Source organism: Choloepus didactylus, chromosome 6 (genome assembly GCF_015220235.1).
Source record: "Choloepus didactylus isolate mChoDid1 chromosome 6, mChoDid1.pri, whole genome shotgun sequence".
NCBI lineage: Eukaryota > Metazoa > Chordata > Mammalia > Pilosa > Megalonychidae > Choloepus > Choloepus didactylus.
Genome location: NC_051312.1, coordinates 126,651,856 through 126,940,213, shown reverse-complemented (window position 1 = coordinate 126,940,213; position 288,358 = coordinate 126,651,856). Strand labels below are relative to the sequence as shown.

Genomic DNA, 288,358 nt, shown 5'->3' with positions numbered 1-288,358 from the left:
ACTGGTTATCTGCTAGATGCTCCATTCTCTGAGTCCTTTTGCTGTTGATTCCTTTTTTAGTTCCAACTCCCTCCTCACAGCTTGAATTTTCAATCAGATACCTCCTTCTTCTGTTCTCTCCTCTCCCTCCTCCTCCCCCCTTTATCCTCATTCCCTCTCCTCCCCCTTCATCTCCTAAATTTAGAACAAGGGTTATGTTTTCCTCTTCATTCAGCAACCTTGCTTATGAGAGGTGACTGGCAATATGATTAAGGGGCAAGCCCCTTGTCTTCTCCTGGGATCGCTGTTGCTTTCCAAGGAGATCAGTGTGGCTGTCACTGATCCCAGTTCTCTGCTGCAGCTTAATTTTTTTCTTCAAATGTCAGAGTGCAAGGGTTGTGTTCATACAAAGACTGGAAGTGTTGAGCACAAGTTACAGGTCTTTGGAGAAGAAAAGTTGCCTAATTTGCTGGCCACCTTCCAAATTCCTCATGACTGATTCTCTTTTACAAAATACTTTCCAGAATAGTTTGGAATTTGCCTTCAGAGGTGTCAGGACACCTATCACAAAACACACTCCAATAGCAAAATTACCCAAAAAAAATTATCACTGGAAGCAGTGAGCACAGGGCCTGCACTCAAATGCTGGGAATGTGCTTACTTATGGTGCAGGAATAACAACTTTATTCATCTTTCAGAGTTTTGTTTTGTTTTGTTTTGTTTTTAATCAACTTGAGGACTACCTGTAAAATCAAAATAAAGCAAAGAACTGAAAAAATCCTTCTGCATAATCGGGTTAAGAAACCCACTATCAAAAAAGATGAAGAGGGCCACAGCCCCCTCCAGACTGGCTCTCCATACAGATCAAATTCCAAGATGATAGCTCAGCTTCCCCCTACCCTGTTAAACTGAGCAAATCACTTAACCCTTCTGTATCCTCTGTAACTCTTTCCTTCATTTTGTCTGTTTAGATACCATTTATAATTCACTCGATACATTTCCTGAAAGGAAAACCTTCTTATCCCAGGCTTCACCTTGTTCCAGTGAATCTTCTGCCCCCCTCGGAAGAGATGGAAGAGGAAAGATTTCCATCTTGATTTCCAGAGTACTTGTCTCTATTTGGGCCCATTGTTGAGTGGTGGTTCTGGCTTCTTTTGCTTCAAGTTGAGGCTCTGAAAGTTTTAAAAATAAGAAGCAGGGTAAGATGTACTTGGAGAACATGAGGGGTTAGGTAGGAATTATATTTCATAGGTCACTGATTCTCTGAGCTTGAGCCCTGGTTCTGGTGGGTGAGTCTGGGGTTCATACTCAAGTATGTGGTGCTAAGCTGGCTTCATGGGAGTGGAGATACAGGAGGGATACACAGGATGACCACCAAGCACTGCTGAATCAGCCAGTCTGGAGTACAGCCCAGAACACAGAGAGTGATCGGAAGATGGTTCTAACTACCAGTTCAAAGGGCAGGAGGAGGAATGAAAGTAAGGGAAAAAGCAGGACCCGGGTTTGCTGGCATATGCTGGGTGAGTGGGTAGAGCCGGCTGAAAGGCCCTGGGTCAGGGTGGACCCTCCTCATAGTTCCAATTCTGTCTTCGTGTTTTTAAATAAGGCTGCTGGGATGCGCCATTTTAATTGAATTGATTAGCCAGTACGGTTAAACAAAGAGTTGCGTGACCTTTCAAGTCCTTGAGTTTTTCAAATTCCCCAGATGTTTTGGTTCTGCCTCAGATTCCTCATGTCACATTGCATCAAACCAGCACATTTGCCGGGATGGAGGGGCCCTTGGGCTCATGTGCCAGTAAAAGACCTTCTCCTTTCAGGACGCCAATGCTCTGTCCTGTGGCTCAGTGGAGGGTGGAGACTGGTTCTTCCTGACCCTCTTCTTCCTCAAACTCCAAAGACCGTCAACTTCTGTTGCACTCAAGTGTTGTTAGATTAGAAATTCCTTGAAATGAATGGATCATCAGTTGCAACTATTTCCAGAATGAGATGCCTTCTTTTTTTAAAGGAATGTGTTGTTGGAATAAGATTTTTACTTGTCAGGAGGGTAGTTTTGTGTTTTTGTGCTTTTGTTGTTGTTGTTGTTTTAATTTAAAATGTCTGACAAATTTCCTCTGCTTTCTTTATCAGTTTGCCAATAGAGACCAAGGTTAAGTCTTCCCAAAGCAACTGCTTCTAAATTATTACATCTCAAGTGACCCCAAACATCTCTTTTGCCCCTTTTGGAGGCAGTGTGATGTAATAAAAAGCACATGGGCTTTGAAATCAGACAGAGTCCGGATCCAGCCTGCTTCTGCCACTCTCCAGCTGTGATCCCAGGGTGAGTTGCCAAACCCCCTTATCCTCCGCTTCCTATCCTATAAAACGGAAATAGTATCTACCCCACAGTGTTATTGTGAGGATTAAATGACATAATGAAGAGAAAACTGTTTAGTACCTGGCATATATTAAGACAGTTCTTGTGCTTGGTTGGTTGGTTGGTTTATCCACAGTGTTATGTGGCAAAGTCAAATTAAGTCCCACTAAGAGTCAATCAGGAGAGATCTGGCCTATTAGCTAATCTGGAAAATTCTCTTTTATATAAAAGAGCAAGTATTTGAAATTCAAGCACTTTTGTTCATTAATTTGTGTTGTAGATTGATTTGATTTGTGTTTGTAAATGGAAGGTAGAATTTGGGGGCAAACAAGATTCCCAGGCCACTCGTTGTTCCATATATGTTTGCTGGCAGGTGAATGGCTGTGAAGCTCTGATTCTGTAAACCAGTCCATCAGACAGCAGCAGGAGAAGGCACGGGCCTCCCCCATCTAGCAGTCCCCACATATCTGCCATCGGAAGCACTCAGCGACTTACTTGGCAGCCTGCATTTAGGAAGGGTTTATTTCACTGTCTGAAAAAAAAGCTTGAAAACTGTGTTTCCTCCCCTTAGCCCCAAATACATTCTTTCCAGAAAACTAAGAGACTAAAGCTTTCATCTTCTATTTCTAAAAATATAGAAGGCTCAGACTACCTTTTCTCGGTCTAAAAATATTCTTCGTTCCCTAAGATCATTTAAAGGAACTTTAAAAGTGTGTCTCTATGCTGTGGTCTAGAAAAATGATCCATGATCAATTAGAAGCCATACAAGAGTCCTGAACTAGATATAGCAGACACTGGTCAGTATTGCATGGCTTCCCTTGGCTGCAGAGGTCTGACACATGTAGACAGAGCCTTCGGGCCTCAACACCAGTCTTCTGACTCATTCCACCAGACCCCTTGAGCTTTGGACAGCCAGACATAGTCTGTGGCAGGTGCTTCTGTAAGCTAAAGATCTTTCTTAAATCCATGCCCTAGACAGTGGGCCCTGCCTAGGGTCTTTGCCCTCCATTTAAACTTTTTGGCCTTGTTTCCAGAACTCATTTTGCTCTCTCTCATCTCTGGGTCTTTAAACATGCTCTACCCCTACCATCTTCCTGAAACCCTTTCCCCCAAATCTGTCCTCCACATCCCTCTCTTTTCCACCTAGTAAAATCAGATGTGTCCTTTAACTTTTAGCTTCGATGTCACATCCTCTAGGAAGCCTTTCTTCTCCCCTCCCCATCGGTAGGTCTGGGTTAGGTAAGCACACCGGCCTCCTCCTACCAGGGCACTCACCACATCAGGCCATACTTGCCTGCACGTGTCTGCTTACCCCACCAGACCACAAGCACTGGGGAATCCAGGCCAGGTCTCGTGGTGCACCATGCCAACCCCCCCCCCCCCACGCTCCAGTCCAGTGCCCGACTTGCACAAGTGCCCACTGACATGTGCGAAGTTTTGTTCCCTCTAGTACAGATGTTCCAAACTTAGTTTTAGTCTCTACCAAGCCAAAAGCTAGATCTTTGAAAATGGACAACATCTTAAAATAGGGAAAAGGCCAAGGCGGACAGGAGAAGACATCACAGTGAGTTCTACCTGACCCGCTTCTTAGGAGTTTTGGGCAATGATTTAGCATCCTCAAGTGTCTCCCTCCACTTGTGAAATGGGAATAATACTGCCTTGAAAATATGAAGATACATGGTTCTTTTGAGTTCCTTTCGAGTTATAGAATTTGAGTCCATGAACACTTGACTATCAATGGAAGGAGCGGGAATAGCTAGGGGAGAAATCTAAGGAAGGGAAAAATCTCCTATCTGGTTTTTTCATGTTCTAGTGTTTCTAATGCAGTAAACATGTGAAAGACAACAATTAAATTAGAAATTTTAGAATCTGTTTTTCTCTAGGCAGGTGACAGTCATAAGTCAAGTTCACATCTTTTGGACTTCCATGTCATTTCTTATTAGCAAGTAGTTTGGGACTGAGGGAAAAGGGCTGGGATTAAAAAACCAAAAGTCATCTCAGACTCCCAAGCATTGTGATATGACATTGTGATGATGTTAAGGTAAACAGATTAGAGATCTGTGGATTGCAATCCTCGTGAATTATGTAGATTTTTTTAATTAAAAAGAAAAGTTCTCTAGGCAAAATGTGTTTTGCATTTGATTGAACCAAAAATGTGCAAAGAGGCCTAAAAAGGGTTATTCTAAGAGCAGCTGCCTTTCCCTCCTGTCCCCACTTAAACTTCTTTGTCTTTTTAAAATTTTGAGCTGAAAGTAATGAGCTTTGGAAGGAAAGATACCTAGATTCAAACGATCTGCAAAAAATAATCTGTTGTGCAAGTTATTTAACTCCTGTAAACCTTTGTGTGCTCATTTTCAGTATGATAATGATAAGCTTTACCTGGCAGGGCATTGTAAGAATTAAATTCGTTGATATGGATACAGTGTTAGCCCAGCACCTACTGTATAGCAGATGCTCAGTGTTACAGCATTTTTGCTAAGAAGCAGTTCTTTTGTAGATTAAAAAAAAACTTTGCTTGTTTCAAACATATACTATACTGATAAATATAGTATTGATCAAAATCAGATACAGTGTTCTAGGCGCATCGATTTTTACTAGCTTCAGTGGCTTCTCAGTCAGTTTCTTCCCTGTTTTCCTTTTACACAAGCAATTCCCTGTATTCCTATTGGAGCTTGCTTAGGAAATCTCAGTAACTAGCAAGCATGGACTTATTTGTTCATAAGAAAGCAAATGATAAATCCAAAATGTCTTTGGAAAAACATGGTGGAGGGGCTGAGGACAACTCACAACATCAAAGGACAAGCTCAAAAACCAGATCCCATAAAGGACAAGAAGCAAGTCAGCTTAGGAATGCAGGGAACAGGAACCACCTAGCATTGAGAAGGATTTGTGTGGCTCATGGTCAAAAAAGTTTTAAAACAAACACTGCTGTAGGTTAGTGTTGCATGTTAATATTCTGATGGAGTTATTTCAAGGAAGTGATCTTCCCACTGGCTGGGGATGACTTTGACTAATGGCCCTTCTCTTTTTTTGCTTCAAAACATGAGTGTCCTAAAATTTGGAGGTGGAAACTGCTAGAGGAAATGCCGTTTATAAAATTTTAATATTTTGCACTTGGGTCTCACTTGAGCACTGTTAAGTAATTAAGAATATATGCACCCTAAATGCTATTTGACAATGGTAATTTTTCCTAGTTACTGGCCTGGAAGATGAATTTGTTTTTCTTTACATGTTATTGATTATAAATTTGCCATGAGATTGCATGGGGTCAAAAGACTAGATGGACTTTTTTGAAATTTATTTTGAAATGCAAGACATAGTCATACTGGCAATTGGATGAATTTAGAGAGGGAAAAAAATCAGTAGATAGCCCAAACTCTTTCAGTGGGCAGAATATGTTATAGTGTCACTTGAAGGGCGGTATACAAAGTCCAGCATCTGATTTATTTCCTCCGTTATTCCCATTAGCATCTATCTCTCATGTGTGTGGGGTGCCTGGGTGCTCTGACACTCAGATGCTGGAATGGTTTCCCAGGAGATGTTATAACAAATTCTGTAAACCTTACATGGGAGTCAGGCTTCTTAGTAAGCAATGCTGAATCACCTCCCGGCTAAGCTGGGCGGATGCTTTATTTGGAGGGAAAAAGACTTGCTATAAAAATCTGAATTCATAAAAATTTGAACAGGCTCTGCATATAGGCCATATCTGATTGAAATCCTTTCGTCTCATGAGGACAGATGACATGTCAGGGGCCAGCCCAGGAATGTTAGCATGTTGCCTAAGTAGAGCCATCTTTGTGCACACTAGAGATCTTCTCGGCCTCTCTTTTCCCTTCTGCCCTGGTGGTAGTCCCTTATGCACGGCTTCAACCAGCTTTGTGCAGATTTCACTTGGCTACCTTGGGCCCTCCCAGATACCCCTGATACCTGCCCCAGAGCATCTCTGGAAGTGTGGAAGCACAAGGGACAATTGCTGTCCCCTTCCATTCCCCTTCCAGTTGTATGCTTCTCAGACAGTCCCATGACCCAGAGCATAATAGTGGCCAATTGAGCATCCTCCTTCTATTGGTTTGCCTTCTTCCCTTATCCCTCACTCCTTCTCCCTGGAATCACTCCCTAAGTAAACTACCTACACATAAGCCTCTGTCAGTCTCTGCTTTGGAGAGAACCCAGACTAAAACAATCCCTCAGGCTTGTCATCTAGAATAATTCCTACACATCTTACTCTAGTCCCTAAATAGGGACAGTTTTTCTCCCATAAGACTTAAATTTTAAGGAACGATTAGAGTTATTCTGTTTTCTCACTGATACTCAAATATTTGTTTTTAAACACAAAATAATGCCAATTCCCTATATGGCACTTCATATATTCAGAGCTTGACTACTTTATTAAGCACCTCAAGTTGAGTTCTTATTGCTTTGTAACCTCAGCACAACCATCCAGCAGCCCACCTGAAAGGCATCCTAGACAGATGAGTTGGCTCACCAACCTCATGAGTAAGGCCATAGGACTGGGAGTAAGTTGACAGGAACAAGCTTCTCATTAATGAAACATGAGGAACTCATGATTTAGAAGATTGGGCAGGGAATAAGAAGTGGTTTGGGGGCAAGGATGTCAGAGAGGACTTTGATAAAAAATTATGACCCTATTTATTATCACATTTCACTGTTGGTAACTTTTGTTTGTGAACTCACTGTCATTTACATTCCAAGTTATCAATTGTTTATGGTGCATCTATTAAGTGCATGGCACTATGCTAGGGCCTGTGAGGATAGAAAAATAATAAATGTTTCCATTCTTCAGAGAGCTTGCAATTTAGTTGGGAAAAAGTAATTAAAAAACAATATTTGACTGTAAATAGAACCAAGATCTAACTGCTTGGTGGAGAGAGTGAGTTCCACATGAACTAGTAACAAGGGCGTAAAGAGTGGGGAAAGGATTTTGCCAAGAAAGAGTTATCAGAAGGCACATGCATTGTGTTAGGAAATGGCAGGTGTAGGCTGGTAGAAAGGTGAAGGAGGGTATTCCAGACAGTGGGAAGAGCTTGAACAAAGATAAGGAGATTCATTCATTCTTTCATTTGCACCCACATTGTGCTAAGGACCAAACCTTGTGCTGGGGATATTATAATATAATGATGAGAAGACATGCTCCATCCCCACTTTGGAGCTTGCACCCTAGGGGTAGGGGCACAAGAATGAGCTTGGTCTGCAGAGAACCAACCTCCATGGAGTGAGTGCTGCTCTGAGGGGCCCCTTGAAAGGCAAAACAAAAGAGATGTTGATAATTCTATGAAAGAAATGTCTTTTTATAGATTTTTTTATTTAAGGGTAAAACGTTTGTGTCATTGGGAGATGGCGGTCACTTTTTATCAATATTATCTTTTATTTCAAACTGCATAATATTTGTTTGTTTCTCTGGGGTCTGAGAGGCTTAATTAGCAGACATCTGTCTCTTTGATCAATAAGATCTTATATAATTATTTTTCCTTTCCAGAAAAATAAATGGGAACATTTGATATTGATATCCACATTTCTCATTTTTTTGCTGGCTTGATCACAGCCACAACAGATGTATTTCTAATGACCAAAAAGTCAACCCTTTTCTACAAAGTTTGGCTTTAAGCTTTAAATAAATAGGAGAGTCTCAAGCACATTTGTGCTCAGGTTCTTTCTAATTACTGTAATTTTGCACCCTGTCCTTTCATATTGGAGATAAAAGGAGGCAATCATAGTATAAGGTAATGAAGACTCCTTAGAGATATCATAGGGCTTTAGCCTTTTTCTTATCATGTATAGAACCACACATTGAATAAGTACCTGGGACACAATGGAGTATCAGAGAAAATAGCATTTAAATGAGACCCCTTCTCAGCTGAGGATTTGGTGGGAAACTTGCCCTTGCCTTTAAAAATTTCAGCATGACTATTGCTCCATTTTATATAATTCAAAGTTAGGACAGAAGCACAGACCTAACCTGGTAGTTTTTGTTTTATTGTGATTAATATTGTTTCTCTTTGAAGAGCAGACAGAAGTAATTTGAATTGGGGCTTCCTGACTTCTGATTATGTAATGCAGAGAGCTGTCTGTGTGGAAAAGGAAATTGATTTAAAAGCAGTTGGTGGCTGTAGCTAATACAAATTTGATGAGTAAAATGAAAAGAGGCTCTGACAACGTCAAAGTAGATTTTAAAATATTGACAGCCGTGAAGGCCTTGAAGAAACCTTGTTCTGATTTGCTCAGTATGGTGACTGCCACCCAGCCATTGCCCCTTCATCATTCTTCAGTTCAACCTTGGAGAGCAGGTCACACAAAGGAATGAGAATTATATACAGGTTTGGTTCAACCTTTACTGACAAATTAGTATAGGCCAGGCATGCTGCTATTACAGAAGACAAAAACACCTCAATTTATCCACTGGGCAATATTTATGGAACATAGCAGTGGGCTTGATGCTGGGGATACAACAAGACAAAGTTCCTGTCTCATGGAGCTGAGACTTTACTGAGAAACCTCAACTATAATAAGGTTAACAGATGGGTGTATGATACAATTTCAGACATAGTTCCTGCCCTGGAGCATCTGAGAGCTGAGTGTGAGAAGTCAGTACCTATAAGAAGGGGAAAGTCCACAGGAAATGGAGGGAGCCAGACGGTCAGGGGTCTGTGGTCAGGGGTTAATTAAAATGTACCTTGGCCGACATTCTCTCCTTTGGTTTTTGTAGTGTCTACTTGCCATCCAGTGACATTTACAGTCTCCTTTTTTGATTTGAGTATACTTATATAGTTCAAGTCAAGATTCTCATGATTTCTGTATTTTGGTTTTGAGCATTGGGTAGACGTATAGGGAACCAGGCAGAATCTTGGTATGAAAATGTCAGGAGAGTCCCAATCCCTCTGGGGACTTTTTCAGAGCTGATAGGTTGATGCTACTTATTCCAAGATGCTAGAAACCCACAAAAGCAAAGGTAAAATCACCTGATAAGACCCCTTGTCTGAGAACCTCAGAATCAGGGGAAATGCTTTGTCCCTGCCCCATAATAGCTTTTAATATACAAACTAAGTTCAATGACAATATCTTCTTCCCAGTTACGGCATAAGAAAACATGCCACCAGGTCATCAGGGCTGTGATGCTCCAGGAGGGGACTGGCTGCCAGGTTGAGCCCTGTCTTAAAAGAATCATGTCTGAACTGTGTAGCTAGAAAAGTCCCTGGGGTATATGAATTCACCCAGAGAGAAATTCATTATAGATATTATCTACAATGGTTGTTCTAGTTTGCTAATGCTGCTGGAATGTAAAACACCAGAGATAGATTGGCTTTTATAAAAGGGGGTTTATTTGGTCACACAGTTACAGTCTTAAGGCCATAAAGTGTCCAAGGTAACACATCAGCAATCGGGTACCTTCACTGGAGGATGGCCAATGGTGTCCAGGAAACCTCTGTTAGCTGGGAAGGCATGTGGCTGACATCTCTTCCAAAGTTCTGGTTTCATAATGGCTTTCTCCCAGGACGTTCCTCTCTAGGCTGCAGTTCCTCAAAAATGTCACTCTTAGTTGCTCTTGGAGTGTTTGTCCTCTCTTAGCTTCTCCGGAGCAAGAGTCTGCTTTTAACAACTGTCTTCAAACTGTCTCTCATCTGCAGCTCCTGTGCTTTCTTCAAAGTGTCCCTTTGGGCTGTAGCAAGCTCACTCCTTCTGTCTAATCTTATATAGTGCTCCAGTAATTTAATTCAGACCCACCCAATGGGCAGGCCACCACCTCTCATGGAAATTATCCAATCAGAGTTATCACCCACAGTTGGGTGGGGTGCATCTCCATGGAAACACTCAAAGAATTACAATCTAATTAACACTGATAGGTCTGCCCACACAAGATTACATCAAAGATAATGGCATCTGGGGGAACATAATACATTCAAACTGGCACAATGGTGTTGAGAAATCCTGCATGGCTGATGACTGTCATCATGGCCTATGTAATAAAAATGAGCAAAACTTTACAGTTTTAACTTCCTTCCTTTAGCTTTGCCTGGGTCACTGAAACCTCAACCAAAGCCTGGGAAGTTGGTATTATAATGCGTTTTATAAATGAGGATAATGAGGCTTGTTCCAGTTGGGCCACTTGATAATGGAGGAGCCAGGCGGAGACTTGTATTATACCCTAGGAGTCTTTCTGTCACAGCATGCTACCCCTTTGGGTATTAGTAAATTCCTTTGAAGGGTGACTGTTTACTTTACCTAAATATGGTCCATAGTGCCCAAGCAGTGACAAGGTCTTAATGGTAACCTGAGTAACTCTTGAGAAATTTTGTGAATGAAGGTGTGAGAACAATTCTGCCATGGTTGTAATTAGATCTCAATGGTAGTGTTCAAGGTTATCATTTCATTCACTACTGTGAAGTGACAAAGCACTAAAGAAAGGGACAAGGAAGTTGCTTTCAAACATCACCATTTGTTTGGGCAAAGGAATATTTGCTGATTGTAAATTCAACATAGTGGGGTTTTTGTTTTTGAAATGAAAACCTGTCTTTGAGGTCAAAACATTGAAACTTTTGACTCAGAGTTTTAGCTACATGGTTATATCAATTAGGAACTGGTTAGGTCCCAAAGGGAATAAGAAGGGATTTGCAGACGCTCCAATCAGGGAGTTTCCTATAATTCCCAATGTGATGCTGTCACCCAAACTCACATAAGGGGCACCTCCTGTGTGCACAGCCCTCTGCCGGTGCTTTACATGTGCTCATTCTCTTGTAGAATCTTCACAGTAGTCCTACCAGAGGGGTTACACAGCTGGGAAGCAGGGGAGCTGGGACTGGCACCAGGCTCTGTGTAGCTACAAAGCCCTTAATATCGGGGTTTTTAAACTGTATCCTTCAAAGGTGCCTCAGGACCCTGGGACGGCTAAGTAGGTCAGAGTCAAGGCCACGTATCCATGCCTCATGCAAGCATCCTATCTCTATCTCCTTTATATATGATGGGCTCCTCCAGTTTGGGGCTTAAAAAATTTACAGCACATCTCAGATATATGAGGAAAACATCCTTTCTTTATTTGGTCTACAGTTGTTCAGGTCTCCGTTAACAGACCTCATCTGGTGGGGAGCAGGAAAGAGAAAATTAAATAAATGTCCAGAGGGATTTAAGTTGAGTTCAATCTAAAATTTTGAGTCCTTTTATAAAACAGTGTGGTCTTCCCTAAAGAATTGATAACAGGGATTCAAATAGATGATTGGATTATTCCCAATTGCCAAAAAGTGGAAAATAACCCAAATGTCCATCAACAGATGAATGGATAAAACAAAAGGTGGTGCAGTGACAACATAGATGAACCTTGAGTATATTATGTTGAGTGAAATATGCCAGACACAAAAGGACAAATATTGTATCATCTTACTAATATGAACTAATTATAATGAGCAAACTCATGGAGTTATATCTATAATATAGGTTACCAGGAGCTAGAATGATGAGGGCAGAGAGTGGGGAGCTGATGGTTAACTTGTGCCGAATTTTTAATAAGGCAGAGTATAAATGTGTGGAAATGGATAGAGGTGGTGGTAGCACATTATTGTGAGTGTAATTAACAGTGCTGAATTGTGCATGTGATTGTGATTGAAAGGGGAAGTTTAGGGTCATGTATGTCACTAGAAGGAAAGCAAGGGGATGAAACATGGGACTGTATAACATAGTGAGCCCTGTTGTGGATGATGAATGTGGTTAATAGTACAAACATAAGAATGTTCTTTCATGAACTAGAACACATGTACGTCACTATTACAAAGTGTTAATAATATGGTGGTATATGGAAAAAAATACACATAATGCAAACTATGGACTACAGTTAACAGTAATATTTTAATATTCTCTCATCAGTTGTAACAAAGGTACTTCACCAAGGCTAAGTGTCAATAATGGGGGGAGGGATGAAAAGAGTAGGGGGGTTTTCTTTGTGGAGCAATGAAAATGTTCTAACATTGATTGCAGTGATAAATACACAACTCTGGGATTATACTGAGAGCCACTGATTGTACTCTTTAAAAAAAAAGAATATATTCTAAAGCTGTTAGGTGGGGTTCTATTAAGAAAAAAAAAGAAATGAGCTTCTTCTATGTTTACCAACATGGAAAGATCTCTAAGACTGTTAAATTTAAAAAAGCAAGCAGCAAAACAATGTGGAAAACGTATTATTTATAAACAAACAAACAAACAACAAACACTATTTGTATTGTCTGTGGCCATTTATGTGTTTTGTTTATACAAGAAAAATGTCCGGAAGGATACACTAAAATCAGGTAATGCTGATAGCAGAGAGATGGGAGCTATGGAAGGATGGTCAAAGGGACCCCAGCCTCATCTTTAAAAAAGAGAATAAATTTACTTCTTTAACTATACTTCAATAATAAAAAATATTCTTCACTTAAAAAAAAAGTGGTGCATATACACATTGGGGTATTATTCAGCCTTAAAAAGAGTGAAGTCCTGATCCATGCTACAACATGGATGAACCCTGAAAACATTATGCTAAGCAAAATAAACCAGATACAAAAGGACAAATGTTTTATGATTCCATGTATATGAAATATCTAGAAGGGGCAAATTCATAGAGACAGAAAGTAGGTTAGAAGTTGTGAGAGGCCAGGGTAGGGAAGCTGGGAATTAATGGGTACAGTTTCTGTTTGGAGTGTTGAAAACATCTTGCAAATAGATGGTGGTGATGGTTGTGCAACATTGTGAATGGAATCAATGCCGCTGAATTATACTCTTAAAAATAGCAAAGTTTGTTATATATATTTTATTACAATAAAAAGAAAAAAGTGTAATCTTTCAGAGGGTTGCCTTGCCTCCTGTTTGTCTGCCCAGTGGGCTTCTGGATGTGTGGGGGAGGAGTGTCCTCGTGAATTTCCTCATGCTGGGCTTCAGCACGATGCTCCTTGACTGCCTGGATACCAAGCACCCAGGGATTCTCCAGTGCTGAAGAACCTTGGGGTCTGTTCTTCAGCATTCGCCTGCTCCTGGAGAAACTGGCTGAAACAGCCTCCTGCTCATGTTAAGTTTCTGAGGTCTGGCTATGACTCTCATCTGCTCCCAATCCAAGCAGCCAGCCCTGAAGTCTTCCTTAACTAAGAGACACCTCATCCCAACAAGACTACCCTCTGGCTAAACTGGCTCCCTATACCCATAAGAATTTCCCTGCTGGTCTTAACAAATCTGTTCCCAGAAAAGTTGTGAGCAGGAATGATTGCTTTTCCTCACTCAATAGATCAGTGATTTGACAGAATTGATCATCAGTGAGGATCAACAATCACAGAACATTAGCTCCGGAAAAGGTCATAGAGGCCATCCAATACCCAGCCAATAGGATGAAGAACCCAAGGTGCAGAGAGATGAAGTGGTTGGCCGTGGTCATGTATCCAGTATATCGTGAAGTTAGAGCTCAACCAATATCTCCTGACTTCAAGCCCAGTGTCTAAGGCCCTCAACACTGCTCTGCCCATCAATTATAAACTGTATCAGTCAAGTGACCGACTCCTATCCCCAGTGCATGGACAGAAAGCTCATAGGAACATTATCTTTTTCCAAAGTCAGCCTGTCGGAGGCAATAACTGTAATTGCTTTGACACAGACCAGTTTTCTGTGAAGTCCTATTGAGCCCAAGGAGCTCAGGTGCATTTCTCTTTAAATGATTTGTCCCAAAGTCTTTGATATATTTTGAAGGCTCAAGAAGGTTGAAGTGCACAAACCAGCTCAGAACTATTTTTTTCCAGTTCTTTATCTCTACTTACAGTAGCTTCAAAACAATGCCACCTTTGGGGGAAACGATAGAATATTTTCAGCAGAAATATGTATTCAGAAACGAGAAACCAAAAGCTCTTCCATGAATACCAATGGGCTGCCTAAATGTTTTATTTGCAATTTTCTGTGCAGTGAATTATCCAAAATAAAATGTGAAAGTGATTATTTTGGAGGGTGAGATACCATTCTTAAGGGAGATGGGAGCTTTTAAAAAGAGACAAAATGGCCTTAAAAAGCAGAAAAATGTTCTGGTTAGACTTACCTTTTCTCTTGCAATGCAGACTACCTGTAAAAACCAGCGCCTGAGGCAAAAGTTTATGTGCAATGTCTTTATTCTGGAGGGTGAATCCTGGGGGGAGCAAAGGGGAGTAGGGCAGATCCCAGTGGGGTAGGATGGAAGGACTTTCAGAAAGCTCTTGAGTTATTCTGTGAATCGCTCCAGATGCACAGACTTGCCTGGATGTCTGGACCAAGGAACCTTCTAGTGACTGATGTTGCTTCCATGGTTACAGACTGAGAGAGCTCCAATTCCAACTCCTGCTTGTCAGAATCAGGCCCTCAGGGCACCAGCAAACCCCCATTTCTCTTGGGTTGGGTCACTGCCCCTCTAGACAGCCTCTGGGGAAGCTACAGCAGTGGCTTGTCCCCATGATCCAGCAGTAGTAGAGTCCCACATTGGGCAACTTCCCCTTTCTGCTCCCATTCCATTGCATCCATCTCCTCGCCTCTCCTCCATTGTTGCCTGAATCTCCCCCTTCTAAAACTGTCCTAAAAGGAGCTTTACATGTACTTTACCAAGGCTTGTCCCTCTCCCAGGGGTGTCTGCACTGAAATTTTATATGTGAGTTTGGAACGAAAACCTTTCTTCTCTGTTTTGAGGAGAAAGCATGGAGGCCAGAACCATGGATTCGGCAGTCAGAAAGAACAATGTGCTTAAATCACTTATTCACCACACATCTTTCAGAAAGTTAAATAAAAATTAATTTTTCACCTTTCATTTGGGGATACTAATGCACCTCACTTTGTAGGGTTAAGTGAGATTGTAAAAGTAAAGCACTTAGCACAATTCCTGACAAATAAGCATGTCAAATAATGGGAGCTATTAATAAATAGCAGCTATTAGGGGAGCTTTGGGTATAGAGGAACAAGGGTGAGGGGAGGGTGCACAGAGAGTCTTTTCAGCTCTCTGAAATTAGACTAGACAGCTGCCTACTCAGTTATGTAATACAGGAGTCACATTTATAGTCACCATTAAGCCAAATAACTATATGACCCCTGTGTGCCTTGGACAGTCTAAGAAAACACAAAAAATTAACATTATTAAGCAGCAAGGTGCAAGTGACACTCAAGAATCACATAAAGCTGTCCCTTGCTTCTTTTGATGGGAGCAAGAAGTCATCAGATATAGGTTTGATTACTTAGAGTTGATAAAACCAACACTGAGGGCAGAAGGCATAGTGCCCCTTCTAATTACCAATGTGACCCTGTGCCAGTGTCTTACCACCTCTAAGCTTCTGGTTTCTTACCTGTAAGTTGTCTGAAGGATGGTATGATTGTATGATTATTCACAAATATTCCCTGCTCCCATCTAGGGGGTGGGTATAATTCCCCACACCAATGACATCAAAGCTATGACTTCTTTGACCAATGAGAGGTGAGTGGATATGGCGATTCAGACCTTCTCCCCATCTCTTTTATCATCAAAGTACCTGTCCAGATGGAGCCTTTGTTGGCCTGGTCTTTTGTGTCTTCGATGAACAGGCCTTGATGACCTAAGATGGGTATGGACCATAAGCAATCAACCAACTTTGCTGTTTTAAGTCATTGAGATATTGGGGTTGTTTATTTCCACAGCACAACCCAGTCCATCATGGTGATTACAGGTAGGAAGTCAGATATCTTCCTCCTGGGGCTTTGGTGAAGAGCTTTGCAAATACAAAGTACCCTGCAGTTATAGAACAATAGTAGAGAAAAAGGGAGGTTTAATCTCTATAATTTATTCTCTATTCTCACTAAAAAATTAAATGTGATTAAGAAGTTAATGCTGGGGGGAGGAGGGGTAACCTCAGCCAAACTTCATTCTCTCAATTGACTTAAAATGAAGCACCTTGGAAGTTTGCTTAATCAGGCTGTCCTCCCACTGGCAATCTTGATCTCTACCTTTTGATTTTTCCCTTTTTCTACATGTTTAAAATATCTAAAAAGGCTACTTGAAAATTCTACTTTTCTTTATATTTGAAAGGAAATCCATCAAATATGCACATGAAGTCGCAATATTCTAGGCGGAAAATAAAGAGAGGAAGTAAAGATGGAAATCAATTATTTAAAAGGCACTTATTTGTTCCCTACAATTCTTATAATATGCATTATTTATTGTACAAAGAGAGTATACTTTTTTTTTATCTACATGGTAAATTCACCAATGATCCTAGAGAAAAACTTCCCTTTTGTTGTCCTCAATGTAAAATTGTTAGTATGGTTCTTTAAAGGAAAAAAAAAAAGATAGCATCCAAAGCACAGTTGACCTATTATTTCACTTTCGCATTTATCTTTGCATAAGTGAATGCCAAAAATTCTGGTAATTCATTTTAACCAGACTAATGAAATCACACAGAAAATTCCACCCAGAAGTATCCAACCTCCCCATCCTACACCCTGCTTACATCCTCCCCACTCCACTCCAGGTGAACAATATTAACTCAGATTGATTTTTTTTTTTTTAAATCCCAGACAGAACAGAATAGAACAGAAGAGAATTGCCTTTCCTCCTGTTTGAAAAAATGCCTTCAATTTGGTTTGCACCTTGCTGAGAACAAGATGTCATTTGTTTTAAAAGGAGGCAACCTCAAGCCTCCTTTCCTTCCAATTCTTGCTGAGTGATAGGTAAAAATTAAAAGAAAATGGTTCATTATGTTAACCGAGGAACCTGCCATCATGGGAAACCATGAGCAGGGGAGGCCTGGGGTGAAAAAGTTCAAGAAGTCACAGCTCAGAGCAGGGCTTTCTTATAACACCGATCAGTCCTTGCCCTAACACACAGAAACATGCCGCTTCCAGAATGAATGAACAAGGACCTTTGGGGTCTGGGACTTGGTTGATTGAGTTGCTGGGCCCCCATTGCTTGTTTTAAATGGCTTCCTTTGGGGGGTTGCCCTTCATGACCCAGATATGACATATCTCCACCTTCTTTAAGTCAGAGTGCAAGATGGAGAGTTGGGCCCACATTTTGCAAGTGGGAAAAGAACAACTAGCAGGGAGCTGCCTTTCCTCTTGGACTTTCTGAATAAAAAGGAAGGATAATGATTCTCTCCACCAGTCTCCAGAAAGTGCATCCAAAGAACTTGAATGAGGAAGCTCAAAAGATACACCATCTCGGATTATGAGGTGCCATTGAACAATATTTGCATTCAAGAACTGGGTTCCCCAACTTTCAAATTTTCTTTCTCATTATCTCCGCAAACCTTTGGAACATACCAGAAGCTGTACTACCTCCCAGAATTCTTTTTTTTTTACTTTTTAAAGAAACATTTAAGTGCCTATTTTAAATAAATATTAAAATGTCTATTAGGTACCATGTGAGGCCCAAGTAATACTGTGTTTTCATTGATACACACATTTCTTTGTTTTATGTTTCAAGATATAAAATCCATATTTCTCTTAAAATAGATGGCTATCTTATATTTGGCAGTGCTTTTTCTTTTTTCATTGTAGATAAAATAATGCTGCATCTTATAGTCAACATCTTAGATTTGACAAAATATGGTAAAGTGGTGAACCACAGAAATGCAGAGCATCAATCCAATAGGGAAGAATTAATCCAGAATTAAATGAATAATCACACAAATAATGTTAAAGTTATAACTGTGATTAGAGCTTTGAAAGGATGGCACATGGTGCTGGGAGAGCAGACCAGGGAGCCAGGAAAGGCTTCTCAGAAGTGGCAATGGCCTGGGAACGAAGAGCTGCAGGAATAGTAAGAATTAGCTAAAGGTGAGGGAGATGAGGACCCCAGGTGGAGGGAACTACAGTACCTAGGCCCTCGAGCAAAAGAGAATGTGGGGTGTGGAAAGGTCAACGCGGAAGGAGTTCAAGGGGCAAGGGAGAGTGTGATGTGAGATGAATCTGGGAAGGCAGAAAGTTTCCTTTGAGGCACCCAAGTGGAAATGTCAGGTAAACAGTTGATTCTGTGCATCAGGAACTCAAAAAAGGAGTTCTGGGATGGAGATAAATACTGTTGAGTCAACGGAAGCCGTGAGTGAGGATGACACACCCAAGAGACAATGTGATTTCCAACTTTCATTGTACTTTAGAACCCTCTGGGAGACTTTTAAAAATCCCGATAGTAAAGCTACCCACCAAACCAACTGACTAAAAATCTCTAGGGGTGGGACTTGGGAATCATTTTTAAGGCTCTCCAGATGATTCCCCTGGTGCAACTACATTTGAGTACCAGTGGCCGAGAGAGAAAATAGAGAGCAAAAGTGAGGAGGGGCTAGAATGAAGAGTTGAATTCCAATACTTAATGGTCTGGTAAAGGAGGGTGAGACTGCAAAGGAACAGAGGGGGAATGGCCAGAGATACCACTGGAAACCAGCAGAATACTGGGTCATAAAAGTCAAAAGGAAAAGGAAGGAGTTGTCAGCAGTACTGAGTGATGGTGAGAGTTAAAGTAAGGACTGAAAATGTCTTTACATTTGATCAATGACAGAGAGGTCAGTGGGGACCTTCATGAGAGATGTTTGTTGGTGTGATGGAGTCAGAAGTCAGATTACACTGAGGACTGAGGAGAAAGAGAGAACATGGAGACACCAAGTAATGAGGACTCATTTTGGAAATTTGGTTGCAAAAGGATTGTAGATTGAGGAGATCATGAGTAGAGAAAGTTTCATTTTATTTTTATAAATGAGAAATATCTGAGCATGTTTAAAAGTTAAAGGGAGCAACAGCCTTAAAATACAAGTGATAGCCTCAATTTCATAAGAAGCTGGAGGGATGGATGGAAACCCAAAAACTGGCGAAGGGACTGGGTTTTGATAGGAAGAGGGATGGCTCTTGTATTGTAATCATACAGAATGAAGGTGGTATAGACAGGGGTATGGGAGATGTTCAAGTGGAGTGGTAGGAAGAAAATGGAGTTCATGTAGGAGTTTCATCTTGCAGGTGAAAGCAGCTCCAATATACCTTATAAACCCATGTCCCTAGTTTGGCTTTGGAGAATATGTTTCTCTTAAGGACAGTCTCATCCATGAGCTGCTATCCGTGTGTGCTAATTATCTCATTGGCTGGCATTTCCTATCAAAGTCCCTGCTCATGTACACACCACTAATACACTGATTCATCTAAGCAGGAGTTATTCCTTAACTGAGTATTTAGGTGTTTTATCCCTGATGTTAAGAATCCATACATTTATTCAACAGAAGTCTGCTTGGGGTCCACTCTGTTGCGGGTTTTGCCAACTACAGAGAATAGAAAATTGAAAAGTGAATGAGATGGGGAATTTGAAATTCCCTCGCTCTCTGCTCACGCCCAAGAGACTCATAATCTAGATGGAAGACTAATGATTAGTAAGTAACATACTTATTTAAGATTCAGTCACTGCACACATATCTTGAACCCTTTAACTTTGTGTTGTTTCAAAGTCTGGTACAAGCCTGACTTTTTAAGTGTTAGCTCTTTATGACAGAGCAGTTTATGAACAAAGGTACTTCTAAGGGAAGTACTATTTAAGCACCAAAAACCTTTGTTATCAATGCCTGTTGGGAAAGGCAATACTTTTACACTTTAAAAAAACTAGATGAAAAATTATGTCTTTGTGGACTTAGAAAATGTCCTGGTTGGGAGGAATCTTAAAGATCATCTTTCCCAGTGTCTCATCTAAAGGTTAAGGCACCTCTAGCTTGAAGGGAAGCTGGTTGTGGGGTTGATGGTGCAGGACTGGGCTAGGCAGAGGGTCGGTCTGGAACCCCAAGGAGGAAGGGAGTTCAGGAAGAGCACACTCTTAGTGGACAGACACCCTCCAATCTCCCAGCTCCCTTGCCTCCTCCCTCTCCCTCTTTACACACACACACACACACACACACACACACACACACACACACACACACGGCTTTCTTCCAGTTTTTTCCCTTCTTCAGCCCAGCTGGCACTGGAGTCAATAGAAGGTGAAAAAAAGAGAAAAATAAATTTATTTTCCTGTATTGCACTAACCTCAGTGATTTGTACGTAAGTGTTTAATATAAGTGAACAAAATAGCAACTTGAATAACCTTCTCTGCCAACTGATGAAACAAGCAGATTACTAGAGTGTAAATATAAATCAACATCTTCATGCCCTCTTCCCTTATTGATCAGGACTGATTACAATATGAGCTCTGTGTTCTGTCCATAGATTGTGCTAGAGGATTCAAAAATAAGACGATCCTGCCTTTGAGAAGCCCACGGTCTATTAGAGCTGTGGAGACCAAATATTTACAGCACAGTGTAAGAGCTGCCTTAGATGTATGGTGTGATTACACTCCCCTGATGAGGTGGGGTGGGAGTGGCCTGGCAGATGTGGGTAACCAGGGGCTCGGGCTGGCCACAGAGCAGAGTTGAAGTGTTAAAACCAAGAAGAAGTGCCAAGATTAGCTGAGTGGGGAGGACCCAGGTTGGTAAACCAGAGAAGTGAGGCTATACCAGTAAGGACAGGAAGAGGGCCTGAGGTAGATGCCAAGAGTGCACAAGGCCAAGGATTCAAACATTCAGGGAAAAGACACCTGGGAGGAGCAGTTGAATGGGAAAACGGGAGAATAATCTGAGTGAATACTTGAAACTGGGGAGCTTTTGCCCAGTCTTGACTTCCTGACTTTTCCCAATGTTTAGCATGCAAAGCAGTGGCTCCATTTAAAAACAGTGGAGTAGACAGATGACAAAAGATTATTTGGAAGTAGAATCAACTAAGGGAGTCAGAGATAACTTCCTGGTGGTGAAGCAGATATCTTAGAAATGTAAAAGGACTAGGACTAATGACCTTTAGGAAGGTGACTTTAGCTGTGGCTACCACAGCAATACCTAATATACAGAGTATCTCATCATCTGTGTGGAAAAATGTTTCAATGGCCTTTGACTGTGTAGCTAGAACAGATTAAGACTAAGCTGTATGTATTCACTACACACTATTGATTAATGTGCATAATGAAGTCACATCAACCTAAAACTTGGAGAGTAGTAGTTGGCAGGAAAATCCATCTGCTAGATCAGATCATTTTTAGTAGGATAAAAGAGAAATGGGGTTTTTCCTCCTTCCTTTTAATTTGTCCATTAATAACTTGATATTCTTTTTTAATGCATTTTTTGTGAACTTTAGCATATATACACAAGAGTGATAACTTTCAAAGTACAATTTAACAAGTAGTTAGAAAGCAAATTTCAAAGACTGTTATGGGTTACTGTTACACAATTTCAGTTATTTCCATTATTGTAAAATATAACATATATGCAGAAAGGTATTAACTTTTAAAATACAGATCAACAAGCAAGTCATATAAACAATTTTAAAAAATGTTGTGGGTTACAGTTCCACAGTTTCAGTTCTTTCCTTATTTTGAAATATAGGATAGATACAGAAAGGTGCTAACTTTCAAAGCACAATTCAGCGTACAGATGACATAACTTTATCATCATGAACTACCAGTGACTTTGACAACTGACCCTAATCTGTAATTACTACCATTAAGGGAAGCTTCAGACCAACTATGCTAAGACCAAAGTTATTGTTTTAGGAAGATACCTCACAAAGCTCATAACCCCAGGGCTACAAGATGCATTCAGATACTTAGATGGACACTTCACATCTACTTTGTTTTGAAGAATATCCCAGGAAGCCAAATTTCCCAAGTCTAGACATTCTGTGGCTGTTTTGTCTAGGCTTAAATTAACAGAGCTATGCTTTTATGGCAATGAATTGTGGAGTCTCCATTTTCCATTTTTCTATGAATTGCAACAGACTCAAAATTCCTTTCTGAGTCAAATCCTGGCCCTGTTTACAGGTACGTTCTCAGCTTTCTTCGGTGCAAAAGTGGAAACAGCCTTCCATTCACGCATATGTTCTTTAATGATGCCTCATTCCTCTGCAGAATTAATCCAGCCACCCCATTCCTTTAGGTTCTGTTGAAATCCGATCTTAGCCTAAACTAAATAAGCCCTCAGAGTGTGCTTTGGTGTGTGGTGCCAGCAGGACCATTAGTAAGAGAGAGTCCTGAGAATCAAAATGCTATGTTTAATATGGAGTGATATGATGCATGTTTGATATTCATTACAGTACACAGTGTCTTCTGTAGGGAAACCCACCCAAGCATTCTCAACTTAGGAACAGTTGTGTTTGTGTCACTCAAAAGTGTTTAACTGGGGAATATAATTAACTGACAAGTGTACAAAATATATAAGTACAGTTTGACAAATGAACAGTCTTGTAAACCTCCACCCTATCCCCGCCCTTCATTTCTCAATCCTCTGCCTGCCCTCTGGAAATAACTACCATCTTGACTCTTACTGTAATCAATTGCTTGATTTAAAAAAAAGATCATTTTAAAACTAGATATATATTCCTCAGTAATACAGCTTTTGAACTATATATAAATATATATGTAGAAACGCTACATATTTTGTGTCTATTTTGCTTAATATTATGTAAGATACATCTATGTCCCTGAATATAGTTGTAGTTTGATAATTTTCATTGCTCCCTATTCTTCCAATATATCTGAATATCACAATTTATCTATCCATTCTACATTTGGTAGATATTTGGGTAATTTCCTTTTAGGAGTTTTTAAGAACAATGTAATATGGCCTGCTAAGATGCATATGTAACAGTGATTCTGGACCACACACTTTAGAACTTAATTTCCAAGTCATAGATAAATAAATAAATACTTCTATATATGCATTATAAATATTTATATAGAATAATTATATATATGAATATTCTTAAAGAACGAGTATTCAGAATATTCAGAACAGCCTTCTACCATGCTGCTCTTGGTCACTGGAATAGTTTCCACTGTATTGGGGCTGTTATGCATGCAACCAGTCGTGTTTCCTTCTTTTATTGATTGCTAGAAAACTAAAAGTCACTTTTGTTGCCAAAATGTGCTCTGCAGAGCTCTGAAGGAGGGAGTGTATCGGAGGGGATTATAGGAGGATGGTAGGGGTAACAGTGCATCCTGTTCACCCTGTTCATCCAAGCAAAACAGCTTTTAATACTGTGTAATACGATAGGCATACAGAAAAATATAGAGCATAATATCAACATTGCTTTTATCATTGTACATATTGGTTTTCTGAGTACATTTTATTTTAAGGAAACCTTCCATAATTAAAAAAAAACAAACAAACATGTGAATCTCTGGTCTAACTCACATAGAGAAAACCTACAGAGCTAGAATCAGGAGAGGGGAATTTGTTGATCTAGACTTGCTTACAGTATGAGTCATTTCATCTCTCTGACCCTGCTTACCATAACCTCAGTGTGGTGAGTCTCAAATGACTAGATCACATAGTTTTCAAAGAAATTCACTGAAGCATCTTCAGTAAAATACTTACAAGACCTCACAATAGTGTAGAGGCAACTGTCAAAGCGCAATGGTCTAGACTCGGGTCTACAGCAATCTCGTTATTAACGTAGAAAAAAATCACTCTGTGCACATTGTTTAGGGTTCTTGACATTAATATTTGACCCAGAGATTTTTGCTGTTACATATTGGGACATCTTGGTGTATGGATATAGATGTATTTTCCCCTTGCTTAAATCCATATTATCTGGAATGTCCTATTCAAGAATCATGATTTTCCCTCCCAGTTATATAATGCTAGCTCTCACAACAGATAAAACACAAAACTTAGTGGCTTACCCAATATAATTTGTTCCTCACTCAAAGGCCAAACTGGGTGCTCCTGATTTATTCCTCATTCAAAGTCCTGGTGGATGACTCTCATTCAAGCAGCACCTCAAGGATGAAGGATCGTTCCATCTTATGACTTCCTCTTCTTCAACATGTGGCTTCCGAGGTAACCAAAGGAAGGGAAAGAGCACAGAGGATCATGTGTGGAAATTTTTATGAGTCAGACCTAGAACTGATTGCACATCACTTACATAGTCCATTGGCCAGAACTCAGACGTATACTCACAACAAAGATTGGGAAAAGTAGTCTCTGTGTCCAAGAAGGAAAAAGAAACAGTTTTGGTGAATAGATAGCCAGTCTCTGCCATTCTATTATTCCATCTAATGTTCAATTTTCAGCCTCATCAAGATATCTAGTCCTTTAATCCTTCCACTTCCTCCCTGTCAGCCCCCTCCTGGGTCTTGCCCTCTGGGTCCAGCCTATTCCACAAGACCCAACACTTGCACTCTCCTCCATCAATACTATCAACTTCTTACCTTTTGTCATTTTCTTATACCTATTTAGAAAATATCAACCATAGATCAATCTCACTACTCTCATTTCAGCTCCTATAACTAAGCTGCTGGCTGCCACTACACACACACACACACACACACACACACACACACACACACACTGCTACTGGATTGGTGCCACCATTTCATATTTTCCAACATCAACCAGGTCTTCAATGTTTACATATTTCTAGTCAACTCTCTCTCTTTTTTCCCAAAGTGGCTCTATTAAATTTCTAATTTCCCTAAACTGTTTTATATCTTCCTCCATAAGCCTCAGTATATAACTTAACTTAAAACATCACAGGGAGAATAGTATCCAGCATCTCTGGCCTACAGGGAATAGTCACTACACTGCTTTGTAAAGGTGCACGTGCTCTCCTCACTGATGTATTTCTCAATGCCTTGGTGAAGGAAATGTCTCAGGGGACGTGTAGTTATGGTGTGGGTTTGTGAGTCCTTCTTGATAAAACCCATGCTAACACTGCTTTTTCTCTAAGTCTTTGAATTCCTTCTTCTCCGTTATAATAAGGAACTACTGGCAACTTATTTTCATTTAGCATGGCCCACTGTATCCAAGCAGTTAGAATCTATTGAGCCAGCATATTGAATTCAGAATCTCTGGAAGGTTCATGCATATTAATATGCATGGCACATGCCCTCACCTTTGTGTAAGAAACCTAGTGAAGCTGTGATATCAATGACTGTGTAATTCAGCAGTCTACAGGGTCAAACTTGATGTGTGGATTTTGTCTTTCAGCTCTGGCTTTAAAAATCAGTTTAGATAATTCCTGATATTCAACTTGCTCCTGGTTTAGAATTGGAGCTTGAAATTCTCTTTCTTAAAGCTGTCTATCACAAACAGAAGAAATCATCCTGGCCTATGGATCATGATTTTTTTCAAGCTTCCTATAAAGTTTTATGGTAGCTACCACTTGACCCTCCAAAACGTTATCTGCAATAGGCACCACCTTTCAGGTGACTTGGTAATTTCGTTAACACTTTTGCCATTCTCTGCCATGAGCTACTCAAGTTCCACATTATACACCTAGTGCACTGCCTTCAGCCCCAACCAGGCCAAGCAACCGACCCCATATCCACCACCACCACCCCTGCCATTTCTCTATTGTGTCCAACCTCTTTTGGTGCCAATTTCTGTAAGTCCAGTTACTTTGCAAATAAAAGAGAATCCTCATTTACCTGGCTTTAAAAACTCAAGAGATCCAGAAGTAGGGTGGCTTAGGGGTTGGTTATTTCAGTAACTTGATTACATCCCAAAAGACCCAAGTTAATTTCATCTTTCCACTCTGCCATTCTCAGTATATCAGCTTTGTCTTTAGGCCAGTTCCCTTGATAATCATAAAATAGCTGCTACAGTTCCACTCAGCACATTCTGACATTACAAAGTCCAACAGAAAAAAAGGACCTTTGCTTCCCTGTGTCTGTTTGTTAAGAACAAAGAACACCTTTTCCAGAAATATCCCTGTCACCATCCCCCATATGGCATTGGCCAGGCCTGGATCGGATGCTATGCATAAGCCAATCACTGGCAAGGAAGGATGGAATTGCCATGGTTGCTTCCACTAATCAGGGGTTATCCCTGAGGAGAGATAGGACCACATTCCCTGGGAACATGGCTGCACAGAGGATGGTGGATATTAGAACAAAACCAAGGCTCTGCCAGCAAAGAAGAAACAGAGAATGCAGGCTGAGTAGGTAACCAAAGGATAGAGAGCAGACAACACCTGATTTTTTATTCTTGCCACCCAGTTTCCATTCTGTTGAGAGTTGGGAGTATGATTCAGGGAGGTGGACAGTCGTCAGGTAGAGAGGTAGATCAGAGAGGAGAGGGATTTATTACCTCCCACGACAAACAGCACTCCACTCACCACAGTGAACAGGGAGAGGGGAATTCTATGTGGAGAAAACAAGTCAGGCTTCAGGGCTGGAATCCCCAGTAGCAGTGTCTCCCTCCAATGGAAGGTCTCTGTTACCACTGCCATGAGGAATTCTCTCGAGCTAGTCTAGAATCCCAGGGGTCCAGATCCAAGCGAGTGAGGCTAATCACTCCTCCAGGGGGACCTCTAGTCCTGCTTAGAGGAATTGCTTAATCTTATAACTCATCAAAAGGAAACACAGGAAGAAACCAAGATGCCCTTCCATAGGTGAATGGATAAACAAATCATGGCACATACATACAGTGGAATATTGTTCAGCAAGAAAAAGAAATGAGCTGTCAAGCCACAAAGAGACATGTGGATCTTTGACTACATATTGCTAAGTGAAAGAAGCCAGAGTTTGAAAAGACTCCATACTACTATGACTCCAACATTCTGGCATTCTGGAAAGACCAGTGGTTGTCCCAGTTTGGTGGTGGGAGGGAAGGGACCACTAGGGAGAGGACAGGAATTTTTCAGGCCATGAAACTGTTTGGTATGATACCATAATGGTGGATACATGACATTGGGCATTTGTCAAAAGCCATGAAATTGTACACCCTAAGAATAAACCTTAATGTAAACTATGGACTTTAGCTACTCATAAGGTATCCATATTGGTTCATGATTGTAATGAATGAACCACACTAATGCAAGATGTTAATAATAGGGGAGACAATGTGTGTGACGGGGGGTATATGGTAACTGTACTTTCAGTGCAAATTTTCCATAAACCTTTATTATTCAAAAACATTTTTGAGGGGAAGGACTTTCTGAGGTGAAATAAATGTGAGCAGAAAAAATAAAAAAGGAAACACAGAACCTCCAATATTGAACCAAGAAAGACTAATCTACAGAGTAGAGGACTCCTTAACTGGGAGAAGATAACTCCTCTTTGCAACATTTCACATTACTTCTTGTTCCTTTGAGATTTTTACCCCCAGGATGTCCTTGATGTTCATTAACCTGCTCTCACCTGAATAACTCAGGGGGGAGGGGGGGAAGGTTGTGAAGTGGAGGTAGAAACCCAACAAATAATGTGACTATTTCCACAGGACAGACTGCAGGTGTCCCAGATGTCCTTAGACCGATGTGTAGACAACTCATGTCCTCATGGGGAAGCAACTTTGACCCTTCTGTTCTGTGCAGCTGTCAGGGTAGCAAGGATGTTCAGCCCACATGCCTGCCCCTCACCGCACAGCAACACAACATGGAGTACAGTCTGCTGTGCTCTAGACCCACACTGGGCAATGCTGGGAACCAGGGGTCAATGTCGTGGGGACCTTGGCTGCTCCCCTGAGCCCTGGCATCCTCCAGCTGAGGGAGCAGCATTTACCACTTGTCTCACATCCACGCAAACCCACCAGTTACCCTCCCCACGTCTACCCCACCCTAACCTCCACATCCCTGTCCAGAGAGCTTTTGAGCTCTCTTTTGCTGACAGAGCCATTTTACAGGATCTTATTTTCATTATTGATTTTCACAACAGTTCTAGAGAGGTAGCAGGGAGAGTGTACAATTACTCCTGTTTTACAAGTGAGGAAAGTGAAGCTCAGGGAGGTTAATTGTGTTCCCTAAGGTCATCAGCACACATGTTGTGAGCATAGCAAGTCAGCTGCTTGTTCTCCCAGGTCAGAATCCATGACACCGGGTGGCAGGAATAATCTCTGAATATTGTTGACACAATGTATAACATAACATTTTATCTCTAGAAGAGATTTAGAGATTATCTATACACACACACACACACACACACACACACACACAGATCCAGCTGAATCTTATTATTCATGGTATACATGTTTTATAAAGTCACTTTGAACACTGAATTAACAAATACTGAAACTTTGCACCGAACAGAAATACAAAGCTAGGTTCCTACAAGCCTCTGATCACAACCTTCTCATCAACCAATCAATATATAACCTCATTTGATATATGCTTCTGTTTAAAGATCTCCTATTTAATATATATAATTGATTCATTAACAGTGGACTCACAGCCAGCAGCATGTAACTCGTGCTATAGATAATGAAGCTTATCTGATGCACGTATTTTCTCCATAAGGCACATCATAGCTTCGTTGTGCTTAGGAGCACAAGGCAACACTTCAGCGCTATGCTTGAGGGGTGGGGGGTGGGGTCAATTTAAACAACAAAATCACCAACAAAAAGCACAAAAATGTGAAAATGCAGCACTAAATACACCACAAAAAAGGACACTTGTTAACAGTAGGAGAAGTGAAACAAGAAGGGAGAGCATCACTTAGTCCCACTCAGCTGACTCAAATTTTTCTCCACTCTGCGCATGTTGGCAGAAGACTGCATGAGGGCCACAAATACTGATTTTGAGGTCACGAATACATGTTAGTGAATAGGCACAAATCCACAACTTTGGAATCCGTGAATACTGAGGATCAGCTGTGTGTGTGTGTGTGTGTGTGTGTGTGTGTGTGTGTGTGTGTTTGTGACCACAGATTGGTAGTCACTGGACCAGGCGTGGAATCCCCGACTCCAGATGCCCCTTTCTCTCTTCACTTTGCCTCCACTTTGGAGCTCTTTGTTTTTGAACCCTTTCTCTTTTACCAGGGGAAAGCAATTAAGTTTACGGGAAGCAACTCCTGATTTTGAAGCCCTTCAATTTAAAGCCATGGGGAAGAAATAATTAAATTGAATAGAAGTCACAGCGTTTAAAATGCTGGTATACATCAGGGATTTGTTTCTTTTTTCTTTTTTTTCCAACATTTTTATGAACTGAAATAATCATGAACACTTCCACCTTGGCAGCCCACTGAGCTGGAACTAGAATGAAACACTTTGTGCAGCGAGAAACCACTCAAATATTCAAATAGAGGCCCTTTATTAAACTTTTAGAATATTCTATCTAAATGCATAGAATTTGTTCTAAGATCATAGATCCAGTCATTCTGTAAGTTCTTAGGGCAGTTAGCTTGGCTACCCAGAGAGGAGAAACTGCATCTGAAGCAGTTTATGAAAATGAGCCAATTCTACACTTGGGGTTTTAAAAGTGTTTGTGAGAGGTCAGTATTTACTGGTCAAAATGAGTTTTGTGACCTTGTTTTCTATTTTAAAATGTCTGGCCCTCTCCCTTCTGTTGATGTAAGCATCTGCTGTTGCCTTGGAGAGTAAGTGCATGGCTTTTGGGTATCTGACCTAGCGGGAAGGATGTTGGACCGAGGAGCACTCTTAGCTGGCCAGGTTTAATCCAGAAGAGGCCCACACGTTGGATACATGGAGGGCTCTGCTTCTCTGACAGGGCTGCTTTGACTGACCATGACAGGACACCCCCAAAGCTGCCAAATCTATTTAAATATTGTACATGGCCACAGAAGGGTGGAAGCAGAGGGAACGGAAATAGAGCTTTGCAAAGGTCACTGAAGTCTTCCAACAGACAGGTAACATTGTCTCCATTTTGCAAATAAGGAAACTGTGACTTAGAGAAATCAAGTGGTTTGTAAAAGGGTCAAAAGTTGAATAAATGGCAGCACCACGTTCAAATTCCAAGTCCATGCAGCACTAGCTAATATTCTCATTAACTGGATGGATGTGTGATTATTTGTCTTTTCCTGGACGGTGACTGGAGTGTTCTGGGGACCAACTGATGGTGCAAGAAGAGTCAAGAAACATAATGGACACATAGCTAGACTTGTCCCATAGCCTAAGATTTTTGTGCTAAGCCCAGTGGCCTCTGCATCCATGGGCAGTTGTACAGGAAGACTAGGTAAAGGCCTGGCTCCCTGCATCTGAGAACTAACTCTAAGCACCCACCCTCAATGCTGATGCCGATTGTCTCTCTGTTCTGCACACCCCGGCTATGCATCCCCATCTCTCTACCCAAGCACTCCCTCTATCTCTTGCTGAGAACATCTTCCCTCCAGCTTTTGGAATATGTCATTTTCCGCTTACTTAACCCTCATGACAACACTATGAAAAAATTATTTTAATCACCATTTTATAGACAATATTTGCTGACACTTGAACACTCTTTCAAGCATTTTGTTCTTAAATGGAATTAACATCTAAAGTGAGAAGACTGAGGCACAGAATCACATAGTAAGTGGCAGGGGAGATTTGAACTCAAATAGTGTGGCTGCAGACCCCATGCTCTTTGCTAGCACACAAAGCCTCGAGTCAGAGAAGTTAAGTCCCTTACACCATAAGGGATTTGGAGACCTAGACTCTTGGAGTCTTGGACTCCAGTCCCTTGCTTTTTCTTCTGCACCACACAGGGTACCTGGTGGTGGGTAGTGGGGGAGATGGGAAGGGAGGCAGAGTTTGCGAAGGAGAAGGGAAGAGCCAGGGTGAAAACTCCGTACTTCCTTGGATACACTGGATATCTTCTCTTTGTCCCTTCAAAGCCACTCACCACCCTCCTCCACCCTACTCTGGGCCCCCTAAGACTGACCTGCAAGAACTACACCAAAGGGCTCCTTTACTCTCCCACTTCCTGTAGAGTTCAGCCATCAGAGAACCCTGGTAAGAGACTAGGAACCAAGAGGGCTGTGAGGGCAGGTTACCTATTCCCCCAGCTCCCTCCTTGTGAAGCCAAAAGGCTCAGCTCCTGGAAGGCAGCCCTCTCCTCACCAGCCCCTCTGCCCTTCACCTTGGGCATGCTAGCAACCCTCCTCTGTTACTAACCCCAGGCCACTGCACTCTCCACCATCCCTACCAGTTTTCCTACCTCTGCACCAACTTTGTCAATTATCCCTGTATTAAAACCATCTCCAGATTACCCAACATGAGGTTCATCTATTTGTTTCCTGTGAGAACTCTGACCTACAGATTGCACTTGCAGCTTTGCCAAGGAGGCCAACTGAGAAGTGTTAGATGGAAAGTCTGGTTCTGTGGCCCCAGAGTGACTGAACAGCCCCCATGTGCTCCTGGAGAGGCAGTCATTCTCCACCTGCAGAAGGCTTTCCCATTCGTACTCCTTTGTTTAGAAGAGGGAATATAGCCCTTGAGTGTTTTCTTTCTGATTCAGGTGATCCCTCCATATAAGTTTGGCCTTTCATGAACTCCCATCTTTTGAGGATGAAGTAATTGGCCATTTGCCTTCTATGAACGTCATTGTCAACGATGTTTTTGTTACTCCTACAACTGTTATGGTGACTAATTTATATATATTACATATTAAATTATATATAAATATATAAATATAATTAAATATACAATTATATAGAGTACATTGTTGATCTTATAAAAACTACAATTTACTGGTGTATGTTACAGTCAGATTAGCAAAACAATTTTCATTCAGTGTCTAATTTCATTTTGGATACAAATTATTATTTTAACTAAAATTTAGGAAACCAGAAAAAAGGAAACATCCCTAATGCAAAAACTATTTTCATTTCTGTGTATCGCTTTCCAGTCATTGTCCATACAGGCATTCTTATTTTTACATGGTACATATATAATTTTGGATTTTGGATTTTCTCCTAATGTTATATTAAAGCATCAGCCTCCTTATTTATCATTTGTAATGATAACATGATATTCCATGGCACAGACATGCCATAATTTTGCATAACCATTTTTATTTCCTGAACAACATAGTGGAAAGCATCCTGGTTTGGAGTCAGACAATCAGAACTATATCTTAGCTCTCTCAGTAACTAGCTAGGAGCATTTCTTGGAATCACTCAACCTTTCAGTAGCTCATTTTTCTCTTCTATCAAATGAGAATTATAATAATGCATGCCCTTTCTATATCACAAAGAGGTTGTAAAGACCAGCTGAGATAATGGATATGAAAATATTTTGTGAAGTCTATAATTGTATATCCCACTTGGTCACTCTGTTACATCACCCTGTTTAATGTTCTTCATTATACTTATCTCTATCTGAAAATATATTATTTTAGTCATTGTTTCCTGCTTGTCTCTCTCCCCCTGCCCTACTCTGCTCTAATTGCTGCAAAAGCTGAACTTTGTCTGTCTTATTCACCCCTGAATCTCCAGAGTCTAGAATACTGCCTGGTGCATTGTAGGTTCAAGAAATATTTGTTCATGAAGTGAGAGACTTAAGTGTGTTTTGATTAAATGGGAGAAAGCACCCTGTGGTGCCAAGATTCCATTTCTTTAGGTTACTGCAGCAGTCAGGAAATTTCTACCACCCTGGGAAAATACAATGTATAAGCATTTAGAGGACCCATGAGTAGGGCTGTGTGGGCATTTCCAAATGCTTTCCTTCATGCTGAGCAAGTCAGTGCTGCTCTAAGTGCCAGCTGTGCTTCTGAACGAGGCAACATACCCTAGGAACGGAAGAAACAAATAAAGAAGGCATCTGAGCCCATGTTTAGTTACTCCAGAAGTACAGCTCCCTAGGTGAGTATCATTCAATTTCATTTAAGAACAAAGTGCTGCAAATGTTCTAAACTTAGATCATGGTGATTGTTGCACAATTCTGTGAATATGCTAAAAACCACTGAATTGTACACTTTACATGCGTGAATTTAATGATATGTGAATTATATTTCAAAAAAAAATTTGTGTCATCCTTTGTTTCCCTCTGCAAGCTCCCACTTCAGGTTGGTTTTGTTTGTGACCTATATCTGGGACATGTAGAGATATCTAGCATCACAAGTTTTGTTCCAGACCCCTCTTTATTATTGTTTCTTAATGTGGATTATGTAGTACCTTCTTTGTTCTTCTCTCTAATTCACAACACAATGTCCACTTTTACAGTTGGTCTGGACATTTTGAAACTCCCCCTGTCTCCAATGAAGTCGCACAATCTCGGCTCCTGCCACTGCTCCAATCCTTCATTTGCTCCCCCACGGCAATGCTATTCCAAGGCTTTATTTGTTCCTCTTTTCCCTCAGCACTTGCCCCTCAAAAGACCCCCAACCCCAATAGCATTCCTTATCACCTCTATGCAGATGGGCCCCAAATCTATATGTTTGGCCTTCTTCCTAAACCTCAGTCCTGCAGTTCTATCAGAATGCTTGGCCCATACTTGAAACTCACCACGTCCCAAACTTAACGCATCATATGTTTCCATTTCATGACCAGCTCTTCCTCCTACATATGCCTGCTGTCTGCTTTCTGTGTCTATTAAAGGAAACATCATTCCCCAGGCCATCTGGAACACAAATCTAGGTGTCACCTCCGACTCCTCCCTCCCCTTTACGTTCCATATTCAAGTAGTCACCAAGTCCTGACCCCCTAGGATGTGACCAGACTTTGCCCAGCTTCACTGCAGCTGTGGACTGGCTTTTGCTCAGCCCAGAATGGGAAGGGGGAGGGAAAGTTCAGGAAAAGAGAGAGAGAGCTTTGACCTAACAGTGACTGCGAAAGAAAGAGTAATAGGGATGGGGGCAACAATAGCTTAATTAGATTGTATAAGCGCACTAGACTGGACTGAGGATACAAAGATACACAAATAGCATAAAATAAATTCTTTGCTTTGCGCAGACCTGAGGGCTCAGAATCAAGGAAAATATTTGTAGTTATAAAATATAGTTCCCTTTTTGCATACTCCTAACTTGTGGCTGACTGTGTTCTATGTGTGATCTGTGGAATTTGTGAGCAGGCAGTGTGACCCATAAGAAGTGACTAAGACAGACGGTCACTCAAGTGGCTTGTGGGTTTCTAGAGGGAGAGGAAAATCATGACAGCAACCCCATAATGGCATACCTCAGAGAAAGACTTAAGAGTAGAAGAACTTTCCCTATTGTCAGCCAACCAACCTGAGCAAGGTGATAAATATTCCTAGGGCTGGGAATTCATAACAGCTATCAGATTGATTTTGTTTTATGTTTATTAAATCTTGTTTATGCAAGTCTGTGATGAGAAGCCTCATCCTATTTCAGATCTTCCCAAAAGTGCTAGGAAAGTGAGCAGGAGATATGCTACCCAAGCCCTCCTGGTGTGCATATATGGCATTATGTGTTCCTGGCTTTCCTTCTCCACAGAATTATTAATTGCACAACAGAGCCACTTCCTTATCTGTGAGATCCAGAACTGTGCCTCGCACTCAGCTCCCAATAAACACTGGTTCGCAGAGCAGATGCATCCGTGCCATCTTCAGTTCACATGTCATTGCTTCCCAATTTGCCCACCATGCTAGTTGAAAGACTTCCTCCACTTACTAATCCAGTTGAGCATGGGAAACATGAAAAGAGCTAAGATGCAGTTGACACTTTGTGCAGGCTAGGCACGCTGCTGTTCTGCTCTCATCAGTGACAGGACCAGCTGAAGAAACATCTGCTAACCCAGAAATCCCATCCCTGGAATGCCAGGTCCTGCCGTCTTGGATAAAACCACCCTGAGAATAAAATAGAAAAGCAACCCATGTTTTGCTGACTTGTGCACATTCTAAAACATCCAAGAGGTTGAAAAAGAAAGGGAGAAGTAACATTTGCCCTTTTAAAATAACTGCTTTTAGGAGAAAATAAAATCATCCTTTCTGGATCTCCTGGAAAATATTTCAAATTTACCTATTTGTGAAAAACAGTTTATCTTCTGCTTACCCAACCCTTGATAATCAAAATCAAAGTCTCTAAAGAAACTTTTAAACGTTATTATGAATGTAACACCTAGCATCATCCACAATAATTTGGAGACACTCAATACATACTTACTGGAAGGAAGGGAGGAAGGGAGGGAGGGAGTAAGAAGAGAAGGAGGAAGGAAGGGAAGATTTAAAAGGAAAATATGCATTATTATCATTACTTGCAAGTTCAAAACATTTTACTATAGAATAGATCTTTTTTAAATTACATGTCATTCTTTGTTACTTTAGAGAGGACCTCCACTGATATGGGTAGGAACTAATTCCAGATCAATCTGATCCATCTCCAATGATATCCTACCACTGATGCAAGAGCATGGGCTTTGGAGTCAGATGGACCTGGGTTCAAATCCCACTTTGGCCATTTGCTGGCCACATGAGTGCCATCCTCATCATCGTATTCATTTTGTAGAGGCAGTATTCATTTTGTAGAAGCAGTAAGGCCTAAGATTAAGAGCGTGAGCTCTGACACGGGTTAGAATACAAGCTCTGCCAGTTACTAGCTATGCGACTGTGAGCAAGTTAATTCTCTGTACCTTAGCTTCCTCAGATGTAGACTGGGGGCTAATAATAGTGCCTCTCTCATAAAGTTTTGAGAAACTTTTACAAAATAATGCATGTAAAGCACATAAAACAACCTGGCACATGGTTATTCAGTAACTATTAGTTATTATTATTATACCCTCAAGAAGATAAGTTCCTGGAGAGCAGGGACTTTGTGGGATTTGTTCACAACTGTATCCTCAGTGGAAGCCTACCACATAGTTTGGGCTCATTAACTATCTGATGAGTAAAGCAATAGCACATCTTCTCAGGTTTGTTGTGGGCATTTTGTCAAAATGTGTAAAATGCTTGACACAGAATAGCCACTCAATCAATATTGATTATGTATTCTTTTCCCTGATCACTTCCACAGAACAATCCATGTGTCCCTTCTTTCCAAATATTCTCTTTCCTTTGGAGAAGAAAGTCCACCTTATTCCTTAAGATGCTCAAATGTCTTGGCACGCAACTGAGTGGTATTTTCAATGTTCTACACTAGTGGGGGCACTCTGTACACGGAGGGAAATAGAGAGAAAGCTGTTCTCTGGTTTTCAAGGGCTATCGGGACTACCTGCTTCGGTACTCAAGAGTGAAGCACTTCTCTGCTGGGTTCTTCCATCAGTGCTGCCCAGGAAAGAGCACTGCCCGGTGGTGATTTGACAGCGTGGGAAAAGGAAGGGGCACTGTCCGATTGTGTCACCAAGAATCAATTATACATGAATTTTGGACAGGCTTTCAGATTGCTGCTTCATGAGAAATCTAAAATGTCACATATGATGTCTCCTTGGCTTTGCAGATATTGAAATCATTGCAAAGGCCAAAAACAAAACAAAGCAAAGAACAAAACAACTTCTCCTTCAATTATTTTCCCCCACAAAGGCAAACAAAGCAAAATAAAACAACCTTCCTGGTCACTCCCCACTTCTGAATTCTCAGCAGAAGCCGTCTTATTCCAAGAGTATTTGAATATAAAACTCTCAGAATTGGAAGAAACTTAACTATCAGAGATGGCAGGTATACTGAGAATGTTAGGGTAAGATTAAGATGACTTTGTTCTAAGGAAGCAAGAGTATCCAAATCCTCCTGTTGACCAACTGTCTCTCCTGGGAGAACCCTAAAGAAATAGAACCAGCCCTGACACCCTCAAGTGCAGTCAACAGGCACCAACCTAGGGAACTTCTTGTAGAAACAAGAATTAGAAAGGACTGGAGGAAGCCAAAGAGATAGAGAAATGCCTGGAGCTTCTCTGTCAGAGCAGCCCAAGAACTCTCCCCATTCAGCCCTATAAAGAGAATAAGCAGGACTATTCCCACCACATCTAGTGTTTACCACGCACAAACCATAGCCAATAAATGTCCTTACCTTTGAATTCCACTCCTCCACCTGGGCAATGGAATGGAATGAAATGCAGTGACCTAACCCTGGGGAAGGACTAAGAAACAGGCCATGGTTTAGGAATCTCCTGGGCATGCTAAAGCCCAATAGGGTGAAGGACAAAGACCTGGAGTCAGAGATATCTGAGTCCATGTCTGGCTCTTCCACTTACTGATTGTACACCCTTGTAAAAATCACTTAACTTATCCAATCCTGATGTTCTTCATCTAAAAATAGATCATTCTTACCACATACAGTTGTTAGGAAAATTAAAAGAGATAATGTTTGTAAAGCCCTTAGCAGAGTGTCTGGCATGTGGTGTAAGTGCTAAATAAATTATAGCTATTATCATCATTATATGAAAGCCAAGAGTTACTTCTGCAGCATCCCTGAAAAACAATATTTAATTTCTGTTTGAATATCTCTGAGGACAATATGCTGATAAACCTCACAAGGGAACCTACTCCATTACTGGATAGGTCTAGAAAATTATTTTTCTTTATTTGAGATCAACGTCTCTTGCTCCTACATCTTCCCCTGGAGTAACATAAAATAAGCACCCTTTCTCTTCAATATGAGAGCCCCGTACATATACGAAGACAGCTGTTATGTTCCCCTGAGTCTCATCTTCTCCTGCATAAACAGCCCAAATATTCTTAGGCATTTTATATTAATTAGTTTCTGCACCGTTTATCATCCTGATTGCTATCTATCATCCCAAAGAGATGATAAAAAAAACACCTCTAAACATCAGACTTCATGTTATTGTCACATAAAGGTGGGTCTCTCTAAGATATCTCACACTGGATATTCCACCCAAAACACTGACTAATCATGGGAAGAAGGTTATGCTATTCAGGGCAAGGTGATTCATTAATGAAACTAACCAGGCATTTTAATTCATCCACCCAACAAATGTTTATTGAGCACCTACCATAAATAGTTCCAGTCACCTTTTTAGGTTCTTAAGATGCAGAGATGAACAAGACAGTCACTGAGTTGCAACCCAAGATTTTGTAGTTCAGTGTGGGAGACCCATGATTTGTGAACGGACAACTAGAAGGACACCAAGAATGAACATCCTGAGAAGAGGAAGGGAGAAGAGAAAGACTGTGCAGCTCTTGAGGGGAGGTCTCCAGCCTCACTCATTCTCCATTCTCTACATTTCATACAATCTTTTTCTAGCAACCGGGGTCATATTTTTTCATGTAAGTTAGATCATGTCACTCCCCTGCTTAAAATTCCCCAGTGGCTTTCCAATGCTCTTAGAATAAAATCAAACATCTTACTCTTGCCCATGAATACCCAAAACCTTCTCTCCAACTCCCCAACCTCTTCTCGTACCGCTCTCCCCCTTACTATGCTCCAACCACAAGGACTTGTGTTTTCCTCAAACATGTCAATATCATCCCTGATATGGAGCCTTTGTACTACTTGTTGCTTTGTTAAGAATCCTCCTCCTCCTCCTCTCCATCAGGCTCCTTCTTGCCATTTAGATCTCAGCACAGAGATCACCTCCTCCAGGAAGCTTTCCTTCCACCCCGACTAAAGAAGCTACCACGTTACTAACATAACACTGGAGTTTTAATATTCTCTTTAGCAGTTTTATACATATCTTTCAAATATTCATTGTGCTTTTATTTTCTGTCTCTCCCATCAGAGTGTAAACTCCATGAAAGCAGAATTCTCGTGTATCTTGTTTGCCAGTGCTTAGAACAATGCCTGGCACAGAATAGATACTCAATAAATAACTGTCAAATGAAGTAATGAATTGTTGATGCCCCAATACCAATCAGAGCCCCTGACAACTAGTAGGAGTTCATTAGATGCTTGTTGAAGAAATGAGTGAACTGGTACAGAAGAGAGAGCAATGAGAGGGCACAAGTCCATAGAAGGCAGAAATGGGCCACGAAAACACACTTCAACTACAGAATGGTTTTGTTGGGTTGGGGTCAGCCTTGCCTGCCACCCAACTTACATTCATTTCATTCTTACACAGGTTGACATGAATTTATTATGGACCTTAAACTCTCCTAGCTACTCTCATGTCATCCATCTCCACACTGTTGGGAGCCAAACAATGAAAGAAGTCATCTCAGGGTTTTGTCAGTCTTAGACCTGGGTTCCACCCTAGCCAGAGATACCCCAGGCTTTGTAGAGCCCAGTGACTGCCTGGCCGCTGTGTAGTGTGGACTGCCACACTCTCTGAGCACCTCATGGCACCCGCCTGCATATTTTCCTCTAGCTCTCGCCAATGTCTACACCTGGGACAATGCTTACACACTCCCAGTCACCAGCACCTTCCTCACCCTTAGAATAGCCTAAAATTCAAAACTTTGGGAGACGGGGAACATTGTTAGTTTTTTTTTTCTTCTCTAAAAGTAATACTTAAATATTTCCATTTCAATGCTCATCTTTGAATAATAATTATTAAAAAATAATCCACCTACCATGAATGATCTAGGGTACTTTTGAATAACTAGCATTTTTCACACCTGTTTGACTGCAGATTCCTTTTTAGACAAGCAGCAAAGTGAGGAGGTTGAGAATATGAGCTTAGGGGTCTTCAGAGCTGGATTAAATCCTGGCTCTTCCAGGATTATTCCCATGATTCTTCCAGTTGTAGCTTAGCTCTTTTCCTCCTGGCTACTTAGGCGAAAGGGACCATTTGCCCTCCTAGGATGCCTGTCTATGCTGCAGAGATTAGAAAGCTGGAAACTACATTTCCAAGGCTTCCTTTCAGAAAGGGTTCTTCATGTAATTTAGATTGTGCCAGTAGATGCACTCTGGTAAGGCTTGAATTTGGAACTGAATTTAGTGAGGAGAGGGGAGGGAGTACCTGAGCCAAGATTTTGGTGTTATGGATTTGGCATCTGGCCTTGGTCCCTGAATCTCGGTTAAGGCAGTGGACTCCTGGAGCCAGCAGTTGCAGCAGGAGCTTCCCGGTTGCCGGATGACAGCTAAGGAGAAGGACCTTGAACCCAGCGGTTACCAGAGCGCTTCCCGACTGTGGCAGAGTCCTGGTTGGGTGGCCAGTTCTGTGATGTTTTTCTGGGGGTCATTCGTGAAGAACTAGCATGGAGCCTGCTTCCCTAGCACTTCTGATGGTTTTGTAAGCACCGAATACCCTTCTTGCATTAAATCCTTTCTTATTTAAAATAGTTAGGGTGGTTTATGTAACCTGCAACTAAACCCTGACTGATACACCTACCACACAACTTCATTGTGGAAAATAAATTAGATAATGTAAGTAAAGCTCATCATGTGAGCTCTAGCAGAAAATACACATTTAGGAAATGGTGGAACTTTCTGTTGTTTTCCCATTGAACATCTCTGAACATTTGTTCTACAGAACACTTGAGGTTTTAGCCAAATGAAGAGACCTACTTTTTCCTCCAGCTCAGCAAGGAACAAGAGGATTAGGCAGAGACTTTTTGAGGAGAGGACAAAGGAGTTACTGGTACTTCTTTTGAATGGTTTTGATCTGCCTTTAGATGCTGAGCATGGGAGAGAATTTTCAAATCTTAATAGTGCTAGATATGAGATAACATTTACAGTGAAGAAGGCAGCTCTGACAGAGGCAAAGTTTATGACCAGTTTTTAAGGCTCCAGGTAGAGGAGAGGCACCATTTTTTTTTTTTCAAGAACATAGCCCAGTTGAGCAACAGACAGTGAACAAATTTTTTAAGTGCAGCATATTTGGCCAACAATTGCTGGCCCAGCCTGAGGTCTCATTGGTCTGTATCTTGGCTCACAGTTATTACTCTGCCCTTGTCCAACTCTCTAGCTTTTCTTGCCCTGCTTGTCTGAGAGCACATGGCTCATACCCCCAAGGGTTGCCCAATAATGACCCAAACAGCAAGCTCAGAAGACCCCAAGCCCCTGTGCCCACTGGCCCGGGCACAATGGTGAGTGAGATGAGAGAAAGGCAGACAGAGACTAACTGAGCCCTCCTTACTATCTTGCCAGGAGTGTTGATGGCAGCTGACAAATATCATGCCTGGTGTAGTTCCTCATTTAGGTTGAATTATTAAGCCTGAGGCATGGGGTTGAATTCTCTGATGCCCTGTCTTTGTTTTCTATGTGTTCAAACTTAATTATGTCAGGTCAGTTTTTTAAAAGTGACTTCAGACTTTCAGTCAGAACAAAATCATTATGACAGCATACTGGTTAACCACCTCTAAATCTTCCCATTAAAAAAAAAAATCAAACAGATAGATTAACTAGAATCAAAAACAAATTCAAAATAAAATCTTCATGTCATCTTCAATAAAATGAGATGGCAGAGTGAGTCTGTGAATGCCCGAGGACCAACAGTTAAGGCTAAACCACCACCATCAGCATACCTGCTCGGCAAATGTGTGGGGTTCCCACTTGGGCAGGTGTTGAGGATAGGAGGGCTCTGGTGGTCCCAAGAGACACAGAAATCACCACCAAACACTCATCCTCCAGAAGAGATGGCCTCACTCTGAGTGAAGTCCTCAGCAAGCAAATCTGGAGACAACCAGTTGGTAAAACTAGAGGAAAACTCCATAGATTTTAGAGTACAAATAAGACACGCTAAAAACTTGGGGTAGAGGGATCAGAGGATCCTGAGCAGCTTATATCCTCAAGGATCTCAGGAATGTCCAGCAAGATCTTCCCCTCTGGAAAGAGAGACTCACTCCAAGAAAAAAACAAAAAATTTGCTATGAGTAGGGGAAAACTTGGGGAAAGAACAATGATGGGAAGAGAATAGAAGGTTCAAATACTGGGAGGAGAAGAAGGTCCAGAAGAAGTGGGACTGTTGAACTGAGAGGCTGTGTTTTTTAAGATTTCAAGAACAGCAGAGGAGGGAGCCTCGGAGCCATCTCTCTAGGAAATCTGCCCTGGTCCATCTCTACACCTTACACGGGAAACTCCCTCTGAAAGAACAGGAATAAAAAGACCATCCCAAATAAACAAGAGAAAGTTGAAAGGATTGCCTGCAAACTCCATATAAAGGCATTGCATGAGAAAAAGAAGAAAATGAACGGTTAATGAAGGCATACCAGAAAACTGTGACCACAAAGCTGATGAAAATTATGACTTCTCACAAAGAGGACTAAAATAAATTAATAACACTCTGTGAGCTATAAAAACTTGGAATAAATTAGAAGTAGACAATCTGAGAAATGAAATGGTTGAAAGATAGGAGGAAGTGAAAAACTGCTGTCACGGTTCAGGAAAAAAAAAATGTTTCTTTCCCTTGCCTCTACAGGGGTCCCAAAAGGTAATAGCTCCCCACCTCTGCTCACACTCTCCCTTGTTGATCTCCTTTAAACCTGACCACACCTTTGTAAATAGTCCCTTAATAAAATCTCTTCAGTGACCTCTCTTGAATATGCCTTTTATTTCCAGGACCCTGACTCTGACAGACTAAGTTAGAAGAAAGTGATTATTGATAACTTTGTTAGGTGTGATAATAGCTTGGTGGCTGTGCTGGAAATCATCTCCAGGTAGAGATGCATACTGAAATATTCATGGATGACATGACATGATGGCTGGGATTCACATTTAAACAAACCTGAAAAAAAATGGAAGTAAAGACAAAAAAAAAAGGGGGGGAGGGTGGTGTACATAAAGGTTCATTTACCACTGGGTATATATAGCATTATTCTGTTCTCTCCAGTTTCATGTATATTTGAAAATTTTCATAATAATAAAAAAGAATATTTGTACTCCAACCCCACATTGGTTGTTCAATCAACTATAATTAGTTATCAATATAATTTTCCTTTTCTTTAATTGAACAACAAAGTATAATTATTGAATGGATTTTGTTTCAAGGACCAACAAAGATTACTAGAAGCCCCATAGTTAAGAGCATGGACCTTAGTGAGGAAGATCAGGTTTAAATCTCACCTGGGACACTGATCAAACAAATCGGAAAACTTTCTCATTACTCCACAATCTCATTTCCTCATCTGTAAAATGGAGATAATATTTATTTCATTGGACTGTTATTAAAATAATTAAATAAAACAATGTATGTAATCTGACTGACAATCTAGTAGGTGCTCAATAAATTGTAGTTGACAACACTATTAATATTAATTATAATAGTTCATCTTCAGAGAATAGAATGGAACTGAGTTTGGGGTGGTCACGAAATACGTACGGTATTGTGTACCTATTGTAATAGATCCATGTCCTCTGTTATGGATTGCATTTGTTGGGAGAGTTCTTTGTCCCTGGAGACCTACAATTTTTTACAGGCTAATTGAACTGTATCATTTGAAATAAGAAGTGCAGTCAAAGCTATTTAAATAGCATGTAGTAATTAGGAATCCAGTTTAATGGAGAAAATCTCAAAAGGAACTGTATTTTTTTTTCCTCTTTGACAGAAGGAATGTTTTAACACCTTGATAGGAGCACCACACTGTTTCAAGCCATTTAATTGGCATGATTTTCATTTTAATTGCATGGAGAGTTAAAATCACATTATAAGACCATGAAGAAGCCCAGATGTTTTGCAATTTGACTTCCTGCCTGTCCCTCTGAATGGTTCAAGGAAAAGGCACAGCGATGTTTTGTGCACATTTGCTTTAATATTTGGTAGTGGTACTTGATAAGTTATTAACTGATCAACATGATATGGGGTGTCAGGGCTATAAAACAAAATTATATCTCCACTGAGATAAGTGAGTGGCAAAGACATGCTCATTAGCAGTGTCTACACATGAAAGAAGAATGATAAACTGAAACAATTCTGCTAGTGAGATCAAGTTCAAAAATCACTCTTACCTGATATAGTCAGTTGATTGAGGAAGAAGTGCTTGAGGCTTTAAAATTTCTAAGTAACTGCCCCTATTTTCTACTTCACATTAGTTTAGCTGTGTCTGCAAGCACAGATGGCCTGCCCTGTCTTTTACCCTAAGTGATTTGGCCGCTTAAGCTTGCCACTTAACTGAGGCAAAATGAGCTCTCTCTCGGGGATCCCTGGGACCTCCATCTGAGACACCCTCCTGGGCGGCTCCAGTGGGCCCGGCCCCAGTCCCTGGACGCTCTCCGCCTTCTACACACTTCCTCCAACCTCATCAGTCCTACTCTCAGTGTCATGCAAATGTTTGAAAAACTAATAAATTAAAATTTTTACTTTATCTAGGGAGATCAGAATGTCAACAGGAATCCAAATCTTCAGTGTAAAGAGCACAAAGCTCTAATACACTGGGGCTCAGCATATTTCCAGGGGTGAGAGAGGGTGGATGATCAGAAGGGAGTTCAGGCGTAGGAACCCTTGGTGAAACTATCAGAAGGCAGCCTCTGCCCAGCCCACAGCTGCCCATGACACACGTTAAAATGAAGCAGGGGCCAGTAAAGGCCTGTCCACACTGCCACTGAAGTGTATATTGGACATGATTCTACGGGCAGGAGCTCTGGTTCCTCCCAAATCATAACACACAGGGTCACCTGGTCCCACCATGAGCAGCATGGGCGTGTAGAATCCAGGACTGTGGGTGCGCCTTTCACGTCTCCTTGAGGCCAGGACTCAAACAAAACCCATATCCAACCTAAAGGCAGAAATCCTGCATTCTATTTTCTTATATAACATCTAGGGAACATTTGTCCCTGAAGTACCAAAATGCTCCCATTCATCATGCTGCCTGATTTTCCAACTGACCCCAGGCTATTTACTCACTTAGCCTCTGAGTTTTTTATAAGTGAGGGGGAAAATTCAATGAGATAATAATTATAACCATATATGTCACCTGAGACATATAACCGAAGAAGCTATACTGTTCACATACTTCTGGCTCCTTTGCAGAGAGATGTCCAAGAAGCTGTTCCTTCCAGTCCTTCCTCTTAGCAATGCAACATCTTCTCTTAGGAGCTAATCTTTGCAATATCCTAATTGAGGCAAAAGGCTTACTAGTGTCCCTCTCCCAGGTTATATGTCTATATTCAACAGAGAACCTCTGGAGACAATGTTTTAACTCAGCATTTCCCAAAGTGGTGTTCTTCAGTACACTGGTCCCAGATAAGTTGATAGATATGCGTAGAAAAAGGCCCCATGGATCAAGAAGTTTAGTGAATGCTGAAAATCCATATTCCCCTCTAAGTGATTCAAAATGCATGTCAGCATTAGAGGCTCTGAGATATCCTGCAGCATAAAGGGCATCTTGGTATAGCCCAGCTTTTTCCAAACTTGATTTTAACTGGGCACTCTTATTTGTACCCTATGAAACAGTGTTCCAGGGAACACAAGCTTTTAAAATGCTGGATAACCCAGTAGCTCCAATCTATGGGCCATAAAGCTTGGTGATAATACATGGAGTATAAGAGGTAGGGGGGGTAGAACTAGGGATCTATGAGTCCTTGCGTTTACCAAGCATTATCTCTAGACATAATAAATAATATAGCTCATAGATATATAGGTGACTATTTTTCAAATATATGAAGATGTTGTTGTAATTTGTAAAACACGAATCCATGTAAAAACACCACTGAGATTTTAATAGGTCTTTTGTTTTGCATTTATTCAGTCATCAGAAACTAAAAACATAACTATTATGTCGGAGATCTGTAAAATGTTTTCATGTTAAAAAAAGGTTCTTTGTACTAAAAAAAAAAAAAAAGTAAAAAGGTGGGAAACCACTGCCTCAACCCAAAGTAGTGACTCACATGAAAATTTAGGCATGGTTCCAACAGACACAGAGATTCTAAGGGCATGAGCTCTGGTTCCTCCCAAATCGTAACACACAGGGTCACCTGGTCCCACCATGAGCAGCCTGAGTGTGTAGAATCCCAGATTGTAGATGTGCCCTTCACATCTCCCTGAGGCCAGGGCTCCATGGGGTGCTTGGCACAGCATGCACAGTGAAAGTGGTGTTTCTAGATCCCAGCTGTATAAATGAGCTGCAATGACCAGATGTGACCATCCTGACCCTGTTTGTGTGCAGCATGTACATGCAGCCTCAGTGACCCCCCCCCCCCCGGGACCTTGCTGGCTCTGGGATTGTATAACAGCTGACTTCTGTATGTTGCACATCAAAAGCCAAATTCCCATGCAAAGGGAAAAAAAAAAAACTGCGCTAATGGGTGCTGCTCTCTCCAAAGAGAGGAGGGCAAACACAGGTCTATCAGATGAAAGCAAACATAGCAATGCCACTAACCACAAGGATGCTCAGTCTGATCAGCCTGAAGAGTGTGGCTAGCATGGATCAACCTCATCGTCAGTCTGGAATTATTACAACCCCGAGGGTGAGATGATGATCGTGATTATGGTAGCATGTAGTTAGGCTGCTAGCCTATTACGTGGCTTGGATCCTTTTTTCCTTAGTCCAGCTGACAGACAGCATGTAATTTTGTTCTTGGGATATAAGAAAGCCATCATTGCCCTACAACATTTGATTTTACTTTTTATTTTTATTATTGTTTTGACAAGCACTCTGAATTAGTTGAACTTTAAGAAATGGTCACATTTAAATCATACCCTCTCAAGTCGGAGGTTGGAAATACAATCTGACCAGGAACACAACAAGATGCAGCCAGATTCCGATTCTGCTATTCAGTGCTGGGTCCACGCCCCTGCGGAGGAGGCTGAGTCAGCCCATTGGCAAGAGTCGCACACTGCTAACTCCATCTGGGAAAACGAACGCCTGTCAGAGGGATCAGAAACTCTTGTCCTCTCATTGTTTTAATGACTCAGTAGTTGTTGACCTGGAGGAAATCCAATCCAGAGGAGCACCATTTCATTTAATTCCTTATTTTGGACATTTTCATCTGTGAGTCTGTATGGGAAATCTTTGATATTTTACTTTGCCAGGTCATTTCTCCACTGGGCGTTTTTAAATTCCTCATGTCACATGAGGTTTACAGTTTTAGTTGATTTCTCTAGGCTGCATGCTCCAAACTGTGGTTCCACCATTTTCACATTTGAATCTTGCTCCAGGAGTGCTTGAAAAAGAAACATGTTAGTGTTAGACGGCTGACAGTGAAAAGACCAAGGAGAAGAAAGCAGAAATTTGCATCTTTTAGTGAATTTTAGCTCCTAGGTTCTTTCAGAAGGAACATGGATATTCCTTCTTGGTTTTACCTAATTTCCATTTTACTCATTTGCCAATAAAATACTAATTAACATTTGAAGCTAAAAGTTTCTGGCATGGAGCCAAATAACAATAATAAGATTGTCTACATAATACAAAGTGCTCACATTAGTACAATATGGACTGGAGGAGGTATAGAACAGAAAAGAATAAATTAGTCAATGATTCAGAAATCCTATCTACACAATGCTAGCCTTTCAGAAGAATACTGACTATTCCAATTAGAACTTAAGGAACTTTCAAATATTTAGATATTTGGTTGTAAGAACAGGTTTTGTTTGTTTGTTTGTTTGTTTCAGTTTTAAGTGCTGTTAGTTAGTGGACAATGGTCTTTCACGGCAATGCTTTTTATTCACAACCTTGGAAATGACAGCTTTGTTCATTGGGAGTGGCAGGAGTGTCATCATTTTAGATTTCGACCACATGTACTTGCAGAAGCAACTGACCCATTCATGCAGCTTTGTCACTATGTGGGGTCTCGTGACAATGTTTGCTCAAGCAGAGTTCTGCTGCATTGAGAAGAAATTTCCAGATGAAAGCATGATGTTTGACTCTCTGGGGCTCTGAATAAACCAGTTGAGCTTTGATTATCCCCTGTCTTAGTTTGTTATTTGTCTCAAACTAGACAGAAAGGGTGAGGAGTTATCCCTTTTAAGAAGTGAGATGAAAGCCTTACTGAGAGGGAGAAGCCCCGAGTATGGGTATAAGGAATAAGGAAACTGAGTAAAGAGGACGGGGAAACTGGCCTTGGGGCATTCGGCATGACCAGGAGGCAGCTTAGCAGAGCACAGAATTTCCTGCACTTGTGTTCCACAGAACAGTGTCCTCTTGGCCGGTAATTGATGTGCTAAGGAAAAGGTGCCCTGTACTCTAGTAAGTTTGGAAACTTCTGGGTTAGAGGGGACTAAGCAGGTTTCTTTACTGTGGGACTTCTCAGAGCCTTTAGTATGCTTCTGTGAATTGCGAATTTCTAAACGCAGACTACAGTGTCAAGTTTCCAAAAGTAATCTGACCTCAGAACGATCTTTTAAATATCTCCTGGCTTGATGTTCCCAGAAAATCATTTTAGAAAATTATGGTATAGTGGGAAGGGTCCTGCCTTTTCAGGCAATGCACCAGAGTATAAATCCCAGCTCCATCACGTACTAGCTCTATGATCTTGGACAGATCTCTTCCAAGTGTGAGTCTCAGGTTCGTCAACTGTCAAATGTTGATATGGAGCTGTACAATACAGAATTTTCATGAGAGTTGACATAGTAATGAGTATAAATGAAAATTATAAACAATGAAATACAAAACAAATATTAGTTCATATTATTAATTCAAATGATGAATTTTTAAATTAATTTTTAAATCTTCATATGAATGGCACCTTTTTAGTTTAGAGGTTTTAGTTCTTATTTTTAGGACATTACCAATAAAGTGGATATTGAATTGAAAAGACGTACTCTTACACTTGGCAATGTTACAAATCAGTACATTTTTGAGGACCCCAAAACATTTGGCAAAGTACCCCCAAAGGAGTGTGCCACTTTTTATTAAAAATAAATGTGAAAAATCTGCCTGATTCTACCCACAAATATGTTGCAACTAAGTTCCAGAGTGTTTGGAAGGGACACGGCTAGTTTAGGATTTATGTCTCATCTTTAAACTCTGAAATAAGCTGGATTGTGTAAACATTTTGGCACAGTATGCAGGGAGTTAGACACATTACTCTTGGCATTATTAACAGGTGGTGTGGGAATAAGTTACTATGGAAAGTTCATGCTGCAGTGTCAGCAGAAGAAAATGTATTTTATAGGCTTGCAGGAGATGGAGGGAAGGGGCTACAAAGGTTCCATAGGGTCTGATGCGTGAAGATGACTGAAAAATACTTTCCAGCTGTCACAACTGCACAAGGGTTGGATGATTTCTTGCAGTGTTATGAATGCAAACACTACTCAATTAACTGTTTCGGAAGCAAAACGATCATTTCTAAGAGGGCAGTTTCTAGGCACCTGAAGTACTTGAAAGCCCCTATTATTTTCCAAGTTGCTCAGTCTCTTGAAAGATTAAGATCACCTCCCTTCCAACCCTAGTGCTCTGAGGATATAAAAATAGACATACAAGGAATACGTTCTCTTTAATAAGCCCAGCAGTGGTCAACTCCCAAAAAGCAGAGCTAGAGTCAGGATTCAGTGTATCCATGCTGCATTTTCATCTCCTCCAGCCACCCCCTCCTCCAGTGTAGCCACTGTCCAAATGATTTATGCAAGTAGGGCAAGAGGGAAAGAGCTCAAACTGCAGCAGGACCGATTTAGGTGTGAACTGAGGAGGAGCTCTGTTGCCCACAGCATGGAGAACCACAGAAAATGACAGAATCTCCTTACTGAAGAGCAGGTCAAAGGACCCAACCCAGGATGATTAAAGAGTCCCCACAGGATTTCATCTTAATTTTTGAGAACAGAGGGAAACTATGTGCTGTTGCTAAAGAGGGAGACCCAAATTCTCTCTATTGTGGTTTAAGTAGGACTAGACTCCAACACTGCATGACGCTGGTAAAGGCAACTCCTGGGACGAACGTTCGGAGCATGCACTGGGGTGAGCAGAGAGCTAGCCGGCGCTGAATAGAAGTTCTGAGTCGTGGTTTGGTGAGCCTTCTTGAACTCCAAATCATCTAAGATTTCCTTCCCACTAACTCTGTGGGGATTTCTGCCAAGCAGGTGATGAGTTTTCACAGTCCATGTTGTTTCATTACCTCTGTGTGAAGGGTGAAAGGTAGTCTTTTCATTAAGCTAACCGCGTTACTTCAGCCCTCTCACTCAGCCAGAGGGTTCCATTCCAAATAGCTGCTCGCTAGCACAGTGAAATACCCAAAAGCACCAAGAGTTATCTGCTATCCTCAATTTCCCCAAGTCTTCACACACACTGGGGTTTAGGGTAGGATCGTTAGGTCTAGGTTAAGAATGCTGACTTTGGTGTCTAAGAAACCCGAGTTCAAGCTCAAGTCTCAATTCTGCCACTTAACTAGCCATGTGATGTTGGACAAGGTACTTAATTTCTCTTCACCTTCATTTCTTCATCTCGAATGGGGTAATAGCTATGTCCTCTGTACACAGGGTTTTGTCAAGATTACATGAGATAGTCCATGTAAAGCACAGTAGCTGGTACCTAGCAAACACTCAGTGAATGGTAGCTATCCTTCCTCTTGGAAGTAGAAGGCATCTTCTCTCTGTAAAGAAAGGATTGTTTTGATACTTGGCATGGTTTTGCGCAGACACCCTTGCCCCATCCCAGGGCAGCACCATGTTGTCCAACATCTCTGTTCTTGTTACTACAGAAATGAGTAAGGAGAGAAGGGATATGAAGTGGCAACACTTCTGCCCCAGCTTCCCAAATCTTTATTCCTGCAACTCTCCTTGCACCTGCATCCAAAAGATTGTGATCCGAGGACTGGCCCAAGTACTCCAGTGTTGTCAGCATTTATAACAACTGAGCTGGGTGAAGATTCATGCTTTCATCAGGTAATTTAAATAACTATATTGGAGTTTCTAACAGTATGTTTGGTATGGCATGGGACCTGCCAACATGCTCTGTGTTTTTCAAATGAGAATTATTCAGTTGGCAGCAAAACCACCCAAGCCCTTGTAATCAGGAAATATGATTACAGCATTCAAGATTGTCATTTAATTTGTTTTAGTATTCAGTCTGTCCTTCTACATCCAGAAATTCTACACCCAAGTGATGAGCAAATGAGGTCAAATTATATTTATTGCATTTTCATTGGATGTATAATATATCTCCTGGGGCCCCTTGGGGCATTGAGACAGCCTGTGAAAGGCCTGAACACAAGGGCTTTAACCACAAGCATGAATCTGAGGCCTTCCGCAGATCCTTACTTAATTCCACATGGTGAGGCTCTCTTCTGGTACCCAGATCTCAGCCTGCCACGTGTTAGTAACAAGGGTGACTAAAGTTGGTTCTTTGAGATGCCAAAGCCACCCATCTAACTGAATGAGGAAATCAAGTTGCTTATTTTTACAAGATGTTAAACAAGGCAATGATTTTGCTTCTCATTAAGTTGACAGATTTAGAGGTTATTAGAAAGAACTCAAATCCCAAATGTCTTAATCCCTTACTGTAGCAGCTGAGGTATACTATTATGGCTAGCATCCCTTTCCTTCATGCCTCCCGATGTCAAGACAGGTGGCTGCTTAAAATTAAAATTAAAAATATTGAAATCACTCAAATAGGTTCTTGTGGTAACAGAAAAAAACAGCTATTGACTCATCTTTTTCCTTTTAAATCTGCCTGCTGATTACCCCAGCCGATATCCCACTGTCCTGTTAAACTAAGCATTTATAGAGCTGTGCTCAGCCTCACCAGTCCTCTCCCCCCATAACATCCTGACCTTCATCTTTCTGCACTCTCTACTATTTATTTCATTTCAGTTCAGCTTTTACTGATCATCTGTTTTGTGCCAGGCACTGTGCTAAGGGCTGGGGTCTAGGCCAATAGGTTTGGGAAGGAAATGCTCTTTTGGATCTATGTGAAAGTTACGGAATTGGGGAAGTAGGAAGTCAAAATCCACTGAGTGCCTACTAGTGGCAAGCACTTATCTTACTAAGTATCCACAATAACTCTGTAGAAAGTTAAAGATTCTCCACCAATATGCCTGTCCACCCAGAACCTCAGAATGTGACTTTATTTGGAAATAGGGTCCTGGCAGATATAACTAGTTAAGAATTGAGATGGGATGGTCCCTAAAGCCAATGGCTGGTGTCCTAATAAGAAGAGGAAAAGACACACAAAGACATAGGGAGAAGGCCATGTGATGATGGAGGCAGGGATTGGAGTGATGCAGCTACAAGCCAAGGAACACCAAGGATGGCCGGCAACCACCAGAAGCTAGAGTAGGCGAGGAAGGACTCTCCCCTAGAGGCTTTGGAGGGAGCCTGGCCCTACTGATTCCTTGATTTAAAACTTCTAGCCTCCAGAACTGAGAGAAAATAAATTTCTGTTGGTTTAAGCCTCCTACATTGTGTTGTGGCATCTCTAAGATATTAAGACAAACCCTATGAGGACAAATACAATTATACTTGAAGTTAAGTAGTTTCTCCAAAATCATATTGTAAGTGCTAGAACTGGAATTTGAGCTCAGATCTGTGTGAGTCTAAGCATTTTCCCACTACAAGATGAGAGAATCATCATTCTCCTAGTCCCCCAGGCTGAAACATTAGTCACCTTAAATTTCTCGTATCTCTTACTACATCAGCATGGCTCCAGCTGCAAACCACAGGAAATCCTGACTCATTCACTTAAACAGTATAGAAACGTCTTATCTCACATAACAAGAAGTTCAGGGGTCAGATGGCTCCTTCTCCACTTCTCTGAGTTCCCTTGGCTTTGCCACCCTCCATGCTTTCCCTGGTAACAAGATGGGCCACCCACAGATTCAGGCACTGCACCCAGACATGACAACATCCAGAGGAAGAAAGGGGATGTGTCTAATGGTGTTTTCTTCTTACAAGTAAATGAAACATTTCCTGAAGCCCCAGGACAACGGACCTCACATCACTCTGACTAGAACTGGTCACATGTCTACCTTGAAACCAATTCCTGGCAAGGAGAGTGGATGAGCACAACCGGCTCATAGACTAACTAGGATCTACCCTCTGGTGCTATGGACGGAATCAGCTTCCCCTGAAGCCCAGGACTGTGTGGAAGAGTGAGAGCTGGAGAGCTCTCTGGATTCATCCTGCCACCCATAGGGGACACCTATTCTTTTACCCACGGAATGTCACCAAATATGCAATGGATGCTCTGAGGATCAAAATTTGAAGAGACAAGCAATACATTTCATTAGGGGCATCACAGTCTTGGCCTTTGTTCTTGGACCGTATCTAACTGGCATTGGGATAAAATAGCTATTTGCTGCAAAGGTAATTTTGATACCTCTAATGTTGACATTCTCTTTAAATCCATTCATTTTCCATCATAGGACCTTGTGCCCCCCTCCCCATATACACACACATCACAAACTGATTTGGGATTACGGACAAATATAGAGAATACAGACACAAATCTGGCAAAAATAAAAATCCTCAGTAATTTTACTGATCTCATGATTCCCACCAACATTCAGAAAACCCACGAAGCCATATCTCTAGCCCAGGTCTATATGAATTATGCTCTTATTTACTCTCCACAATCCACCCCCCCCGCCCAGTTCAGCCCCACCACTGCCCTATCTCACAATCTCTACAACAACCCACATTACATGGAAAGCAGCAGAGGGTTATCAGGGGAGTCGAGGTGATTGAGTCTCCATAAGTGACCCTCACCACAGATTAGAAGAGTTCATCCTGGAGTGGGAGCTGGGGTTGTCCTCAGGGGCCCTCTTTGAGGGTGGAGCCAATAAATCTTCTACTGGAATCAAGGCACTCCAGCTTCTTGGAATGATGGTAAACCATTCAGAATCATTAGTTCCCTCCCTAATGTCCAAAGATAAGGCTGACAGAGCAAACATGGGGGAGGAAGACAATTCCAATTCCACTACTATAAATGTTCTGAGGAAAAAGGCATACAGGTTACACCAGTCCCAACTATATCTGTCACTTCTTAAAAGAACTTACACCCAAAGTTGTCAGTTAATGATTGAAACAATTTTCAAACTGACTGAACCCTGGGGCGTCTACCATCCCCCATACTCTCCCCTGCCTACACCCCTGTCACACCCGAGTGTGCTATAGTGGGAAGTCTATAATGAGTGAGACAAGAAAAACATTGGGCATTGAAACCGGGTGAAGAATGAAAGAAACTGCCCTTGGTAACAGGGAGTTAATTTCAAACACAGACCTGAAGGGTTCAGCCTGCTAACTGCTACAGTTAATTCTTCAGAGTCTGCCACATAGAGCCTATGGCTCCTGAGAGGTCTGGCTCTCAACCTAATCAGCCCTGCCTGTTTCTAGCTGCTCTGTCTTTAAATTCTTTTCAAAACTGAGACCAAAGTTAAAACTTAAAGAAATGTAAAACAGTATCGGTAGACCAGGAAATTCTGTTCAAATCTTCACAAGGTTTGGGGTTGGGATTGAGCCCTCCGTGGAAGGGGGCTCTCCATCATTTGCACCTTGTGAGCTGATGTGTGATAGAAGCAACATAGAACAGAGGTTGAGCTTAAAGTTTGGGGGGCCATACAGACCTGGGTTTGAGTTCCAGCTTTAGCACTAGTCTTGGGCAAGTCATTTATCCATAGTCTCTTCACCTATAAATTGGACATAAGCTAGTATAGCACATAGATAAATGAGATAATGCCTGTAAACCACTTCATTCTATGCCAAGCACACAGTGAGTTCTCCAAAACATAGCTGTTCTCAATATATATATTGTTATCATATGAGTTTTAAAATTCCACTCGACTTAGACTCAGTCCTAATACACTTTGCCATAACCTCATTTTTGCCCCTCATGTTGTCTTTTGAATGAGTACAGTTTTCTTACACATGGGCATAATTTTGCTTCCAGTACCTCTTGGGTTCAGGCCTAGTACTTTTAAGGGGTAGGTGCTACTAACCAAAGAATATAAAAGGGGATATAAAAGGAGAGAAATGTGGGTGGAAATGCTGGAATGAATCTGGTAGGAGATGACCACGGGAAGAACCCAGGAGGGATGGAAATGCTCTGCAGAGGCTCAAACAGAACTGGGTCATATCTGGGCTGACTGTGAGTGGCACCTCACATGGCATCACAGAAGGTGGAATGCAAATCATATGAGAAAGATGAGGTCACAGAAAACATTGTGGATGAAGGTAACTGGGAATTAGGAGACAAGAAAAGTTAAGTTTCTTGGTTCTACTCCTAGTCAGTGATCTGAGAAGTTATTCATAATGGAGAATAGGTGTTGGTGGGGTAGGATGGGTCTCTGGCTGAATAAGGAAGTAACCTCTCCTGCACACATAGGTAAAAGAATACACACTATGTTGCTAAGTTTTAATAAGTAATTACAACATTAAATAATATAAAATTTATATTAAAAAATATTTATATTTACATTAAAAAATATTTATATTTACATTAAAAATATAAAAATATAATATAAAAAATCATACCTAAAAATGGGAGAGGGACAAGAAATAAGAGTGAAGAATATCAAGAATTTATTTGGATATTAAGAATTTACTTTGAAAGCATTTTTATTTAAAATTTTTATTTAAAATGCTTTCAAAATAAGGAAATGTTTAATGAGTTAACAAAAATCCTCCACCAAGAAAGTGTAAGCCTAGATGGTTGACCAGTTAGTTATACCATAATAGTATGACCTCAATACCAAACAAAACTTAACAAAGATTTGTATGAGAAAGGAAAACTGCAGACCAAACCATTTCATGATTACAGGTACAAAATTCTAAACAGAATTTTAACAAACAGAATGGAGCAAAACATATAAAGGATACTTACATCAAGACCAAGATGGGGTTATCCCAAGAGTGCAAGGTTGATTTAGTACTAGAATATCAGTGAATGTAATTCACATCACTAAAAAATGAAAGAAAAAAAAATCTTATGCACATCCCAAAAGATTCAGAAAAGGCACTTAAACTAACACCCTTTCATGATTTTTAAAAAATTATGAGCAAACTAGGCACAGAAGGGAATCTATTAAAGGGATTTCTATCAAAGAAAAAACTTCAAGCAGCATTATACTTAATGGTAACAAATTAAAAGCATTGTCTTTAAGATTTGGAACTAGATAAGGATGCCTGGGATCACCATTTTTATTCAACTGCGTATTGGAGATTCTAGCCAGAACAGTTAGTCAAGAAAAAGAAATAACAGCTATGAAAATAGGAAGAAGTAAACAAAAATGTTATTACAGATTATTTGACCCAGCATGTAAAAAATCCAAAATAAGTACAGATAAGTTACTGAAATTAATAAAAGAGTTTAGCAAAGTTGCTGAGTACAAAATCAAAACTTTAAAATGAATTGCATTTCTGTATAACAGAAACAAACAGAAAATTAAATTTTGTAACCATTTACATGTTCAAACATAGGAAGTACCTAAGAGTAACTCTAACAAGATGGTTATTGAGAAAATCATGAAACTTGATTGAAAGATACTATGGTGTTCACCAAATATTTGTCACCAATGTGACTTGCTTTGACCAATGAGAGATGAGTAGAAGTTTTAAGAACCTGTGTGCTCTTCAGTCACCCTCTTTCCCACTGCCACTGCAACCAGCTGTGGTCCAGATGATGGCTGCTCTATCACCCTAGATTGCTGAGTGGGATATCAAGGCTTAGAAAGTTATAATAATTAAGACAGTTTTAAATTGGTTCAGGGATAGACAAAGACTTATGGAACACAACAGAGAGCCCAGAATCAAACTCATACATATATGGGCACTTAACATTAAGACAGAGGTCAAAGCAATGAGGACAAGATGAACTTTTAAAAGAAAGGTACTGGAACAACTGGTCACTCATAGTGAAAAAATGAAATCAGACCCTTACTTCATAGCCACAAAAATCAATTCCAAGTGGATTAAAGGCCTACTCATGGAAAACAAAACTATAAAATTTTCAGAAGATAATACAGACAAGTATTTTCATGACATCAGGTTGGAAGAATTTCTTAAGCAAGATATAAAAGCACAGACAAGACAAGACTTAAAAATTTAACATCATTAAAATTAAGAACTATTCTTTAAAAGACACCAAAAAGAGAGTAAAAGATAAGCCATAAACTGACAGAAGATATTAGCAACATATATAACCAACAATGTACTTATATTCTGAATATATATATAACAAACCCTGAGAAAAAATAAGGGACAAAAACCCAGCACAAAAATTGGCAAAAGACTTACACAGGCACTTCATAGAAGAGGAAACCCAAATAGCCAACAAATTATTGAAAAGACGCTCAATGTTTTTATTAATGTATATTAAAACTAAAATAAAATATCATCATTTCACTTTCATCAATAGGAAAAAGAGTAAGTCTGACAATATCAAGTGTTGGTGAGGATGTGTATCAGCGACGACTCTCAAACACTCTGGAGCAAGAAAAAATTGACACAACCTCTTTGGATTTCTGTTTGATATCACCTGGTAAAGTTAAATATATGCTTATGTTATGATCCATTAATTCCACTCCTAGTTATTTAAACTAGAGAGACTCTTGCCTGTGTGCATTGGAAAATACTTGTAAGAATATTTAAAGCAGCATTGTTCACCGACCCAGGAACAACCCCAATGTCAATCATAAATAGATTGGATAAATAAATTGTGGTATGTTCATACACTGGAATACCATATGGCCCTGAAAATAAATAAGTTACCTCAATGTGGTGGATAAATCTCAGGAATATAATGTTGAATTAAAAAAATTGTAGAAAAATCAAAAAATGAAGAATAATTCCATTTATATAAACTGAAAAACAGGCAAAACTAAACAGTATATTGTTTAGGGATACAAATGTTTGTGATAAAACGATAGAGGAAAATAAGAAAATGGTAAACACAAACCTCGGGGGAAGAGACAAGTTGAAGTGACTGGAGTGGGGCACCTGGTGTGGAGCAGGGCTGCCAGTCTGTTGGGGAAGTTATAGTTCTTCACTGGGTGGCAGACACGAGTGTTCACTTTAAACCATATGTCTTTTAATACACTCTTCCGTATATATATTTCACAAGTTTTAAAACGTTTTAGTGTGAAATGATTATAGATCCACAGGAAGTTGCAAACATAGTATAGAAAGGTCCTCTGTATTTTACAATTTTGAAAAATGCCTCTTCCCAAAACAACCCACAACATTGCGGGTGGGGGGAAGCTAGTGAGGGAGGTGCGATTTGTAAAGTGTGAATTTCACCGAACAATGAGCTTAGGAACAAAACTGATAATATAATAAAATACAAAGTGATTTTTATTTCCCATATTTTTCTTCTTGGAGAGTAAGTGTCAGGGAACTGCTGCCAACACCCTCCAGGTGAAAAGAAATGAAATAGGACTGAAAGGATTGTTTGGGAGTGTAAAGTTTAAGTAGATGAGAAGAGATGTAATTCCAAGGCCACATAAGACTGATTTAAATATTCTTACTAGAAAGATAGGAGCGCTCTCGTTTCGAGGTTATTTGGGAATAATTTCTTCTAAAAACAGAAGATGACATTAAGTTAGATGGAAATTCTCGGCGGACAGCCAAGATATCCTTATATGGTCTTAGAAACCTCAAGTCTGCGTTGGAGTTAAGATGTGGAAAATTGGGTTGGCCTTGAGAGGAAGCCCCCAACTCCCTCTATCAGTTCTCCAGAAAATGAGGATGTTGCTAAAATTAGGCTTGCTCTTAACCAGAAATGTTTACTTGAGTGGAAAGCAACAAGCTCTTGAGTCCTATGGGCCCAGCAAGAGACAGCAAAGTGGTTCCAGAGCCTGAGAGACTTGTCTTTAAACCCTGGCTCAGCTACTTATTAGCCGAGCCTCTGTTTTGTCATAAGTAAAATGTTTATAATAATACTTATATTATAATAATATAATATATAATATAATTATATTATAATAATAATCTCAAAAAAGTCACAGAGTGCTTAGTATTTAGTTTTTGAAAGGTTTTTATACTTCTCATTGAGGGCTTGCTATTGTTCTTTGAGAAGCAAGAAAAAGCCTGGCTGTTCAGAAGTATCTTCTTACCAGATCAATGATCCATAGAATGACTTGACCAAAGGCATCCTTGCCTTTACTCTCTCATCTTTGGACCTTCCAAAGGCTTGAGCATTCTCTGGGAGGGTGACCATCTGAATTATTTCATGTAAGCTGGATATTTTGATAATCCTTTAGCATGTGTTGCCATCATGCAATAACTACTGCTCTGGGGGAATAACTTGCAACTTGGTTACATTTCAAATGTAGAACAATTCAGGGCTCAGGATATCATAATGAGAGGACACTGATATGTCTTCACAAACATACCCCTGGTCACCAAAACAGAGAGTGGCAGGGCTGGAATGGCAGCAGAAGTCACTTGCCTGACAGTCCTCTGCATTTCCCCTTCAGACAGGCTGATAAGCCTCTGAATAGTTCCTTCTACCTGCAAGCCTCTTCCCCTTCTCCTCCTGGCCTACCTGGATTCCATTCAAGATTGAGGCCAAACCCCTCTCTCTCAACCAGCTCTGCAGAGAAACTCATTGCCCTCCCCCCTGCATGGGACATGACTCCCAGGGGTGTAAATCTCCCTGGCAATGTGGAATATGACTCCCAGGGACGAGCCTGGACCTGGCATTGTGGGATTGAGAAAGACTTCTTGACCAAAAGGGGGGAAATAAATGAAACAAAATAAGGTTTCAGTGGCTGAGAGATTTCAAATAGAGTCGAGAGATCATTCTGGAGGTTATTCCTATGCATTATATAGATATTCCTTTTTAGTTTCTAGTGTATTAGAATAACTAGAAGGAAATACCTGAAGCTGTTGAACTGCAATCCAATAGACTTGATTCTTGATGATAACTGTATAACTATAAAGCTTTTATTGCATGACCGTGTGATTGTGAAAACCTTGTAACACTCCTTTACCAATGTATGGGCAGATGAGTAATAAAATAAAGACCAAATATATGTACATATTTATATATATATATATATATATATAGGGGGGATCAGGGGTTTGGGATGTTTTTGGGTTTCTTTTTTATTTTTATTTTTTCTTTATTTTGAAGTAATGAAAATGTCCTAAAATTTATTATGACGATGAATGCACAACCATATAATGACACTGTGAGCCACTGATTGTATACTTTGGATGAATTATATGGTATATGAATATATCTCAATAAAATTGCATTTAAAAAAAAATGAGGCCATAGATGAATTCTTCCCCAACCACCTCCCCTCTTGTTTCCCAGATCCTGCTAATTGCTCCAGCCCCAGCATTGCCACATGTTGAATCTTGTGTATGTCTATTGCTTTTATCATGTTCCATTATAATTGCTGTATGTGATTCTCTGTCTGCTTGGCTTTACCTACTTGTAGAGATTCTCAATGGGACGTGCACCAGCTCCCTGTCCTACAGAGGCCAGGCTCTTTCAACCACACATGCCCTGCCTCTCTCAGCACTGCCTGCCCCAACCCACTCCCCAGCAGCATCAGTGCTATGATGGAAGGTGTCACGACACTGGAGTGTTGGAGCTGAGAAAATACTGAAACCTGTGGTCTAAACCAGTGCTTCAAGGTAGGGCTTCCTCACTACCGATATTTGAATCCTCCGATTTCCTGCCTCTGCCCCCAATGTCTAACGAATTAGAATTTTACACAGAAGACCCAGAAACTTGTTTCTTTTTCCCCAGCTCACTCTTTTGTCAACTAAAGTTAGAGAATCACTGATCTAGGTAAAAGCTTCTTAATGACAGAGACCAAATCAAGATCATCTTTATAAATTCCAACATATAACATAGAGCATAGCACCTGGCACACATATAAGCACATGATAAATGTTTGCTGCATGGTCAAATACATTAATTTCTCTGCTCCATAGTTTCCTAATCTGGAAAATTATCTCTAAGGTCCTTTTCTGTGCCAGCTCTCTGTGGCTGCAAGGGTTCAGTATCCAAGTGAGTTTTGCTGCTTGTGACCTGTGCCAATTTCTCACAGCCTTTGCTAAGACACTGAACTCAGGCATCCCAATAGTAATGAACATTTTTTGAGCATTTAACGACTTGTCAGGCATTATGTTAAACATTTTATGTATACTCACAATAGCACTATAAGGTAAGATCATCATCCCCATATTATAGATGGGAAAATCGAGGCACAGATTGGTTAATTAACTTGTCCTAGATCACATAGTGAGTTTTTAAAAGGAGGATTCCAACCCAAGCAATCCAACTCCAGAGTTTATGAGCATAAGCACTCTGCTATACTATTTCCCACTGTTTATTGAGTACGTACCGTAAGGCCAGAATAATTTGGAAAAAGAGGAGTAAAAGAGAGCCACCTTTGCCCTCTGAGCTGCTTATTAGAAATAATACAAAGCCCAGAATAAGCTCTGAGATTAAAGCCACATCCTCTTTACTGTTTGTGATCAAAAAGAGCACAGGAAGCAGGTTTAGCTATCAAGACTGGTAAGAGAACTCAAGGTGCAGAATGTAAAAGCCACTTAAAACTCAAGTGGCTAAAGAGAGGAGTTAGGGTCTTTGAAGACGGGAATTTGGTACTCATGCCCAGCCTAAATTTCCCAGGTTTTTAACAGATACATGACTCCCTTCTTTCTATGTTTGAAATTTACTTGAAATATTAACCCCCTCCTTCTCTCTTCAGACCTGGTGAAACCTAATATTACTACCAAGAGGAACTGCCTAGTCCTCTGTCCCCTCAGTCCACAATTATGTTAGATATAACTTGCCTAAGGGCTCAGAAAGGCCCCTGGCTAGAACCATATGTATGAAGAAATTCTCAGCCCTTGAGGGAAGGTGTAGAACCCTTAAGGGATGGGACAAGTCACTGTCTTGCTCATAACTCCCAATCCCTGACATCCGGGCCTGCCGCCCACATCCTGCCCCTAGCTGTGCTGGCCTCTCCTTCTGGAACTGAGCAGTTCTTCCCTGCTTGCTGACTGCCTTCACTCACCCCCTCTAAGGAGGAGGAGCTCAGGCTCCAACAAGGACCTGCAAATGGGTCCCCAACGTGCTAGAGAGTGGAGAGTCCAGTGGGTGGAGCAAAAAGCTCTAAAGCTCTTGCAGTCTGTGAACACGCCATTTTGGAATCTCTCCTTTGAATTGTTTACCACCTTGAAATGCTTTGTGACTGGTTTGGTAATGGGGTCTCAGTGTCTAAAGTGGCCTGAAGCAGACACTTGAGCCTCCTTCCAGCTAAAGACAAAAGTACCTGGTAACTCCGAGCCCCAGGCAGTCACTCAAAGCTGGAGATGCCCTAGAGTGTTCTCTGTATGTCTAACTCCCATAGTATAGTCAGGGGTGGGAGTGGTCATGGGGAGGTGTCTGAGCAGAATTCAGACTCCAGACCCTGACCACACTCGCCTTTACCAACCCTGAGCCCCTTGGCTGTGTCCACCAGCCTTCTTCCATGTACTTTTCTTCTGTCTTCTGATCCTGCTCCAGCCTTTTCTTCTTTCCACCCCTGCTCTGGCCTGCCCAATTCCTGGGAGACAGAAACACCTAAAATTTATCTCTGCTAGCCCAAATGAAGTCCTGTGGGAGCAAGAGGCTGCCTTCCGGAATTTCACATTGAATGATTAGTTGTCCTGTTATTATTGCTAAATTCAAATATCTGTCATTTGGGAAGTGTCTCCTGGGTCAACTAAGGGTCCTGGGTCAACTAAGGGTCCTGTCTGCAAGGATATTATCTTTTAGGAAGAGAGACAGATAATAAACTAAACAAACTTTCTTTGAAAATAAAGATAATTAATTACAGATAATGATAAGTGCTGTGGAAGATAGATGCAGAGTTATATGATTAAAAGTGGCCAATATATGAGCCTTTGCAGATAGCGTGGTGGGAGTAGGCATGGGGGTGGGGTTTGGGGGTGGAGCTGGGTTAACTTAAGACCTGAAGAATGAGATGGCGCTTATCCATGGAAGAACCAAGCAGAGGGCATTCCAGACACAGAACAATGAATGCAAACACCCTCAAGTCAGAACCAGCTTTGATGTTCCAGGAACAGAGAGGAGGCCCTATGGCTGGAGGAGAGCCAAAAGAGGAGTGAGGCCAAGAAAGGCAGGGGCCAAGCCATGCCAGGCTTTGCAGGATTTTATTTTGGAACCAATGAAATGGAGGGCAGATTTGACCAGCTTTCCGGTAGCCTGAATTCCTTTCCCTCATTCAGAAGTTGAATATGGATGAGCAATTATCGGGCTTTATTAAGGCAGCTGCTTGGAGTTTTCTTGCTCCAGGCCCTCTCCAGAGATCTCAAGACCTTCTGCTATGAGGTTAGAATAGAAATTAGAATCTTCTGCTCTACTTCTAATCTTGTTGCCCTGTGTCTTTGAAGACCCTTTCCTTCCTACCTCTGGCAAAAAACAAGCCCTCCGGAGAAAACTTAGCTTGGTCATCCTTCCCTTTCCAGAGAGGGCCATGTGGGAGAATGAAAAAAATCCAGATTTCTCATGATTTTCATGTCTTCATCCCAGTTTTGGACATTAAGAAGTTGGAGCTTTGGTTCCCATATTCAGTGTCTCTCAAAAACAGAGTACAGCCTAATGCTTAAAAGTCTGGGTTCTGGAGGAGACAAACATGAATTTGAATCAGCCATTTCATGGTTCCATGACCTTGAACCAATTACTTAACTCTCATAAGCTTCAGTTTCCTCATCTCTCAAAGAAGGACATTATAGGACCCACTTTATAGAGTTGCAACAAATGAGATAATGCATTTAAAGGAACTAGTCTATTTTTATAGCCTAAAAATGACAATAAAAACAAACCAGTCTCCTTGCTTGCTCTGCCCCAGCCACGAGAACCTTCCTCTCTGCTTCCCTAACAAGGTGGTTATTCCTGTCTCAGAGTCTTTGCTCTAACATCCCCGTAACAAGGAGAAAAAGGTATCAGAACCCAATGTGACTGGTGCCACCTGAGTTGTGTCATACAGGAGCTCTGGGTCATCTGGAAATGGCCAGTTGTAATTTTTCTGGTGAGACTGGTGAGCCTTAGAGGAGTAAGGAAACCCTAGAGCTGGCCGCTACTCTGTCACCAGCATCTGCCTGGACCGTTCCTTCCCTACCAGAGTCTTCATACAGCTGCATCCTTCCCAACATTGGCTTTCAGCTGAAGTGTCACTTCCATGGATGCTTTCCCTGGCCGCTTCGTTTATGTGCCTCCATGACCCAGTCATTCTCAGTACTATTTCCCTGCATTATGTGCTTCAGAGCAGGTGTCACTCTCTGCGATTACCTTGTTCATCTATCTCCTTATGGGTTTATTGTCTTTCACTCCAGTGATCATGACAACCCCATGTGGACAGAGCCTTTGACTGTCTTGTTCATGCTGTATCCCCAGTGCCTGACACAGAGAGGATATGATAAATATTTGTGAAATAAATAAATGGATTGATAATTCTTGCATATACCATGGGGTTCCACGTGTCCTTTGGGGCCATGGCCCCAATCCTCCCATGAGAAGATCTTCCAGGGTCTTTCCCCCTCCTAATTTAAGTGCATGGGAAGTAAGTCACCAAGAAATCATGGGCCTCACCCCTATTTCACAAGATTTGGTATTTATGATGTGTAAATGGGCTTTTGAATTATGCAATTATGCATTGGGAATGTCCCTAGGATTCAAATAATCTCTCCCGGAACTGTATAAAGGTACTGAGGGGCTCTGAGTGAGGAGGAAAACGTCCCTTGGCTATGCATGCTGAAAATCCCTACCTCCAGCCTCAAGATGAGGGAGGAAAGAGGAAGAACTAGAATAATGCCCACACATGAGTTGTCTATGGGCTCCTTGTGCAGGCTCTTGGAAAATGCCCAAGTGGGAATTAACTGAGACAACCTGAGGAATGCTGAGAGAAGGACCCCAATTTATCAGGGCCCTTCCATATGAAATGTATTTTTGCACCATTGCTATATAGCAAGTGAGAGATTCCTCATGAATGCTGAGCTTCCCAGCATTCCAAGACTTGTTGATATTATATTTTGTTAATTGTTTTTCTTTCATAATGCTGACTCATTGCAGCAAAATATTAGCTCCTAATATATGAGGGAAAAATCATACCCACACTTTTGCACCTGGAAGGATGCAGAGATTAGAAGTTCTACCTGAAAAGGATAGAGCATTTAGAAATGGACAAGTTTAGATTATTCTGAGGTTGGATTCTGGTTAAGGGTTGCAAGATCAGAAGTGGGATGCTGGAGTGAGTCCTTGGCCAGGAGGGAGAGGGCCACATGGTGAGTGGAACTTTAGAGGTGTCCCCATCATAAAGGCAATTGAGAGACCCATGTGGCATTGGTGTAGGGAGTGCGTGTCCCGAGGAGGACAATTTAGACTAATCAATTGTCACAAAGTGGCTATGCTGTACATTCAATACATTTTTACTGAGCACCTATTAGGTGTCCTAGGTGTTGGGAACACCAGGATGTATGTAAAAGAAATAGCTTTAGCCATCCTAGACCTGACAGCCTAGTCCAGGTGACATACAAGTAGCGATTATAGTGTGATGCAATCAGTGTCACTGAGATATATGGAAATGCAGCAAGGAAAGCAACTAACCAAATCTATCAGGGACTGTTCCACAGAAGAGGTATTGGAGAAATGATAATCTGTCATCTGGTGAAAGCAGCAAACTTGTGAACCTGTTTTTCTTGCCAAATGAATCAGGCAGCATGAGAACATTAAACTATTTGAGAGGATGTGTGCCAACATCAGTCCTGCCTCGGTTTTGCACACACTGTCCCCCTCTTTTTTCAGGCTCCTAATGCCCCACCCACCCACTAAACTCTACTTATCCTTTGTCTCTCTGCTGAGAAGTGACATTTTGGGAGGAAGCCCCTCTGACGACTACATGACAAAGTGCTTTGCTCCTCCTTTAGATTTCTGCAACATCCGTTTGTCTGTCCATCAGATTAATGCTTACATACTCACTATGTGTCCGACTGTGCTCTGACTGCTTTATATGTATTAACTCATTCATCCTCTCAACCAATGTATGGATTGAATCATGTCTCCCACAAAAGACATGTTCAAATCTTAATCCACGTTCCTGTGGGGGTGAACCCATTCATAAATAGGACCTTTGAAAATGTTCTTATTAGTTAAGTTATGGGCTCATTTGTGAATAGGATCTTCAAAGATCCTATTAAATAAAAACAAATGGAATCAGGGTGGGCCTTAATCAATAAGACTGGAGTCCTTATAAGCAAAGGAAACTTGGGCACAGTCAGTCAGTAGAAGCCAAAAGTCAGAAGAATCCAATGTCAGCAGAAATCAGAGCACACACAGAGAGGGAGAGTTTGCTGTGTGACAGAGGATTGCCAGAATGCTGTACAGACTCCGGGAGAAAGCAAGCCCTGACAATACCTTGACATTCGACTTCTAGCCTCCAAAACCAAGAGACGGTAAATTCCTGTTGTTTAAGCCAACCCTTTGTGTGTTATTTGTTATCGCAGCCTTGGCAAACTACGACATTAGGGTATTATTGCTATCACCACTTCCCAGATGAGAAACTGAGGCCAAAAGAGTAACTCACCCTAGGAAGTGGCAGAGCAAGGATGCAAACCCAGGAGCCTGGCTCCAGAATCTGCTTTCTTACCATCCACGCTGTACCACCTCTCAAGGTAGATGACTCACCTTGTAATGTCTTGCTGTTCCGTCTCCTGCTCTGGATGGCAAGCTCCTCAAAGGCAGAGATGTGTTTTGTTTGCAGTTACACCCCCAATGCCTAACCCAGGACCTGTGCAAGGTGGGCATTCAATGAATGCTTCTTGAATAATTGCAAAAACAAAATAGCCACTACCTATGCCCATATTTTAATGGGTACAAGTGATAGATCTGCAATTAAACAGATTTAATGAGATTTAGGACCAAACTCATGTGAAAAGCATTGTGGGCCCTGGAATACAAAATTTGGAGAAATATCTGGGGACATTTTGGGGTAGATGGCCCTTTGTGAAGTCCTCCCAAATATAATTAAGCTCCAGAATGATTCTTTTTCATTCTTTTTCTTTTGCTAAGATAGTTCCGTAAATCAAAGTGCTACCTATCCCCCACCCTGACTGGGGGTTTCATTTTTGCCTCTTCTTGGGCTTGTGGTACAATTCAGGGTTTAGAAATACCTCTGATCCAGTACTTGCTTTGTGCTATTAGCTGCTATCTAGCTTCAAACAGCAACCGTACCATGCTTCACTGCACCCCAGCTGCGGCCTCCTCTCTACTGTGTGTCATACATCATTTTACTTAGTTGCCTTCCCTTTGCTGCTTGATCTATTCATTCCTGGCCTCACTGGCAGTTCAAATTATACATCCCCATCTGGATGCAGGCATGCTCAGTGTCTCCCGGGGAACCTTGTGGGAATTAGGCTGGATAGAAGAGAAGTCTCTTGATTTTTTATTTTTCTGATATGTCAGAGGTGATCGTATTTCAAAGGTACTCAGAAAATCATGGTCGGCACATAAGGTAAAGGTAGTGATAACAATAATAAAGCTTTACCCTTTACTGTTACACAAAGCATTTTGGCCCAGAGGTTGAGAGAGATTTGTGCAATATTTTTTTAATCAGCTAAGACTCATCAACCCTTACATAGACGTGTCAGGGAATAAATGTAAAATATGAAATGTAAAGAGGGAAATGAGAAGAGCTTTGAAGAGGTACTGCTGTGACAATAGAAATCAATAGGCTCCTGTTCATCTGGCAGGGAGGGTAAATGGTGTTATTTAAGTAGTTCTGATTAATCCTATGTCCTCATTAATTGAATGATAGATCATATGGATTATTAATTCTCAAGGAATTAAGTGAATTCAGTTATCTTTCTTCCCAAACCAGGCATCATTTTTTCTTTAAGGTTTACAGTTGATTAATTTATGTTATTTAATCAATCCTTTGCTACAGTAGGTACCCTAGTGAGTAAGAAAAGGAGCATCATTTCTTGCCAGGTGGGGCTTGGAAGCAGACAGGTAGAAGGCTGCCCAATTCTGTTCTTGTTTGTCCTGACTTTGCTCCATTAAGTTGAGCTGACTTCCCAACACCACATGGTCAGTAATGAATAAAAATGAGTCCTGAATAGAACATTACAGCCCCCAAAAAGCACGCCTCACACTCACCCTGCCCAATAACAGTCCATGCTAAAGGTAACCACCAACCTGTCTTCTAATACCATAGATGAATTTTGCTTGTTTTAAAACTTTATATAAATGGAGTCACATAGTAGTGCTCTTTTGTGTCTGGTTTCTTTTGCCCAATATTACATTTGTGAGATTTATGCACGTAGAATTTTAATTTTTATTCTGTAGGAATTCTTTGAGGTTTGGACCAATATTGAGTTCAATTCATTCCATTATATGAGTAAAGATATTTATCTATTCTGCTGATGGAAAAAAACAATTGAGTCCTGGACACCCCATTCCCAACTTACTCTAGGGTCCCATCCTGCTCAGGCCCTCACCTGGTCCCTGAATCCTTGCTTGGTTCTCAGTGTTCGGCTCTGATGCCTGAAATGGCTTTCCTGGCTGCCAATCTTCCATTCTTCTCCTAGACAGGGTTTCACACTGAGCTTCCACTTGGACCCACCCCTGGGTGACCTCCCTACTTAAAGCTAATCTTGGCCTCTGGGACCCAACGTGGTCCAGCCCCCATAAGGCAGAAGGATCAGATTTACCAACCCTACTCCCAACACACCTTAGAAGTTGTATTTGTTGATGTTGTTAAGTATGTTTTGTTAAGCAAAAATGATGTGGCTGTGAATTTAGAAGACCAGGAATGTGGAAGAAAAAGTAAAGAAAGAGGGTGAAGGCTTTGTGTTCGTGATTCACTCAACACTGAGAAGTCCTAATAGAAGAGGCAGAAGATTTGTTACAGAGCATGGCTATTCAATCAAAGGAATATTTGCATTTCTCTAAAGATAAATTATTGTAGAGGGAAATGGAATAAATTCTCTTAGGCATTGCCTTTGGCCTGAGAGAAGGAGACTGAGGAGGTGTAAATGATGGACAGTTTTTTTACTCTCCAGAGGAAGTAAAAAATAGTGCACAGGAACCACAAGTATTCCAAACCACGAAACACCTTCATAAAGACATTCACATGGAATGTGTTTAGGAAAATTTTTTTCCACATAAATGATAAATTGCCACCTGGCTCCAGCTCTTACTAGGCACTATTTTAAAACTTCCTGACCTTGAACAGAGCTTCCCAGAATTTTCTTCAGTGTTCTTCCATTGCTGCTGTAAGGACCGCTTCTTCTTTGGCCCTTCACCTCAGGCATTCCTCAGCGGTTTCAGTTCTTTTCAGGAGGGGCAATTTAGGTCCCAAGTCTATTTATTTTACAACTAAACATACTCAAATATGTGGTTTGTAAAGCCACCTTTATTGAATGACAAGACTGTCGTTTCTCCAAACACCTTTGGCAGTGGGGTTGGGTATGTTCTCTGTTCCCTATGTCGTTTACACTATTTGGTTATACTTCTGCTCTGAGAGAATTGGGTTCTTTTTCCTGTTTTCCCAGGGATTGAGGGTGGCAGTGATTCTCCTAAGCTGGAGCCTTCAGGGGAGGCACACTGTCACTCTCAGTGGCTTAAATTGTTCTAACACACTAGCCTCACTGAGGACAATGACCTACAGTGATTTTCCACTGGGATTTTTGCAAGTACAGTTTTTCCTATGTTCTGATAAATGTTCTCTGCAAACAACTGCCACTCATTCCCACAAGTTCACAATGGCCTTCTAATGCCCATTTTCAAACATAATGCAGATCTGGCCTCAGCTTTCCAAAGATTGCTCTGCACAGCCATGGAGAAAAGTCCATGTGAACTCTTCAGATGAAGCCAACTAGAAATGCTGGGTATGGGGGTGGGGTCCAAAACTGGAACAGAGCAGGCAAAAGGAGTCTGTGGGTGGCAACACAGTTTCCCTAAGGAATCCAGCACTTTTCAAGGTTTGAGGTGAGGGCCATGTTAATTTCTTCTGCAGTCCCAAGCTGAATTTTACGAGTCTTTTCTTTTCTACATACCCCACCATTTATTGTAAATTCAAAATGAATCTCTTTAATACTTCCTTCTCAGTGATTACTGGAATAGACCAATAAATAAATAAATAAATAAATAAATAAATAAATAAATAAATATGACTGTAGAAGATTTGACAAAAATAGATATTGGCCAGAAACCTCCTTCATAGGGCCTCTCCTGGTGGTGTGTATGAATATGCGTTGTTCCATTACTCTGAATTCTTCACAAGAATAGCTGACTTTGAGAAGTACTCTTTTACATCAGTTATCCAACAAATCTGTACTGAACAGATAATTTATGAATTACCTACCACTTGGTAGGGGATTAAAAAATAGAATCATACATCTCGAGTTCATGGATTGGAAGACTTAATATTTGTTAAGATGTCAACACTACACAAAGCAATCTACAAAATTCAACACAATACCTACCAAAATTCTAGCAGCCTTTTTTTGAAGAAATGGAAAAGCCAATCCTGACATTTATATGGAATCACAAGGGGTCCCAAATAGCTAAAACAATTTTGAAAAAGAAGGACAAAGTTGGAGGACTCACATTCTCTGATGTTAAAACTGACTACAAAGCTACAGTAATCAAAAGTGTGGCACTGGAATAAGGATAGACAAATAGGCCACTGGAATAGAATTGCAAGTCTAGAAATAGACCCAAACATCTATGGAAAATTGATTTTTGACAAGGGTGCCAACTACATACAATGGGGAAAGAAGAGTCTCTTCAACAAATGGTGCTAGGAAAACTGGATATCTACATGCAAAAGAATGAAGTTGGACCCCTACTTCATATCATATACAAAAATTAAGTCAAAATGGATCAAGGATCTAAATATAAGAGCTAAAACAATAAATCACTTATAAGATAACATAGGGGCAAATCTTCATGACCTTGGATTCAGCAACAGGTTCTTAGACCACACCAAAAGCATGAACAATGAAAGAAAAAATACATAAATTTGACTTCATCAAAATTAAAACCTTTTGTGCATCAAAGAACATTTTCAAGAAAGTGAAAAGACAACTACACAGTGGGAGAAAATAGTTGCAAATTATATATCTGATAAGGGCTTAATATCTGGAATATATTGTTCTAGTTTGCTAATGCTGCAGAATGCAAAACACCAGAGACGGATTAGCTTTTTTTAAAAAGGGGGTTTATTTGGCTACACAGTTACAGTCTTAAGGCCATAAAGTGTCCAAGGTAACACATCAGTAATCGGGTAACTTCACTGGAGGATGGCCAATGGCGTCCGGAAAACCTCTGTTAGCTGGGAAGGCACGTGCCTGGCATCTGCTCCAAAGTTCTGGTTTCAAAATGGCTTTCTCCCAGGACATTCCTCTCTAGCAAGCTTGCTCCTCTTCAAAACGTCACTCACAGCTGCACTGAGTTCCATCTCTTTGAGTCAGCACGTTTATATGGCTCCACTGATCAAGGCCCACCCTGAATGGGTGGGGCCATGCCTCCATGGAAATATCCCATCAGTTATCATCTACAGTTGGGTGGGGTGCATCTCCATGCAAACAACCTAATTCAAATGTTCCAACTTAATCCCCACTATTCTGTCTGCCCCACAAGATTGCATCAAAGAATATGGCTTTTTCTGGGGGACATAATACATTCAAACCGGCACATATATAAAGAACTTTTACAACTCAACAAAAAAAGCAAACAACCCAACTAAAAAATGGGCAAAAGACTTGAACGGTTTTCCAAAGAGGATGTCCAAATGACAAATAAGTACATGAAAAGATGCTCAACATCATTACCCATTAGGGAAATACAAACAAAAACTACAATGAGATGCTACCTCACACCCACAAGGATGGCTATTATGTAAAAAACAAACAATAGCAAGTATTGTAAAGGATATGGAGAAATTGGAATACATGTGCATTGTTGGTGGGAATGTAAAATGGTTCAGCCACTGTGGAAAGTGTTTCCTCAAAATGTTAAATATAGAATTACCATTTGACCCAGGAATTTCACTCCTAGGTATATACCCAAGGAAATGAAAAACAGAGACTCAAACATTGTACACCAGTGTTCACAGCAACATTATTCATAATAGTCACATGGAAGAAACAACCCAAGTGTCCATGGACAGATGAATGGATAAACAAAATGTGGTAGACACACACAATGGAATATTATTAAGCTGTAAAAAGGAATGCTGTCCTGAGACGTGCCACAACACGGATGAACCTTGAAAACATTATGCTGAGTGAAATAATCAAAGCACATAAGGCCAAATACTAAATGATTTCACTTATCATATAGTATATAAATATAAAATGAAATAACAAATTCATGAGACAGAAAGTAGATTAGAGGTTACCAGGGGCTAGGGGAAGGAAGGAAGGGGAAGTCATCATTTGATGGGCATGGAGTGTTGTAAATATAAAAAGAATTACAGCAACATTCAAACCTGTAAAAAGATGTGCAAAATGCTCTCCCACATACAATCTAATTTGATCCACAAAATAAGCTTGTAGGATTACTTGTATAGTTCCATTTCACAAATGATAAAACTGAGGCTAACAGAGGGAAGAGACTACCCGTTATTCCATAGTTAGTGGGAGGCAAATCTGGACCTCAATTCAAAAATACATCACTCCCTAGCCTTCCCTATGTCATACAAATAATACCTTCAAGATGAATATCTGGTAAGCAGGTGGATCAGTCAGAGTCCCAGTAAGAAACAGAATTTAGATGGTGCATATAGAAAGACTTTAATAATGGGACTATATACAAATGTGTGAGCATGTTACAGAAACAAACAAGGGATGTTGAGGTACCCAGATACTAGCAACAGTGGTAAGACATTACTATCTCTATGGCTGAAGGAGCAAGGGGAGAAAGCATATAAACTGGAGTCTGATGAGAGCTCAAGAGTAGAAGGTCCACTTGGCAGAAGCTGTAATAAATAGGGGATGCAGCTTCTGGAAGATACACGGTGCTAAAACAGGGAAGGAGCAGCAAAGATCTCTTCTCCCCAATATTTGATCTCCTATGGGTGCCTCCCATTGGCTGACCCCAAATGAAACTGACAAAGAAGGCAGTTGACAAAGTGTATTAATATCCCAGGGCATGGAACAAGGCAGAGAAAGACAAAGAATGCATCTGGGGTGGAGATGGTCAGTGCAGATGGAGATGAATCAGCCCAGAAAGATAAAACGTGGACATAAATAAACATGAAGTGCTGTGGGATTTCAGATGAGGGAGAGAACTTACAGTGATCAGGTAGTTAGGTGGACTAGTGGAAGCCTGGGAATCAGGAAAGCCTTATGGAGTACTTTAACTGGGCTTTGAATAGAAGGGAAGTATGGTGGCGTGGAGCTCTGCACCCCAGAAAGACATGTTCTGAAACTTGATCCATTCCTGTAGGTGCAAACACTTGGAAATATGACCTTTTGATGAGGTTACTTCAGTTAAGGTGGCCCCAACTCAAACAGGATGGGTCTTAATCCTATTATTGAAAGCTTTATAGGGAAGGCCACAGAGGGAGAAATCCAGAGGGAGCAGCAGGAAGCTGAAAGACAATGGAACCTAGAAGAGAAGAGAGAATCCAGGAGAGATCGCCATGTGCACTGCTATATGACAGAAAGGCCAAGGACCAAGGACTGCTGGCAGCCAGCCACAGAACGCCACAGTCTTCTAGAAGAAAGCACTGCCTTGATGACGCCTTGACTTTGGACTTCGCCTAACCTCAAAACTGTGAGCCAATAAATTCTCATTATTTAAACCAACCCATTACATGGTATCTGATTTATCATGGGCAAATTAAAACAGTAGGATTTAGAAATACAGAGATAGGAAAGACCATATTTCCAGGGAGAATGAACAGTGTTGCAGAGGCACAAAGACATATGGTATATGTGGGGTTGGGGATGCATATGTGGGAAATAATTAATTGTTCTGTTTGGAATACGAATGTAGGAAGTGGGAAATAAGGCTGGAATGCAGGTGAACCTGTGAGGATCCTGACATGCTCTGTGAATTAAAGTTTCACTTTAATTCTGGGGACAGTGGAGCACCAGCAGCGGAAAGTACAGAAGTAGGATATTTCAGCTGTATTAATTCTCTAGAGCCAAGGGCATGGATCCTATGGGGGAAGCAGAGTGTTGTTTTATGGAACTTGAACAAACCAGGCTTCCCTAGCAGGGTTTTCACCAGATCCATTCTCCCATCGCCTTCTTACATTAGACTTCCCAAATCAATCCAGGCTCAGTTAACAATTCAGTCAACTGGTGAGTCGGTTTAGTCTTCCGGTGCCAAAATTTAAGGCACATCCTTGAAAAATCAGCAAATTCAATGACAAACCTAGTCACAGTCTTAGACATGAAGGTATCACAGCCAAAGCTCCTGAGAACTGGTTAGCTCTACTGCTACTGTGGGTTGGTTTCTCTTCTCTTGGAGTAAGAGTTTTTAACTTGTCAGTTGTCTTCTCTTTACAGTAGCCGCTGCACTGACTTTTTCGGTAGCACTTATTTCTGTGAGGCCAGAATAAACCAAACCTCTTTTCAGAGTGTTTCTTTTTATTTATTTATTTATTCTATTGTATTGTATTTTTTGTCCTTATAAAAGTTTGGAATTTGCAGCTTTTACTCAGCCGTGCAATTCAGATGCAAGTAAGCAAGGCCCACCAGGTACTTCTACTAAAGTTCAACTGAAACAGCTCTCTCAATCTGGTTCCAGTTGCTGCAAGTACTGGAGGGAAATGAGACACAGGGTAGAGATGCTGCAATGTGCCAAGTCCTAAAGAGCTGTCAGCAAGATATGCAAGAGTGAAGAATCACTGCAAAGCCACAGATCTCTAGACAAATATCTGTGTTCACAGAGTTCGTTGTTGGCTTTCAAGAAACTGGTTGGTCTTGAAATACATGGTCACTTACCAGTATGCTTCTTATATATAGATATAATCACAGAGAAATTCCTCGATGCAACCATTCATACAGGTGAAGTGGAAAACCAAGAGAAATAGTTATTTCAATCCATTTTTTGTTTCAGTTATCTATTTTTGAGATCGTCATGGTTTGGTGCAGAATATTCAGATAACCAAATTTTCTGCCTCTTCCTGGCAGTAACTCACAATGCCCAGAATTTTAGAAGGAAACACTGTCTAGATAAAGCATCTATGTAATGCCAATGCATATTTGGAATAATAAAGAAGATCAACTTTTCCCTTTTGTTCTCATTTTCGATATTATACAGACAAGAGTAGGTTTAATTTGCAGTCTGTCGTCACTCAAGCACTCACTAGCTGTGTCTTCCAAGTCCAGTCCCTTAACCTTTCTCAGACTCATATTCCTCATCTGTAAAATGAGCAGGATAATGCTTATACCATATCGGGAAGATCAAGTGATAAAGACTGTCAACATACTTTTTAAAAAATGGTAACACCTTGTACAAGTGGTAGTTTGTTCCTATTTCTACAGTTTCTTGGGAATATATCCATTTCAATTTATCTAACAGAAATGGTGATAATGGGGTTTAGAAATCTACCAGCTATCTCTCTGTATCTTTGACCTGGTCTTTGGACATGTGGAACATGACACCATGTAATTCAGATCTTCAAACATTATCTCATTTCCTGGTCAAGTGCTATGGGACACACGGAGATGAATAAACAGAGTCCAGGTACTTCTGCAGCTTACAAAAGAGTGAGGAGATGAGAGATGATATGTAGATGTAGATGTCGATGTCAATGTAGATGTAGATGTAGAGAGAGAGAGAAAGAGAGATGGAATGCCTTCCCTTAGATCAGTTTTGCCCGTGAGTGACTGTGCTGGTTTGAATGTATTATGTCCCCAAAAACGCCATTATCTTTGACGTAATCTTGTGTGGGCAGATGTATCAGTGTTGATTAGACTGTAATTCTTTGAGTGTTTCTGTGGAGATGTGCCCCACCCAACTGTGGGTGATGACTCTGATTGGATAATTTCCACAGAGATGTTGCCCCACCCATTCAGGGTGGGTCCGAATTAAATTACTAGAGCACTGTATAAGCTCATACAGAAGGAGCAAGCTTGCTACAGCTGAGAGGGACACTTTGAAGAATGCACAGAAGCTGAGAGAGTAGCTGCAGATGAGAGACAGTTTGAAGACGGCCATTGAAAGCAGACTCTTGCTCCAGAGAAGCTAAGAGAGGAAAAACACCCCAAGAGCAACTAAGAGTGACATTTTTGAGGAACTGCTGCCTAGAGAAGAATGTCCTGGGAGAAAGCCATTTTGAAACCAGAACTTTGCAGCAGACGCCAGCCATGTGCCTTCCCATGCTAACAGAGGTTTTCCGGACACCATTAGCCATCTTCCAGTGAAAGGACCCAATTGCTGATGTGTTACCTTGGACACTTTATGGCCTTAAGACTGTAACTGTGTAACCAAATAAACCCCCTTTTATAAAAGCCAATCCATCTCTGGTGTTTTGCATTCCAGCAGCATTAGCAAACTGGAACAGTGACCTTTTCAAACAGGGCTCTGCTCCCTGCTGCTTCTAATAGCAATGGACATGGTTGTGAGATTGGAAAGAGAGAGGCTCACCATGAATAATGGGTTTATCAATAGCCATGCCTGACTAAATGCATGCCATATAATTTTCCTTTGGGGGATTTTGCTTCAGATTTCTGAAAGCTTTACTGAAAACAGATAGAAGGTGATTACCTAGCTACAGAGTAAAGGAATCTTTCTTCACTTTGTTTCCTGGTCAGTGAGAGCAGCATCATAGATTCTTGGTTGGGAAAAAGAAAATCATCCAAACAACCAGAGGACAAGAGTTAATGTTTTTACTTTAGGAATTTTTCCTGGCGTACTTTAAGAAACCAACAACAACCAAATGAGGTTCATTCTTTGCTTTTTAATAGTAGTGACATTTGGAGGTACTCAGGATGCTCTTTGAAAACACCTGGTTTTATGAACCCTGCTAAAAAAATTGGCCCATTTCTTTAATATACTGTATATGCATAAAAAAACAGAAATGCAAATAGAATTAAGAACTAGATGAGATATCAAGGATATAATAATACATGCTTTTGAAACATCATAAGATTTTTTTTGTATGGAAAAAAAAATCAGACAGGACACGATTTAGATTTCTGCCCTCCAGTAAAACCTATCACTATGATTAACTGTACCTGGAAAAGAGGTTTACCAGGATTCTGAGCTGTCCCCAATGAGACATTTTGTACAAAAAGTGATTTTAGGTTGTGCAGTGAATTGCCCCCTATTTTCCTAACCAACAGATCACATGATAAAGAAACCCCAAAACATTTCTCTTTGACTTGGGGATCTGTGGGAAGTTTTCTCTGAATGGAACAATATCTAATTTGGGAACTTAGGATACTCCAAACTGAAATGAAACATTGAAGGAAGGGAATGGTGTTTGAAAGACCAAGAAAAGAAATTTATGATAAATAGATAAAATGGGTAAAACCATTTGCTCCTTATACAGATTTTTTAAATTGCAATGGTGATTTCTTGGGAGGGAACAAAATTGGGGGTAGATTCAGTAAGTGAACAAACAAAACACTGAATGAGTAGATGAACAAAAACAAAGCCACCATGTAAAAAGGTTGTTCCCTGATCCATTTTGCTACATAAGTGTGCATAGATTTTAGTGTCCTTGTCTCACCCCGCCCCATCTTATCTCTTCCATGTTATCTCTGTAGAATGCCAACTTAGGTCTGTCTCCCATGGACAAATTGGGAATTACCTGTTAGGGAGGAGCACTGAAATAATTACACAAAATGGGACGGCTAAAAGGAAACTTAGAGAAAACCTAGTCCAGTGATTTGTAGTTGTTTTAGCTATGAAAACTTTTCTTCAAATGAAATTGTTGCCTGGAAGCCTAACATATATATGAAATAGATAAAAATGGTCTTCTCTAGTTGAAGCAGCGGAGGGGAGCTTGGATTACCACCAGCACTGCCCCCCCCCCCCCCCCACACACACACACTCAGCCTATCCTCACCTCTGCAGACAGCAGGACACCATGACACACAGTTTGAAAACCACCCATCTGGGCTGATCTCCTCGTTTTATCCATGGGACATGGCAGCTAAACCCAGAGAGGTGAAGTGATGCACCCAAGATCACCCAGGAAGCCAGCAGCAAAGTTGACACAACTGCCCAACCCTCCTAAGACCTCATTCTGAATTCTTTATACCACATCATTCTATGTCAGTCTAATCATTGTTATAAGATTTAAATTTTCTTGTGAAAATATTTCATATGTCCAAAATACACTTTAAGTAAGCATTTGAATGTCTGAGTTACTTTTTAAAAATGTATCCTTCCTTTAAAGGCTCACACAGCCTCTTCCCAAACTCTTCTTGGATATGCAAACTCACCAATTGCCATTTTAACAAACTTGTTGACGTGCGTGTCTCCTACATTGTGACAGCACAGGAATGGGAACTGATCTTTTGTGGTGAGGTATGCTGTATTCTTCCCACAGCTCACACTCACCCCCGCCACTGCCACTGTAGAAGGCAAAGAAAATTCAAGTATAATCTCTGAACCTCAGTCTTACTACCATTCAGAACAAAAAGCAAGTAGCAGCCTCAACTGCTCATACTTTTATTCCTTTCCATGTCCCATGACCCTCTTCAAGTTGAGCTGCTAATTAGCACAAAATAACCTACAAGTAGGTGAGCAGTTGGAGATAATAGTATTGAAGGGTCTAAGTAATTGACAAACTAGACAGTTAGACCCACGATGGTCAAGACTTTTAAATTGCTTCAAAGAACAATTTGTTGGTCATCTTCTCTATACTTTTACTTTCCCTAAATAAGGAACTTCCCTTAAATGAGCTTTCACATCAAACAACCCAAGAAAGATTGGGAATGGGGGGAGAGGGTGATAATCACATTACCACATGTCAGCCCCCACTGTTTTGGCTATTTGAGTGATAGGAATGAAGACCCCGCTCAGTGCTGGGAGAGAGGGCCTGTGCTGGTTTGGATGTATTATGTCCCCCAAAATGCAATCTTGTGGGGGCAGACATATTAGTGTTGATTAGGTTGGAATCCTTTGATTGGGTGTTTCCATGGAGATGTGACTAGTAACACCTTTGATTAGGGTGTGACCTGTTAATGGAATTGTTTCCATGGAAGTGTGGCCCCGCCCATTCAGCATGGGTCTTGATTAGTTCACCTGAGCCCTATAACAGCTCAGACAGAAGGAGCTCAGTGCTGCAGCTTACACAGACATTCTGAAGACAGCCGTTGAAAGCTGACACTGACATTTTGGAGAACACCATTTTGAAATGCAACCTGGGAGCAAACAAATGCCAGCCATGTGCCTTCCCAGCTAACAGAGGTTTTCCAGATGCCATCAGTATTCTTCAGTGATGCCTTTGGGTATTTGCATGGCCATAAGACTGTAACTTTGTAACAAAATAAACCCCCTTTATAAAAGCCAATCCATTTCTGGTGTTTAGCAAAACAGCAGCATTAGCAAACCTGAACAGGGCCCATTGTGAGTGAAACATCAGGTCAGGATGCACCATTCCTGGCACCACTGGCTTTGCCAGGATCCTCCTCTTTTGCTGCAAGCTGGCCTTTGGGATGGGAGAAACATGGCAAGAGGCCCATCCTCAGCAGAGGTGACCCTGAAAACTCTTCATGGCAGACACAGACTGGGGTCCCTTTCGTCGGGTGTCCATCTTACAGAGCCTATTCTGGAACCCAACATGCCTGAGGAGGAGGTCACTCTGATAACCCTTGGTCTTGACTCTCATGCTCCTCTTCAATGAAGCCATTGCCCACCTAGGAAGAAATGTGGTTTTTGAACACTACCTCTGTTAAAGATGGAAAAAGGTGTCCCGGAGTAGTCTTATGATATTCTTTTGGTTTATAACAAGTTTGGGAATATGGGAAGAGGCAAATTTGGAAACATTTGTGTCTCGTGATGACTTGGCAGGAGAAATGGCATGTTGATAGCGGCATATTTATTTGTCTCTGTGACATAACAAAAGGATACCAGTTTCAGGCATTCATCTGCAAACAAGATCCCAGGGCACAGAGAAGGCTCAAGAGCTGATTTTTCTTTAAACAAGTTGGTTATTGGATATTAATGGAGATTCTAATCCATTTTTTCTAGTTTGCTAATGCTGCCGGAATGCAAAACACCAGAAATCGATTAGCTTTTATAAAAGGGGGTTTATTTGGTTACACAGTTACAGCCTTAAGGCCATAAATGTCCATAACAAAGGGTATCTTCACTGGAGAAAGGCCATTGGCATTGGGAAAACCTCTGTCAGCTGGGAAGGCATGTGGCTGGTGTCTGCTTGTTCCCAGGTTGCATTTCAAAATGGCGTTCTCCAAAATGTCTGCATTAGCTTCTAACAGCCGTCTTCAAAATGTTTGTGTTAGCTCCAGCTAGCCATGAGCTCCTTCTGTCTGAGCTTTTATAGTGCTCCAGTAAACTAAACAAGGCCCAAGCTGAATGGGTGGGGCCACACCTCCATGGAAATTATCCAGAGTTATCACCTACATTTGGGTGGGTCACATCTCCATGGACACTGAACCAATAGGTTCCAACCCAATCCACACTAATATGTCTGCCCCCACAAGAATGCATTAAAGAATATGCTTTTTCTGGGGGACATAAATATACAAACCAGAACATCATTCATGTATGGATCTGTTTTAGAATATAAAAGCCTGTGGGAGTTATCCCCCTGCAATATTTGGCAAGCAAACATAAACAAGCAAACTTGTTAGTCTAAGTCGTTGGCATATGATTTGGCAAAGATTCCTAATTTGCTCATTTTCCTAAATTGCTTCAAACATTCATAATTTTCACTGACCTAGAATTTCTCTAGCCCAGGACAGACCTCAGCCCAATGGAGAAGCAGTGATGCCTAAATGGTAGTTGAATTAAAATACTCTCCCTTTAATGCTATATTGTACTGTAAGTTTAGACAGGGATTCTCCCTAGTAAGTAAACATCAGGTTTTTGGCATAATTCATCTCTATACCCCTTGTCAAGAATCTGAAGCAGGCAGATATACCTCAAAATCAGTTTGAATTGATAATGTGAAACAGAAAAGTGTAAAGTTACAGGGAAAAAAAAGGCAAAGCATTTGGTTGTAAACCTGATTAAAAGTGAAAAATCAGAATAGTAAATTGCTATTGAAAGGATTATCCTGCCTCTCTTCTCCCTTTTTCCCTGACCCTCACCCAAACCCACAGCATACTCACAAAGGAAGTGTGTATCTGTGCAGGACTGGGTGACTGGGAACAAATTTGAGTTATAAAGTGTTATAGGCTTTTGGAAAAAGGAAGGTGATGTCAGACTAGAAGATCTTTTCCTTAACTTTTCCATGGCACTTGTATATGAGTCCATCATTTGTGATCCTGTGTTATAGTTAGTTGGCTGACTGCTCTCTCCCTCCCCCAACCCCTGCCCCTTAATAAACAAAAGGCTTGAATGTTCTGGGAAATGTTAGCAACTCAACTCATGTCACAATAATCCAGGAAGTTCTGTGCAGTGGTGAAAAGAGCTTAGGGCTGGGACTGGAGAGCATCTCTGGCCACTGTGGGGTGCATGCAAAGGGCTCTGTGCAGGACCCACCCAGCTGCTGGTGTGAGTAGAGGGCAGCAAGAGACACTGCTGGGAGGGAAGTATGCAGCTCCACCAACAAATGCTAAAGTCTCTTCTGTTCCCAATGCTCCTCTCCAAAACTCCCTTGATCATCACTTTCCAGATAGTTTTCTCTTCTTCCATCTATAACCAACTCATCTTTATGTCATCACCTCAGATTCATTCATTCATTCATTCATTCATTCATTCAATAAATATTTATTAAGCACCTACTATGCAAGGCTCCCACTCCTCACCTCACCTTGGTCTGCCCTTCATCCTCACTGCTCTCTGAAACTGTTCTTGACAAGGTCACCTGTTTGTTGTTAAGTCCATGATCACATTTCCAGTGCTCTCTCTGCAGCATCTGAAAGTGTTGACCTCTTCGGATTTCATAAAATATTCTCATCTCTTGTCTTCCTCGATAACCTTCTCTCTGGGTTTTGCTCCTTCTGATGGCTTGTTCTTGGTCTCTTTCTTGTTCCTCATCTCTGTTCTGCTTCGTCAATATTGGTATTTCCCAGTGTTACATTCTTAGCCCTCTTCTTTTTTAATTCTACACACTTCCCTGGACTATCTCATCTATTCTTTTTTTTTTTTTAATCTTCATTTTATTGAGATATATTCACATACCACGCAGTCATACAAAACAAATCGTACATTCGATTGTTCACAGTACCATTACATAGTTGTACATTCATCACCTAAATCAATCCCTGACACCTTCATTAGCACACACACAAAAATAACAAGAATAATAATTAGAGTGAAAAAGAGCAATTGAAGTAAACAAGAACACTGGGTACCTTTGTCTGTTTGTTTCCTTCCCCTATTTTTCTACTCATCCATCCATAAACTAGACAAAGTGGAGAGTGGTCCTTATGGCTTTCCCAATCCCATTGTCACCCCTCATAAGCTACATTTTTATACAACTGTCTTCAAGATCCATGGGTTCTGGGTTGTAGTTTGATAGTTTCAGGTATCCACCACCAGCTACCCCAATTCTTTAGAACCTAAAAAGGGTTGTCTAAAGTGTGCGTAAGAGTGCCCACCAGAGTGACCTCTCGGCTCCTTTTGGAATCTCTCTGCCACTGAAGCTTATTTCATTTCCTTTCACATCCCCCTTTTGGTCAAGAAGATGTTCTCCATCCCACGATGCCGGGTCTACATTCCTCCCCGGGAGTCATATTCCACGTTGCCAGGGAGATTCACTCCCCTGGGTGTCTGATCCCACGTAGGGGGGAGGGCAGTGATTTCACCTTTCAAGTTGGCTTAGCCAGAGAGAGAGGGCCACATCTGAGCAACAAAGAGGCATTCGGGAGGAGGCTCTTAGGCACAACCATAGGGAGGCCTAGCCTCTCCTTTGCAGCAACCTTCTTCCTAAGGGTAAAACCTATGGTAGAGGGCTCAACCCATCAAATCTCATCTATCTTAAAGCTTCATGTATCACCTGCATGCAGAAAACTCCCAGGGATAATTCTCCAGCCCATATCTCACCTCTGAACTCCAGACAGGTTTAATCAATTGCTTACACAATATAACCACCTGTTGCAGTCACTACAGCTGTGCAATAAGTCATAGTAAAATTTAGTGGCTTAAAACAACTCTTGGTTGTGTCAGGAATTCAGACAGGCACAGCAAGGACAGTTGTTTCTGCTTCATGACGTCTGGGACCACAGCCAGGAAGACTTAAGAGCAGGAGTGATTTGACAGCTGGAAATTGGAATCACCTGTAAGCATCTCTAGTTCTAACTCATTTCTAGTGGTTAGTACGGGCTGTCGGCTGGGACCTGGTTGGGACTGTCAGCCAGAACACCTACAAATAACTTTTCCATGAGGTCTGGTCATCCTCACAGCAGCCTCTGAGCCCCTGGTCTTCTTACATAGCAGCTCAGGGCTCCCAAGGTGAGTATCCCAGCTAACAATGCAGAAGCTTCATTGCTTTTTATGACCTGGTCTCAGTGTGACTTCCATCACTTCATATTGGTTACAAGCGAGTCACAAGCTCACCCATATTAAAAGGGAGGCAATGAAACATCTCATGATGGAGTCGGGGGTAAGATGTGTGTGATAGGCTGTAGAAAAGCACGTAGGAGAGGAGATGTTGTTGCAGTCATCTTTAGAAATACCATCTGCCACACCACTCCTCTCCAATCCCAGCCTCACATGGTGCTCCTTATATACAAATATATTCTTCATGCTCCATAAATTCTCTTTCCTCCAAGCTTTTGCACATTCTATTTCCTTTGACCATTCTTGTTTTCCTGCCTTCCAACCACTCTTCTCCTGTCCCCACCTATCTTCTTTTTCATCTAATTTCATTTGTCTTTCAAGCCTCATCTCAGACGCCACTTCAACGAGACCCAAGTTTGCTTTAAGAGACAGAACCAGTGTCCACCTGCGCATCTTGCTTTCCTTCCTGCCCTTTACTCACTCAACACCTTGACGGGGGGAAAGGCGTTCCATACATGAACTTGGAGTTACATAACCTGAATTCAAAGTCTGGTTCTGTCACTTACAAACTGTGTGAACTTAAGCAATTTGCTTAACTTCTAAAAGCTTTAATCTTCATGTCTATGAAATGAGGATAATGTTATACAATAACCTTATCGGGCTGAGGATGAGATGATGATACATGCAAAGCATTTAGCAAAGATATTGGCCCATAGATACTTCAGTAAAAGTGAGCTGTTTTCATGATCCTGAGATCTATATGGGTCAAAGATTAATTTTTAGAACTGTTCCTTCTAGTTGTAAGTAGCTACATTGCTCAAAAAAATGCAAAGGAAAAAACATCTTCTTGAACTACGTTAATATATAGGCATTCATTGTTTATTTTTCTCTATTTTCTTGTTATAATGGTTGTGATTAATGTACATTCAGTACATAGCTATTCTTAGGTACAAGCATTTATGTAGGATGTTCTATATTTAGTATAGCTAATTATTTCTCACCAAATGTATGCATTTACTCCTGTTCGTTTGAGAAGGGATCCTTCTGCTTTTAAAAAGACATTTGCCCAATTGTCCTCCTGTGAATGCCACCTCCCTTTCTGCTTCCACTATTGTTCCAAATAGCAGCAAATTCAGCATAATTCACCGCCCACATCTGACGTTTCTTTCTCTTCTTGGCTCTATCAACTACTGTGCTTGGCGTGCACTATGATTTTGGTCTGCTCTGGAAATTTAAATGTAGTGTTCCCCAACATTGTCCTTGGGTAGGAAACAGGCCCTGCTGAAATACCTGCAGTGAAAGAAACACCTTCTTGTGGTGATTTTTTTGCTTCACTTTATTGAATTTTCCTAAATTGCCTGGCAGTCGCTGTTTGCACAATTTGGGTGGAGGGATTGTTTGTTTTATGCATCACTATGCCAAGAAAGAGAAGTAGCTTACAGTGTTGTTTAAACACCACATGTAAATGGACCAAAATTCTAGCTCCATATCTGTTTGACCAGAATACGGAAAAGAAAGAGGAGAAATTGAGAAGATCTCCTGGGGAGATAGATACAGGTTTAATATGTGGAAGATCTTTCCAACACGGGAACATTCAAAGAATGGAATGAGTCACCTGCTTTAGGAGACAGTGAGCTCTCCATATGGACTTATTCAATCACTGGCTAATCAGTTAGTTTCCTGGAGAATTCAAGACTCAGTGAATGGTTCGATTAAGTTACCTTATTCTTCCAAGATTTCATAATGAAATGCCAAGATTTAAGAACCCACAAAGATGTAGATGATTGCTGGACAGCACCTCCAGGCTGAACTGTCTAAACTCTACAGGAGAGTAGACTTAGAAAAGCCATCTCTATGGATGAAGAATTTACTGTGCTTCATTTAGGCGGTGAGTAGCTTAAGTGCAACTGGGCCACAAAGAAAAAAAGAGAACCCAGAAAAATGATATATATTCTGCAGCTCTTTTAATCTTTACCAATATCTAGAGAAAGACTTTTTAAAATAATTCTCTGGATCTATTCTTTCAAATTCAAAATCACATGTGTCTCCATCAAAACTCTGTGTGTGTGTGTGTGTGTGTGTGTGTGTGTGCGCGCGCACGCGCACGCATGTGTTTCTTCAGTAACATCCCTTCAGTATCCAGATTGGAGATGTGTTAAAGGGATAAAAGAAGGAGCAAGGCAGCCCAACAGAGCATGAGTACACAGGAAGATAGAAATATTGGTGGAGCAAGTACAGAGAGATCACAACATTGTGTTTTTAAAATCCTCAGACATTCTTGCAGGTGCTGGATGACCCGGATCAGGGCCCTGTGTGCCTCTTTTTACAGGGGCTTCTGCAATAGAAAGAAGTTGGCTTTGTGCCGCATCCCCTTAAAGCCTCAGGCCATGGCTGTACCTAGAAATTAGCATAAGAATTTATTACAGTTTCTCAAATCAAAGAGAAACTAGGAAAATACTTAATTCAACCATCTTATTTTACAGGTCTCATTTTAAATGTCACTTCTCAAGCCTTTTCTAGCTTTCTGGAGCATATTATGTCTCCAGTTATATGCTCCATGACACACTGTGCTTTCACTTTGTACTACTTAATGTGATTATGATTAAACAATGGCTTCCGTATAATTTGTGTAATATCTCCATCCTCAACCACCAAGGATTGCACCTCTTTGGTTAACCCATTCATCCTCATCTCCTCAGCACAGTGCTTGGCACAGAATAGGTACTGAATAATATTTGCTTACTAGTTGAATAAAAGCTAAGCTCAGATTAATGAAGAGAGGTAACTCAGGTAAATTTTACATCCCCAACATGTATCTCATTCCTGAATCCCAGCTCAATGTGACAGTCTGGGCTCAGAGAGATAAAATCAAGGAAAATTGGAGAAGGTTATCTGTTACAACAGGTTTCTCAAGAGTCTAAAAAATAAAGTATGCACATTTCATCTCATCTCAGAATATTTACCATATTCCTCACCTCTTTCATTCAATAAATATGTATTGAGCATCTACAAGAGCCAGACACTGGGTCACGTGCTGGAGATATAACTCATGGATAAAATTCATACAAGGATGGCTCACTTCAGTCTGTAGTAGCAGTGTGTCATTTCCAAAAGCAATTAAAAAGTTTGTTGTGGATTGAATTGTGTACCCCAGTTTGGCCAGATTCTTGGTCTTGGTTTGCATTTTGGTGGCTGGGGACCTATCGTAAATAGGATTCTGGAAGATGTTCCTGCAGTTAAGGTGTGGCCAAATTGAATCAGGTTGGGCTTTAATTCAGATTACAGGAGTCATTTATAAACAGAATGAAATTCAGACAGAGGAAGGAAAGCCATGGGAAGAAGCCAAAAATGTTTTGGTTGTTTTTCATTTTCTTTTTTACAGAAACAAATATTTATATCATGTTTTATAGTCTCCAATGCAGTTTTCACACACTAATCTCATTTAATCCTCACAAAAGCTAAGTAATGTAAGTGTATTTTTATCCCTTTTTAATAGAGAAACTCAGACTTGGAGGATAGTGTGGCTTGTCCCAAATGACACAGGCCCCAAATGGGGCATCCTGACCGTAGGTCACTAATGGGAGTTGAGAATTATCATGCCCTTGTCTTCAGTCTCTAAGCACTTTTCTCCTAGAACAAACCAACATTATTTACTCAATGCCTATTAAACTTTATAGCAAATGGTTATGAGTTGGTTTTGGTAACAGCAAGATCTAAATTTGAATACCAGCTCTGCCACTTGCCACTAATCTTGTTAACTTGGATCAAGTTACACTTTTGTTCTTTCATTCAGAAAATAATTACTAAGTGTCCTCTCTGTGCCAGGTAGTGTTCTGGGCCCTGGGAAGATACCAGTGAACAAAACAGACATTGTTCTCATGGAGTGTACAACCTAGAGGGCAGATGCAAAATAAGCAAGGAAATAAGATGTACTCCCAAAGTTAATTCCAGAGAGTAGCAACTGCTCTACAGAAAATGATAAAGGGAAAGTGATGGCAAACGACTCAGTGATATAGGAGAGAGTGCGTCTAAATTGGGTAGTTAGGAGAGGCTCATCTAGAGGTGAGATTTAACCTGCAACCTGATTGACAAAAAGGATCTAGACATACAAGGATCTGGGGCCAAGGGAACAGTAAGATTAATTTTGAAGTTCAAAACAGAAAGAAGGTGCCTGAGACTGGAGCATACTGAAGGAGGGGGAGATTGTTAGAAGGAGCCAGAGAAGTAAGCAAAATGGGCTGGGCTATAACAGAGGGCCTTGTAGGCCAAGGTGAGGAGGTTGCATTTTGCTCTAATCACAACGGGAGACCACTACATTTTTAGGTAAGAGAGTAACATCAACTGATTTATATTAACTGCTCATAATCCAACCTCTCTAAGCCTGGCTCCTCATTTGCAAAATTCTTATGATAATAGTGGCCATTTGATACTTTAGTTGAGAAGGCTGGATGTGGCTGACAACAACTCAATATATATTAGATATTATTAGTATTAATATTAAGTGATGGGAGATATAAAAAATGTAAGATATGTCCAAGGACTCAACAATTTCATTATTTTGCAGTGTTTGCTTTGCCCTTTTATATTTTGGTTTCCTTTTTAGAATGCAATATAAGTCTTCCATGCATAAGGATTTCTTGAGGAGGCGGAGCGTCTCCCCATTCCTTAAGTGTGGGCTGCGCATCATGGTTTCCTTCCAACAAGTGTGGTATGGAAAAGGGGAAGAAAGAGTAAATTTAGAGTGACGAAACCCAACAAACATTACCATTACTTCAGACAGATGCTCAAACTCAAAATCAGCAGTGATGAGTCATGGTGATAGTCAGTGCCCTTGATATGATGTGGTGAGAATGGCACTTCATCTCTGTAATCTTCCTCCCCAAACCCAAAAACCCAGTATCCGATAAAGCCCCACTGAGGGCCATTCTACAAAACATTTGACCATTACTCCTGAAAACTGTCCAGGTCACCATAAACAAGGAAAGTCTGAGGAACTGTCACAGTCTGGAGGAGCCTGAAGAGACACAACAAAACTAACAGGGCATCTTAGATGTGATCCTGGGACAGAATAGTACATAAACTAAGGAAATCTGCACAGAATATGGACTTCAGTTAATAATAATTATCAATCCTGGTTCATTAATTATCATAAAAATACCATTCTAAGTAAGATTTGAATAATGGAGAAACTGGTGTGAAACATTTGGTAGCCAGTACCCCCTCTCCTCTCCACTCCCGCCACCCCGTGAGAGCATGGGCAGCCCTTAGAAGCTACTGCAGCAGCCTCCTAACTGCCAACAATCCTTTGAACTTGAACTATCCAGCAGATTTCTGCCCCACTCCCCTCTCTTCTAGAAGTCTTCAGAGCACGCGAGCTGATACAAAGATTTGACATTTTCCAATATGGAAACTCTGTACCATCTTCTTAATTTTTCTGTAAATCCAAAACTGTTCTAAAATTAAAAGTTTGTTTTAAAAATACAAGCAGCATCTTCACTTATGCAAATTTTGGTGAATTAACTCAGGTAATTAGTTTCATGTGAAACACCAGATCTTACATCTCCCCACACCCACCTTGCCCAAACACCTGGAAATATCTAAAATTATGACATTTTGAAAATAATATCATAATAAAAAGTGTAATAAGAATATATTATATACTTTATATTAAATGTGTAAGTTGCCTACAGACACACAGATTGCCTGCAGACTTCAGTCTGCAAAATCCACTTGTAAAATCTGGAGGTGTTTGCTGCTTTGCGACCCAGTCTTATTCCACGGGAGAAGTGGGGAACGTGCACTCTTTCAATAGAGGTCATCATCTTCTTTCTCTTTTCTCCAATCTCTATCCAGTTGGGTCCCCAAAAGGCCCCTCTGCCTCTTAGTCTTCCAGTCCCCATCCAGAAACTGTCAGCTGACCACTAAACATTTTCCCTTCCTCCTGGGCTCGAAGCTGGACTGTCTTCCCCAAATGCAATGGCAGTTATTGGTGGCCGAGAGACTGAAGGTAAGCAGAGGTGATTTGTGCCACATCCTGGCCACCTGACCCATAAAATCCTCTTACACAAGATCCTTCATGCTCTTTTCCCTTACACTGGCCAGAAGTCTAGGCCCAGAGCAACATTGGAAGCCACGTATTAAAGAGAGTGGAACTTCCATTAACCTGGGTCCCTAGTCAATTTGTAGAATAGAGTCCCTCGGGACTACCTGGAACTATGCTGAACTTTCCATTCAATTTGTTATAACAGGTGAGGACACACAAATCACATTCTAAGTTAGACAAACAGATATTCTAATATGATGTCCAAAGAAACGTCCATAGGAAGAAGCTGGAGGTAATTTAGCACTTTTCTGATGGTTCTTGGAAGATGGAGAAAGTAGGCACTCAAGACATACAAATATAGTTGAGCAAAACTGGGATCAGAAGTGACTTCCTCCCTCAGGGAGCAGCAGTCTGGTGTGAGATCTGGAGGAGGGTAATAATCATTAATGTCGAAGAAAGTCTAGGAAGTTGGGTACTCACATACCACAAAAAATCCCAACCTGAATTCACACTCAGTGTGTCCTTAACTGAATCCATTATATTCTCTTCCTCGCCACCCTCCAACTATTCCTCCTGTCATTCAGTCTGTCTATGGCATTTCCAATCTCCTGCCAGGCAACCTAGAAATCTTTGCTTCACTTTCAACTCCTCCTACTTCCACACCCGAAGCCATCCACAAATTCTGTTTATCTGACAGGAAAACTGAATTCAGATTTGGAAGCCAGTACCCCTTCTCTTCTCCACTCCCGCCACCCCGTGAGAGCATGGGCAGCCCTTAGAAGCTACTGCAGCAGCCTCCTAACTGCCAACAGTCCTTTGAACTTGAACCCTCCAGCAAGTTTCTGCCCCACTCCCCTCTCTTCTAGAAGTCTTCAGAGCATGTGAGCTGATACAAAGATTTGACATTTTCCAAGATAGCTTCAGTTGGGGTATGCATTCGCTTCAGTACTTCTGTTTCAAATGGAAAAACAGACATAAATAAGGCAATTAGCACCACTGGGTGTGAAATCTGTCAGCTACTGAAGCACGAGAGGGTTGTGTTATGTTTTAATAAGTAATGAACATCTATATCTGACCACAGGATATGATCGTATTTTTGTTTTCCAAACTGCAGGAATAATTAACCATTTTGACATGAGGCGCCCTCCAGCTTCTTCTACACTTGTATCATGAGAAAATACTGATACAATACTTGAATGAAGACATTCAAGGGCTTTTATATGGAATACGACTAATGAACTAATACTTCTAAAATAAAAGATGCAACATTTGCATCTTTCATCAAGTGTTTGTTCGCTGCCTTCTATATGTTGAATTCTGTCCAGTAATTGTTATAAAATAATTTTAAGACCTGATACCTGCTCTGAAGGACCACATAAGTCATGTTCTGCTGATAAAATGAACGCACATGATACCATTTTAGAATAATACAAGGCACTGTTTTATAGTATGAAGTGCAAGAAAAATTAATAAATAAATTCCCAGAACAGGACATGATGCTAATCCGTAAACAACCTGTTCTAGCTTCACAACACAGTCTCTTTCCAGAATACTAAAATTTGGTTCAGTCCATTTTTAAATGCTTTATCAAATTTCAAGTTTCCTTTGGGTGAATACTATTTTTTTGTTGTTTCAAAATGTTCCAAATCCATCATCCCAAAAATACATAACAGAGTTTGACTAGAATTTAACTTGTATTGTTGTCAAATCATTTGTTTTATTGGTGCCAGATATAGGAAGAAATATACATCTTCAGTCATGACTTGGCTTTAAGGCAACTATGGATCGTTTGATGAATTGAATGTTTCTTTTTCAAAGTAAAGTTTCATTTACTTTTTTTACTAAAGTAATCTATGCTCATTATAAGGGGGAAAAACAGAAAATGCAGACAAACAAAAAGAACATAAAATACTTAGAATCATCTTTTTATTCATATTTATATGCATTTTAAACATGAATGGAGTAATATCATACCATTTTGTAATCTGCTGTTGTCACTTATTTTATCATGAGTATCTTTCCATTGCAACAGATTATTTCTGCATTTTTAATGACTGGATAATATTTCAAATTGTATGGACCATAGTTTATCTAACCCAGTGGTTTTCATATATTTTGGTCTCAGGACCCCTTTATACTCTTAAGTTATTGAGGGCCCCAAGGAACTTTTTGTTTATGTGAATTATATCTATCAATAATTATAACATTAGAAATTAAAATGGAGTAAATTTTTAAAATAGCAATAAACACATTTCATGTGAACACAAATAATATATTTTCTGCAAAATAACTATATTTTCTAAAACAAAAACATTTAGTGAGAAGAGTGGCATTGTTTTACATTTTTGCAGATGTCTCTAAATTCTGGCTTAAAAGAAGAGAGCTGAATTCCCATATCTGCTTCTGCATCCAGTCTGTTGTGATATCACACATCATGCAGCCCCTGCAAAACTCTGCTGTATATTCATACAACACAAATGGTGTCATAGTATAATTTTTAAAAGAATATGATCTTTCAGACTCTTTGAAGGTGCCTCAGGCACCCCCTAAAAAGTTCTTCAGGACCCCCAAGAGTTCCTAAACCACATTTTGACAAATGCTGATCTAGCCAATCTCCAATTTTTCAACAGCTGTGTTGTTTATAAAATGTACCTTGATAACATTAATATTTTCAAGATGATTAATTACGTTATTTATTAAGCTGCCTGAAAGGTCAGAATGTTGTCATTCATTAGCACAAAGAATAAATTTTCAATAATAAAACAGTAACAACTATTTATTAACCACTTTGTGTGTAGTAGACTCTTCACTAAGAATTTAAGAGGCAGTTTCTTAATAAATCCCTACAACAAAACTGTGAGATAGATTATCCTATTTTAAAAGAAGAAAAGGACCCAGAGAAGTTTGGAAGTTTCCTGTGTTCCTGCTTAGGTCTGTCTATCCAGAAAGCCCATTCCATCAATCATAAACATATATACTGCCTCCAAAGAGGCAGAGAGGATAGAATGGGGCAAGGGTGCAGACAAGGAGTTGGGAAGGGGGGACGAGGGGTACATAAAATCATGACTTGTTATATTTATATATCAATATCATGATTTTTTATAGCTTAACTGGGTAATTGTGATAATTTCATTTTTCAAACAATTTCCGTTTTACGTATGAGATAGTTCGGTCATTGTAGATGTAGAAATGGGATCAAAATCAAAATATTTATGTAGAATAATTACACGATGCACAAGTTTTTGTATAGATGTTTCTGTACATCTTTATCCTGTAATCTATCATTCTATCTTATATATTTACCTTTTCAGCCCAATAAAAAAACTCATTGGTGCACTGATGGTAATAGTAATCAAGTAATCATTTCCCTCATCGAGAGCCTCCTCACTATTGACCCAGTGCTAAGTGCTTTGTGCATTCTCTCTACTTAATCCTTATGACAACTCTATGGATTGATATTAATTACCTCCATTTTACAGATGAAGAAACTGAGGCTTAAAGGGTCAGTGGAGGAAACTAGGACTGAACCAAAGCATGTGTCTTTAACCACTTTGTACCACCTCCACGGATATCATATTTTCCCCGTCTTTCTATGCCCTATAGCACACAATAAATGCTGAAGGACTAATAGTAAAGAGGTGAGATCCCTAAGTACTGTTGTCATCCAACCTGAGGTGTGTAAGCCACTCCACACGGAGGGCAGCAACTCTGTACTCAGGTCCTGTCGGACTCGGCCATATGTCTGAGATCTGGCCAGTGTCACTCTTCCGATCCATGGCGGTGACAAGCCACACAGCACTGTATGCCTTGTGATTACTTCTCACTTTTAAAACAGCATCAGTCATTTCAGAAAGGCTGGATTATACCATATGTTGGAAATTCATAACATTTCTTCCTGAAATTGACACTGACCATTGGCTCAGCTATCTATATCAGATTCTGGCAATAGGCCACATTTTTAGAAGAAAAACAATTTCCTGTGAAAGCATTTGAGGAGGTATGATCAAAACAATCCCATGACAATTATAGAACATAATGATGGAATGTCTAAAATAGGTTGAAACTTATAAAATATACTGAAACTTCTAAAATAGCCTGAGAGGCTTTGGAAGAAAGTTTCTATGTAAAATAAAAGAATTTCATATATAAAGCCAGGAGGATATAATACATATTATATGTATATGTATACACACACTCACACACACATTGATATTTATTCTTATATATAGGTACATGAATGAAATATAACATACTGGAAATATATTTGTTTTAATAGAAGAAAACGTGTAAACCAGGTATCAGCTTAGGCCCTTTGCCCTTAAGAGATCTGGACCAAAATGTCCTGAACCCCAACTCCACAGCATCAGACAATTCAGTCTCCCCCACATTTTCTGTGATTCCTGCAACACACTTCGTCAGGCTTTTCTCTGCCTCTCCGTTCCTGCTGCCTCAGTTCCATACTTGCCAATCCAGGCACAAAGACAGGCCGTCTACCACATCCCTCTCCCCTTCCACACACACACAAATCCACCTGCACCCAAGCATTTTGTAGGTTTAGAACTTGACTCATGGCCTGGGGATTGTGAGGTGGGTTAATTGTGGCATCTCACTCCTCCAACATCACCTCTTCCCCCCTCTTCTCTTCCTCCTTCCTCTCCCTCAAGATTAATAAGAAGATTCTTCCCTTTCATATGCAGAAGAGTTCCAGTTAACAACCCAATCTTGCCCCCCCCTCCCCGCCCCACACCTGTCACATAAATGCTGTCTCCTTCCTTGGAGGAACTCAGGAAAATAAAAGTTTCTCCCTCTTCTTACACATGTGCATGTGATCCACTGAAGATCATGGTATATGGCTCTTTGCAACTCTGTGATGTTTGGACTCTGGTTTGCAAGGTGAGGAAAACCCAGCTCAGACTGGCTTAAGCCCACAAGTGCAGCTATTGGCCCATGAAATTAAAAAGCCTAAGAGTATGCTAACCTCAGTGGAGCTGGATTCAGGGGCTCAAAAGAGGCTGCATGCTCTGCTCTCCCTCAAAGGCACGGCTTCATTAGGTGAAAGCACTTAAGACTCTAATCCTGGAAAAGGCTATGTATCTTACTGCTACACCATTTTTATCATGAAATTGATCATATAACATTTGGCTATGCTTAGTGCCTAGCACAATGCCTGGAACATAATGAGGACTCAATAAATATTTGCCTAATTCACTCATTTATTTAATTGATAATCATTAAGTATCTAACATGTGTCAGCATTTTAGGCCTTGAGAAACAGTAGTGAACAAAGCAAAGTCTCTGTTCTCATCCGGCTTGTAGTCTGCAGAAGGAAACAGGTAATAAAAAACTGAACAAATTAGATCATTTCATTTTGTAAAAAAGGGTTATGAATAAATTAAATGAGGCAATGTGACAGAAGGTGAATGAGGTGTGTGGAGGGCATCCTTATACAGAGTTAGGGAAAGATCTCTTTGAAGAGGAAATATTTGAGCTTAAACCTGAATGATACAAAGACAGAGAAGAAGGTTCTAGACAAAGCAGTGCAAAGATCCTATGGCAAGAGTGAGTTTAGCAGGTTTAATGTATAAGAGAAGGCTGGTGACGTTGGAGCATAATGAGTAAGGAGAGTGCTATTACATGAGGTCAGAGAGGTAAGCAGGGGTCGTATCACAGGGACTTATAGGTCATGAGAAGTCACGTGAATGTTATTCTGCACAATGCACAGCCACCAGAAGATTCTATACATGGGAATGACATGATCTGAGTTACATTTTTGACTCCCAATAGAAAGGATTGTAGGAAAGGAAGAATGGATGAGGGGGCTCCGTGAGGAGGTTCTGACCTTAGCAAGAGATGATGGTGATTTGAGTTTGAGTGGCAGCATGAATATGGTTCAATTCAACTGAATGAACATTAATTGAGCATCTTCTCCATGGTAATAACAAATTTTAAGTGTTTATTGTGTATTGAGTTCTAACAGAGGCTGCTGATTGCATATACAATATCATTCTTCCTTCTTTTTACTATTAAAACCCTTCTCTGGCTTAAGATGCCAATATGCCTGCACTAAAATATTTGCCCTCTCAGATACCTTTACAGTTAGGGAAGTCCACGTGAAACAGTTTTGACCTATGACACATAAACAGAAGCCTATAGAGATTTCAGCATGAGATTTTGCTTTCCTGATAGAGGCACTACCATTTCCTCCTGGATTTCCCCTTTCTTCTTTCTGAACTGGACATGAGGCTGGAGGTTGAGTGGCCATCTTGTGATTAAGACTCAACAAGCATGAAAAAGAAAATCATATGCTAAAGCAAGGCAGAGCAGAAAGTTTGCAGGAATCTGGGTATTGTGAGTTGAATGGTGATCCCCCATAAAAATATGTTCAAGTTCTGACCCCTGGTACCCATGAATGTGACCTTATTTGGCAAGAGGGTCTTTGCAGATATAATCCAGTTAAGTTGACCTCATTCTGGCTTAGGGTAGGCCCTAAATACAATGGCTGCTGTCCTTATAAGAAGGCCACATGAAGGCACAGGGAGACAGGGACACACAGGGAGAAGGCCATGTAACGACAGAGGCAGAAATTGGAGTGATGCATCTAAAAGCCAAGGAATGCCAAGGATTTCCAACAACCATCGGAAGCTAAAAGAGTCAAGGAAGGGTTCCCCTACAGGTTTCAGAGGGAGCGTGGCCCTACCAACACCTCAATTTCAGATTTCTAGCCCCCAGAAATAAATTTAGAGAATAAATTTCTCTTGTTTAAGCCACACAGTTTGTGTACTTGCCATGACAGCCCTAGGAGACTATGTGGCACAGGGCAATGGGGGGGCAGATCACAGGTGGGTGCTCTCTCTCTCCAACTGCCATGTTCCTGTGCAGAACTCCCAGGAGTCTAAGAACTGTAAACTCAAATCTGACTTTACAAGTTCTTATGGGGTATTTTTGTCAAGGGAGGAGGATAGAATATCTTTTATTTAACAGTTCCCGAGCATGATTAATAACTTAAAATTTTAGACACATGTAGCATCTAGACCTCCATTTGTACTCTTGCCCCAGGCATCACAAATGTTAGGAGGTAGAGAAGAAGGTTGAGAAGAAGGTAACACCTAAAAGGTTAGCATTAAAAGTCTTTCCTTTCCAAATTTACAATAAATGTGAACTCTGGGATAGAAAGGACCAAGAGGCTGCCTAAGAATGAATGATACAAAATGAATGTTCATTAAATATTTGTTTAATGAATTAATGAGGAATGGTTATGTCCAGTGCATGTTCAATTCAACAAAATAACACTGTCTATAGGATATAAACTTGGTATTACTGGATAGCTCACCATGACCAGCATCACCTCCCACCCTTTTTCTAATTGCCTTCTCATCATCTCCTTCCCCTGCCTCATCGGTTCCCCTGGGTCTCCCCACCCCCACCCATGCAATTAATGGCATCACCACATTTAAGCTCCCAAGCTTGACACTTCAGTGGTATCCTTGACCTCTGCCCTCACTCTATCCCACCCATAGCCAATCAGCAGTTCAACACCACAAACTCATAGTCCCCAACCTCCTCTCACCCCCCACCCTACCCCAAGTTTTATAACAGTCTCCATATATTATACCACATTGTGGGAATCCCAGTGCATCATTCTTCTCTGTTATATGTGGCAACAATATCTTACTTATCTTCTCATTCTCACAGCACCTAGCACAAGGCTTCACACCCAGTTAGCAATGAGGGAAATTTGTGAATATTCATTAAATGAATTTTGGTTGCAGCAGAATCATTTTCAAACAGTTTTAGGGTCCTAAAATTCCTACATGAATACTTTGTATTAGGAGTGTAGGATCTAGAATGAGGGTGCATTGAATTTAATCCCTGATCTGCCACTTCCTATTTGTGTGATCTTGAGTTCCTCTCCTTTGTACAGTGGGAAACAATGATAGCACCTACCTCATAGTGTTGTTGGGAGAATGACTTGAGTTAATATGACTTAAGTGCTGGGAACAGTGTCTGGCTCAAAATAAGTACTTGATATAGGTTCGCTCTTGTGTGTGTTTGTTTTTTTTTTTTTTTAATTTAATCTTCTTAAAAACCTTACTTAGTAGGTACTATTGTCCCCATTTTATAGATAAGGAAACTGAAGCTTAGAGAGGTTGAGTAAGGTGCCCAGTGTCACAGAGCTAGTGTGGCACAGCTAAAATCTGAACCAGGACAACCCACTCCAGCCCTGGAACTACTGACCCCTCCCTTTACCGTGAGCCCCACCAGACAGACACTAATGCTGTGTGACTCAGGGTAAAGGTCATGGAGGAGCAGATACCAGACAGGTGCAAAGCCATCAGCCCAAACTGCCCTGTGGTTTGTCTCTCCAGGAATAGGGAACCATAGTGGGAAATAACTCCTTCAAATCACATAGCCCTTTTGAATCAGGCCTGAAAATAAATATGGACTGAATATTTGCTTCCTGCAAGACTTCAGACCTGCCCCCCACCACCTCTTCCGCTGGCTCCAGGAATGCACTGTATCCGGAGAGTCAGGATTTGATTGCACAACTACCCCACACAGTCAATATAAAGAGCCACGTGGCAGTGGCAGGGAAAAAAAAATCTTAGTTTTGCAAAGCATACCAAGACATCTTCATATTCAATAGTTTTAGAAGCATGGGCTGCCTAAAAATATAGTAGGCACTCCATGAATACCTGGGAACTTGTCCACTTGATTGAACACTCTTGAACTTGACTATTAGCCACTTCATTGCTTTTAAGAACCACCTCTCTTCTGTTTGGGATAATGAAAAAGTTTTGGTAATGGATAGTGGGGACAGTAGCACAATATTGTAAATGTAATTAATGTCACTGAATTGTATGTTTAAAATGGTTAAAATGGCAAATTTTTACGTTATAAAAAAGAATCACTCTGTCCCCCTCCCCACCCCACCACCACCTCACCCTCATCCCCACTCCATACAAATTAGGCCCTTAATCAAAGGTCCCAAAGAAGTGGAAGGCGCACTTTTTATCCTAATATGAGGCTTTGGGTTCTCCAAATCTTAAGGATTTGACTTGCTAAGTGCCTTTGTGTTAAGAGATTATTTTTAAGAACATGGCTACCTCATACCCTGTGACAGGGAAACATACTACAACTCTGCGGAAGTGAGTGCTGGTGCCAGTAAAAAGCAGAAACAAGTGAGCAGCAGAAGAAAGGACTCTGAAGGGTGTTCAAGTTATTCAGAGACTTGATGAGGTATTTTTTCTCAGATTTTTGTTTTTATTTTAATTTTCTGTCAGGCACTTTATGGTTATAATTGTTACTGTAAACCTTGATTGCAGATTTCCTATTTTCAAAAGTTTTCACTAATCATTTTATTTTCTCATGTTTGGATGCACTGGTAAATCAAATTTAGCAATTTCATCAAGTTTAGATCTTCAGAAATAGGCTGTTGTTTAAGTAAAGCTAATTTAAATTAATCCAAATTATAAGAGTTAGTATTGATCAAGAAATTCAGTTCCATTTTTCTAAAGTTAAAGAAAATAACTAGAAAAACTCTTTTTTTCCTGAGTTCAACACTTAGGTTAACTATGCAAATGGCAACACAACATGCTGACGTATGAGATTTGTTTTTAAAAATATCATTTTCAAACTGCAGGTCATGGCCCAAACTATAGGTCATGAAATCAATTTAATAGGTTACAAATAGCATTCTTTCTAAAAACTGAAATAGAGTAGGATAAAAATAATCAGAATGCATCACACTTGGGAAGTATAGTTTGCCAAATTTACTTTTCAACTATTTATAGGGATGCACATATATATGTTTATGTGTAGAAATATTAAAAAAAAATGTTTTACCATGGTTTGCTGTAAAAAATGTTTGAAAGCCCTGTTCTGAAGCTGTAGTTAACATATCTTCTGCCTTTTCCTTTTCTTCCATACCATAAACTCTACAGTTTGGCCAGTCAACAAATGTTTTGTGAATGCCTGTGTGAGGACTGACATTCTTGTTCATAATCCTGCTCCCCAAATTATCTAAGAAAGATTCATGACTGTTCACCATCCTGCAGTGAATTTTAACATGGATCAAAAGAAAAGGAGAATTTGGGTTAACTCCCAGGTAAGCAAGCAAAACAATTAAATTAACTAGAAAACCCCATTCTTCAATCATATTAGTTATTATTAATAGTAACCCTTTGGAAACTTGAAACTAAAAACTATTTCCTTGCTTTTTTTCCCTATCCTGTGCACACACTGATAAGTTATTATAGGGCAAGGAGTGTTTTGGGGGAGGATATGAGTTAGCAGAGAACTTTTCATTCAAGGAAAAAAAAGTGTTATATTTGTTTTGGTAAGAAATGTCATGTAAAAATTACACAGATTCGTAATTTTTAAGCAGCTTATGCTTTCTGAAGCTTGACAATGTCTCTTTTGGTACAATTCTCCAGTCTATTTATATGTTATGAACTTTTCCCATTATTTAGAAATCTATTTTCCTATAAAATTCCATGTCAATCACACAGATTCACAGCCAAGAATACTTTTTTTTCATTTCCTTAGTCTGTAGCTTAGAGAAATACCAAACCTCACAGATGTTATAAGAATCTGCATTTGTGGAGAAAGGCTTTGATAGAAAACTAACTGCGAACTAGATGGTTGTTAAAATTTTTAAGTCACTTTAATTTTGAAAAGTTTAAGTCACTTTTAGATGCCTTGAGGGCTTTAGTGAAATATCCCACATAGAATAAACCAACAATAAAAGTTGATTGAATGACACTGGAGTTAATAAATGAAGCAATTAGGCAAAAACAATGAAAGTAGCAAAAATATATTTTGCACTGGAATTGGACTAAGCACTTTACATTTATTAACTCACTTAATGCTCATGATAGTACGGAGATACCAGTAATATCCCCATTATATAGATGAAACAGCTGAGGCTTAAATAACTCAAGCTCTCACAGCTGGTAAATGCCAGAATGGGATTTAAGATGGAAAATAAAATTCAGTATGGGCTCCAAATTCTCATGATCTAAGAGAAATCCTATGAGCTGCTTTACCCATCCCCAAGACCAGAACTACTTGCCCACTTCTTTTTGGAGTCTTTGATAAACTGAACACACATTTGATGAGAAAGAGAGAGAGAGAAAGAAAGAGAGAGAGAGAGAGAGAGACTGAGACTTTGGGTCTCATCTACAGGAGCAGCCTTGTTCATAGTGGGAGTGGAGGAGGAGGAGGAGGTGCAATTGTGAGACTTGAGGGCAACTCTCAAGCTCTTATGACCCTCATCCACTCAAAGTAATTTCCCTTCCTTGTGCTCAACCAGACTTGACACTTAAGCATCCTGGATCTGTCAGTCGTCTCTCCTGGTGGAAACTTGCAGGCCCTCAGCCCCACCCAGGGTGGCAGAGCCAGGCTATTCTCTGCAGAGCCCTGGCTGCTGGTTGAATCAAGGGTAGGTGGGCCAGAAAGCCCAGGTGGCCCCAGGTGGTTTTGCTCAAAGGGTCTCACCCTACAGGGGCATCAGGGATGAGCTAAGCCAGTCAAATGAAGTTCCTCTGGGATTTGGCCTGGCAAATATGGAGAAGGGAATGGAAAAGAAAAGTGGAGAGAAGCTGAGACAATAAGAGAGAAATTCTATAGGACCACAAGAGAGAGACAGGTGGGTAAAAAAGGACCCTAGAGCTGGTTTTCTGTTCCAGCTACAATCCATGTGTGGTTATCTATATTTAATTAAAAAAAATAATAATAGAACTTAAAATAAAAATCAATGCTTTTTTTTCTTAAGGGGCCCCAGTAAGTTTCATCTTCTAAGTGATCCATTTAAATTCCCACTGTGGATGTAAAACATGGGATGAAAGCCATAGACACTCATCATGAGTATCCATTAATAGTGATCTCATATTAGCTTTGTCACCCAGACCTTGTCAAAGGTTGAGAGAGACCTGTGCTTTTTCCAGAGAGCTCCTGGTATAAGTAGAAATGTCAAAACACCTTTGCATGAATTGTAGAATCGTAAAGGCTGCCTGGTGGACCTTGTCTTCTTCAGTCCTGTCAGTGGATCTCTGCAACCATGTCTGACCTCGGCCAGAGGCTCCGAGTCAACATGAAGCCAAATAGTCCTTTTGGCTCCCACTCTGCTAGGCCTTGGTATTATCTTAGGAAACAGAGGGCAGAGCCAAAATGCAATGGAGGGGACACAGGAAAAGTGTGTAGGGCAGAGGGCAATCGTGATGCCAGGAAAAGAGAAACATCAAGTCCTCGGGGCAGGAGGCCTTCAGCAGCTGACTGAGCCCCAGTGCCAGAAACCCGCAGAAACTCAAGGTTAGGAAAGAAAAGGGAATATCTAAGAAGGGGTGAGGGGGGCAGGAAGGGCACAAAATTAAACGGCTCACTGGCCATTTTTGCCTAGGGTCTGGTTCTCATAATACAAATACACATTTTTGCTTTGGGTTTTCAGTCTCATGCGCCTAAATCTCATAACTCTAACCATCGACTGCTTCATACTTTACCATTTATAAAGGGTTTCCACTCACATTATCATACTTAATTTTTATAATAATCAGAGTGTGATAATATTGTTATTGGCACCATTTACAGATGATGAAACAGAGGCAAGGTCATTAATTTTGATTAACTCAGGAACACGCAGACTCCAAATCCAGGGGCCCTTCCACTGCACAGGCTTCAGACACGGGCAGAGAAAAACTTTCCCAGGTCATCACCTCTGCCTTTGCCTGTCCATGTGGGACGAGCATAGGAGAAAAAAGAAAATCTTGTTTCTCTAGAATATAACACCTTAATATAATTTAATATAAATGGAGATTTTTGCTACAGTTATTTTATATACAGGACTTTTCAAGGATACACCCTCAGAGGACTCCATCCCTTCTTAATACCCAACTATATATATCACTTTTTATTTTGACACAAAAGATGAACATTTCATTTAGGCAGGCTGGTTGAAATGGGTAGCACACTATCTTGGTTGCCCTACTTAAGAAGAGATTCTTTATGCTGTCTTGAGGTTAAAAATAGCTTGATTTTGCAGCAAAAGCTTGATAACTCACATCCAACACACAAAGTGTACCCGACTAGGCCCCCAGAGCTGGGCTTTCTCACTCTCTAGAATCGTTATTTTTCTTTTAGGCTCCCTACTCAACCACAGGCACTCTTAATACCAAACAAATAACTTTATCTTGTGCTCATTTCTTTTTAATCTCTGTAAATATGTGGGGTTTTTTTTTACCATAAGGAGTAATGACAATTCAAGCTATATAAATATCACATATGAATCCTCATAATACCCAGAAATTATTACCCCCTTTGAGTAACTGTGGATACTCAGAGCCAGAAAAAGTAACTTGCCTAAAGTCACATAGCCAAATAGTGGCAGATCTGGGACCAGAACCCAGCTCCCTGTACAGTGCATTCAGTGCCCTCAATATTCCAAGCACCTTCTGCATCAATAGGAAATACAAAGAGGTTAATTTTATTAACAAACAACAAAACCCTATTCATTCATTCATTTATTCAACAGATATCTTTTGGGCACTTATTGTATGCTCTTTTCTAGGTGCTGGGGACACAGCAATAAATGAAATAGAAAAAAAAAAGCTTATATTCCTGTTACAGATCCAGGTAATTCTCAAGATAAATATATATATATATATTTTATAGTATGCCAGATAGTAATAAATATTAAGGAGAAGGATAAAGCATGGAAGGGAAGAAATTCTTGCTCATGTGCTCCAGGAGACTATGAGATTGTCAAAGACTGCATTTGTTTTATGGTTTTTATAGTAAAAAGTTGCAAACAACCCAAACGTTTGTTTTCATGGAAACGGATAATGTGTGGTATAGTCACAAAATGGAATAGTATGCAGTAGTGTAAATGAGTGACATATATCTACAAATTACAGTGTGCCTTAATAATAAAAATTTAAACTAAATGGGGAAAAGGAAGTCCCAAAAGACTACGGAGAGTATGTGCATTTTTATAAAACCAAAAACTCAAGCAAAACTAAACATACTGTTTAGTGATATATACTACAGATGTGATAAAACTATTTGAAAAAGTTAAAAGTCACAAACTCCAGTGGAAAGGCAGAGGGTTGGATTAAAAAAAACACATAGGGTAGTTTCAATGATAGTGAGAATGTTCTAGTACTAGAATAGGTGGTGGGTTCATGGGTGTTCATTTTAATATTATGCTTCAAAACTTACATATAAGTTGCATATATTATTTTTGTTTATTTAAATTATATAATAATAAATAATTAAAAACTGGGGCAGACAATTAATGCATAACTATATGATGGTACTGTGAACAGTTGATTGTATACCATGGATGATTCTATGTTATGTGAATATATCTCAATAAAAATGAATTTAATTAAAAAAACTGGTACAGAAAGAATAATGAGAATTGTATCATCTTTGATAATTTCAGATTGTTTACAACACAAAGTAGCGTTTTATGCTTGAGCAGCAGAAGCCAAAGAGGTTATTTGTATGGTATATTGAATTTTACAAAGGTCTTTCTCATAGATTTTCTTTCCTTGATCTTGAAAGGGAGTTATTATTGTCCCTACCTTACAAATGTGTAAACCAAAGAGAGCATCAGTGACTTAATTTAAGCTCACACAGTTTGTCAATGACAGAAATGTCTTTAATTGTGTAAAATTGATCTTCCTGTAACCATTAGGAAGCATAGGGCTTTATTACTGAGCAAAGGATCAAAAAAGTCCTAGAATGCTAGAGCTGGAAGGAGCTTCAAGATCAAACATTTCAATCCCTTCATGTCATATATGGGGAAACTAAGACTCACACACTTTAAGGATTTTCCAGCATCACACAGCTAGTTTAAATGGATGAAAGGATGGTTGACATGTATCTTCCAACTCCAAGTTAAGCCCTTTTCTGCTCTGCCAAACTACCTCTAAAATAGATGGACATTATTTTGTAATCATTTGGCCAAAGAAGAACCCCAAAACCTGAACTTTAAGGCATGTACAAGTATCCATTGCTTAGATGAAGGTTAGCAAATTTTGAGATATAATAGAGATATAATAGAGAATCTGTAACAGAGAGCCTTATTTAAAACATAAAATAAATGATGGATTACATATGTGAGCATTTAAATCTGTGGACATCAGTTTGATATTTGCAAGAGATACGTAAATTTATTTGAAAATACTACTTTCTGGAGAAAGATAAAGGACCTTATCATCTAAGAGAACTCCAACTTGAGATAGATAACACCCGTATGATGAACTTTAATGCTGCTAGTTCTTCAACTGGCACAAGATTCATTAAAATCCTAACAGTCAAATGTTGCATTAGTCCTTTAAGAATACTGAGACACTCAATAGTCTTTCCTCAAGCTGCGTACAATCTACAGTTATTAAAGGTTAAAGAAGCATTTAACCTGAAACTATCAAACTACAACCCAGAACCCTTGAATCTTGAAGACAATTGTATAAAAATGTAGCTTATGTGATTGGGAAAGCCATATGGACCACACTCCCCTTTGTCCAGTGTATGGATGGATGAGTAGAAAAATGAGGGCAAAAAAAAAAAAAAAAAAAGGCATCCAGTGTTCTTTTTTACTTTAACTGTTCTTTTTCACTTTAATTTTTATTCTTATTATTTTTGTGTGTGTGGTAATGAAAATGTTCAAAAATTAATTTTGGTGATGAATGCACAACTATATAATGGTCCAGTGAACAACTGTACACTTTGTATGACTGCATGGAATGTGAATATATCTCAATAAAATTGAATTTAAAAAATAGAATAAAATAAAATACAAACTCCTTAAAAAAAAAAAAAGAAGTATTTAAATAAACCCTGGTATGAATAGAGAAAGATTACTTTAGAAAATAGAATGAGGGAATGGAAAGAATAGCAGACGTGGAGCCAAAACATCTGAGATTGAATCCCGCTCTGCCACTTACTTGCTGTGTGAGGATAAATGACTTATTTAATCTTTCTGATCCTTGGTTTACTCAGTCATAAATTTGTAATGACAAAAAACTAGTTTACAGAATTAAGAAAGATAATGTGTGAGAAAGGTCTTGGTAAACTGTACCATACAATACAAATATTGTTGGAGCTTTTGTACAAAATCCTGTGATTCAGTCATTTGATCATTTGATTATTCAATCACCCATGCAAGAAACATACATTGAGCATCCACTCAATGAATGGCTGACACTGTTCTAGATGATGTGGCACATCCAAAGATGCCAAAGATCTAGTTTCAGCCCTTTAGGAACCAAAGAGAATTTTCTTTTGTTAATTCACATAAATAACAACAGTATGAACCTGTATATGACTGTCATAGGATTAGTATAGGAAAAAAACAATGTAGGACTACAGAGACAGCAGAGACCAGGTCTGACTAGGGTGATAAGGAAAGGCTTCCTAGAGAAGATGGCTTTGGGCCAGTCTTTAAAGGATGATTAGGATTTCTAAAGGAAGTGGAGGTCATTCTAGATGGAGGGAAAAGCATGAGTGAGGGCATAGAAGCAGGAAAGCACAACTTCTGTCATCATCCAGCTCTTCAACGTTAACCTCCCATATAGGCACCTGGCTTTGCATGACCTCACTTCATTCACCGGTGTTCTTCCTTGTAACTCTACTGACCCCAAATAGACCATAAGCTTTTTGAGTGCAGGGACCATGTCTAACAGAGCCTAACACAGTGCTGGGTATATACTAGGGATTCAGCAAATGATTTGCTCCCATATTTTTAAGGAAGGCTCAGTGTATACTTTCCACTTGAGAGGGTATAGAATGGGAAAATATCTCAGAGAGAAATGCTTTAAATTAAAGAGACTTCTGGTATATTTGGAAACCACTATATGTTTTCCCATAAACTTTGCCATTTTTCTCATTAGCTTTGTTTTGTTTTTTGCAAAGCAATAGAACTAATATTTTAATTTGGGAAGAAACACACTCACACTAGTGAGACTTGATTTAGAAAGTTGCTGAGTGGCTTGTTTCTGGATGCCAGTAATGACAAAAAAAAAAAAAAAAAAAAAAAGCTGGGAAATAAAACTTTGCTTGGGGTTTTAAAGATTATTTTTTGTTGTTGTTGTTCATAAGGAACATTTTAAACCAATTTCATAGATACCTAGAACAATAAGTCCAATGCCAATTTTATACTTTTTGAAGTCTATGACAATATCATTCTTGGTTTGTTTCTTTTTTTTTTTCATAACTATATTGCATTATTAGAGAGATCTTTGATCTGTTCCCTATCATTCATGCAAGATAGCTGAGTGTGAATCCTAATATTAAATTCAGAACACATGGCTTGAATTAGAAGCCACAGGAAGATTCATCGCAAATATAAAGTTATTTGTAGGAAAAATATTCTAAGATACTCTAGGTGTAAATTACATTCCCAGTGAATCTTTTGCTCACTCTTTTGACTCTGTGAAACAGCAGGAAAAAATATATTGCCAATAAAAATATTTTTATAGTTTTATTTTTATTCACTTTGAGACGAGTTTTATAGTACAAGTTTTTGAGGAAAAAACAGCAAAAATTGGCTATTTTCGTTATTTAATGGTTTGATTTTGCACAAAAGAAGAGGAAAACATAAATTAAAGAGTTGGTATTGATATTTTTTTAAAGAAAAAAATGTCACGCAATCATCCTTAATTACTCTAGGGAAGTTTTCTGGCCTGAGGGTTTAAAAATAGTTTCAGATCAATTTTGTTTCCTTTTCTTTAAATAGCAGTAGGCAATTTGTCTGCATTGCATTTGAGAGATACTTGCCTCCTTGCCTTTGGCAATATATGAAATTCTCTTAAAGAAAATGGCAATGAGTAGGAAAGAAGACATCTCTTCATTATTCACATCATATGGTGTATTCTAGAGAGAGTTGCTCTCGAAACAGACTCCAAACTGATTTTTGTAAAAGGACTTTTTGAAAAAGGCAATCTTGAGTATAAGAACAGAGTATAAGACTGAAAAAGTATCAGTAATTTGAACTTTGTCATTTAGATAATTCAAGGGAAAAATACTTCATTCACTTAATTCATTCAACAAATATTTCCTGAAGCTCTCTTATACCAGGTATGTATGAAGTTAAATGATACTTTACACTCCCTGTCTTCCCAATCCTAAGAAAATCATGTTCTGTTCAACGATGGAGAGTATGTAGCCAAGGAAGCCAGTCCAAAATCATGAAAATAACAATAATAACAATTCTGTAAGAAGAATTTGGGCTTACATTATAAAATCATTTCCATCACTACATTTATCAAAAGAAGGCTTATTATGGAAGCATATTGCCTCTAAAGTAGAAGATTTACAAAGACAATAATGCTCATTTTTAAATAATTATGCTATGTACATTCGCCATTAGTACAGGTTTAAGTTTCCAAGGATAGCCTTTTAGAATATTTCCTCCTTTAGAGACTCCTTTCTATTTGGACAGCTGCCTATATACTTATGATTTAAGGAAGACTGTCAGATAGAACAATATTTAGGGGATAAAAACCTATGTAATATGTTTCTTTTATCACTAAATTTTAGTTTATCCCTATTTAATTCAGCTATATACTTATAATTTAAGGAAGACTGTCATATAGAACAATATTTAGGGAATAAAAACCTATGTAATGTGTTTCTTTTATCACTAAATTTTAGTTTATCCCTATTTAATTCAACCCCGACTTTCCCTACTTCACTTCAAAGAGAAAACGCTAACCTTACCTTTCCCTTATGATGTCAAAAGGTCCCATTCTTGTGCCCACTTCCACTCCCTGGTGACTGGCTTTGAAGAGCTGCTGCTCTTGTTCTTTGAGGCTGGCTCTGACGGCCCAAATGAAAGTATCTTAATAGTGACCACTAATCCTGGAAAGGTCTTCCACATTTCCTCCACACTGATAACTAGTCTGTGTCTTTCCTCTTCCTCCATCAGAAATACAAAAATAAAATTTCCATTTGCCTTGAAGTCCTCATGTAGAAAATGGGATTAATGCTGATTTCTTCTCCACCATACACAGCTCTCCTGAACATAATGAGAACGGATGATCTATAGAATTCTAAGTGCCTTCGAATACATTATTGGCTTAAAATGAGGCTTACACATCTCCAGTAATTACTTTTGGGTATATGTGATGCATAATGGCTGAAATATAATAAATACATATGATTATATTTTAAATACCACTTCCAGCATTGGGTTTCTCTACTAGGGCCTTAGCACTAAGAAGATGGCAAATGTAGTTGCCACGGAGTGTTACACAGATTTAGAAGCAAAAGAAAAGCATTTAGTTAACACACTTCTCAAATTGACATTATGGTATATAATCTGTGTAGACTTTCCTAAAGTCATATGTACTTGTAGAGCAGTGTTCTACATTCAAAATAAGAACAGGATGATTTATTTCAGTTCAAGCTGGACAGATCTGGTTTTGATAAATTATGTCTCAAGAAAAATTTTTATATAAAAGAAAATTTTATAGACACTAATTGTTGATTTTCTTGTTTTAAATAATAGTAATATTAATGATAACATAATATTTAAAACACAAACAGCTAACATTCCTGAGCAGAAAATTGAAACACATTTTATGTGCATTATATCATTTAATCATCACAACAGCCCTATTGAGGAAAGTATTATAATGACCTTCATTTTATAAAGAAAGAAACTCAGGCACAGATAAATTAAGTAACTTGCCAAAATTTATGCAGTGAGTAACAGAGTCAGAATTCAAACCCAGACCATCTACTTTCACTATGCAGTAAAAGTAATACTCACAAGAAAGAAAAAATTTGGTACTACTTAGGCATTTATTACATTTGGAATCGGTGGGGTAAACACTAAATTAAAGAAAGCTTACAGTCCCTGGAAGTGAGGAGGGAACTAAATGCAGCATTTCTCAAACAATATTTCAGTGAACACTGATTTGTCACAAGAGAAACTCAAAACACAGTTCAATGATTAAGTATGTTTATGAAACAGAATTTCTTTCTGGAGTGTGTTTCAGGGTCTTTAATATGTTGATGTGCACTGTGAATCTCTGAAATGGGGATAAGGAAAGGAGCATTTATTTTTGTTTTGTTGTTGTTGTTTTTTTAAATCAAAGGCACTTTTCTTTTTCTGGTGATTGCTGAAGAGATAAACTAAAATGTTCCAACACAAAATTTGGGAAAAACTGATTGAATGGACAAAATAGGGAAGTAGAGGCTGGGTGAAGGAAGGGGTGGCAGATGCCAAGCAGGGAGCTTACTGGAGGGTCAGTGGGCACGCTCACTCAGTCAATTTGCAGGAGAAGTGTCACCTTATGATAGTTATCACTGAAATAATTTATAATATCATATAATATATACTATAATACAATAATATCATTGAAAATTGTGTAGGAATCTAAGAAAGTAGATACAAGATACTCCTAAAGACTTCCTGAACTAATTGAGAGGATTTTGAGTATAGCTGAAGTCTCCTCAGTTCTTCTGGTAGAATCTGAGGCTGACAAATAACAATTGCGGTCACCATTTATTGAGCCTTTAACCAGGTTCTAGGCACTATGTTAATGATTTTACATCATTTAATACACAAACAACCCTACAATGTAGATACTGTTATTATTCTCATTTTACAGTTGAAGAACCTAGGACACAGATAGTTTGGTTTCCTTGTACCAGGTTAAAGAGCTAGTAAATCAGGAATAAAACTTACAGTCAAAGTAAGTTTTAAAAGGTAAGGTATATAAATACAAATGTGGTTAAAAGGGAAAATTTTAGGTTATATATATGTTACTATAATAATTTTTTAACATAGGACTGTACAGAACAAACAGGGAAAGCTAAAGTAAACCATGGACTGTAGTTAATACTACAATCATGATAATATTCTTTCACCAAATTTTACTTGTAACAAAAGTACAATACTAAATGCACAGTGTTAATAATAGGGTCAGGGGGTAGATGGGAAATCTATTTTCTGCATGATTTTTCTATAAGCCTATAACTTCTCTAATAATAATTTTAAAAAGGTAATTTAGCTCCTGTGAGCCCTGCAGCTTCTGCTTAAACCCTCCCTGGTTTCTCATTCACCTCAGGCTCAAAGACAATATAAACAGACTTTAGCCTACCTCTCTAGAATGCTATCATGAAACAAACTACCCCAGAACTTAGTGCCTTAAAATTATAACCAATGAATTATATTGCATGATTTTGTGTATCCAGGCTTTGGCCAAGGCTCAGGTGGGGAGTTCTTCTGTTTCATGGGGTATTTACCGAAGCCTCTCGTGGTATTCAGCTGGTGGCTGAGCTGGCCCACTGTGGCTACACTCATGTACCTGGCACCCTGACTTGAACAGCGGGATGCTTGGGCTCACCTGAGCCCCTCTCCTCCCCATGTCTTCTCCGGGCTCTCTGTGTGGACTCTCCAAGCTAGTGCTCAGTCTTCTTGTCAGTTTAGGGCCTCAGGGAACCAGGTGGAAGCTGCTAGTCATCTTGAAGGCTAAGCTCTGATCTGGTACAGCCTCACTTCTGCTGTACTCTATAAATCAGAACAGTCAGGGCCAGCCCAGATTCATGGGGAGGGGAAACTGGCTCACCTCTTGAAGGGAGGTGTCTCAAAGAATGGGTGGCTATCTTTACTCCATCAGCATTCCAACCTCATCTCCTACAACTCTTCTCTTACCCCCAGGGCTCCAGCCACACTGGCTTATTGTTTGTTCCTGAGGTTATTCCTGCCTTCAAGTCTTTATGTATGGCTGTGCCAGGAATGCTCTTATCCTGGTTGGCCCTTTCTCACTATTCAGGTCTATGCCAGTTTGAATGTATTATGTCCCCCCCAAATGCCATTATCTTTGATGTAATCTTGTGTGGGCAGATGTATCAGTGTTGAATAGACTGTAATTCTTTGAGTGTTTCCATGGAGATGTGCCCCACCCAACTGTGGGTGATGACTCTGATTGGATAATTTCCATAGTGGTGTTACCACACACATTGAGGGTGGGTCTAAATTAAACCACTGGAGCCATATAAAAGACCTGACAAACAGAAGGAACTCAGTGCAACTGAGAGTGACATTTTGAAGAGGAGCGGCAGCCAAGAGGAACACTTTGAAGAATGCACTGGAACTGAGAGAGGAGCTTCAGCTTACAGAGACATTTTGGAGATGGCCTTTGAAAGCAGACTTTTGCTTTGGAGAAGCTAAGAGAGGACAAACACCCCAAGAGCAACTAAGAGTGATATTTTTGAGGAGCTGAAGCCTAGAGAGGAACGTCCTGGGAGAAAGCCATTTTGAAACCAGAACTTGGAGCAGACACTGGCCACATGCCTTCCCAGCCAGCAGAGGTTTTCCGGACACCATTGGCCATCTTCCAGTGAAGGTACCCGATTGTTGATGCGTTACCTTGGACACTTTATGGCCTTAAGACTGTAACTTTGTAACCAAATAAACCCCCTTTATAAAAGCCAATCCATCTCTGGTGTTTTGTGTTCCGGCTGCATTAGCAAACTAGAACAAGGTCTCAGCTTAAATGTCACTCCATCACAGAAGCCACCTCCTCACCATCCCCTGGAGGCCTCCTCTGATCTAGTGCCCTGGTTTATTTTCATAGCACTATTATTACTATCACTGTCCCATAATCTCACTGTCTTTTTTTTTTTTCCTATTTCCTCCAATTAGAGTATAATACCAGGAGAACAGGGACCTGGCCTAGCCTGCTCTCTCCCTCAGCACTGAGAACTATAACTGGCACAAAATAAATCCTTAGTAAACATTTGTCAAGAGAAATAGGAAGTGGTGATTGGGATTCAAAACTAAATCTGACTAACTTCAGAGGTAAAACCAAAACTGTCCTTGTATCCCCTTGTATCCCAGGCAGATACGGTCATCCCAGACCCCAGGGCCCAGGGCAAAGCAGATGGCTCATGGACACGATTAAGAAGGGAATAGCCAGCAAGGAAGCTACAGCCAGGCCAAACAACACTGAAAATTCAAAGAGAATTAGCAAGGCCCAGAAATTTCTTTGTGTGACTTAATTTCAGCCATTTTTGTTTGACTGTTGGAGATGAGAGATCTCCAAGGTATCATGTTGCCTTGGGGCTATTTACAGCCCAGCTCTTGTTTCTGACTGGGCCCCTCAGACACTCAGCTGTGCCGGGGCCACACCACGGAGGACAGCCCTGTCCCATCTGGAATTGGGCCACAGCCATGTTTGTGCTGAGGCTTTAGGGAAACACGGTTTATAAACACTTGTTTCCTCTGAGTCACTGCACAGACTTACCCCTTTGGTACAAACATTCCATTCGGTTTTATAACTGGGGAGCGAGGGGGTGGGAGCCAAGGCTAACTGGAGCAGGTTTGAAAGCAAAAGGGAAGACAGAAAATTTAAATAGACTTTTCTATATTAGTGAGAGCCACAAAGGAACTCTTATCTGGGTTTCAAATGCATGCACAAAGTTTCATCTTTATTTATTTATTTGTCTTTGTAAGAAAAGAAAAAGTTCACAGAGTATTTTTTTTCCTGTCAAGTTTCCATTAAAAATGCTGGAAATGTGGCAATAGTTCTATAAAAACAGTTTAAGAACAATTAAAGTGCACATAACCATTCTCTAAAGTTTATATTAAATTTCTCTACTAAATAAAAAGGAATTTTGCTTCTAATTTCCAGGCATTGTTGAATATATTATCCTTAAGATGACTTACCTATTAGCTTTTATTGTTATTGTTAAGTTTTCTGTGAACTATGCATTTCAGGTCAAAAAATTTAATGTTAAAAATTTTCTACCTTTCACATATATCGTTTCACCTTATAACTTTGTCCCAGGCTTCTCCTCTGTATGATCTGTCTTATAATAACAATACTTACTCATAAATAATCATGAAGTTATTGTGAAACTCAGATACAATTAGGTCATGGATATAAAAATATGATTCCTTATTCAATCATCAACAACTTGACTTTGTGTAATTTATCATTGTGATCATCAGGCTCAAACATTTAAGAAGCATGAGTCAGGTGCAGGGTCCATTGCCTGGCAATGGGAATATAAGAGGTATCAGCCTTTAGGGGATTACAATTCAGTATAGAACCAGAGATAACCCCTCTGAGGCCTGGGTCCTTCATCAGTAACAGAGGATTGTATGTAGAAATACTTAATACTGTGCCTGGCGTAGGATCCAAAGAACTTAGACAGTTTTTATAGCAGATTCTGTCAGTATAATGCCCACTGTACTCTGTACAACCTTTAATTCTGTGCCAAAGGGTTTCACCAGAAGGCTGCACTTTAAACCCTCCCCCTCATACACACACACACACACACACACACACACACACATACATAAAAGGCTGCAAGTACCAAGAGTGAATACCGCCACCCCCAGCAATCTTTAAGCAACGAGTGATGGAAGTGAGTGTATAAATATCCCAACTGCCTCAACCCTCAAGTGGAATAAGTCTGAGGTATGTGTTCTATGCTATCTCCTCAAGTTTTCCCATGAAAATACATTGCAATCACCCGCCTTGGTAGCTGGCTTCATAACACACCCCTTCTTGGCTGCCTTCCCTTTCCTGTATCACTTCCTCCTTCCCCTACTGGTGTTTCATGGAATCACTTCCCAAATAAAATCTGAATTCTTGAATCCTTATCTCAGGGTCCACTTCCAGGGAAACCCATGCTGAGAAGGTTTTCTTCCTTAGACGGTTACGGATATAATGCCCAGATAAGTAGCTAGCTTTGCACAAAATAAAAAATGTATTTCATTACCGTGTCTAACTATCTTATTGATCTTGGCTATTGTTATTACCTTATAAACATCTAAAAATATAGTAAACAAATTTATAGTTCTCAAAGTTCTTTAATATATCCTTTAATCTTCACATACAGCCCTAAGAGATGGTCAGAGAAAAGTGAGGTTGGAAGAGGTTAAATGACTTGCCAAAAGTTACAGGCCAAGTAAGTAAGAGAACTTGACCTCATACCAAATTCTTGAAGTGATAGATCCAGTGCTTTTCTGGACACACAGAGTGCTGAGTAAGTGTGCATAATTGAACATACCTGGAAAACTGACTCATACTGCATGTTCTCCTGTGGGGTCAGGAGTAGCATCTTTGTATACGAATGTGCTCTTTTTAAGCTTTCCTTTTTAATTGAGAGAACAGTCATCACTTAACACTTCTGAAAAGAGCTTAAATGGCAGTGTGTTCTAAGGAAGGATGTTAAGTGAACATAGAGTACAGAAGTCTGATTTTTATGTTTGCATAGCACCCTAGAAGGCTATGGAGATCTAAAGTATCTTGATAGGTCAAATCAGAGACATTGAAGGGTTTGGAATTGTGGACAACTTGGCAGCAGCTGGATATCAGGGAACACAGTGCAGCTCCTGACGTCTACAGCATTTGCCTTCCTCTTCTTCTAAGGAAATCTTCAGTTTCTTCTCGATGAAGTGAAGCTGATCTTATCAACCTCTGTGACCAACATTTCTTGTAATGTGGAAAGATTTACAACAGAGAAATGCTTACTCTTTATACTTAGCTAGGATTATTGAGTGCTTACTCTATTGCTGTCATAATTCTGGTGCAAGACAAGCAAGGAACTCAGTGGTACAGGTCAGTGAGAGAGGTAAAATTAAAATCAGGACTGGGGCAACAGGTCTCTGAACCTCAGAGTTTGTTTTCTACATTCAAGTGTCCTAAACTACGTGATGCTTCAGAACCAAAACACTGGGTGGGCCCAGTGGCAAGTAGCAGAGAGCCCAGGTGGAGGTAATATTATACTCAACTGGGTGGGGGCAAATAGCTCTCTTCAATACAGAATTCCGGTCAGTCAGAAGCTGGGTGAGGTGGAGAACATGGTCTGGCCTGGAATAGGAGGCTAGGAGTGGACTCCACAGGTTGCCAGGACTGGATTTCAGGAAGGGCCATTGGTCCCAGTGGATAAATGGACGGTTGTGCCAGAAACCGAGGCATATATCTAACTGCTCTGATGTGATCTGTATAGAAGGTCTTCAGGGAAGTCTGTGGCTATGTGGGCAAGTGTCTGGAGTTCCATCCAGGCATATATGCCAATGGGTCAATTCAGCACAAGGAATTCTAGACTATAAAACCTGGTTAGGATAGTGTGCCGGTTTGTATATATTATGTCCCCCAGAAAAAGCCATATTCTTTAATGCAATCTTGTGAGGGCAGATGTATTAGTGTTGATTAGGTTGGGACCTTCTGATTGAGTGTTTCCATGAAGATGTGACCCACCCAACTGTAGGTGATAACTCTGATTAGATAATTTCCATGGAGTTGTGGCCCTGCCCATTCAGCGTGGGCCTAGATTAGTTTACTAGAGCTCTATATAAGAACTCAGACAGAAGGATCTGCTGCTGCAACTTACAGAGACATTTTGAAGATGGTCATTGAAAGAAGAGTTTGCTGATGCTTTGGAGGTAGTAGCCCAGAATTTGCCCTGAGAAGCTGACACAGAGACATTTTGGAGAATACCATTTTGAAACACAATCTGAGAGCAGCTAAGAATGACACTTTGGAGAACTGCTGCAGCCTAGAGAGGAACATCCTGGGAGAAAGCCCTTTTGAAACCAGAACTCTGGAGCAGACACCAGCCACGTGCCTTCCCACTAACAGAGGTTTTCTGGACGCCACTGGCCATCCTCCAGTGAAGGTACCTGATTGCTGATGCCTTACCTTGGACACTTTATGGCCTTAAGACTGTAACTTTGTAACCAGATAAAACCCCTTTATAAAAGCCAATCCATTTCTGGCCTTTTGCATAATGGCAGCATTGGCAAACCAGAACAGGCAGGATATGGGAAAGCAGGGTAGGAAAACTCCTAATATACTCTTTTCTTTGGCAGGGACTGTTTCAGGAATCTCCACAGCAATGGGCTTATATGTTGATTATAGTGAATAAGAGAGGGGAAGGAAAGGGCTTTAGAAGGACAACAGAGACTGTACACTATGGTCCCTGCCCTCGAGGAGCTGGCAATCTCATCAGAGAGCCCAGATATGCACCCATTGAAGAGTCAAGAACATTTAAAGAACTCAATAATCGAAGACCAAAATATAAAGCCCAACAGAAAGTGATGGAGTGACTAGCTTTGGCTGGAGTAACTGAAGGTGGCTTCATAGAGAAAACAGCCCTTTTGATTGGGCAGCCTTCGCATCAATAGCTACAGAGTAAATGCTAGCTGTGCTAAATAGCCATGTTTGCAAGGTTTATTGATATGAAGACCTTTGGAAAAGGACTCTGCTTTGGTTCACTAATGTTTCCTGTAACTATGAAGGGCCATAGTCACCCCCATCACAGTTTCCTGAGCATGTGAAATAGACATATATGTTGTACAGAGTGTCATTGAATATTTACCCTGTCTTTCTACCATCTCCTCTCCTGAGATCTGAAGAGAACTGCAACAGGATGTGGGCTCTGAAAACTTCTAGACTTGTCCTCATACTGCTATTCTGGGGTGTTTTGTTGATTGCTCAGGAAAAGCTCACAGAATGCATTCTGGAACAGCTCTTTAAGGAGGGAAGTGGCAAGAATGCTGTTGCCCCCACACACAAGAGGAGCTGGTACTTAGAACTTGCTTACTGTGTTTCTCTGGGTTACTGTGCAGACACAGATCCCATCCCTCTGAGTCCTTCTTAGCTTTCTCATATGGACACAATGTAGAGGAACCTTTTATTTATCATCTGAGCCACTGCAAGACTTTGGAGGCAGTATAGGGAAGTGGAAACCCTAGGGGGAAGTGAAAATGACAGAGGCTCTGCAGTTGCAGAGATAAGTAAATTTCTGTTCAGTTAGGCATCCTTAGGCAAATTACGTAATGTCTCTGTAAGATGAGAAAATATTTTACATTTTACAAAGTAATTAGAAGATAATCGAGATAACTCAGACATTACTGAGCAGCCCTTATGTTCCAGATTTGACGTTACACAAGGCATAAAGATGAATTTATTCATTCATTTGTTCAAAACATATTTTGTGAGCACCTACCATTAGCTAGGCAATAGGGATATAGCAGAGACTACAACAAAGCTCCAACTTTTGTGTTGTTTTGCTTTTCTATTGAAGGAGACAGGCAGAAAACACATCTAATGCAATAAATATGTATAGTGTCAGGTATGGATATGTTCTATGAAGAAAAATAGAGAGCAGGGATCAAAGAGTGAGGGAGAGGAATAGGCCTACTTTGAGTATACTGGCCAGGGAGGCTGCCTCAGGAGGTGACATTTAAGCAGGAGCCAGAAAGAAGTAAGACAAGTGGACCAGCATTCCAGGGGAGGGATCAGGAGGTATGAAGCTTGCAGTGAGAGCATGCTTGGCATGTGCAGGGAAAAGCTAGGCTGCCCATGTGGTGGAAGCTTAGTGAACAAGGGTGAGTGTGTCAGGAAATGAGATCAGAGAGGTGGGCAAGGGCCAGACCATGTGGGGGCACTGGAGGTGCTGGAAAGAACTTCATTTTGTTCTGAATGTTGCGGGAAGCCATTAGAGGATTTTGACCAAGGGAGTGACAAGATAAGATTTATATTTTCAAAGGATCACTCCAACAGTTGGAGTGTCTGTTGCAGTAAAAAGAGAAAAGAATGGAGTGGGAAAAGAATAGAAGCAGGAAAAGTTAGAAGAGAGGATGGTGTATAGGGCTAGTGGAGGAGTAGTGGAAGTGCTAAAAGTGATTAGATTTGAGACTCATGGGATTTTCTGATGGATTGGATGTGAGGTGTGAGAGAAGGAGAGAAGTCAGAAAGGACTCCAAGACTTTTGAGCTGAGCCAGCTGGATGAACATTTACATCATTTACTATGATTGGAAAGGAAGAGATTTAAGGGGGAAAAAGCCAAAAGTTCGGTTTTGTATAGATTGTGTTTAAGAAGCCAAGTACAGATGTCTAGCCAGTATCTGAATAAGTGAGTCTGGAGTTCTGGGGATAGGGCAAAACTGGTGATATAAATTTGGGAGCCATCAAGATAGGGACAGAATTTAAAGCCATGACTGGATGAGACTTCCCGAAAGCTAGTATGGCTGGAGAAGCGAAGAGGAGCAAGAAACAAGCCCTATGCAAGGCCACTGGTTAGAATTTGGGAGAAGAGAAGGATCTAGCAAAGCAGAAAGGGGAGAAAAAGATGAATAATTCCCATCCTCAAGGAACTCATCAGTGTGTAACATAACTAACACTATAGCTGGGATTTACCAGAAGATAGATGAATATCATTTCTCCACTCTTTACCCTTGGTAGATCCACTGGGCTTTAAGGAGAGACAGGCAACCTTGTGAATTAAAGTGATAACACTGATTTCTCACCAGGGGTGTCTGTGCTTTAGAGGAAGGAAGTCCCTGTGACCTATTCAGAATCACATTCATTGTCTCCTAGGGGACCTGAGCACCTCAGGAGTTGGCAGTTGCAACACAGCTCTCTTCAAGACCACCTTACTGGAGCATCTGTTTGATGCAGGACAGGAGAGTGAAAGGTGGGGGCGGGAAATTGATGCAAGGTCAAAAGTTATGCTGATCATTTCACAAGAAACATTACATTTTAAGATATGCTTCTTCTTAATGAGCCACTAAAGTATGTAGGGGACAAAAGGGACAGACTCTATATTCTTCTTGTATTTGCATGATAAAGACACTGCTATTGAGAAACAAAAAGTGAAAGTAGACGATAAAACAGAGCATGAGTTTTTGAGTCACAGGACTGGCTTTCGCAAGTCTTTTAGCACTCTAAACCTGTCTTTCCTTCTCTATAAAATACGAGTAATAAGAAAAAAATACTGGTCTTGCAAAGCTTTTGTGAGGCTCAGATGAGATATATGTATATTCATATGTATTTCATATGTGTATGAAAATACTTTGTAAAATGCAAAATTCCATACATGTAGTAACTGGTAATTGCTCTGGCTATTTTTTTAAAGTACGATGCAGTGGTTTTAAAATATGTACCCTTCCTTCAAAACGTAGAGTCTAATTTCCCTCCCCTTGAATATGAATCACTTCTACTGAATCAACTATGATGGAAGCAATGCCATCTGAGGGTAGGTCATAAAAAGAACTCTTCCCTTCTCTTCCCTTCCCTTCTCTTCCCTTCCCCCACCCCCACTCCCTCTCTCCTTGATTTCTTGCTCTTGGAGAAACTTGCCACCATGTTAAGAGGATACCACAGCAGCCCTATGGAGAGGCCCCTGTGGAGGGGAACAGGGACCACCCACCAACAGCAATATTTTGAAAGAATGAGAGGTGGACTCCCCAGCCCCAATCAAGTCTTCAGATGACTATAGCCCAGGCCAACATCTTGACTGCAACTTGAGAGACCATGAACCAGAATCACCAGAATCACCCAGCCAAGCCACTCCTGAATTTCTGACCCACAGAAATTCTAAGAGATAATAAATGTTTACTGTAGCTTTAAACCACTAGGTTGGTTTGGAGGTACTTTGATATCCAGCAATAGATAACTGATGTGCATGATCACATTAGCCAAAATATTTTGAAAGAATGAAAGGTGAAATTTTTCAACAATAATTTAAATATGTGTGGCTAAAGTGAAATAGAGAGGAAACAACACTGAAAAGAGGTAAAGCAATCTGGATTCTGGTCCCAGCTTGGTCAGGTGGTAGTTGTGTCATAGACCTAACTTCACACTTTAGTCTCTAGTGTCCTCATCTGCAATGAAAGGAATGCTCTCTGGGAAGCCTCCAGTTCCCTGATTTCTCATTCTCTGAATTTAGTTCCTAAGGTTAAGATGAGTTGTTTTCTGACCTCATATGCTCACCTGAAGAGTTTCTTTCTCTGAGGCCCTTACTAGGACTTCCTTGCCATGGAGCCAACCAGTCTTAAAAGCTATCTATGCAGTAGCCAAAATCCACCACCTCCAGCTAGTGCATAGAAACTTGAAATTCCACCATATTAAGAACTTATTCCTCTGGCTTTATCCAGTATTAAAATGTACTAATTTCCTTGTATTAAAAAAATTATGTATTGCTATTGTAAAAAAATTACCAAAATTTAGTGGCTTAAAACAACACAACTTTATTATCTTACAGTTCTGTGTTCAATTTCCCTTGCTTATAAGGACTTCAGCCATTTTGGAGTAAGGCCCACCTCTTTCAGTTTGGGCACAGCTTAACTAATAGCATCTTCAAAGCTCCTATTGACAAATGGGTTCACACCCACAGGACCAGGAGTTGGGACCAGAACATGCCTTTTGTGGGCGAATGATTCAATCTCCAACACCCACCATTGCACTTAGTGTACTATATTGTGATTTTTTTCACTTGTTGTTATAAATCACTAGAGTTGCAAACTCAGGGGCCTACAAGGACAAAGAATATAAGGTAAATAAGTGAAGCAGCTTTAGTGTAAAACAATAAGAAGTGGTGAGAAATACAGTGAACTGGAAATTGTGTGCTCCGTCTAAAGGAGTTGAAAATTGCCATGTGGGAACCAGGTGCAGTGGAGTCAGATGTTTTGATTTTTCAAAATAAGTTAAAAATCTAGATTTTAATAAGGAAATTTTCAACTTAAAATGTCATAAATAACTGTAATTCAAGGCAAAACATGGTCAAGCTATTTCAACTACACAACATCCAGTAGGAAGGAGAACAGAAGATAGGTTACTATCAGATGAGGGATTTAAGGAAAATGTCAAGGGGAAAAGAGACAAAGGAAATAAAGATGATATTAAGAATTCAAGCCAGGGTATGTAAGTAAAATGAAGGCGTTGCCATCAATACAATCATGAAGTCAGAATGGTGGAAAGGAGTGGTAGGCTGATATCAGGAAGATAATGTGTGTAGTTTGAGACACATTCTAAAACACCCAGCTCAGGATTCCCAGCAGATAACTGAAAATGAGAATTGCATTTGAAGCCATAAGGAAAAGTGGGAGTTGGAGATATAAATGTGAAGTAATTTGCACACGAGATGGGATTTGACACCTTGGAAGTAGGTGAAATCACCAAAATTAAGAAGATTCAAGTGGACCAAAGAAAGAAACTCTAATAGACAGAAAAATAGAGAGAACAAGCAAAGGAAGAGGAATGATCAGAGAAAGAGGGAAATCGGCACCATGAATTATACAAATGTTGGGGAGGAGTTTCAAAAGGAAAGAGATGATCAATACTATGCCCAATTTCAAATTACCAATGTGAACATGGAATTAGAGATGTGCACCATTATAGAACAGTTCCACCATACAGAAATGATTGATGAAACAACCTCAAAAGCATAGATAATAGTAAAATATACTAATATAATTAGGAAGTGATGGGTTTTGACTATTACCTTTCCTTTTAATATAACTTACTTAATTGTAGGTTTATATAATTTAATTTTTAATTATGGCTGTGTTTAACCACCAGCTCAGAAAATTCCTGAAATGATAATGACTGGCAATCACAAGCCAGTGTGTAAGAGCCTGCTCCAGCATATCACCGATCTGTCTTAAAATCCACAAATTCTTCTTTTGTTTGTTAACACTGATTCCATATCTATTCTTTGTTGGTCCCTGGGCTGGTGGCTGGGGAGATAAATGTAAATAAGAAACAGTGTCTATACTTTAGAATCTTAGGTAAATGGGGGAACCAAATTCATAAACAGGTACCAGCGATATGTATAATGAGTGCTGTAATAGAAGTATGTATAGGTCCAAAAGGAGCACAGAAGAGGTTGTAACCAGTCCTGCTGCCTAAAAAAGGCCATACTTAGGAAGCAATGGATTATAAGGACCTCTATCAGCCAGCCTCTCCTAACTTACCCGTTTTAGCTCCCATAACACTTTCCCTTGCATCCACGTGGTAGTGTGGACTAGCCAGATTGGATCCAGGTAGACCTGGATTCAAACACTGGTTCTGCTACTTAATCAGTATGTAATGACTACATCATCTTCATCTGTAAAATGGGGCTAATGACAACTACCTCACAAGATTGTTGCAAAGAGTGATGGAGAGATGATGTCTATAAAACATTTAGCAAGTACTTGATACACAGTTTGTAATAAATTGTAGCAGGTGTTCTTGTTTCTTGGTACTCACCCCCCCGCCATGCCTCACACTCACCCCCCACATATTCCAATGATAATGAATCACTTGCAGTTTTCTGAGCACAACATGCTTCTCCAGGCTCCGTAGCTTTGTCTGATGAACTTCCACTTGCTCTTTAAAATTTAATGCAAACATCTGGTCTCCTCTGTCAAGAGTTAGTCATTTTCTCTTCTGTCACCACTACATTAAGTATCTCATTGTGGCACTGATCACAGGATGACATTGAACTGAGGGTCCCTTGACGGAGGGTACCATGTGTTATTTCTCTTGGTATCTCCAATGCCTTATACAAAGTAGACACAAGATAAATGTTAAACTAATGAGCATATTTTAAAAGAGGGGAGAAAATTTTAAGTAAGGAATAAAAGATTTAAGATTCCAGAACCTTCAAGTTTTTCAATGTTTTTTTTGCCATTTGAGCCAGTAATTCCAATTCTAGGAGTTAGGTAGGAAATATTCCTAATTAGAGAAAATGTTATAAGGATAGCAGTCTTTTGGACAATGTTATTTACAATATCACAAACCATAAAAAAAGAGAAGATGCTAAGTATCTAATTAAAGGGAAATGATTAACATAGAAAATATTTATAACCAACAAAACATTATGTAATAATTTTAAATGATGGGTATAAAAGCTATGCAATGACAAAGGAACATGCCAATGATATAAACATAAGTTTTAAGAATGAATATAAAATTAAAAATATGTCTTATCTTCATGCACACACACACACACACACAGATACATAGAAAAGGGACCAGAAGTAAATATACTTAATTGCCAAATAGAACTTGGGTGAGCATTCAGAGATTATAGCCAATTTATTTCCATTATTGGGGATGGGGCCATTTCAATATTCATCTTCTACTTTTTCTATAAATAATGTATTACTTTTTCAACATTTGAAAATTAAAATGTACCCAACAATTCAGCATGGTTTCTTGAATTTGCCTAGGAACTTTGAGCTGGCTGGGACAGGAACAGAGGAATTTGATAGTTGGACTTCCTCAGAAGTGAAGGGATTTGGGGATCCTAATTAAGTCATCATGAGCCTGGCTGACAATGAGGTCCAGTCTGGGGAGGGAAGTATGTAAAAGCCAAAATAGGGTCAGTGGCCTAAAATATGTGGGCAGAGAGGAGAATTTTAAAGCACTGTATAGTGTAAATAAAGTCATTCTGAGAACAAAGTTGAAATGAATGGATAGCTTGTTTGGTCTTATTTTAAGACACTATTCTAATAAGCTAATTCATCTTGTTTACCAGGAAATTCTGTAGGAGTGTAGACACAGTTAAAGGAAGGACAGTAAACCAAGTTGGATTGCCCAAGTAGCTAAGTGGCTGGATACAGGTCCTCCAATAATGAAAAACAGGACTTGACAGTACAGAATCGGCAGGCACAAGAACCTGGAAAACAGCACCTGGGGGACCTTAAGAAGGAGCAAATGATGTACACTCCTGAATAGGCATGAAGGACATCATGGTGTGATAGTGTGGGATGAATTACAGTATAGCAACTCATACTTGAAATGTAAACATAGCCTAATACCTTTCTTTAAAAATTGTGAGAATCAATGAGAAAGTATTTTATAATAAGAAAATGCTACTCAATTGGTTATTATTTTTAGTATCTTCAGTGTATGAAGATACATTTAATGCATTTTTAAATGTTTCTATCCAAATCAATTAGTTTTTTAATTGGCACCTAAAGTTTAATTTTCATTTATCTGGGCAATTTATTTATGTAGACTGCCTCACCTTCTAATAATGCTGAATAAAAAAGACATTACTGTTCAATTGGGATAATGTCTCATAACTTAAAATAAATGAGTTATTCAGATTCCTTCCAGAGCAAATTTTGATAGAGAGAGACAGAGTACATAATAGTTGGGGGCTTCTGGCGGGGGCAGGGGCAGGGGTGATGTCCAGGCTGCAGGGAGAGAAGCAGAAAGAGGCAGAAGGGTTGTCTAAAACACCCTTTTCCTTCCTTTACTCCCCACTTTTGCTAAGTGTTGTCCATTGACTGGCCAGGATACACGCCAAATTCCAAAAGAACAAGTAAATAAACAGTTAATGCAAGTTATTCTGCAAATTTGCACATGCCCACCCTCACAAGCACTAAGTTAATCTGTTTCCCACTGAAACCAGGCTGCAAGAAAATGGGAATTGTTACCTATTCTTTCCCCACTAGGAATCCTTACTATGGTCCTGGGGAACATTTTAGTTGTCAAGTAAGGAAATAGTTCATTTGAGCCCTTTTACTTAAGTCAGATCCATTCTGAATATGGCAACATTACTCATTGTCCTCAAGGAGAAGCCACTGACAGCGGTGTGGTCAGATTTATGCTTGTAGAAAAAACAAGCCCACATTCTCTGAAATGTCTTGACTTTGGCCAGCTCAAACTGGATTTTGTTGCTATTTGATTTCCGAAGGACCATGTGCCTGGCTGCCCAGGGGAATAGACAGTGCTCAGAATGAATATTGAAATACCGAGTCATTATTTGCTCTGGGGGACTGCCAGAGCTGCCTGCTGCCTGCACTTTTAGGGGAACCAAAGAAGGGATCCCTATTTTAAAGACTCAGAGTAAAATAATTCTCCATGATCTTTTCCAGATAGAACAAAATGAGACCACTGCAAATATCATTAAATCAAAATAATAAGTGTGATCTTTCTTGTGGGATCCAGGACCAATTTTTCTGATCGGATTCCTCACCTTCCCTGATCAACATTTTTATGCAGATGAAATTGGTTAAAAGTGAATGTCAAGGGCAGTTTTGAAGGAGAAGAGCATGTGTGTAAGGGTGGGGAGTGGGACCTGCACTGGTGGCCCTAATAGGAGAGTCCAACCTCCTGTCTGACAAGCATGTGCAGAAGAGGAAACCATGGAGAGGGCTGTCCTTGGGGTGCTGATTGTAGGTACGTGAGGCACATGCCAGTTTTAAAGTTCACAGCTCTTTGCCGGTGCTCTCTGTGAATGCCTTATATATCACACTCAGGGGCAGCTAAACAGCTGATCAGGAGAATGGGCCCTGGGCTTCCCCAGGCACTTTTCTGAAGGCCTGCAGCCCTAAAGGTTGTCTTGCTAACATGGCAAATAATTTCACCAGCTGGTGGTGACTCTGCCTTAGGTAATGATAGACAAAGTGGAGACCAATCATAATATTTGGAATCCTCCATCACATAGTGCTGGAGGAGAGTAATTCCGATGAATTGTGATTGCTTTGGAGTAGAAATGCAAAGAAAACTAATGTTCCCCTTGGAGGGTAATGTACTCACCATTAGTGTAAGTGGCCTCTCCCTGAAGCAAGTCCCAAGCTCCCAGTAGGAGTTAAATACTCTGTTTTGTTTTCAAGAGGTAGCATTTTACTTAATTACAAAAGTACACCATAAAACATTTTTTTTTAAATAGGGTTGCTGCCCAAAGACTACAGTGCATAGGGGTGGCAGGCCCTTTCTTGGATGGGACTGGACTGGAATGCTGGGTCAGAGCACAGCATTCACCATGGATAGAAAACAGGACCCCCGATTTGAGTGAAAGCTGACTCTAGAATGTCCTGTAACCATGGCAACCAAGTCAGAAACACATTAATTGTAAGCAAAAACAATTGGCAGTTTGCCTAGGCATCACTTAGAAGTATTAGCTTCCTAAGGTGAATGCTGCAAATTGAGTCTGTAGAATGATGGTTCTGGAACAGGCACACAATTCAGCACTGCATATTCATTCTTCCTGAGAAAACTACATCCTGGGCTGTCGCAGTGCTGGCAGTGGGACAGATGTGCTCCAGGGGCTGCAGATATAGAAGCATTACATGAAATCAGGGAGAAGAGCCCATTCTTGGGGCTGATTTCTGGGACTGCACCTCTTTGATACTGAGTGTACCTCAACTAGGGACTCTATTTCCCTAGTATGGACTATCTCATCATCCAGCTGTACAAGTCCTCTGAAATGTTCCAATTCCTGACATAAATAACATCAAGGTAGACCCAGGCCATCTAAGCACAAGCCATTGCCTTCCGATGTGTGGGTTTCAGTAGCCCTACAGTGGAAGCTTACAGATTTGCAATAAAAAATTGGTATTGTCAGTAAAATGTGGTGGAATGAAGACAAGCTTTGACTTCAGAAGACCTGAGTTGAAGTCTTAGCTTGATCACTTTCCTCCTGCATAACCTTGGGCTACCTGTCTTGGGCTCAGTTACCTCAACTCTCAAATGGGGAGAACCAATTTCCACCTTGCTGACTTCATAAGATTAAATGAGATGTTGTATGTCAATGCACTTGGCCTGCCCTATCAAAAATAATTGCTATTTCTTCTCTGTTCTCACTGCCCATTTTATTTACGCCTCTTATAAGACACCCTATAGTCTGACTGTTATTAGTTTTATGTAAGTGTCTCACATTAAGTTGTAGGCTCTTTGAAGGGAGGAATAATATCTTATATTAATTTCTATATATCCCAAGTCCTGAACCTAGCACATATAAAAGGAGCCCAATACATGCATGTTAAATTGAATTTAATTCAGAGTTAAATAGAATTGATTTGAATTGAACTCAATTTTCCCCTTGGCCACCACCTTTTTCTGACGGAGTTTCTGGGCTGGGCTGTAGAGAGCGTTAGGCAGCTTGGGGTGACTGCCAAGCAGAGCTTGGTGGGAGGCATTAAGTTCCTCTTTCAGGGTTGAAGCAGCAAATCATGGGATTGGAGGAGGGTGTCTCCGGTGACTTTCTGCACCAGCTGAGGCAGTGTAGCCATAACCACTCGATCCATGTTTCTGGTGCTACTACAACTCTTCCTACTGAACTGAGATGATCCTTTCAATAATTCCATTCTTCCCACTCTGTTTCTCTACTTCTAGGCCTAGGAAATAATATTTATCTGTAACAAAAATCACATTATTGGATAATAATGATTTGGGGGGTTACATGTAAATTTTTACCTGCCTTTCAATAATGATTTTTACATTGTGAAAAGTTTACAGATATCTGCTTTATTTCTTTCAATGAGATAACATATGGGAAAGAGTTTCTGTAAACTTCAAAAGACTACACAAACTTAAGTTGTTACAAGAATAAAAACATAGCATGGCTTCAGATGCCTTTGTTCCATCACTTTTAACTTGAGGAATTTATAAACTTGGATTCAGGTCCTGGAGCCAGCTCCTGTGTCCAGCTGTCAGGAATGCCAGAGCTGAGTCGGAATGTTCTGTGGGGGCATCCCCAGGGTCTGCGCCACCCCTTAGGTGGACCCTTGCCTGCCTCATACCAATTATGCTCTCAAGCACAGGGCAAATCTAAACCAAGTTCCTCCATGTATTTCTAGGGGTTAGACATTCTTGACTTTGCAATCATGTGGTACTTTGTTATCTTCTACGAACATTGCTTTTGTGGCCAGCCTTGCCCCAGGAATTGCAGAGGATCCTGGCTGAAAGCAAGTTCTGGAGTGTCTCCAGTTCTTCTAAAAGGGCAGCTGATGCTTGAGTGGTAGCTGATATTCCAGACTTTGCAGTATAAGATGAGATATTCAACGTTTCAAAAACATGGGCCATAATAATAGCAAACACCTTGAGAGTACTTTCTGAGTGCCAGGCGTTATTCTAAATTATTTCTAAATATTTAGCAATTTAATTATTATTAATGTTTAGTTAATTCACACTACAGCCATATGAAGTAAGTACTTTTATTAACTCCACTTTATAAATGATGAGTCTGGGGACACAGAGAAATAAACACCTTGCCCAGGGTCATATGGCAATTTAGTAGTAAGTGGTGGTGGATATGAATTTGTTTAAATTTCCATACTTTTAATCACAAGGATATTCAAAGATAGTAGGCATAAAAAAGGCAAAACACAAAAAAATCCAAAATCTCATTGTAGCAAGTAGTTTCAACTACTCCCCACCTCATCAAGACTTTTTTAAGATGCAAAGTTTTGTCACCTTAGTTTTTTTCTCCTACTGTCATTCTGGTGATGATCAACAATTAGATGGTCAGAATGAAAAAGAAATCCTTCCTCCCTTCCTTCCTTCTCTTCTTCCTTCCAATATTTATCCTAATATTGGATATTGAATCCTATTATTTTCTAGGAATTGACTTCAGAATGGAATAAAAGCATAAATAAATTATGTCCTCAAATAGTTCACAATTTATAGGGGGAAACAGACATATAACTAGTAGTCTGAAGTGTTAGAGTAGCAATATATATTTAATTGCAGGAGCACTGAGGAAGAATGACTAATTCTGCTTGGAGGGTCAGGAAGACAGAAAGAGAAGGAAAACAAAAACGGAAATGAAAAAATTCAATAATTGAAAGCCCTTTTAATTCAATAGGTGTGTATAGAGAATATACTGTGGATTAAGCACCATTTTAGGGGCTGAAAGAATATGAAAGATAATAGGACAAGGTCCCTTCCTCAAGAGCGACATGATCTTACTGAGAAGATGAAAATTACTATAAAATTATGAGAAGTATATGATAAAGTGCCAAATGCATGATGTACGTAAGAAATGCAATAGAGGATGAGAGGAGGGAGCTATAAATGTGGAGTTAGGCAGTTACAAAGAATTTCAGGGAGAAAGACCCTCCCTGTATATGTTGTGTGTACTAGCTTTCCCTAACTCTATCTTATTTATCTACTCTTATTTTCTCTTAGCTGGAATTTCTCCCTTTATTTTTTTCATTTTCTTGCATTTATTTTTATAAGCCAATTTAAAGCCCTTTTTGATAAGCAGGAAGGCGGGAGGGTAAAGAATCTAGATTAACCCTTGAACCTTATTATGTGCTGAGGCATGCAGCACAATAGTATATTATCATGTAAACATTGCAGTAAAGCTAGTGGATAAGAACTGAAGCTTCAGAGCTAGACCTGAGGGGTTCAACTTGGGCAAGATACTATACTTGTGTCTTGGAAAAGCCTTGAAAGGAAAAGTCTGAAAGTCTTTGCTATATTGAGATTTTGAAAGTTTCTGTGTATTTTGCTTTTCCATGCCTCCTATCTCATAGGCCACATATTGAGATCCCAGTTTCCTCATCTGTAAAATGGAAATAATAGCACTTTCCTCAATAAGTTTACTGAGAGAATTAAATTAGTTAATACATTAAAGTTGCTAAAGCAACCTCTGTAAATAATTATTACTCATTAGTCATTCAACAATTATTTATTGATCATTCACTATATTCTAGGAACTGAAATAAATGTGCAAATATATAAATAAACAATCAAGGACTTCACAATCTAGTGGGAAAAATGCTAAACAAATAATTTTAATATAGTTTGGTATTTGCTAAATTAGCAATATGCACAAGCACATCTTCATATTAAACTCTTATTAGTGTCCCATAAGAATGCATTAAATTTTCCCTAGCCATATCAAACTATTGGCTAAAATGGAACTCATGGTCAACTAAAACTTCCAGATTTTGTCATAGGAATTACTGTTTATTCAACTTTTCTGCATCCTGTACTATGTAATTGAATTTTTAGATGTGGTTTTTCTCCATATTGCGTTTCATCTGCTTTAAGCCTATCATTCCAACTGTTAGCAGAGCTTTCAATCTTTAGAGTCATCCGTCATCAGCTCTCCCTCCCAGCTTTGTGTCGCCTTTAGAAGTATGCCTTCTACATCTTCAGCAGGTTTTATGGAAGAGGACAGAGTCAAGGACAGAGCCCCGTGGCACCAGAAAAGACATCCCTCCATTTTAGTACCTAGTTATTGATCACCCTTTTGATATTCAGCCAACTATAAATTTCACCTCACTGTACTGTCATTCAGTCCATGTTTTTCAGTTTTGTGCACCAGAATTTTGAATAAGGAGGTGCCATATTAGGTAATAAGAGAACTATGGTGATTAAAATCAAGATATATTCTGAATATAGTACTCCCAGATCTACTAATCCAATAACCCTATCAAAGAAGGAATATAAATCATTTTTATGGTTCATTCTGACTCCTAACAATCACCACCTTCTTTCCTAGTACTCAAGTGCCTAATGATTATCCCACATTTCCAACTCCCCACTACACCCCCTCCTGACTGCCTAAATTGTGAACTCCTCCAGGTCAGAAACATTTAACTCTTTATCCATGGCACCTTGTGTAATTTCCTGACATATAACAGATGATCAATAAATAGTTGTTGAATAAATGAATGAAACCATCTGTCCTATTTGGTTTTGGTTCAAGTTTTATCCAGGACACTCCTTTACTAAATTGCAATAACTATTCTGGGCCAAGTATGCGATCATTCTTTGGAATTTTTTAAGTTATAGTTCAATAATAATAATCTTAGGCATTAACTTAGAAATGATGGTGTAATGTTAATGAATAACAATGAGAAATTAGGACTCAATTCTGTTTTACCTCTGCCTTTTTAAGGAAAATTATCTCCATGCTGAAAAGGGTAGAAAAGTGGGTGATATGGATGAGGAGATTGTAGAAAATCATCTGCTTACTCCCAATGAGTCCAAGTACCTCAGTGGATTAAACCTAGGGAAACTCAAAAATTTTGCAAACAGAGTCCCATATCTATACCAGTGGTCTTTAAAGAGAAATAGGGAAAGGGAATTCGAATTTAAAGAAAGGCAAATGTAAGTAGCATTTTAGGTTTTTTAAAGCGGAAAGAAAGTGGATTCTTTCACTATTAAATGGTATCTGGACTGTTAAAGGAATTCTGTCATTTGATATGATTCCTGGGCTGTTAAAACGGATTGTCAAAGAAATGCTTTGTGAACATCTAGAAGAGAAACTGGTGATGGCTTAGAGATACTGAGTTAAACTCTTATTTTTTCTTTTACAAGCTTACTGGGCTAATTCGTCTGTTGTTCAACTGAGCTCCTAGTTATGTTAGACACTGTTGGCTAAGTGTTAGGATACAACAGTGAGCAGGAAAAATATGACCCCAGAGCTTACAACTAGGGCAGGGGTTACAATGTTGGTTCACAAATCATATACAGCAAGCAAACATTGTTAGACTAATACAATGTTTTAAAACATTTTTAATTAGTTAGCACCATTTTAAGTTGAAAATTTCCATATTAAAATCTAGATTTTTAGCTTATTTTGAAAAAATCAAAACATCTGACTCCACTGCATCTGGTTCCCACATGGCAGTTTTCAACTCCTTTAGATGGAGCACACAATTTCCAGTTCACCATATTTCTCACCACTTCTTATTGTTTTACACTAAACCTGCTTCACTTATTTACCTTGTGTTCTTTGTCCTTGTAGGCCCCTGAGTTTGCAACTCTAGTGATTTATAACAACAAGTGAAAAAAATCACAATATAGTACACTAAGTGCAATGGTAGATGTTGGAGATTGAATCATTCCTCCCACAAAAGGCATGTTCTGGTCCCAACTCCTGGTCCTGTGGGTGTGAACCCATTTGACAGTAGGATCTTCCAAGATGTTATTAGTTAAGCTATGCCCAAACTGAAAGAAGGTGGGCCTTACTCCAAAATGGTTGAAGTCATTATAAGCAAAGGAAATTGAACACAGATAAAGAAGCCACAGGAGCAGACAGAAGTTGGAAGTTAACAGAACTCAGAAGAAAAAAGAAAAGATGCTGCATGTGCATTGCCATGTGACAAAAAAGCCATGGAACCCAAAAGCCATGGCTGATTGTCAGCCAGCCAGAAGATACCTACCCCAAAGAGGAAGCAAGCCTTCTAACCTCTGAAGAAGTGAACCAAAAAATTCATGTTGTTAGGTCAACTCATTGTATGATATTTGTTTTAGCAGTTGGGAAACTAATACAGTAGGAGAGATTGGATGGGAGCTCTAAGAGAGGACTTAGCCCTAAGACCAGACCTGAGAATCATGGAAGATTTCTAGAGGAGATGATATGTGCACAGAGACCTGAAAGATGGAAGATGACCAATAGGATAAGATGGGGGGGGGGGGGGATGGGAGATATTGAGTAAGGAGTATCTTAGGCCAAGGGAAAAGAAAATGCCTAATGGTAGCACCCTCAGTTGGAAGAACCAAAAGTAGTAACAGATGACTGAAAGTTATGAATAAGGGAAGAAATAACAAATTAAACATGAGGCTTCAGAAGTAAACAGAGGCTGTTTGATGCCTTATTGAGGATTTTGGAGGTCAATGAGCAGACTAGACTTTAATTATTTTAAGCATGAAAGCTACATGATCAGAGTTATGTTTTTAATAGATCACAATAGATGTCAGAGAGGTGAGGGTACAGAGTTGGAGATTGGCAGACCAGTTAGGAGGCAATGCAGCATTCTAGGCAAGGGATGATGCCTGTGCTCTGAATTAGGCAGGTAGAAGTGAGAATGGAAAAATATTTAGAAGATCAAGTCCACAGAACTTGATGATTGATCAGTTCCTTCCTTCCTTCCTTCCTTCCTTCCTTCCTTCCTTCCTTCCTTTCTTCCTTTCTTCCTTTCTTTCTTTCTTTCTTGAGAGCCTGTACCGTAATGCATTGTATTAGCTATATTATGTGCATTGCCTCAATTCATTCTTACAACTCTCTGGAGTAAGTCCTAATTTTGTCCCATTTTACAGATAAGAAAACTGAGGCTCAGAGAGGTTGAGTAACTTCTCCAAAATCACACATCTTAGTAAGTGTCAGAGCCAACTCCTGACGCTCTTACCCCAAAGCCTATGTGCTTTAAATACTTGCTTGAAGAACTGGGTGGATGGAGGTACTATTCACTGAAGTAGGGAACATAGGGCATGAACAGGCATTGGGAAAAAATACTTCAGTATAGTTTAGAAATGCTGCATTTGAGTTGTCAGTGAGACATCCAAATAGAACCAATGTACATTTTGATACACCAGACTATAACATAAGAGAGCACTATGGGTCAGAGTTAGAGATTTTGGAGACACCAGCCCACTGACAGTAATGGAAGCCAGGGATGGGATGAAATGTCTGTGCAGAGTGGAAGAGGGGAAGCCATAGGGCAAAATGTTATGTTACACCAACATATCAGGGGTAGGCTGGGGAGGAGAAACACAGGAGAATGAGAATAGGCAAGCAATTAGGGAGATAAGAGGGAAAGTTGGAGGCTGTGATGTCAAAGGGAAGGACTTTCAAGAAAGAAGAAATGGACAGTTCCCTAGATGGCTGCCAAGTCCCACATTCCATTGTCATTGTTTAGATCTCAAAGGCATAGCACAAAAAGCCTTTCCAGGGAACAAGTCTACAGCTGTTCAATTGCTAACAAATCTAAGGGAACAAGGACAGACGTAGCACCTGAGTCACCATCCTTCAAGAATTAAGAAATCTCACAGCTAGCTCCAGGATGGAAAGTTTCTGCAGATAAGCACAATGGATAAATAATTCTGTCTTCTGGGGGTGTCTGGATGTAAAGGATTTTTATAAATGTGGGAAGTAGCTCTAGACCCATCATGCCTATAGTATAAATTACTTCCCAGGCTCAGCAGCTGCAGGCTGCTCAGTGTTAGAGTCACTAATCTCCACAGTCAACTATCCTGGACTAACATCCTCAACTCTTATTTACTCAAAACACTCAGATACAACCTGGGGTTGGAACAAAATTCTTCCACCGAAAGCAGCAGGTAGGTCTGAGGTGTCAGCCCAGGACTCCATCTTTTTACTACAGCTACCATATCCTGCAGGACTAAGGATTTGGAGCAGTAACAGTTGGAAGTCATGCAGAGTTTTGCTTGCTTCATTTTTAGGACCTCTAGAACATTGTTGAATGCAATGATTCCAGTCATCCCTTATTTTTTAATCCTCATTCAAAAAAATGGTTCTAACATTTCACCATTACATATACTATTTGTTGTAGCTTGGAGTAGATTCCCTCTTCCATTCCTAATTTGCCAAAGAACTTTTTATCAGAAGACATTTCTGCATCTACTGCAAATATCATCTTTTTATTTTCCCTTTCTATTAATGTGGTGAATGCATTATCAGATTTTCTAATTACTGACCACAAAAACCTATATTACAAAAATTTTAACATGATCTATTATATATCCCCCCCCCACCCCTGGATTCAGTTTGCTAATATTTTTCTTAGGATTTTTGCATCTAAATTCATGAGTGTGTTGGCCTTTAACAGACTTTTAATTTACTCCCTTTGTCTAAATTTGATAAAGATTATTTAATATTATAAAATGAGTTGGGTCATTCTCTCTCTTTTTCTATTGTCTCAAAGAATTTGTATAACATCTGTTATTTACAGTTTTGCAGAACTCACCCATAAAAAGTAGGATGGTTTCATTCTAGGAAGGATGGTAATTATCAACTGAATTTTTCCAAGTTATAGGAGTGTTCATGTTTCCTATTTCTACTCAAAGAATGTGTTTATTTTATATGTTTTAAATTTGATGGGCAAAATGTAAAACATTTATTCTCTCACTAACTCTGCTATATTGTTTTATAACCTCTTTTCATTCCTAAGATTGTTTTTGTTTCTTTCACTTTTTCTTTTCATGATTAGCTTGTCCAGAGATTAGTTTATTAATTTTGGCTATATTGATCTAAATTATCACATATTGATTTTCCGCTTTTCTAATTTCTGCTTGTACATCTCATTACTTTTACTTTTACTTTTAGACCAGTTCTGTTGCTCTTTTTCTAACTTAAGTTTGACCCTTAGCTTATGAAATTTCAGTCTTTTTCCTTTTTAAACGAGAGCATTTACTGTTTTATCTATACCCCACATGTTTTGAATTATTATTCAGTTCTAAGTATTTTCTAAGGTCTTTTTTTTGGGGGGGGTGGCTAGTTTCATACAGCAATTATGTTGATACACAGAGTAATCTGTATGGCACTGATCCTTTGATATTTGCGGCTTTTTGTTTAACCTAGAATGTGGTCAATATTTGTAAATGCTCCATATGTGCTTGAGAAAATTTATACTCTCTAATTGTTGAGCCAAGGTTTCTAAATATATGTATTAAAATTTTCAAAAGGAAGGCATGGCTGACAGTGTCAAGTATAAGGTGAACCTGGACACAACAGGTCATTTTATAAGGTTTTTTAAAACCTTGGAGAAAAGATTAAGGAGGTCCACAAATAACCAGTAAATAATCACATTCAAAGGGGGCTGACTAACGGATCAACATCTTACTTATAAGGTGTCTCTAGTGATTGGCTCCAGAGTTCAGCCTCTAGCCCTGCCCCTTCAGCATATTTTTGATGATTTGAATAAGAATAGTTAGAGAATAAGTTTTCATGGCAACTACTCTGACCACATGGGCTCCCTGTAGTTTTTATCTTCTTGATCTACCTACTTAAACTCTGCAACCATTCACTTCCTCCTTGATACTCTTCATCCAAGCCTGGCTGCAGAGTGAAACACAGTTTCACCAGTTCTCTCCTTGCTGTTTCTAAAAACCAGTACACAAATGCTTTCATTTTAAGAGTTTTAGGGTTTACCACCACAAGGAAATAACCACAAGATAAATCTGAGAAAGTTATTGTGCTTTTCTGAAACTCTAACAGTTACATTTCCTAGCCTGTGTCTAATTCATATTGATTTAATAAGCATGCTTCTGAACATCTAGTATAGGCCAGGTACTGTTCAAGGTGCCTCCACAGACACTCAGGGGATAAAACAGTCACCTGCCTTCAAGCACACCCATGCATCTTCCTTCAGTAGAGCCTGTGACACCTGCAAGAGGCCAGAAGTCCTTGAGGCATTCCTCACAAAGCCAGCTAGTCAGCATTCGCAATTCTGAACACCTCAGGCTTGTATGAGTCCACTGGCAAAGGACCTCAGCCCAAAGAGAGACCGTCCCTGTTCATCAAGGTGGAGATGACAAAAGCAAAAAATAACCAGAAAACTAAAACACAAAAGCAACTTGTAGGTGACTTGAATCTAGACAAGAAAGCAAATATGTAAGATGAAAGAATTAGGATCTGGTCTCCAAACCCAAATATAACAAAGTAAACTAGCCAGATGTCCACATGGCGAGGTAAAATACATGCATTTTTGGATTATTATTTGCTTGTGTCACCTTTATACTAGTTTCTTTTTGTTTGTCTATTTTTAGAAATAATTCTTTGCTTTAAAACTGTACTACATGTTGAAGACATGACAAATATGTTATTTTTAAAATTTATTTTCAGGAAGCTAAAATACTGAACCATCTGCTTCAAAACTTATTACCTAGGACTCCACTAACAAAATGCAATTTGGTGGTGATTAATACAGAGTCCTGCTTTTCAGCCTGAGGACCAACTGCCCAGTACAGAAAGGGAAGTTTAGCTAAGGGGTTTTCATTAATTATATAAAACTTTAACATGCCATGTTTTAGCAATGTAGTGTGGCTACCAAAAGCATGGATTTGGGACAAGTCAAACTGATTCGCTTTCTAATCCAGACTCTTTCCTTTCCTAGCTGAATGACGATGGGGCAGTTACTTAAGCTCTCTGAGCCTCAGTAAATTATAGGAATGAGTATTTACTTGTTGGGATTGTTATGAAGATCCGTTGAAATAATTCATAAAGTACTTGGCTTTATGAAGTGTAGGCTTCATAAATAGTGATGATTATTATTTGCACATGCTGTTCTTTATGCCTAGAAAATTTCTCTGTCTTCCGCCTGACCCTTACCTGCCCACGCTTATCCTGGCTCAAGGCCACTTCCAGAAAGCCTTAGCTGACCCAGACACCCTCCTACCCCAATCCCTAGTGCACTCTGAGTACGTTGAATTCTGTAATTGCTCTTAACACATGCATTTTAATTGTCTTTATGTCTATCTCTCTCAGTAACTGTGAGCTCTTTAAAGGCAGGGACTGGGCCTTTTATCTTTCTAACTCCCACATGTAGCAGTCCTTGTCATATAATCACAGAAAACAATGTGATATGGCCACTAAAAGACTTTGGGAGTATTTATAGAAATAGTGTGTTCTCTGTCTTTGAAAGTTTTTACACATAAGCTATTGGTCCATCAGGATGGAACCATGTAGAGCATAGCTGCAAGGCTGGATTTGATGCACGATTTCCAAGCATATGAGGGTATGGCAGCCAAGGTAGAGGGTAAGTTTTCCAACCACTGTTCCTTGGGAAACCATTCTTAGTCTAGGTTATTATGTCCTTCTGTGTTAGACTGTCCTTTTTTAAAAGTGAAAAGAGAATGATAGTAGGTAAATATTTATGGAATGGGTATTGTTTGTTTGGTTTGGTTTAATGTTGTTAATAATAATAAAAAAAAAAAAAAAAAAAAAAAAAAGGCAGTTTTTCTGTTCCCAGTCCCTGCTCCCAATATTTTAACATTTAAAAAATTTACTGGTCAGTGAAACCAAACCCAGAAACCAATGAACTAGAGAACCTTTAAGGTTCATTTCAACCCTAATATTCTGACTGTGTGATACTCCCAGAAATTGTGTCCCCTAGATTCAGCATCTAATGATACTTATAGGCCCATTTTAGAGTTCAGGAGACTGAGAAATGATTCCCCAAACTCATACCACCAACCCCCAGCTTAGGTTTGGACCTTTAGCATTGCCAAAATTTTAGACCATTGACAGATTTTTTAAGAACTCATTCATGACCTTAAATCAAAGTCCTTTATCGCCAAGAGATTCTGTTTCAGAAGAACGCTCTAGGGATGGAAGCATTTTGGGGCCTGAGCTAAAAATCACGTTGGTAAAGGAAACACCCAGCTGACTACAATAGGCCACAGCTGTTAGGTTCATTTTGTTTTCCAAAAATAAAACGTAGGTAGGAACAACCAAAGCCAAATCAGCCATTTCTTAGAAGAGCCGATGCTGCATGCAGACTGATTTCTTTTTCCAAAATTTCATTAAGCTATCATGTGCTTTTCCAGTATTTCCTTTCCCAGCGCTCCTAACAAGCAAGATGCTTTATAAAAATAAAAAAAAATTGGTTCAATAATCAGACTTTCCTCCCGCCTTTCTGGTTAACTCAGAGATGCCAAAAGCCAGTGCTCATGACATTTCAATCCATTACATGGGAAGTGATAGTCCATGCACTAAAACCAGATGTTAAAAAGCTGCATATGAATGAAAACGTCTGCTATAACATTAAGTAACGAATATGTGGGCCGTGGGGGGGTGAAAGGGTGAGGGAATACAGTTTGGAGAAAACTTGTGAAACTAGATTAGTGTTAAGCACTTAAGCATTTTTAGAACTTTCAAATAATCTGTATGGTTTAGCTCTCGTCTACAGAAAGTGACTTTGTAGGATTAGAAGAGGACTATATGTCTTAAGTTACCAGTTGTGGAACAGTCCTGCCACCTGTGCTTTCATTTAAAAAGCCACACAACCCTTAAAGTGGGGAAGACTAAATAAAGGATTCCAAGACTGCATTTTTCCTATAATTTATAATATTTCTTTTGACAACATTGGCTGAAGGCAGTCTAATGCCTAATAAGAATTACTTAGAAAATGTCAGAAAACCCAATGGTTAAGTGGACTATTTATACTGAAAACAATCCTATTATGTTTCCCTAGTAAATTTTGACACTCCTTCCCCCTCCCCCCCCCACATCTATTTCACCTCTTCTCTTCTTTCCTCACATTTCTAACTCCTCCTCCTTTCTACAGCTAAGGATCTCACCTCCTACTTCATAGAAAACACAAATCCAATAGAAACAGAGTAGCCTCACTGCCTAAAGATCTTTCTACCAGCTTCTGTGCAACCGTACCCTTTTCTCTCCTATATAAATATCTTACTCTCTAATGGATCATTCTCACTGACCTACAAACATGCCTTATTGTTTCCCATCTTTAAAAACAAATGACTCCACATCTCTGTACCACTCTGTTTCTTGGCTCCCCTTCTCAGCAAAACTCATTGAAAAACATCGTTTCTACTTACTTACCTCTCATTCCCTTCTCAGCCTACTCTAATTGTGTTTTTGTTGTCACTGCTCATCAGTGACTGACTTTGCTAGTGCCCCAACTCTACATTATCATCTTAGGTGACCTCTCAACAGCATTTGAAGTGATTACAAAAATTTTTCTGAGCTTCTTTCATACCACAATCATTTGATTTTCCTCTTACCCCACTTTGCATTCTGCTTGATGAGATCTGTTTGTGAGATCTACCAGATTTTTAAATGTTGGAGATGTATGGGGCTCTGTTCTCCATTCTCTATTCCTCTCTATCTGTACTCCCTCTCTACGTGATTCCATCCAGTCCCATAAGTTTTAAGATAAGGATTATGAAATTTTTAGGTCTAGTCCAGGGATTCTTCAACTATGGTGTCATTAACCCCTTTGGCAGTCTGGTAAAGCCTAAGGATCCCTTCTCAGAATAATGTTTTAAGTGTATAAAATAAAATAGATAATATTACAAAGGAAACAAATTGTATTGAAACACAGCTATCAAATACAAAAAAAATAGATTTATGATATTATAATAAAAGGAGCTTCTTTTTCAACTCATTAAGTAATATAAGCTAGCAGAGGGTCTAATAACCACCATCAATAATATCAATGTACTGATGAGTGTAAACAATATTCAAAATAACTGCATCAATTGTAATAGAATATGAAAATATCTCTGATTTCTATTGGTTACTATGTTACAAGTACTGCTAATACCACTGGGATTCATTGCCTACGTCATAATTGAGGGAAGTATTAAAATTTCAATAAAAATAAAATCCAGCATGACATAAAATGATTATACATCATGATAAAGTGGAATTGTTCCCAGGAATATAAGATTAGATCAATATTAGTAAAACCAATAAATGTAATTCATGTCAGTTGAAAAAAGATGGAAAATTATATAACCTTCTTAGTATATGAAAAAAAAGCATTTGACAAAATTTAATTCCCATTCATTATTTGTAAAAATAAATAAATAAAACCTCTCAGCAAATTAAGAATAGAAATACACTTCCTAAATATAAGGGGCATCTATTAAAAATCCTACAGATATCATCATACTAAATGGTGAAATATTGAACCCTTTCCTCCTAAGATCAGGAAAAAAACAAGGCTGTTTATTCTCACCATTTTTATTCAATATTATTTTGGAAGTACTAACCAGTGCAGTAGGCAAGAAAAATAAATAAAAGGCATAAATGTCGGAAATGAAGAACTAAAACTGTCTTCATCCCTGGATGATTATGTACATAGACAATCCAAATAAATCTATAAAAAGTCAACTGAAACTAATAAGTAAGTTTAGCAAGGTCACAGGATACCAGGCCAATATACAAAAATCAAATGCAGTTCTATATACAAGCAACAATCAGTTGAAAATAAAATAAAAACCATACTATGTACAATAACAACAAAAATATATGAAATGCTTAAAAATAAATTTCACAATATATAGGCAAGATCTATGGACTAAACACTTAAAAATCGTTCTGAGAAAAATTAAATAAAACCTAAATAAATGTAGAGATAGACCATGGTCATGGATTGAAAGACTTGAAATTATTGAAAGATCAATCTTAGTCTCCTCAATTGATCTATAGGTTCAATACCGTCCCAATTAAAAATCCAAGCAGGTTAAGACAGACACAAAAGGACAAATATTATATGATCTCACTGACAAGAAAATTAGAGTAAACAAATTCTTAGAGTCAGAAACCTAGAATACAGGTTACCGGGGGCTGCGGAGGGCTAGGGAAAAAGAAGTTAAAGCTTAATTGATACAAAATTGGGGATGATGGAAAAGTTGTGGTAATGGACGATGATGATAGTCGCACAACATTGTGAACATAATTAACACCACTGAATTACGTATCTGAATGTGATTAAAGAGGGGAATTTTAGGATGTATATATGTTACCAGGATAAAAATTAAAAAAAAAAAAAAAAAAGAATTGGTTCCATGAAAGTTAACAAGAAAAAAAAAGTTATTAGACTGTTTGGCATTACTTCTAACTTCCCGCTTCATCCTGATCACCACCCTCCACCGAGGTTATTCAGCACTTGCTGACCTCTTCTGTATGTCATACACAAAGTCAATTAAAAGGAATAAATCTCTATTGCAACTAACACTGGAACATCTGACCTAATTATCCAATAATAAGCTGTTAAAAGCCAAGCATCTACCTTAGTAATTTTCAATTTGCAGTCCATATTTAAAGCCATAGTTTGTTTAAAATTTTCATTTATGAATTCTTAATACATTTTGAATGTTTCTCCACGCCTCTTGTTTTACTGTAGTTTCAGCTACTCACACACACAACACGCATCGCTCACAAAACTGGAGAACAGTATACTTCCTACATTTTAAGTTAGCTGATTCTAAACACACCCTCCAAACTTGCGAAGATCTACATTAATAGCCTGCTGTTTTCCTGTTGGGGTAACAAAGGGTCAAACAAATACACAGAGAAAATGACATAAAGCTGGTCATTGATAGCCTCTGATGTTATCCTGTGCACTGCCTCTGAGGCACTCAACATTGCTGACAACCTTGACATTCTTGAGCGCTTCCTCCCTGAATCCCAAGGTTTTAAGACACATTAGGAGTTTTCCTTCCAAATCTCTTTACCAAACCCTCTCAGGCTCCTTCACAGGTTATTCCCTTTTTATCTGTTCCCAACCCAGTTGTTGTTCTCTGCAGTTTCTTCCTTTATTTCTTACTCCACAGAACCCCCAAAGGGAATCTTATCTATTAACAGGGTTTTACTTAGCACCTTTGTGCTTATGACTAACTTCTCCTCCCATCTTCCCCCCTGCATTCCCCTTGCTCCAGCCAAACTGACCCTATTTTCCATCTCTGAGACATGCTTAGATCAAGGGCGTAGGGCTATCCAATAGCTGTGTGTAATACTGCATTATCAATCACCACAAATTTAGCAGGTTGAAACAATAACCTCTTACTAGCTTGCAGTTCTGTAAGTCAGAAGCTGACATGACATGGCTAGGTCCTCTGCTCTGGATATTACAAGGATGAAATGAAGGTGTTTGTGGGCTCTGTTCTCATTTAAAGGCTTGACTAAAAGAATCCAAATCCTACCTCATTTTGATTATCAGCAGAATTCAGTTCCTTGCAGCTTTGGGACTGAGGTCCCTGCTCCTTGCTGGCTGTCAGCCTGGGCCATTCTCAACTCCAAAAGATAGCTTGCAGTCCTTGCTAAAGGATTCCCCTGCACTTTCCAAGCCTTCGCTATGGTGCATTGAATACTTCTGCTTTGAATCTCTGATTCCTTCATCTCTGACCTCTAGACTAAGCTTTAAAGGGCTCATTTGATTAGGCCAGGCCCACCTACATAATCTACCTTTTAAAATCAACTGTGCATATAATAAACCTAATCATGAGAGTAAATGCTGTCATATTCATATTCCCAGGCTTATGCAGGGCATGTACCTCAGGGTCAGGGATCTTGGGGACATCATCGAATTATCCCTAACAGTGTTTTCTCTGTCTGCAGTGTTTCCCCCCCCCCCCCCCCCCCCCAGTTCTTCACAGGGCTAGAATCGCTGTTTAGATGTTACCTCCTCAGGAAGAGTTTCTTGACCACCCAGTCTAAATCCCTTCCTCTGCCCAGTCACCTGTTAACAAGTTACTTACTTTAAAATCATAGTATTTTAATTACCTTGGATTTTTTCATATATTTATTTATGTCTTTATTTGCATTCAATTCTCTAGAATGACAGGAGGGCCCTTGTCAAACCTCAATGCAGCTTTATCCTCAGCATATAGAATGGTGGTAAACATTCAAGAAAGCCTTATGACCAAGTATGTGATTCCCAAATTTAACATTTCCAGGAGAAAATTCTCTCCTGAATTGCAAGTCAATATTTCCAACTGCCACCTGGACAGATCTACCAATGTGTTCTCCATCAACCTCAACTGTAATCTGTCAGAATAAAAATCATTGTATGTATCTCAAAAAAAAAAAAAAAAAAATCCAAGAAGGCTCTTTTTGTTGAAAATAAGAAGCTAGTTCTATCCCTGATAGATTACCAATATTTATAATTTTTTTCTCTCAAAAGATAAAATGGGCTAGAACATAAATGTTCAGTCTACTAGGCAGACAGACTTGAAAAATGATCAGGAAAATCTTAAATATACCAGATCATAGTAACTTCAATGGAGAGATACATAAAAATACTTCTCTGAAGTCAAAATAGAGTATCTTTATTTTGCAGAAAAGGGAGTAGATTTTTCAATACCACAGAACTATCAGAGGCATGCACACCATACCCAGCCATATGAAAAATCACTCTACAAGACAATTTGATCAAGTCAGACTATCACTATTGTGTTATATATCACTTTCCTCAACCTATCTGCAGTTTGGAGAAACCCTGTTTTTGAAATTTAATTATGCTTGAGCCCTTCTCCTATATGTTCTTTTAGGCCATTTAACTATTCATCTGTAATAGATTTCCTTTCTTAGAAAAGGCAGCCACAGAAGTTACAAAGGGTGTTCCAATTAATTTGTACAGTGTACTGCAGAAGAGGATTTAAAGAACTTGGATAGACTATTTCTAACTAATGTTGTTGAAGGCCTAACCTTTTTCCCACCTCAGGCAATCTTAGACCATTCCTTCACACACTCCTTTCCTTCCCCTCCCCTCCCCTCCCTTTCCCCCTAACCCTCCCTTCCCCCTGCCTCCCTCCTCCCTTCTCCCTCCTCTCCCTTCCCCCTCCCCTCCCCTTCCCATCCCTTGTCCCTTCCGTCCCATTCCCCTTCCTTTTTCTTACTTACTTTACTTACTTAATCATAGATGTGGATGCCTCAAGATCAGCAAGTTCAGACTATGACAGTGCATGGAATGTGATTGGTGGAGAAGGGACACTTGGTTCCAATTCTGTGACTGTGTCTGTTCTCTTAATATAGAACAAGACTAGATGTGTGATACCGCAGCCAATAAAGTACTTAAATTTAGAATACCTTGTTTCTTTACTTGTATTTTATTAGCATTTGGGAAGAGTGCTAATATTTGGTTAAGCTAAGTCCTGCTGATGCTCATCAAGATTACATAAAAATGCAGTATCAGCTGTAATTTTATATTGTCTTCTCTTAATATCCCCCTACAGAGCAACAGTATGCCTAAAGCAACACAGTCTGTGATACACTGGATATATCTTCATTTGATGTTCTCTTTCTGAAAAGCATTATTTTCTCACCTTGTCCCTGGAGTCGATGTAGACGGTACCTATTGTTTCTTCCCAACCAAAAGACTTAAAAGAAAATGCATTGCTGTTTGAATGCAGCCATCATATGTTCCTTGGGAAATAAATGTGTATTTCTCTCCCTACCCTGCCACACACAGTGTGCAAACAAAAGGCTCTGTCTGATCGCCTGACCCGATGGGGCTAGCCCTTGAGCAATGCCACATGCTTAAGCACATTTCTGCAAAATTTAATTTGCTAAAAACCCCATTAAACGTGCATGCACACTTTATTTCCTTCCATTCTTCACTGATTACTGAAGCATTTCTGTGTGTCAACATAATCATTTTCTTTTCTCTTCAGTGTCCTCTTCCTGCCCTCTCCTTGAGTTACAGTGTCTTTCAGTAATTTAACGTTGCATTGCATTATCAGTGGGACTAGGGAGCAGCATTCAGTGCCTTAATGATGAGCTCACATAGAAAAGAAAAGTCTTACCAAGTTTAATTTACAAGGGAGCGAATTTCTATTGTTTCACTCTTATTTGCATACTCTCTAGTTTTGTAAGATCTTTTTGTATGACCTGGTAAAGATGAATGGAAGGATCTCTTTCTCTCTCTCTCTTTCTCTCCAGTGCCTGTCACAGCCTTGGAGAGGAGAGCCAAGGAGCTCCAAAAGTAACTTGAGGCCTCTAACCTAGAGCTAAGGTTCAGGGAAGTTCAAGTCTGTATTAAACTCAAGATAATAATAAATACCACTTGTGTAGGGCTTTACATTATACAACATGCTTTCACCTCCATTCATCTCATATAATACCAAACCAACAAATCCTTGTGGTACTTAGTAAACGTATCTGAATTGAAGTTCAGAGCAGTTAAGTAATTTGTCAGGGTTCACATTATTGGTTGGGAAGTGGAGCCAAGAAACAAATTTAGATCTTCTGACTCCAAATGGATTTTTTCTTTTCTTAGTTTCACACTTTGTACCAATGGCTCTTAGAAGGAAAGTACCAGCAATAAATCCATAAATGTAGGTGTTTTTCAAAATACTATTTTTTAGGATAAGTAAGTTTCTAGTTTAAATAAAATGCTAGGCAGCCAAGAGTTATTGGATATCACTACTGTATACATGAAAATCCAAGAACTCAGAGTGATTGTAAAAAATGTAAATATGCTTGTGGAGATTAAAAAATATTATCATGGACTAGCTACTTATTTTTCACCAGCATAAACATTGCAAGTCTCCTTCTCGATAGTTTTGGAATAAAACATTTTTTAGAATTGGTACTTTAAATCAACCATAAAAATCCATTAAAATGGCCATTTCATAAAATGGTTTAGTTAGTCCAACCTACTTCTAGGTCTAAAAAGTAATGGAGTCAACAGATTCAAGGTTAATTGCTATTTAAGTGTTCGTTACCCAGAGAAAGATCTATTTGCAAAGCTATACTCCTAGACCAATTGCCTTCCTGAATCAGCCAGTCAACATTTACTATTCTAGGAAATCAGACCAATTTTAACATCAACCTAAATACACTACAATTAGCAAAGGAACTCTACTGGTATTATAAAACAAAATTAACGCATTCTTCAACCAAATATAAGTTATTTTTTGGTACTTTTGCAGTTTGAGATTATCTGCAGTCTGGATTAATTACTGGATAATCTAAAATTTACTATTTTACTTAAAAAAGAACTTATAAGCCTTGTTGTTTTAAAATTTCAGAGAAGCATCTGATTCTTTTTTTTTTTTTTTTTTTTTTTGCATATATGATTCTTATATGGCACATCATTTCCCCCAAGAAACTAAAGAATTCAAACCACAGTGGGAGTTTCTTTCCATGGGTCATTACCTTAGAATGTGGGTTCATAACACAGTAGGATAAAATCAGGTCATAAATTACTAACTCATATGTTGATCTCTTAGACAAAGATAAAATCTATATTCATTGATTTTCTCATCCTTGAAGCATTTCATTGTATGTATTATATACTTCTGTACACGTATCAAACACTTTTAATTCCCCAGAACCCATCCCAAAGCAATTGACCCTCAAAGGTTATTTTCTATTTTCTAATTCACAAACACAAGCAGTTGGCTATTGCTTCACAGAATCATACTGTGAAACATTCCACATCTGGTTGTCTTATAGTAACTGGAAACCTTTTTCTCTAAAGTTTAAAATGTTTATATATGCCTCAGAAAAAAGAAGAAAGAGGAGAAGGAGGAGAAAGAGGAAGATGGAGAGGGAGAGGAAAAAGAATGGGAACTGAAAAGATAAGAAAGGAAATGAAGACAACAAAGGAGGAGTAAAAGAAGCATCTGAGCAGGCTGAGAAACCAGTTAGTTTTGTTTTGTTTTTATCAGGAAAAATTGTTTCTAGGCTGAAGAATTAAGTAGAACAGCAGTGTTTTGTTATATTGTTAGACTCTCACCGTGCTTTGCCTTTCTCCTATTTCTTTTGTTTCCAGAACTAATAAGCTCTGTAACCACAAAGCTCAGTTCTGATCTTGAATGAAAATTGCCTAGGGCATGTTTGTTAGATCAGAAAATTGGGTTGTTCAGTGAAAGTCTTAGGAATCAATGTTTCTCTGTGTAGCATGTTTTCCAAGAAAATGAAAGGAGGGAATGAGAATGAATAAAAATGTAATCAAACTAATATTAACCTATGTGAAAATTTACCTGTTTCTATGATAGCATATGTGTGATTGTACACACACGTTACATTAAAGCTGGTACAGTGGAAACTCCATGAGTGGTGAGATTATATAGGCCTGAACTGAATCCCAGCTCTTTCCTTAACACTTAAGTTTTCTGATCTATAGGGGAAAAAATCCTCCATGGAATTATTTTGAGGATTAAATGAGAGAATGAACATAAAGGACTCAGGAGTCATATATCGTCAGTTAGAATCCTTAGTTACTTATAAACCTGGCAAGTGATTTAACTTCGCAGAGCCTCAGAGTCTTCATTTTTTAAAGTAGGAAAATTAACAGTGCCAATATCATAGGTTTATTGAGAAGACTAAATGTATGTAAAGGACTTAGTCCAGTGCCGAGCACACAGCAGGCATTCAGTAAATCATCATGCTCTTTCTTTCTTCCTCTTCTGTCCCCAAATGTGATTTTTAATCTTGCAGTTATTCTTATTAACATTCTATCAATTTAACTTCTATCAAACTCTCAATTACTAAAATTTAGGAATCTAGGGCAAACTTCATCTCAAACTTCATTCTAAAAAGTGGAACTTAAGTAATGTCCCTAGTTTCAAACATTTTGTTTATTGAACAAGTTTCTAAAGACGTTTTCTTCAAAAAATCTTTTAGTAACAACTTTTAGAAACAAAAACTGTTCATTAAGTTCAAGAAGAAAATGACAGTAAAAGTTTCCCACACCCAGAATTAACTACTGTTAATATTTTAGCAGATTAGTTTCCAATTTTTTTCTTTTTAAGGAAAAATCTATTGTTTTATAAAGATGATACATGCTAATTGTAAAGGGTCAAGCAAACTAGAAAACCAAAAGTTTTAAAATCACTTTAAACTCTAGACATTACTATTATTAATATTAGAAGAATAAAATTCCAGATACTTCCTATACAACTAGATGAATGTATATATTATGTATTTATGTATGTTTGGGTGGATGGATAGAAAAATTTTCTTCCCCTTGAATTGGATAAAGAAAACAAATAGAAGTAAACTGTCATATTCAAATAAAATACTTCTTCACCACAAGAGATATTTCTTAAAATATTAATAAGATTTGTCATTTAAAATAAGACTACAATGATCAGTTTTAGACATCTATTGATGCCATGCTTTAAAGACACTGACACTTAAGTGTTCTTTCCCTCTCTCTTCCTCTGATCTCTTAAAATTTTTTGTTATTTTCTGTCTTTATGTTGACAAGATTAAACCAAATTTACATCTTGTTCTGTTACCATAATTCCATAATTGTTTAGTGTTTTATCTCAAATTGACTCAATGCTCAGCCACCAGTCATTTTACTATAGTTTCTGTAATCCTGAATTATTTATGTTGGTTCGTTTCTTAACTGGCCAGATTTTAGTTATCAAAATATTCTTTGAATAATGCTGTGCTTTCCAAATATTTTTATGTTGGAAGATGGCTGCCTGCCACATTTATATCCAAATGCCATTTGGACTGGGTATAATATTCTCAAGTCACTTTTCCCCTCAGAACTTTATAGACATGAGTTTAGTTTCTTCTGGCTTTGGAGAAATCTGAAGCCTGCCTCAGGTTTTTCCCCCTTGTAGGTAATTTGCTTTTTATGCCTAAATAAGTGAAGAAATCATTTATCCTTTCATTCACTCAACAACTATCTACAACTTGCCAGTCATGGTTCTAGGCATCAGCAATACAGCACTGAACAAAAACTCCCTGCTGTTATGAAGCTTACATTATAGTAGAACATACAGATGTTTAATATTTTAATAAGCATTCTGTATTAAATTTACTAGAACACAGGATGCTCACTTAATCTTCAGATTAACTTTTTGTGTCTAATTTATTTATTCATTCTGTAATGGCATTGGTTTGGATCATTTTATTTTCTTAGGTATGCAACCTCCCTTTTCATTTCATTCTATCATCTCATCTTTCAGCTCTTGTTTCATTGCACACTGGTTCTCATTAAGTTATTCTATCGAATGCAGCATTTATGAAGAAATATTTTCTGTTCCCAAAGTTATATTTTCATCTAGGTTGGACCCTGTCTTTTGCATGTAGTGCAGTTTCATGTTGTACTATAGTGTTTCTGCAGAGCTGACAGTCCATTTTGTTTCATCTTGTTCATGATCTGTTATCTCTTCTGAGATTTGGTATACATTCTCTACCAGGATTCTCTGCCTCTAGTTGGGGTGAAGGGTGATACACCATTCCAGTGGGGAAGACCTTCAATCTTTGGATCATTTCCTGAATTCATGTAAGGGTCTGGGGTCCTCCTTCTCATCAGAGAGAGGAAACTTCATTATTCATTTTCATTATCATCTGTTTCTCCCTAGCAACAGTTTCTACCGATTCTTGATCAGAAGGGAGAAAAAAACACGGGCACATACTCATTTTGTTTCTTTCTAGATTTAGAGATATCAGGGAGAATTATATTTGGCAGTTCAGAAATTCGCCCTCTAGCATTTGGGCTGAGGTCAGGAATGTAGCCCTACTGTTCTTCCTTACTACTCTCCGGAAAATTTCCCACCTCCCTCAGTAACCAGTTTTTAAAATGTTTTGCTTAGGTCAGTGGTTTTTAACCTTGGATGCACATCGAGCTTTTAAAAATCATGATGTTCAGGCTGCATCCCAGAGCAATGAAATCAGAATCTCTAAAGAAGGGATGCAAATATCATTACTTGTAAAAGCTTCCAAGGTAATTTCAATGGTCAAGAACCAATTTTGAGAATTTCAGGCTTACATTATGCTTCTTTCCTTCTTAAAAGCTGGCTACATGTGACTTCTTAAAAAATCCTTTCTGATCATTTGTGATATACTTTGGAAAAGAAACTCTATGATAAAATTTTAATCTGCTATCTTCCTAATCGGTTCTTAAAGGAAATGGAAATTGGAAAGTCCTCAATCAATGTTTGCTAATTGGTTAAGTTTCTTTATTCAAATGTACGGTAAAGTTCTCTGAAATCCACTTCTGGTTTTCCCTCATTCACCACATACCTAGTTACCACAGAAGAAAAAAACCCTCTCAATTCCATTTGTGTGTCATAGAACAATCCTCTTTTTGAATAAGCACGATAGTTGTCTAAGAGCTATAATTATATCATTATTAGGAAATTCATTAACTAACTTATTCAACAAACATTTGTGGGACCTCAAATCATGATTCTTCTGTTCAAAAGTTTAAATGTGTGAATGAGTGTGTGCATGCATGCACATGTAAACACTGGGAAAAGAGAAAGAGATTAAATGACAGGACCTTGGGAGCTGCCTGTATTATATATGGGTAAGAAAAGAGGACTTAGTGAAGGTGACAGAAGTTAGAGTAATAGGAGAGCATGTGGAATGCAAGTTTTAGGAGGTTAGAAAGCTTGTTTAAGTTGTTCATTTTGTACCTCTGGTGCCTAAAATGGTGACTAGCACAAACTAGGTAATCAATAAATATCTGTGAAGTGAATGAATGAATGAGAAGTACAGTGTCATAGTTGCTGAGAGAAGAGAGTGGCCTGCAGGTTATAAGCAACAAAAGGTCATCCTTGACTTGATGGTAGAAGCTATTGCATCTGGACATTGAGAAATGATGGAAGGGACTTCATATTAGCAAGAAGAGAAGACTGAAAAAGTGGAGGCAATGAATATGGATCCCTTTTTCCAATACTGGCAGTGAAGAAAAGAAGTAAGGTAGTAAGTGATAACACAAAAGGGAAGCACAATGGAAGAAAGTTTTCTTCCAAAATGGTTAAGACTTAAGTGCACTGTGCATCAAGATAAAGAAATCAATAGAGAGGGAGTGATTAAATGACAACATGCCCCATGCTCTCATCCCCACACCATTAAAATTCATGGTGCAACAGGCAGTGTTTGTGATAGGATGGTATTAAGTATGTTCACTATACAGATGCAGAAAAATGATAAAGCAGGGATTAATCTGGGTTGGGTTTTTTCGTTTTTTTTTTTTTTTTTTTTGCAGAATTTATCAGAGCTTTTAAAAGACACATTTTAGAATGTACGTTGTCATATTAGCAGTGTCTCCAAGCTTATTTGACTGTGGAACCCCTTCTTTTCAGAAGCATCTTAAGGAGCTAATGTTGCTTTTAACATGCTTTGGAAATTTTGCTTTAAAGTAGAAATTCTTTCAGAATGTCCACTCTAGCTTATCTTCCTTTTATTTGATGTAAGCACTATTTTTAATTTGATTACCAGTATTTTTTCTGTTATTCTCTATTGCCAATATGGTACAGTTGATTTTCATTTGTAGTTTAAATAGGATTTAAGAGAAAGGATTTAAGTATCATGCTTTGGAGAGTCAGAACTGGACTGGAATGCTGCTCCACCACTTATTAGCTGAGCAATCCTGCACAACTTATTGAACCTACCTATGGGACTGAGCTCCCTAACTCCACATATCAGCACAGACAATAATCAACTTTGCATCAGATATAGCAGTGAATTAGGACTATAGTTAACAGGGCCTATTTCCACAAATCTCTGGAGAGATTATAACATAAACATGTAGACAGAACTAATAAACATGCAGTCAATTGAAATGCCTAGGAAAAACAAAAAGAAAAAAGAAAAGAAACCCAAAGCGATTTGTGGGGGAGAGAAGCGTCACAGATTGTGCTTACGCTTGAAGACCTGGGCAAAAGCACAAGGCATTTAGTAGACAATAAATGATGATTAGTTAATTAATTTGGTCTGGCTCACAGAGCAACTTAAACTTTGATGTAAAACAGATATTTCTCTTCCTTTTTTCTATTTCTTGGTAAAATATCAAGTTGCTTTGTAAAATACATTTTAAAATTATTAAGTAAGCCTCTGACTAGCTAGCAAACTGACCATGGATTAAGTAAAAGGGTTTGGGATCAGATAGGCCCATTAGTTTTAACTCACATGAAAAAGGATAGCAACACACCTTGTCAAGCTCTTCAGCCGTAAGAATCTGGTGTAGACATTAAGAGCATGGGCTTTGCAGTCCTGGGTTTGATTCTCGTACTGTCTTTATGACCTTTGACAAGTATCTTAGTATCTTTGAGCACCAGGCTCTTCATCTGTAAAATGGACATAAAGACACAAGTCCTTGGGATTGTTTGAAGATTATGATAATGTGTAAAGTACTCAGCACAGGGGTTTGACTCCCAAATCTGTAGCTTTCCTTCCCTCCAAGTTAGCTGTCAATGGGTGGTACCTATTATTAATTATATTATATTACTATTAATATCTTAAGCACAAGAGCAGATATGGGTTCAAATCCTGTCTCCACCATTTATTGATTGTTTAACCTCAGAAAGTCACAACTTCCCTGAGCTTTGTTTTCATCTTTAAAATGAGTAAAATAATACCTACTTTCTGGGTAACCATGAAGGTTAAATGAGATAAGGTATATGAGGTATACCTGTCACATCAGACACTCAACAGATGCTAGTCCCCTTTCTACCATTTTCCCTAGAGAATAATGTCCAAATTTTTGCCATGGAATCCAAGGTCTTTCACAATCTGGCCCCAAGCTCTTTTTCTGGCCTCAGGTCCCAACATCAACCCTCCCTACTCCCTTTCCCCTTTTCTTCCTCCTTTTCTGTTCCTAACCCTTTTCTCTCCCACTCCATAAGCTTTCACTCTTAGAACTGGGATTATGTTCTTTGAGGAAAATATTGAGATTCTAACAAGGGGAAAAAGAAGACAGACCCACATGTGGTCTTGAGGATTAAGAAAGTCAAAACCCTCTTATATCAGTGCTTATGGTCACCCTGGAGAGATGAGCCACCAGTGCCCAGAAATGACAAAGGCACAGTCTCAAGGCTTGCTGTGTGTCACTTGAAGACTGTTTAGAGCAAAGCCCCAACTCTACACAGTTGTCTCCCTTGATCAGTAGAATTGAGGGTTATGGCAGAAGCTTGGATGCAGGTCAGAGAGAAGCAAGAATTCATGCCCGAGATGCAGGCAGGTAGATCTGGGAGGGCCTTTGTGAGTTTGAATTTAGTACTGAGAGTGGTGGAGAGCCACTGAAGGTTTGAAGGAGTAGAGAAACATGATCAGATTAGTGTCTGATAAAGATGGCATCTGTGTTATTGCTTGGAGAAAGGTGAGACTAGAGGCAAGGAGACTCTTTAGGAGTATTCCAGTTTGGAAAACTTCCGTGGGTGCAGCTCTGGGAAGAAAAAGGGATAGTTCCCAGATATAGAAGACAAAACTAGAGAGATGGTGATCAATTTGTACACCTCTGTGTTGGAAATGATTGGGCTGGGATGGGGTGTGAGAGCCGCTGACTGGGTTTGAAAAGAGGGAGAAATCTAGAATTTTTACCAGGTTTCTAGATTGAACTACTGAGGAAGATGATGGTGGCAGTTACAGAGAGCTTGTAGGGGTGGGGAAGGAGATGAGGAATTAATGAATTCAGTCTTTGACCTGTTGATTTTGAGGTGTGCACGAGGCTTATAAGAGAGTCCATTTGGGTGCTCACCAGAGGTATGGAATGTAAATAGAGATCCAATTAATAGATAGATTCCTAATTAGTAGCAGATGCAAGGAATGTGGGCAAGATCACAAAAAGCATCTTGGAAAAGAAGAGCAGCAGGAAGGCTAAAAGTAAATGCCTGCGTGTCTCAGGGGTGGGGAGAAAAAAGAGATACCACAGGGATCTTTGAGAGGAAAAGCAGGAGAAAAGATTTGTGAATGATTTTAAGAAGTGAGTAAGAACCTGGTCCATGGTTTACCACATCAACTACTGTACTTTCTTACCAGTATTCTCAATTCTCTTGCCCCATGTTCTTTATCACACCCACATGACAACCTTCTCCCTGAATGAGTCCAGTAGTCTATGTTCTAGACTTGTTGAAGAGAAACCACACTCTGTGTGAGCAGCCCATTATAAAATCCTGGCTACATAACCTGGTTGAGCCCTCAACATAGCCTTGTACTTGCTCATTCCCATTCTTCAGTGTCTGTTTAAAACATTCAACTCTCCTCCAACCCTTCAATTCCCCCCTAAATCTCAGCAGAATTCAATGATTCACAGATTCATTGAACAAATATTTACTGACTGTCTAACCTCAATCTGTGTCTGGTGCCTCCTACTTTGAGAAAAAAGAACATAATCACAAGAACTTCCCCTCTGAATCCACTCTTTTCTGCTTCCCCATTGTGATAACGGAAGCCTTGCTCTTGCTCTATCTAGGCCAACTTCTCTACCTTTGCCCTAGAGGACCCATCCCCATCCCACTGGCCCCAGTGTCTTCAATGTCTGCCTCACTCCTTATGCCTCACCCCTTCAGTATTTAAATATATCCATGTCTATAGTTAGACCCATAGGGGTTCCTTTCAAACCCATATTCCCTCCAGCTACTGTCCTCTCCCGCCACAACCACACTTCCTGAGAGGGTTGTACACACTCACTGTATCTACTTCCTCTTCATTTGTCAATCCTAGCCCACTCATTTCATTCAAGCGGTTCTAGATAAGATCACCAATGATTCTGTGGTTGATAAATTCAATAGATATTTTTCAGCATTCTCTTTCCTGACATTACTGGCCACTTTTCCTTCTAGAAACACTCTTTCCCCTAGCTTGTTCTCTAATTGAAGATTAACATCGCTCCTCTATCTTACTCTTAACAGATCTGACTCCTACTTTGGTTGTAAAATAGACCCCAGCTTCCTCTGATAGCTACTGTCCATTCTCATCCCCATTCCTAGACAAGCTTCTTAAAAGAGTAGTCTCACCTTTTTCCCTTCCAGTTATATCTAGCTCCTAACCAGCTTGACTTATTCTCTGGCTTCTTCTCTCTCTTGCCAGTTGTTTTTTTTTTTTTTTTTTTCTTTTTAATCTTTCATTAGTTTACCTCTTAGCAGTTCCCCAGTGCTCGGAATAGCAATATCTATGAGAGTGCAACTCCCATGGGGCTCTTTTGAGGATTAAATGCGATAATATAGCCAACAGCTTTAGTTGATGTTGCCATGGTGAGAGTGGGCTCAGTGTTGCCAGATTTTCTAATTTCTTTCAAGAGAACCCATATTTTTATGTGAAATATCTTGATTTTTTTAAAGGATGGTAACAAATTTGAAAAAAAATAAGCGTATATGCTGGGGGAAAATGCCTGAACTCACCATGTGGGCCATCACTTCGCAACCTCTGATCAAGGGTGTTTGTATAGCACTGCTAATGATTCATGTGTAGAGCTGGGGGCTCACAAGAATTATATCTGTGAGCTTCTCTTGACTGTACCCTCAAGTGTTGCCACAGCCTCTGGTATATAGCGGGCACACAATAAATATACATTGAAAGAATTAGTTGTGTGGACATCTTTTACAGTTAAATTTCTTCACTTATTCAATCTAATGGTTGGCAAAACATTTTGGCTTCATTCTTAGATTAGTTCCTACCAAAGGTCTGCTATTGGTGTTTCCCAGCTGTTAAGCATTGCTATTCTTAGTATTCTGCTTTAAAGGTTTGTTTCAAAATTCTGGATGCATCCTGCTTGTGTCAGGCGTTGGTCATTACGCTCCTTCAATTGCCTTGTCGTCACTTTTGTTTTCTGGCATCACAGTTTTCTGCAACATGACATTCCAGGTGAAGGGAACATGGCTTCACTATCTAAGGCATAATGATGGAGGTGAAGATGGATGTTTCTAGTATCTCATTCATTCTTTTTAAAATAAGTCATTGAAAAAAATCATTGAGAGCACACTTATGCACCTGGTACAAAGATGAAAAGACTAATATAATACAGTCTTTGATTTCAAGGACCTTATGGACAAGTACAACGGATGAAAATAGTACAGTGTATTATGTGCTATAAAGAAAAGGAAGCACAGGCTTTATGACAGAGGTAGTATAACTCAGTAATTAAGAGCACTGGTTCTAGAACAGACTTCTCGGGTTCCAAGCGTGGTTTCACCACTAACCAGCTATTTGACCAAGTTATTTAACATCTTTGCAGCTTGGCTTTTCCATCTGTAAAATGCAGATTCTAAGTGAATCTAGCTTATAGGATTATTATTAATATTTAAGTGAATTAGTATGCATAGAACGTTTAGAACAATGTCTGGCATAAAGTAAGCACTCAAAAAATGTTAGCTGTCACTACTAGAGAAAGGGCACTTAACCCTGTGTGTGTGTGTGTGTGTGGTTGGTGTGGGGGGGTGGGTAGCTAAGTAGGGAGAAATAAAGTCAGAATTATTTTCCTAAGGTAACTGTTGATTCAAGTCCTGAAGATTTATCTCCTCAAGAAATATTTACTGGGCATTTAGTACGCACCAGGCACTTTACAAGTAAGTGTTAAGTCAACAGGAGTTGGAAAATACAGGGAGTAAACTTTTCGGGCAATGGGAATAACAGGTTCAGTGTTGCAAATATGTGAGAGGTCAAAGCTAATTCCTGGAAATGTGAATAGTTAAATGCGGAGTGAAAATAGGGTGAGCGCTGGAAAAGGACAAGAGATGAGAAGAGACAGAAGTGGGGGTGGGAAGTGTCAAATTATATACAAGTTTGTGTGTGTGTGTGTGTGTGTATATAGATATATATATTGTATAGTATGATATGTATGAATATATACATATATATATAAAACAGCATTTGGAATTTATCCTATAGATACAAGGAGCCAAAGAAGGTTTTAAACAGGGGAGTGACAAGATCAAATCTGTTTTCTTAAAACATTATTCTGGTGATAATATGAATCTGAACCAACTCAATTTTCTTTAGGAAATGAGAGCTTTCTCAAAACTCCTTATGGGAGAGGGGTGGGACAGTGTTGAGGATTGAATCATGTCTCCCACAAAAGGCATGTTCAGGTTCCAACCCCTCGTCCTGTGGGTGTGAACCCATTTGTAAATAGGACCTTTGAAGGTGTTACTAGTTAAGGTGTGCCCAAACTGAATGAAAGTGGACCTTATCCAGTACTGCTGAAGACCTAGTAAGCAAAGGAAATTAGACAGAGAGAAGCCACAGAAAGCAGCCAGAAGTTGGAAGTCAACCGGACCCAGAAGAGAAAGGAGAAAAGGATGCCATGTGCATTGCCATGTGATGGAAAAACCAAGGAATCCCAAAGATTGCTGGCCAGCCAGAAGGTACTGTCCCTGAGAGCAAGCAAGCCTTCTAGCCTCTGAAACCATGAGCCAATAAATTCCTGTTTTTAAGCCAACCCATTGTATGGTATTTGTTTTAGCAGCTAGCAAACTAAAAACAGATGGTTTTCTATGCAAATCAAAACTAATGAATATTGGAATAAAAGCACTTACAAATTAAGAAGTGAAAGTGAGTCTTCCATTTATGCACTAAAAATAATACTGAGTATGTGGTATTTAGCTCAAAAATAAACACCTGATAATACATGGGGCTCTGAGTGAAACAACCAACCACCTAGCTTGGCCCTTCTGGATCTGTCTCACCTTTTTTGTGTCTCATTTATTCATCTAACTAACAAATGTTTATTGTACCAGACACGACTCTATGCACTTGGGATACAACTTTAAACAAAAAAGACCAAGATCCTGTCCTCTGAGAGCTTACATTTCTCTGAGAGGGAGGATAATAAATAATAAACATAAAAAGTAAATTACATTAAATTTTAGGAGCCAAGTGTTATTGAAGTCTTTAAAAATGAAGCAGAGCAAGAGACAACCATTCATAATAGGAATTAAAAGAGAAAGATTTCAACAAGGAATGAAAGGAACTGCAAAGATCTCTGCAGTGTAAAATTCATGATGAACACTAGAGTCGGTGCAAAGTCCTATTGCTGCACATGGGTCTAAGCAGCAAAGAGAGTCACTTTGAATCCCCAGAGGGATTAAATTAATATATAATTAATATATAAAATATATATATTTAAATACATGACTTATAAAGCCCATATAAGCCCACCTTAAACAATATGTTGTGAACAAGACTGGAACATTTTCTTCCCATTATTTCCACAATAAACAATTCCAGGGTTTGGTGGTGGTGCTGTGTGTGTATTGGACAGAGTCTCACACCTGGAACAGAGCCCTATTCTTCTGCAACCTGCCCTGATAACAGCCCTACCCACATGAACCTCGATTTTTTTTTCAACCACAAAAACAAAATAAACCTCCTTCTATAATCGAGTATCATAGAGTGTGTTCTTCACTAATCCACCCTTTACAGTCCTGACTCCAAGGGAAGAATGCCACCTACCGAATCATCCACACCAATCAACCAGTCCTGCTAAGTGCAACAACACTCAAATCAACTCGGTTCAGCTCCAAATCCCCTCCCTCTGATTATTCTTTGGCCTTAAATTTTTTTTTGCCACTGTTTGGACTGACAGGAAGTTATGCTCTGGGCGCAGATATCTGATAAACACTTCCACATATTGTAGCTTTCTCAAAAGCTAAGCCAAATTTCGGAGTCCTCTCTCTGCCTGCATTTTCCTAATTGCACTTTCATGTTTCGAATGCCCTCGTCTTTGCAGCCCACAGACAGCGGAAACCGCTGGTGCAAATTGTGCAGGGGCTGCTGACCGTCGGCTGCAGAAGCCAAGGAGGGTTACCCCGAGCAGACTGACGTTCGGGGTTGCACAAGAGGTCAGGCGATGCTGTGGGCTTCCAAATTTGTACAGCCGTTGCACTCCGCGACGTACAACTCCATCCCAAGACCTCTTGGGGTGGGGAGGCGGGGAGAAGAAAAGAAAAGGAAAAAAAAAAAAAAAAAAAAGCGCTCCGCAGTCCGCTGAAAGCGAGGCAGGAATCGCTGCAACTCCTCTCTTGAGGCTGAGGTCACAAGAGCTCCGCGGATGCAAGCGCTGCGGAATCTCCTTGCCCTGCGGGAGCAACGCGGGAATGGATAGGGTCGGGTGGTGGTGGGCAGAGCGGCGGGAGAGGCGCGTGTCCATGCACTAAAGGCCCCCGTTCGTGACATAGGCCGGTAAGCTTCTTCAAGCAGAACCCACTCCAGAGTGGCGGACTGAGAAGACCAGGCGGTCACCAGTGCCTTTATATATATATAGATAGATGGAGACATATATATAGAAAGACGCCGAGCTCGGCGCGCCGCAGGCCGAGACGCCACGGGGAGGGCAGAGGGTGGCCGGGGGCGGGTCCCGGCGTGGGGCGCCGGTCACGGAGGGGGCGGGCACGAGGCTGGGCGGGCCGCGGCGCTGACGGGGGGTCAATACTGCAATCGTCTCCAGCCCGTGGTGCTAAGTGCAGGCGGCTGTACAAGGCCCCGACGGGAGGCGCGCTGCCCACAACCGGAGCTCGGCTCCTCGCCTGAGCGCGGTGGCCGGGCCTCCTTGCCCCTTCGGCCGCCGTCCAGGGGACAACACCGTGTAGTGTCCGCCCGGGCTAGGATTTGCTTCACAGTCTTCATGGAAGCGATGTTCCCCCAGCAGGAGACCCTAGTAGGGCAGCCGGGGCGCTCCTCTTCCCTGACAGAAGTGTCTAGGATCGCGGGAGGCCCCGGCATCAAGAAGGTGAGGACGTGGAACAGGGTCCGCGCCCTCCTCGCGCGCCGCCGCCCCCACAGCCAGCGCGCGCCCTCCGCGACCGCGGCGCGGAAGCCGGACGCCTCAGGGATTTAACGCTCGAGGCTCGCGCCCTGTGGCGTTAGTCCCCGGACATTATCCCCATCCCCGGCTCCTCACGCCTACCCTCGCCGCCGCCTCCCACGTCACCCTCGGCTTCTTCGCATCGATCGTCCTATTCTCCAGAAGCAGAACCCACAGCTTCCCTGCCGGTCTCCATCCGCCGCCGCAGAGGCAGCCCCGGCTCCTCCCTCTGTCCGGCACGCTTGCCTGGATTGGGGGCTCCCTTTCCCTGGCCCTTCTGAGTGCTCGGCTCATCCGGCTCCCCGAGGTCTCCTGGTGCACCGCTTGTTGGCGAGGTCAGCTCCGCGGTGGTCAGGAACGTCGGCGCCTGTCTGTGCGCGGCAGCCTGTCCTGAGGAAGGTAGGCGGCCGGTTCCCGACGCCCGCGGGGTTTCAGCCCCTCACCTGGCCCCCGGCGGCGCGGCGGCCCCGTGGGATTTGGGGGGAAGTCTTCCGCGTTCCGAGTGAGGCTCTCGGAGCGATTCTAGTTCTCCTAGGTGGTGGTCAGAGTGGGAGGTGCTGTCTGGGATGCCAACGGTCGACACTGCGGGGACACGGAGGTTTGGTTTGGCCTAGAACCGGGCTGGGTGGGAGCTGGGGGTTGTGGAGGGTCGTGAGGGGCCTTCGCTCTGAGCTGGAGAGGGATCGGGTTGTCGGGGGCGGTGTGGGGGCAGGGAACACCCCTGTCAAATCTGGGAGGAGGGACGCGGGCAACAACTTGTAGCGTTCGGTTCCGATAAACACATCCGCGGTGCGGCGTACTGATTCCAGTGGGAATCAGGTTTCTTTGGAATGATTCCCAAAGCAAGTGCACGTGGACCGGCCTCTGCTGATGGGCTCTCATAGGAATTGATTTGAGGATTTCTAGCCCTTCCTGCCTTCCCCCTATCTCCCTGTTCAAGATCTTCCGATATTTGGTTATTTTCGTCCGGTGTCGTCGTGGTGCCCCTCCAGTTTCCCTGCAAACACGTCGAGATTAGAGAGACTGTCGAACTCTTTCTTAAGAAATATCTTAAAAAGAATTGTGTCTGTATCATTAGAGCCTTAAGGGGTTACACAGGCTGCCCTGCCCGTCAGATCTTACTGCCTTTCATAAATCTTCCCACTAGGATCCTGGGTTGTGTAGAGGTCAGTTGAAGAGAGGTGAGATCAGCGTTCTGAGTATAGGAGTGTATGTGAGCTCCCAAGGACCTTGACTGTGTCGTGTAGCCATCTAGGGCTGTCCGTGAACTTGATGATGTGTGGGCTGTAACGCCGGCTGAGATTTAGCCTTTGATGTATTCAGGCTGCGCTTTGTCCTTGTCGCTTTTCCCCTCCAGAGATCCAGGTGTGTGTGTGTATGGGGGTGGGGATGGAGTGTGTGTGTGTGTGTGTGTGTGTGTGTAATTAAGTCTTCCCAGATAAAATATGTGAACTCACCAGGTTAGCGCCGTATTTGGGAAGGTAAATATTCAGTAATTTACATTACTTAGGAACTAGGAAAAATCAAAGATTTATTTTCCTTAACAGTTGTCTTCCTTTTTTTGTAAGGGTAATTAAGCATGCTGGCAAAGCGAGAACGTATTAGAGAAGAGCGTGATCATTTATCAGTAGTAGTAGTCCACTTGTCCAATAAATGAAGGGTAACTTTGCCCTTTTTCCCATGTTCTTTTTACTCAGCATAGCCATTGTCCTTAAGATACTATCCTTAATTATAAAACTTAATGAGGTGACTTATTTCCAGACCATTCTTTTCTTTTTCCTTTTTTCAAAAGAAGTAAGTTTGGGCAGTCTGATCTTCTTACAGCTTTTTACCCCCTTTTGTGGGGAGGCATCAGGAGTTTGAGGAGCTGTTTTATTTTGCTTTGAATATTTTGTGTTTTAGTAACGTGCACATCTGATTTCAGACCTCCAGATCAGCAATGGAAAGTAAGAATTAAAAAAAGTAAGAATTAAAAAAAATCCCCAACTGTAGCTCATAGAATCATAGCCATTTATACTCTTATAGACTACAGTCTGCATGTATCCTAAATACTCCACAGATCGATCTTTGTTTATGTTTTGTCTTGCCATTTTGGTGCTTGGTAGTCTTAGTGAGTTGTAAGACTTATTTCTAAAGAAGCCTACCATATGGTTTTAGTGTTAATTACTAAAACTTGGGTCACTGTTGTTTAAAGTGCTAATTGTAATCAGCATTTTTTAAAATGAAATAGAATAGAAAATATTTGTGCATTAATAAGGGTAAGGACTTTTTTATAGCAGTTTTTTCTGTTTCATATATATGTGTGTATTTTGAGAAATGACATAAAATGTATTTCTTATGAACTGTCAAAAAAAAAAAGAGCTTAAAGACACCAGTTTATTGGATTAGACCAGTGTACAGAATCCATTCATTTGGCTTTTAGTTCTAGTTCTATCACTATTTCTGTGATGTTTAGCAAATCACTTAACTTTCATTTCAGTTCCTTCGTTGGTAAAATGGGACTTAAAGAGATAAAGCCAGAGAAAAGTGCTTCGAAAGTACACAGATGACATTACATCTTTTACTCTATGGAAGTAGAGGTGATCTTAAAGTAATAGGACTTAAAGAACAAGTGAAACAGTAGCATCTTTCATGTTTATCATCTTGGGAGTCTATTACTTAATCCAGTGGTATGGCCATTGCTTAGAACATAGTTCATATTCCTTTCTCAAAACTGATGTCAAGGAGGCAGTTTTGTACAGTGGGACGAAATTTGGAGTATGATGACCTAGATTCAAGCTTACATTGTATTGGTAGTAGCTTTCTGACCAGGGCAAGTTACTTAACTTCTTTAATTTTCTATTTGTGAAATGAAAAGAATAATATAGTAACTACCTCCCCAGGGTTCTTGGAAAGATTAAATTTGAAATTGAGTGAATATTGGCATAAATAAGCTGTCGATAAATGTTAGCTCTTACTATTTGTAATTTTCCTAATATCTCTGAATTGTACCACTGTGTCCCAGTTGTTTAAGCCAGAAATCTAGTATTCATTGTCATCTCCTCATTCTACAACAACTAATCCATCAGAAAGACCTGTTGGTTCTAACTCCGAAATTTTTATTGAAATTCTCCCCTTCATGTCCACTGCTGCCACTGTAGTCAAAGCCAAGCCATCACCATCTCTCACTTGTACCTTGGCAGAAACCTTCTCACTGGTCTCTCTGACGTCTTTCTTGCCCTTCCACGACCCAGTCTTCATTCAGCAACACCTGAGTAGTCTTTAAAAATGTAAATTTAATCATATTGCTCACCTGCTTAAAATCCTCTAGGGGCTTTCTGTTACCACATTTAGGATAAAATTCAGATCCCTTTCCTTAGCCCTGTCTGCTTCTCCCACTTCATTTACCTTTTCCCCTTGTTTGTGTATTCTCCAGACACAGAGACTTTCTTTTTCACACCTAAAGTCATCAAATCTACTCCTATTTGGGGACCTTGGTGTTGCTGTTCTCTCTTTTACTCCAGATCCTTGCGTTGTTGACTCTTTCCTATTGTTCAGAACTTAGTTCCTCCAAGAAGCCTGTCCTGACAACTTAAGTGGAAGTAGCCCTCGGGCCATATTCTATATCTTCTGTTTTATTTTCATAATTTGCCCTTGCCTGATGTTTTCTTATTTATTAACTTATTCTATATTACACATGCCCCTCACCAGATTGTGAATCATGAGAATAAGGACCTTATCTGTATTGTTAAAGGCTGCCTCCTCAGTGCCTTACAACAGTGCCTGCTGTATGTTAGGATGCAGTAAATGTTAGTTGGGGTATATACAGCTGTGAAAGGACAGGTATGGCCCTTGTCCTTTATAGTTTGTGATTCAAAGCAGGGTCAGCAAACCTCTTCTTAATGGCCATTATTTTAGGTATAGGTTTGCAAGCTATACAGTCTCTGTTGCAGCTGCTTAACTCTGCCATTGTTGTGCTTAAGCAGCCATAGACAGTAACGTAAATGAATGGGCATGGCTATGTTCCATTGAAACTCTAGTTAGGAAAACAGGTGGTGGATCCTAGTTCTGTAGTTTCTGACCCCTGGTCTAGAGCAGTGCTGTCCATTGGAACTTTCTGCAATGTTGGAACTGTTCTTCAACCACAGTGTCCAATTCAATAGCCACTAGCCACGTTTGGCTATTGAGTACTTGAAATGTGGCTGGTAAAACTGAGAAACTAAAAAAAATTTTAATGACTTCATTGAGGTGTAATTGACATAGAGTAAACCATACGTACTTTGTTTACAAATTGATGTTTTGACATATGTATGTACCTGTGGAATCATTACCACAATCAAGATAATTAACATAGCCATCATCCCTTAAAGTTTCCTCATGCCCCTTCCTAATCTCTTCCTTTCCTCCCCATTCCCAGATGACCACTGGTCTGATTTCTGTCACTATAGATTAATTTGCATTTTTCAAGAATTTTATATAAATGGAATCATGCAGTATGTATTCTTTTTGGTCTGCTTTCTTTCACTCAGTGTAATTATTTTGAGATTCATCTGTGTTTTCGCATGTATCAGTAGTTCATTCCTTTTCATTACTGAGTAAGTATTCCATTGTATGAATAGATCACAATTTGTTTATCCATTCACCATTAATGGACATTTGGATTGTTTCTATTTTTGACTGTTATAAGTAAAGCTGCTATAAAAATTTGTATGTAAGTCTTCGTATGGACATATGCTTTTGTTTCTTTCGGGTAAATACCTAGATCTGGAATGATTAGGTCTTACTGTAGGCATATGTTTAACTTTTTAAGAAAATGTGAAATTGTTTTCCAAAGTAGTTTGACATTCCCACCAGCAGTGTATAAGGATCCAGTTTCTCCAAATCCTCACCAGTGCTTGTTATTTGTCTTTTTCAATATAGCCATCCTTGTGGGTATGAAGTAGTATCTCATTGTGGTGGGATTTTCATTTCTCTAATTGTTAATGATATTAAGCATCTTTTCATGTGCTTATTTGCCACCATATATGATTTTTAGTGAAGTGCCTGTTCAAATATTTTGCCCATTTTTAATTGGATTATTTGTTTTCTTATCATTGAATTTTGCTTGATTCCAGTCCTTTATCAGATATGTTATTTACAAATGTTTTCTCCCAGTCTGTGGCTTGTATTTTTATTCTCTTAACCATGCCTTTCAAAGAATGGAAGTTATTAATTTTGATGAAATCTAATTTATTGATTTTCTTCTTTAAATTTACTCAATTTTAATTAACTTGAATTTAAATTGCCTTCAGGGGCTTAGTGGCTACTTTATTGGATGTCACAGGTGTATAGAAAGAGGCAAAAACAATAACAATAATAGAAATAAATGGTGGTAATTGTTGTTAAAGAAACAAGTATGACCCTGATTTACATAAATGTGGCTATTGAGCTAGACCACTCTACCTTAGGGTGTTCAAGGAAAGCCTCTTTTAATTGATCCTTAACACTTTTAAGAGTGAAAAAGAGCAAGCTATAAAGCTATTTTTCCCTGGAAGTGGGTAAAATACGTGCAAAGGTCCTGAGGTATGATGAAAGAGGTTGGTATGTTTGAGGAGGTAGTTTATAGTTGCTGTATAAGAAGTTGGTCTTTTCACTTTATGACCGCATTCATTATTTTAACTTCAAGCAGAATTACCTCACTGGATCACCTACATTTATTCACTAATCAGAAAGTTTGACTATTTCCAAAAATTAAATCCACCCTCAGAGGACAAAGATTTCCCATCACTGAGGCTCTTTAAAAGAGTGCAAAATAGATTTGTAGAGTAATTCCTAGAAATGAGGCTCTAAAATATTATAGCAGCGTACAAATAATGCTTTAAATTCAGCTGGAACATATGAATGTATCCTTGAGGATATCCACATTTGGACAGAACACTTCTTGTGAAATGATGCGGAATCACATATTAGAATCATTTCAGTTTGGAATGACTTGTGTCAGACTCAAACACCCTGACCCTTTGATTTCGTATACTGATTGAACACTCTTTAAATAAGATGGGTATTGGGATTGGGAAGAGAGACTTATAGGCACAGAAACTCAATCAAGGCAAAAGAATTTTAAAATAGCTCTAACATTTGTAATGTAGCAGCTGCTGTTATATACTTCATTCTGTCTTTTCTTTCTGCATTATCTGGGTTCCGATCTGTTTACAGTGGCTCATGCCAGAACACCCCCAGAGCTGACTTTGGCCACGTGTGTCTTAATGTTGGGGTTTCAATGAGACATCTTAGTGCATAAGCCTTAGTTTTACTCTTCAGTGTTGAGAAAAATATTGTGCCCATGGCTAAACCAGCATCCCACTGAGCCCTTTTCTGGAGTTACTCATAAAGTGATTTGCATAAAATCAGGTACATGGAGGAGTATGGAATTATCAAAATAGAATTAGATTAATCAGGCCAGGCCTCTTATCACAGATGTGACCTCTGAACTTCTGACAGTACTTTGTTTCTTTGTAAAATGGGATTAATAACCCATATGCTGTGTATCACACAGTGTTCCTTTTTACAGTCAGAAGAAAGTGAATGAAAACACTCGAAAACAGTCTGCAGAAGTCATTTGTTCTTTTAACATGTGAAAGTGGGTGTAAAATAACAAAAGGAGTTTGATTTTTTTTTTTAATTTAATACCAGAACATTCCCCTTCCTATGAATGAATGTTATCCTTCAAAGCAATCATCCTTAAGAGGCCATAGATGTCCAGCATTATAAAGCAGAAACTTGAGCAAAAAGCTAATGGTTGACTTTTGGAATGGTAAAGGGCATTAACAAACTTCTTTAAATGAATGCCTAGCTATATATAATACATTAATTATATGAGGTATGTATTAGCTTTCTCTTACAGAAGAAGGAACTGAGCCTTCAGAGGTTAATAACTTGCCAAGGCTACATCTAGTAAGCAACAGATTTTCAACCCAGATCTTCCAACTGCATTTCTCTTTTCAACTAGATTATAACTGCATTTGTTGTTATTTGTATGTAAGTAAAGAGTAGATTTGGATTATGTATAACCAGCTGGTAAAAGCAGATTTGAGGAGTTTTTCTCCTGAAAAGTTATGTCATTCTTTGCGAGCATTGTGTCTACTCTTCTCCATTTACCATTGAATGCTGTTTTCACTGCTGCTGTTAGGTAAATGTTAGGAACGTATAGGCTAATAATGACAATGACATGATCACTGGTCTAGTTACCTTGTATATTTCTCATTTTTATGTCTTGGTATCTATCATTTTTGGATGCTTTATGTGAGGCAGATTTGTTTCAGGAGCTCTTTAGTCAGGCCTGATCTCCATGCTGATATCTGTCTTGTTTGCTGTTGGAAAGCTTTGCATAATATCCAGACAAACTCCCAGGACTATATTTCAGAGTTAATGTGAAGGTGCACTGAATTCTATACCTCAGAGGATTCCGCTGTAGAAAATCATGTGTGTGGGAAACCCAGTTGGAACTCTCTCAATTCAGTGAACATTTTATTTCATGAATCTTGAGTCTAGGAAAAAGCTCTTTCTTCACTGGTTATTTTTACTTAAAATGTGAACACAATAGTAAATTTTAATATGACAAGAAAAATTAATTTTGTGATTCCAAAATTCATATATTAGAACAGAAAAAATTGTAGTTGTTATAAAATGAAAATTAAGAAGTCTTTTATTTTTACTCATTTGTATAATAAGTAGTTGTTAGTTTTGAAGACTGAGTCCCCCACATTAAAATAGACTATCGACTAAAAATTCCCAGGTCACAGATACCTAAAAAGTTAGTGCAGTTGTTGCTTTTGGTTGTAGAGTGAAGATGGTCGTGAAGCAGTTTATCACACTGTGATTTCAGCAGTCTCCCCCCAATATACTTTTTTGAAAGTTCTGCAGGACAAAACATGGAACATGTTCAGTGGACTGAAGAGACATGAGCCAACTAATTGTACCTACAGAAAATGAAGTCCTCTCCAATTTAACTAATTTAGGTTAATTCTTTTACAGTTCTTATCCTCCGATTCAGGACTTGGTGGCTGTTCATTTCCAAGTAAAGGCATATTGTCCCCGTAGAACAACATAAAAATTTTTAAAAATATGTAACTATAGTTTTATAAAACTTGCTTTCCTAGAAAAGGATCATTAACTGAAAATAAACTATATTTCAACTCAAATTGCCAGAAAACATATTATAAAGTGTCACAAATATATATATATAATATCAAAGTTATATATTTGCAGGCATACCAATACATATATACATTCACATACATACTGCTTTGAAGAAATAAATGTATATTTTATTATTGTGATTTGATGGAACTTTGTGACTCACACCCTCAGGTCTCCAGAGCATCTTGGTAAAAACCTCTGAAATAAACTTTCGCTGAGGGGAAAGTTTGCTCTCCTGTTCTTTCTATTGGTTTCACAAGTGATCAGGATAACAAGGGCATAGAGATCCTAATGGTTTCAGAAAGCCTGCAGAGTAAATTCTGAATTTGGTAGTGGCAAGCAGCAGTTTTCTGAAGTAAAGTAGGATTGAGGTTACCTTCAGTTTTTGTCTACTAACAGGAGACCTAGCCATAATGTGGGAGGCTGGAAAGGGGCAGAGGTGTCTGCCTTCTGTTAGCCACCAGTAACAGGGCTTGTAGACAACACAGCCCAGTTTATTTTATAATTTTGTTTCAGTGTTACTTTCTTTATCTAGAACAAGCTTAGATTAGGAAACCTCCAACCAACACCAGAAATAGCCCCATCAGCACTGTATGTCAGTGATGCGCTGAGCAGCCTTGACCTAATTTTGATAGACAACCATCACGTGGCACAACTGAAATACAGAGCCTTTTTCTGGATGTCTGGTCACTAGAGTGTGGACTCAGAAAGTGGAATGTTTGTGTGCCCACATCAGCTCATGTTTCAAAGATCTGGAAAACCTGGCTCCTCGGTAACCTTTTGCTCTCCCTGTTTTCCTAGGTCCTAATTTACACCCAGAAGATATTCTGTATTCTTCTACTACATTCACCCTCTTCCTCTACAGTAGTGATTGCTACTTTATGTAGGTATATTTGGACCTGTTTTTTCTTCTCATTCAACACAATTTTTTTTTTACTGTTATGTTTTTTTGGATGGGATCATAGTACTCGTCTCTGCATGAGGAAATTGAGGGGCTGCTGTAAGGCAGAGCTTCCCAGCCATTATAATGTGTCTGATATATTCATCACCTTAGCCCTCAGGCAGGGGACTGGGTACCTGGGGCAGTCAGAGAGCCCCTTTGTTTATCATAGTGTGCCATGGTCATATAAAAAATATCATTTTGTAATTGTGCCATGATATGAAACATTTGGCAAAGCCCTGCCCTGTAAGTAATTATTAGGCAGAGAGCATTGGTGGTTGACCCTGTTTATTCCAGGGTGCTGCTGAAAGGGAATCATAACTGGAATATCTGTGTACTAATTTTTTGTTTTCATTTCTCTTGAGTATGTAGAATTTCTGGATCTTATGGTAATTCTATGTTTAACTGTTTGAGAAACTGCCAAACTCTTTTCCAAAGCAACTGCATCATTTTACCTTCCCACCAGCAGTGTATAAGAATCCGATTTCCCCACATCCTCTCCAACATTTTTTAGTATGTGTCTTTTCAATTACAGCCATCGTAGTGGGTATAAAGTGGTATCTCTTAATGGTTTTGATTTGCATTCCAAAATGCTAATGATGTTAAGCATCTCTTCACGTGCGTATTGGCCATTTGTATATCTTCTTTGGGGAACTGTGTATTCAGATCCTTTGCCCATTTTTAAATTGGGTTGTTTGTCTTTTTGTTATTAAGCTGTAATAGCTCTTTGTAAATTCTAGATATGAGTTCCTTCTCAGATGTATGAGGAGCAAAATTTTGATCCCGTTCTGTGGTTATTATCACTTTCTTGGTGGTGTCCTTTGAGGCACAATAGTTTCTAATTTTGACATTGTCCAGTTATTTTTTGTTCCTTGTGCTTTTGTTGTCATAGTAAACAGTCATTGCCTAATTCAAGTTAATAAAGATTTATGCCTATGGTTTCTTCTAATATTTTTATAGTTTTAGCTCTTACATTTATATCTTTGATCCATTTTGAGGTAATTTTTGTCCGTGTTATGAAGTAGGGGGTCCAACTTCACCCTTTAACATGTGGATATCCAGTTGTCTCAGCACCATTTGTTGAAATGTAATTAACTTTTTAATTCACCATTAGACAGATGTTTACCATGTGTTCAAATTGGTAAATGTTAACACTTCAAAAGGCATAGTTTGCAGTGTACAGGGGTGACTCTTACCATTCAGTTCCATGTAAATGCATACATTTTCCTTAATGATAGCAAGCCAGCATGACCTCTTAAGGGTTTGTTTGTTTTTCTATGTGTATATTCAGGGATAATGGGGGGGGGGGGGTGAAGAATGGTTGGATTTAAAAATTCATATAAAACTGAAGGTTTTGCCAGACATTGTACTAGGCCTTAGGAATGCAAAGATAGGCTTGCTATAGACTAAAGTTTCAGGAAATAATTATGGAAGGAAGGGAGAAAGTTGGGAAAGAAGATACAGTCTCTGCTCTGTAGAAAAGGGTAGACAGATAAATAATATAATACAAAATGTTTGATGAAGCAAAATATATGTAGTGACCTAGGAGCCTTAGGGATATTGAATACATAGTTAACCTAACTAATTAAAAAAGGCCTGAAGTAGAAAGTACCTTGCAGATTATCTGGTAATGTTTCTGCAGTTTTGTGCAATTATTGAAATATAAAAGAAAAAACGAATTACAGACATTTGGTTCTCACCTTCAAGTATGACCTTTATTCACTTACTCTTGGGCCAAATAGATTTTTTGACCTACAATACTGAATATAGCTGAGACAGCAAAGAAAATCAAAGATCTAGTTTCTTTCTAGTATTCATATTATACTTCCTAACAAATAGCTTTAGTGAAAAGACAATTTTTAAAAAGTTTTCACTGTTTATTCCCCTTTACAACTTCTTCCAAGCTTTTTACCATCTTTTCCCATTTGTGGGAGGGTAGATGCTGCTTCATGTGTGTTTGTTTTTTAGCTCACACAAAATTATTGTTTAGTTTTTTGTGCTACTTAAGCCTCAGTAAATGATACCTTATCCACAGAGTCATTCCCAAAATATTAATAGAATTGATTTTTTTGGCTAATATGTAGTTTATCAGTTAAAAAAAATAAGATTACCTTTTAAAAATATTCAGTTTTAGAATGACATACACTGATTATCTGGATATGAACATCAAGCACTTGGGCATTCTGAAAAATCACACTCTGGATTGTGATTTTTAAGCTAACAAAACATAAACTCTTCCAAGCTTCCCTTCCATTTCCTGTGAGACAAAGAATCATAGATAGGTTTTCCTTTTCACTGAATGATTGTGGAATTTGTTAGTGCTAGTGTAAGCATAATCTCAATCTTCCTAGGAAATTTGTACTAGAATATGTTTGTAAAGGAGTTGATAGTCTTGTTCTATTTCTGTATATTGTATTTCATATAGTTGTTATAAACAAGAAGAGAATTCACATCTTTATTGCCTGAAAACAGATTCTGTGGTAGATCAGTGAATTGTTTTGAAGTCATCATTGGCCCTTGGTTTTCCTATACTTTTAGCAGAAGAGAGACACCTATGTATTTTGAATGTATTAATACCTATATCTGTTCATTAAACCCCTGATTATATTGGTTGCTCATAAGACCTTTTCATTACTTAACAATAGAAATGAATCCTGTTAATCCTAAATTCATGGGCCATGTAATATTATTTTCTTGCATATCTAAGGTGACTTTTTTGTGGACATTTGACATGAGAATATAAGAAATAGAAGGACCTAAGGAACTATTTTCCAAATTTTCCCATTTTATAGATATGGAAATTAATATTTGAGTGAATTGCCTTGGGTTGCATGTCTCATTAGCTGTAGACTGAGTCTCAACGCAGACAATAGTACTTCAAACAAAAACAATATTCTGCCTGTAGTTTGATTGCATTCTCTTGAATCTGAGTCCACAGATAAGGTAGATCTGTTCAGCATTTGACTTTTCATATGTCTGACAGTTTTATAACTCTGAAAACACAGTCTGAGCACTATGTTTACAAATGATCCTCTACATTAGGTTCCCTTGGAAAACTCCCATTTTGAAAGCATCTTTACAGAGGAAATTTGTCACCCTTCTTTCTTATCCATTCCCGTGATTAACAGCCATCATTCTCAGAAAGACTGCCTTATATCTGGGGTCCATGAATCCTTAAGCAATTCATAGTATGGGGGGTTTCTGAACACCCTTATATTGTAGCAAAAATTAGTTCATAGTTTTTGTAAATTTCTCAAAGAACCATACCCAAGATCAACCTAGATTCTCATTAACCCTATTTCTGTTTGCCTTACCTTCCTTAAATGCCCTTACTATCCTCCATATTATAACTGCATAAATTTGGAGATTATTCCTATTTCCAAATTAAAAGTTTTAACTCTCTTCATAGCTGCTTTCTTTTCTCAACGTTTAAAATCATTTTTATGGCTGTCTTTTGAACACTTTCCAAATTCTTTGTAGTTCTGAAAACCAAGGAGCTCAGAATTAGAAATCATGTACCGATGAAGATCTGGTTTAGGAGCTCGGATCTTGTGGACAGTGGTGTCAGGGGGCTAGGGGCAGCCAGAAGTAAGATTGTCAAGTTGGGTCTTAAGAATGTGGCCCCAGTAGGTAGGTGAGACACTCCCTCAAGGTCAAAGAAGGCAGAGAGGAAGGGACTTAGGTAAAACTGGGAGGATTAGGAAGATTTCAAAGTAATAAACAGATCTGAATAAAGGAAAGCAGGATAGGGAGTGAATCAAGCCCAGCCCTAAAGGTGAAACTGAATCCTGCAAAAAATCTGAACTATAGCTTGATGCGTATAAACAAACTGCCACCTTCCTTTGTAAAATCATTCCAATCTTCCAGCATTGAAACTCTTCACATTAGGAGGGGTCACTGGACCTTGCAGCACAAATACTTGTTTTCCAGATTCCCCTCCTCCCTGCGACATCTGTAGTCTCACTGCCTCAGGATTTTAGGTCCCTAAGGTTTACTGTCCTAAGAGGTGTCAACTAATGGAAACAGTGGGATGGGGTTTGCAAGCCCTATTATATAAACTAGGTTATTGAAGTCACTGGAGTTGGTAGGGATTGCAGATTCTTCTTGGGAATCTGATGAAAGCTGTGGGCTATCTCACCAGAAGGAAGGCACCAAACACACATCATGCAATAATTTTTATACAATTTAGCCTTCCTTGAAGTTGATTCATGGTTAATAACTCCTCATTGAGATGTATGGTATTCTATATTTCATACTAATTTTTCCTGTCCTTTATTGATGTTTTATATAATTGTTTCATCCACCATCTCAGCTGTGCTCAGGACATAAGGACATATAAGTTCCATGTGTAAGCCAAAATATTAATTTGGGGTGGGGGGGTGGGGGGGTCAAGGACCCTGGGGTCAAGGCATTGGTGAGAACAAAAAATTTGAGAGAAATCTCTCAGGGTGGTGAATTTTAGGGAAAAGAAGTGCAGTATTCATTCCTTTCTAACTGGGTGAAACTTCCTCTCTTCCTATGTTAGAATGTAAATTGACTTTTACTAGCTAAGGAGCAATTCCTTTATGAATCATGTAATGGGATACTGATACTGAGCCAGCTGGTTAGTGTTATATGATTCCTATTAGGGCAGCATTCATTTCCCACCCATGGCTGGCCTAGGCCTTCAGGCAGTGGGTGAGACCTCTGGTCAGAAGGTGAAGGGGTACAGCATGAAGAATGGCGTTGGTGACAAGCCTGAACTTTACACATAGCTGTTTGTATGAGTTTATTACTAAATTATTAAGTTTACTCACCCCTCTCTAGTGGCAGGCCTTCTAGAAGTATCTAGAGGTATCAAATATGTAAGATTGATTTTAGAGAGTATCTGGATAATTCAAGTTGAATAAAACCTCATTTAACATAAGTTTTAAGTCAATGGAAACAGAATACCTGAATTACCCAGTTATCCTATCTTTATATACCACCTGATTGTTATAGCAAAAATCTTATTTTGAAGAAGAGATTTCCAAGTGTATAAGTTTTTAATTTAAAACAAAATTTAAAGGTTGATTAAATGATTGCGTAAGAATCGTTAGTCTCTATGCCCTTGCTTTACCTGTTGTTTTCTTCCCTTTACTTGACCTTTCCAAATCGTGTCTTCTCTTGAAGCCCAGTTTGGGCTCTATTCTCCCTATGAACTAGGGATAGTAGTGCCTACCCTGAAGATATTTTGTGGTATAAATGAGATAATCCATGCCAAACCTTTAGAAGAGGGCCTGACATGTAACAAACAATATATTTGTTAGCTACCATTAACAATAATGGATATATGGTGCTTTTCTAAACACCCTGGTCAGTATTAAATCTCCTTATTCTGTGACCATAAAATTAGTTACTGTCTATACCACTTTTTTATTCTATCTTGTTTTAGATGTTATAGTGTTATCTTCTTAATGAGATAATAAGCTCCTTGATAGGCAAGGAAAGGCAATATGAAACTTGTTGACTTGGAATGAAAATTGGCATTTACTTGCTTTACAAGTCACATGGTCTTCATTTTGATTTTTTCCCCCCCGACAGAAAATGAAAACACTAGCAGAAAGGAGGAAGAGTGCTCCATCTCTCATCCTGGACAAAGCCCTACAAAAATGGCCTAGCACCAAGTAAGTGAAAAGTTTTGTATTATGTATTTGGCATGTGCTTGGAACTTTGTATTAGATGAAGAGTTTTTCAGATTACATTTTTGTGTGTGTGTGCTTGTGGGGATTGTTTCTTTTTTATTAGCACCAGATTTCTCTGTTAAAATAGAAAATTTTACTTCCATTCTGAGGTTATTTAATAATTAGGTTTACCCTGCAGTGAATCATAAAGCCTTTTAGAGCTGGTATGTATGAGCTTTTGTTATAAAACTGATTGAGAAGTGCATCCCAGATCAGATACTACAGGGAAGTCATGAAAGCTTTCGGGGAAGATGGCAGAGTAAGGAGTTGCAGGACACACTCCTCCTACAAAAACAGCTAGTAGATAGGCAGAAACTGTCTGAATCAGTGGTTCTGGAGCTCTGGAGACCAAGGGAGCACTGTACAGCATCCAGGAAAGAGCAGGATGGGGAGACTATGAAACTGCAGCAATAACTGTGAGTGAATCCTCCCACAGCAGTGGCCACCACCCATCGCCCACCCTCAAGGCTTGCCTCAGACGTGGATGGAGAGGGACGTGAAGGTCTTCCTCCCTGGGAATGGGGGTGGGGAGGGGTGTACATGGTCGAGTGCTGAGTGTGGCTGAGTTTGGACTGCTGGGTTTTGGCTCTGAATTGTGGTTCTAGCCTGGCCAAACTGGGATCCCTGTGCCCTACAGCCATTTTTTCAGACTGCTCAGTAGAGGTTGAAAAAATATACTCCCCCTCTTAGGGCGGTGGGGAAAAGTTTACTGAAGAGCGCCATCTTCTGAGCAAGCCAGGAAAGTGTGGCTTAGGGAGGTAGGGCAGGGCAGGGGACTGCTTTTTTGTATTCTTCCTGACCCTCTCCCCAGGGCCCTTTGGAACCGGTGTGTGCCTCCTTTGTGGGTCCCTGGCCCTGTTGTGATCAGTTAAACATGGGCAATTCTAAAGGTCTAGAATAAGGTGAACCAGGTGTCAAAGAAGAGCCTTAACACAAAGCCAGTCAACAATAAACCCTAGGCAAGAGAGAGAAACTGATCATTAGAGTAAACACATCAAGAAAATCAAATGCCTAGACATTAGCAGAAAGTTACAGGCCATACTGAGAAACAGGAAGATAGGACCCAAAGGAAAAATTTGAAAGTTGAAGGGGACACAGAATTTAAAACAATTAATCTGAGGTTTTCAAACATATCTGCTAAATCAGTTCAAGGAGATGAAGGTAAAAATGGCTAAAGTGATAAAGGATATTAAGAAGACACTGGGTGAGCATAAAGAAGAATTTGAAAGCATGCAAAGAAAAATAACAGAGCTTATGGGAATGAAGGGCACAATGGATAATATTAAAAATGCACTAGAGGCGTACAACAGCAGATCTTAACAGGCAGAAGAAAGGATCGGTGAGCTAGAAGACAAGACATCAGAAATTGTACAGACAGAAGAACACAGAGAGAAAAGAAACGAAGAAATTGAGTAGGTCTCAGGGATTTGAATGACAGCACAAAGCACAGAAACATACATGTCATGGGTGTCCTGGAAGGAGAAGAGAAGGGAAATGGAATAGAAAGAATATTTGAGAAATAGTGGCTGAAATGTTCCAACTCTTATGAGAGACATAAATATACATGTCCAAGAAGTGCAGCGTACTCCAAACAGAATAAATCTGAATACACCTCCTCCAAAACGTATACTAATCAAAATGCACATTCCACATTTTGCCAGAATTTATTGGTAGAAACAATTAGAAATCAGAATACTGAAAAATGAATTATTTTAGCCACCATAAATATTTGGTTAAGGACAAACCTTTGCTCAGTTTTTTTTTTATCATGAGGTGATGCTGGTTCATGAACAAGGCAAAAATTTTGCCCGTTTTAGATATAAAGTTAAACATTTTAAGAATTTTAAAACTGAAATATTGATCTCTTGTAGGCATTATTGGTTAAATTAATAAGTGAAAGTAGAAATTGAATGAACATTCATTCATGTATTCATTCATTTTTAAATGGCATTTTAATTCAGAGAAGTTTTTACGTTCAAAGGAATCCTGTGATGATTTTCCTTTAAGCTGCAAATCTTTTTTTAGGTTAAGTGATGTCCGTCCTACCTAGTGTATGATTTAAATCCCTAGTTTTTTTAATGGCCTTTATTTAAAATGAGGGTATACCTGTAACTTTGACATTTCTATAAATGATACTCTAAGTTAACATAAAATCTATATGAAGGTAAGACAGTTTTTTCAGTGCCAGCAATAAATTATATAGCCAAAACCCAATTAATGCAGCTTATCAAAACACTTAGGTCTCTCTCTCTCCTTAGCACTCAGCAGGTTCTCAGGCTTTGCAACCTCCACTCCTTAACCCCCAATAAAGTCACATACTTTATTCATTAGGTTGATCAGGAAATGTAAACTACTTTTAATAGTTGCCTAATCAAATTTTAATTAGAAAGATATTCTATGCTAAAGAAATAATACAGTAATACATTTCAGTGCCATTGTAAATAACTTTTGGATTATTTGCATCAGTGTACCTTTGTATTAGTGTGGGTAAGAGAGAATGGTTATATACAGTTTGACCTTGATTACGTAGGAAACTCAGGAGAAAGTATTTTTTAGGGAAGATGGGGGGAGGGGAAGAATTATCAGTTCAACTGTCTAATTCTCTGCTATACATGCAAAAATAGCTTTATTATCTTCCTCTCTGTAATGAACAGTTTTAGGTAAAATTGCTTATTGATTGCTTTTGAAATAGAAGTGTGCTAGGCTTTTCAATTCAGTCCTTTCAATCAAAGAACCTTTAGTCTGAGATCAGAGGTCAGTAGAGGCCCACCTACCCCTAACCTGGGTGAAAATCTAACTTAGTGTGCGTGTAGGTACTAAAGTTCTACCTAGAAGTGGTTCTCATTGGGTGGTACTGATCCCTAAGAGACATTTTGGATTTTTGTGGAGCATTTTAGTTTGTCTCAGTGATTTAGTGGGCAGCAGCCAAAGATGCCTAGGTAGCCTGTAATGATAGGACATCTTACGTTAAAAAATGTGCAATTCCTATGTAGTTTTTGAATGTTCCCTTTACGGCATACTTGTGAAGGAGGTAAATAAAACTGAGTATAATTATTGGTGCCTAGTACCTAGCTCTGTTCTTTATATATAAATGGAAATATGTTATGAAGTTTTAATAAACACTGAAGTTTCCAGAAATGTAGCCACCTTGTGAATCAAGAGATAATTGTATTTTCTATTGTTTGAAACTATTTCCAAAAATCATTTTGCTGTACTTCATTTCCCTTCATTTGTTGTATGGAATGGTTTCTTATTCTACTTATCTTAAATGTAAATACAATCATTATAGGTAGATGTAGGCATCTAACTGCATCATTGTCTTCTAGTATAGTCATGCCTGAGCATATTCATATTGAAATATGTATTTTATTATGAGTTACTTTTGTTTTATTTTTCCTTTGTATTACATTAGGGTATTTCATTGATGTTTTTGAAATTGTCTATAAGTTAAATATCTGTGAGTTTCATTTCAAGATAGAAAAGGAGACATTAAAACAATTTTAAATGTGTATGTATAGATTTTTATATAATAAAGGAGCATTGGGCCTCATAGAATTGAGAACCACTGATGTAGATGAAGTGTCAGGCTAGAGAAAATACTAACACTTGAAGAAAAATGCCATTTATGATGGTTTTGGGTAAGAGAACCAAAACGATAATATATAACCTTTCTTCTCACCCCTGCCTCCCTATCACCTCTGCAATAATTGGTGCTTACAGGAGAGCCAGTTCTCCAAATTTCTACTTCAGTAGAAGCAAAACGTGTTTGATTTTTTATGAAAATAACCACAGGAAACAATTTTTTTTTTTGAAATTTAAGTTGTATGTTTTAAATCTTCAGTTTATTCCCTCTGAGTTTCTCTAAGTCATTAATATGAGTGCATAGCACCGGAGAATGGACCTTTCTTTATCTCATAGAAATAATGCTTTTACTCTTTGTAGCTGTTGGGTGGTTAAACCCTGAATGTATACAGAATATTTATAAGTAATATAATCTCAAAATTGGAAAGAACCGTAAAGGTCATATAGTCTAGTGGTTCCCAAAGCTTTGTAATTCAGTATTCTGCAGTGGGACTCAGGCATCTGCATAGTTTTTCAAAAATTCTCTGTAGTTGATTCTGATACACTCTTAGTGGGCAAGCACTATAGCAAGCAATAAAAGAAGCTTTTTGTGCTTTTCTGCCTTTAAAAAAGGAATACTGAAACAGAGTTTTAAGAAATTAAGTACAGACGGTTTTGAAAATGAAAAAATAAATACAAATACCTCATCAAACAATATGGACATGTATAAAACAAAAAATAAAGTCCCCACTGCATCCCCAGAGGTAACTACTGTTAATCATTTGTATATCCTTCTAAACCCTTTCTATGCAAATCTGATTAGAGTTTTTATTTGCTTTCCCTCATGTTTATGTTTTCACATTAACATAGCTGTATTAGTTTTTTCCATTTTCAGGTCTCTTGCAGTTTTTTTGTTTGTTTCTTTGTTTTTTTAATGAGTTCAAATCCTATTATAATTACCGTTCAAGAAAGTCTTTGAATTTTGTCTACCTTTATATAATTGATGCTTTTGAAAAATTACATAAATCAAAGTTTCATGAATTTTAATGAACTTGCTATTTTAAAGAAATTCTGTAGTGAATTGTTTTGTAAAGTGAATCACTTCTAAGTTTTCCCAGGGTTGTTAAAAATAACTCAAATTTTCATAATTAGAATTTTGCTTTTCTATCATGTATACTCAGGAAACAAGAACATTTTCTAAAATCCAAGTTTATACTGCACTAATTCAAGTAAAATTTTATACAACAAAATTCTAGTACCTGTGACAAGGATCATTATTATCTTTTGACGTGTGATATCACAGAGATGATTCGTGTGCAGTGTAGTGGCAGGCAGCAAAGAAAAAGTGTTTTATTTACTGGCATTTCATATTTCTTGAATTAAATACAGTTATCACAACATTTCATGTCTTGAATTAAATCTGTATTTCATTTTGGCTTTGTGGTAGAACATTAATATTTTTAGTGGTTTCCACTAGTTGACTTAACTTGTTTTTCAGTGATTAGGAACTTGTAGATGATACAGATTTTATCCAATGTTTAGTAAGCATCTGTAGGGATTTAAAAGAATCCTTTCATTTAACAGCTGCTGAATGTCAAATTTTTTATTGAATTTAATGAAGAAAAGCTGGGTTAAAAGAGGAGGGAAAGACTTAGGTTAACTGGTGAGTTAACTGGTGTTTATGTATTAAACACAGTTTTATCTCCAATATCCTGTGATCAAACCATAGAGTACCTAAGGAGAGACAGTTTACAACTTTTAACATTATTTGTATGTGGACACTATTCAGATCAGCTCGTGGTGATTTCTCTTAGCAATTATTGTATTATGTGGCATAACAGATGATAAAAATCTTTCACACTAAGGTGAGTGGTTACAACATGGCTGTGCTTAGATGATTTTACTGAGTTCTGTGTGTAAGGTAAGGACACCCTCACCTGAGTAATAGTCATCCTCATTGTAAGCCTCTGGGCACTTATATAAGAGGGCTTAGTCTTCTTAAAAGTAAAATGAGAGTTTGGGGCTGTATTATCTGCTAAAAGCCTTCTAGTCCTCTGGTTGTGTAATTATGATTTGTTGAAATTCAACAAATCAAAAGACTTTCCCTACATTTACTCTGAATTTTAATCATTCTTAATTATTCACAGTTTCCTAAACACTCCATACTCTATAGAGTTGGCTCAAATGTCACTTCTTTAGGAACTCCTCTAACTCTTCATAAATAACATTCATGCTCCTTTAGTGTTTCTTTTAATCATAGCAGTTATCATACTGTATTGGAATCATCTTATATGTCATGGGCCCTTTAGTGTCACTGGCATTTATTAGTAAAGTAATAGCCTGTACATACTTTGTGTCCTATTATATTATTTATTGGATGAATTAGTGAATGAATAAGTGACTCAGTTTCCAAACCAAAATAAAAGTTTAATAAACTGAGGTAGTAATTTCTGACTTTCCTGCCCTCCTTTAAGTAGCCAATATGTAGGAGACTTGCTTTGTTTGTTGATATTGTTTGTGAAATTCTGGCCAGGTAATAGGGGAGATTCCTTTTAACGAAACTATTCTGAGTTATTGTTAGGAAGTTGTTTCATACAGCAAAATACCACAAGAACTCATGTATGTGGTTTGGAAGCACCACATATTTTGGTATTTCTTCAGTATTTATTTAGGAATGAATTCAAAGTCATGAAAACTTTCCCTTCAGAATTTCACTTGTTTTGATCTGGTATGCAGCCTACCGTGGTAGAAGCTGCACAAAAATGTGCCCACTTTGTTTCTTTTTAAGTAACAATCTGGTAGTATTTTCAAGTTGGTATTCACTTCCATCGCTACCCTCAAATTAATTTATTGCATGTGTGCTGTTTGCAAGACTCTGTGCTAGATACTTTAAATATATGATCTTATAAATCTCTGCTTATTGTTCCTGAGAGGAGAGAAAGGCTACACCAGTGAAGCATTGTGGTACATCAGAAGGTGCTTGGGCTATAGCTGCATTCAAATGCTTCCTTTCCATCTTAATTATTTGTGTGACTTTGGATAAATTACCTAATCTCTGACCCTTATTGTTTTCCACTGTAAAAATAAGGATCAAAATACTTACATCATAGAAAATGAAATGAGAAAATAAGTGAAAATGCTTAGAAGAGTGACTTAGTTATTATTAGTTGCTTTCTTCCCTTCTCTTAGATATATTTCACTTTCAAGCTTCAAACTTCCTAGCTCATCTAGCAAAGTCAACTGTATAATAAAAAGCACCAATTTATCTTCTCAGCATTGTATAACAAGAAGCAGATCATTAAGCCTGGATCATTATATAGTAGCGATTGAATCAAAGACTACTCCAAGGTCACTCAGTTGATTAGTGATGGAACTAGAATCCAGGTCTCTGGTCTGGATGGAATATTCTTTGCATTATACGTACAAAAGAAGGACTATGATATAGAAGTTACAAGCATAAACTCTGAAGCCATGTTGCCAGGGTTTAGTCCTGGTACTGTCCCTTACTAGCTGTGTGACTTTGGATAAGCTTTTTAAGCAAGAATAGTAACAACACCTACCACGTAGGGTTGTAAGACTAAATGGGTCTTATGTATGTGAAGTTCTTAATGTAGTCCCTGGCATGTAATCAGTGCTATATATATTTAGAGTATTTATTATTAGTAGTAGTAGTAGTGATAGTAACAATAAGTAACAGCAGAAGTAAAAGTACACATTACCTAGTAGAAAGACTCTTTGAGGTCCAGATGGGAGATAAAAAGAGATGCAGAGCCTAGAATCCAACTCAAATCTAATACTAAATTGATTTTAGCAAGGCAATTGTATTTCTAGGTCAGGCTGAAGTAAGATTAGCTAAGTACATTCTGTATTTATTCTTGGTAGACCCTGACAAGCATGCTCAGAATGACTCTGGTAAATGAGGGTTTGAGCCATGGAGGACTGACTTGATTCACCTATCTGGGCAAAGCTATGAATCATGATTAGATACCTAAAAAAATTGACTGGTTTGGGGTGAGGATGATAGAATGGGGGAGTGCAAGCAGAAGGCATCGGAGAATTAGGAAAGAAGCAATTCGATAACTGGCTTCTCCTTCCTTTTGGTCAGCTCATTCCTGGTTTTAAGTACCACACACACACACACACACACACACAAATTCTCTCACACACACACACATACTAACATTGTCCCACTCAGCCTAACCCCCATTGTGTTCTTCAAATTCCTCATCATTCCATTTCCTTTTTTCTTTGTTAGTGTTCACATCATAATTGTATTATTAGTCTAAAATGGATATTAACTTACTATACTTTGGAATAAAGGGAATATATTTATACTTTGGTTGACTGAGGATTGTGGTAAAGTCTACTTTCATATAGAATGAAAAACCATTTCTGCCTGTGATAGTTTAGTGTGAACCTCCCAGATAAGGTCAAGGGAATGAACTGAATGACCTCATAAAGGCCTCTTTTATTTGGAGACTGAAATAGTGCTAACAGTTTATATAATTTAAAGGAAAAGCTAATTTAAAAGTTATTAGAATTGTTTTGGAATGCTAAATCTAAATATACTTTCTTGATACAAGAATTTTAAATAAAATTTTGAATTTTAGAGGACTTTTTAAAAAATCCTTAGTACCTTTTCAAAATTACAATAAGCTCTGTTGGCATGTCCTTAAGATAGAAACCTGTACCGAACACTATTCTTAGGCTGTCTTGCCTTACATGACAGTTAGCTCTATATAAGCTACAGTTTTGGACAGTATGTTGTGAGATTTTGTTTCTCTTGTTTTTTGTTTTTGTTTCATTTAATTTTTTATTAGAGAAGTTGTACATTTACAGAAATATCATGCAGGAAGTACAGAGTTCCTATATATTCCTGCTTACTCAGTTTTTCCTGTTATTTACACTTTGAATTAGTGTGGTGTTTTTGTTACAACTAATGAAACAATATTAGTATAATTATACTATTAACTGTTTTCCATACTTTATATTAGGGATCACTGTTTGTGTTATGCAAGTCCTATTTTTTTTATTTATTTTTTATTCTAGTAACATACATACAAACTAAAATATCCCCTTTTAACCAATTAAAATATGTAATACATTGGTGTTAATTGCATTCACAATGTTGTGCTACTATCACCACCACCCATTACCAAAACTTTTCCATCAACCATATAGAAACTCTACCAATTAATCATTAATTCCCCATTCCTTACCCACACCCTGGCACTTGGTAACTTGTATTCTGATTTCTGACTCTACAAATTTGGAGTCTAATTATTCCCTATCAGTGAGGTCATACACTATTTGTTGTCGTGTTTCTGGCTTATTTCACTCAATATGTCGTCTTTAGGGTTCATCCATGTTGTAGCATGTATTAGAACTTCATTCCATTTTACAGCTGATAATATTTCATTGTATCACCACATTTTGTTTATCCATTCATCTGTTGTTGAACACTTGGGTTGCCTCCATCTTTTGGCAATTGTGAATAATGCTGCTGTGAACATTGGTGTGCATATATCTGTTTGAGTCCCTTCTTTCATTTCTTTTGGATATATGCCTAGAAGAGGGGCTGTCAGGTAATATGGTAATTCCTAACTTTCTGAGGAACTGCCAAACTGTATTCCACAGCAGCTGCACCATTTTTACATTCCCAGCAACAATGAACGAGTATTCTATTTCTCCACATCCTCTCCAATGCTTGTTATTTTTCAATTTTTAATAGTAGCCATTCTGGTGGGTGTGAGATGGGCACCATTTGTTGAAGAAGCTATTTTCTCCATTGAGTGGACTTTGGTAGCCTTATCAAAAATCTGTTGACCATAGATGAGAGGGTTTATTTCTGAACTCTCAATTTGATTCCACTGGCCTATATTTTGGTCCTTATGTCAGTAATATGCTGTTTTGATTGCTGTAGCTTTGTAATAAGTTTTAAAATCAGAAGTGTCAGTCTTCCAAATTTGTTCCCTTTTTCAAGATGGTTTTGGCTATTCAGGGCCCCTTGTCCTTCCATATGGATATGATGATTGTCTTTTCCATTTCTATAAAGAAAGCTTTTGGAATTCTGATTAGGATTGCATCAAACCTGATTTCCTTTAGCTCTTTGTTCATGTTGTCCTTTAGCTCTTTGAGCATATTTAGGACCATTTCTTTTTAAGTCTTTGATTTGTGCCAAGTCTGGTCGTCTTCACTGATGGTTTCTTATGCCTTAATCTTCTACTTTGCCTGGTCCATCACTTCCTGTTTCTTTGTATGTTTTGAAATCTTTTGTTGAAACCGGACAATTTGATATTTCAGTGTGTTACCACTGAAATTTAGGCTCCATGATGTCTTTTCTTTAAGCTGTATTCAGCTAGTGTTATGAGTGAGTTTTTCTTGTATGCCAGGAGCTAAACCACCATGACCACCATGCCCTGCCAAAAAAAAAAAAAAGCGTGGGGGGAAGAAAACACTTTCCCAGTCTTTGCAGATTGACTTGTCCTCCTTCAGGGCTCTTCTATAGAATGGGTTTATAGAACAGCCTTAGGCCAAAGCGGTCCTTTGTGCACATGCATCTTGTTTGGGCATGCACATGTGCCCCTAAGAATTCCCCCATTTGCACTGTTACAAATGTCCCCTCTTCACTTTGAAACAGTTTCCTCAAGGATCCCAGGCACTGCACTGCATGTCCTCTACCCTAGGCAGCACAACTTGACTGCTCTCCCACAGCATTGTGTAGGAGAGCTCACTGCGCTGCCTTCTACACACAGGGCAGGTTCTGATATAGTAAGTCCCTCAGGCCACCGCCAGACAGATTGGGCCAGATATCCATGTTGCCAGTAGGTGCAGGAAGGCTACTCTGCTCACTCTGGAAGTGGGACCAGGAATCCATACTGGGACTGCAGGCTGGCTCTGCTTCAAACCAGTAAGGGATGGGGAGTGGGGTGGGGGTATACCATGAGATCCTATCAGTTTTAAGAAGCCTTTTCCTGGATTAGTGCTCATCCTGTTACTGCAGTCCTTTAACTATTGTATAAAGTCTTAAGAAAGATGTTTCTGCCAGTTCTTGCTGATTGTTGAAAGCTTCTGTGGGGGATGAAGCCCAGAAACATGTCACTCTGCCATCTTGATCAGGTGGGACTAGGAGAATGTCTCTATTGTTTTTGTATTCTCTATTTCATTTATCTCTGCTTTAGTCTTTATTAACTTCCTTCTGCTCACTTTGGGTTTAGTTTGCTGTTCTTTTTCTAGGTCCTCCCTTTGTGCGTTTTGGTCTCTGAGATCTTTCTTCTTTTTTAATTGAAACATTTATAGCTATAGATTTCCCTCTTAGCATTGCCTTGCTGAATTCCATTAGTTTTGGTATGTTTAATTTTTATTGAGATTGTTCAGATACCATACAATTATCCAAAGATCCAATGTGTACAGTCAGTTGCTCCTGGTACCCTCATACAGCTGTGCATCCATCACCACACTTAATTTTTGTTCAATTTTTAGAAACTTTTCATTACTCCAGACAAGAAATAAAGTGAAAGATGAAAAAAGAAAAAAGAAGGAAAAAAAAAGGAAACTTGAATCCTCCCATATCCCTGACCAACCCCCCTCAATTGTTGACTCGTAGTGTTGGTATAGTACATGTGTTACTGTTTATGAAAGAATGTTGAAATACTACTAACTGTAATATATAGTTTGCAATAGGTATGTATTTCTTCCCTATATGCCCCTCTGTTATTAAATTCTAATTGTATTGTCATTTGTTCTGGTTCATGAAAGAGATTTCTAGTATTTGTACAGTTGATCATGGACATTGCCCACCATAGGATTCAGTTTTATGCATTCCCATCTTTTGACCTCCAGCTTTCCTTCTGGTGACACATATGACTCTGAGCTTCCCCTTTTTACCTCATTCACACACCATTCGGCACTGTTAGTTATTCTCACATCTTGCTACCAACACCTCTGTTCGTTTCCAAACATTTAAGTTCATCCTAGTTGAACATTCTGCTCATACTAAGCAACCACTCCCCATTCTTAAGCCTCGTCCTATGTCGTGGTACCTTATATTTCATGTCTATGAGTTTACGTATTATAATTAGTTCCTATCAGTGAGACCCTGCAATATTTGTCCTTATGTGTCTGGCTTATTTCACTCAGTATATTGCCCTCGAGGTTTTGTCATCAACCCATTTTTTTTTTTTTTTTTAAGATGGTTTTGTTCACACACCATACATTCCATCCCAAGTAAACAATTGATGGTTCTCTGTATGGTCACATATTTATGTGTTCACCACCTTCACCGCTTTCTATATAAGGGCATCTACATTTCTTCTACAAGGCAAGAGGGAGAGTCAAAGAAGGTAGAGAGGCAAAAGAAAGGAGTGGGGGGGGGGGAGACAGCTAGGAAGCAGCAAAAGGAAAAATAACCTTAAATAGAAGTAAAGAGTCAGACAACACCACCAGTGTCAAGTGTCTAACATGCCTCCCCTATCCCCCCCTCTTATCTGCATTTACCTTGGTATATCACCTTTGTTACATTTAAGGAAGCATAATACAATGATTCTGTTAGTTACAGTCTCTAGTTTACGTTGATTGCATCCCTTCCCCAATGCCTCCCCTCTTTTAACACCTTGCAAGGTTGACATTTGCTTGTTCTCTCTCATGAAAGGACATATTTGTACATTTTATCACAATTGTTGAACACTCTAGATTTCACCAAGTTACACAGTCCCATTCTTTATCTTACCTCCTTTACTCTGGTGTCTCACTTGCCCCCAACCTTCCTCTCTCAACCGTATTCATAGTTATCTTTGTTCAGTGGACTTACATTGCTGTGCTTCCATCTCCCAAAATTGTGTTCCAAACCATGCCCTCCTGTCTTCTCCTATCACTCTGTAGTGCTCCCTTTAGTATTTCTTGTAGGGTGGGTGTCTTGTTCACAAAGTCTCTCATTGTCTGTTTGTCGGAAAATATTTTGAGCTTTCCCTCATATTTGAAGGAGAGCTTTGCTGGATATAGGATTCTTGGTTGGTGGTTTTTCTCTTTCAGTATCTTAAATGTTTATCACCCCACTTCCTTCTTGCCTCCATGGTTTCTGCTGAGAGATCTGCACATAGTCTTATTATGCTTCCTTTGTATGTGATGGTTTGCTTTTCTCTTGCTGCTTTCAGGATTCTCTCTTTGGCTTTGACATTTGATAATCTGATTATTAAGTGTCTTGGCATAAGCCTATTCAGATCTATTCTGTTTGGAGTACGCTGCGCTTCTTAGATCTGTAATTTTATGTCTTTCATAAGAGATGGGAAATTTTCATTGATTATTTCCTCTGTTATTGCTTCTGCCCCTTTTCCCTTCTCCTCCTTCTGGGACACCAGTGATACATCTGTTCTCATACTTTGTTTCATCCTTAAGTTCCTGGAGACGTTGCTCGTATTTTTTCATTCTTTTCTCCATCAGCTCCTTTACGTGTAGGCTTTCAGGTGTTGTGTTCTTCAGTTCCTGAGTGTTTTCTTCTGCCTCTTGAGATCTGCTGTTGTATGTTTCCATTGTGTCTTTTGTTTCTTGTGTTGTGCTTTTCATTTCCATATAATCTGCTAGTTGTTTTTTTGAACTTTCAATTTCTGCCTTATGTATGCCCAGTGTTTTCTTCACAGCCTCTATCTCTTTTGCCAAATCTACTCTAAACTTTCTGAATTGATATAGCGTTAGTTGTTTAAATTCCTGTATCTCAGTTGAAGTGTATGTTTGTTCCTTTGGCTGGGCCATAACTTCTTTTTCTTAGTGTAGGTTGTAGTTTTCTGTTGTCTAGGCATCTGACCTCCTAGGCCACCCCAATCAGGTTTTCCCAGATGAGAACAGGCTCAGGTCACAGAAGGAGGAAATATTCAGTATCTGGTTTCCCTGATGGTTTTTCTTAGAGGATTGACACACCTGTGCTTTTCTGCCCAGCAGGTGCACCTGTCAGCCTGTCATTGGCTGGTGTAAGAGGGTGTGGCCTGTGGCTCTCCTCCCCCAGGCTTTGGGGTCTGGTTCCAGTAAGGCAGGCAATAGAGCTGGGCCTCTCCCTTTCCTCTTGGGAAGCTAGCCCCCTCCAGAGAGGTTATCTGAATATCAGTAAGTTCTTTGTTTCTCTGACTCTGCTGGTCAAAGCACTTTGATTTTAAAATGGCTGAGGCTTTCTTTACTGCCAAGCGCTCGGGCTGAAAACCACTGAGGCTTTCTCCACAGAGAGAGAAAGGGACAGAAAGCTCCCAGATTCACCCATCAGCCAGAGATAGCACCTGATCCTCTGGGCTCCCCGTCCTGAGACAGATATGTCCCCCGACTCTCCCAAGGTCAGTTGTCACCAAAAGCCTCTGTCTGCTTGTTGGGGATTCGCTGTCTGTATTGAGTAGTTAACATTAAAACCCCAGTTGGAGCTGGGCTGAGGTACACTAGCTTGTTTGGAGAGAAGCTAGTTTGGAGGTGCTCTCTAGCACCGCGAGGCTTCCATGAGGAGGGGGGCTCTTGGCTCTTGGCTCTCAGCGGGGGTCCGCAGTTTTTACTTACAGATTTTATGCTGCAATCTCAGGAATTCCTCCCAATTCAGATTGGTGGATGATGAGTGGACAGTCACGTTTGTCTCCCCGCAGTTATTCCAGGTTATTTACTAGTGTTTTGGTCATTTATGAGTTGTTCCGGGGGGGACTAATAGTCTGCCACTCCTGTCTATGCTGTCATCTTAGCTCCTGGTATGTTTTGTTTTTATTTTCATTTGCATCAAGATATTTCCTAATTTCTCTTGTGATTTCTTCTTTGACCCATTGGTTATTTAAGACCGTGTTGTTGAATTTCCACATACTTGTGAGTTTTCCAGCTTTCCCCATTATTGATATTTAGTTTCATTCCATTGTGGTTGGAAAAGATACATCATATAACTTAATATTTTTTAATTTACTAAAACTTGTTTTATTTCTCAACGTATGATCTATCCTAGAGAATGACCCATGTACACTAGAGAAGAATGTATATCCTGCTGCTGCTGGGTAAAGTGTTCTGTATATGTTAAGCCTAGTTAGTTTATAGTAGTCATCCAAGTCTTCTATTTTCTTATGGATCTTCTCTCTGGATGTTCTATTCACTATTGTAAGTGGTGAGTGGTGTATTGAAGTCTCCTACTACTGATGTAAAATAATCCATTTCTTCCTACCATCTTATTTCTCCCTTCAAATCTATCAGTATTTGCTTCACATATTTTGGAGCAATACCGTTAGGGGCATATATATTTATAATTGTTATTCTTATTGAATTGACCCCTTTATCAGCACATAGTGACCTTCTTTGTCCTTCGTAACTCTTTTTGACTGAAAGTCTATTTGTCTGGTATTAGTGTAACTACCACAGCTCTCTTTTGGTTACTATTTTCATGGTAAAGTTTTTCCCATCCTTTCACTTTCATTCTACTTGTGTCTTTGAATTTAAGGTGAGTCCCTTGTAAATGGCATATAGATGGGTCATGCTGTCTTATTCATCCTGACAATCTCTGCCTTTTGACTGGAGAGTTTAATCCATTTATATTTAAAGTCACTACTGATAATTCAGGACGTAGTTCTGCCATTTTACTATTTCATCTTTGTAAGTCATACCTCTTTTTGGCTCTCCGTTTCTCCATTAATGCCTACCTTCATAGTTATGTAATTCCCCAGTTTAAAAGCAGACTTGTGCTAAACTGTTCCAAGCAGAAGATTCTGTACTTTTTTAAAGATGTCTAGAGGTGTAATAGCACAATTTTAAAGGAGTAATTATAAGTTCAAGTACAACTTAAATTTCCTTTATTGTGTCTCTTCATTACAGAGCCAATATTCTTCTCATACTAGTGAGGAAATATGGAATCATAGAAATCATGGGGTTTTAGAATTGGAAATAATTTTATGAAATAATCATATAGCTCTTTCCACCAGCCTTTTGAATGGAGAGCCTAAGAACAAGAGATACTGAATACCTGAGTGTTACACAGCAAGGGAACATTGGAACTAGAGCAAGAACCCAGGTTTTCATTGTCCACACTCTAGCCTCAATTTTTTCTTTCATATCTGACTTTACAAATAAGAGAGTAGATGAAAAAGAGGCTAAAGTAATCACACACAGGACGTTCATAAAAAGAACAGCAATAGTGCCTGCTTGTTTTCAAAGGCATTGAAAATATCTGCTTGAAAATGTGGGTAACCTCTTTTGGTTGTAAGAGGAATGAACTTCTGGGAGAGGTCAGGGTATTTGCCCCAGGGGATTGTGTTACCTCATGTACGGTAGAGCTACTACAGATAGGCTTGGATAATTTGGCTCTGTGATCCCAGGAGTTAATGAAAATAATATGGAAAAAGGCTGACCCACCAGCACTTTCTGTCTACCTCCAAGTTAAGCCTGGGGATTCAACCCTTTCAAAAACTGGTGGAAGAAGAATTCATCCCTTCCTTTTTACCCCTTGCCTTACTGTGTTGTTATTTATTTACTTGTCTCTCTTTCTCACAGTCCTCTCTGTGGGCCAGTGATAGTGGTCTCTCCTGACCCACCTCTTAGGTAGCTAGAAGATACACTATTCTGAAAACAAAAACCTCCTAGGGCATTGGTTCTCAAAGTATGGTCCTGGGACCAAAAGCTTCATCATTATCTCCTGAGAACGTGTTAGGAATACCAGTTATAGGGTCCCATCCCATCTGAATCAGAAGTTATAGGATGGGGCCTGGCATTCTGTGTTTTAACAAGCCTCCCCTCCCGTGTCATTCTAACATATGATAAAATTTGAGAACCACTGTCCTAAGGTATTCTCTAGGTGAAGTCTTCCTTCTCAGAAAGGATTAAGCAATATCCAGGTGGCATAGCCCAGGAAATGAGACTTAAGTAATATATTACCTAAGTCATTAGCAGCATTAGGAGTGCAATTTCCATGTCTCTTCAATATTACTTCAATAAGTGTCTAAAGAGCTACTGCAGGCTCTGGTAGATAGAGACAAAAACAAACAAACAATACAATCCTGGGTCTTGGAGGTTGTAGACATGGACTAAAATCTTAGTCCTTGGTATAGAAATGGAGTCGTTGCTAAACAATATATCGGTGTTTCACTATATTTGTATTATGTGAACCTAGGTTTAACTCTGCTTTGCAAATAAGAATGGTTTTTCAGCCTATCTCTTTTTTATCTGCTTTCCCTCCCACATAGAGGCAGTGAAACAGATGAAATTAATAGTTATTCCTACTTGCTAGGCATAAATTGTTACTTGCTTTTTCAAGTAGGAGGGTCTCTCTCCTGATATACTTCTAAATATGCATTCTAATGCTTTATTCCAAGGAGGTGGCAACTGTGATATCTTAAGAATGAAGATTATACTTAGGTCCCAGAGTGTGATGATTGTTTTTCTGAAGGAAGTGACCCTCCAGGCTTCTTTAGATTTCTAGAAACATCCCAGATGAGTAGCGCCCCTGGGGATGTGTGGTGTTGCTGCTCTGTGATGGGGCGCCCCTGCTGCCCATAGTGACAGCCATCAGCATTCCAGGTGCTCAGCTTAGTGCCTTAATACATTATCTCAGTTAAACCTTACAACAACCCCAAGAGACAGGCATTCTACTTCAGTTTGACAGACTGGCAAATGCAGTTTAAAAGGCTTAAGCAACTTGTCCAAAATCACAAGTCTTGAAGGCAGACCAAGTTTCAAACTCAGCTCTGTCTGCCTCCAGAATTTATGCTCTTAATCCTCATCTCCTGGCATTCCCTCTCTATACCTTCAGTCCAGACACTTCTCTTCTGGTTTATTTACCTCTCTTTGCCTTGAATATATTCCACTTCTGCTTCTTCAAGAGTTTATGCTTTGTGATACCTTTTCCTGGCCAGATTTTCCTGTCTTCCCTCTCCAAGACTCCCCCACCCCCACATTAGATTCCCATCATGATTTTTCATTGAAGGTATATTTTGTCTCTTACCATACATTGTAATATAATCTCCAGCCTACATTTACTTTGGTACATGTAGAAAACTCTGGTCTTCTCAGAGTCTTAGAAATTTAGAACTGGAATGGACTTGACAAAAAAAAAAAAAAAAAAGTTTAAGTCACATTTTAAAGGACCAAGGGTTGGAAAAATATTAAATAGATGGGAACTGCTGCTTTCCTTAATAAAATAAAAATAAAACCTCAAGAGACCATCATTCCCATCCTAACAATGAGTAAAAGCCAGATAATCTCCAAAATTATGACTTTTCTTGAACCCATTAGTGAACTGGAGTTTGCGGGATAACCAAGTGAACTAAAATTCCAAAGAGCGGCAAGCCCCTCTGAGGAGAGAGAGAACACTCAAACTGTTTCACCTTTGGAAGAGCATAGGAGGAAGAGATGGCCACCATCAAAGTGTGTAATAAGAAATTTGCCAAAACTTTAGTGAGTTTCTTAATGGCCAAACGTGGGCTAGAATATCATCTTAAAGTAACTGGGAAACCCAGACACAAAGGGAGTTTGCATTTTACATTCCTTGCAGGCTCTTTTCATAGGCCTCCTCTGGTTTTCTCATAAGAAAGATTAGGGGTAGGTCAGGAAATAGACGACATCTCCCCTCAGTGGCTTGAGCATGAAGTTGATTGGTTCCCTCTGGGAGACAGGCAGGGAACATTGCCTTCTTCCTCAGAACCTACTGTCATACTTAGCAAAAGCCTTAAACCATCAAGTGAGGAACAGCAAACCTTCTCAGCTTCAGGACGAAGATGAAGTTCTGTTGTTTCTGGGCTTGGGGTAGAAGTAAAACTTACCTGCTTCTGGAGGAGAGCTAGGGAACTCTACCCCATCCACAGGACCCAGGAAAATATCAGCTGCTTCTGGGGAAGATGAATAGAAGTAAAAGCCAATAAAAACCTCTTGGGCTCAAGATTCTGCACCAATACAAGATTGAGGTCTGCTACCACTGAGGGAGAAGCCAGAAATTCTCTTCTGCCTAAGAGCTGTCACAGATTCGAGACAGTTTGAGGTAGGGCAGAATTTGGCTGCCATGGAGGTTGGAGAGGGGCTGGAATATGAAAGACCCTACCTCAGAGGCCCAGGTGCACGTGCTCTGCCTCAGATTGAGACAGACCAGGAGGACTGAGAATCCCATATGTCCCCACCAAGAGACCAATGACAAGTAACAAGCAGCAGGAGTCTACTGTTGGGGGAGGGGTAAGAACTTTTGTGGCATGGGCATTCAGGGACTGCTGAAAACTGAGAGTGAAGCAGGAACACTGAGAAAAAACCTCCAGCCTCCCGGGCCTCACCCTAAATATTAGGTGACAGCAGCCTACCATTGGAAAAATTTGAAGATTTGTTGCATTGAGGTTAAAGATAGCAACAACAAAATCCAAACCCAGCTCAACTACTGACTAAATTGATTCAACCTCTCATGGTAACAGCCTAACATAAGAACAGCCATGCCCATTTCCACAAGTAAGTGCCACTGACTCAGTCTCCATTTCTTGTTTCTATCACAATATCCAGTATTGAATTAAAAATAAGACACAAGAAAAAAACACTGTTGAAAGATAAAGCAGTCAGCCAGACTCAGAGATATCCACATAATGGAACTATCAGACCAAGATGTTAAAATAATCATAGGATTAACACATAAAGAATCCAGTGGAAAAGGTAAGTAACATGTATAAACAGATAAATAATTTTAGCAGAGAGACAGAAATTATAAAAAAGAGTCAGATGGGCAGTATTAGAGATAAACACATATCAAAGATGAATAATTCCTTCAAAAGGCATATCAGCAGACTGGACTCAGCTGAAGAAAGAATAAACTTGAAGATGGGTCAATAGAAATTTTCAAAAGCAAAACAAAATAAGAGAAAAAAAGTGGTGTTTTCAAAAGTTGTGGAGCAATATCAGATGGTCTAACATACATGCAGTTGTGGTTGCAGTTGGAGAAGAGAGAGAGAAAATGGAGCAGAAGAAATAGTTGAAGATATAATGGACAAGAATCTTGAAAAATTAATAAGCTCAGAGAATCTCAAACTGGATAGCTAAAACTGAGATCCTCCTACATTGGTAGTGGAGGGAGATTGTTCAGGTAGGAGGGATGACTGTAACTCTCACCTCAATCACTTGTCCCTTAACTTCCATAGTCCATTTGAAGAAAGTCTCCCTAGCTGTCACTGCTGCCACCACACTGGCTATTTAATGCCCTGGCCCAGGTGTAGACATAAGAATCTTAGTGCCAGCCTTACAGCCAAAGTAGGCTAGATGAGATGAGATGACTTAAGCAAGACACAGGACACAGTTAAGCAGTTGTTAGGGACACCAGTAATTATGGTGCCAGACGAAGAAATAGGCTCATTTCCATACATTTCCCAGTGTGTATTCAAAGTAAGAGGGAAGAATTACTACTGTTAGATGTTTGGCTTGGGGGGAGACAGGTTCATCATCAGTTCTCATTGTACATAATAGCATATTAAAGATTCTAGAAAATACGGAAATAAAGAAACCTTTTCAATCTGGTGTTTCCCTCAGGTTCCTTTTTCTTGATATATTAGGTCTTCACAGAATGTGAACTCTAGCTGAATGTCTGTTTCATACCCTAGAACAGTGCCTGGCAATTGTTGATTTATTTGACAGATATTTGAATGTCAACTACGATAAGGTACTTTTCTCAGCATTGGATATACAGCAATAAGATCCCTACTTTCATGGAGTTTACATTCTAGTGGGAGAAAATGGATACTAAAACATGCAAAAAAAAAAAAAAAAAGAATATTAAAAAGTGGTATCTAACATCCCAAAGTAATTTGGACAGAAAATAAAAAAGTATTTGGAAAGTCCTCTTGAGGGACTGGGGAAAAATGTGAAAATATTAAACTTCCTCACCTGGGGAATTCCTGATACAGGTGTTGGGGACTCCCAATTTGATGAATCAAGCCCTCGATCTTGGGGCTTGCCCTTATGAAACTTATTCTTGCAAAGGAGAAGCTAAGCCTGCTTATAATTATGCCTAAGAGTCACTTCCAGAGAACCTCTTTTGTTGCTCAGATGTAGCCTCTTTCTCTCAGCCAACTCTACAAATAAACACTGCCCTCCCTGCTACATGGGACATGACTCTCAGGGATGAGCCTGACCCTGACATTGTGGGATTGAGATTGCCATCTTGACCAAAAGGGGGCAAAGAAATGAAACACATTTTCAGTGGCTGAGAGATCACATATAGAGTCTAGAGGTCAATCTGGAGGTTATTCTTACACATTATATAGATATTCCTTTTTAGTTTCTAGTGTATTCGAATAGCTAGAAGGAAATACCTGAATCTGTTGAACTGTAATCCAGTAGACTTGATTCTTCATGAGAATTGTATAACCATATAGCTTTTATTATGTGACCTTGTGGTAGTGGAAATCTGGTGACTCACACTCCCTTTAACCAGTGTAGAAGCAGATGAGTAATAAAATAAAAAAAAAAAAAATATATATATATATATATATATATATATATATATATATATAAATAATGGCAGGGTTAAGGGGTATGGGATGTTGAAGTTAAGAATAAGTCAGTTTTAGAGAGGAAAGACTTTGACAGCTAGACTATTTCAGTTTTCAGAATGAATATGTTTTAAAATTACCTTGTACTTTTAAGTCTTGAACCACCAAAAAAGCAGAGATGCTTTTTGATTCAATCCTTGGAACTAAACAACCTTCTTGTCTATCAAACCCTGAGTAGGAATATATCAGCATCTTTGGTGACTGAGGGTTTGTTTAGCAGTTGTTAGGGACACCAGTAATTATGGTGCCAGACAAAGAAATAGGCTCATAGCTCCCACATCATACCCTGAAATGCTTTTTTTTTTAATTAAATTCAGTTTTATTGAAATACATTCACATACCATGCAGTCATCCGTGGTGTACAGTCAACTGTTCACAGTACCATCATATAGTTATGCATTCATCACCACAATCTATTTCTGAACATTTTCCTTGCATAAAAAAGAGCACCCAATTCATCCCCCCCATCCCACCCTATTTTTCATTTAGTTTTTGTCCCCATTTATCTACTCATCCATCCATACACTAGATAAAGGGAGTGCGATCCACAAGGTTTTCACAATCACACTGTCACTCCTTGTAATCTACATTGTTATACAGTTGTTTACAGGAGTCCAGACTACTGGGTTGGAGTTTGATAGTTTCAGGTATTTACTTCTAGCTACTCTAGTACATTAAAACCTAAGAGGTGTTACCCATATAGTGCCTAAGAATGTCCACCAGAGTGACCTCTCTACTCCAATTGAAATCTCTCAGCCACTGAAACTTTATTTCGTTTCATTTTGCATCCCCCTTTTGTCAAGAAGATATTTTCAATCCCACGATGCCAGGTCCAGAATCATCCCGGGAGTCATATCCTGCATTGCCAGGGAGATTTACACCCCTGGGAGTCAGGTCCCACCTAGGGGGGAGGGCAGCGAGTTCACCTGCTGAGATGGCTCAGTTAGAGAGAGAGAGGGCCACATCTGAGCAACAAAGAGGTACTCAGGGGGAGACTCTTAGGCACAACTACATGCAAGTTTAGACTCTCCTTTGCAATAACAAGCTTCATAAGGGCAGTCCCATGATAGAGGGCTCAGCACATCAAACCACCAGTCCAAATGTTTATGACAACATCAGCATCAGTCCAGGTGAGGAAGTCCAACACTTCCACACTTTCCCCCAGCTCCTCAGGGGGGCTCTGTAAATATATTCTTATTCTCTTCCCAAATGTGTCACTAGTTTGCTCTAACCTATACTAACCTACCATATCTCACTTCTATTCAAAGTTCCATGTAATTGTGGTATTTGAACAAACCGACTGTAGAGGTACACTGTTTAGAAAATACAGATCCTGTACCAAATAGATATCTCTTCCCTTGGTCTCACATGGAAGTTGAAGTTTTAAGACACAGTCAGTTTCAACCTTTACCCTTTGGCCCGGTTTGCCCTAGTCTTAACCAGATCTGCTTCATTCATATCAGTAATTGAAGTCTGGGCTCCTTTTCAGCATTTTTTTTTTTAACAGTTGCTGTATGCACTAGTACTAACATTCATATCTGCAAGCTCTAACTCTGAGTTTCAGGTGTCACAGAGATACCCATTATTTCAGAGACCAATCAGGTTATACATTAAGGGATCAGCATCTCAGAGTTTGGAGACAGCATTACAATTCAGGAATAGATTTGACTGCTGTAAGAGTTTACAATCTAGGGACCATTACAATAATTACTCACCTCTTAGACTGTGTTCTAAGATTCAATTCTGAGTTTACACATTGTAATTAATCCATATTGGTGAGGCATTATAGTGTTTGCCTTTATTTCTGGTGCTTCACTCAAAATGCTGGGTACAGGATCCATTCACATCACTGCGTGTTTCACAGCTTCACTCCTTTTCATAGTTGCTCAGTATCCCATTGTATGCATACACCACAGTTCACCATTCTGTTCCTCAGTATATGTACCCTCAGGCCACCTCCACCAATTGCAAATCATGAATACTGCCTCCATGAACACCAGTGTGCAAATGTCCATTCATGTCTCTGCTCTCAGATCTTCCAATTACATACCCCATAATGAGGTTGCAGGACCTTATGGCCCCTAAATACTTAGCTTTTTGTGGAACCACCACACTGACCTTCAGAAAGCCTACACCATTTTGCCTGCTCATCAACAGTAAATAGGTACTCACTCTCTCCATGTTTTCTCCAACACTTTTACTCCTATATATATTTTTCCTACAATTTTATAGTTATATTCACATACCATACATTTATCCACAATGTACAGTCAGTCGTTCATGGTGTCATCATAAATTTGTACATTTATCACCACAATCAGCACTTGAACATATTGATTACTAAAAAAAAAAGTTTTGTTTTGTTTTTTAGCATATATTAAAAAAGACGATAAAAAGAAAAATAACATGTCATACAATACAACATAACAGTAAGGACAGAAAACAACACCACTACCAAGAATCCCATATCCCTCCCCTATATCCCCCTCTCATACACTCTTAGTGTTGGTATATTGCCTTTGTTACATTTAATGGAAACATATTACAATGTTACTGTTGACCATAGACTCCAGTTTGCTTTGATTATGTTTTTTCCCAAATACCATCCCTTTTTCGAGACTCTGCATGGCTGACATTCATTTGCTCTCCCACATGCAAAAACATTTTTATGTTTGTACATTTAGTAATAGTCAATGGCTACTCCAGTTTTTGCCAAGTTATACAGTCCCAGTCTTTATCATCTATCTTTACCTCTGGTGTCATGCATTCTCCTATACCACCTCTTTCAGCTTTACTCACAGACATCTTTGTTTGGTGTACTTGCAATACTGTGCTACCATCACACAGTATTCTATCTATTTCTGGATCTATACAATCAATCCTGCTAAACATTCTGTAGTCCTTCAGCATCAAATGTCTGATCTCTGCCCTCTTTCTAACTCCTGTTAGCCTGTGTTGTCAGCTTTTAGCTCTCAAAGTTTGTTCATTAATGTTTGTTCGTATTAGTGAGACCATACAGTATCTGTTCTTTTGTTTCTGTCTAACTTCACTCAACATAATGTCCTCAAGGTTCATCCATGTTATTATATGATTCATGTCTTTGTTCTGTCTTACAGCTGCATAATATTTCATCATGTGTATATACCGCAGTTTGTTTATCCACTCGTACATTGATGGACATTTGGGCTGTTTCCATCTCTTGGCAATCATGAATAATGCTGCAATAAACATTGGTTTACAAATGTCTGTTTGTGTCTTAAGTTTCAGTTCCTCTGAGTATTTATCTAGCAATGGAATAGCTAGGTCATATGGCAAATGTATACTTAGCTTCCTGAGGAGCCTCCACACTGTCTTCCAGAATGGTTGCACCACTCTACATTCCCACCAACAATGAATAAGTGTGCCTCTTTCTCCACATCCTTTCCAGCACTTGTAATTTTCTGTCTTTTGGATAATGGCCATTCTGGTAGGTGTGAGATGATATCTCATTGTGGTTTTGATTTGCATTTCCCTAATAGCCAGTGAAGTTGAGCATTTTTTCATATGTTTTTGAGCCATTTGTATTTCCTCTTCAGAAAAGTGTCTGTCCATGTCTTTTGCTCATTTTTTAATTGGGTTGTCTTTCTTTTGTTGAGTTGTAGGATCCCTTTATATATTCGGGATTAAACCTTTATCTGATATGTGGTTTCCAAATATCATCTCCCATTACATAGGTTGCCTTTTTACTTTTCTGATGAAGTCCTTTGATGTACAAAAGTGTTTAATTTTGAGGAGCTCCCATTTGTCTGTTTGTTCTTTGGTTGCTCATGCCTTGGATGTGAGGTCTAGGAAACCACCTCCTATCACAAGATCTTTTAAGATATTGCCCTACATTTTCTTCTAAGAGTCTTATGGTCTTGGTGCTAATGTTTAGGTCTTTGATCTATTTCGAGTTAATTTTTGTATAAGGTGTTAGATAGGTGTCCTCTTTCATTCTTTTGGAAATGGATATCCAGTTCTCCAAACACCATTTATTGAACAGGCTGCTCTGTCCCAGTTGCTTTGGCTTGCCTGCCTTATCAAAGATCAATTGTCCATAGATGCGAGGGTCTACTTCTGAATACTCAGTTCGATTCCATTAGTCAGTATATCTGTCCTTAAGCCAGTTCCATGCTACTTTGAACACTGTAGCTTTGTAATGTTTCCAAGTCAGGTAGTGTGAGACCTCACACTTGGTTCCTCTTTCTCAAGATATTTTTGGCTGTTTGGGGCACCTTGCCCTTCCAAATAAATTTGGTTATTGGTTTTCCTATTTCTGTAAAATAAGTTGTTGGGATTTTAATTGTTATTGCATTGAATCTATAAATCAGTTTAGGTAAAATTACCATCTTAGCTATATTTAGTCTTCCAATCCATGAACATGGTATGTTCTTCCATTTTTTTAGGTCCTGTTCAATTTCTTTTAGCAGTTTATAGTTTCCTGTGTAAAGGTCTTTTGTGTCCTTCGTTAAGTTTATTCCTAAATACTTGATTCTTTTGGTTGCTATTGTAAATGGAATTTTTTTCTTGAGTTCCTCCTCTTGTTGCACTTTACTTGTGTATAAGAACACTACAGATTTTTGCGTGTTGATCTTGTAGCCTGCCACTTTGCTGTATTCATTGACTGGTTCTAGTAGCTTTGCTGTAGATTTTTCTGGATTTTCTACATATAGACTCATGTCATCGACAAATAGTGAAAGTTTTACTTCTTCCTCTCCAATTTGGATGCCTTTTATTTTTTTTATTTTTTTATTTTTTATTTTTTTGCCTAATTGCTCTAGCTAGCACTTTCAGCACAATGTTGAATAACAATGGTGACAGTAGGCATCCCTGTCTTGTTCCTGATCTTAGAGGGAAAGCTTTCAGTCTCTCTGCATCGAGTATGATGTTAGCTGTGGGTTTTTCATATATCACCTTTACCATATTGAAAAAGTTCCCTTCTATTCCTGTCCTTTGAAGTGTTTTCATCAGGAAAGGATGTTAAATTTTGTCAGATGCCTTTTCTGCATCAATTGAGGTAATCATATGTTTCTTCTGCTTTGATTTATTGATGTGGTGTATTACATTAATTGATTTTCTTGTGTTGAACCAGCCGTGCATACCTGGAATAAATCCCACCTGGTCTTGGTGTATAATTCTTTTAATGTGCTACTGGATTTCATTTGCAAGTATTTTCTTGAGGATTTTTGCATCTATATTCATTAAAGAGATTGGTCTATAATTTTCTTTTTTTGTAGTATCTTTGTCTGATTTTGGTATTAGGGTGATGTTAGCTTCATAGAATGAGTTAGGTAGCTTTCCCTCTTCTTCAGTTTTTTTTGAAGAGTTTGAGCAGAGTTGGTACTAATTCTTTCTTGAATGCTTGGTAGAATTCACATGTGAAGCCATCTGGTCCTGGGCTTTTCCTTTTTGGGAGCTTTTGATGACTGACTCAATCTCTTTACTTGTGATTGGTTTGTTGAGGTTATCTGTTTCTTCTTGAGTCAATGTTGATTGTTTATGCTTTTCTAGGAAGTTGTCCATTTTGTCTAAGTTGTCTAGTTTATTAGCATATAGTTGCTCATGGTGTCTTCTCATTATCTCCTTAATTTCTCAGGGTCAGTAGTTATCTTTCCTTTCCCATTTCTGATTGCATTTATTTCCATCCTCTCTCTCTCTCTCTCTCTCTCTCTCTCTCTCTCTCTCTCTCTCTCTCTCTCTCTCTTTTTTTGGTTAGCCTAGCCAGCGGTCCGTCAATTTTATTGATTTTCTCAAAGAACCAACTTCTGATTCTATTGTTTTCCTGTTCTCAATTTCATTTATTTCTGCTCTAATCTTTGTTATTTCTTCCCTTCTGTTTGCTTTGGGGTTAGTTTCCTGTTCTTTGTCTAATTCCTGCAGGTGAACAGTTAATTCTTCAATTTTTGCTCTCTCTTCTCTTTTAATATAGGCATTTAGGGCAATAAATTTCCCTCTGAGCACTGCCTTTGCTGCAAACTATCAGTTTTGATTTGTTGTGCTTTCATTGTCATTTGCCTCAAGGTATTTACTAATTTCTCTTGTAATTTCTTCCGTTACCCTCTGGTTTTCTAAGAGGGTGTCTAGCCTCCACATGTTTGTGAATTTTATGACCTGCCTTTGATTTATTTCCAACTTCATTCCATTATGCTCTGAGAAAGTGTTTTTTATATTATCAGTATTTTTAAATTTGTTGAGACTTGCTTTGTCACCCAACATGTGGTCTATCTTAGAGAATGTTCCATGAACACTTGAGAAAAAAGTGTATCCTGCTGTTGTTGGATGTAGTGTTCTATAAATGTCTATCAAGTCTAGTTCATTTATTATACAATTCAGCATCTCCGTTTCTTTATTGATCCTCTGTCTAGATGTTTTGTCCATTGATGACAGTGATATATTGAAGTCTCCAACTATTATTGTAGAAGTGTCTGTTTCTCCTTTCAGTGATCTCAGTGTTTGCCCCATGAATTTTGAGGCATTCTGGCTTGGTGCATAAATATTTACGATTGTTATGTTTTCTTGGTGAATTGACCCTTTTATTAATATATAGTGTCCTCCTTTGTCTCTTTTAATAGTTTTACTTTTGAAGTCTAATTTGTCTGATATTAATATAGCTACTCCTGCTTTTTTCTGGTCATTGTTTGCGTGAAATATTTTTCTAACCTTTCACTTTCAGCCTGTTTTTGTCCTGTGTCTAAGGTGGGTTTCTTGTAGACAGCGTATAGATGGGTCCTGTTTTTAATCCATTCTGCCAGTCTGTGTCTTTTTATTGGGGAGTTGAATCCATTTACATTTAGTGTTATTACTGTAAGGGCAGTACTTTCTTCTTCCATTTTGTCTTTTGGATTATATGTCATATCTTATTTTTTCCTCTCTCTCCTTTTACTGTTCCTGATAATCTTCATTTCTGCACTCTTCTCCAACTCTCTCTCTCCTGTCTTTTCCTGTCAGCCTGTAGCACTCCCTTTAGTATTTCTGGTAGCGCTTGTCTCTTACTCACAAACTCTCTTAATGTCTTTTTGTCTGAAAATGTTTTAATCTCTCCCTCATTTTTGAAGGATAGTTTTGATGGATATGGAATTCTTGGCTGGCAGTTTTTCTCTTTCAGTATCTTAAATATATCATGCCACTGTCTTCTTGCCTCCGTGGTTTCTCTGGAGAAATCTGTACATAGTCTTATCGAGCTCCCCTTGTATGTGATGGATTGCTTTTCTCTTGCTGCTTTCAGAATTCTCTCTGTCTTTGGACAGTCTGATCAGTAAGTGTCTTGGAGTAGGTCTGTTAGGATCTTTTCTGTTTGGGGTACGCTGTACTTCTTGAACCTGTGATTTTCCGTCTTTCATAAGAGTTGGGAAATTTTCAGTGAATATTTCTTCTATTATTCTTTCTGCCCCCTTTCCCCTCTCTTCTCCTTCCAGGATACCCATAACACATATATTCATGGATTTCTTGTTGTCACTCAGCTCCCTAAAACCCTGCTTGTATTTTTCCATTTTTTTCACCATCTGTTCTTTTGTGTGTATGAATTCAAATGTCTTGTCTTCCAGTTCACTGATCCTTTCTTCTGCCTGTTCAAATCTACTGTTGTGTCCCTACATTGTGTTTTTCATCTTCTCCATTGTAGCCTTCATTCCTATGAGTTCTGCCATTTGTTTTTTCAAGTTTACGAATTCTTTATGATCATCCAGTGTCTTCTTTATATCCTTCATCTCTTTTGCTATATCTTCCTTCATTTCGTTGAATTGGTTTAGCATTAGTTGTCTCAACTCCTGTATCTCGGTTGAACTATTAGTATGCTCCTTTGGCTGGTCCATATTTTCGTGTTTCCTGGTATGGCTTGTTATCTCAAGTTGTCTAGGCATCTGATTTTCTTGATTTGTTTATTCTGGAGCTCGTTTTCTTTCTTTTGCCTAGGGGTTTCTTGGTGGTTGGCTTTTTTCTCTGACCTCTATTGTTCAGTTCAACTTATTCTAGACCTCTAAATTAGGTTCTATTTAGTTGATCAGAATTTTTCACCTCTTATTTTTCTGTTTCTTGCCCTGCCTCTATGTAGCCTTTTTGTGAGAGGGTCTCCTCAGATATGGTTGACCCCAGTCAGATTTTCCCTGTCTAGAGAGGTCCAGAACTCATGAGGAGGGTATAGAGTTTTCCTGAGAATGAGACCCTCCTATGAGGCCTCTAGAATCGGTGCTTTTCCTCTCCTGTCCAGCAGGTGGCACTTGAAAGCCTGCAGCTCTCCCACCAGCATAAGGAGGTATGGAGCCTTAATTCTGGTGACTCTGAGCCTGTCGGGGGTGTGGCTGACTGAGGCCAGAATCTGAATTCCAGCCCCTAGGGTCTGAGTTCCCAGAAGGAGGGCTGCCAGTTAAACTGGACCTCCCTTCACTCTCACAATTCTAGGACCTCCAGTTGTCTCTCAGAGGCACTATTCTCTTCTCCCCTCTCCTCTTTGGGGCAACTCCAGCTAAATTCCTTGGTCAGCCTGAGTTGCCAATTAAAGACGGAGGTGAAGACCTTCTTCAGAAGTGAATCTGGAATTCAGAGACTTTCTGGGTACTCTGTCTCCCCCAAAGCCTAGCCTAAGTCCTTCAACTTGGGCTTTCTGATAGAAAATAACCATATATGTTACTTTTAGATTTAAAAAATAGAAAAGAAAAACAAGAAAAAGAAAAAAAAAAGAGTCCCTTTTAAAAGCTGTTCCCCAGCCTGGAAGTTGTGTCAGTGTCAGAATAGAGCATTTAAAGATGTACTTTGGGCTATTGTCTGATAATTACTCTCCAGCAGCTTCAGTTCCACCCCTGCAGGGGGCTACTGAAATGCAAAAAGATAAGGAGTCAGTGAGAAAGGAGAAGGGACAAAATATAGGGGGAAAGAAAATAAAAGGCTTTTTTGGAGCCTGGGACTGGGTGCCTGCTTTTATGTGCACCCCCTTCTCAGACCCCAGCCCTTCTTTAGCACCCCCAGCTCCAAAAATTAGTTAATTAATTTGCTTATTAATTCTGCAGTTGAGGCTGGGTTGAGCCCCCATTCTTGTCCTCAGCAGATTGTTGTTTTTTGGTTTGTTTTTTCTCTTTCAGGGAGCCAGAAGCAAGACAGTCCGTGGGGTCTGGGTGGGGAGAGGCGCCAGACCTCTGGTCGGGGGAACTTACAATGTTCACTGTGATCTCAGCTTTTCCTCCAATTCCAAACTTGTGTCCGATGCGTGACTGGTTACTGGAGACCCCGAAAACCCTGTTTCATGTAGTTCTTGCTCCAGAGGAGAGTCGAAATTCTGTGCCTCTCTCCTCCACCATCATGCCCCGCCTCCCTGAAATGCTTTTTAAATAAGTAAATCCATGATGTTAGCTTGCAATAAAATATTCTCATTTGTCTCTTTCTGATAAAGTATCCCCAAAGTCAGGTAACTGAAGTTTCTAGGAAACCTGGTTGTTTACTTCATTATATTAAAACTCACTTATTTTTGGTAGAATAAAAATAGTAACATATTTAAAAGATGATGTAATTCGTGTTAGATAGGGCTACCTTAATAGTTCTCAAGTGTTTTCATGCACACTTCTACTGGGCAACCTAATCTTGACATTAACACTTTGAATCAAAATCTAATATACTTCCCAATTTCAAACAGAAGTAATCCCAAGTCTTAAAAGCTTTAGATAGAAAGTGCATGATACATACTGTCAACAAAAGTTGTACTTAAAAGACTTTTTTTTTTTTTTAATTTTTATTGGGATTTTTCAGGTACCATACAGTTACTCCAGACAAGAAATAAAGTGAAAGATGGAAAAAAAGAAAAAAAAAAAGAAAAGGAAACTCAAATCCTCCTATATCCCTACCCAACCCCCCTCAATTGTTGACTTGTAGTGTTGGTATAGCACATTTGTTACTGTTTATGAAAGAATGTTGAAATACTGCAAACTGTAGTATATAGTTTGCAATAGGTATATATTTTTTCCCTATATGCCCCTCTATTATTAACTTCTAATTGTATTGTCATCCATTTGTTCTGGTTCATGGAAGAGTTTTCTAATATTTGTACAGTTAATCATGGACATTGCCCACCATAGGATTCAGTTTTATACATTCCCATCTTTTGACCTCCAACTTTCCTTCTGGTGACACATATGACTCTGAGCTTCCCCTTTCCACCTCATTCACGCGCCATTCGGCACTATTAGTTATTCTCACATCTTGCTACCAACACCTGTTTGTTTCCAAACATTTATGTTCATCCTAGTTGAACATTCTGCTCATACTAAGCAATCACTCCCCATTCTTAAGCCTCGTCCTATATCTTGGTACCTTATATTTCATGTCTATGAGTTTACATGTTATAATTAATTCTTATCAGTGAGACCCTGCAATATTTGTCCTTATGTGTCTGGCTTATTTCACTCAGTATATTGCGCTTGAGTTTTGTCGTCAACCCATTTGTTTTTTTTTTTAAGATGGTTTTGTTCACACACCATTATGTTCCATCCTAAGTAAACAATTGATGGTTCTCTGTATGGTCACATCTTTATGTGTTCACCACCTTCTCCACTATCTATATAAGGGCATCTACATTTCTTCCACAAGGCAGGAGGGAGCATCAAAGAAGGTAGAGAGGCAAAAGAAATAGGAAAAAAATGACAGCTAGGAAGTAGCAAAAGGAAAAGTAACCTTAAATCAAAGTAGGGTAAAGAGTCAGACAACACCACCAATGTCAAGTGTCTAACATGCCTCCCCCATCCCCCCCTCTTATCTGCATTTACCTTAGTATATCGCCTTTGTTACATTAAAGGAAGCATAATACAATGATTCTGTTAGTTACCTCTAGTTTACATTGATTGCATCCCTCCCCCAATGCCTCCCCATTTTTAACACCTTGCAAGGTTGACATTTGCTTATTCTCCCTTGTAAAAGAACATATTTGTACATTTTATCACAATTGTTGAATTGTTTAGATTTCACCAAGCTACAGTCCCAGCCTTTCTCTTTCCTCCTTTCTTCTGGTCTCACACGCTCCCAACCTTCCTCTCTCAACCATATACATAGCTGTCTTTGTTCAGTGTACTTACATTGCTGTGCTGCCATCTCCCAAAATTGTGTTCCAAACCACGCCCTCCTGTCTTCTCCTATCACTCTGTAGTGCTCCCTTTAGTATTTCCTGTAGGGCGGGTGTCCTGTTCACAAAGTCTCTTATTGTCTTGTTTGTCGGAAAATATTTTGAGCTCTCCCCCATATTTGAAGGACAGCTTTTCTGGATATAGGATTCTTGGTTGGCGATTTTCCTCTTTCAGTATCTTAAATGTATCACCTCACTTCCTTCTTGCCTCCATGGTTTCTGCTGAGAGATCTGCACATAATCTTATTAAGCTTCCTTTGTATGTAATGGATCGCTTTTCTCTTGCTGCTTTCAGGATTCCCTCTTTGTCTTTGACATTTGATAATCTGATTATTACTTGTCTTGGCGTAGGCCTATTCAGATCTATTCTGTTTGGAGTACATTGCGCTTCTTGGATCTGTAATTTTATGTCTTTCATAAGAGATGGGAAATTTTCATTGATTATTTCCTCTGTTATTGCCTCTGCCCCTTTTCCCTTCTCTTCTCCTTCTGGGACACCTGATACGTAGATCCTTGTACTTTGTTTCATCTTTCAGTTCCTGGAGATGTTGCTCATATTTTTTCATTCTTTTCTCCATCTGCTCCTTTGTGTTTAGGCTTTCAGGTGTTTTGTTCTCCAGTTCTTGAGTGTTTTCTTCTGCCTCTTGAGATCTGCTGTTGTATGTTTCCATTGTGTCTTTCATCTCTTGTGTTGTGCCTTTCATTTCTATAGATTCTACTGGTTGTTTTTTTGAACTTTCAATTTCTGCCTTATATATGCCCAGTGTTTTCTTTACAGCTTCTATCTCTTGTGAAATACTCTAAACTTTTTTAATTGATTTAACATTAGTTGTTTAAATTCCTGTATCTCAGTTGAAGTGGACGTTTGTTCCTTTGACTGGGTTATAGCTTTGTTTTTCTTAGTGTAGGTTGTAGTTTTCTGTTGTCTAGGCATCTGACCTCCTAGGCCACCCCAATCAGATTTTCCCAGATGAGAACAGGCTCAGGTCACAGAAGGAGGTAATATTTCAGTATCTGGTTTCCCTGATGGCTTTTCTTAGAAGGTTGAGACACCTGTGCTTTTCTGCCTGGCAAATCCACTTGTCAGCCTGTCACTGCCTGTGTAAGAGTGTGTGGCCTGTGGCTCTCCTCCCCCAGGCTTTGTGGTCTGGTTCCCGAAAGACTGAAAGACTGGCAGTAGAGCTGGGCCCCTCCCTTTCCTCTTGGGAAGCTATGCCCCCTCCAGAGATGTCAGCTGCATATCAATAATTTCTTTGTTTCTGTGACTCTGCTGATCAAAGTGTTTTGATTTTAAAATGGCTGAGGCTGTCTTTACTGCAAAGTGCTGTGGGCTGAGAACCGCTGAGGTTTTCTCCACAGAGAGAGAAAGGGACAGAAAAACTCCCAGGTTCACCCATCAGCCAGAGATAGCACCCGATCCTCTGGGCTCCCCGTCCTGAGACAGATATGTCCCCTGACTCTCCCAGGGTCAGTTGTCACCAAAAGCCTCTATCTGCTTGTTGAGGATTCGCTTTCTGTATTGAGCATTTAACGTTAAAACCTCACTTGGAGCTGGGCTGGGAGAATGCACCACGTGGCTTCCGTGAGGGAGGGGCTCTCGGCTCTCGGCTTTCAGCACGGGTCCGCAGTTTTACTTACAGATTTTATGCTGTGATCTTGGGCATTCCTCCCAATTCAGGTTGGTGGATGATGAATGGACAGTCACGTTTGTCTCCCCACTGTTATTCCAGGTTATTTACTAGTTTTTTCGTCATTTATGACTTGTTCCAGGGGGGTACTAACAGTCTTCCACTCCTCTCTGTGCTGCCATCTTAGCTCTTAAAAGACTTTTAAACAGTAAAGAGAAACTTTTAATATTAACTATTGCATTATCTACTGTATTTTCCAATTATAAATCATTTTAACCTGGGGCTGTCACCAAAGGTGCAAATATCTGAATGAAATACGACATAATAGATGGTACTCAAAAGACCTGACATTTTAAATAACTCTTATCCTGAACAACTTTAACATTTTTCATTTCATTTCACTGTCAACAAAACAAGAAACAAAACAAAACAGGCATGTGTTGATTGACATCAATATGCATTGAACATTTATTCTGCACAAATATTTGTTTTAAATGCCTACTATATACTTGGTGTTGAAGCAGATTCAAAAGAGAACAGACCAGATTCTGCCTTCAAGGACCTAAAAGAATAATTAGATGTAAAAATGATATAATATATAAGGTCAAAGTGGTAAGTGTTGTAGAAAATAAGTATAACTCAAGTGTTAGGGAGTTTCAGAGTCAGAGTCTTTCCAGATAACCAGAGGGTGAAGTGGAAAGAGGGGTGAATGGGGAGGAAGAGAAGGGATCAGAAAAGGCTTCACAGAGGATTCAGTATTTATTCTGAATTTTTAGGAAAGTTATGTTTTGGAAAAAAGAGAGAAACTGCAACAAAAAAATATCAGGTGATTTGTTAAAGGTCACAAAGCTACTTATTGCAGTCAGACCTGCAGTGCAGAATGACTCCTGGGGATGAATGTGGAGCTGGCTTCGTGGGACTGAGAGTACCTTCTTGACCAAAAGGGGGATGCAAAATGAGACAAAATAGTTTCAGTGGCTGAGAGATTTCAAATGAAGTCGAGAGGTCACTCTGGTGGACATTCTTATGCACTATATAGATAACACCTCTTAGGTTTTAATGTATTGGAATAGCTAGAAGTAAATACCTGAAACTACCAAACTCCAACCCAGCAGTCTGGACTCCTGAAGACTATTATATAATAATGTAGATTACAAGGGGTGACAGTGTGATTGTGAAGACCTCGTGGATCACACCCCCTTTATCTAGTGTATGGATGAGTAGAAAAATAGGGATAAAAACTAAAGGACAAATGGGGTGGGATGGGGGGATGGTTTGGGTGTTCTTTTTTCACTTTTATTTTTTATTCTTGTTCTGGTTCTTTCTGATGTAAGGAAAATGTTCAGAGATAGATTGTGGTGATGAAAGCATAACTATATTATCATACTGTGGACAGTGGATTGTATACCATGGATGATTGTATGGTGTGCGAATGTATTTCAATAAAACTGAATTTAATTAAATAGATGTATGTATGTATGTATGAATGAATGAATGAATGACCTGGAACACTGGTATCCCCATGCCCAAAGCAGGTAGGTTTGGATTAGGCATGAGATTTTAGACAGACATGGCATTTTGGCAATACTGACCATCTGGCTTTTCTCATGTAATAGTCTTTGTCTGTTTTTCCATCTCTCTGGTTGAAATTTTAAAAAAAATTGTTAAAATGTCACTGAGAACAGGAAAAATTCTGCAGTTTATGTTTAAATTATTTACATTACTTGGTCTTTCTTTTTTCTAAATGCAGAAACTATATGAAACATTTAAAAAAGGAATTTACTCATAACCTACAAATGTGCTACTTAGCACTTAAGTATATGCTAATTCTTATGTTCTCTACTTCTTTTGTATCTGTATACCATGTTTCCTCAACTACCTGGAAAGCTCCTAGTAGTCATTTTAACTACACTATGTAGCAAGCTAGAATGCATGTCTTATTTCTGATTCCCTGTTCCTAGAACAGTGTCTAGTTCTTAGAAACATAGGCTTTAAATGTCTGTAAAATGAATAGCTAAAAAAAAAATAGCATCCTTACCTTCTTCTCCACTTAAAACAGAAAAATGACAATCATGCAAATTATCTGGATCATTTCAAACACCATACCCAATCCCAGAGCCTCTTTGGTCTGAATCTGTGGTTATACTAATGCTTTTTAGCTGGAGTAGGGTGAGGGTGGGAAAAGGTGCTTCTCTGTTTTGGCAGATGATTACCCCAGTTCCGGTAACCCGGTGTGGTAGAAGGTAAAGAAAGTAACTAACTCTCCAGAGGAAGCAGACACATCTGATTGTTTGTTCCTGTCTTCTCCCTGACTTTGTGATTGTTTTTGTACCTTTACATCCCCGCCACCCAATTTCTGAACTTCTTTTCCATCTGTGTTCCTGATTAAAAATAAAGAGGAGGGGAGAAGAATTCCAGAAAGATGAATGTTTGACTTTACAGAATTTAGTTCGTCGTGGCAGAGCTGTTTTCAAGTGTTTTAGGAATAAGAAGGCTATCAGTAAAAGGCTCTTTCAGCTGACATAAATTCATCTGCCACGTTGATATTTCCTTTATTAAGTGCCCATGTGAAAGGCATTGATCATATTCCTCTGTGTACATGATCACTGCCCGCTGTGGATTTTTAGCCATTTTCCAGATAGATAGTGAGGCACAGAGACTCTTAAGTATCTTGGGCAAGAGCATGCATCCAGGAAATGGGAGGGGAGGTATTCAAACCGAAGATCATCATGGTCTATATACTTTTCCAAAAGATACTGCATCTCAGTACAATGGCATTTCGGGACTGAAGAACAGATTTTATGTTGTTGGCGAAGATAATGTTTAACATCCTCACTGATGGGGAAAGCAGGGCTCAGAGATCTGTTCTCTAGCCTCCACATCCTTCTTAACTCCCCTCCCTGGTCCCGAAGCTACCATCAATTCACATTGTAATGTTCAGTAACTTACTTAAACCCTTTGAGCCTCTGTTTCCCATGGAGTAACATCAAAATATAAAGGATAGATGAAGCAAGTGTGACAAATTCTTGATAATTGTTGAATCTGGGTAATGGATATATGGGGTTCATTATATACTAGTTCTTACTTGCAGATTTGTTAAAAATATATATTGAAACAAGACAAGACATACGTTGATCAGAATCGCCTTCTAGCTGCTGCCTCATTTATGTCCTCTACGTCAGAACTCTTTGAGAGACTTATCTACGTACTGTTTTCACTCCTTTCTTAAATCTATTCCAAACAGGTATGCCTCCCACCACTCAACCAGAATTGTTTTTGTTAGGGTCACTGGTAACCTCCTTGATGTTAAATCCAATATTCAGATTGTCTTCTTTGACTTTTCTGCAGCATTTAACTCCCCGATCTCTTTCTTTTTCTCATGGCCTCTTGTTTCTATCTACTTAGGCTAACCAGCTCATTCTACTTTGCTAATTTTTCCATTTCTGAACTTCTAAGTGTTGATGTGCCCCAGGACTCAGCACTTGAATCTATTCTCCATCTATACTAAGTCCCTCAGTGGCCTGATCTCTTCCATAGCTTTAAAAACTATACCCTGATGACTCCTAAATTTATACATGTAACTTGAACTTCTCTTTCTGAATCCTAGACCTGTTTAACCAGCTGCCTACTTGACATCTTCATTTTTGAGTAATAGGTATTTCAAACTCAATATGTCTAAAACCAAATTCTTTATCCCTCCCTCAGTTGCTCAGACCAAAAATCAATCTATATCAAATCCTATTAAGTTCTACCTTTGACATATATGCAGAAGAGAGCTATTTCTTACCACCTCCTTGTCTACCATCTTCTTCCAAATCACTATATGTCTCTCTCCTAAACTACAACATTTCAAAATCCCCAATGAGTTTTTAGTTAAGGAATTTTAGACAACTCATTACTGCGATTTTCTTTTAAGATTTTCTTCAAGCAGCTATTTATTACATGCTTCCACTCCTGCCTTCATCTCTATTTGCTCTATAAATCCTATCATTTCTCTGTTCAAACCATTTCCCTTTCCTATCTTGTTCAGAATAAAAGGTAAAATCCTTTGCATGGCTCTACTTCATTGGCTGAATAGGGCTTAATGCACTATAGGCAATCATTAAGATGTAAGTGACTGAATTAATTATTTGTAAATCTGGAATATGATTTGGGATTTTAAAAATAAAAGTTAAACTTCCATTGGATAATATAGCATTCTCAACATAGAAAACAACACACTGGATTAAAATACTCCTCTAATATTCCACTTTCTATTTACCATTCACTAAAAAGATTAATTTGTTCTTTGATTTCCCAAATGATTTCTCAGTTTGAAATTAATTTATCTAAAGCACGAATGTGCTCAAAAATTTATTATTTCAAAAGTCTAGTGAGTTTTTTCTTAAGAGACTTCAACCAACCCATTGCACTGCTTTTTTTTTTTTTTAAATAAAGCAGATATTTATTATGTGGTTCTTTCTCATCTTGAAATGTATTGGGTAGATGTTTTGACAAAATAGTAATTAAAGGTTCTTGTCAAAACTAACTCCTCTCTATTAGCTGTGAATCAACTAATTGAATCAACTTGTTTATGTATCAACTTGAATATTGAAATTTTGGCATAAAAATGAGCTGAGGGTGGTAGATGACTTAGGTAAGTCACTCACTGCCTTGAGTACTTTCTAATTTGAGGGTATAATTGATATTTTTTAACTTCCTAATTAGAAGTTATAAGATGATATTTTTAATTTCAGCAGTTCTAGAAACTACAGGTGGCACTCCCTTTAATCAGATCTGTGCCTTTCAGTGTGCCATTATATAATTATTGCTTGAACCAAACTGCTGGAGTACCCAGTCAGCATATTGGTGACTTGATTCATTGTTAAACCAGTAAATAAACTGGCATATAATACCACATCACATTGTAATCACAACACACATAAATGTTCTTTAGTAGCTTGAATATGTTTGGCGTTACTATCTAATTCAAAAAGATGACCCAAAGCAATTTTGCTTAGTTGGCAATGAAGATATGTAGTTTTTTTTTGTTTTGTTTTGTTTTTTGTTTTTTGTTTTTTGTTTTTTTTAAGTCAACAGGCCACACAAAAGTGACTGAAATGGTTTGGAGGTTTCTCTAGTTGTTAGTTGAGATTGATCTGTTCCTACTCATTCTTTCTTAATGAAGTAGAGCTATTCTTGAAAAGTTGGATTTTTACTAGGGAGTTGATGATCCAAAACTCAGGTTTTTCTCTGATGAGTGGACTTGCATCATCATACATAATTTGTATATAAATTGTTTCTTTTTAGGTCCTTAGAGACAATGCTCATAACATCTTATTCTCTCCTTTCTTGTAACATCTTATAAAGTGTCTTGTAATAAGTGAATTCCTTGTAGAAGTTGTTGACCAACTCTGTGTCAAGGCCATGAAGAAATGAGATGGTTTACTCCCTTCCTTAGAGATAACATTTCTTTGTGTGAAGATCTCGCTCCTTTGGCATAACTGCTTATGAGTGCCCTTCTCTGTCCTTCATTTCCTCCTTCCACCTTATTCTTCTGTCTTTGCTTATTTGTTTTTATTTCCCTTGCTTATTAAGTTGTAGCCTAATTGTTGCTGTAAGTTTGTTGATCTCATATCACATATGTGCTCAATTTCAAGGAGCATTTTTAATGGTAATTTTAAAGTTCTCCTTTACATATTTCTTGCTTTTAAGCCCTTGCTTACTCTCTTTATCCATCATTTTCTCCTACCAAGCCCTTATCCTATCTTAGTTAATTTTGAATCCGGTATTAACATCACTAGGTCCTGTTCTCAGAATGCAGACTATATAAGAACTGTGTGATTCATCTTTTGATCATTGAAGCTAATTTGGAAGTGGGAGTATAGTTCATATATTACTTGCAGCCGCATCATGATATTATCTCATTATAGACTTTTCTTGGGTAATTTGAATGTGTTTGATTTTACCAAGATGATGACTATTGAAATGTAATAGTACATTCCTGTGTTTTATCCATCAATAAGACAGATAATTGGATTTCCTGAAAGTACTTTTAATGCCAAGATATGTGAAATAGCCATAAATAGCTAATGGACAGATTTTCATTTTAAAAAGACAAAGTTTGGATGTTGATAGTGGTTTTTCATAGCTGCACTTCAGTAGTCATTTCTCTTTATTACAAATTGCTTCGGAACTAATTTATTCTCTAAGATTCACCAGAGCTATCCTTTAAATAGCCAATAGAGTTCTAATCTAATATGCCATAAGTGGGAAGGGGAAAACTGAGGCTAGACTTAAATGCCAGATTAATGAGTTGGGCTTACTATGTAGACAGTGCACATGCCATGATCATTGATAATATGCATCAGGAAGATTAATTTGATGGATTGGAGAAGAAATAGAGCAAAAAAATAGAGTCCCATTAGGAGTTCGTTACAAACTATAGGAGAGATTATCTATAGAAGAGGTTATGAGGACCTGCATCCAGGAGATTTTATCTTTTTTTTTAGTTAGAATATCCTTAAAACCTAAAAAGTGTTTGTGTGGAGCAAAAGAAGGAAGAGTCAAAGATAACATGAAAACCCTCCTACATTGCTGGTAGAAATGTAAAATGTTGCGGCCACTGTGGAAAACAGTTTGGCAGTTTCTCAATATATTAAATGTAGAATTACCATATGATCCAGCAGTTCCACTCCAAATATATACCAAAATACTTGAAAATAGGTGTTCAAACAAAAACTTTTACACAGATGTTTATAGCAGCACTATTCACAGTAGTCAAAAGGCAGGAACAACCCGTTTTAGTTTGCTAGAGCCGATGAATGGCAATATACCAGAAATGGACTGGTTTACCATTCTGAGACTTTGAAACTATCCACATCAAGGCATAAAAAGGTGATGTTTTCTTCCAGAAGACCAGCTGCCAGTGATCCACTGCACCGCTGCCACATGGCATCTGCTGGTCCTTTTCTCCCAGGTTTCATTGCCTTCAGCTTTTGGCTTTTCTCTCAGCTTCTCCGGGGGTCTCTTCTCTGAGCTTCTCTATGTGTTTTATCCTCTCATAAAGGACTCCAGTAAGAGGATTAAGACCCACCCGGGGCGTGTATCAACTGAAATAACCTAATCAAAAGGTCCCATCCACAACAGGTCTACACCCACAGGAATGGAATAAAAGAGCATGATCTTTTCTGGGGGAAATACAGCTTCAAACCATCATACAAACTAAATATCCATCTAAATGTGGTGAATGGATAAACAAATTGGGATGTACCCATACGGTGGACTATATTATTCTGCCCTGAAAAGGAATGGAGTTCTGATACATGCTACAACCTGGATAAATGTTGAAAACATTATGCTCAGTGAAAGAAGCCACATGCAAAAGGCCACATGTTATATGATTTTATTTTTATGAAATAGCCAGTAAAGGTAAATCCATAGAGACAGAAAGTAGATTAGTGGTTGCCAGGAGCTAAGGGCAGTGAGGAATGAGGAGTGACTACTTAATGGGTACAAGTTTCTTTTTGTGGTGATGAAAATGTTCTGAAAATAGTGGTGATGGTTACATACATTGTGAATGTATTAAATGACACTGAGTTGTGCACTTTAAAATGTTTAAAATGAAAAATTTCATTGTATATATTTTGCAAAAATAAAAAAAAAGAACTCAATTTTAAAAATTAAGCTAGTTTTTTTAAAAAAATGTAAAAGTAGGGCAATATCGAAAACTTACGTGCCTTCAGGGCCCCGAGAGGTGCCATAAAGTAAAGAAGTGGCAGAGAGGGAATGTGGTGCATGCTGGGCATTCAAAGTCATATGTTTTCAAAAACTTTATTTAGGCCAAATAAAATACGACCATAGGCTCTGGTTTTCAAACTCTGCTAGAAATTGAGCTGAGCAACGACAGATGATGTCAAGGAGATAGCCGAATGTATAACTAGACTCAGAGTTGCACAAAAGCAAAGAATACATCTAACTTGTTTACCCTGTATTTTTACCATTTGGCACAATGTCTAGCTGACATATATAGGTACTCATCATGTAACTGTTGGGTGAAAAATAAATGAATGTTGGGCAGTAAAGCTTTGTTCTTTTTCTTGGTCAGTTCTATCTCTGTCTACCTGGGAGGCATCCCAGACTCTTCTCATTTACCACCTCCCTCCACTGTTAATCAATTTTCATGTTTTAACAATCTGTATTTTTAAAATATCTCTTTGAAATATTCTCTCCTATCCTTTTTTTACTGTCAACTCAAGTCCACAACATTTATTGCGTAAGATAACTGCAATAAATTTCTAATAGTCTCCCTTCCTCTAAGCTTGCCCTCCTCCATTTCCTTCAATATTACAAAGCAGTGACCAGCTGAAAACTCTTCAGTGCTGTCAGATCAAGTCGAAGCCCCTTCGCACGGAAGGAAAAACATCCCTGGTCTGGAGCCTTCCTCTTCTGCTGCTCTTCCACAGGCCCTGGCCACTCCAGCCTTTCTGAACTTCTGACTGTAACTGAAGCACACCATACATGTTTGACCTGTTCTTCCTTCACTTAGAGTGCCCTTCAGCCTTCATCACTCTGTTCATCCTTCAAAACAGTGGTTCCTCCAGGAAACATTCTTACATAGTCCGGTCTGAGTTAGGGCCTCCTGTTCTTTGCTCGTCTGTGAGCCCTCAACACTCTGCATTTCTTTTATTGCACTCACTGGCTTATCATTGTGCTTACTTGACTGATTCCCTACCAGATTGCTAACTCCTTGAGGCCTGAGACTGCATCTATCTCCAGTGCTTGGCACATGACAGGTACTCTGGAAAGGCCTTTGCATTTTTTGCACCAATAGTATTCTTTACTTTTGCATTGCAGCTCTTATCACTATTATGAATAATTATTACATAATAACTATACTCAATGTCAAATGAGACCTTATGGGTTATAGGCAGAATATGGTAAGTGCTAGATATCATCTGTTTTGGTTTGCTAATGCTGCTGGAATGCAAAACACCAGAAATGGATTGGTTTTTATAAAACGGAGTTTATTTGGTTACACAAGTTACAGTCTTAAGACCATAAAGTGTCCAAGGTAACACATCAGCAATCGGGTACCTTCACCGGAGGATGGCCAATGGCATCTGGAAAACCTCTGTTAGCTGGGAAGGCCATGGCTGGCATCTGCTCCAGAGTTCTTGTTTCAAAATGGCTTTTTCCTGGGATGTTCCTCCCTAGGCTTCATCTCCTCAGAAATGTCCCTCTTAGTTGCTCTTGGGCGTTTGTCGTCTCTTAGCTTCTCTGGAGCAAAAGTCTGCTTTCAAAGGCCATCTCTAAAATGTCTCTGTAAGCTGAAGCTCCTCTCTCAGCTCCTGTGAGTTCTTCAAAGTGTAGCAAGCTCATTCCTTTTGTCTGAGCATATATAGTGCTCTAGTAAACTAATCAAGACCCATGCTGAATGGGTGGGGCCACACCTCCATGGAAACTATCCAGTCAGTCATCAACCACAGTTGGGTGGGTGGTATCTCCATGGAAACACTCAAAAAATTACAGTCTAATCAACACTAATACATCTGCCCACACAAGATTGCATCAAAGATAATGGCATTTTGGGGGACGTAATAATATTCAAACTGGCAAGTCATGTAAGAGATGCCAAGCAAAGATTTAGTTGAGAGAAACATTTGGGAAATAGACAGCATTTGGAATGGGCTCTAAGAAATGGGTAGATTTTGGTAAGGTAAATCCTGTTGCAGTTTTTCAATGATTATTGAGCTATGACCATGTGTTAGTTACTGTGTACTAGGCTCTGATACTATCAAGATCCTATGTAGTGTTCATCATCAGAATTTCTAATTGATTCTTACTTATAAACATAAACATGTCCAAGAAGTATTCTGAATTTTAGTTAATTACTTTTGTGATTTAAGATGAAGCAATACCACCTCTAAAACTAAACCCAAAACTACCCTCACTTTTAGAATGAGCCTTAGTAATAAATATTGAGAGATTACTGCAACCAAGTTTCATCTAGTTTTAATGAAAGATGATTAAGGTCCTAAATTCCTTTCAGAAATGGCTTCACAAAACCTGTTTGTTCATAAGAAGGAGGCAGCAGGTCAGTTTTTAGGATCTGCTTGTATTTGTTGCATCGTCTTAGAGCTCTGTTGATTATAACTTGTGAATCCTAATCAGGCTGTATTAAGAGGCTAAATTAAAGGTTATAATCTTATCCCCTCCATTTCCATACTCTACAAGGCTAAATTAAACACATCTACCTTGCATTCAGAATAAAAATAAATACTTCAGAATCACATAATTGAAAAATACATTTTTTAAGTAAGATACAACTAAGAGTGTAGTTTTAAAAACCACAAAGGTTATTTGTGTTTTGTTTCCTTCTATGAATGATTTGTTTTCTTTTTAAATTATGTGAGTGCTGAAATGTTTATTTTTATTTCAGAATACTGCATGAATTTTTTTAGCCAATGCTTAGTGTTCCAGTTTTCTAAAGCTCCCAGAATGCAATATACCAGAAATGGGTTGGCTTTTTCAATGGGGATTTATTAGGTTGCAAGCTTACAGTTCTAAGGTCATGAAAATGTCCAAATTAAGGCATCACCAGATAGATAACCTTTTCTGAGGAAAGGCCAATGGCATCCAGGGTTCCTCTGTCACAAGGGAAGGCACATGGTGACATCTGCTGGTCCCTCTCCTGAATTCTGGATTCAAAATGGCTTTCTCCAAAATGTATCTCCAAAATGTCTCTCTTAGCTTCTCTGAGCTCTCTGAGTTTTATCTATCTTTTATCTTCTCATAAAGGATTCCAGCAAGGGGACCAAACCGACCCTGAATGGGTGGGGTCACACCTCCATGGAAACTACTTAATCAAAAGGCCCCAACAAGATTGGATTAAAAGAACATAGGCTTTTCCGGGGTACGTAATAGATTCAAACCAGCACATTTAACTTACTAAAGTCCTGAAGCAACTCTTGGCATGCTTATACGTAGCTCTTTAAAATGACAGGCTGTAGACATATACATTGATATAGTCTACACAGAAAAAGAAAAATATTTTAATTTCACTGGAGATTCTCCCCCACACTACCACCAAATCTGCTTATTTGATAGTATTATTGTTAGGTGGCAAAGGAGTTATTTTATATGAAAATCCTTTGGAATTGCTTTAAAATGCAAGCCATTTTTTAAAGTAGCCTATTTAATCTTTGGCCTATGCTAACCCTAAGAAAAAAAATTTAAATTATCCATTTGCTTCAGATAAACCTTTAGTGGTAAGCATTTAAAAGTTTTAGAAGTATTGTTTAAACCAGGGGTCAGCAAACTATGACATAGGTAGGCCACCTGTTTTTGTAAATAAAGTTTTTTGGTACATAGCCATACACATTTGTTATGTGTTGTCTACAGTTGCTTTTGTACAATATGGACAGTGTTGCAACAGATTGCATGGCCTGCAAAACCTAAACTCTTTACTGACCTCTGGTTTAAACCATACTGCTCTCTGATGGGTTATCACTGTAATCAAAAAGCAATTATTTACTAAATACCTAAAAGCAAAGTGCGAAAGATGATTTTCCCATGCAAAGTTTTCTTGTTACACAGTAAAGAAACTAAAGCTGTGTAAATGCTATTTTAGCCATTCATTCATTGCTTGTTAGCCTTGTCCTTGCTCAGTTTTCATAACATTAAGTGAGGCTTCATTCTTGTTTTCTACAACTTTGAAAATCTCTGTATGCTGAAAGATGCCATTATGCCTTCCTTTCTCCACTTCCCCCCCACCTTGTCCCACAAAAAAAGAATTAGAGGTAGAAAATTTTTTTCTCTGAGGTTAATCCCTCTTCTTTTCTCTTTGCTTGTTAATTCCCACTCATAATATCAAGCATAGAAGTTACTTTCACCTTTTCTTTCAAAGGAATCTGATTTATTTACTTGCCTTGTCATTCACCTATATATAAGGCATATATAATATGTGCTTATTTATTAATTATGAAAATAATAGAATCCATTTCTTAGGAAAGGTAATGGAGGCTTAAAAACCACAGGAAATGATGAAATAACTCAGAACTTCACCTTAGCTGAAGTAGAAGAGTATATTTTACTTATTTCAAATACAAATATTGTAGAATTTTTAGAATGTTAAAGCCAGAATATGTTGTCGAGTCCTAATAGAGCAGTGATTCTCAAACTTTAGCATGCATCAGAATCTCTTGAATGGCTTGTTAAAATACAGAATGCTGAGCCCACCTTCCAGAGTTTCTGATTGATTAAATCTGAGGTGAAGCGTGATAATTTGCATTTTTGAGAAGTTCCCAGTTGATGCTGAAGCTGCTGGTGGGGAAACCACAATTAGAGAACCACTGTAAGAGAGGAAGGAATGGTTGGCCACTCGGGCATTGCCTCAGAGAGTAATCAGGGTAGTGTATGTATGGTCCTCAGCCTTTTAGTATATCCAGAGAACATCAAACACTGTGACCTATGCTATTCAAACCCAAGAAACAGAGATAAGCTGGAATTCCCATTATTGTAACTGCTGAATGAACCAGACTCTTGGGGTGACAGGGCATGACCTCTTACCCCCTATACTTTGATGGAGACCTTCACAAATTCTTGTTCTTTGAGTGCCTTTTATTCTTAGACTAGTAAAGATATATCCCTTTGTTTTTGTTGTGCTTGCTCCTATTACTTGGTTTTTATTTTATTTCAATTCTACTTGGTTTCCGAGGTGACTCACAAATAGCCACACATTTATAAACTATTTAGGATAGGGTTGCTCTCACAGCAATAGCTAATCATATATATCTTTTATCTGTTTCTCTCTCAGCAGTAATCTCATTTCCAACTTTTAGGGGCACATTATTGAGTCCCATATATAAATTATGAAAGAAATTTAAAGATCATCTAGTTCAGCTACCTAATTTTACAGATGAAGAAACTGAGGCAATCAGATAACTTTGCATATCATCTTCATAGCAAAAAGACTTGGATTTTAACCGTGCCCTCCCCCAAACCCTTCAGTCCTAAATCACTGAGCTCAGTCACCTTGAACGTAGGAAAGATGGGAATCAATAACAGGAGTGCTTATCCTTGCGAAAGGCACGTGGAATTGTAAAAAGTACATGTTTTGAAACCATACTTCCTTGTAAATCCCTTTCACTTATTAGCAGAATTTTTTTATTTTTATTTTTTTATTTTTTATTTTTTTTTACTTCTCTGAGCATCAGTTTTCAAATCTGTAAAAAAGATTTCAGGGCTGTTAATGGTTCACTTGCCTTCCGCCTTTTCCTCACTCACCAGCTGTATTCCTTTAGAAACCCTATAGTCACCTTCTAGTGTTAGGCTGCTGAAAAAAATCGGAGTTCTTGCCTTTAGTTCTTACTTCTCATTATTCATCCCTCAAGCCCCAGGCTGTTTGAGTTCTGCCCTCACCATTCTCCTGGAACTCCCAATGACCCAGACATCTTCTCAGTCCTCAACTGGTTGTTCCCTCTCCCAGTTTCTGCACTCCAACAGCCAATCTTTTATTCTCCTTTTTCTGCTGCTTCATTAACCAGTCCCAATCTTGTTTATTGGTTCACCATCTTCCTCCTCTTCATATTGCAGCTTTTCTTAGGGATGTGTTTCTGCCTCTTTTCTCATTATTCTGTGCTCTTTTCCTGGGCACTGCTAGCTATTCCCATAGCAGTATTTATGCACCTGTCTTTGTATGATTAACAAATCTACATCTCTACTTCTGTCATCTCTGCCAAGTTCCAGCTGTGTACCTAATTTCTCCATGCCATCCAGTCCACTGAAAACTTTTAAACTCAGTGTATTTTAAATTGAGCTCATCACTTCTTCCCCAACTTTAAACTATAATTTCATAAAAATTTGATCCTGTGTTTAATCAACTGACTAACTGATCTGTGGTGTTTGATCTGTTGCAGGGAAAGTCCTTCTGCTAGCATGGATTCATGTGCATTTCTGTCATCGTTTGTGTGCTCCAATAGGACTTTGCTGATTGATGGCCGGGTAGAACTCAAAAGAGGCCTACAGAGGCAGGAGCGACATCTTTTCCTGTTTAATGATTTGTTTGTTGTGGCCAAAATCAAGTAGGTATATCATACATTCTCTACTGGTTATCATTATAAAATTGTATTTCCGCTAACAAAGTAACTTTCCTATCATTGCTTACTGTAAGAATGCCTGACCTCTGTTGCTATAGTTCATATCTGAAGTGAGTTTTTTGCTTGTTTTGTTTGTTTTTGCAAAAAATGTTTCAATCATTTATTCACTCAACAAGTATTCGGATAACCTGCTCTGAACAAATGTAGGGAATGCAATGAAGAATGTAACAGGGATGGCCCCTGGTCTCTTGGAGCTTGTATTCTAACGCATGGGGGGAAATTGCAGATCATTATTAGTGCTATGGAGGAAATACGGTGCTCAGTGAAGAAAAAGACAGGATGTATGCTAGATAAGGGTAGTTAGGGAAAAAACATCATTAAAGGATGAAAAGCAACCAGCCATTCAGATTTTGGGAGGATGGACATTCTAGGAAGAGGGAACAGAAGGTAAAAGGTAGAAGGAAAAGCTTGGCCCTTTGGAGGAGTTACAAGAAGGCCTATGTAACTGGAGCATAATGAGCAGGAGAGTGATGTGAGGTGGGATTGGAGACGAAGGCAAGAATCAGATCCTCTGGACCTTTGAAGGCTGTGTTAGTTGTTATGTACTGCAGCATAACAGATTACCCTAAAATATAAAAGCTTAAAATGACAGACATTTCACCTGGTTTCTCTAGGTCAGGAATCTGGGAGTGGCTTAGCTGGGTGGTTCTGGCTCCCACGAGGTTGCAGTCAAGCTGTCGGCCAGGGGTACATACTACATTAGAACAAGTACTAAAGCCACATGGGACCTTAGGAACCATTTTTGAAGTTACTTTTGCAGTAAAATAATGGATTCTCATTTTTTAAAACACAATCTGTTTCATAAATATTAAAGTATTTAGAAAGAAGTGAATATTCTTTCTATTTATAGCCATATTGCACTCACTGGGAAATTACTAAAAGGAAATGACTGTACTTACCTTACACCCTCTTAAGCCGTCACCAGTCTCACATTTTATTTTCTAAACAAATACAGAAAAAATAGTTCTGTTTAGGTCAAAAGGATGAAGAAGAACAAAGTACTGATCATTAAGTAGAATTATCATCAGATAATGTGGAAAATATCATGATCTATACTCCCCAACATTTAATAAAATATCTCTGTCATAGATTGGGGGAAATGTCCCTAGAATCCTCTGTATTTCAACTGTTCACTGAATATTCCTTCCAGTGTAAAGATTAGAGGATAGGAAAGCAAAGAAGTGTATCTTCCATCTTAATAAATTTGTAGTAAGGGTCTGCATTGTAGAAATAAAGAATTTCTTTTTTGGTTGTTTTGTTTTTTAGCCAGTTCAACTTAGATACATACTTTTCAATTTCTATTGGGATAATCTAATGCTGTTGGGCATTTAGAGTGAAAAATCTGAAGAAATCGACTATGACTCCAGGACAGTCCATTTTAATATAAAGCTTTATTGGAATACTTGTTTTAAATATTTTCAAGCTAGCTCATCTAGCTTAATGATCATAAAATTCATGAGCTTTCTCCCCACTACCTCCATAATACGCAAATAGTTTCATTTAAAAAGCCCCACAGCTCTGGAAAGGCGAAAAATAAGCCTGAGGATATAAAAGCTGAAGGGAACTTCATGGAAAGACACTTACATCTAGGTGTTTTACAGGAATAGCAATATCCAGGGGCTTTTTATACATGCTTTATGGTTAAGAATATGAGCTCAGAAGTCAACACTGTCCAAGTTCAGATTCCGGATCTGCCTCTTAAACTATTTGACTTTTGGCAAGTTACTTAATCTTTCTGTGGCTCCATTTCCGTTTCTATAAATTGGAGGTAATACCTATCTCATACAGTTATTTGAAGATTAAAATACGTGTGTGTAAAGTGTTTAGAACAGTAACTGACACATGGTAAGGTCTCAATAAATATTTTCCATTATTATTATTATTATTGGAAAATGGAAATCATTGTTTGGACTTTTAGATAGCTCCTTCTGTTTGGTATCAAGAGGTTGATAATCTTGGCACTTTATTGATCTATACAGAGGATTGTTAGAGACCAGCATTAGAAAACACAAAATATGTGAAAACCAGCAGATATGTGCCTATCCTTCCAAAAGGTTTTGTAGTTTTAGTGTTATATTACCTCAATAATTGTCATCTAGGAGAAATATTTTATCTGTAATTGTAATTATGTTTCATAAAAATCTTAAGATTCATAGTCATAAGGTGAAAAATAGAAATACGGTAAGAAGCCATTGCATCGCAAGGCACTTTTCTAGTACACTCAAATCAGTGTGCCCTTTGGAAGCATAAATGAGGCCTTGGATCTAGATTATCCTTATGTGTTACTCCTTCAAAAATCCTTTTTAATTTCATAAATCTCCCTGAAGAATTTTAGTTTTAGATGTTCCATGAATCAGAGGAGTTTTAAAGATATTTCCATATGAGGTGTATTTGATTTCATTTTAGCTTTTAGTATTTCCACAAATATTGCTGAATGATAGGAGGAACCCTTTCCCTAGGCATTCTCTTCATCCTTCCCAGTTTCTTCTAACTATTTATGTCTCATGTCCATCATGAGCATTAAATATGTTACTTAGGTCAAGAGTTATGGTGATTTCCATATCAGAGGTCTAAGGGAGATTAGATAGAAATTATCAAAAAGCAGTTTCATTGCTGACATAAAGTAGATCACTGTCTGGGTCCACAGAGTTTAATTTTAAGTGAGTCTACCCCACTTATATATGATATTTTCAGGCCTTTTTTGAAGTCGGTGTTCTGTTTTTAGGCCACAGTTTTTCAGTTTTAGCCAGAATATGAGGGGGAAATGGTAGGAACAAAATTTCAAGAAAGGAAATTTTAAATAACCTGTGTTTCTAAAGGTTAGAGAATCTTGTAACCACTCAGTTGAAAATGCATTATAAATTATTTTAATTACTTCGAGTTTATATATTTTAGTCTATGTCAAGAAAATAATTGTATAAATATTTTAATAAATCGTGTATTTTTAATCTTTTGTTCAGGCATCAAATCTTTTTTAAACAAACAAGTTATAAATAATAAATGTTAGTCTTTTATAATAGCAGTAAAGTTAAAAGTAGATTTTAAATGCAAATGCAGTGTTCCACCTATAGACAAGTCAGGTAGCCATTTGCTGCCATAATTGCAGACATAAGGACTAATTCACCAAATGTTTCCAAGGCCTTCTTACGGCAAGATTCACTCAGCAAACAAAAAAGTTTACTGTTTTACAATTTACTGTGTTAGACACTAAAGATAAAAACCAATGAATAAGACATTCTTTGCCCCTGATTAGTGAATCAAGCACAGAAGCTCTCGTAAGATTTAAGAAACAAAATAACAAGAGAAACTGTTTGGTTTTTATCTTTCTAGATATAATAACAACTTTAAGATAAAAAATAAAATTAAATTAAGTGACATGTGGACAGCAAGCTGTGTGGATGAAGTAGGAGAAGGCAACACCAATGCCATGAAGTCTTTTGTCTTGGGCTGGCCCACTGTGAACTTTGTGGCCACTTTCAGGTAAGAAGCACAGGTTGTCCTGTATTTACAAGCTTAGCTACTGTGAAATACACAATCAGCTATATAATTTCTGGGATGTGACAATCAAAAGCAAATGTATGATTTGAGTGAAAATTGGTTTCCCAAGATTCATTCCTAGGCTGGGATATAGTTGGAAAACTTTTGAATTAAGAATATTTATCCTCTTAGCCCAAACATGCTTAATTGGCACTTTTCAGTTCATACCAAAACTCCTATCTTTGATTTTGAACAACTGCACCTCTATCCTGTTTTTGTTTTGCACTTAGAGAGTTACTGTTCATCACATGCACACAGTGCTTTTCTTTCTGCTCCTCTTCTCCTCACTGCCACCAAACTCCTCAGGCACCATCCTAAAGCCAGATACCTAAAATTTTTCAAGCTGTTAATCTTCTAATAAAGGAAGGGCATGTCATTAAATTCTGTTACGCACTATTAGTCCACCAAAAGATTTTAAAAACTTGTTTGGAAGAAATGTGTTTGCATCATTCTTTGTGTATCTTTATTCAATGACAGATTTCTCTAGTGATTGCCATTCCCTATTACTTAATTGCACTGGAGTTACAGGTGAAAGGAAGAAATTTTGAGAGGAATGGTACTACCCAAAGTCATTAATGAAGGGTCTGTGGAACTTTATTGTTTAAGGAGAGGGGGAGAATATTTGCATTGTATTGCTTAAAGTACTTTAACCAAATAATCAAGATTAACATCACCATTGATTTCATATGGCTGTAATGTACCCCTTGTTATAATGTGACAAGAAGGGCAATTCACCTCTGTTGTCTTCTTCCTGAAAACCAGTATCTCTGGTCTATTCTACTTCTCAAAACAAGGAAAGACTGAGAAACTGTCATAGACCAGACACGAAGGAGACGTAACAACTAAATGCAATGTGGTATCCTGGATTGGATCCTAGAATAGAAGAAATTCTCAACTGAAAAACTGGTGAAATCCAAATAAAGTTGAGAATTTAGTCAATAGTAATGCACCAGTGTTGGTTTCTTAGTTTTGACAATGTATGTGATAATATAAGATGGTAACATTAGGAGAAACTGAAGTATACAGGGACTCTCGTACTATCTTTGCAACTGTTCTGAACATATAACATTTTCCAAAATTAAAATTTATTGGAAAAAAAAGTAGTGTTAAGGATTTCTGCCTTTGATATGACAGTGAGATATTAACAGACTGACTGCTCAATAGATAACAACTGTAAACTCCAAACAAAATACAAACAACAAAACTGCCTGAAGGTTCTGGAATGCAAAAGTTGGCAGATATTGTAGGAGAGTTGAAACTATGAAGAAGGCACCAGCACTGAGTGAGTTTCCTGTTCTTAGAGCTTTATTTAGCCTCAGGGCAGGCTGTAGTCAACATCATGGTGTGAGGCAACTAAAATGTTGACAAAAACTTGCAGTCTCCCTGGGCTGAAGTAGCAGAGCCCCAGGTCAGTCATACCAGCTGAAAAGTGAGGATGGAATCTCAAAAAGGACAGAATCAGAAAAGAGAAGTCCAAATTCTGTGTTTAGACTGTGCCCAATCTCTGGCTGATTGTTGAACCACACATGCATGGCAGATTCAGAGCAGCTTTGAAGTTAAGACTAAAAGAATTGAACTGAACTGCTGCCCACCACAGACAAGGTGGAGTTTGCAGCTTGAGTCTAATCAAGTTGGCTGTCTGCCAAAACAAAATCATCAACACTGTTCTGCAAATATAACAGAATCCAGAGGCTCCAAAACAAAACATTCATCTGTCTAGGATACAATCTAAAGTTTCTTGACGTAGAAAGAACCAGGAAAAGATCGATAGAGGCCAGTCCTGAGGTATCCCAGATGTCGAAATTACCAGGAAAGGACTTTAAGGAAGCTCTTAAAGTAGTAGGTTAAAGGAAAATACTCTTGAAATGAATGAAAAGATGGAACATCTCAGCAGAGAAATTAAATATATAAAAAAGGACCAAATGGAAATGCTAGAACTGAGAAATGCAATTTCTTAAATTCAAAAGTGGCTGTGTGACCTTACTAGAAGAATGGAATGAAAGAGGAAAGAGTTAGTAAACATGAAGATAGAGCAATATGCATTGTAGAGCAATATAAATTGTCCAATCTGAAAAACAGAGAAAGATTTTGTTAATGAAAAAAAACCATTGGGGACTTACAGGACAATATCAAAAGTATAATAGACATGTAGTTGGAATCCCAGAAAGAGAGAATAGAGAAGAAGTGGGGCAGAAAAAGTATTTGCAGAAATAGTGGTTGAAGACTTCTCAAATTTGGTGGAAGACATTAATATACAGGTTCATTGAACTTAGTAAACCCCAAACATCGTAAGCGTGAAGAACACTACACTAAGTCATGTCATAGACAAACTGCTGAAAACCAAAGATAAAGAGAAAATCTTGAAAGCAACCAAGAACAACAACTTGAAAACCTGTGGTCTTTTTATTAAAAACTATGGAGGTCAGAAGATAGTGGAACAGCATCTTTAAAGTGTTGGGGAAAAAAAAAACTTTCAACCCAGGATACTGTATTTAGCAAAAAATATCCTTAAAACTGAAGATGGAATAAAGGTTTTTTAAAAAACTAAGAATTCATTGACAGCAGATCTGTACTTACAAGAATGATAAAGCAAGTTTTTCAGGCTGAAGTGAAATACTGTCAGTATAAAACTCAGATCTTTAGAAAGGGGTGAAGAGCATTGGAAATATTTGGATAAATATTAAGGAAATTCTAAATGTCCTTAGGTTAGCAGCTACAGAAGCAGTCACTATAACATTTATTTAAAAAAACAAACAAAAACAAAAACAAATAGAAGCTGATGTCTTTGCAATCTAAGGCTGACAAACAACTGCAAGAACCTGTCAGGAATTCCCAGTTGAAGGGAACTGGAGGAAGGGCAAATAATAAATGTGACTTTTCTGTGCCTTACCTTGGGAAACATATCTCAAAAAAGGCCAAGAGGAATATCATATCTCTACCACTACATGTACTCTGATTCACACACCTAGAATATATAGCTACCAGAAAAATAAGCACAACACCTTGATTTTATAGATACCTGTACAATAAAATGGGAACATTGTTCAAAAGACATAGGAAATAATGAAATCAGACAATGATATATCTACAAGAGGAATCAGGACTATAATATTTTAACCTAAGTACCTAGTATAAATCTTTAGTCTACAAACTCAGGTATGCAGGAAAAGCCCATTTATTACATAGATCAAATTAAAACTTACCTTGAGCCTCCATTCTGCCAGGCTGGTAGAAAATCAAATTTTCTTCTTTAGTGAGAACCCCTGTTTTCTTAGGGCCAAACCAGAATATGAGAGATTTCTGTGATGCCTCCAAATTGGATGAAACCCTTCTTCTGTCAGTCTGTTGTGTTAACTGATGACATCATCTTTTTCTATGCCCAGATTTGTCCCTTTATGTCCAGAGATTCTCTGATTCCATGTTACATGTGGGGTGTTTTGCTGATACGAAAACTTTGGTGCCTGGGACTCACCTCCCTGGTTGCCCCTTACAGCCATTTCCTCTGCGATCTTTCCATTTCTATAGGGCACTTCAGCTGAGTGACATAGGGTTTCCAAATCACTCTCTGGGATTACAGAACTCTATCCCCTCAAATTTGAGGGAATCTTCTGACCTGCCTTGCTGTTTTTCTTTCTCCAAGATACACTGCTTTGATCTTATCTTTATCTTTTTTTAATGGGCTTAGGTGTTTATGAAACTGAGATAGCCAATGACTTGAGAGTACTTCTGTTTTTAGTCCTGTAAAATTGCCTGAGAGTAAGAATTACTAAAGAAAGATGAGTCCTGGGTTCTTGCATGGATCAGGGGAAAGAGGAAAATACAAGATGATCACATGCAAGTCAGTCTCAGTAAATTAACTTGACATACTTTATAATTTCTTTCTAAAGTAATATATATTGTATCATCAAATAGTGGAACACTATACAGCAATGAGAATGAATAGTCTTAAACTATATGTAATAATATGGATAAATCTCACAAACTTAATGCTGAATGAAAGAAACAAGGCACAAAATAGTGCATTCTATGCAGTTACATTTATGTAAAATACCCAAACAAGCAAAACTGCTCCATGGTATTGGAAATCAGGAGAGTAGGCACTAGTATGTGAAAGGAAGCACAAAGAGACCTTGCAGGGTGCTAGTTTGTTTCATAACCTGGGTGCTGGTTACATGGGTGCATTTAACTTGTGATCTTCAAGCCGTATACTTAAACTTTGTGCAATTTTTTGTATCTTATACAGGGCAGTTAAAGTTAAAAAAAAATGCTAAGGAATAATAAAGGAAATTTTCTTTAACTGCTTTGTAAAAAGTTTTAATGGGTCTGAAGAAAACTAATTTGTTTTCAACATGGGGATTTTGCTAAATAAATCCAAGGTTTGACCAAGTTGAACCTGGAAACCATCTGTTTAGAAAGGAGAGAATATCAAAAGATGCTAAGGAATTGTGAAAGATAAAAATGGTAAAAAAAAAAAAGACGTAAATCACTTTCTGATGACCAATCCTGGGAGGTTGCTTATGGAGAGAGTTGCTAACCAACAAAGTTAGAAACAAATTACAAATATTTATTAAATGTATTTTTCTGGACAGAAATGTAATTAGGGTTTTCAACTTCTCTAAGATTAGAAATATGATTTTAAAAGCTATTGAGTGACAAGACCATGTAAGTATAAACTTTAATTTTAACTTTAAGATTAAATGCAGCAGTGACTTTAGTAGAAAAAATGTTCATCAAAATTAATTAGGCTGTAATGAGTTGCTCTTAATCAGAAGAGTATAGAAATTACACATGTATTCTCTATGAAATGGTTTACTAAATTACCGTTCTGCTATTTGCATAAAATATTAAATGTTTGTTTTCCAGACAACGAACTGGTTTCTGGCCAAGATATTTCCATCCATATGCAAATTTCTTCAGAGTATTCTAATCTCAATATTAAGTATACTTTCAGGTTATTAGGCACTTAAAGCTGCAAAAATACTCTGAATGACATATGAATAACCTAGATTTACAGATGTGGAAACTAAGGCTGAGAGAAATTAAGTGACTTCTCCATGATCACACTGCTTGCATATACTCTTGGCAATCAGGTGTTTTGGTAACCAAATCAAGTACTCCTTCCACTATAAGAGCTACCTCCTATTGCTATAATATCACTTGTAAAAGAATAGTAAAGTAAGACAGAAGTTCTCCATCCAAGAGGATTTAATAAAACTTTACATAACTGTACAGTTTTTCCTAAAGGGGTATTCACTGCAGGGTTCTCCAGAACACAATTATGTTGAGGTTGCAGTTCACATGCAAAGCTACATCAGTAACAACATGCTGTTGGTATTTTCATCTGGATTGACAATCTTAAATATGTTAGCATATGCAGTTAGCATATGTGTTTTATGCAGTTTAATTTTTTCTTCCTGTGTTCTTTGATTGCAGTTCTCCAGAACAAAAGGACAAATGGCTCTCTCTCCTTCAGAGGTATTTTTTTAGTATATATATTTTTAAAAATTGAGGTCTGGTTAGATCATTTTAGACAAAACTTAGTCAGTGATCTCTCCCATCTCTTTCCCTTGTCTCTGATTTACCAATTGGACCTAACCGTTTTCTCAAAGCATGAAATAAATTTCCCTGAATGCAGGGTTCTCTTCTGAGCACCTCACAAATCAATTATTATTCTTACCTTTGAGCATATGAACTAAAATGGTCAATTTAGGTTCATCTGTTAGTCCCATAACCCTTTCTTTATAACCCTTTCTTCCCTCCCTGCCTCCTCTTCCCAACTCCCCAAGAAGTGGGATAACCAAGATGAAATGAAAAGTAAAATTAAATGAGTAAGACTATTTCAATTAGTAGGAGTAAATGAAAAGTAAAAGCCATTGTTTTGATTTAGTCTATTAAAGTATTACATATGCTCCTGTACTTTATAGTAAGGCACTGAGCCTGTCCAGAGAAGGCAGGGAAGCTTTAAGGGTAAAGCAATACCCAGACTTGCCCCAACCTGATTGTGCTTCTCATCCTCACCTGACATGGATGTCCCATTCTTTTTTGTGCCTATGCGTTAATGTCCTGAGATTTTTTTTAATCTGCTTTCAACCCATAATGCAGTCTGACTTTACTGAGTCTTTCTGTTTTTCTTTCAAAAATAGATATGTTTATGGAAAATATTAGCAAAATTGATTGATTTTAAAATAAGCCATTAGCCAAATCTGTCTGACTCAGTGTTGTTTTGGGTTGTTGTTGCATTTGATTAGATACATCAATCTAGAGAAAGAGAAGGACTATCCGAAGAGCATTCCCCTCAAAATCTTCGCCAAGGACATTGGGAATTGTGCCTATGTAAGTGTTTCTAAGTCAGAAAATTAAATTCCAAGAGCCTGCATAAGGCAGAACTCCATGGATTAAAAGAGGCAGGCAGGCAGGCAGGAGACAGATAAACTGTGTATGTGCTGTGGAAGATAGGCATTTAAAAATACCATTGTGGGGAAATGCGTTTCCCTGGGTATATGTATATCTTTGCATATATGAAAAGTAAACCCTAGAGAAAAGCAAGAGAAATTCATATTAAACAGTATTTAACATTTAAGCTTGGAAAGAATATTGCTTTTCAAATATCTCTTTTCTCTTTCTAGCATTAATATTTCTCTAGATCCTTTTAGTAGCAGCTGCAGAGGTTTGTAGTAAAGCTATTTCTGCAAGGAGGTATGTCCTTTTAGTGTTAAGCAATTTTTCCCAACTTGTCACTTCCTAAGTAGAAAAGTTCTTTGAGTGTTTAGGCATTGAATCCCTCAGGTTAATATATGGATGAGTTGGGAGAGATGGTATTTTAAGGGCTGAGCATGTTTCTTTCTCCCTGTGTTTATCATATTGGTCAAACAAAAATTAAGTCTTTATCCTCAGTTATGATGTGTAATTTAATGGCTGAAATTGTAGTGCAAGAGCCAAGGTGTTAATAACGATGAGCAAAACAGAACTATAGTATTTTTATGCCACTGTGGACTGTCATATTTCACAGCAGCTCTAGACCACACAGAATAGTTTTATTTGTTGGGTGAAGAAAAATATGTAGTGCAAAACAGTTATGTTTTGGCCAAAAGCAAAAGTTATGCAAATGTTCTGACCTAATCCTGAGTGCCAGATGTCACTGCTTAAGGAAAATACTCACATTTTTATGGTATGAGACAACAGAGATCTTCTGTAACAAAAACAAACAAAAAAACCCACTGTTTCTTCTGCCTGTTTTGATTCAGTTGTTGGTGGCAATCTGTTATATTCAGGATCTTCATGGGAAATCCCTTGAATCCTTTGTTAAAACTTTGATTTTCAGCCTGTGGAAAGTATGAGAATGACTGATGTTCCACCTTCATTTTGGAAAAGGAGACAGGAGATATGGTCAGGTTGGGTGATCTGTTTTTAAACACCAGTATCTTGGTTAAGGCAACGATGATGTGACCCACTCTGTCCTTTGCTCTCTGATGTTGCTTTCATGTCAAGAGCCTCAAAAAGGAGTGCACGTATGTGATGCATTCTTTATTGTTAGCCTTTAATTATACACAGCCTGTCAGTGAATTCTGCTAATATGGATCAGAATAATTACATTTTCAGTTTTGTTTGTTTTGTTTACTTGTTTACTAGCCAAAGAGCTCTATCCACTGAAACTCATTTGTTTTGTCTACCAGGAAGAAATACACATCCTGTAATTAATGTTTTGAGCATACATGCCTTCTGTTAAGAGAAAACATTATCTTAGAAACCAGGTACATTGGGGAGTGATTAGTATTACAGGATAGAATCTTCTCTTTAAAGTAGACTTCATGTGAGAGTTTTTTGAAGTGAATGGAGAGGTTTTCAGGTTAGAAGCCTCTTGAAGTTAGACCTCAAGTTAAAGTCCAGTATGTAAAATACCTGTGACGCTCGGGCAGAAGACCCTGGGTTGGGTGCACTGAGCCCTCCCTGTTGGGTTCTGAGACACTTCTGCTCAATCCTTAGAACTGCAAGGAGCAGTTTGAAATCAGTGCATTTGAAATGTTTTTCAAAAATAAAAATCTAACTAGCAGGCCACTTTTAGAGGCAATCTGTCATGTCAAATAATTGGCTCATAGGGAATATAATACTATAATGGAAGGGCAAGTGATCTGTGGGTTGCACCTAGCTTTATTTTTACGTCACTTTTGTTTTTTATCACTTTGTTTCCATTTATGCTACTTATTTGTGCTATTTAAGCCCTTTCTATCAGGTATGCAGCCCTAATTGCTGATTTGTCTGATAATATCATATGCAAACCTACATGCATGGTAAATATCTTTTTTTTGTTGGCATAGCATTTTTTTTTCAGTAATGTCTTTTGGGATTCATTGAGCGCTATAGATATCTCAGAATCTTGTTAACCCCTTTTCTGTTTGTTACATATTGTCTTTGTATTTTTAGAAAGCAGTTTCTCAGTGTAATTCAGCACAGAGTTATTGTAGATACCCTACTGAATGGCAGAGTTGGGAATAGAATGGAGCATTCTAAAAGTTTCAGTCCTGTTTTCTAGACTCTGGTTTTATTTAAAGCCTTTAAAGCTTTCAACAGTGAAAATCTTAGTAGCCACAGTGCCCGACACATAGGAAGTGCCCGATAAATGTGATTTTTTTTTTAATTCTAAACTTTAAATGTCTTTTGTAACCAGTTATTATTCTGATGTTGTCTAAGCTGACTTTATACCGTGCAGAAAATAAAAACCCATGTATGAAAACAGTACTCAGGAAGAAATCAAAGATGATCCAGCTCTTTCCCTTTTTAATTTCCCACTTACATTATAGAAATATGGTTAAGGAAATGACGCAGAGGACCAGCATCTCTGATTTTTTTCTTTTTTCTTTTTTTTTTTTTTTAATGTTTTTGGTCCATGTACTCTCTCTGAAGTATATTGAATTTTTGTCTTTCTTGCTTTAAGCTCTTATATTTTGTGAGCCATCCAGTCTTTCTTTAAGAGAAATAATTTTTATAAAAAGGCACGTTATGTAAGCAAATGAAAATAAATTATGATGAGGGTTTTTTGTCCTACTTGTTATGTACTTTACTCTGTCAACACTTGAAATCAAGATTTGCCTTTGGATAATCATTTGACAATAATTACTTGTTCACCTGTTTTAAATTTCTTACTTATAGCTGTATTTCTCATTTTTTTTTTTTTTTTCCTTTTTCAGTCTAAAACTCTCACGGTAATGAATTCAGATACAGCGAATGACGTTATCAACATGTCACTACCAATGCTAGGGATAACTGTAAGTTATTCTATTAGATGTTCTTAATTAGAAACTGTCTCAAATTAGTTAAGTTGTATTTTAAGTTTGGGTCTGGGTGGAGGTCAGGTGCCACATGATGGGAAAACAAGACTATAAAGCATGGGAAAAGATAGTTTGTTACTCACAGGTCCCAGAAAGAGAGGGGTGCAATGAGGGGTCAGCGGGAAGCTCAGTTGGCTTGGGGCACTCAGCCAGCGTGTGGGGAGCACACGAGCAGAGCAAGAGGGACCTGTGGGCTTGTGCCTTTATTGTGATCCAGGGGTGGAGGTTAGATTTCCCATGGGAGTCCAGGATTGGCTAGTTTAAAGCACATGCGCGAAAAGGAAAGGGACTGTAAGTTTGAGGGCTCTGGGGAGGTTAGCATACCATTTGGGACCAGCTGTGAGTTTGGGGTGAGGTGTGTGGGTGGCATGGGTGGTGGCTGCGGATGTGGGTTTGATCTCTGGGGGAGTTTATGCCCCAGGGCTGGAAAGCTGCAGAGGTCAGCATTGAGGAAAGTGGCTTAGCCCAAGTGAGACAGATGCCGAGGCAGCACACTAAAGTTTTGATAGTTATGACAAAAACAGACTTGGATACTTTAGATTCCTATAGTTATTATTCGTTCTATCATAAGAGCACTGATTAAGGTCATAGTTTGTCCCCAAAAAATACAGAAAATAAGGACAATAAAGATTACTATTTGCCTATTATATGAGTGCTGTTCTACTCCATTTAAAAATGGAGTAGAACTGAAAATTATAATGAGATTGGACAATACTTTTAGAGTGATAATATGTATTTTATTATATATGCTATATACATGTACAAATATTTGGAGGGGTAAAGAGTCTTAAGAAAGTCTCATCCTCCTTCCCCCTTCCCACTGTCTCTGTGTAACTGTCGTCTCCTTATCTCCTTCCCTGTCCTCCCCTGCCTGACCTAACTATTCTGTTACTATCGCAAGACCCAATGAATCTCAGAATGCTGGATTCTGAAGGATTTGTTTTGTAGTAGAATTACTACATAAGTAACACATGGCCAGAAACCATATTCCCTAGCTGCAGGATGGTTTCCTAATGATTTGGGAACTAGAAAGACAAGCTTTGAATGATATCTTGGATTTGAAGAGCTTTAGTGCCCACACCACACTTGTCTCCATTTTGCTTTTAGCTTCTGCTCCTTTATGTTTTATGGGGCAAATGTGAGTTTTTGACATTTTATTAGTAGAGAAGATTGAAATGTTTAAAGATGAGGTAGGGGAAAGAGAATTGGAAGGCCTCCTCATCTCCTCCCTACCTATATATAAACATCACATAGATGAGTACTTTTATTAAATGAAATGACTTCTGAAGGATAAAAACTAAGGGACATATTTGCATAACACTATTCCTTGAGTGAGATTTTCTATAAATATGAAAACACTGTTACTATGATGTGATATGACATGTTAAGATATACCATAGTATTAACTGTATTTAGACTTTGCTTGTATACAATGATACAGTAACTCAGGGAAACCAAAATTTGGGGATAAGAAATCTAATTTTTTATTAGTGAAATTTAATAATATATTTAAACTAAAATTAAATTCTAATTTACCTGTACATATACACAGCCATTGCCATTCACTTCCACTGTATAGTTCCCCTTAGTTGTTGGCAATGGAATTCGTTGTGGCAGCAAACGGTTTTCACCCTTCACTCGGAAGCCCATATCAAATGTTTGGTCAGAAAAAATCTTCACCAAGTTTTATCTGTTCTTAGAGAAAGTGAGCCTTTGGAATAGGGTCAGAGCTTGGAGAACCACAATGGGATCCAAAAAATAATGTCAAATTACATTTAGAACATACTATGGGATTTAGAAATCTTAAACCAAATATAGCTGTGAATCATTTAAAAGCAATAACCATTCTTTTGTAAATGACTGTGTCATGGGCACTGTACAACTTACTGAAAATAAATGTGTGTTTTGGCAACAAAAAATATAAATACAGTTAAATTTGTGTATCTGGCTAAAGCAGGCACCTCTGCATTGATCTCTAACCTATATGATTATACCTTAGAAGAGAAGGAGTAGTTTTAGGGGTGGGATGGGAGATTAATTAATGACATGACTCATTTTCTTTTTTATACTTTACCTTTGGATAAAGTAATCAATCTCCCCAGATCAAAAAAAAATTCTAATTCAGGTTAATTAGGAATAGTCTTTGGTTATGCCTGTTCTAAGGGATTATTGCAGTATATTTAGATGCTACATAGAAAGGATTTTTATTAGATAGCTCTTCCTATTTACAATAAATCTTTTTGATGAGATGTGGTAGAAAGGAAGTAACTGAGTGTGTTTGGAGGTGTGGAGTGTCTTTGTGATATTCTCCATGGCCGGGACCCTCCATTATAAGGGCAGAGACATGATTTTTAATCAGAACATAAAGGCAAGCATATGACATCTGTTCCAGCTACATTCAAAACATATTTTTACTTTATTCTCTCCTAGAGGACTTTTTTAAGTAATTCGACAAAGCTTGTATAATTTAGTATTATTTGTTTCAAGTGGAATTTTTAGTGCTATTGGGTTATAATTCTGCTGGTGAACAGTTTATTGTTTTCCATGACTGGACTTATTCTCAAGACAAAATTCTTGTCTTTTCTGTCCCCAAGACTGGCCTTGCCCAAACTAATGCCATAGTAAACTGTACCAACTATCTATCTCCTCCTCCTATCTTCCTGTTTTTTCAAAATCTTTTGGTCATTCTGCTCAAAAGCAGCTGAGTTAATAATTAAGCTTTGAGATTTTACTTTCTTCAGTCAAAGACACAGCAGTGCTTTATCTTTCTGGATAACAAGATTGTCTTTACAGGGACATGTTGGAGGTTAAGTTCAGTATTCTCTTAGAGGCCTTGGAGACAGCAAAAATCAGAACTCTAAAGAAGAGATTATTAACCTTTTAGAAAACCAGGAAGTGTCTTCTTCCTTTGTGAAAGGCCGTAGATAGGATTTCACATTCTGTGGACTACTTCTGTAGTGAGGGCCTGATTCCATTGCAGTTCTTGGATCCCTAGCTATCACTAGGAAGCAAAGGCAGGATTCCTGACTATTCTGATGGGGAGTGGGGAGAGGGAGATGGGTTCCTGGAATAGCATTTATATTGTCCCCCTCCCCCCCCCTTTTTTTTTTTTGCAAAGCAGAGAAATATCCTCATTCAAGTACCAAACCTGAAAAATTTACTGTGACATTTAATTCTTTTATCTGCAAGGGCTCTGAGAGAGATTACCAGTTATGGGTCAATTCTGGCAAAGAAGCAGCACCATATCCACTCATTGGTAAGTTTCTGGGAAAATCTAAGATAGGTTTGTGGTTTAATTATAATTCTAAGTGTCTCAGAGAACTAGTCATATGGTCCTACACTTAAGTGCTATTAAAAATTAAAACTTGTACATTATTCATTTTTTTATTTAATAAATATCTATCATGCATTTACTGTGTACCAGACAAATATCTCTTCACTCAAGCAGTTAATGGTATAGTTGGGAAGAGATATATAAATTTTCCTCTTTTCTTTTTCACTTTAAAAACAGCTGTCCTACCCAATCTTTTGAAATTTTTTTCTGTAGGAGAGAGGAATATGTATTATAATTCCTTTTTCTCCATACATTTTGTTTTCATATACATTCTTGAATTTCCTGATACCTTTCCTACCTGCTATGCTAGCTCTGTGGAAGACTATCTGTAATCCAATCATGCCTCAATCCATCAATGAGCATTATTTAACACTTGCCCTATTCCCAGAACACCTAGACATCATAAAGAAAATTAGCTTCACCCATTTAGACTTCTAAAAGTCTTCATTGACTAACTTACCAACTAACTACTGCTTCTCTAACTTACTTTGGTATTTCTCTACTCCAATTTTCCAGCAATGGTTCTTGATAAGTTATTGGTAGATATGTTGTACTTCACCTGAAGGTGGCTATTTGAATCATTTAGCTAAAAAATATTTCTTGAACAGTAAGTACATTCAGTGTGGTTAACAGCAAGAGAGCAATTAAAATAAGGGACACTATCTGTAGCATACCTTGAGATAATGACAACGATGATGATGATGATGATAATGATGGTGATTTCTGCTAACAGTTTTGAAGTGCTTACTGTCTGCCAGACATCGTGCAAAGCATATCATATGTCTTATTTCATGTAATCCTTTCAGTTAGCTGTGAAGTTACTACTCTGTAATTTAGGATGTTTTGAATGGTGTGAGTAATCTAAAACACTAAACTTTTGGATGAAAAAGTATGTTCTCAGACTTAGAATATAACAAATCAACCAGGTACATTGCCAAGGAGAAAATTTACTGCCACGTCAGCTTTTTTAATGTTATTATTTTGGTAAAAGTTAATCAATAATTAAGTTATGATTAAAAATCAAATAAATACTTAAAATAATTCTTTTAATAAAATATATAAATATGTACACGGTAACTTTTAGGCTTAAAACAACTTCAAACCCCACTGCTGGCTCTCACTAAATAGCCCCATGGGATCACATCATTGTTATTTAGCAGCAGTTCTTCTTGGATATTTTTATGTGCCTTGCAAACCTCAATCGCAGATGAACTACTTGTTATTCTGTAATTGATTTTGTTTTATTGCTATTATATAAGCCTTTTTTTTTTTTTGCCTTAATACCTGGAAATTGTTGTGGTATTAATGGAACATTGACATTGTATGGCTATGCAAGAGGAAAAGGAAAAGTTCACTGAGTTACATTCAGTGATACATCAGGAATAGAAAAAGGGAACTTTATTTTAAAAAGCCTAAATCTACAGCACAGTAGTCTTTCAAGATTACTTTACGAAGATACAATTACTTGGAGCACGAAAGAGCAAAACATTATCTTTCCTGGGTCTGTATAACACAATGAACCCTGTTGTGAACAATGGACTGGGGTTAATGGTACAAATATAAGAAGTTTCTTTCATGAACTATAACAATTGTACCACACTAACACAAGGTGTTAATATTAGGGTGGTATATGGGAAAAATACACCTAATATAAACTGTGAACTGTAGTTAAGAGTACTATTTTAATATTCTTTCATCAGTTGTAACAAAGGTATCGCATTAATGAGAAGTATCAACAATAGGGGAGTATATGGAATGTTGTGTTTTTTACATGAGTTTTTGGTAAACCTACAACTTCTCAAATTAAAAAGGATAATAGTTTTTTTAAAAACATTATGCGGAGTGAAAGAAACCAGACACAAAGTACTACATATTGTACGATTCCATTTATATAAAATGTAAATAAAAATAAATCTGTAGAGACAGAAATAGATTAGTAATTATATAGGACTGGGGAAGAATAGAAGGATTGAGAGGTGACTGCTAAGGGGTATGTGTTTTTTCTTTTGGGAGTAATGATAATGTTCTAAAATTGATTGTGGTCATGAATGCACAATTCTGTGAATAAACTAAAAGCCATTGATTGTATACTTTAGATGGATTGTATGGTATGTGACTACATCTTAATAAGACTGATTTTTTAAAAAGTCATGTTCCAGTCAATTCTCAATGTCCAGGATTTAGTTTTTCCAGTTTGTAAATACCTGAATACCTTTTTTGCATCTTGTTTCTGTGCTTCTAATATCCTGCAATCTTCCTTCAGTTATTACCTATGAATACCAACCTGAGAGCTCAGCAGTTGGGGAAAAGCATAAAATCAAACAAACCAGTTTCCAATGCTCTTAAATAACTCTAAACATATAACTAATAAAAAGTAATGAAGTATCTTTTTCAGAAGGACATCTCATGTTATATAATAGTAATAATAGTAAAATATATATTTTTTTTCATTATTTAAATAATTTTAAATACTAATGTTTACTTATTTAATCCTTATAACATTGGGTGATAAGTAGGGTAAATATTTTAAATAGTGATTCAAGGCTGAGAGAGGTCAAGGATTTGCTGAAGATTTACAAATCTAGTTAGTGTCAAAGAAGAAAGTAGTATACCTTTAAGAATTCTTAGATGGAAACATAGAAAAAGTCAACATTATGCAACTCACAAATTGATCTGTGCATTCCAAACAAGATTATTTAGAAGATTTTCTTTTCCTCTTTCCTTTTTTTTGCTTCCTCTGCTTGAAACTACTTTGGTAGGACCATCTGCATTGTGCAGTGGTCTCTACCTGTAAAAGGGTACATGGTGATATTCAGTCAACAAAAGGCTTCTTTATACCAGAAGTGCCAGGGGCTTATTGCAGTGCATTCCAGTATGTAGTGTACATGCCCACAGTAAGGAAGGTTTGACCATGCCATTCACCAGTAAACCTGAAGCCTGCATTTAAATTTTTCTCTGCATAGGGCATGAATATCCCTATGGAATTAAAATGAGCCACCTTCGAGACTCTGCACTCCTGACACAGAGATTAAAGGACTCCAGCACCCCTTCCAACTTCCAAGAACCTTTCCTCATGGAACAGCTGCCCCGGGAGATGCAGTGCCAGTTCATCCTGAAGCCCAGCCGCCTGGCCGCAGCCCAGCATCTGAGTGGTGAGTCACCTCTCCTCCTTCATAGAGCCTTCTGTCATTCCTGAAAACAAACTTAGTACAATGGCAAAGACCCAAACTTTCAGCCAGATGAGGTCTTTTTTTTCTTTCAAATTTGCTAGGTGTTTTGAAAGGAAAGATGGAGTTTTAGAAGATGGTTTTATAAATCAGCAGTGGGCAGGACTCACTTGGAATCAGCAGCTAATAGCAATATAGTCTGTTCTTTCTTTCTTCACTGTTCTTTTCCCTTTAACCTTATGCCCACTGCAGAATCAAAGACACCAGGCAATGCTGCAGGTGCTTCAATGCCTTCTTTGTACTGTAAACACTCCATTGTGTGTTCCCCCTAAATGGTCACATTATAAAAAGGAGGCTGAGTGATGGGTGTCAAGAGACTGCAGTGTCCTGCCATGATCCTGGTACTGATAGGTGTGTGAAGACTAAGCTGATTTCCTCAGAAGGCTCTCTTTAGCCTACTAATCTAATCTGAATTCCTGGTGTACATACCTATCTTGAACACCCCCAAATAAAAACTCTAGAATGATAGAAGTGATGTTCCACATAGGAGGACCAACAATTAACCTAACCCAGGTTTGAGTTTTCAGCCCTCAGTCTGAAAGTAAGATTGTGTGAGAAATTCAGAAGAAAATGAACACAAAAATGTGTGTGTGATAGCAGAAAACTGATGCTGAATTTCTACAGCTGCCTTTGTCAATTTGAACCAACTGGGGGATTTAATGAATAGTGACATTGCCTATGGAAGTGAGAAAACCCAGGACTAGCAAGTGATACATTTTAAAGGGATGGCATGGACCTTGAGAGATGACTGCAGCCATTTCCCTGCCAGAAGATATGACAATCCTAGAAAGATTATTGGCATCATCTTCACATCCTGAAATTCTTCATCTGTATGTGATCCAGTTGATGTAGCGTTAATGAAAAAGTACCTCATACTGTTTTTCATCTCATAGCAGAATGACCCTAAAATTTGCATGCAGCTATCCAAACTTAGAGAAAACAGATAAATTAAATCAGCATCTACACTCATTATGAAATTTTTCCTGCTTTAAGTGTTAATACAATACTGGGATCCTTTTAAGTGGAACATCCTCTAATACATTTTAAATTGTTTTGTAATTTTCTTTTCAGACTAAAATGTCAGTTGTTTCTGAAACGTCAACTTGTTTCTATGTAACACTAGTGTGAAATTTATTTTTCTCTTTGCCCCATTGAATCAAGATTTTGACATTTTATTGGGCAAAAGGAGTTGTCACTGCCTTTTCTCCTCTTCAGCCAGCCTTTGCTCATTATGTTTTGCCTCCCTGGAAGCCCAGACTCCTTCTGTCTCTATCTAACCTACTGAGCTCTATCACTTTCTCCAGCCATTACTTCCTTCCTATCTTCACTTCTTTCCTAATCCAGTTTAGATTCTGTGGTCAGGATAATAATCTCTGTCATACAGATAACCACCACTTCTTTGACCCTATTTCCTTCCTTCCTAGACACCTAGTAAAATTCTTATCTCTGGATGAACTCTGAATATTGCTAGAGGAAATATCACAGCAAGGCAGGTTGGTATCACTGTAAACTCATAATGACCAGCCTCAAATAGGCACTCCTTACTAGCTGGGCAGTCTTAATTTTGTTTCTCTAAGTCAGTTACCTACTCCCTAAGTTGACTGTTTGATACCCATTTCCCCAACATGTGCACATCTAATCCTGCACTTTCTGTTGATGACCTAGCCTCAAACTTTATACTTTATTGAAGCCATCCATCAGGCAGACTCCCCTCATCTTGCCAACACCACCTGTACAAACTTAACCTTGAGTTTGTATCAGGTGTCATTTTCTCTCCTATAATAGCAAATTGAGCTTTTATATTCTCAGGCTGTTTACTTGCATCTTTGGGCCATTTTAAAGGAGCATTACAGAGATACCATGCTTTTTTCATCCACTAAAATGAGAGCTCCATGAAGGCAGGCATTTTGGTCTATTTTGTTCACTGTTTTTCCCTAGTGTCTGGAACAGTGCTTGGCATATGTAAACAAGTATTCATATATTTGTTGAATGAATGAATAGGTCTTTTGTTACTACTCTGATACAAAAGGAGCATTGCCTTTATACCTAGACTGAGGAGAATAATATTCCCCTATTCGTCTACGTTTTTACCCATGCTTTTTAAAACCATTTTCCTGGGTTCTTTGTTAATTTCACTTTAATTTGAGCAGGAGTCAGGAATCCTAAGGATTTTACACAATTTTTCCAGTGATTGCTCAATTACATTGTAGGCATCTTCTGCTTAGTTTCTCCCTACTGAAAGTTAGCATAGTAGCAGTTCCAGCTATAGATGATCCGTGGTAAATGGGGTCAGGGATGCAGTAACTAGTAACTATAGACCAATGGTATAAAAGCCTAGCTGAGCATCAGAATCATTTTGTAACTAAAAGAATTACAGGTGAACCAATTCTATATTTTTAAAAAATCTCCCCCAGTGATTTAAAAGTCACTGATTTAAATCAGGGGTCAGCAGCAAATTTTTCTATAAAGGACCAGATAGTAAAATGTACAGGCCAAGAAGCAAAATAAATGTTCTTACATTACAAGAGATAAAACAAATTTCCACAATAATTGATTGGGAAAATTCTAAATATAATAATAATTGAGTATAATTTCGTGTAATTCTGCAAATGGAAGGAATTGCATTCTTTTGGGGGAATAACATTTCACTTAACTGGGGTTCAAAGTTAGTATTCCCTATCATCAAAATTGATTGCAAAGGTTCTTATTTGTATTACAATTTAATACATTATATTATTTAATCTTTGAAAATATATTTCACATAGATTAGATAGGTATTGCCAAACACTGGTATCATTATACAATTATATAATTTTAGTTGATCATATTCCTCGTTGGGAAGGCATTTACAGAATTCTTGTTAGAATCTTTTCTTGGTATTTGCCTTTTTAGCATGTCCTTATATTGCAGATTAATCATTTCCAATTGAATGTTAGGTGGAAAATTCCTCAAGTGTCCAGTTAAATGAATGTTGAAATATGGATTGAGGTCTGTAAAACACTGCTGGAACTTTAGTTTGAGCTCAGAAAATATATCTGCTGCAAATTTGTGTGGGAATGGAGATCATGCTTCTCACTTTAACTTTTGACAGCACGGAAGTGTAAAATGAAGTATGACATTGTTTGTGATTAAACAACATTAGTTTTTGCCAAAATGACTTAACTTCAGTAAAAATTTTTTATGTGAGCACTGTTTGGCCTTGTAGTTTTGAGGTTGAATTCATTAGGAAGCATTATCAAGTCTGCAGCAAAAACTTAATTTCCAAAGCCATTCAGTGTTCAATGATGGTAGCTAAGGGCAGTTCTTCTCATTTATAAAAATGAGCCTGAGCTCAAAAAATAATAAAACTTTACCACTGCTGCGTCATTGAACTGCTGTGTAATAGCACAAGTCAGAATATTTGACTTCTGTGTATGACAAAAATTCACAGAACTGACAACAGTTAATTAAGCCCACAAGAATGAATGAAGTTCACTACTGACACTATTGCTTCAGTAACACGATTGATTCAAACATTTTCCCTGAAGTATCACTGATGAATAATATAATTAATAATCATAGGCATTAAAAACATTTTCACAAGCTTTGTAAATTTCTCAAATTATACCGTTTCTGCTCCACACATTTTTACCACCATCAGATATAACACATCTTAGATTCCACTTCAGGTTGTACTGAATTAGTTTTTTCTTAACTTCTTTGAAAATATTTTCACTTGTAATTGTTCTGCACAGACTATTCAAGGCTAATTCTTCACTCACTTCAAACTTGAGCATTAACTTCTTTAATAAACCACAACTGAGCAGCATGGGTAACATCTGTCGACTTATCAAGAATGAGGGAAAGTCACTTGAAATCATTTGATTTATATTTTAGTTGACTATCGATATTGCTCCTAATGTCCTTAACTATTCAAGCAGCTGTTCTCATCAAAAGGCAAATAGTCTTAAGTTTATTTTCTTTAAACGTATTTCTCCAACTGCTGCAAGCAAACAAGATTTAATCAATTCATTTATAAATGGCTTTCCTTGCTTGGCTAACAAATGAGCCACTTGTAAATTTACTTTTGTTGCAGCATCATTTTCATTTTTTGTTTTTGTGAAGAAATTCTTCAGTGAGAAGAATACTCCATTTTAAATATCCTAAGTTTTCTGATTATTGTTTTCCTGCGAGTTGGGAATATTGTGATGAGGGCTTAGTCTGGTAATGTTGACATAAATTGTATTCTTTCAGCGAAACTAATATCATTGCACAGTAAGCACAACGCTTTTCCATCTAATTCAGTAACGAAATTGCCCACTGTACCTTAAATTGTTCGCTGTACCTTAAAAGTTCAACATTAAAATTTCACTTTCTTTTCTTGTTTTGACATGATGTATAAATGTCACAGCACCAAGATACATAAGGCACTTGAAACCTACTGTTGCAGTACAGTTGTCTCACTGGAATTGGTAGTACACCAAGCAGCAGCGCAAAGCAATGAGAGCACCACGTTATAGTCTCTGTCACAGATACTCGACTCAGCTACTGAGTGTGAAAGCAGCCATAACCATGCGTGAATGAGTGTGTGAGGCTGTGTTCCCATAGAACTTTATTATGGATGATAAAATTTGAATTTCATTTAATTTTTACACATCACTAAATATCATTCTTTCTTTGATTTCTTTCAAACTTTTAAAAACGTAGAAACCACCTTAGCTCACAGGCTATGCAAAAGATGTAATGGCCAGATTTGTCCAGTGGGCCAGATGGGGCCCAGTGATCCTAATTGCCACCCTCTTATGAAATGCACATTTAACCAAAAACATCTCAGCTAAAAGTCTCAGTTTTCTATCAAGGTTTATACACAGTTTCCCACAAGTAACAGAACCATCTTGTTTGACTTAACTTTATTCCTTGGCCTGTTAGATCTTTGTAGTGTTTTAATGAGAGAGAGTGTTCCAGTTTGCTAAAGCTGCCAGAATGCAAAATATCAGAAATGGATTGGCTTTTACAATGGGGATTTATTAGTTCACAAATTTACAGTTCTAAGACCATGAAAATATGCCAATTAAGGCATCAATAGGACGATAACTTCTCTGAAGAAAGGCCGATGACATCTGGGGTTCGTCTGTCACATGGGAAGGCACATAGCCAGAGTCTGCTGGGCCTCTCCCACAGTTAGCTTCTAGTTTCCATTGCTTTCTCCAAAATGTCTCCGGGCTTCTGTCTTACCTTCTTTCTCTCAGCTCCTGTGCATCCTTGCTTGTTTCTCCCAGGGTGATTCTCTCTAAGCATTTGGGGATCCTCTCTTAACTTCTCTGGGGCAAACTCAAGATGTCATCTCTTAGCTTCTCTCCTGGTTCTAGTTTCAACGGCTTTCTCCAAAATGTCTCTAAGCAGCTCAGTCTCTGTTGGCTCTGAGCTCTCTTTCTCTCCCTGAGCTCTCTTAAGGACTCCAGTGAACTAATTAAGACCCGCCTTGAATGGTCAGGGTCACGTCTCCACGGAAATAATCTAATCAAAAGGTCCCACCCACATTTGGGTGGGCCAGATTGCTATAATCAAAAGATCCCACCCAAATAGGTCTGGTCCCACAAGAGTGGATTAAAAGAACTTAGTTTTTTATGGCATAAGTAACAGATTCAAACCAACACAGGTAAAAAAAGCCAAAAAGTTTCTGAAGAGAATGAAGACGTGTAAAGAGTCTAAAAATTCTAAAAATAATTATTAGCTCCTGGATGATGACACTCATCATAATGTTAGCACGTTATTTCTACATAGAATGTAACAATTTATAAAATAATTTCTCTTAAGCCTCAAAACAACCATGTAAGGTAACATTATTATCCCATTTTACATATGAGCAGACTCAGGCTTTGTGTCTGAAATCACAAAGCCTATAACAGAAGAGCTGAAACCTCAGCCTAGGATTTCTGTCCTTAAATTTCTGTTCTTGTCACTAGACCTATCTGCCATGATATTATGTGGACATGTTAGCACTAACTCATTTCATGATATAGAGACCATTTTACAGTTATTGTTTGTCATACAGTCAGCATCCTGCTGCTTCTGTTAACTGCTCTTGACGTCATACAAAATATGACCATAACATTGAGTATCAAAATTTAATGTTTTATTAAAGTCCATACATCTGTCACCTTCTTTCCCACCCTCTGTGCCTCATCCCATCCCTAGCATGAATCAAAAGTTAAAAGGAAACCCCCTTAGGAAAGTACTGACATAAAGTTCAATAAAAACTGAGACTTTAGTTCAATGTTTTCAATTAAATGTGCATTTCATTCACCTAAATCAGAGAGTGGCACACCACTGAGTTTAACAGTAAGCCTCTCTTCTCTCTCTTGCCCTTCCCCGTTCACATACATCCACCTATCAGCCTGACTTCCACTAGGTAAAAATGAGCTAGTACTTCTTTTCAGCAAATAGTATAAGCATATAGATTTAAGGCCTGTTTTGCAGAGTGCCACTAGTTATACTCAGAGTCCATCACACTCTGTTTGATGTATTTAAGATACACAGAACCAATAAATTCATAAATTGCTTAGTTTTACGAAGTGGATATTTTTCATGATCTCTTATGTGAAAACCGTGTCTTCTTTCTGGATTAACAATGAGAATAAAAGAGGAAGATAATGTCTGTTAGGGTATTGGCTAAGAACCATTAATATATTTTTAAACCATCTGGATGTAATAACACACAATTAGAATAAAGACAAAAGTCCATAGCTCCATTTCTAAGGGAGACTTGCTCTAGTTTAGCTTAAGGAAAATAATCTAACCTTAGGTGAGGATACTCGTACCCAATCTGTTTTTACAAATTTCTGCCTCACTGTCGGGAAGATCTCCTATGGAATAGTCTTACATTAAAAACAAGAGTAGCAGAGTAGCCAGCCCTCAGCTGGCCATCCTGAGACTTAGATCATTCTAACTCATCCTCAGGGTGGGGGTCCCCATTGAGACACCTCTAGTGTTAATTGGGGTTTAGGATATAGGCATTCAAGATCTGATCTCAAGCCTCAACTCAAATGTCACTTCTAGGAAATCTTTGTTTCTTAAGGTAGTTGCCCTCTTCTCTTTGTCTACAGAGCACTTTATCTTTAGAACAACATCTAAAAAAATTAAATTATGATATATTTTTACATATATGCATGTTTCATTAGAGTATGAGCAGCTTAAGGCCTGGGAATTCTTCTTTCTTCTATCCCAGGGCTTAGCCCAGTATATAAAACAGAAGTTAAGTGAATGATTGAATGGCTTAGTTATACCTAGTATTGAAGAACTTGAATGGAACAGAACAGTTTTTGAAATTGAAGTGGGATCTGTTTGGGTATGATCTCAAGTAGCCCATGGGGTTCTCCCCTGAACTGACACAGCAGACTCTCCCTTTCCACATCTGATTCAGTCCCAGGATTAAACTAGGTCTGGACTGAACATTCATGGCATATGGTAAAATATGGGACACTTCATTTTATTCTACCTGTTTGCCCTGTCATTCCAGTGTTCTTCCATATATATTTCCTACTCTGAAAAAAAAAGTACTCTTAATTTAGGGTGCTGTATGACAGAACAGAATTTCCAGTTAAGGTTTTTTGTTGCTATAATTGTTACTTTTTAAGCACAAAGTTTTAAGAATTGACTATTTTAGTATTCATTTCCATAATTGAAGCATGAAGAGACTCAGGTCTGAATCTTTCTGGGTGGTTCAAGAAAGCTAGATTTACATGAATTTTGTTTGTTTTATATTTACATCACCGTTATATTTTTTTGTATGGCAATGGCAAGTTTTTTCTTCAAACTTTGACGTTTAGACAGCCAGAGTTATGAGTTAAAGGCTCTGCAAGAAAGTAAATTTTAATGATTTTTCTTCTCTTAGTCCCAGAAGGAACATGAACTCTTACACTGAACGCTGTACAGAACAAAAGGTACAGCTAAGGCTGAAAGTATTTATGATAAAGTACAGAACTCAAGTTCTACTTTATACTCTGTCTACACTCATAGGATAGCTAGGTATATCACTTTGAGATAGAGCGTTTTTCTTAAGAAGTGTGCGAAAGCTAATCAAAATAAATAAATTGGGTAGTGTTAGATATAGTAAAATCAAGTTAAATGTAAGGAAATCAGACTGAGTACAAGTACTCAACATCCACATAAACATACCCATTAAACATTTGCACAGATTTGACATTGCTAGACATACAGGAGCCACCTCCTGGATTTAAGAATGGATTTGGTTTCCTTTTCTGTTTTTTTTTAAAACGGTGGAAGTTGGGAATGTCAGGGCAGGAAGAAGTGCTTTAGTTAAGCATAGTAGCAGTAATCCTTCATGACTGGATCCTCCTGACAGCTGTTAAACCAAATGGGGAGTGGACATGGGCAGGGAACTCCTCTTTGTGAGGAGGAGATTGGAGTCTTGGAAGCTTTGGACACCGTACATGGGGAAAATTACTTTTAACAAGATCACTGTGACCCATGCATGCCCGGGGCAAAGTACTTTTCATACATCAGCCTGCTTAATCTGCTCAACGGGTCTTTGAGGGATAGGTATTATCAGTCTCATTTTAAAGTTGAGGAATCAGACTCTTAAGTGGGTAAGCTAGGAGTCTAACCAGGCTGCTAGCTCCAGAACCCATGAGTTTTACACCCGAGTGTGTGTACAATGATGAAGTACTTACTATACCTCAGGAAGGTGAAGGGTGAATGATGGTTGTTAGGCCATTTAGTAAAATGTTGCTTGTTTTCTTTAATCTTCCTACATTTGACTTTTTTAGTTTTTGTTTTATAAAGGTTAAGTGAGAAAAAAATGCTAAGGTATATTATGGCCAAACAATATAAAAGACTTCTTGAAGTTAACATTTGTCTCCTAACCATGTCACCTTGGAAAGCTCATCTCCTTCAGCTCATTCCCTGTCTGTCAGGGAATATTGAGGAGCTCAACTTCATCTCTAGGTAACTTGGCTGGGAAGTCACACTCCTCCTTCCTGCCGGGTAGTTGTGACTTATCTTTCCTTGAAAGACCTTCGGCACTTTGTTCCTCCTTTGAGTCATTTTATTTATTAATATACTTGCTTTTGGTTCCCACCATCAACAGCCTTGTTTCCCCATTTGATTACAAACTTCACTATGGCCAGGGACATAGTCTCACTCCTGTTTGCATCCATCTCTTATCATGCTGCCTTACACATGCCTTTTAAAGACAGGAACTGAAAAAAATACATCACACTCCTTGTATTTGGAAAGAAGGGGGAAAATTATAGGGCATTAGCTTCCTGTCTGTGCTCTCAGCAGTAGAGCGGGGCATCAGATAATAAAGTATTCTCTTTCTAGAAGACATCTTAATGGAGACTTGACTCTTCTTCTCCTTTTCTTTTTTTACTAATTGTGGTATAATTTTTTTTTTTAAATGTATGCAAGCTCATCTGCTTTTTTGTATAACTATAATCTTATCTTCAAACTGGGAAAACGTATGTATTGGTATGAGACACATTTTGCTTTAAGTTGTTACAGTTCAGTAAGGGAGCTTTTCCTTTGCCTTTTAAAATTCAGTGCCAAAACTCAAGTAAACGGACCAGTGTTGCCCCCCAAATGGATGAGAGGAGAACCTAAACATTTGATTCCTCCTTAATTTATAAAATATTGTAAAGGAATTTCATAGGTTGAACAGTCAGTAACGAAGGACATCTGTATACATTTTTTTTCTCTCTGAGCCATAGTAATGAGCATACTGCCAAATGGAAACTGTAGAAATAAAATGAGGTGAATTAAACTAGGTTTTCTAAGAATCTCACTTCTTCCTCAGATTCAGGTCAGAAGACATTTAAAAGGCGAAGATCTCTCATAAACTGGGCCTTTTGGCGGGGTTCTAGCATTCACCTAGACCATTTGCCCATGTCACCAACATCTCCTATGCCAGGACAGCTGTTTGGAGTTTCTTTGCCAAATATTTGTGAGAATGACAATCTGCCCAAACCTGTCTTGGTAAGTCTCAATTTGGCCTGTAACAATAATGGGAAAGGTTTGGGAAGGGACAGCGCTGGGAGAAAATGTAACCCCAAACGGAAAAATTTCCCTGGCTTTGGTTGAGGATCATTATTAGTATTATTATTATTGTTACTTCAAAAGATAAAAATATGATCTAGTTATTGCATAATCATAAGGCAGACATAGTAGGAAGAGACAATGTAGGCTACTGGTTTCAGTAAAGAGCCACATAAGCCTGCTCATATAAATTAGAATTCGCTCTGTAGACCGAGAATCCACATTACCCGCCACATTCCTCTCAGATCCTTTCTTGAACTCCACACTATTCTGAGGGTCTCCTTCAGTCACTTCAGCAACCGAGACTACTCAATCTTGTGCTTTTTTAAAACCTTACATATGTTTTATTTCAAGCGCTTAAGCATAAAGGCACCCCCTCTGGCATGTGTTTATCTTTTGTATATGGAATGTATGAGATGAAAGTTACTGAATTTGTATTGTCTCCAACTGATCTATTAAATGGCCACTGTTAAGCAACATTTATTGAGTATCCAGTTCCTCCGAGCACTATACTTGATGTATGGCATTTTATGCTATATTTTACATTTGTAAGTCAAGAGACTAGTCTAGACATTTTATTACTTACCTTTCACAACAGGGGGTAGTTGTTATCATTATCATCCCTACTTTATAAATGAAATAAGCTCAAAACTTTACCCAAGGTCCCACAGTGAGTATGTGGCATAACTGGGTTTCAGATCTCATGGATTGCTTATCTCCAACACCCCTTTCTCTTCCTACGCTGCAAGTAGAGGACATACAATTAGAAAGTAAGCAAAATGAAAGATTGATCAGAAAGGAATATAATTGGAGAAAGCTTCCTGAAAGAGATGATTTTGAGCCTTATTTTAAAAGAAAGAAGTAAATATAGGAAATAGGAATGGAATGAAGTATGAAGTGGCATAAAGGGAAAAGATAAGCAAGTGAAGAATCAGCATAGCAAGAATATTTCCATATTTAGGGAAGAGAGTCTATGTTAGAAATTAAGAAAAAAAGAGTAGTACAGCAGGAGAGGGATGAATTAACAGGGATCTTGAAGCAATCAGAGAAAGTTGATTTTAAAGTGGCTCTTGGTTCATTGACCAAAGGAAAATCTTATCAAAGCAAGTGTTTAGGTAAAATGTTTTCACTGTTGAATATGGCAAGAATAAATGGGGGAAAAGCGATTTAGAGACATCAAAAAAATTCACTTTAGTCCCTGCAGCAGTCGGTCCAGCTCTAGTCCTTCAGTGCTTTTACCCTAGCATACCCTGGCCTTTGACAGCCAAAGAGGGCAAGTGTGTGTTCCTTTGCTTATATATGAAGTGTCATTTTGGTTTTTTCCCTTGGCTTCCCCATAGGATATGCTTTTCTTTCTTAATCAAAAAGGGCCCCTCACAAAAGGTATCTTCAGGCAGTCGGCCAATGTGAAATCCTGCAGAGAGCTAAAAGAGAAACTGAATTCTGGAGTGGAAGCACACCTGGACTGTGAATCTATTTTTGTGATAGCATCTGTCTTAAAGGTACGAAAGTTCTTCCTTCATCCACCCCCATTGTATGGCTTTGAATCAAGTCAGCTGGTTTCTTCCATTATGAACATTACTTCTATCTGCAAAGAACCATGATAGATTTAGAATCTGATTAAGTAAAAAGCATTCAGAGTCAACATTGGACTTTAAAAGCACCACCAATAATGCAGTGAATCAGATACTTTTTTTAAAAATTTTTCATTGCATACCACCCTCCCATTCTTCACTCCTGCCACCCTATGCAAAAAAATAAAATTCAAAAATAGTCAAAATATGCACAGGATGTTTACCAAAACAAATATTCTTCCTCACTATCAGTACTTTCCTAATGAAGGAAAAGTTTTTTAAAATAAATTTTTATTAAACTTCTGAAAATAATTATTTACCACTTTACCAAATTAAGCAAATATTTGCCTTACAATGGAAACAAAAAATGCTCAATGAGGGCACTGAAAATTCCATTCATTTGCATAATCATCATGTCCACACATAATCCCTCCCCTGTCCCCTATTGCCTTTTGCTTTAAAAGTAGAGTAGGAACAACTCTTAACATCTGGGCCGCCTTCTACCTTTACCACATTTGGAATTCTTTATAGCTCCTAATCCTCCTACCCCATGGTTACTGAAGTTCTTATACAGTCACAGAGTTATGGCACTCTTGTAAAATGTTTTCCTCCCCACATTCTTGGTAATACCTCACATTTTTTGAAAACCTAGAATCAGAACCAGCTTTAAGCAGAGCATTTGACCCCAGCAATATCTTCTAATTATTGAAGCTAGACCTACCTCAGGCTCCCATCTCCCAGCAGGGTTGGAGATGCACGAGATCCAGGTGCAGAAATAGGGCCCAGTCTGCATCTTAGGACCTGGAGCAGTAAAACCAAATTAAGGAAAATATGCGGCACAGTCTTCAAAGACTTTAGGACAGATAAAAAAGATTCTTAACATCTGCCCCCTCCAGCAGGCTGGTCAACTGGTCATAGAATCTTATATTGGGAGTTTATGAGCAATTAGATGTTCCTTGGTAAATGGGCCATGTCTGCTCTTAAACAACTGCTACTGTAGACTTTTGCAATAAAATATCACTGAAAACAGCCAGAGAAACTCGAGCTAGAGTCATCCGTTTTGCACTGTTTTTGATTTCTCTGCAATTCTTAAGTACAGTGAAGACATGTATGGCACACTTAGCCAGATATGTATGTCCAGGATAGATGCCCAGGATATAACAATACAATGAATTGTTCTTTTCTTAAAGTCATATATCAGATTTTCTCCCGTCTCAATTTAAGAAGTAAAATCCTATGCTGTAGAAAATTTTCCTTACTATGCTGTTCTTCATTGCACCATACTTAAAATTTTGTGCTAAATTGCTAAGGCTATTGCAAGAAGCATGGTTCTAGAATAATTAAATTGTGTTTCATGTTGCAGAAATGACTTGACCAGAAATAAACAAAGGACAAAAAATGATCAAAATGATTAACGAGTCTGGTTAAAAGGGGTTCCAAGTAATTGATGTTTTAGCATAATGCTCCTGTGTTTTATTCCCTTGTCATCCAAGTGGTTGCAGGAAAGGACATAGTTTTTGCCAGAAGTTTTTGAGCTTTTGTTTTGTTTTGTTTCTTATTTTTAAGACTGTTTTGAAGTGGTACTTCAGTTTTCCTTTAATTTTTCACTTATGCTGGTTTTACTTAAATATAAGCTTAAGCCTTCAAACTATATTGGAAGAAAAGTGCTTAAGACACTAAAACTTTGATCCCATCAGACCTTTGAGGAAAAGTTCATATTTAATCCTGCAGGAATCTTATCTCAAATGAATTTGGGAGTTCTGTTGATGACCTGGGCTCTGGCTTGGAGGGGAGGAGACTTTCAGTTGAATGCTATGAGTTGGTGATTGTAATTCACAACCTCTCATGTCCTTTCTCAGCTGTGATGGCAGTTGTATTTCGTAACTTGTTATTCCAGCTGTGGGAGAGAGTTCATTGAGATGTTACAAGTCATTATCTTTCAAGTGCAGGTTTAAGATTTAATGATGTTTTTCTTCAAGACATCATAAGTATGTTTTCCACTGAGATTCAAAAAGAGAGCTATTGTTACTACCCCATTTTGACATAATAGATTTTACCTCTTCTAAATCTGACTTTTAAAGTGGGTGCTGCAGCTAAAATTAGTTAGAAGTTATGAAAATTCAGTAGATTTACCCAAAAAGAGGTAACTTTTCTGATGATACATCTGAATCACAAGTATCCAGGTACATTTCTACTGGAAGATAAAATAGACAAGAGAAAGAATTTGAATCAGTCCATCTTCCTACTTGTTAAGTACTCTGAAAAGAATAAGTATATAGTGACAGAGCAATGTGATTATGAAGAGGTTTTTGAAATTATCTTAGAATCTCAGTTACAGTTGGCATTCCCTCATCCACCTTTAATATTTGGCCATATGATAGTAGCATCAGTTCAGTGATGCCTTACTATACACCTATAGCATGGCTGGAACTGTGCTTGCCATTAAGGTGTCCATAAAAGTTCAGGGCTATCCCTGCCCTGGACAATTTCATAAGCAGCTGGAGGAGAAGTACACATAACCAGCTAACTGCAGTATGTTATCACAACTTCCATATTAGTAATATAAATGAGATGTGTAGGTAACAAATTGTGTGTTGCCTTTTGCAAGGCACATAGTCATTGATTTGGTTTTCCAGCGAAAGTTAAAGTTGCCCCATTGCAGACTTTTGCCTGTCTCCATGTTATAAGCAGGAACTGGCAAGAGGGTAGCCAGTCCTGGGTATAGTTCTTAGTCGTGAAATGGAGTTTTCTCTCCCTGAGGTTTACTGAACTTGGTAGAGATCACAGACTTTGCAGCCTTGGCTTTGTTAATACCATGCCAAAAGCAACAGAGAGAGTTGACCTAGATTAGAAACAAACAGTACCAAAATGAGTTTACTTTTAAGCTTTTTGTTAAAAGGTCAAACAGCAAACACCCTTGGTTGTATCCTGCTTCTAAGTTTCACCACACCCGGCCCCACCAATGGTCTCAGCAGAATAAGGTTCTCAGAGGCCAAAAAGGGTAATAAGCATGTGCTGTGAAGATGTTATTTAGTGTGTATCAGGCATGGGGGTGCTGTCCCGGGCTCCCAGAGCCTTGAATAAAGCCTTGAATACTTTCTCCCTGATAACATAGGAGAGCCCTTCTATGGGAAACGCAGGGAGAACCCCTAAGTACCTTGGTTAAAATTGTATACTAATGTCATTGAATTATAAAGTTCTAAAATAACAGAGATTTTGCTTTGTTCACTGCTTTCTTTCCTAGCACCTCCAACAGTGCCTGGCACAGATGAATAAAAAGATAAAGAATGAGTGAATAATTAACCAAATTGCAGACCTCAGATATCTTGATGCATTTTCTTGAATTAGCCGTTACTAGAAGAAATTCTGGGCTATTTAAGTGAGAATTGTGGAAGCAGTGTGCCTTGTAACTTGGCAAGGCAATATGAATGCCTCTCCTCAATCTAGCACAAAAACAAGTTTCAAAAATACTAGCAGGACCAATTGTAAGAGTTATTCGTCAATACCTCAACCCTATAAAGTGAGTTCCGTTTTCTAGGCCACCACTTGTATTTCCACTTCTGTTACCTCAGAACTCGGGGGCTTGAAATTATAACATCTAAATTTTTATTTTGCCCCCCTCTTTTTGAAGGATGTCCCAGTGTTCCAGTTCCTAGGATTATAAGGGAAAACATACAGTAACCCATTGGGGATTTTAGAATATTTCCAACACCTATCTCTTTCATGTCTGCAGAGTAGAACTTATGTATCATTTAACTAAAGGAATATTGAAGCTCTTATGAGAGTGTTTTCACCCAAGGCTTTCACACACCCTAAGATATAAGACCCAGGCCAGTCTTGTGTAAGGAGATGTTTTGGTTTTGTTTTGGTCATGGTTGTTTGCTTTTTGTTTTAGAACTTTTCTTTCTAGGAATTAAGAGCACTGTGTCTAAAATGTGGAAGCAAAATATATATTTCTATTTGAGGGAGGGAAAAAAAAGGGATTTTAGAATGGTTTACTGCCAGACTTTGTTGTGTCATACTAATTTTCTAAAAATGTATACAAACAGGTTTCAGCCTGGACAGGTTGTCCTTTGTCTTTCTCACCACAGTCCAGACTCCAATTGTCCCTCTGGGTTGTAGAAAAAATCAAAGCCTGTGTTTTTATGCATGCAAGTCAGCAGAGTGTTTCAACAAAATATTTTCTCTCTTAATTTCTCCAATACATATTTGGCATGAGAATAATAATTTAAAATATTTGTTTTTTCCCTCTGTGTAAGGATTTTCTACGAAATATTCCAGGAAGTATTTTTTCATCAGCTCTCTATGATCATTGGGTCAGTGTAATGGATCAAGGAAATGATGAAGAGAAAATAAATACAATCCAAAGGTAATTAGAATAATTAATTAGAATAATAGTCACATCTCAAAAATACTAAAAAAAAAAAGCTTCTACTTTAAAAGCTTGTCTATTAAAGAAATGACAACTATCAAAGTCATATCTGTCCATAGGGATCAGTTTAAAAATAGATTTATGCTGGCTACTGTCATTGGTGTTACAGTTTTTCTCCTCTAATCTTATTAGTATGAAATATTTAACCATTGTACACCTTCTGTATGTCTGAACCTGATTGGAGCTGAAATCTATTAGCCTAATAGCTAATACTGTTGGCTTAACATACAGTTTTATAATCTTAAGTTTGGTATATATTTAATCAGACAGCAGTCTGTTTATCTGTGTGTGTATGCATATCATTCAGCAACTGAATTCATACAGAGATGAAAGTCCTATTCCTTCCCCTCAACCAATTCACATTATGGTAGAGAGAAAAACCAAGAATTACAATTACAACTCAGATAATCAGTAATACAAAAGAGATATTTGGAGGATGTTGTGGGAGCATAGCAGAGAGGCAAATTAATTCATTGAGAAATGTCAAGGAAAAAAAGAAAGCAAGTTGCAAAGCCCCAGTCAGATCACAAAGAATGTAGTGTCTGAACTGCAAAGGGAAATTGCCTTGCCAGCAGAGCTCCCCAACCCCTCTTCCTGAGTATTTACAGTATTATGAGAGAATAGAAAAAAGTGTCCATAAATACAGATTCCCAAGCAAAGCTTTCAGTTATGTGAAAACCCAAGAATCCCAGTATCATTTATTTCGTGTGCTTGTTTAGCAGTTTTTCTTGAGCAGCTTTCAAATATGAATTGTTACCTACACGCTGATATTGATAGTTGTCTCGTACCAGTAAAGCAGAGTACTGTAATAGATACTGGAAACCAAGGCCATGTGTCAAAATATTACCTCCACTTCTATTACAGTTTTGCAGAAACCATTCAGAGATAGCATCAAATTCTGTAATTTGTTGCTTATTGTCCAAAAAAAACCTGCAAATTGTTAAAGGATAATTTTTTTAAAAGGTAAAATTCTTGTTTTCCTGTTAAGTATAAAATGAACACATATGAAAGATTTTATTTAAAGCATTAATTAATGAAGGAACAAGTAAGATGTTACAACCAGTTCAAAGGAGATTTCAAAGAACCACAACTAAGATTCAGACTTGAATCAGAAATGCTGATATTAATTTACAAATAGTTGCAAAACTGCCTTTTTCAACAAGATGGTAGATAAATTAATTGTCTCTCCATCAGACAGAATTTTCAAGTCTATAGATAAGTATTATGTGTTCAAATTACACAGTTGTAAAATCATTCAAAGGAAGACTTGGGGCCCCCATAGAATCAGATAACCCGAAAGGGTATGCTAGACTCACTTTGTTTTCCATTGAAGCCACCCAGTAAACTTTTGGTCTCTTTCAAAGTCCTTCATATTTTCATTTATTCCTAAAATCTATAATCATTGTCAGTCCATTGTACTGCTATTGAAGTCAGACTGCCTTTGTTTCCCTACGTCGTTGAAAAAAGTAAAAACCATGAATATCAACTTGGGAACATAATATATAAAACATATATATATGTTTTCTGGAAGATAGTAAAAGCATCATTTTTGGTGATTGATAATTTAAAAATCCCTGATGAGTTACAAAATGGAGACTCTCGTAAGATTGGCTTATACGTGAAAGTGGTCTGGGCAAAATTGACCTTGGATGCTGATAGAACCGAGCCTAAACTCTCAGAATGGACCTGGAAGTCTTAATAGCTAATTTTGGGTTCTCCCTAAGAGATGGCATTCCTGTGTTGCCACTTGGAAGTAAAAGAAACTTTAAATTTAATTGCTGTTTAGTTTTATTTTAAAAAAAAGTGTTTAGGAGTTTAGTTGAGATATAGTGTTTGCCTAAGTTAAAAGACTTTGTACTAGTTTCAGGGAAATAGTTCAGATAGCACTTTTTTTCTGATGTGTGTTTCTGCAATCTTTACATTTGGGGGAGGGGTACATATATATATATATGTTTCCAGGGCTTATTTTCTTTTTTTCTGTACAGGCAGTCCTTTCTTTGTATGGTACCATGGTAAATGAAATTCTTGCATATCTGAACTGTGTTCTTGCTTTGCAGGAGGTTCCCCCATGCAAAGCACAGGTTGCTGTATTTACAAGATTTTTAATGAAATATCTTGCTTAAAGAGCACATTTTTCTGTCTTCAGGCTTCTAGAGCAGCTTCCAAGAGCCAATGTTGTTCTCCTACGGTATCTTTTTGGGTTATTATACAACATTGAGCAACATTCCTCATCCAATCAGATGACAGCATTTAATTTAGCGGTGTGTATTGCTCCAAGCATTCTTTGGCCTCCTACTTCTTCCAGTCCAGAACTAGAAAATGAATTCACAAAAAAGGTAATGATGTTATTCATTTTTATGCCCTGGGATACTGAGTCCCCATTTTGAACCTAAAATTCAGAATAATGACTCTGAAAGTGTTTTCTTGAATACCTTAAATACACCTTCTTATAAATTTGAGTTCACTGATGATGGAGTGTTTTATCCAATCCTGGTAGGGAAGGTGATTTGATTTGTTAAACAGAAAAAGGATAGCAATTGGGTGGCTTAACTTTTCCTATGAAGAGGCTAAACACTGTGACTGACTGAAGTCATAGAGTGATTTAAAAAAAAAAAAAAAAAAAAGCTGATATAATTTAAAAAGAAAAAAAGCTAGAGCTTTGGCGTTAGACAAGCCAAAGTTCAATTCTTAGTCCTTCTACTTGCCAGATGTACAATCTTGGGCAATGATAGTTTCACTGATCCACAGTTTCCTTGTCTAAAAAGTGGAGGTGGTGGAGGAGAACCTAAGGTGGCAGCTAGGTGAGACAGGGCAAAAAAACACCTCCATGAAAAATACTAGATAAAAACCAGGAAGTGACCCAGAACACCACTGCCAGTGATGCACCAGCTGGACAAGGTCTGCTAAATCCACAGGGAACATGCATTTGGTGAAACCAGGAGCCTGCATTCTGAAACGAGTGAGTGAGTCGGGTGAAAGTCCCGTGGCCGTGCTGTGGTGTGGGGAAACAGTGGGCTGGCATTTGGAGACGGACTAGTTCTTTAAAAAAAAGCCCAGGAGTGGCTGCAGATACAATGGGGAGAGCCACGCAGTGAAGCACAGCGGAAGCAGGCTGGGCTAATGCCTCAGTGTCTGGCATGGAGGATTGTCTGGAGTGGAGGATACCCCTTCCCACACCCACTGCTGATTGTCTCGAGACCAGAGGAGCAGAGGGGAGCCAAAAGGAGAAAAAAAAACGCATTCCTTGCAGCCATCTCCCCAGCAGGCGGGGGACCCTCCTGCCCGGGGCCAGACCCACAGCCCAGAGCTCCGCCAAGAAACCAGTGTCATGGGGAATCTTTCCCGCAGCACTACACACAAGCCACAACATGGACGTGGACAGTGGCCTTTAATATACCCATGGCTGATTGTCCTGGAGCTGGGAGGGTGGAGCTGTGTGAAAAGGGGGAAGTTAATGCATCCCATTCACCCGTCTTTGAAGTGGGCTGGTTGTGCCCCTGCATGGCCCAGCGACCCAGGGCTTCCCTGGCGGGCTGGCGCGCACTAGTGATGTGGTACGGCCCTCCCTCAGCAGAGGTCCTGGAAGAGCACAGCTGGGAAGGGGGAAACCGCTCGGAAATCCCAGGGACCCTCCACGAATACCAAGGACTTGTGGGTCAGCGGCAGAGACAGTTGGTGGAAAGACTGAACTGAAGGCTTAGTCTCCTGCAACAGCCTTAAATCTCCGGGAACACCTGGGAGGTTTGATTATTAAAGCTGCCCTGCCTGCCTAACCACCCAGGCACATGCCCCACATTCAGGGTGGACAGCACCATCAACACACCCAAACTTGGTGCACCAATTGGACCCCACAAGAATCAGACCCCCACACACCACAAAGACAAAGTGGGGGAGAACTGACTTGAGGGAAATAGGTGACTCACGGATGCCATCTGCTGGTTAGTTAGAGAAAGTGTATGCCACCAAGCTGCAGTTCTGTCAAATTAGGGATCAAGTAAAGCAAATGCCAAGAGGCCAAAAACAACAGAAAATCATAAAGCATGTGATAAAACCAGACGATATGGAGAACCCAAACCCAAACACCCAAATCAAAAGATCAGAAGACACACAGTACTTGGCACAATTAATCAAAGAATTACAGGCAACAAGAGCATGGCTCAGGATATAAAGGACATGAAGAAGAGCATGGCTCAGGATATAAAGGACATGAAGAAGACCCTAGAAGAGCATAAAGAAGAAATTGCAAGAGTAAATAAAAAAATAGAAGATCTTATGGTAATAAAAAAAAACTGTTGGCCAAATTAAAAAGACTCTGGATACTCATAATACAAGATTAGAGTTGAACAACAACTCAGCCTCCTTGAGGACCACAGAACAGAAAATGAAAGAACGAAAGAAAGAATGGGAAAAAAATCGAAAAAATCGAAATGGATCTCAGGGATATGATAGATAAAATAAAACGTCCAAATTTAAGACTCATTGGTATCCTAGAAGGGGAAGAGAAGGGTAAAGGTCTAGAAAGAGTATTCAAAGAAATTGTTGGGGAGAACTTCCCAAACCTTCTACACAATATAAATACACAAAGCATAAATGCCCAGAGAACTCCAAATAGAATAAATCCAAATAAACCCACTCCCAGACATATTCTAATCAGAGTGTCAAATACTGAAGAGAAGGAGCAAGTCTGAAAGCAGCAAGAGAAAAGCAATTCACCACATACAAAGGAAACAACATAAGACTAAGTAGTGACCACTCAACGGCCACCGTGGAGACAAGAAGGCAGTGGCATGACATATTTAAAACTCAGAGAGAAAAATTTCCAACCAAGAATACTTTATCCAGCAAAACTCTCCTTCAAATTTGAGGAGTTAAATTTTTCACAAACAAATGCTGAGAGATTTCGCTAATAAAAGACCTGCCCTACTTCAGATAATAAAGGGAGCCCTACCGACAGAGAAAAAAGCTGAGGGGTTTCACCACCAGTAGATCAGTCCTATAAGAAATGCTAAAGGGAGATGAGCAGGCTGAGAGGAAGGGACACTAAACAATTGGCTGAAACTACATGAAGAAATAAAGATTTCCAGTAAAGATCACATGGTAAATATAAATACCAATACTACTGTATTTTTGATTTGTAACTCTACTGTTTACTTCCTACAGGATCTAAAATACATAAACTGTAATGATAAATCAGTGGTTTTGGACTCAATGTAAAATATGTAATTTTTGACAAGAACTACATAAAAGTGGGGGAATGAGGGAGTATGGGAACATAGTTTATGTGTCATATTGAAATTAAGTTTGTATCAAAGAAAAACAAGATTGTTATAGATTTAAGATGTTAAGTTTAAGCCCCAGGGTAAACACAAAGCATCAGAGAATATGACCATAGAGATGAAAAGTAGAGTAGGGGTTCCGAGAATTGGAGGAAGGGGCAATGGGGAGTTAAGAAATGAGTGTAGGGTTTCTGTTTGGGGTGAAGGAAACTTCTAGAAAGGGAGGAAGGGGAAGTGATAGCATTGCAACATTCTAAATGTGATTAATCCCACTAATGGAATGCTAGGGAGGGGGTGGAATGGGAAGATTTAAGCTCCACAATTAGAGAAAAATAAAAAGTCTAAATAGATGATAATTAAATGTCAAGGATGATCCTGGATGGGATCTGAGGATGGAGGAGAGGAGGCTCGAAGGGACACAGATGGGACATAAGGGGAAAAAAAAAAAAAGGAAATATAGAATGTAAACTTTGTATCAATGTTGAATTTCTTGAACTTCTTAGCTGCGTTTAATGGGATTGCATAAAAGAATGTTCTTGTTCATGGGAAATGTATATGTGAATTATATTGTTTTTTCAAGGATGTGTGCAGCTTGCTCTCATATATTCAGAGGAAAAGAGCAATGGATGATGGATGTTAGGGAGGGAGGGAAAGAAAGAAAGAAATGGTGGTGTGACAGGATGTTAAAGGTGGTGGATTGGGGTATCGGGGAAGGGGGGTCGGGGTATGCTGGAGTTCTATGTGTGGGGTTTGTACTGTTTTTGCAACTGTTCCTGTAAATTTGAATTTATCGCAAAATAAAATTTCTTATTAAAAAAAAAAGTGGAGGTGGTGATAATATCTAGCTCATACAGTAGTTACTTGAAATCACATGCCTGTAGTGCCTAGCCTTATTAAGGAGCTTGAGAACATTAATTCTTTTGCTCCCAACATCTGCCTGCCACTCCCAATCACTGCACCTGCAGAGCCCAGCTGCCATCTTTGCCTCTGCTCCGAGGGCAAGGAAACTACTGAAAGGTTCCAGTGCATCTCAGTACACAAAGCACACCAGTAAAATCTGATCTCTTCCCCAAGCACCGTCAGCTAGGGAGGCTACGAAGGCAGTACATAGTTAGGGACTGAAGTTAGGCAAAGGCATGTTTTCTCTCCAGCTGCTACTCTCTTTCACAGCAAACCCATAAATGATGCCCCTCTTCCTAAGTGTATGACAATCTGCTCTTTACATTAGAAATACTTTTCATAATTTTTTATCTAATTGATATTCACTACATTTTAATCAAAAGATAACTTTCTTCTCCCTGAAGACCCTGTAGAGATTATTTGAAATTACCCTGATTTTAAAGATGGAACCAAACTGTAAAAATGTTAGCATTAAGCCAAGGTCACAAATAATAACTTTAATCCACTGATTAAAATTAATTTAATTTCTTTTCTTGAACTGCTCTTGAAAGTATCACAGGTTTTTAGGGAAAACTGCGTTGCACACTTTTATGTCAGATCTGAGTTTTTCTCAGAATCATTTTGTATTTTTTTGTTAAAATCAGGATTCATGTAAGAAATGTGATTTATAATCATGATACATGAAAAGTGGCACCTCACTGTTGTCCTTTTTTTGTACAGGTTTCCCTGCTTATACAATTTCTGATCGAGAATTGCTGTAGGATATTTGGAGAAGAGATCACTTCCCTCTTGGGAGAGATTTCAGTGAGATGTGATAATAGAGAGAATGCCTCAGGTATTGTGAATAATTTGATTGGCTTTTGTGAGAAATAGACAGCGTGTCTGTGAAGACATGGTGGAAGAGACTGAGGCAGTGCTTGTCCTGGAGCCCACAGCAGCTGAGGGGAAGGGAGCACCTGACCTGGGGCTGGGGGGCCCAGGGCTCCTTCTCCTCCCTCAGAAGCCTGGTGATAGGTGAGATATGGTTAGCATTGTGGTTGGGCTGAGAAACGTATATCAGATGAGGCCCCAGCCTTCAAGAAATTGTTGCTGGCGGCATGCTATGGTATAATAATGGTTTGCATTTCTTTTAAATAAAACTTAGCAAGGAACCCTAAGTTACGATAAGAACTGCTGTGGTTGGAACTCAGTGGAAGGCCAGAGGCCTACCTGTTTTTGTTTCTTCCTCTCTTTCCTCTTAATGATTCCTGAGACACCTCAGAATTCTAGTGTACAATAAAATAATTTGAAAACAATTAGTATCAAGGTGGGGGAATATGAATTCCTGCACCACCGGTTTCCTAGTTATGTTCTCTTTGGCCACTTATTCTATGTCACTGAACATCAGTATCTTCATTGATAAAATGTTGATAACAGTAATGTCTAACTTTAATGGTGGTATAAATATTAAATAGAGTAATGAATATTAAAGGATTAATGGTTATTTATTAAAGAGAAATGTTAGGGTTAGGAAATGGTTTTCCTGAGAAGTTAATTATGTATAACCATCAACAACCCATGTTAGAAAGCAGAGTCTTATTCAGAACCTGGGTACACCTGGCATTAATTCCTTCATGTTTTTACCATTTCTTGGTATTATAACATGTCATTATTGCTTTGAGGAAATCTTACTTAAGGAATACTCATTTCATCAGGAATTGGTATGAATCTATTGTACATTTTTTTAACCTTGCACTGATAATTGGGAAGATTGTAAAAGATCCTTTCTTGAGAGTAGGAATTTGAACACTCTGTGTGAAAAGAGAATTAAATTAAGCATCATGGTTTGTTTTTTTAAGTAAAGAATTGTATAAGGCAGCACGGGCTTTATTTGTGGCAAGGAAAAATGTTAATCACAGTTTGAATTTTTTGACAGATATCTCTTGCTTCCAACTGAATGACTCCTCCTATGACAGCTTGGAGAATGAGCTAAATGAGGATGTGGATGCTCCGTGTAGTGACCTGGTAAAGAAACTTGGTCAGGGGAGCAGAAGCATGGACTCTGTCTTAACGCTCAGTGACTATGACCCGGACCAGCCTGAAATGGAAGGCCTTTTAGCCCTGAGCGACTTTGACTTAGACCGTTCTAAAGATGAAGAGGTTCAAATGAAGCAGCCTCTTGAGTCCAAGCCTGTGAACGTTTCAGTGGGGTACACGAAGGTCCCACCACAGGATCAGGCCCGGACCCCGTCGGGCGTGTGCACACCTGGCCACCCGTTCACAGCTGCGGCAGATGCTCCAAAGAGCCTAAGGCGACACCGCCGCTGCTCAGAGCCCAGCATCGACTGTCTAGATTCAAAGCTTTCCTATCTCAGGGAGTTTTATCAGAAAAAGCTACACAAGTCCAGCTGTGATGCAATTCTCTCTCAAAAAGATGAGGACTATCTGAAGCAGAATCAAACACTCCAAGAAGAGGGTAAGACATGTTTTGAACAGAGTTTAGTCATAGGCACTGCCAGCAGCAAGAAAAATGCCACTCATCAAAGCGTTAAGAAGAAAAGCTTGTCGAGTAATGAAGGAAACCATGTGAAACTTTTCCCTAAATCCAAGCCAGTGGCCATTTCTCCGGCATCTTACAGTCACCTGACCTCACAGGAGCACTCCAGGAACCCGCCCAGCGGTGCTGACTTACCTGAATACTTCCCACCACACACAGCAGATGTCCTCAAAAGTTCAAGGAGGTACCGGCGCTGCTCAGAGCCCAACATACATGACCAGCACTACAAGCTGACCTATCTCAGGGGGATTTATTCCAAGAAACAGCATAAAACCAGCTATGAAGCTGGTGTCTTCCATGGAGAGGAAGAGTATCTCAAGCGGCACAGGTCTTTGCAAATGGAGGGGCAAAAGCTCATTAATCAGAGTTTGGTCATGGGGATTGAGGTGGGCAAGAGTAGTGCCACAAACCAAAACACTGAGAAGGTTTTACCCCCCAGATTAAACATTTGCCCAAGGACTAGCTATTCCAGCTTATCCTCCTCAGGTACCTCCCCATCTGGCTCGTCAGTAAGCTCCCAAGACAGTGCTTTTTCTCAGATTTCTGAACACTCGGTGTTTACACCCACTGAAACTTCTTCTCCAATAGATTGCACTTTTCAGGCTCAAAGGAAACAGGAAAAGCTTTCTTCTGAATTTAGCAGTTCCCGCCTTGTTTCTACAATGCCCAGTCCCCCATCGGGGCAGGCCAGCAGCCGCCTGGCTTATACAAAGAAGGACCCTGGAGAATGGCATTCACAAATGCATTCTGTGACTCTTCACCCCAGCACATGGTTGAAAAGTAGTGTAACCAATTTGAAAAACTGGTCTCTCAAAAAGAAGGCAAAGTCATGGAGACCAGAGGAAAAAAACATAGGTTCTCTAAAAGGGCCAACAGAGCCACCTCCACATGTTTTTGATGTTCCAGAAGCCAGCGCGCTGCAAGAGAGACATAAAAACCTGCCCCTAAGGGCAGCCAAAGGACTTGGAGCTGCGCAAACAGCCCAGTGGTATGATTCTTATCCCTGCCAGGACTCAGAGAAACAGTGCAGCTCTCCATTCAGCCTGGTAGAAGACAGACTCACACTTTGTATGAAGTCACACGAGGAAGCAGAGGATGGTGGTCCTTGCCCTCCTGGCACTCTGCCTTGGGAAAGGTCCTCACCCAGCTCTTTGACTGTGGATGAGATATCCAGCCCAGACTCAGGGCCTACAGCAGTTTGCAGTGATGGGGACAGACATTTCACCAAAGACATTTAACCACAGTAAGAATCCAAGGTCTATAGGAACAGGAGCTGGGCTGATGATAATATACAGATGATAATTATTATGACCCCTTTGTATAAGATCCCTGGTATAGGTTAGCATAAGGATAATCATTGCTAATACATAGGATAGCAAAAGGATTCTTTTTATGTGAGACTATGAGAAATCATGTGAAGCTTTCCCCCAAATCTAAATCAGTCTGGCCATTTCTGTGACATCTTACAGTAGCATGTCCTCACAGGATCATCCCAGGAAGCAGCCCATCAATGGAACTAAACTGGAGAAAACTAGAGAGATTGATTCAAGAACCATGGGCACCCTGATATCATAGTTGTGTTTTGGTTGGTTGTGTTGGTTAATTTGTCTTGCCATTAGAGTGTTGCATTGTTCTGCAGAGTCTCCCAGAAACAACTGTGCAAAGAAAGAAGGAAATGATTGCTCATTTCAGTGTCCTTTCCAGAAGTGCTGTGCTAGGAACATTCTCCAAAACTGCAGCTTTCCCTACTATATAAAAGGCAGCCTCCTGACAGTATTTTCTATCTTAGTGTGGAGGAAAAGACTGCAGCAACAGTCCTTTCTGTGCTATGGGAATCTCACCAACATTTGATCAAAGTGTGGCTCCTTTTTGCTGCAATGTGTCTCTGCAGTCCTGCCTACGTTACCTTCAGCTCAGAAAAGGTATTTATAAACCATCCTTTTCTGATTGTTGTAGCTTGAGTGTTAAGAGAGCATTTGTAGGTTGGCAGGTTATAAGGAGCCACAAAATAGAATACCCACTGATGTGGCTGCCATCCCTTTTTCTTAGACAGTTATTGGCTTTGGGTTTTCTTACCTCCAGACTGTTTCCCTAGTTTTATCCCAAATGCTTCATGACCCTGTTGGTTTATTTCATATCCACAGACACTTCTCTTTCTTGCCTTAAAGGCTCCACTGGTACATCCTCTTGCCTAGGAATGGATTATCAGACCTTACTGACAAGCATGAAGGCACATAGCACCAGGAACAGATTTTCGCCATTTTAACTACCTACCTGTAAGAAGTTGCTTAGAGCCCATTTGGTTTCTTTAGTCCCACCCTCAGAGAAACATTTTGCCCACAAACTAGCTTATTCCAAATTATTTTTTATCAGTCACCAGGATATCATCACCAAATATTCTTTCCCTATGATTCAACAGGTTGCATTTTTTTTTCAGTTATGAAAAAAAAATAATGTTTTATCTAAGAAAGAAGTCCTTTCAGTATTAGTATTAGCTACAGGTGCTACCTACCTCTTGGGGACATGGTTTGTCTGCCCTAAGCACTATAATAAACTTTTAGAACTCTGTCCAAATTACTTGTCCATGGCACTGGCCATCGCAGTCACAGATGTGAAGTAGATTTTACCTTATAACCAACCACTCCTGTATTAAGACTCCTAAGAGTCCATGTGCATCGTTTGTGGTATAATATATAAAGTCAACAGGGACTTGCCTTACCCTTAGGGCATACTACTGTCTGAACTGCAAGATGTGAATGAAACTCTTATGGCTCAGAGTGTCTTTTGGAAGAAATTGCTTCTCTACCTACCGAAATGATTGTTCTAGCCCTTTTTCTTATATTGGCAGGTAGAAAATTATCCACCCAACTTGAAGAATAGAAGAAAATAGATGCTGAGGTTCTTCAGTAACCATTCCTACCCTCTGTATTCCCTTAGATACTCCCATGATACTTAAATGTGAATAGTTTGTTAATATTGCTGTAAAGTATTGTATGATTTGAAGACAGACTACATGTCATTTTATTATACTCTGTCAACCTATAATATATTAGACTGATGCTTTATCTAAGATGCTTTGAGTTTGTATAATATATCTTGACAAATTTTACTACCATATGTTATGTAATAAATGTGTATTTTTGTATTTGCAGAAACTGCTGCTAACTTTTAAAGTTCTTTGATTTTAAAGGCACTGATAATGGATATGTGTGAAGTCCATGCTGTCTATTAAATAAAATACTATTGTGCAGAGTTACAATGACAGTCCCACCAGAGCAATCTTGCCCTTTGTAGAATTGCTTTAGTTAAGTGAGTCCAATTTCTGCTTCATGTTGGAAATTTCATAGAATGTAATGTTGAATTGGAACTTTGAGATTTGGTCATAAGCCACAGTCAGTCTTTCTAGAACAAGATTTTTTTCCCTTTTTATATTTTTTCTAATCTTACTGTTTAGCAAACAAGTCATGTTTTAGACACAAAGTCCTCATTTTCTTAGGCATTATGTCTTCATTCTGCTCCTGGAATCAGATATAGTCTGTATTCTCATGTCAAAAGACTCACCAGTGCCGTTTAATTGATTGTATAGGGTTTTCTTATGTAAGTTTGGACCATTCTGACCGGAGTATCCTGTTGACCCCCAGACTCATACCAAGACATCAGTACTACTAAGGTGGTTTGCACTCATTAGATAGTACTGTTTTTTTGTTTGTTTGTTTGTTTTTTTCAGGATTGCTGCATCTTTGCCTTCTCACTGTGCGTGGAGTGTTCCTTCTGTGCATGTTTAACCACCATTTCAAAGGGATTCAGAAAAACTGACTACCATAGATATTTTATTGCCATAAATGAGCAGTGAAGACCATAACTCCACTGTCAGAAATGTCACTGATTAGATTTGGGCAATGTACCCACACACACTGATGTTTTTTGGGTTATATCTCACAATGAAGTGAACGAAGGGAAAGAAGAGAAGAGGAAAAGAACACAAGGAGACCAGGTCTGAAGGTGGTCAAGAAAAATTTGCTTTTAATGACATCTGAACTGAGGCCTGCAGGAAGGAAGGGGGGTGGACACAGGGTCAGAGCAAAGGGTCCAACATATGCAAAGACCACAAGGTGGGACAAGAAGAAACTTTCCAAGACAGGTCAGAGGCTAAGAAGTAGGGAGCTGTGAGACCTGAGGGCCATGTAGGCCATGGGAAGTCTTGGGTGCTTCTACCAAGGGTGATGGGGACAAGTGGAGGGTTTGGAGCAAGGTAGTAATGTTGCCTGACTTGCTTTATTTAAGAGGTCATTGTGGCCAAACTGTAGAGAACAGATTAGAAAGGATAAACATGGAAGCAATGGAACTAATCAAGAGACTGTAACAGGAGTAAGTAATTGTGGAGATACAAAGTGAGTAGTTGTCTTCTCCTGGATCAGAATCCCCAATGCAGACCAATTTTCAATGCCCACTTGACTGGAAATTTTAATAGATCCAGGTTCCTTATGGTGGAAAGGAAAGACTGATCCATCTGAATTAAGGCAGCTTTGTCTCTCCTGGCCTACAAAGTGAGTGAAGATTCCTCTCCCTCCAGTTGCCCTTCTTCTTCTGGACCCAGGCCTCCATTTTCAGAACGAGGCTGGAAGAAGCTCCTTCTCAGGCTGTGCGGGAGGAGAAAAGGCTCCTCAGCTTCTCACCTGCACAGTTTCAGATTTCAGAGGAAACTCCACAGACACTTCCCAGGGTTCAGAAGAGGGACACATTTTTGTGCAAAAACTGAACTTCTGGGATTAAATCCATTCTCCACGTTGCTCCCTTGGACTGCCCTACTGTCCAGCACCCAGAGCCCTCTCACAGGCGCATCCGATCTCTACCCAGGGTACAGATGCCGCGGCTGAGCTGAGCCACCCGTCTCAGGCTACTCTGCTGGCCCTGGTGACAGTTTACATGTCCTTTCTGGGCTCCTCAAGGCCACAGCCCTCCCCACAGCGAGTTCCAACCATAAGGACCGTCTCTTTTGGCTACTTGCCCGCTTCCACCTCTGGGCCTGGACAAGTAGGTTAAGCACTTGCTCCTCTCCTGTCTAGAGGCTGGTCCAACCCCATTACCTCTGCTTGGAAACTGCTCTTCACCACAGCCACCCAAACCTGCAGCCCCACTAATGTCCCCTGGGCTCTGCTCACTGGGCAGCAGCCCCGTCCCCAGGCATACTTTTGACAGAGAGATCCTTGCCCAGGGGAGGCCCTCCAGCCAGGCTGACATCTGAGAGGAAAGCATGTGTGTGGTGACACCACGAGTGGACCCACCTCTTGGAGGCATGGCTGCTGAACATGAGGACCCTTCCCCAGCAGAAGGCCCAGTGCTGGAAGTGACAGCTGCTGCTCCTCTGAGCTTAGACACTAGAAATGGGTTTTCTCAAAATGTTGGTAGTCAGTAAGCAGAGAAACACCTCCAATTTCCTCAATAAAATGGAGATACCTGTTCTACGTAAAAGACAGAAAATGTATTAATTAACTTGACAGATATGCATTGGTCAGTTCCTGCACTCCTGCTCCTTGTCTGTGCTGCTGTAGGACAGCAATGAACAAGCTGTGGACAAGGAGAAAGCTCCTGCCTTCATGGAGTTTGCATCCTTAGTGGGGAAGGCAGATGATACATAAGACAAAAAGAAATATTTAGTATATTAGATGACAGTAAATGCCAAGGAGAAGAACAAAGCAGAAAAAGAGATGGAAGTGGCAGAAGCAGAGGGTGGTAGTGAGATTTGAGGGAAGCATCCAGGGAAGCCTTGCTGAGAAGGGATGATTGAGTAAAGAGCTGAAGAAAGGGGAGGCCGGTGGTCAGCTCTGTGGATGTAGGGCTTGATGTGTGTGTGTGCAGGACGTGGGAGAAGTAATCCGATGTCATGTATTTTGTGGTCCTTTCTCCTTATGTTGCCTCTAGGTTTTGTCAAAAGATTAAGATCAGAGACACTTGCTGTGACCTTAGAAATGAACAGATCAACCTCAATGACCCTGGAGAGGCGACCTCTAGCCCAAGGTGCCGTGGTGGCAAGGGGCAGAGTGTGCCTCAGTGCTGTCTCCAGGGGCCACATTCTTCCCGGGGTCATCCGCCTGCCTGAGAAGCTGGTCATTCAAGGATCGCTCAGAACCCACCACTGGGTAAGGCCAAGTCCAGGTTGTGACCCAGTGACTCCCTTCTCTAAGACATTTCTCAAATGCCAAACCCACTCTGAGCTGAGGATCTATTTCTGTTCAGCCCTGGTGTCAGTCCTCTTAGTTCTAAGGAAAACTGGTGATGTTCCTTCTGCTTTCTGCAACACCTCCCATTCAGGGACACCTGCGGATGCCTTCCATATACTCAGAGCCATGGCAGTGGACAAAAACTGTTGGTCCTCTAGGGCTGGGACACACAGGGTCTGCCTGGGTCACTTATGTCTAACTCAGTCTGGGTCTGAGGAATTGTCTTACACATGGCCTTTCCTTCCCTCCCCACACTGTCAAGCACGAGCTATGCACATCAGAGTAGCTGGTTTCAGTCAAAACAGTTCTCAGTGCCATGTGGCACCTATGTAAATAAGTGGTTGGTTTGGTGTCATGTAGACAAAACAACTGTTCGATTGATTGGGTTTTTACTTTCCAACCAGCTCTAGTTGGCATGAGTGTGGGGTGATGCCTGCCAAGTATGTGGGCAGGTTGGGGTCCCGCACACGCTGCTGTTTGCAGTTCTGGCAGCTAGCTGCCCACCTTCCCTCTATCCTTTAATGGCCTGGGGCGCTTGGTGTGTGTGGGGTGGGGGTGGGGGGACAAAAGCAGGCTCAGTTTGGGAAGCCGGTAGCTAGGATGGGTCTGGATGTGTCAGTTTTCTAACACATAAAGGTAAGTCTTCAGTGTTCCCCTAGTTTACCCTCTCATTCAGAGTGGGGTTTGCTGGGCTTCTAGAGGGCTTTACCCGCAGCCTCTGCCTGTTGGGACTGACAAGCTACACAAAGGCTTTCCCTGCATCTGAGGTTAAGAAAGATGAAGGTGCAGTACCGCCTGTCTGTCTGCAACAGGCATATTGCAAAATAATAGCTCTCTCTGATCTTTCTTTTGCATGTTCCTGGTTTCTCGACTTTTTCCTTTCTGCTTTGTAATTTAACACCAGCCACTCTTATCTCTGCTGTCTTTCTCCCCACCCTGCCCCCCAACTTTCCTCTCTCAGATACATGCAGAGAACAAGAAAACAGAGACTTCTCCTACTTTGAAACCTCGGAGATCATGTCATATTCCTTAACAACCTTTGTTTGTTGGATTCATTATTTAGTGAGGTTGTAGCCAGGTGGGTGATGACACCCTTCCCCCCATCTATCCTGCCCTTATTTCCTCCCTCTCCCAATTATGATATCTCTTACTCAGACCAAATGCCCTCATAGACCCTGGGGGCCCCATATGGGGACAGGGACAGAAAATGGATTTGAATATTTGCTCTGGAGTCTTTCAGCTTTTCCAGAAACTCAGGAGATAGGAAAAACAAAACTGTTGGCTTTCTTGGATGGATTTTATAGTTTATAAGTTTCTTCTGGAGGGAGACAGTGTAGCACCCTATTTTATCAGACCATGCCCAGAAGAGCTGGCATCCCCCACTGTGGGGTGCTTCTGGGATTATCAGTCCGGTGGGCTCCCCAGGTTTGGCCAGTAGATGGCTTGCATGATGAGCCATGGCTGTGACGGCCCAGCATGACATTTCTGGGTCTAGGGAGCCCAAGTCACCAACTCAGCAGCGGTGTAACAGGAGTAGACGTTTCCAAGAATCCAGAACTTGGGAAATAAATTATTCCCATCACAAATTGACAATTTGTTTCATAAAGAGATTCCCTGCCTACTTCCTACACTCCTTCCAAGAAAAAGGACTAGGCTTTCAAGCAAGAAAAAAATTTGACCTCCATGTAGCTTTTCTCAAGCAAGGACTCTCAGTCAGGGATCCCAAACTTCTTGGGCTTCCCACAGGAAGGAATGGAGATATCCACATAATTTTCAGCTTTAAAAATAAAGCCAGCTATAAACCTACACAGGCTAATGGCAATATCAAACTAAGGATTACTTTTGGTTGCAATTCATGAACGTGATGTGTTAACTTGAGAAAAATAGTCTGTCTCCTGGCAAGATAAACTACTTCATGTCACATAAAGAGGTTTTTTGGTAGAGAAGTATGTTAAAAATGGGATGCACAGAGGAAAATTATGAAAGGAGCCATTAGAGGTGAACAAATGCCTGAACAGCTTGCTCAGGTGTTTGTTCTGTATCCCCATTAATCCTCAACCTCTTGGGCACTCATGTGGCCTTTCACCTGCACAGAACCCACTACCTGGCACATAAGACTCAAATAAGTGACAAGAGGTGGATTTGAGTTTTGCAGCCTTTCCTTCCTGCGGCCCCCGGAGACAGATGTTCTTGAGCAGTGAGATTGTCAGAAGAGAGGGTTGAGGAAGGAGGAGGGGATCGAGAACATAAGCATGATGATTGACTATGAAAGAGTTGATGATAATAGTGGTGATTACTAATACTATAGTACTCATGATCACTTGTTGAGCACATTATGGCTTTCAGAATTTATTCAAATCCCATCATTTTCCATGAAGCAGGCTGAGCAAATGCAATTACCGCCCATTTTTTCAGATGAGTGTACTGGTTACCAAACTGTAAATGGCTGAGCCAAGACTTGAATCTAAGTCTCTTGATTACTAACTAACCTTACTCCATTGCAGAGCAGCAAGCTGCCACACACCTGGACACTTCAAACGTGAAGGTACTACCAACCCACACACTCCTGATTATTTTTCCCAGGTTTTTTTGGGCTCCCAGACCTACTGTGTTTCAGCTGAAAACAACCTCTCACATGAAAAGAAGACCCTCCAACACTAACCATAGAAGAGAAAAAAATTTGATAAGATGGATGCCATCAAAATTAAACATTTCCACCAAAAATTGGAAGCAGCCAAGATGTCCATCTGTAGGTGAATGGCTAAACAAACTGTGGTATATCCATACAATGGAATATTAGTCAGCAATAAAAAAGAAGTGAAAGACATGGAAAAACCTTAAATGCATATTGATAAGTGGAAAGAAGCCAGTCTGAAAAGGCTACATACTGTATGATTGCAACTAAATGACATTCTGAAAAAGGCAAAAAAATAGAGGCAGTGAAAAGATCAGTGGATTCCAGGGGTTCAGCAGGAGGAGCGGAGAAATGAATAGGTGGAGCAGTGGCATTTTTAGGGCAGCAAAACTATTCTGTATGCTGTAATGGTGAATACATGATGTTATCAATTTGTCAAAACCCACAGAACTGTATAACACAGAGTGAGCCTGACTGTAAACTATGAACTTTAGTTAATAATAATATGTCAATATTAGCTCATCAGTTGTAACAAATATACCACACTAAAATAAGATGTTAAAACTAAAGGGAACTATGCAAGGGGGCAAGAGAGTGGGGAATATGGGAAACTTTCTGCACAATTTCTCTGTAAACTTAAAAATGCTCTTAAGAATTAAGTCCATTAAAATAAATATTTCTTATCAAAAGACATTATTAAGAAAATGAATACATAAGCCACAGACTGGGGAAAAATGTTCACAGTACATCTCTAGCAAGTCCATAATATATAAATAAATCCTACAAATCAGGAATCAAAATACAATCTAGTTTTTAAAATAGGCAGAAGACTTAAGCTATTTCTCCAAAGATATACAACTGACAAGTAAGCACACAAGAAAGCTCTCAACACCAATAGTCATTAGGAGACTTCAAATGAAAACTACAAATGACAGCTCTACATACCCACTAGAATGGCTAAAATTTTAAAGGCTGACATCACTAAAGGATGTGGTGCAAACTTTTTCTCCATTTTTACGTTGCTTCTCAGTGTATTAAATGGTACAACCACTTTGGAAAACGGGCAGGTTTTTGAAAGGTTAAACATGCATCAACCCTAGGTACTTACTGCATAGAAGTGAAAAATATGTTGATACAGAGATTTGTCCACCAATATTCATTGCAGTTTTCATTCATTCATAATGGCCAAAAACTTTTAAAAGCCTACATATTAATCAATAGGAGAATGGATAAATAAATTGTGGTATATTCGTGAAATGGAATACCACTCAGCTACTAAGAATCAGCTATTGATACCTACAACAACATGACAAACTTGCAAACGCATTGTATTAAGCAAAAGAAGACAGACACAAAAAAAATAATACTGTGATTCTATCTATACGGAGTTCCAGGACAGAGAAACTATACCAACAGAAGTCAGAAATAGTTAGGAGCATAGTAGAATTGATTGGAAAGGGGCACAAGGGGACTTTTTGGGACAATGGAAATGCTCTATATCTTGTTTGGGGTAGTCGTTACACAGGTGTCTACAACTGTCAAAACTCTTCTAACTGAATTTCTAAGATCTATTTTATTATATGCTAATTACATCTCTTTAAAAACAAAAAAAAGACCTTGCTGGGTTAGCTACAAGGGTTTTCACCTTGTTACTTGCAGGCCATTTTCTTACCCTCTGGACTGAACCTGAGATCTGAGTTAACAAACTCCCCAAATAACCTGGGCCTAAGTACTCCCCAAATAACCTGGGCCTAAGTATAGGCAATGAAAATTTCAGCAAGGCAACCTCAACCAAAGGCCTTTCTGCACAGCGGTGCTAAAAAGGCTAGATCCCTCTGCCCCCACACCAGGGGTATACTGACCCCTTATTGATTGTCTTCATCTGTTAAAATTCAGAGGGGGAATGCCAGAAGTGCTTGCCTGTCATCTCCCACTGTTGTCCAAAAAGGAATAAAATACAACTCTCTGCAGAGTGCAGCTAGTTTAACAGGCCCAGGGTCATGGGTCATGCTGGGCAGAGATGTACCTCATTGTTAGCATAGAAATCAGTTCCAATTCATGGTACTCGCCACTATTACAGGATTCACAGGACCTCACACAAAGGTTGACTTCAAAACTTTAGAAATGGAGGCTAAAACAGGCTTCAGGCCATACCCATATGTTTCTAGACCAAGGATGTCTGGCTTCTCTGCAGAGACACAGCCTGATGTTGTTGTAACAACCCCAGATACCAAGGACCTCCCATCCCAGAGACATCAGAAGTCAGGGGGCTTGGAAACCAGTTAAACAAGGGACAGTCCCAGGAATGTGTGTCTTTACCTGGGGAAAAATGTGGCGAGACACCGCAAGTATTCAAATACTTGAAGGACTATTAGAGGGAGAGAAAAGAAGCTTTATTTATTTCAAAGTGCAAAATTTCAATCAACGTATGGAAGCCACAAGAAGCCGTATTTCAATGCAACATAAAAGGAACTTTGTAACAACTGGAGCTTCTTAGCGTTCCTATCCATTCATCCAGCCAATAATTTTTTAGCACCTTCTAAGTTGTGCGCATACCAGATGGATCAGATGCAGACTTTGCCCTGATGGGTGTCCCATGCAGTATGAAATACAAAACTTGACTGTAAATAACTCAGATGCATAGGCTGGAAGACACAAGGAGTGAAGTGTTCGGTGAGAGGAGAAGGAGGGATTACTTCTAACCTCAGCTGTGCCCTCCATGCTGCTCTTAGTCATCATGTTCTTCCTCATTCATTCTTTCATCCATTCAGTAAACATTCATTGGGCCCTACTGTGTGTTAGGCACTCTTCTAAGTGCTGGGGACCCAGTAGGGAATCAGTCAGACAAGCCCTTGCCTGCATGGAGTTTGTATCCTACTGGGAAAAGAGCCAAAAGGCAAACTGATATTACAATTTATCAAGTGCTGTCCAGTTCTACAGAGAAATATGATTGCTCTGTATCTTGATCACTCTCTTCAGGAAAGCATACATCCCCTACTTTGCTTTCAGTGGCAATGACCTCCTACTTGACTAAGGAAATTGTTCCCACCGTCTCCTGGGCATCCCAACAACCATCATCTTGACTCATCCTTAACCAATTATTTTTTTATTCAGAGGAAAGAAAGACTCTCCTCCAAGCTGACCTCTCCACTTTTGCTCGCCCACCTCATCAGCGATGCCAGCCTCCTTGCTCTTTGCACCTTTTCTCTCCTTCTTCAGTAGCTGCTTCTCCTCAGCTCATAGACTTGTTCATTTCTCATAGTCCTAAAGCAACAATTCTTGGCTAACCCCAAGATGGCAAATAGGCATTAGTCAAGAGCTAATTCAGATCAGTTGGTAGCAACTGCCCAAGCACAGGATCATGTACTGTTTTAGTTTCCTGGCTGCTAAAACAAATACCATGCAGTGGGTTGGCTTAAATGATGGGAATGTATTGGCTTGCAGTTTTGAAACTATGAGAAGTCCAAAATAAAGGCATCATCAAGGGATTGCTTTCTTCCAGAAGACTGTGGCATTCCAGGGCTGGCTGTCCATGATCTTCTGTCCTTGGTTTTTCTGTCACATGGCAATGCACATGGCTTCTCTGGGTTCCACTAACTTCCATCTTCTTGTGGCCTTCTCCTTATGTGTCTGAATTTCATTCTGCTTAAAAAGGACTACAGTAATAAGATTAAGACCCATCCTGATTTAGGTGGGGCACTCCTTATTTAAAATAACTTCATTAAAAGTCTTATTTACAATGGGTTCACACCCACAAGAATGGATTGAGATTAAGAACATGTTTTTTGTGATACAAAGCTCCAAGCCACCACTGTATTGACTCAACAGAAGAGCTGTACCTCTTGGATTAGTATGTTGCCAGACACCAGAAGCACTTAGTGATCCTGTACCACCTCACCACTCTAAACTCACCCCAAACTTTATTGCCATACTCCCCACAAGACCCCTCTATATGTCTTGCCTTCACTGCTTTACCTCTACTTTATTAACTTACCTGCCCCACCAAGCTTTTGTCTACAGAGACCACGTCCAATCCATTACCAACTCCTTCCTGTCAACTCTACCTCAGAAATACCTTGAATCCATGACCTCCGCTCCGTTCTCACTGTTGCTTCCTTAGTTCCCGCCATTATCTCTCTCCTGTACTATTGAAAGAATCCCCTATTGTTTCCTTTTCTCTTCTTTATATGAACTCTCATTCCAATGCTGCCTCCCCCCACCATTAGAATACTCTTTCTAGAAAACAACCTTAAGTATACTCTACCCTCACTTAAAAACATTCTGGAAACTACCCAAATGTCCCTTAAAAACAAGAAAAACCTCCAAGGGCTCCTCATTGTTTACAAGACAAAATAGAGACCCTGTTGCTCAACATTCAAGGCCCTTGACAATGAAGCTCCACACTGTTTTCCCAGTCTTGTATCCATTGTCCCATCATTTAGACCCTTCATTCATCCACTGAATAACTTTTGAGCACTCACAATTGGCTTGGACACTGAAAATACAGTAATGAGCAAGATAGATAAGGCCCCTGCCCTCAGAAATTACAGTGCTTGCAATTACAATTAGGCAAGCAATTCCAGTGAAACAAAGAGCCCTGATGGGATGTACAGAAGGCTGTCCAACCACTCTCCTCATTCATTTACACTTGTGCTGTTCTCTTTGCCCAAAAAGCCCTTCCCTACAAGAGCGAACTTCCACTGTCAACTCTTCTATAAGAAATGCCTATTCATTTATCCATTTATTCATTTAACAAGGATTCGCTGAGTACTTACTCTGTGCCAGGCCTTGTTCTAAGCTCTGGGCTGCAGCTGTGAAGAGCTGGCAAGGCCTTTGCCCTCGTGGATCTTATATTGTGGGAGAGGCAGACAATAAGCCCAAGCAGGAAAAATGTTAGCAGTAAGCTGGAAGAGAGTAATTGGGGAGCTGAGTTAGGCTGATGATCAGGTAAGTTCTGCCAAGCACTGATGTCTAAGTTAAGCACATCATAGATAAAGAGGGAAACTGGTGCAAAGTTTTAAGAAGGGAAAACTTTGTCCTGTTTAAGGAACAGAAAAGTTAGTGTGGTTGAGCAAAGTGGGAAAGGCAGACAATGGAGCCGAGAAAACCTGCCAGGTTTCCAAAGGTGATGAGATTTGATTTTTTTCTGAATACAATAGCAAGCCTTTGAAAGGTTTGAAGTAGAGGAGAAGCATGTCTCTCAGACTTCTTTAAAAACTTTTCATTTTAAATAACTACAAACTTACAGGACAATTACAAAACTAATACAAAAACAATACAAAGAACTCCAACGTACTCCTCCCTCAGAGACCCAAATTTGCCAACTATTAACATTTGGTCACATTTATTATATCCTTCCTTCCTTCCTTCTTTCCTTCCTTCCTTCCTTCCTTCCTTCATTCATTCATTCCTTCCTTCCTTCCTTCCTTCCTTTCCTTCCTTTCCTTCCTCCCTCTTTCTTGCTCTCTTTCTATCTACCTATTTATCTATATTTATCTCTACTTTCTGAATATTTAAGAGTAGGTTGCATATATCATGCTCTTGTAACACTTAACACTTCCATATACATTTCCTAAGAACAAGGTCAGTGACTTACATAACCACTTCAAGTACAGCTATCAAGTAGAGCTATCAAGTTCAAGAAATTTAACATTGATATAAAGCATACAGTCCATATTTCAATTTTTCAGTTGTTCCAATAATGACTTTATGGCATTTTCTCTTCCATTATTAGTTCCAGGCCAGGATCATGTATTGCATTTAATTCTCATTATCTCCTTGGTCTCTCACTGTTTCTTTCTAAATTGGAGTAACCTATATACAAACTAAAATTTTTTCATCTGAACCACTCCCAAGCGTATGATTCAATGGCACTGATCACATTCACCACGTTGTGCTGCCATTACCTCCTCCCATTTTCAAAACTTCCCATCACCGCAGAGAGAAACCCTGCACCATTACACATTGGTTCCCCATTCCCCCTCTTCCCTGTCCCTGGTAACATGTACTTGATTTTCTGTCTCTGTGAATTTGCATATTCTCATTATTTCATATAAGCGGAATCATACACTGTCTGTCCTTTTGTGTCTGGCTTATTTCACTCAACATGATGTCTTCAAGATTTATCCACAGTAGCATGTATTACAACTTCACTTCTTTCACAGCTGAATAATATTCCACTGTATGCATATGCCACATTTTGTTTATCCATTCATCTCTTGAAGGAAAAAGAATGCTTAATTTACTTCTATCTTTTGGCTATTGTGAATAATGCTGCTATGAACATCAGTGTGCAAACATCTGTTTGAGTCTCTGCTTTCAATTCTTTTGAGGGATTTCTGGGTAGTGTGGTGATTCAATATTTAACTTTTTGAGGAACTGCCAAACTGTTTTCCATAGCAGCTGCACCATTTTACACTCCCACCAGTATTGCAAAAGGTTCCTATTTCTCCCCATCTTCTCCAGCTCTTGTTATTTTCTGTTTATTTTAATAATTGCCATTCTAGTTGGTGTGAAGTAGAATCTCATAGTTTTAATTTGCATTTCCCTAATGATGTTGAGCATCTTTTCATGTGCTTACTGGCCATTTGTGTATCTTCTTTGGAGAAATGTCCATTCAAGTCCTTTGCCTATTTTTTAATTAGAGTGCTTATCTTTTTGTTGTTGAGTTGTAGGAGTTTTTAATGTATTCTGGACATAAAATTCTTAGCAGTACTTGGTTTCTAACTATTTTCTCGTTTTCTTTAGGTTGTCTTTGCAGTTTCTTGATAATGTTTTTTTCTATTAATGAATTTATGGGTTTACAGAAAAATAATGCATTAATGCATAAAAGACAGGGTTCCCATATACCCCTCTATTATTAATACCTTCTTGATAATGTTTTTTGATGCACAAAAGTTTTTAATTTTGATGAAGTACCATTTATCTATTTTTTTTCTTTTGTTGCTTGTGCTATCAGTATAAAGTCTAAGAATCCATTGCCAAATACAAGATCCTGAAGATATTTCTCTGTGTTTTCTTCTAAGAGTTTTATAGTTTTAGCTCTTCTATTTAGGGCATTGATGCATTTTGAGTTAATTTTTCTATATGGTGAGAAGTAGGGCTCTCCATTCTTTTGCATGTGAATATCCAATTTCCCCAGCTCCATTTTTTGAAGAAACTATTCTTTTCCCATTGAGTGGACTTGGCACCCTTGTAAAAAAATCAATAGGCCATAGATGTGTGGATTTATTTCTGAATTCTCAAGCTTATTCAATTGTCTATATGTCTGTTCTTGTGCCAGTATCACACTATTTTGATTACTGTAGCTTTGTAATAAGTTTTGAAATTTGGGAAGTGTGAGTTCTCCAACTTTGTACTCTTTTTCAAGATGGTTTTGGCTACTCTGAGCCTCTTACCTTTCCATATGAGTTTAAAGATTAACTTTTCCATTTCTGCAAAGAAAGATGTTAGAATTTTTATTGGGATTGCATTGAATGTGTACATTTCTTTGGGTAGAATGACAGCTTAACAATATTCGGTCTTTTAATCAATGACACAGAATGTCCTTCTATTTATTTATGACTTCTTTGATTTCTGTTAGCAATGTTTTGTAGTTGTCTGTGTATGTCCTTGGTTAGATTTATTCCTAGGCATTTGATTCCTTTAGTTGCTATTGTAAATGGGATGTTCTTGATTTCCTTTTCAGATTGTTCATTGCTGATGTATAGAAACACCTTTGATTTGTGTTTGTTGATCTTGTATCCAACCATTTCGCTGAATTCTCTTGTTGGCTCTAGAAGCTTTCTTGTAGATTCTTTGGGGTTTTCTATGTATAGGATCATGTTGTCTATGAATAGGGGAGAGCTTTATATCTTCTTTTCCAGTTTGGATCAGTTTTATTTCTTTTTCTTGCCTTATTAGTCTGCCTGGAATTTCTAGTACAATGATGAATAAAGTGGTGACAGGGGGCATACTGTCATATTCCTGATCTTAGTGGGAAAACTTTCAGTATTTCACCATTGAGTATAATATTAATGGTGGATTTTTGATATATGCCTATTATCCTTTTGAGGAAGTTCCCTTCTATTCCTGGTTTTCTGAGTGTTTTTATCAAGAAGTTTTGCTGAATTTTGTCAAATGCTATTTCTGTGTCAATTGAGACGGTCATGTGGTTTTTCCTTCATTTTATAAATGTGGGGCATTGCATTGATTGACTTTTCTTATGTTGAACCACCCTTGTGTTCCTGAGAGAAATCCCACTTGATGATAGTTATAATCCTTTTAATATGCTGATGGACACAGTGTGCTGGTATTTTGTTGAGGATTTTTCATCTATAGTCATAAGGGATATTGGTCTGTAATTTTCTTGTCTTGTGGTATCTTTATCTAGCTTTGGTATTAGGGTAATGTTGGCCTCATAGAATAAGTTAGGAAGTGGTCCCTCCTCAACTTTTTGGAAGAGTTTGAGAAGGATTGGAGTTAATTCTTCTTTGAATATTTGGTAAAATTCACCATTGAAGCCATCTGTTTCTGGCCTTTTTTTCATTGAGAGGTTTTTGGTTATTGACTGAATCTCTTTAACTTATTATTGGTCTGTTGAGATCTTCTAGTTATTCTTGACTCAACTTAGGTAATTTGTGTGTTTCCAGAAATTTGGTCATTTCATCTAGGTTATCTAATTTGTTGCCATGCAAGTATAGTATCTTCTTATAATCCTTTTTAATTCTGTAAGGTTAGTACTAATGTCTTCCCTTTCATCTCTGATTTTTAAGTTTGTGTCCTCATTTTTTCTTTGTCAGTCTAGGTAAAGGTTTGTCAATTTTATTGATCTTTTAAAAGAACCAATTTTTGGTTTCCTTCTTCCTATTGTTTTCCTACTCTATTTCATTTATATCTGCTCTAATCTTTATTTCCTGCCTTCTGCTCACTATGGTTTATTTTATTTTATTTTTATAGTTCTTCCACTTGTGAGGTTAAGATACTGATTTGAGATCTTTCTTCTTTCTGAATGTAAGCATTTACAGCTATAAATTTCCCTCTGAACACTGCATTTGCTGCTTCCCATAAGTTTTGGTATGTTGTATTTTTATTAACTCAAGATATTTTCTAATTTCCCTTGTAATTTCTTCTTTGATCCACTGGTTGTTTAAAAGCATATTATTTAATTTTCACATATTTATGATTTCCCAGTTCTCCATCAATTATTGATTTCTAGTTTCATTCCACTGCAGTCAGAGAAGAAATTTTGTATGATTTCAATCTTTTTGTTGACCTAACATGTATATTGTTTTGTGACCCAACATATGGTCTGTCCTACAGAGTGATTCATGTACACTTGAGAAGAATGTATATTCTGCTGTTGTTGGAAAAAGTGTTCTAAATATGTCTATATATGTCTAATTGGCTTATAGTATTTCAGTATTGTTCAAGTCCTCTATTTCCTTATTGATCTTCTGTCTAGATGTTCTATTCATTATTGAAAGTGGTATGTTAAAGTCTATTTCTACCTTCAAATCTGTCAATATTTGCTTCAGATATTTTGAACCTCTGTTGTTGGGTTCATATGTGTTTATTGTTGTTATATCTCCTTGATGAATTGACCCTTTTAGCAATATATAGTGTCCTTCTTTGCCTTTTGAACAGCTTTTACTTAAAGTCTATTTTGTCTGCTATTCAGTATTACCACCCGTGTTCTCTTTGTTTGCTATTTACATGGAATATTTTTTTCCATCCTTTCACTTTCAACCTACTTGTGTCTTTGAATTTAAGGTGAGTCTCTTGAAAACAGCATATAGTTGGGCTATGTTGTTGTTGTTGCTATTTAATCCATTCTACCAATCTTTACCCTTTGACTAGGAAGTTTAACCCATTTATATTTACAGTAACTATTGATAATTCAGAACTTTTACCATTTTGCTATTTGGGTTTTGTAAATCTTATACTTTTTTTGTCCCTCAATTTTTCCATTATTATCCATTTTGTGTTTAGTTGCTCTTTTGTAGTTAACCCTTTAGAGTCCCTTCTCATTTCCTGCTTTACATATTTTTCAGATATTTCCTTCATGGTTACCATAGGGCTTAAATTTAACACCCTGAATCTATAACACTGTCATTTGACTTAAAATCCAACTTAACTTCAATAGCATAGACAGACTATGTTACTATACCCCTCCATCCCCCCACCTTTACATTGTTCTTGTCATAAATTACACCTTTTTACCTTGTGTGTCCCAAACCATCAATTTATCATTACTTTTGTGCATTTGCATTTTAGATCCAGTAAGAAGTAAAAAGTGGAGTTATAAACCAAAAATACAGTAGTAATGGCATTTATAGTTATCCATGTAGTTACCTTTACTGGGGACCTTTATTTCTTCATGCAGCTTCAGTTTCTTGTCCTTCCAACCTGAAGAACTCCCTTTAGCATTTGTTGTAGGGCCAGTCTAGTGGTAAACTCCCTCAGCTTTCATTTATCTGATAATGTCTTAATCTCTCCCTCATTTTTTTTTAAATTCAGTTTTATTGAGATATATTCACATACCATACAGTCATCCATGGTGTACAATCAGCTGTTCACAGTACCATACTATAGTTGTGCATTCATCTCCCAAATCTATTTTTGAACATTTTCCTTACACCAGAAAGAATCAGAATAAGAATAAAAGATAAGAATAAAAAAGGACACCCAAATTGCCCTCCCCATCCCACCCTATTTTTCATTTAGGTTTTGTCCCCATTTTTCTACTCATCCATCCATAACACTGGATAAAGGGAGTGCGATCCACAAGGTTTTCACAATCACACTGTCACCCCTTGTAAGCTACATTGTTATATAATCAATCATCTTCAAGAGTCACGGCTACTCGGTTGGGGTTTGGTAGTTTCAGGTATTTACTTCTAGCTATTCCAATATATTAAAACCTAAAGTGTTATCTGTATAGTGCATAAGAATGTCCACCAGAATGACCTCTCAACTCCATTTGAAATCTCTCAGCCACTGAAGCTTTATTTCGTTTCATTTCACATCCCCCTTTTGGTCAAGAAGATGTTCTTAATCCCACGATGCTGGGTCCAGATTCATCCCCGGGAGTCACATCCTGCATTGCCAGGGAGATTTACACTCCTGGGAGTCAGGTCCCACATGGGGGGAGTCTGCCTCATTTTTGAAAGACAATTTTACCAGCTATAGAATTCTTGATTGGCAGTTTTTTCTTTCAAGAGTAGAAGAATCCAAGACAAGTTAGGCAGCAAGAGATGATGTTGCCTCCTTGGTGGTCCCACAGGCTCTCTTCATGTGGGGTTTGGTGCCTGACTTCCTAACTAGACAATTACTGGTTAATGATAGGGACCATTTGTCATTCTTTCTAGTCTCCTTCATGCCTACCTAATTCAATAATTTCTTAAATAAAATTGAATTGAGTTACATCTAGCAGGGGGAGGAGGGAAAGTGGATCCAGGAAGACTCCAGAAAACAAATGGTATTTGAACTAGACTGTAAAGAATGGGTAAGATTTGGACATAGGAGGATGGGAAGAAAGAACCTTTTGGGTGGAAGGAACAGAAAGAGCAAAGGAACAGTGATGGGAAAACAAGAAGTATATAGGGCTGGGTGTGTGGAGGAATGGGGTGGTGAGTGGGAGCAGGAGAAAATAAGTTGGAAAGAGTAGAAAGATGCAGTGGAGCAAAATTATGTTGGGTCTTGAAAGCTGAGCCAAGAAACTGCTTTTACTTTTTAGGACAAAGCAGGGGGACTATTGAGTGTTTTTGAGTGATAAGTGATGAAATCTGAACTGTAGTTCAGGAAAATAAAGCTGAAAGCAGGTGGGAGTCACTGGAGCAGGGAGCCATAGGAGCTGAGAAAAATTGTATTGGAGGATAGAGCGAAGTTTTCAAGGTAAAAGGTAGAGAGAATTATCTTGACCAGTGTTTGTCCATCTCTACCTGAAGCAATGTGATATGTCTGAAAGCCTTCATGCCATCATTTCAGGATCTTTATCAACACAAGTCTCTATAAGGTCATCATAGTTCATCTATTCCCCTAAAGCATAAGGGTGGGGCAGGTGAAGATTATTTCAAAAGATGTTTGTATCATTCCATTTTGTCTGTTTTGCAGACAGAAAAGTGAGTAAAGTTGAAGAGGATTAAGAAAGATGTAACCTGTGAAAGGCAGAGCCAGGGGCTGAGAAGCCCACACAAGGTGTGAGGCAGGGGTGCAGGACAAGCCTGCTTATTCCTAGTCTGAGGATTTGTTTTCCCATTTGCATTCCCTTCCAAGAGTGTAAATGTGTTTTCTTCTCTTGGTCTTGCTTTGCCACAATTCCCAGCTCACTCCACTGGATTGGGTTACCTGCCCAGTTGAGTTCTTTTCCCCTGAATGCTTCCAGCTGTTTCATTCCTTGCCTTCTGCTTGTAGGCACGTTTGCAGTCGTGGGGTTCTTCTCCCTCCTTGGTGTTTTTCCAGCACCAGTTGTGAACACACCCTGATTTAGCTTCCTCTCTGCCCCTCCTCATCCTACCATTTTCTACTCCTACCCTTTTTATATTTAAACTTCACTAGCCTCAGCAAAAGAACTAATATTTAACATTTATTCTGCACTTAATATAATCCAGGCACTGTGCTAAAGAATTTACATGCCTAGTATAATTTGACCTTCACAGCAACCTGTAAAATAGATATTATTATTGTTCCCATTCTATAAAAAGGAAACTGATACTCAGGGAGCTTATGTAACTTGCCTGTGGTTGTACAGTTTGAAGCCAGGATTTGACCCAGGTCAGTATGACCCCAAAGATCATCTGCAGTAGCAAGTGCTTTGCTAACCGCAAAGCTCTATTAAAAATGTTGGGTTTAATATATATATTTAAATATTTTATATATATACGTATCATTACAAAATCAACTAAAGTCTGTCCTATACCATCTCTTTCTTTTTCCTTTCTCCCTAAGAGATAGCCACTAGACTGAAATTATCATATATCCTTTCTGTATATTTCACAAATTTACCATATATACAGATATCCAAAATTATGTATTTTTTCTTTTTAAAAAAATTCACATAAATATCAAGCATATCATTTTGCAACTTGCTTTTTTTCATTCAATAGCAAATATAAATTACTTTATTAATAGTGTTTTGTTTTATGAATATACCACTTTGACGG

General features: G+C 39.0%; 1 protein-coding gene and 1 long non-coding RNA gene across 2 annotated transcripts; one reads left to right on the top strand and one right to left on the bottom strand.

Moving 5' to 3' along the window:
* Positions 1 to 14,608: 14,608 nt before the first annotated feature.
* LOC119535989 lies at positions 14,609 to 24,125 on the bottom strand. The gene is made up of 3 exons (XR_005217331.1): positions 24,012 to 24,125; positions 15,832 to 15,894; positions 14,609 to 14,659 (listed from the first exon to the last, which is right to left on the bottom strand). It is a non-coding gene; the product is annotated as an uncharacterized LOC119535989 (long non-coding RNA).
* Positions 24,126 to 159,077: 134,952 nt separating this feature from the next.
* ARHGAP20 (Rho GTPase activating protein 20) lies at positions 159,078 to 269,605 on the top strand. The gene is made up of 15 exons (XM_037841381.1): positions 159,078 to 159,830; positions 174,091 to 174,173; positions 221,944 to 222,108; positions 225,514 to 225,663; positions 231,154 to 231,195; positions 231,969 to 232,053; positions 234,906 to 234,983; positions 238,236 to 238,302; positions 241,344 to 241,532; positions 251,404 to 251,582; positions 252,983 to 253,144; positions 257,476 to 257,585; positions 259,795 to 259,984; positions 264,545 to 264,659; positions 265,740 to 269,605. Exons 2-15 carry the CDS (start codon positions 174,094 to 174,096, stop codon positions 267,596 to 267,598), a joined length of 3,471 nt encoding a protein of 1,156 aa, XP_037697309.1. The 5' UTR covers positions 159,078 to 159,830; positions 174,091 to 174,093; the 3' UTR covers positions 267,599 to 269,605.
* The last annotated feature ends 18,753 nt before the right edge of the window (positions 269,606 to 288,358 follow it).

What these genes read in the sequence shown, in the direction of transcription:
- ARHGAP20 (XM_037841381.1), top strand. Translation starts at nt 174,094, where the DNA reads ATGAAAACACTAGCAGAAAGGAGGAAGAGTGCTCCATCTCTCATCCTG. An exon ending in TTTGTTGTGGCCAAAATCAA is followed by an intron (nt 222,109 to 225,513) that starts GTAGGTATATCA and finishes TTATCTTTCTAG; the next exon opens with ATATAATAACAACTTTAAGA. An exon ending in ACATTGGGAATTGTGCCTAT is followed by an intron (nt 232,054 to 234,905) that starts GTAAGTGTTTCT and finishes TTCCTTTTTCAG; the next exon opens with TCTAAAACTCTCACGGTAAT.